The sequence below is a fragment of the Colius striatus genome, chromosome 3 (assembly GCF_028858725.1).
Source record: "Colius striatus isolate bColStr4 chromosome 3, bColStr4.1.hap1, whole genome shotgun sequence".
NCBI classification, from domain to species: domain Eukaryota; kingdom Metazoa; phylum Chordata; class Aves; order Coliiformes; family Coliidae; genus Colius; species Colius striatus.
In genome coordinates this window covers 10,293,964-10,581,764 of record NC_084761.1, presented here as the reverse complement: position 1 = coordinate 10,581,764, position 287,801 = coordinate 10,293,964, and the positions used below count along the sequence as shown (strand labels likewise).

At 39.7% G+C, this 287,801-nt stretch overlaps 13 protein-coding genes across 19 annotated transcripts; 6 read left to right on the top strand and 7 right to left on the bottom strand.

Annotated features, from left to right (window-relative positions):
- The first annotated feature begins 35,416 nt into the window (after nt 1-35,416).
- LOC104560939 (parvalbumin, thymic) lies at nt 35,417-39,920 on the top strand. Its single transcript, XM_010206454.2, is given in 7 exon segments — nt 35,417-35,445; nt 35,447-35,492; nt 35,494-35,528; nt 37,289-37,356; nt 38,120-38,252; nt 38,497-38,606; nt 39,895-39,920. Coding segments are annotated over 7 exon segments (447 nt in total).
- Nucleotides 39,921-56,629: 16,709 nt separating this feature from the next.
- LOC104560940 (parvalbumin, thymic CPV3) lies at nt 56,630-59,222 on the top strand. Its single transcript, XM_010206455.2, has 4 exons — nt 56,630-56,690; nt 57,054-57,186; nt 57,586-57,695; nt 59,197-59,222. Exons 1-4 carry the CDS (start codon nt 56,630-56,632, stop codon nt 59,220-59,222), a joined length of 330 nt encoding a protein of 109 aa, XP_010204757.1.
- Nucleotides 59,223-67,857: 8,635 nt separating this feature from the next.
- On the top strand, nt 67,858-82,853 carry CCZ1 (CCZ1 homolog, vacuolar protein trafficking and biogenesis associated). The gene is made up of 15 exons (XM_061992738.1): nt 67,858-68,074; nt 69,789-69,886; nt 69,986-70,079; nt 70,177-70,251; nt 71,638-71,685; nt 72,231-72,314; nt 74,498-74,673; nt 75,276-75,357; nt 75,935-75,996; nt 76,685-76,796; nt 77,420-77,453; nt 77,812-77,929; nt 80,084-80,242; nt 81,286-81,413; nt 82,511-82,853. The coding sequence occupies exons 1-15, from the start codon at nt 67,970-67,972 to the stop codon at nt 82,564-82,566; spliced, it is 1,431 nt and encodes a 476-aa protein (XP_061848722.1). The 5' UTR covers nt 67,858-67,969; the 3' UTR covers nt 82,567-82,853.
- On the bottom strand, nt 75,901-97,690 carry LOC104552570 (radial spoke head 10 homolog B). Its single transcript, XM_061992737.1, is given in 20 exon segments — nt 75,901-76,141; nt 83,355-83,560; nt 84,090-84,289; nt 85,290-85,376; nt 85,872-85,923; nt 87,912-88,088; nt 89,104-89,211; nt 90,024-90,172; nt 90,283-90,362; nt 90,447-90,558; nt 91,280-91,469; nt 91,903-92,024; nt 92,452-92,593; nt 93,268-93,444; nt 94,213-94,333; nt 94,974-95,059; nt 96,102-96,275; nt 96,369-96,437; nt 96,698-96,773; nt 97,400-97,690. Coding segments are annotated over 19 exon segments (2,562 nt in total). The 5' UTR covers nt 97,651-97,690; the 3' UTR covers nt 75,901-76,141; nt 83,355-83,371.
- A 1,646-nt stretch (nt 97,691-99,336) lies between these two features.
- PMS2 (PMS1 homolog 2, mismatch repair system component) lies at nt 99,337-112,024 on the bottom strand. Its single transcript, XM_061992354.1, has 15 exons — nt 111,936-112,024; nt 111,433-111,572; nt 110,804-110,890; nt 109,586-109,688; nt 108,487-108,670; nt 107,860-108,027; nt 106,417-106,514; nt 105,609-105,708; nt 105,251-105,335; nt 104,620-104,772; nt 102,699-103,581; nt 101,718-101,885; nt 101,132-101,232; nt 100,047-100,216; nt 99,337-99,687 (listed from the first exon to the last, which is right to left on the bottom strand). Exons 1-15 carry the CDS (start codon nt 111,962-111,964, stop codon nt 99,544-99,546), a joined length of 2,613 nt encoding a protein of 870 aa, XP_061848338.1. The 5' UTR covers nt 111,965-112,024; the 3' UTR covers nt 99,337-99,543.
- A 305-nt stretch (nt 112,025-112,329) lies between these two features.
- Nucleotides 112,330-116,596, top strand: AIMP2 (aminoacyl tRNA synthetase complex interacting multifunctional protein 2). Of its 2 annotated transcripts, XM_061992557.1 has the most exons (5): nt 112,330-112,504; nt 113,165-113,254; nt 114,671-114,877; nt 115,371-115,602; nt 116,072-116,596. In XM_061992557.1, exons 1-5 carry the CDS (start codon nt 112,370-112,372, stop codon nt 116,455-116,457), a joined length of 1,050 nt encoding a protein of 349 aa, XP_061848541.1. In that variant the 5' UTR covers nt 112,330-112,369; the 3' UTR covers nt 116,458-116,596. The 2 variants fall into 2 exon arrangements, with proteins under 2 accessions (XP_061848541.1, XP_061848543.1); XM_061992559.1 differs by lacking the exon at nt 113,165-113,254.
- Nucleotides 116,597-116,845: 249 nt separating this feature from the next.
- Nucleotides 116,846-133,861, bottom strand: EIF2AK1 (eukaryotic translation initiation factor 2 alpha kinase 1). The gene is given in 17 exon segments (XM_061993264.1): nt 116,846-117,038; nt 117,518-117,751; nt 118,092-118,171; nt 118,303-118,423; nt 121,983-122,089; nt 123,703-123,814; nt 124,999-125,371; nt 126,073-126,127; nt 127,854-127,953; nt 128,334-128,414; nt 129,206-129,305; nt 129,782-129,813; nt 130,677-130,813; nt 132,543-132,701; nt 133,190-133,430; nt 133,432-133,508; nt 133,609-133,861. Coding segments are annotated over 17 exon segments (2,388 nt in total). The 3' UTR covers nt 116,846-116,912.
- Nucleotides 133,862-133,873: 12 nt separating this feature from the next.
- Nucleotides 133,874-153,507, top strand: USP42 (ubiquitin specific peptidase 42). 3 transcript variants are annotated; one of them, XM_061993260.1, is made up of 17 exons: nt 133,874-133,963; nt 137,605-137,842; nt 138,605-138,805; nt 139,994-140,104; nt 140,261-140,363; nt 140,525-140,592; nt 140,763-140,833; nt 141,368-141,450; nt 143,596-143,707; nt 144,095-144,235; nt 144,440-144,540; nt 144,974-145,112; nt 145,782-146,513; nt 146,886-146,974; nt 147,546-149,036; nt 149,510-149,802; nt 152,487-153,507. In XM_061993260.1, the coding sequence occupies exons 2-17, from the start codon at nt 137,614-137,616 to the stop codon at nt 152,525-152,527; spliced, it is 4,005 nt and encodes a 1,334-aa protein (XP_061849244.1). In that variant the 5' UTR covers nt 133,874-133,963; nt 137,605-137,613; the 3' UTR covers nt 152,528-153,507. The 3 variants fall into 3 exon arrangements, with proteins under 3 accessions (XP_061849244.1, XP_061849246.1, XP_061849245.1); XM_061993262.1 differs by lacking the exon at nt 133,874-133,963 and adding an exon at nt 134,684-134,760; XM_061993261.1 differs by lacking the exon at nt 133,874-133,963 and adding an exon at nt 135,109-135,356.
- Nucleotides 153,508-154,648: 1,141 nt separating this feature from the next.
- On the bottom strand, nt 154,649-206,679 carry CYTH3 (cytohesin 3). 2 transcript variants are annotated; one of them, XM_061993263.1, is made up of 13 exons: nt 206,455-206,679; nt 180,028-180,110; nt 179,398-179,462; nt 178,915-178,981; nt 174,633-174,751; nt 170,828-170,908; nt 168,702-168,814; nt 167,125-167,273; nt 166,205-166,316; nt 159,195-159,271; nt 159,043-159,114; nt 158,749-158,903; nt 154,649-158,154 (listed from the first exon to the last, which is right to left on the bottom strand). In XM_061993263.1, the coding sequence occupies exons 1-13, from the start codon at nt 206,483-206,485 to the stop codon at nt 158,082-158,084; spliced, it is 1,197 nt and encodes a 398-aa protein (XP_061849247.1). In that variant the 5' UTR covers nt 206,486-206,679; the 3' UTR covers nt 154,649-158,081. The 2 variants fall into 2 exon arrangements, 1 of the variants encoding a protein (XP_061849247.1); XR_009818471.1 differs by lacking the exons at nt 154,649-158,154; nt 159,195-159,271 and having other exon boundaries at nt 158,812-158,903.
- A 12,465-nt stretch (nt 206,680-219,144) lies between these two features.
- LOC133625150 (small integral membrane protein 10-like protein 2A) lies at nt 219,145-228,340 on the bottom strand. Its single transcript, XM_061993185.1, has 2 exons — nt 228,032-228,340; nt 219,145-226,432 (listed from the first exon to the last, which is right to left on the bottom strand). Exons 1-2 carry the CDS (start codon nt 228,215-228,217, stop codon nt 226,412-226,414), a joined length of 207 nt encoding a protein of 68 aa, XP_061849169.1. The 5' UTR covers nt 228,218-228,340; the 3' UTR covers nt 219,145-226,411.
- A 10,082-nt stretch (nt 228,341-238,422) lies between these two features.
- RAC1 (Rac family small GTPase 1) lies at nt 238,423-253,615 on the top strand. Of its 2 annotated transcripts, XM_061994321.1 has the most exons (7): nt 238,423-238,659; nt 245,578-245,649; nt 246,997-247,114; nt 249,310-249,366; nt 250,943-251,005; nt 251,703-251,862; nt 252,028-253,615. In XM_061994321.1, the coding sequence occupies exons 1-7, from the start codon at nt 238,625-238,627 to the stop codon at nt 252,156-252,158; spliced, it is 636 nt and encodes a 211-aa protein (XP_061850305.1). In that variant the 5' UTR covers nt 238,423-238,624; the 3' UTR covers nt 252,159-253,615. The 2 variants fall into 2 exon arrangements, with proteins under 2 accessions (XP_061850305.1, XP_061850304.1); XM_061994320.1 differs by lacking the exon at nt 249,310-249,366 and having other exon boundaries at nt 238,429-238,659.
- Nucleotides 253,616-254,185: 570 nt separating this feature from the next.
- DAGLB (diacylglycerol lipase beta) lies at nt 254,186-266,870 on the bottom strand. 2 transcript variants are annotated; one of them, XM_061993780.1, is made up of 15 exons: nt 266,713-266,870; nt 265,966-266,117; nt 263,740-263,914; nt 262,819-263,080; nt 261,606-261,731; nt 260,594-260,721; nt 259,669-259,795; nt 259,227-259,310; nt 258,733-258,810; nt 258,298-258,378; nt 258,070-258,197; nt 257,569-257,637; nt 257,398-257,470; nt 256,047-256,300; nt 254,186-255,209 (listed from the first exon to the last, which is right to left on the bottom strand). In XM_061993780.1, the coding sequence occupies exons 1-15, from the start codon at nt 266,805-266,807 to the stop codon at nt 255,017-255,019; spliced, it is 2,025 nt and encodes a 674-aa protein (XP_061849764.1). In that variant the 5' UTR covers nt 266,808-266,870; the 3' UTR covers nt 254,186-255,016. The 2 variants fall into 2 exon arrangements, with proteins under 2 accessions (XP_061849764.1, XP_061849765.1); XM_061993781.1 differs by lacking the exon at nt 266,713-266,870 and adding an exon at nt 266,335-266,558.
- A 2,026-nt stretch (nt 266,871-268,896) lies between these two features.
- Nucleotides 268,897-281,663, bottom strand: KDELR2 (KDEL endoplasmic reticulum protein retention receptor 2). The gene is made up of 5 exons (XM_061992828.1): nt 281,466-281,663; nt 274,666-274,766; nt 271,135-271,293; nt 269,881-270,133; nt 268,897-269,212 (listed from the first exon to the last, which is right to left on the bottom strand). Exons 1-5 carry the CDS (start codon nt 281,554-281,556, stop codon nt 269,178-269,180), a joined length of 639 nt encoding a protein of 212 aa, XP_061848812.1. The 5' UTR covers nt 281,557-281,663; the 3' UTR covers nt 268,897-269,177.
- Between the last annotated feature and the right edge of the window lie 6,138 nt (nt 281,664-287,801).

The window sequence follows — 287,801 nt, the reverse complement described above, 5'->3', positions numbered from 1 at the left end:
TCTCGGATTGACGGCGAGCTCCGCCAATCAGCTGGCGGCGCCGGGCCCCTGGGTGGGAACAGGAGGAGGGGCTTGGCCGAGCCTGTGCGCAGGGCACGCGGGCGGCGCGGGAGCAGCAGCAGCGCCGCCTGGAGCCCGCGGGGGCCGCAGCGGGGCCGCGCACAGAGTCCCGCATGGAGTCCCGCGTACGGCCCGGCCACCGCGGCCCTTGGGGAGGGACAGGCTCCTCAGCAGGGATCCCCTCGCACAGCCGAACCCGGGCCCAAACCTGGGCCCTAACCTGTGCCCTCGTGTCTTCGAGACCACAGCGGTGCCCTGCAATTCCAGGCCAGCTCAGACCTGTTGATCAAACTGGCGTTGGGGCAGTGGCCGAGCTCTCTGGTGGAGAAACTTGCGTTCAGCCGTGTCCCCGTGCACCCTCAGCTCCTGTCTGCCAGAGGCCTGGACAGAAAGCTCAAGAGTGACAGGCAGGGCCTGAGGCAGAAGCCTCAGAGCCCTCCAGCAGGAGCTTTGCAGAATCACAGAATGTTAAGGGTTGGAAGGGACCTTGAAAGATCATCCAGTCCAACCCCCCTGACAGAGCAGAGCCACCTAGAATAAGTCACACAGGAACTCATCAAGTTGGGTTTTGAATGTCCCCAGAGAAGAGACTCAACAACCCATTTGGGCAGCCTGTTCCGGTGCTCCCTCACCTGAACAGTGAATAAATTCTTCCTTGTATTTCTTTGGTCACAGGCACTCCCCAGGCAGGAGCAGCAGCAGGCACGTGGCTCCTCTGTGCTATTCCTCATACCTCCCTTGGGCTGCGTGCCTGGGGTACTCGAGCTCCTCTGCAGGAGTATGCTGAGTCTCAAGGCAGACACAGAGAAGGGCATAAACTACCGCCTGCAGCCTGTGCATTTCCAAGGCTGGAACTGACCTTGCTAAATTAATGACACAAGCAGGATTTGGAAATAATGAATATTCTGGTTTAGGTTTGTAATTCTGCTGAATTTTGTGTACTTGAAAATGAGGTGACAGTTAAATAGCTGTTATGGTTTAACCCCAGCCAGCAACTAAGCACCACACAGCTACTCGTGCGCTCCTCCCTCCTGCAGCAGGATCTGGAGGAGAATATGTGAGAAAGTAAAACTCACGGGTTCAGATAAGAACAGTTCACTCCTTAAAACAAAAGAAAATATAATAATAACAATAGCAATAATAATGACATTGAAAAGGAATATAACCAAAGAGAGAGAAACAAAACTCAAGAAAAGATAAGTGATGCACAATGCAATTGTGTACCATCTGCTGACTGAAGCCTGGGCAGCGAGTCACCCCTCCCCACCTACTCCCCCAGTTTATACACTGGTCATGATGTTCTATGGTGTGGAATAGCCCTGTGGCTACTTTGGATCAGCTGTCCTGGCCATTGTCCTTCCCAGCTCCTCAAGCACCCCAAGCTCATACAAGGTGAGGAACAGAAAAGGCCTTGACTGTGCAAGCACTGTTCAGCCATAACCAAGACATCCCTGTATGACCAATGCTGTTTTCAGCACAAATCTGAATCACAGACCTGTACTAGCTACTAGGAAGAAAATCAACTCCATCCCAGCCAAAACTAGGACAGTAGCAAAAAAGTTAAGTGTTAATTCTAAGAAATCAGGGGCTCTGCATAGTGAGGAAGAGAAATATCATATGAATAACAAACTAGGTATCTATTTTCCAAATAATTTAGCAAAAATGCTAATTATGTAAAACATTATGTAACGACTTTGGGAGCACAGATTGTCCAAAGAAATGTACAATGAGTGCTCCCCTGGGACTTCATGAAAGGAAAGTTTTGTGCTTAAAGTAGTACTTGGAACATGATGTCCAGGAAGACACAACATAAACCTGAATCTCTTTCTGTTGCTAAGAATTCTTTTCTAGGGTAATTTTTCTCCTACTACAGGAATGTACTTAAAATGAAACTACTCCCCTCTTACTGTGCCTATCCCCAGATATCCTCTCTCTGGCTTGAAGACACTGATTGTACTACCAAATGACCCATATTTTTTGAAATGTTCTAATTAGTTTTTCTTTCAAAGGAAATATTTTACTTGAATAATTATATGGAAGACAATCTCCTCTTTTATTGTTTTAGTAAAGTATTATTAATGCATTATCCTGCTTATTGTCAATTATTTTTTAAAAGCACTATAAAGCAATACACAGTCCCAAAGAATTCCTTGTCTGGCTGGCTGTAGATATTATGGACTAGGAAGGCAAAATGTGGTCCTTTCTGTTTAAAATCGGGGATTTTAAAGCAATAGGTAACACATTATTTCTTTTTTGATGTACAAACCGCCACCATTTCAGTTTAAATAGCTCTGTACTGATTTAAAACTGATGCTGAGAACAAGCATGCAGCCAGGTCTTTCCTTGTATCTCCTGTAAGTATACAGTGGAAGCTTCATGGTTAGTCCTTTATTCTTCACTCTATCAAATCTCCCTCCATTGAGTATGGACATCTGGGCTGGTGCCTCCATATGTGACTGTATCTCCATCTAGTTGACATTCTAGCCACGTTTTTTTAATGATGGTTATTCAAAATACACGTTACTTCTGTGGTATAACTACATGGGCAAATCATAGAATGGTAGGGGTTGGAAGGGACCTTTAGAGATCATCTAGTCCAACCCCCCTGCAGAAGCAGGGTCACCTAGATCAGGTCACATAGGAACGTGTTCAGGCAGGTCTTGAAGGTCTCCAAGGAAGGAGACTCCACAACCCCTCTGGGCAGCCTGTGCCAGGGCTCCCTCACCTCAACAGTGAAATAGTTTTTTCTTATATATAAGTGGAACTTTTTGTGTTCCAGCTTCATCCCATTACCCCTTGTCCTATTACTAGCTACTATAGAAAAAAGAGATGTCCCAACCTCCTGATACCCATCCTTTAGATATTTATAAATGTTAATAAGATCTCCCCTCAATCTCCTCTTCTCCAGACTAAACAGCCCCAGTTCCCACAGCCTTTCCTCAAATCTTGTGTATCTATCACTACAGCACCTAGGGTCTAAGGTACATCTGAGATCTGTCACTGACTCCATTCAAATTCCATATGTAAATAATTTTGAGGTTCTGAGCCAGAGACATGAAGTTTAAAACTTCAGTTGTAGCCTATCAGCAGGTTTATAACACAAGGATGTTCTCACTTCAATAGCAACAACAATTCATTGCGCTTCAAATACAACAGACTGCTTTATTTCTCAGCCCACCCTATCATCATTGAATGTTAAGCCTTTGATATAATTTGCTGATAAAACATCATGTTGTAATACCATCTGGGAAGTTATGGCAGCATATCATTAAAAGGACTTGTCAGAGCACTATTCTATAATGATGGTACACTTAAGGTTAGCTGTGAATTAGTCACTGGTAGAAGCTAAATAACCAAACCTTCCAATCCTTTGTTCTACATATTACTCACAGTTACTCCCTATCTTCAAATACACCATGAACACCACAAAACCCCAAAGATGCAAAGCCTGATCTCCTATCTGCCATCCTCAGGAATGTTACAACTCACCCACTTACAATTTCTGAGGTTAAACATTTGTAGTAATTATACAAAACTAATGGGATGAGCAACCTAATACCAAGTAATCCAAAAGGTACTTGAAAAGAAAATATATTTACTTAAACACAACTCTTCCTGTACACAAAATGGGATGTATTACCACATATCACAGCCTCCTGTTTCTTAATTATGCGTTGTTATCATTGCCAAATTACTGAAGCCGCTGTTCTGTGTGGGAGGTGTTGAAACCTTTTTTTAGAGACAAATAATTGAACCAACTAAAGGATGTTGATAGTTTCATTTTCAGTTAGTTTTCTTCAATATTTTTTATATCATTGGTGCAGAAGGAATATTGTCTAAGCCAGTTGCCAGAGAGGTGTTAAAGGTCTTCAACATAGCTGTGAATAAAGCCCCAAAAGGTTCACAATTTGCTTACTACAGAAACAGAGTATCACTGAGCATCAGGAACAGAGATGATTCCAAAACCAAGGTATTTATTCCGGGTGATGGGTTTAAGCATAAAGATTAGTTTCTTTGTATATGAATGTTGAGACACACCCTGCTCTCCTTCTCCCTGAAAGAAAAATCTTTCAACCTTTTCTTTCCCTGACAGTGCTGTCTTTTTATATTTAACAAAGCAATTTGCTTCCCCACCTGATAGAGACAAAATAAATATTACTCATTTTAACCCCCGTTTTCAGTCTTAGTGACATCATTCATCTCAATCAAGGCCCTGGGAGCCTTGACATAGTGGTGTTTTTATCTAACCAGAGGCATCTTCTTTCCAATACTGCAGCCTCCAACAATCTAGCTCCCAAAGAAAACTGGCTAAAGAAAACTGGGTTTAAAACAAACAGTAAAGGATATCTGCTTATTTGAGTCAAATGTTTTCTCCTTAGTATCTATCTGTCACTCTAAAATGGGCTTAGACCAGAAGTCTCTGATTTCTTCCCACAAATGCTTAAGCTTGTACATGGAGAAATGAATCCCTGAAAAACATGGCAGGGCATATTTTTAATTGCTGGTAGAAAAAGTCAGTTTATATTGATTCTAAAATGTGTTAAATAAAGATCCAGCAGCTCTTGTTAATCCATTCCTTGTAAATCCATTAAGGAATTACATTCTTCTTGGAAATATTTCATATTTGGATGTGCATCTGCTACTAATGCCCTGGAAAATTCAGTACAAATTTAATTTCTGTTGACTCAGAAATATCTGCTGTATTTTGACAGGCCTCATCTGGAAGGGGATTATCTACCTTGGCTTCAAACAGGTGTACTCTGAACAAGTTTTAACATGAAGATAGGAAGATGTATCATAATTGTAAATGTTTGTTATTCAATTCACTTAAATGTACTTTATTCACTTTATTAAATCAAATTCATGTCACTTTAGTCCACTGAACCATCCTATGGAATCAATGGAGTTAATCAAACAAATGAATTTTTGTGAAAGAGCATTTAAGTACTGCCTCAAAGAGGTCTAAGATGTGCTAACACCAGTACAAATTTCTTCTCAACAGAATTCTATCCTGGCTTACAAGAAATAGAAATTTGCCCACTCATGACTCTTTTTCCACATATTATTCTCTGACCATGTTGCCAAGCAAAATGCCAATTCACGCCCATTTTGAAACCAGGTTTTATGCCACTGACAATTGTTTAGTGCTGGACTGAAAGACACATCCCTGGTGACTGGTCTATGTAGAACCTTTCAGCAAAATTTTAAGAGAAAAATTATGTATGCCTCTTCTTTCCAAAGAGATGGGAGATTTAACTAAGTAATTTCTATTAATGCAAAAGGAAATGCAGAACGACTTCATGTAAAGAAGCTCTTGTAAAACTTTCACAGCTACATTAGAAATTCTGTGCCACCCTCTCCTATTTATTTTTAGCAAATGCTGAACTGTGTGCTCTATTAAATTTTACTCCAGACACAGCAAAGCAGTACTGAACATAGTGAGAAACTATTTAACCAAAAGGATGCCTAATGCAGTGCAGGTCTAAACATACATTCCATGTGTGTCAGGGTAAAAAAAAAAAGCAAACCCGAATATTCTCACAAAAGGACCAAGGCAGATGGAGATCAAACAGTGAGGTTTCGATTCAACCCTTCCTCATGCAGTACTTTTCATGAAGGCAATAATTACAGAAGCTTGCACAGCAGCTCTCAAAAACTTGTCCTATCTGAGACTACTCAAATAAGCAAGTGTTAACTGCTTCAGGCTTCATGTGTCTTTAAACTGTGGGTGTCGTGTGACAAGAACAGCACTCCTGCACAGGAATAGTTCATCAACATTTCAGCCTAAGTGCAAGGATTTAGTAAAACTACTTACAAATGACAGAACCAGCACCTCTTTGAAAAGGAACAATCTACAGGCTGCAGTGAATGACCCTGTTAATTAGCCATGCTTAAATAAGATCTTGCTGGTGTAAACTGTTCAGCAAGCTTGCCAACAAAAGTACTACTTGTTTCTGGACCTCTGAATCAGCAGGGATCTCTTCATCACAAATCCTTTCAACAAAGGAAAGCAAACATTTGAGCAGAAGATATAGTATGATTTGCATGTCAAACTTTAATAAATACTGTACATCACCACGGGAATGTGTCACCAGTTGAAAGAGAAAAATGGAGTGAGTTATTTAGACCTGTGTTTTGAGTCCTATCAAACAGGGTATTCTTGATCAACCTGCCTATTAATGTAATACTTTCCATTTCCATACCACTTTACACCTAACTTGATAAAAATCATTAAGGAAAATCCTCATGGAAGTACTAGTTCTCATTAACATTGAGCAAGCTGAAGCTCAGGGAAGATTAAAGGAAATTTTTTTAACATAGGAAAACATTCACCTCTCATTTGAACCAACTGCTCCAAAATTACACCAGAAATATCTTAGCTCACTCGCATTCCACTTCAACAGTCTCTCACTGGCTTCCACACTTAGCTTTCTTAAAATTATAAGCAAAGGCTTCAGGCTAAGGACTGCTCAGTGGATGAGGAGGAAGTTCATCCCAATTTGGAAATAATTTGCAACACTGACAAAAGGAATTTTTAAAAGAAGCACTTGGATCTAGAGGCCAGATACAGAAAAGGATAAATAAACCAGACTAAATAACCTAACATACAGACAACTGGCAGTATGAGGCTTTCAACTAAAGTGTACACTTGGAAGAAAAATACAAGGATTCAAGATCTAAAGAAAGCACATTTCATTGAAGCACTCTAAGGGAAGGAAGGATCCACCTTGTACTGAAACATCAATGCTTTACAAACTTATTTCTTCTCCTTCTGTTAATGGATGTTGCCTTCCACAGCAGTGACATTTCAACACGACCAATTAAGCAGAGAATCAAGGTGAATCAAGACAAATTAAGCAGGATCAGGAAGAATCTTGCCAACTGAACAAGGAGCACAACCCAATATATCCAGCACAGGTACACTGGCAAACCAAGGTTTTGATATTTTCATTTCTTTTTAATAGTTGCGGGTTCAAAACATAAAATTCAGAAAAAGGACCATTTATTGAAGGCAGGAATTGAACATACATTTCTGCACTATTTGGTAGTAAGGAAAGAAAGAGGTATAAAATACCTCAATGAAAACTTGTCACAGAGAAAGCAATGAAAACCAATGAGCACAGCTTATGCCACAGACAAGGGACAACTCACTAAAACCAAATTGCAGCAGTATTTTGAGAAACCCTGGCACTGCTAAGGACAGTGTCTTCTTTTTAAGGTTTACTTATTAATTTTAACTGGTTACTTACAAATACCAGACAGACCTGAAATATGTAGATTACCTTCCTTCTCCTGGCAGCCCAAGGGTCTAAAGATCATCCCTGTTGATTCAAGACTTCCTATCTTCTACAATCCCTTCCTCATTTTTGTAAGAAAACTACTGCAGCAGAAATAAGTTTACAAAATGATTTAAAAGTTTGAAGTCTTACAGGTGAAGGTGCTTCCCTAGGAGGATTATAAGATACAGACAGATAAAAGGCTAGTGAAAATTTAAGCAAGGATAATACTTGCTGCAATTGTTTTTTAATCTCCAATACTAATAACTTAATGAGCTCAACTCCTCATGCAGGTTGTTCTTTTTCTACCTTGTTACAGCATCATAGGACTATTGCATGTCCTTTAATTCTGCCCTGTATTGTTTTGGCCACATCCTACAAGGGAGTAGGGTTTCTTGTGTGTCTGATATTACTCATGTGTGCCAGTATATGCAGAAATATGTCTTATATTTTTACTCATGAACTCTAGGAAGACCTGGGGAATGATCCCATCTTGTATGAACAGCAGCTACATAGCACAGAAGATGTTCTTCAAAATGCTCACCTCTGCTACTTTTCAAAGCTTTGATTAAACTGAAAAGGCCTAATTTCATGTCACAAATACCAGTAGTTATAGTTTTCCTCTCAAATCCAGGAAATTAAAAATTCACCTGAATTAAAAATGCATTTATCCTTATGGAGAACTCATGTTTTCTTTTGCTATTGAAATAATGCAAAAACCAATAAATATACCTTAGTAGGATGTTTATGGTATATCAGACAACACAGAATCTAAATGGCTTCTGAACAGTACTAAGGGGTTTGATGATAAATTGCTGAAATGGCCTCTATATACAGTGAGAAGTGAGGAAGAAGTGGTGGCTGGCAAGTTGCATTTTTTCTTCATAATAACCAAATGTAAGTTTTTTGAAAATGAAGAAAATTCAGTCTAAAGAGATTAAGCTAATCACATCCAAGGGCTGTAGGATGTTCAGCAAGAGGATGTCTTACTCAGATCTAAACACAACACCAAATGATGTGCTGTTTTATTGCTGTAAACTCCATGGGGTACAGTGACTATTACTGTAAATTGAGAAAAAGCATCACAACAGATTAAACTGGATGAGAAAACAGCTTGCCAAAATTTTAATTCCTCTGCAAGTGCACACTACCAGTGCCAAGCATTTTTGACCATCCAAATGTTGTTAGGACATGACAGGTGACACACCTACCCCCAGACATAAGAAAATGTTAAAACCAGTTACTTGAAACTTCCTTTTAATGCAGAAGCAGACTAGGAATTTAAAAGATAAGGAAAAAAAAAACCCAGTAGTTTTATGTCATAATGTACTATATAAGCCTTAAACATAAAGCATGGTTTTCTCTTGGTCTATGAAATGTGTGCCATCAGCACATGGCTTGAAAGCCAGCTGACAACTTCTGAACTAACCTTGTGTGAACACAGCTCAGGTTATCTATTTATAAAGTCACACCACAGGTGTTGCCTAGTGGGATATTACAATAAGCAGCAGCTAACAGAGCTATTCTCATTTTGATGCAACCCAGGTGCTCAGTTGTGCCTTATCAGTCTTTCTAGCTAGTGTTCTCAATTAGAAATTCAGAGAGCCTGGCATCTGGCACAGGAAGAAACAGAAATTAACATTACCATTTCCCAGGGGTCATGGATTAAACATGGCTTGCACCTGCTCTGTTTACTGCTGAGCTGGTAAAAGCAAGATTATCACTTTTACCCTTTCACTAGTTAAATTTTACAGCTTAACCATCCAACACAGGAAGGACTACTTTTTAATTTAGGTTAAATATACTCTTCATCCCACACAAACCTGTAGACACATTTATTTTTGTCAAAGATGAGTCTCAAAAATGGTAAATTACTGAACACAGGTACTGGAAACTATTTTTTGTCACTGAGTAACACAACATGTATTACATTCCTTTACATGCTAAATACTTCCTCATATGAAAATCTTCTGCTGCTCTTTGTGTATAAGCTGCGTATGTGTCTCATGTCTGATTTTACCTCTGCCTTGTATTTGAGTACCATTGTTGGACATCAGAATTGTTACTAGAGCTTTCCTCTTCACTGGCAGTATCGAACAATGGTCCCACCACTGGGAATGGGTTTGTACACATGTCCTTGCTGCAATGTGCTGAGCTCCAGCTGGCAAATACAAGCCTGGCAACAATCATTAGCATTCCCCATGCTGATCTAGATTCTGTGCCTGGGCAGATCCACTAGAGAGAAAATATCCATGCTGAGGATTCCTGATCTCTTCAATTGGAAGTCTCATCCTGTAGAAGAGGTGCTAATAGGAGAAAAAGTGGAGAAGAAAGGTCTCTAGAACAGCAAGAGGATCACTGAAAGGCAGGAGATTGTCTGTGCCCCAGCATCACCTGCCCATGACTCCCACAGAGGCATGAACAGCATCAATTAAAGCTTGAACCCAGGCTGTGGTGCTGTGGCACTTATGCAGGTGGCTCAATTAATCTACACAGTTTTCCTTATAGGTAAAGTATGGGTGAGAAACACATAGGAGCTCTGCCATTGATTGGTTTAATGTCCAAAGAGCTCCCCAGTGGATATTGCTTCCAATTTGTGCTCTAACTGCTCTTCTGCTCTGTCACTCCCGTCCTTGTCTGAAATACAGTGTTGCCCACCACTGAGAAATTAAGTCCTTCTCCAGATGGTTCTGAATATAAGCTTCCTTTAAGCAAAGTTTTGTACTGCTGTATAGAATCACAAGACATTGGAGAATATCAGAGGAAGTATGGTTAGTGCTGTACAATGAAAATACAATGCTAAGCCCACTGGTTAAAAGAGGCTAAAAACTACGGCAGACATAGATATGAAGGTCACCATTTGGAACACAGGATGTACACAGGAATTTGGAACACAGGGATTTGCTGACCCTGTGTTGAAGGAATCTTGCATTTAATGATTTATAGATACATAGATAGATCGACAGGTCATTCACATAGAGAAAGAATATTCATTGTATTCAAAGGACCAAAAAATTAGTTGCACAATGCAAAAGTATGGACAACAAAAACTGAAAGAGTTTTCTACATTTTACTGCTGCTGCATAACAAGCAATTAGCATATGCACTTGTGATAATTACAAACTAAAATATGCAATTGGTCTTGCATTTTGTGTATGTAATTTTGAGTCCAATTCATCATCTGGCCCAGGAAATACTGGGAACAGCTATCATTTACAGTCATGTTTATTTACACCACTCTGGAAAAGAAAGGGACTCTTACACTGGGTCTGATTGTTTTCTGCATGATCTTAGCATAAATGAGACATAGTCAAATGGATCTGAAGTGGAACAGGCATTCATCTGTTCTGCCTACAGCATTGTTATTGATATGCTTTTGCTTTTTGCTTCATGTTACTACTTTTGGCAAAAGGACTCAGGCTCCTGGCTAATCTTAAAAAAAAAGAGAATTACTGTGTAAGGATGGAGAAGAAATTCCAGACAGATTTGCACATGATTGTTATGGTTCAGCTCTGGCCAGCAACTAAGCACCACACAGCCATTTGCTCCCCCACTCTCCTCTCAGTGGGATGGGGAAGAGAATCAGGGAAAAAAAAGTAAAACTCATGGGTTGAGATAAGAGTAATTCAATAACTGAAATAAAATAATAATAAAACATTGCCATTAATATTGTTGTTGTTGTAATGAAAAGGAAGATAACAAGGAGAGAGAGAAATAAAACCCAAGAAAAGACAAGTGGTGCTTAATGCAATTGCTCACCACCCCTTGACCAATGCCCAGACTGCTCCCAGGCAGCAATCCACTCTTCCCCACTAGCTCTTTCCCATTTAAATACTGGGCATAACAGTATGGAATAGCCCTGTGGCTAGTTCAGGTCAGCTGTCCTGGCTAGTCCCTCCCAGTTCCTTGTGCACCTCCTTGCTGGCAGAGCATGGGGAACTGAAAAGTCCTTAAGTACTACTTGGCAACAACTAAAACATCAGTGTGCTATCAGCATTATTCTCACATTAAATCCAAAACACAGCCCTGTAGCAGAAAATTAACTCTGTCCCAGCCAAAACCAGGGCAATGACAGACATATGTAAAACTGCAATTAAAATCCCAAAGAAGCAATGCCTATGTTAGTGTTACAAATTCTGTAAGCCTTTAAGCTGCCAGCAGAATACCTGTACTTTGTTAAACTGCCACAGACTTCAATAGCAGTTCCAGCCATTCACAGCACAAAAGATCAGCCTCTAAGAGACTGATAAGATGTTATGGAGATTACTAGAAAGGAAGAAATACACCCATGTTGTAGAGATTACTAGAAAGGAAGAAATACACCCACTTAGAGCTGACTCTCCTAAAAAAAAGGGACATGCTAGGAAGAAAACAATGTATTTCAAAATGAAACTACCAGAAGCAGAAATTAGGGATCTGCCTTGTGTTGTGACTCTCTTTAGAAGCACAACATGTCCTTATTTTTCTCAATTCAAATTAGTTGAGGAAACCCTCATTCCCAAAACTAGGAAAAGAAGATGTAACTTGCATCCAGACTCCTTTTAGACTTACTCATATTTCATTATATAATTTTGTAAATGCTGCAAAATGTGTTCCTAACTGAGAAATTAAAGAGGCAGCACACTAAGAGTGAAATAAACACAGAGTGGGAATGAGAGGAGAAGCTAAGGAAAATTTCATCTCACATTTCCCAAAAGTGATCTTCTGTCAGAAAGATGATCATGACTGCATTAACAAGCCTCCTGGTTATTCCCAGCAACATGACTTTCAACAGCCTTTGATACACATAATGACAACTTTGTGGTATTAAAGCTTAATTTGTTGTGAGTAGGATTCTTCCTTGATTTTTCTCTCCACTGACTCTGATGAAATTAATTCCCCTGACAATGCTGCTTATAAAACCAGATAAGGCAAGTTAAAGCAGTTAATAAGAAATATATATGTACCACACCTTTTTTTTTTCCCCTGCCTCCAATATCCTGTGCCTATCTTCATGAAGAAATGATGACTCTTCTTGAAAACATTATATAGTATATGTGATATGAGGCTGGAATTCTTGGTTTTATATACATATACATTAATGACCTGAAGAAGAAAACTGCTGCAAGTCAGAACTTTAAGTGACTTTCAGAAGTCAAAATTGGATCTAGGTCAAAAATGAAGCTTTAAATAAACACCACAGACTTTTGGGAAATCGAGATCCAGACAGTGCATCTTTGGTTTTGTAAACAGGACAGCTTATTCTGTATTTTCATTGGCATGTAATTCATATTGTAATATTGTTTTGAACCCAAAAAAAGGTTACAAAATATTTTCCCTAACTGTTAATGAATCTCTTGTGAAACAAAGTAACAGGCTAGGATGTTGATATCTCCTTTTGCTCAATCCTCAAGCAAACATCCCCTGGAAACTCACATTATGTATCTTATAGAACAAGATAGGAGATAGTGAATAAGGCTTTTCTACCCCACAAGACAAATGGGTCAAAATAACTTCAATTATATGGGTCCCAATGTTGACTCATGCATCTTACAGGATCCCAATCCTGATTTAGTAATGCTGCCTGAAACAGGTAAACAAAGAAGAAAAGTTCCCATTGCAAAGGTTTTTGTCAAAAGCATAATGTTAAAGCAATGCTTTGGAAAGACCTGGATGGATGCTGTGGACTATAAATTGTTGAACTGGTAAGTGCATAGTCTGTGAAGGCACCAAAACTACTTGTTTCCAAACCATTCAGTCATCCCTAATCAGATCTGGGACATATATTGAGATAGATGTTATTAAAATACAAGTAATATTAATGATAGTACCATTAATAATATAATATACTTGCAATGGTATATCTCAGAAACATGATACATAGCTGTGCCCATAGAATAATAAATGTTTGAGGTTTGTTTTGTCATCTCTATTAAGCTATCACACATATTGCTGCATGTCCAAAACTCCACCTCAGTTGGAGCTGAAATATGATGTTCAGAAACACAGCAGATTTGCCCAGTTTTCCTCATCAGTGTTAATTGTGGTAGTATTTGCAGTGACATTTGCCTAAGAGTTGAAGTCATGGACTACAGCCCTTATCTACTCAGTGGAGCTTACAACATGAGTAGCCCTATAGAGACTGTATGGAATTACTCATGAATTAGGCAAGCTGGATCTGCTTACCAGACTTAGGTGAGTCTTGTGTTCACTCTCCATGCTAAAATTATAGGCAGAAGATGAAGTATTTATTTCAGCTGTCATTTCCTATCTGTAATGCTTTCCTCACGTGAAACAACCCCTCTGTCTCACCCATCTGTCAGTAGAGGCATGTAAAAAGAACTGGCCACAAACAGCATACCAGCATCTGCTCCAAACCTATGCATGCAAATCTGTTAACTTCAACAGAGTTGCAACAGGCAAAAGATGTTTTGGATCCTAATGAAGCTAGGCAGAAGGCAAAACAAAGACTTCAATTGTGCTGCAAATTTGTTAGCAGTCAAGCCACTCCTGAGGATGAGGAAGGATGCTGACTTTGTCTTACTCTAGATGGATTCCATCACTTCCTCAGGTCAACTGTTGCATATCTACATCACCCCCAACCCCATTCAGTGGAAGTATAAATTCCCCTTTGGCTGTCCCTTCCAAACTAGTAACAAATACTAGTACTATCAAGTTAGCTCCATGTTCAGCTCCCCTCAACTCAGTCTATGACCTTGTGTTTCCTCTTGCCTTGACCCAGGATGTTTCACTTTTAGAACCTCATCCAGTGCTTTGCCAAGAAGACAAGACACTTCTGATAGTTTCCTGCCAATCAGCCAGCAGGAGGAAGGCATATAAAATTTGTTACCAGATGGCTAAAAGTTCTTTGCAAACCATTCTATCATTTTAGAAACACTGTTGCACTGGTGATACATCTTTAAGCCATACTGACTACTTTTGCAGTAGTCAGTCCCCAAAGTCCTCAGAAGACATGACTGACCAAGCATCTGTTCCAAAAATATTCTTAATATCAAACAGAAATACTGACCAGTGAGACATTCCAATACTGAACTTGCTGCTACTACCCCTTCTATTGAGAAATGACCTCCTGATATACTCTGAGGATTACTAATCAAGGCCTACTAAAAGCTTTTGCAGGTACAATATGCCAGGTAGCTGCCAGTCCCTTCTGTAAGTAACATACTGCAATAGAAAGGTATGAGAACAGCAGTAGCAAAACATTGTCAGAAAGTGTTACCAGATAACAGGCAGGAGAGTTTGTAACTGAATTACTAAAATTGCAGTTAAAGAAGAAGGTTCCTGCTATGTGGAGAAAGGTAGAAGTCCTGACCAGAACTGCTAACCTGTCAACATTGTGGAACTGCTGGGATGTTGCTGCTGGAACTTATCTTTGAAGAGGAGTTGAGCTATTCCTGATCTGATGGAATGGTTTGAAGATGAGTCAGATACAAAATTAATATTCTTTCTCCAATTCAGTGAACCTTTTGCTGCTGTCTTCTTTTCTAATTTAATTTTACATCTCTGAAAAATGAAGCATGGTGCATTGCAGCCAGCAGTAATGGATGAAAGGGAAAGCATTACTTGAACCACACAACGTAAGTCTCATCCTGATTCAGGAGACAAGAATATCTCTTTCCACTCACTGCTACGCTTTCCTTTCAGGCTTCAGCTCCAATGCATGCACCCTTAGCTATTATCTAACATAGAAATGCACAATATTCACTTTCTGAAAACAGTTGCTCCTGACCCTGTGATGGCAATTCTTCATTGTATAAACATCTGAAAAATGCTTTGCATCATCCATCTCTGTCTGCAGGCACTCCCAACAACAGCAGCTGGGTGTGTGCAGCCACCAGTGACTAGGCTTAAAAGAACTTCAGCAATGTCGTTTCTCAAGTCCTTTATGTTTTGTTTGATGTTGCACTCACAGCCAAGAAGCAGATCACTGGAGGATTCAGGGGACTGGGTATGTGGGAGTACATTTCTCCCTTGGCCCTGCTGAAATTTGTAATCTCAGTAAATGCCTTCATGATGTGGCTAAAATAATTTCTCTGAAGAAGTGAAGTATGAATAAGACATGGAGATGACTCGGTAGCTCAAATAGATCCCTCCATAGGAAGAGCCTTGACTATTCTTATTGGCTCTGGCTGCCAGAAAAATACTGAAAAAACCACATCCAGAGGGGAACAAGTCAATGAGAGTGAAAACCTGATCCTGTAGTCTAACTTCATATTAATACCCCTCTCTGATAATCTCAAGTGGGCTGTCAGAGCTTGAGGAGCTATGGAGTTAGGGTGTTCAGACAGGCAGCTAAATCATCAAATGTCACTTCAGACCATCTTTGACTGTCAGGAGTATTCAGTTACCAGCTGACCACTGACAGTACACAGCTTCTCTTCTGCATGCCTCAGACAGGACATGTCCCATGTCTTCTGGAAATTGTCTTGCATAGACAGAACAGCAATGCCCAAGGCAATATCAGAAATCAGAAGCTCCAAGGTCTATACACAACTCTGCCAGAGCATAGAGATACTTCCTGCACTTCAGCTGGGGACAGAATAACTCTCACCAAAGCACTAGGTAGGGAGCTTCTAAGGAAAGATGGAAATGAGAGCAGAGGAGGAACTGAATGTTACAGAAATGGCTGAGTGTAAAGAAATCTGTGATCACATCAATGAAATATATTCTGTTTGGGTGGAAATCACTGGGACAAGACATGACACAAACTGCCCCAGAAGGACAGTGCTGAAGATCCTTTACAGCCTCCTCCATTCAAAATTGGACATAAACTATAAGGGATGTAAAATTACAGGAAAACAATAAACACAATTTCTCTTTTATAGAAGGCTTTAACTTCCCAAGAATAAAGCAGAAAATAAATGCCACTAACAATGGCAGAGCTCCATCAAGGACAAAGGGATGGTAAAAGATGGTTTTCTTTAGGAATCAATTAACTAACAAGAGATGATGTTATCTCAGAGTGAGCAAAGAGGATCTTTGCTATGAGTTACATAAGGCTAATGAGAGATGAGAATGATATATAAAGGAAACAGCAGGATAACAGAAATGACAGTATTTTAGGGGAAACAAACCATATTTCTTAATATACATACTATCTCTTCCCTAGCATACTGAAATGACTTGTGTATGAAATTACAAGTAGAATCAGCCAGTGTTTAAAGACTTTGAATGAAAGCTTGCTCAGGACTTCAGCATAGCAAATATAATGCTGATATTCTAAAAAGTATTTTTAGAAAGCATGTATATTCTGAAATGTATTATTAAAATTCAGTATAATGCTAAATCTTAGGACGAATTCTGAAAAAAGAATGATTAACTGTAGGGAGACAAACAGAATGTGGGGAAAAAATACATGGTTTACTAAAGTAGAGGATGTCAGACTGAGTTTTTGGGTAAGATAATTGTCTTTTTAGAATTGGATAACACAGCAAAATCAGTCTACTGAAGCTGAAACAGATCCTTTGATACAATGCTCCACAAGAAATCATTACTGAAAGTGGAGATGTTAAGGATTAATACTAAAGCAATGTGAACAAGGAGCAGCAGGTTATAACACAAAAGGGGTTATAAGAATGGAGCAAATCACCCGACAGTGTTCCTCAGGGATCAGTCTTTGGAGCAATACCATTTAATGTATACTTCCATGAATTAGGAATAATGAACAGGTCCAACCTCAAAAAGTTTGCATGTGATACAGACCTGGAAGATATTGCCAATACTGTGGAGAACCAGATCATCACAGTGGAATTAGATGACCTTCTTGCCTGCAGTGCTAGAAATTTAATAATGTGAAATGCAAAGTCATGTTCTTGGAATTCATCAAGCAATAGAGAAGAAAAAAGATCCAAGTGTTCTGATAGACTGTCAGTGTGACAGAGCTGCCTGTACGACACAGCTGGGGAAATAGATAATAGGGGCTCAGTGAGATTTTTAGTAGAGAAGGAAATATTGGGACTTTTATGCAAGGCACTGGTAAGATTTTGTGTGAAATAGTCACAGAATTCCAGACAACAGTGTTGAAAGAGATTAACTTAAACTGGACTGAGTGCAGACTGCCTATTAGAACGATTACAGAAATATCAGTCTTAGAAAAAAGCGCATGGTTTGTTCAGCGTGACAGTGGAGAACCAGTATGTAAGTCCTTTATAAACAGAGTATGAGTCAAACAGCATGGAAAAAGAACTAAGTTAAAGGCTAACATGAGTGTAAGATCAAATTTTAATAATCTAATCAGCAGGAAGTGTTTCTAACTGTTCAAAGAGATCACACATAGGCATCATCTTCCAAAGACAGCAGTAAGGGCAAGGAACCTAAACAGTCTTAAGATAGAACTTGATATACCCAAAGAAGAGTTGTATAACTAAGAAAGGAAATGAATGTGTGGTCAATAAATGTTTTGGATACACAGAAAGAGGTCTGAAGCAAGACTAGATCTCTCTTGCTCTGTATTTTTTATGCATTGATTCCATGCTTCACAGAGCGTTCTGGTTGTCAAAAGGTTCCACTAAGAGGGAACTGGTGAGTTCCTCCCAACACGTCCCCATGGCTGCACAAGTTAGTTTCTGAGGTTTTTTCACATTTTTCTGAAACACAAGAGCTTTACCAATTGTTCAGTTGAACCCCTAAAGGAAGACATCTGCCTGGGAACTGCATGTTGCATTGGATGAGATATAGCCAAACATCATCTCAGACAGCTGGGGTTTGTACTGGGAAGTACTGATGTGCGGAAGGACGTACACGATGGGACCTCGCTGGATCAGTTCCAGTCCCCTTCCTTTGCACTGGCTCCAGAGCAGTAGCACATCACCTAATAGTGCAGTCTGGCGCTCTCTTTTCCAATATAATGCACTCTCTTCCATTGCCTAAACTAATTATTGGTTGACATTTTACCCTCTACAATCTTACAGTTGAATTTTCATTCCTTAAGTGCTTGCTTTTTCTATTCTTCCCTCTGTATAAATCAGGAGTAACCTTCTCGTAGGCCCCTCCTTGGTAATTGAAATTGGACACAGCTTATTATAGAGGAATCAAGAAACTTAGATTGCTTATTATATTCTTGCCAAATACCTTTTGCCTCCCAAGAATTCTATTCAGCATCAGCTGTTCAGGCTACATTCTCTGCTTTTATTGATTCTTCTCTCTTTTATCAAAGTATGGTATGTGATAAAGAACTTTTGCTGTGACGCTGTGTAAGTTCAAGGACACCACTTCTGAACCTGCCAAAGGTGATTCTCTGAACTACTGCAGGACAGCTGAATGCCTTTGTATTATTCTTTTCTCCACAGCTATCATCTTCTCCACTCTATTTTATGAGGAAAGAAAGCCAGGATAGTTACATAACATATTCTCAACAGGAAGCAAAGTAATTGTGTTTCTTTTATTTGTTTCCACGTCAAACTGAAAAAAAACCCTCATTGTACCACTGTGAACTACCTGGCCAAACACAATCCTTTCTTGTATGTCTGAGACATAACCACAACTTCTCAAACATTTGTGGGAATGGTATTAATAACAGTAACACCACCATCACCATATTTACCATGGTTTGAACTCACTCTGTTATGTTCCTTTTAAGCTCTTTCCCAATGGTATCATAATCTGTCTCTAGAGTTCTCACATAGCCCATGTCACAGGTTGCCCATCACATTAAATCTTTTCTTATTTTTCTGGATTTTTGAACATGTGAAATTGGTATGAATAATTCTGATTTAATCACAAAATCCTCTGTTACTTGTAGCCTGTTAGGATAAGCTGGCTTATTCTCTTAGGACAAGCACAATTCCAATAGGCTCTGCCTGGGCACTTAGACACTCTTGTGTCTCAATAGATGTAGCACTGCAGGATACTTAAATCCCAAAGGACTGTTTTGTTTGAAATTGGGTCCTTTGCTCATTTGAGGATCCACTTCCACATAATAGAAGACATCTACATAAGGTTTAGCATGGGTGGATATGATTCAGCTAGCATTGCCAATGGAAGCTATTCATAGTTTGATGACAGAACCAGACTATAGGGGAAAATGTTTCTGGAGAACTGAACTTCCACTGTAGAGAAATGCACTAGGAAAGATGGTGGTGGGATGAAGGTTCATGTATGAGATAACTTGGCAGGATGAAAGGGCTTTGGGTTATCTCAGGGCAGCTCTATGCTCAGTTGTGAGAACCAGAGGAGTCACAGACAGAGGGGGCCACAAAACAACAAAGCAGCTGGAAGGGGCAGCACTGGAGACTTCCTTGACTTTGATGCTGACATTTTGTCTCGGTTTTTGCACTGCAGGGCAGGATTTAGTTACCTATCAATAAATACTCATCCTATTACAAATGGTTTCATAGGCTTGATATTTTACAGCCTGTCTGTTTGGCTTGTACACACACTGTAGAAACTACAGCGTGTGCACAGGACATGGTGTGCTGTGGGAATAGCTAACTCGCAGCCTATTCCTGCTGCGTCCTGCCACTGCAGAGCCCCTCACCATCCCTTCCCCAGCAGCCCAGGGACTCGTCCTCAGGCGAGTAGCCACAAGATGGTGCTGATGAACCTCCACATGCCCCGAGCCTGGACGTGTCAGTCGGAGAGATGCTGGGCAGGGTTGGGCTGGAAACGGTCTGGTGGCTGGGAGCCAAGCTGGATGAGCACTTCACACATTTGATCCTTGAATAAATGTGTTTTACATCAATGTTTGCAAATCCTCCAATATTGTAGGAAGTCTTATGAAATGTAACAATCATACTAAGGTAAGATATCAAGGGAAAGAAAATTGGGGGAGCCAAGAGACATCCTAACTCACTCATATCAATCCTACTTGTAGCTTGTAATAGCTTGTAACTTCGTTTTTGCAGGCATATCACACTTGTCCTAGTCTTCCTGACAAGCTCAGACAATGGAGGCAAAAAGGAGAAAGGCAAGATAGTCCAAGATCTGTAGTAGAAGGCAAGATGTTCACATTTTCACTCTTGTTATTTTCTTGTCTCTTGGTCACTTCCTTCTCACTGCCTAGTTATTTCTCTTCAGTCTCCATTCTCTGCTTCTACAGTATAGTATCTCAGCAAAAATAAAGGAAGAGTACTCAGTAAGCCAAGCCAACTGACATGTATAAAGCTTTGCTCTCGCCATCTTGGCCACTGCAACTCAGAGATGGAACACCTGCCTTTCACTGCCATCTGAAAATCAACTTCTGTTTGAAGAACTTAGATTTACATAAATACCACAGTGAAGGAAAGACAACTAGGCTTCACTGATCACAACAAAAAGCTCTCCCTAAACAGTTTTTTATTATGATCGTATCCTCTGTTACTTATATTTCTCCTGGAAAAGCAGGTCAAGCCACGTCTGCTTTATTCACATAATCGTGTCAACGTGCATCACATGCAACATGTCCTACCTGTGCTGATACTAGCCCATGAAAGATTAAGTATTAGTGTTTATTTATACTGTACTTCATCTTAGAACAGGTGGTCTCCCTGATTTCTTGGCATCACCAGCATGTGTGAGGCCCATTCTTGCAGGCGTTGATGTCTGTGGCTGCTAGAGTTGTGTGACTTATCCCCGGGTAATGCCAACTAAATCAAAATTATGTTGATGCACAAGAACTGCTTTATTTTGCAGGCATCCAGCTTTAGTGCAGACAGTTGAAAAATGCTTTCCCTTCTTTTCTCCTTAATACCTTGTCAGAATTTGATTAGTGCATTATCCCTTCTATTCTTCCAGCACCAGCCTTTAAGCAACAGAATTCACTCATCTTTTCCATTCTATTCTTATGACATTTCCTCTTAGGCAAATCCTGCCCACTCCATGATAACAGGGGACCTCAAAATAATCTAATCTGCAAGGAATGACTGCCAAGTGGGTTTAGAACTTAATGAGTCCACACATAGGGGCCACATCCTTTGCAAAGACTAGTTCCATGGTTGTTGACTGTTAAATGCCTAGAAAGCGCATCACATCATCCCCATAAAAAAGCTTCTGGTGCCACTGTGCACATTGCCCCTGGTGACACAGCTTTGAGGCATTCCTGAATGTTTCAACTATACTGAAGGAGACAGTATTTATCCTCTTGTTTCAGTTTTAGTTAGACCAGTCAATTTGCCCAGCTTCATCCCCCTACAGCTCCAGTAAAAACTACATCCACTATATGGCATTCCTTTGACCACTGCAAGAGCAGAATACTCCACAGCTGACTGCTCCAACAAGATAGTTTTAAGTTGTATCTCATCCAAAAGCAAAGCACTGCACATCTGCTACAAAAAATTGGAAGACTTCAATTCCCACTCCACTGTTTCAGTTACTCAGGGACAAGTTTTGAATCCTTATGTGCCATTCAGAGATCACCGAGATACATTACTGTAACCATGATGATTTACCATTTGTTCAGTTGCCCCTTTGTCAAGTGATAAATCCCAGCAGTTTTGAAAAGATCTGCTGTACATTCAAAGGACAGCAGTCTCTATCATAGTAGAGAAACATGTGCTCATTTTCCATCATGAGCTTTGGCTTCAGGAGGCTGATAAGCCAGCCATAAACAGTGACTTTTAATTACAATTAGGTTTCAGATCTTCACCTACCAAAGTAGGATAAATCTGCAACATATTGATATGTTTGTGCCTTATTTAAAAGAGACAAACTGAGAAAAACCAAAGTGCAGAATTGCTAACTGAACAGCCAAAATCCACATGATCTTTACCCACATATTTCCACCAGTTTAGCCTGTAACTTAGCTTAAAACATTGCCTACTCCTGAGTCTAATGTAAATTATTTCCACATTTATTCTTGCACTGTTCCTAATTCCAGTACAGCACCTGCCCCCTAGGGAATGTGGATTTGAAAAAAAACCCACCCAAATAGGAGTTTCATTCTAGAATTGAACCTTCCCATTTTTCTTTCATACAAATACTGTTATTTTATGCTTTCTAAAAGTAGTAGTTGGGCAGCTGCCTAAAAATAGAAAGCTTTGAATTTATTAATTTACAAAAAGAGGCAAAACAGAGAAATGATGCTCTAATTACTGTCTATCTGATGCTGGAGAGTTGTTTTAAAAGTAAGTTATTTATTAAAAAAAACATAATTTCCTTTTAAAACCAAATGCTTTTTTTTTTTTAAACATGAGAGTTCCCTGGTACATAGTTGGCAGAAAGTCACATATTAGGTTTTCAGGGTGAAAGACCCTTAATGAACAAAATCATTACCATAAGCATTTACTTTTATAATAACGGTTGAGCCCATAATGACTCATTTCTGCTTTTCTACTAGCAGAAAAGCAATGACTGGCCCTTTCCTTATAAAAGAAGCACCTTGCCCCACCTTCTGGACAAAAAGTGGCTGAACAGGATGGCAAGTTCTGCAGCCAGGCCACTCCAAGCAATCACAGAACCAATCACAGAATCTTAAGGGTTGGAAGGGACCTCAAAAGATGATCTAGTCAATCCCCCTGCCAGAGCAGGACCACCTATAGCAGGTCACGCAGGAGCTCGTTCAGGTGGGGTTTGCATGTCTGTAGGGGAGGAGAACCCACAATCCATCTGAGCAGCCCGTATCCCACACTGCAGTACCAGAGATGAGGAGCTTAGTGCACTGGGCTTCTGGAAAGATGTTGGTGGATTTCAGATCTAACCCTGGGTCTAACCCTGACTCCAATATAGATTTGCAAAGTACAATGTTGTGCTGCAATACCACACAATAACCACTTTGCCTCGACACAGTGGTTGATAGCCTTGACCACAGCTCCTCTTTGGTCACCACTTCAGAGGGTCACATTAGTACACAGAAGTTAGTGATGATGGAGGGTTAACATAGCCCGGTGTCAGCATGTAGCTGCTTAGCTTCAGTAAGCTAGGGATCTTGTGTCTGCACTGAAGAACGAGTCATTTTTAAAGCATGTAGGTATCAAAATGCAGGCAGTTCTCCAGCTACATACAAGTTAGACTATCTGTTTCTTGCTGATACAAATTTTTACACACTAGGGGGGAAAAGTGCTGGTTTCATGCATCACTTTGCACTGGATTGTGTCCAGTTGCTTTACTTAGCAGCTTAACCCAGGGCAACTCAACACCCAACGACAAAATTAGAAATACGTAAACATATTTGCACTGTTTCTTTGCTCTCCATAACAATATTTGTTTCACTCCTCAACCCAAGATGAACTGTAAGGCACAAAATGAAGTACAAAAAAAACCCCCAATAATTTTCTTTTTCTGCATTGAGTATTTTGCCATTTATTATTGTCTTGCATGGCAGATCAGATGGGACTATTTCAGCTTAAAATAAAACTGTATCTTAATAACTGAAAAATCATGTATGGATCAAATCTATAAAACTGCCCTAAATCAGGCAAAATTTCCACTTCTAGTAGAAGCTTTGTCAATACAGAGATAAGCAAGGACTCGAGACTAATGTAAGCCAAATTCTGTTTTTACCAAAGTGAAGAACTTAAAGAAAAACAAACAGAACTGGTCTGGATTTAAGTACAATTTTTCATCTCCAGAGTTAATGAATGGTAACTAGCAAGTTCATGCAACACCTTTTCAAGTCATTCAAGAGATTAGCCATGTTTTACTCATAGGGAAACAACATCTTAAATAACATGTAGGAAGAACTTCATGATATAGTGAGTAGGGCCTAATTCATACATTCACCTATGTTGTAATGAAGCAGTTTGAGGAACAAGAAGCTATTAACATATACTGAGGTGATATCACAATTTGCCTTTTTGCCTTTGACCTCTGTCTTTGACTCTCTTCAAGGGACAAAGCCTATCACTTAAATGCACGTGGCAGACTGCACAGGGAGATACTGACATAAAGCACACAGTAAAGAATAACTACCCAGGGCTAAAGGAAGGCTCAACATCAACAACAGAACTAGAACTCAGATATCCCATCCTGGGGTTTGTATATATGTCTCTGGCCAGTGTAAATGACTTAAATATAAAGGCAGAAGTTACCTGGTGGCAGAACTACACAATGTGACAGTGGTGGTGTCCAGTCTTATACTCACTGTTGATCCCTAACAGAGTAGATCCTTACTCTTAAACTCAACTCATTATACCAACCTGCTGCCACTCCTGGGGTTCCTGCACCGTTGTTGTTTCAAGAGTGTTTCCACCTTATACTGAAAATTACCATATTTCTCTGACTCTAAGTTGAAATGATACTCTTTTGACTGGAAAGTAAGTTTAAGCATATGGCTAATATTCTGAAGGATATGACTGATAATAACCACAATATCTTAACAGAAACTTCCATTTGTTTTGCCAAAGACGGAGTTGACAAATTAGGTTCCACTAATAATTATACTACGATGGCTTTAACCATGGTGAGGTACAGGATGAGAAACTTATGGAGCTTGGTAAACACAAGGACACTATTTAATTTTAAATTGAAGTAGTAGAGAAACAAAGAAAGATTCAATTCATACTAACGATCCACAGCTTTTCTAAGCTATCAGATCCACCTCATTAAGCAGCTTCCCAATGCTAATTATATCATAATTTTAATAGGAAACATTTGTCTTTTTGTGGTCCAGATTCTGGTGGCAGCAAAGTCAATGGGAATTTTGCCATTGACTTCAAAGGAAACAGGAAGTCTCTATATAGTAGGCATTTATAAATATCATATGTTTGCCTCTATAATTTCTAAATGATTGCCCTGCTTGGAAGACTGAATCTTACTCTAATCCTCGTCAAAATCATGGAATTTCCTTGCCTTGGACCTGTGAATGCTGTATAGGCTGTGTATTGTATTCATTCCTGTAAGGGAAAGTTAATTTCATTCTACAATCTCATCTGCTCTCTGGCCAATACAGAAAGGATAGCAGCAGCCTTTGAAAGAGCTATGTCCAGCTCTCACCAGCCAAAACGACTGTCACTGTGCTGTATGAACTGACAAGACTGAAGAGGCAGGACATAGGGACATTGCTGGTCTCAGACAGACTGTGCAGATACCAAGGGTGAGATGCACTGAGATTTTAACTAGAATCACTCACTCAGAAAAAAACTATTTCTGGTCAGAGGGATCCTTAATGCAGGACAAACCCATCTAATTACTATCTGTTGCTATACAGTGCAATTCTCTGAGCATCCTCTTCTTATAAAGCCATACATACAAAAACTCATAAAGAAAGGTCTGACATCACTACCACACACATACAGAGCCTTTCTTTCCATGAACAGGGGAAAATCCTTCTGAAATGCTACTAACTTCAAAAGATCATTTCTTTGTAAGCTGTTCAGCCAGGAGGATTTAAATACAAATACCAGGTTAAGAGGCCACAATCCCAAAAGCTGAAAAAGTCAAAAGTTTTATATGAATGAAGAGCAAAGAAAAAGAATATCAATAGAAATACATAATAAATGGAAGTGTTGTCATATTTACTAATGCGATTTAAAAGACCCCAAACTATTATATAGGCAAATTAAGAGGTTGATTCCACAGTCTGTATTCATTAAATTCCCACTCACTCCTTACCAGAGCTCTATTTAGAAATTTGCCAGGACTCCTGTTTCCTCTACCTTCACAGCTGTAGAATTACAATCCAATTCACCACTGAGCAAACGTTGCCTGCAGAAATGTCAGATGATGCAAACTATCTCAGAAAGATCTGGAAAGTGCTCAGTGTTCCTCAGAACAGAAAGAGCTGTTACCACCAGGGAAAGATTCCTGTCAGATATGATTCAAAGAAATGGACTTTAAACATTAATTGCATATCTTTCAAATTTGCTACAATACAGACAGTGCATTACATTCATTTTGGGAGTGGGTCTAATTTCCAATGTTAAGGAGTCACTTTGCTCAGGTTTACCACTGAACCAGAAGCTTCTACTGTATTTATAGATAGATTTTTAAAATTCAGCATTCAGTACACAGCTCTTTCAAAACCTAACTCCAGTAGTCAATGTCACCAACTATGAGGTAAAAGCAAAAATAGGTGCTTTGTCCACATTGTGCAGGAGACATATGTTAGCTTTGTGACAAAGAGGTACTCTAGGCTTCATCAGAAAATGTGTTCCAAGCTTGTCAAGATTGTGCTATTTTACCTGCGTGAAAAGAAAGGAAATAGGATGCTGCATTTTTTCCAACACTATGGAGAAAAGAGACCAAGTCCTTGAGAGTTAAAAATTGGATGCACTTGAAGAAAATATCTTCAATGTGTTTAACTCAAAACCAAACCTCTTTCCCTAAACAAGCATAATCTGATAAAATTGGAAAGCAGTATGTGGGATGTAATCAACAGGAGATGCTAGAGAGAACTTGGATTCCAGTGCCTCTTTTGGGTACAGAGGCAGAGTGTGTTACCCAAACACAGAACCCAATGTTTTTGTTAAATATAGCCCTAAACTCTTGCTATGATTGAAAGTATGTGTCAGCTTTATCTACATTGACCAGTCTGTAATTTTACACCCTGTCAGGGATTCGTAAAAACAGTCTTAACACAAACTAGATCTGTTCAGCTTGCTGAGAGCCTGTTCTTTTAGAAAACCCTGGGGCTGGAGTAAATTTCATGGTCTTTTTCAATTTTGCACTGTTGGTTTTGCACCAAGAGCACACCATTAGAGTTGTGAGCAGCAGCATAAGCTAGATTGTTCTTATTGTGGTACTACTCAGCTTTGTTCAGGATAAGCGCAGTGGGAGTAAGATCCTTAGAGACTAGAGTTCTGAAAAAAAAACATTTAAGAGTCCTAGAAAGATTTCTACTTTTTACTTACAATTTTGATAAAGAGAATTTCCCACCAAGAAGAGGCCCTCACTAAGCTCCTTTCATTTTGTATTTAGTTAGCTGCTATTCATGAATTGCACTAAATAGTAGGAAAACCCCCAAAAGGGATATTCAAGACATCATCCTTTAATGCTGAGATTTCTAATATTGATGCCATTATCTTTTAAATAAAAACCTCAGCATGATCTTGTAAACAAGCCTGTTAGTCACTAAGTCTGCATGGTTCTCTTAAGAATGGTGCTAAAGCCATCATGGGGATTTTGGGTCAGCTGAGACACAGGATATTTGATCCATCAGATCCTAACTGGAATTTCCTTAGTAGCTGAAACAGTAGAGGACAAGCTGAATTATCAAATTCAGCAGACAACTTAAAATGGTCCTAAATTAAATTCTGAGGTTAAATATACTGTTTTGCTTTTGCTAGGCCAGAGTGCAGAGAAACAAGGTACCATTTTGAAAAGCATTGAGTCAAATTAATTTAACTCTAAATGGAGTTAACAATAATTTTGTTTGTTAGAACAAACAAAATGTTCACCCTAATTCCCTTCAAAACAATCAGGAGAGAGACATACATAGAAATCCCATCTTTGCAGCTTTAATTGTGAACATTTCTCATCTATAATTCTATGGGTTTTTTAATCTCTTCCATCTGCTCCATTTGTGTTCAGCATTCCCTGGACACAGACAAACAGCTTAGTAACTATATTGCCTCAGTTCTGTATTTCTTACATCAAACCCATATCATTACAAGCAAGCAGGTTGGGAAATTTAGTCTTAATCCTACTGCTTATAGCAGGGCCACTGCTTGCATTTTGAAATATACACTGGAAGATCACTTTAGTGAAACAAATCACTGGGGCATACACAGATTATTTCATGTAAACAAGAAAAAACTCAAACTGTCCTCAGCTATACCTAATGAGACAGTACCTCAAAAGACATTCTGCTCTTTTGCAAAAGCTGAATTTCAGGCTATTTTTCTTCCTAGAGACACACTGCATGGCTGAGTTAGCAGTGCAATGAGGCTTCTGCACTGCCCAGAGCCAGCTGCAATCTCCACAAGCTGCCATGCGCTCCAACTGCGCCTATTGGAGAAGCTGAGAGAGACAATCAGGGCCAAGGCACCATGGCCTCATCCCAGAGTCAACACTCTCGAATTCCTTCTCCCAGGCAATATCCCTACACAGGGAATACTCCAGAGTGTTGTCTCCAGGAGGTTTATGGATGTTTCCCTCAGTAGAATAAAAGCAACCACAAAAGGGGAGTTACAGCACTTCAACCTCTAAAGTCTGCGCTTTAATTTTCCCTTTTACTGATTGGTTTTGTTCTCTAATAGCTGTCTTGCTATTTTTGCCATCATTGTTTACACAGTTGGAAAACTCTAGAAGGCTGTTGAAGAACTGGCAGAATTGGGACAGCAAGACACTTTGAAAGTGATGCCTAATTATCAGATCGTGTTTTTCATACTTCTACTATGTTTTGCTTTGTTTTGTTAATAACACTTAGCTAAGTGTTTTGTTAATAACACTTTTGTTAATAACACTTGGAGTCTAAGTAGAAGTGTATTCTGCAAATAAAGGTGATTACAGATGATGTTCAGGCAAATGCCTCGGATCAACAGGTCAGTCCTCCATAGGAAGTCACTCTCCCTCAGATCCATGGGAGTCACTGATCATCAGAAAGCTCTTTAGACAGACTATCAAAATGGAACAGATTGAGAATGACTAAGTCAATCATTTCAGCTGCCTGCATCCAGAGAGGCACTGACATAACTGCTTACAGATGTTCTAATTTAAGAGTCCTTATATACTCACTACATCAAGGCTTGGAGCAACTTTCAAACATTATTCAATGCCTCTCTCTGTTTTGTCACACCTATGTATTTAATAGAAAATATGCTTGGGTACCTAAATAATCACGAACATGAAACCATCTCTAACTTTGTACTTTTCTCCAAAGCCTGACTTGAATTCTCTACTAGTTCTAACAATGCACACTTTAATTTCTATGCCAAAAAAATCCATCATTCATTACCAGAAGCATTCATAATTTAAATGACTGTCTCTGCTGTTGATGACACCATCAATTATAAGGTTATGTGATGCGGAAGATCATCTGCACTGATCTTAGCACACATTTTTCAACATCGTTGTTAAGTGAAGTTCTATACAGCTGTAACTTTCAAGAAATAGCTGGGATTTAGTACTTTGAAACTACCTTACTATGGTCTTCTTAAGATAACAGTTCTGGAGCACTGTAAAGGCTCTGTATTTCATATGATAATCAACCTTCAGTAACAAAACACTGTGCACAGGAGTTATTAACATTCCAGCAACAATTCTAAGTGCTGAACTTTGCCTAGAAGTACAGCTTGAACAGCCCAGCTCAGCATTGTGTAGGACATACAGTACATTTGCAAACTAGTCTTACTTTTCAAATTCAGCAAAGCACTTAAGCATACATTCTGCTTAATGCCTGCTTCCATCCAGCTCTACACAGAAAAAGATAAGCCAATATGGAGAATTCAGGAATCAGAAATATACCTTCTGCTCTCACCTTCCAGATTTTCAAATCTGGAGGTTGCTATATAGTATATCCACATGCAAAAGCTAAAAAATAACCAGTCAAATCTATCAAAAATTGCAAGACTTATACAAGAATCATATAAGCTTTGCTCACCTATTTGTCGTTTAAGTATTATGGTGTTACTCTGTGAGCTGCCTCAGAGAATAACAGATGCAGTCAAGCATCTCCCAATTTACTGCTAGCAGGCTTTGTCTTGTGTGAGCAAGAGCTCATGGTCGATTTCTGAACAGTTCAAGGACATTTTCTGCTCTAACAGCTAACCAGTCACAGTCAGACTTGAATTTCTGTTAAGAAGAGACAGGCCTCCTGCCCTTGAGATTCACCTAGCCTTTTCCTCCTAAAGCTTCCAGTTCAGTAAAATTCCTTTTTAAATGTACCCTTTCAATAAAGTGCAATCAGTGCTATAATCCTTCTCAGGTGGAAGTCATTACAATTCAAGGAAAGGCTGTTATGTGAATTTATCACTTCAATACAATAAGTTTATTTTTTCATTGAGAGCAACAGATTTGAAGTGATTTTCTTTACACCTGACTGCAGCAATTTGCTAATAGGATCCACACCAAACACAATGCAGCTTGTCCACAAATGAATAATAAGAACTCCCGTTTTCTGTCTGTGTTGTTCTATACTATACAATAAAGCTTGAAATCACGGGACTATCTGGACACTGATATTACTCAGGAAGTGCAGCACAAATACAGCACTGTATGGGGAGAACAATGCCCCTTTCTGTCTTTTCATCCCACTGATCCTTTAAATATTTGAACAGTGGAATCACTTTATTGATGCACCATTTGATCACACCAGGCTTAGTTCTCAAATGCTCAATGAATTCCTGTTTGTAAAGACCTAATGCTTTCATATCCAATGCTATTATGTCTCTAGTACCAATTTCCATACTAATTCAGCTCTATTTTTCTATAGTCCCCATTCTAATCATTGTCAGTGTTGTTGGCAATGTCTAATGAGGGACCAAGAAATTCTTCTGAGTTCCCAAATCCGGATGTGGGCCCTGGAGACATGAATTCCACATTTGAACAATACCCAACCACACATCAGCCCCTTATCACGCTCTAGAAGCCCAAGCACACAGGCTGGACTGAAGCTGTGACAAGTTTTGACTATTTCATGATCTCAGCAAAAGCAGAGCAGAGAGTTAAGTCACACCTCAGCGGGCACCTAAAAGTCAGACTGGGTATGGGCTTTGCTCACAGGAAAAATATCTCTTATGGGTCAATTTTGTGTCAGTTGGCATTTGGGGTTTTTTAAACCCATATATCCTTGACAAGAAAACTCTGACAGAAAAAGCAAAGGCACCACTTTATTCAGCAATATCAGTATTAGTACATGCATGAATAACCACTCAATTCTTATTTCACGCTCCTGCAATTCCATAACTGCAAGGATCTGTCTATAGTGGGATACACTGTTTACACTGTGTGATAAGGACTGTACAAGAATATAGAGACAGGCTCAAAAATACCTGAATTAATTTCAAACATATCTCTATTTGAAAGTCTGCTGCAACTGATGATTATTTATAGTGTTATAAACCACAGTCACAGAGCAGGACTGCACTGGGCTATGCAGTGTAAACACATAACCTGCTGCTACAACTCCAGCAACAACGACTCTCTTCAGGGAAGTGATCAGATGGAAGTTGAAGAACACAGCTCAAGAACAGAATGCAGTATACCAAGTATTGAATTGATCTTCTGTTTTCAGCATAAATCTTTGCTTCCAACTTAGCTAGAGAAGATTGCCTTGACTTGAAGTGATTTTATTTCCAACTCAAAAACTATGACTACCCCACATATGCCTTTTTAATGCAAGTTTATTAGGATACTCCCAAAAATAGTAAGATTTTTGTTTCAGATTCAAAGCAGGAAAATTATTTATTCTATAGCCTTTCTAACACATGCTGCCTGTAATTGTTAAACTTACAGACAGAGTCGCCTGGAGGTCCCAGTATTTTGTCTATTTATGACTGATTGTATCATATTTAACAGCCCCAGGAATCTGTCAGTTCAGAAATCATTCTATGCCAATTTCTTTCTTATATAAAAGCCTTTTTCGTTCTGCATCAATGCATGAACATTTTCAGAAAGAAACAGAAACAAAAGTGAACTATAAAATTCAAATTAGGAAACACAAATCTCAAGCTACAGCTTGCGAAATCACATGGATGTTACACCTGTACCATATTCCTTTCAAATTTTGGAATCAGAATTGAAACTCTCTTGCAAATTTCAGGTATGCAGAAACAAATATTGTTTGATTTGTGCAAACAATCCAATTGGCTTTAAAATTATGCTTTACACATATAAGAAAAGTATGACTGAACACATTTTGTAAATTACAACTTTAAAGGGCGCTGGAAGTTACATCATAAATGCTCTGAGTCTTGGAAAATCTACCTCAGAAGTTGAAGCCATTTGACACTAGAATGATAGCTGGTGAAAACTTACTTAATTTTTGTGATTCTTTCAAGTTTGCAAACATAAAACACTTTATTTGGTATATTTCCCATGCACAGCTTCTTCATTTTTCTTTTTCAGCATTTTCCTGGGAGGTAGTTATAAAGTGTCTACAGATATTAGATTAAGTGATATAAACCTAGACTCACTCACAGATATTTCCAGATCAGTCCAAGAGTTATGTTCCTCAAATGACAGGAGTATGATGTGTTAAAACAATTACACTAAATTACATTCCTGCAATTTCTTTCACCTTATATATTCCCAAAGCAAATTACAAACTGAATAAATATTCCACTTCACTATTCATATGGCATTTACTATTAGGTTCAACATATTATAGAAGGTGATTTCTATTCCTTGACTTGTGACTATGGATACCCCTGTCATATGCATTCGGAGAAAACAATCTCAGGCATATGTAAGGGCAGAAAATCACATTTAATTTAAAGTGGGTATTCACAGCTGTTCTGTATATTTTTGTTATTCTATTGCACACATAATTCACATTACCCCTCAAAGAATAATGACAAGAATATATCATAAAGCAATCACAGAACTTGTGATGACGTGACTTTTCAACCTGATGGGGCAACTTCAGGTGTTAGAAGAGTTAAGGTCAAAAATGAGAAGAATAAAACAGAGAAGCATTCCACTATAGAGCTCTCTAGAAGGCAATGAGATGAGCAAAGTGAAATGCTCAATTCCCAGGGTTTGAAACTGCTTTTAATGGTAACCTGATGATCTGAAAGGGATATCTTCTCCTCACTTTTTAATACTTCCCCAGTTCCTCTCCCTGCCAAGTTGGATGGCAGCTGGGAAGTCACTAACAGTAATTGCTTTAAGAAAGTAAAAATGACCAGACAGATGTTTTTTGCAATCTCTAATGCAGGGCTTGAAAGTAAAATGGTTGCTGGAGGCTGGTTGTAAATAGAGTTACATGATCCTTGTGCATTTCATCCTGCCAGTCAATGCATGTGTTCTGGATCTCTAGTGCCTCCAATCTCACTGCAGAAGTGACTCTAAACTTTGCCGGAGTCTGAATGCAGCTCAACAGACCACAGCCATAAAATATTTTATGTCCATTTATCATTTATCCTTAACATTTCAGAGAACAAAAGCAACCATCTTGTTGAAGACAAAGCATGCTTTTAAACACTGCATCCTTACGTGATTCACATACAAAAGTTCAAACTAGTGGCAACAGTCCACAGGCATTAAGGGAAATAACAGCAATCAATGCTATTTTTAAAGGGAAGAGTGGGGGCGAGGGGTTAACATATGTGGAATTAGCTCTGGGCAAAATGAGAAGCCATTGCCTCTAAAATCAAATGCATTCTCTGAAATAGACACCAGAGACCAAATTCCCATACAGACTCCTGCAGTCCAAGAGTTTCAGCAGAATTTGGCCTTCCTCTTAACTTAGCTTCATTAGGTCATACCATGCCATCAGTTTTTATGTTGGACACTCTACTTACTCCACATCAGTTGTTGGCACTATGTAGGCAATTTTCCAAATTGGAGGGGGAAAAAAGGGTGGTGTGTGTACAACAGAGAGGAATTTTTTTTTCCCATGTACAATAAAAGTAGTTTCTTAGAAGAGTTTGAGAGGGTAAAGAGATATTTGTATCCCTTCTACCAGATGTCACCAGTGGCAACAAGGGCCAGTATTAAATATCTATCTATCAAATTCTTCTTGAAATTTTTCAGCGTCAGCTGGTCAACAACCCATTCAGAAAACTGGGAAAGCTGAAATACCCCACCACCATTCTTAACCAATGGTTCTTCCCCTCACAAGAATCATCTGTGTCTGAAACTTTTTCATGGATTACAGACATGTACAATTTATAAAAACAAAAAAAAGCCTCGTAGCAATAATTTCTCTTATGTTTAAATGCAGTGAGTGAAACAACACCCCCTCCACACACAGTATCTTTTTCAATAGTTTTTGCTGCTTTTTCATCAGCTGCTCTCAATGCTGGATGGACTAAGGTCTCCTAAGTACCTCATTTGCCACTTTTTCTGCCTCACACTATGATTTATTAGTGATTGGCTTCAAGGCTTGGCTAGGTTTGCCTTCCATCTTAGAGGGAAACGCTTTGGAAAAAAGATTCCTTGATACTATCTCTGAAATTAAGACAGCCTGTGCACTGTTATGTTGCCTTGTGCCACCACCTTGAGTTGTGATGCCAACTGCAGTGTCATCCCTTGCCATCCCTTAACCCTGGCCATAACACTACCTTGTGCTGTTATCCTTATCACTTATGTTTCACTGTTCTGCTGCTTCAAGCCACAGGTTAAATCCAAGCTGAGAGGCTCCTCACTCAGTTAGGCTATGACATTCATTCAAGAAAATCATGATGAGCAAGTTGTTTCTATGCTACTTTAAAAAAAAAACCCACAAACATTCAACCAACCAAACCCCAAAACCTAGCACAAAGGAACACTTGGAAACAAGGCTGGTCAAAAAAAAATAGTTAAAATAACCACTTATCCAAAAGAGATCAGAAGTTAGGCTTCCAAAGTGCAAAGACACTCTGCAGTGATGCTGCTAATGAAATTTTCTTTCTTTTCTAAATGCAAAGATGTTTCATGTAGGGCTCAGGGGCTTTTTTTCTCAGAGACAGCTGGGTAGATCACAACCCCTTTGCTTCATACATACGCGACTAAACAGGATGTCAGAACCTTGCAGAATTGGAAGATTTTCTCTGGAAACATACCAGACAAAATACCCTCCCCCAACCAACTGTTCCCATGGATTGACATAATATTATTTTACCTCCTGTGGCAACAAATTCACTGTGTGGGGGTTTTTTTTCAGAACAACACCACACCAGACATTCTGAGAGACAATACGACTATTATTTTCCCTAAATGGTTTGCTACACAAATCATATTTGAACAGGATATTTTCAGTTCTTTGTTGTTATTGTTATTTAGTGCTTTAACGATGAAACTTGATTCCATGTAGTGTCTATAGCTAAGAGAACAAGTTATCATATTTAAATATTCATAAAAGGCATCTCTTCAGAAGCTGGTAGTGCTTCATTTCATCTGACTCCTCGGATCAAGTATATCAGACAGTGGGGTTTTTCTTCCTGACCTATGGAGAAGTTGGTATTTTCTGCTTAAATCAGAAGAAATTTAATATGACTCTGTCCTTTTTGCCTATCTGGCCACTTATCTTGTTTCGTTTGCAAATATCATATGTATTCTCTTGAGATAAAAATAGTGCAAGATGATTAGTTAGGCAAGTTCATTTGACACCATTCCCTCTTCATGACGCTGAAATCTAGAATCTGTATATGGTATACAACTTAAAGTATATATATGCAAGCTCAGCTCTGCTGGAGGCACACGGCAAGTACGTTCCTCCCAACCAGATTGCTTCCTTATCCAGTCAAGAAGACCACAAAGGTAAGCTGATTAGATCCTCTGCTTTCAGAAAAAAGAAACACAAAAGCAAAATGCTCCCTAAATGGAGAGCACCTAAACTAAAATATCTATTCTATCAGCTTCCAGTATGTCGTATCTTTACAACCTAATGGGAATAGAATCAGCATTCAGATCACAGGATGGAAAAAGACAGGAACGATGTCTCTTGTAAAAAATGTTGCAGTTTTTAGGCTTTTCTTCACTTCTACCCCATTTTTAATCCTGTCAGCAGTGGGAACTAGATGAATGGCAGAGATCCAAATTATCTCGCCTAGTGCTTAGAGGGGGGAAGTACTTTGCACAAGAAGCCACTGGGACAAAATAATTGCTAGACAAACAAAAATAACTCATCTGTACCCATTGGCATCAGTGTGCATTTGTCCCGTTGTCTCCTTACAACTTTTGAGATATTCAGAAAGGAACTGAAATGATTGACAATTTACTCTGCTGCAAACCAACAGGTACAGAGGCAGCCATTTCATATTTTAGGCAGAGTTTAAACTTGTGTGTAGATCTTAAATCAGTGCATAGACAATAAATGGTTATCAACAATGGTTTCCCTCTCATGGATGCTGCTTTTCATGCTTAGTCAGGAAGAATGATGTTGTGGAAGATCAATTAGGGATTTGTGGAAAGATATTTCTGATCTCCCTTGTCTTTCAAGAGCAACTTTTGTATGACTTAGTTCCTCTTCCTTCACTAACATGAAGCTACTTTATAGTGATGTCACAAGTTTTAAATTGTAACCAGTCTGCACAGGGGTGTGCAGCTTACCAAACTCTAAAGGCTTTGATGCTCTATTCACACTAAAAGATTTGCTAGAAATTCAGGCCTTGTAGAATATTCTTAAGTGATACATATTATGTTGGCAAGCTATTGCAGCTGTTGATGGCCAAATGAGACAAAGGGTAGCTTTTGTCAAACGCTGCTGTATCAGAAGAGAACACCTCCTCCACTCTCCTAGGAAGGAATATGAAGTCTCAGTACCTCAGTTCTAAGCACATCAATACACTGAAATGTCAAGATCTGAGTAACAATCTGGCTCATTATCACCTACATGGAATTTAAAAAAAACCACAACAAACATGACATACTTTAGAATTTTCTTTTTTCTATAGCTATCACGAACTGTAGCCTTTCAATGATGCAGCAGCCCAGCAAGCCAAATTTATAGTGGAGTTACATCTATGTTGCAACTAAACAGAGGAGGGAACTTACTCTCCAAATTTTTACTTCCTTGAAATGAGTAAAATTGTTATTAATTATTCTACACTATGATTTTCATTCTTTGAAAAGATCACTACACTTATTTAGACTAGATTTTTTTCATTCCAGATGCACTTTTTCCAGATACTGTTCTAGAGGACATATGGAGCCTAACTTTTATGCATGTTGAAAATACATCCCGATTTTAATTGAGTAATAATCCACCTCCAGGAATACACACACAGAAGTCCTGAGCTTTTGTGGTGCTAGACACCTTTGATTTGCTCTTCCAGCGCAGTACAGCATCAAATCTTCCTGAAGCCCCACACTCCTGCATGCAGAATTCCTCCCTCATTACCCAGTTTTAAGTGGAAGCACCTGCTGCAGACATCTGTTACAGTGTGCTCTGCTTACAATTAGACAAATAATATCTCCCCTATCATATACTGTCACAGCAGCAACTTCAAATAGAGCCATGAAAGAGGCAGAGAAGTCATTTTAATGACTAAGTAGCTCACATTTAATTTATTTTACAGTTCAACAATGGCCATCACTGACATCCTTTCTGCTAAAGATATTGAATCTGCTCTCTCCAGCTGCCAGGGTAAGGAATGGTCTCTCTGCAGAGAGAAGATGCATATCATTTTTATGTCTTAAGATGACATGCCTAACATTTTCCCTTTAGATTCCTTTTCCATGAGATCTCTTTCTAGCTACATTACAGTATAGCCCATTGAATTCCCAAGTGGTTAGTTGGTGGGTAACATTCCCCAAAACACAGAACAGCAACTGAAGTGACATAGTTTCAGTTAAAGCTGGCTTAACTCTAAACTCTGTCAATTTTTAAACAGTCTTTTCCCTCAAAATGCCAAAAAAGCTGTAGCTTGCAGAATCAAAGTGTCATTTGTGAAGCAATGACCAGTTTCAGTTCTCTTAAGAGTTCCCTGGCAAGATTAAGCCCATTTTCTAATTGCTCAAATTGCTACTTTGACTAAGAATTACTTATTTTTCTACCAAATTCTTCACCAAAGTAAAACATTAGGTGAAAATGAAGTAAGAGTTTTAAGAGTTGGTCTGTAAGCCACACTAGCACCCTGTAAATATTTATTATTAATTGCATGTGACACATTACATAAATCCTGATTTAGCAGAATGTGCACTGTAGCAGAAAACTTCAAACTGGCTGAAAGGATCTATGACCACAGGCATGGAGTGATTAGAAAGGGAAATTATCCACTCAATCTTCTTTTTTTGTTACACTGGTGAACAAGAGAAAGAGGAGTAAATTGACATAATTATTCCCAAGGAATACATATAGTAGTAGCAACTTCAAGGGAAACTCTTTAAACAACTGAATTTTCTTTCAGCTGATGATTCCTTCAACTATAAGTCTTTCTTCTCCATGGTTGGTTTATCCAGCAAAAGTCCTGATCAGATAAAGAAAGTTTTTGGAATCCTTGATCAGGACAAGAGTGGTTTCATCGAAGAAGAGGAGCTTCAGTAAGTACTTTTCAGCTGCTGTATTTCTTTAAACAATGTAAACCTTTGGACTTGTTTGGTATCCTATAAGAAACTTTCTGTTATTTTAAAAATAAAAAAACAGCTCCTTGAATCTGTGTGGATTTCCTCAGATGATAAGAGCATTACCTTATGGCATGGGTTTAAGAAAACCAGAAATATCAATAGCCAAGGAGATTTCAGAGAATAAAATTCAAGCACAGAACTCTATCCGGTTCTATTTCAGGCTGTTTCTGAAGAATTTCTCTTCAAATGCCAGAGCCCTCACCTCTGCAGAGACCAAGGCTTTTCTGGCTGCAGGTGACAGCGATGGTGATGGCAAAATTGGAGTGGAAGGTGAGACTTCTGGAAACTTCATAAGACATGTGGTTTAAAATGCATGTATTTAGGGCTGCATTTAAACTGTGTCATGAATAACACATCCAAGTACTTTGGCTCGTACTTTCTACCACAATTATATACTAGCAAATAGTCCTTTATTTTCATAGCTTTATTCCCATTTGGTTTCTGTTGCAGCAACAGTACATTTAGGCCCAATATAGAGCCTGTTCTTCCAACCAATAATAACAGTTTTGGGGTTAATTCTTATGTGTGTCTGATCCATAGACTTGATGTGCCTGAGCATCGCTTCATTCTTTGAATTTCCATCTTGGCAGTGGATGCTCAGCACTTGTAGCCTTATGACACTTTTCATTTTCAAACACATTTCCACCTACATAAACTTTCTCCATCTACCAATATCAAACGTTGGCCAGTATCACTGAGCAGTTAATTCAGCAATGTAAAATAAGACTGGTATTGTTTTTCAAGGCTAGAACTGCTGCAATGCAGCACAGAATTTTGTGCTGGAGAGTTACCTGATAAGTGCAAATTTCACTGGGCTGTCCTTCAATGAGAAACTAAATCAAATTCCTACAGAAAACCTCACAGGGATGAACTGGCCAGAATATTTCTTTTAGAAGCTATAGCAAAGGAAAATAGGACATTATGTATCATATATTAGAAATGAAGTCACTGAAAAGAGGGCTGTCTCAGCTGAACTAGGACAGGTGGCAATAACTCTAACAGACACACGTGCTAATCTTAGCCAGAGTTTGGGAGGAGAGAGAGATACTGTTGGAGGAATTTGCTTTAGCAGCAGCTTTTGCAGCTTCTGTTTATGAGCCCCAAATAGGGCATTCTATTATGCAGATCTTAGCCCTTAACTGTGGAATCTCTCTTTCTGAAATTACATCACTACTGATATGTTTTCTTTGGAATGAGAAAACAAAACAAAAAAATCCCTCATATATAAAGCTACAGGCTTGACCTAATTAATTCCCTGCTTCCTTAGCTATTATCAGAGTTTGTAAAGGGTTAAAGATAGTTTACCTTTAACTCAGGATTTCCCACAAATTTGAATTTACAGATGCACTCCTCCTCACTGCACTTACTCTTTTTAAGGAATGAAAAATCTGTTACGCCCCCAGAATCTCAGTTTAGCAGTAGCTTGTGCAGTGTTATAATAACTTTGGGAGCCCTCGTGGCTGGGTGTTTAAGTCATTTTTATCTGTCTTTTCTAAAGATGTTAAAAATCACTTTCATCTGGTTTTATTCCTGCATTTCTCATTTTCTTCCTTGACAGAATTCCAGTCTCTGGTGAAGGCATAAACATCATTTAGACCAAAGGCAACCTTGGACTGACTCGTCCAATTACCTCGTCCAACAAGCACTTCAATCTCAGCATGTGTTTGTACATTTTATATTGTTTCAGGTATTAACAATTATCCATACATCAAGTTCACACTGGATTACTGAGAAATCTTGCAATGTACAGATGTTTTGGTCATGTGGTATTGTTACTTTTCCATTGTAAAGAGACACTTCGTGATTTTCAACCACTCATAATGTTGAAATTGTGGCTATAAAAGGGGAGAAAAAAAAATCCCACCCCCACCCCCCAAGCAACAATAAAAAAAATCCAAACAAACAAAAACTGAGGGGGAAAACCCTGCTTTTAAAAATTTGTTTAGGTTTTTCATCCTCATACTTGACCACGCTCACTCACTAGACACACTTTTGATGATCTTAAAACAATACGACATCTTTAATGTACTGGTTTCATTGAGTTTTATTTCTGCTTAATTGTACTGATCCTTGAGGAAAAGCAATGCTAACAAGTTAGCTAAAAATAATTTAAGTCAAGTCTCTACTCTGAGAATATGAGAAAAAAAATTCTAAACAGTTGACACATAGCTCAAAGTGTGGAGTAAGTTTGTGGGTAATTTTACAAGATGAAGTACTAGGCTATAGCACGTATCATCAGAAAGTGTTTATGGCGTAAAATGTAACTCTCCCTTAAGAAGATTTATCTTTCATGAAATATAAGGTGGCCGTGAGATAGAGGAGAAGGGTTTAATCCCAACTCTGACACTATCATAAGTCACAGTCCCCTGACAACATGGGCCACAGGCCTGGAGGTTTCCCAGTGAATTACGAACATGTTGCTTATTATCTCTTTATATGTACAAACCAATAATACTTTGCCACATTTGTGAATTTCTGTGTTTCCTACAGATGAAACAGCAGCCAGTCTTGCTGTTTGATTACCTTAAAGCTCTGCTACATTGCTAAACAATGGCCATTACTCAATTCTTTCTTTTATTATATGAATAATCATCTATCTAATCCATGTCTGAAAATTACAAAGTACCAGTCTTTCCTTTGATAATTGTCTTACAGGATTTAGAGCAAGTTATTGCATTATCTTCATTACTGGACAAAGTAAATAATGTTGATGGTTAAATGCAGAGCTCAACAGACCGAGTAGATATTGTGCATTTCTGGCTGCGTGGGTTGGAAATTTCCCCACCAACATTTACTTGTCTCTTTTCCCATCTACCATGACGTGGTTCCAGCTCACAAGTAGACTGTCATTTTAATACTCCCAGCTGAAATTGGATGATAATTATAACGTAATTTGGCAGCTGTTTCGAAGAAGAGCAGAAACAAAGCCTTCTGGAGCTTTTATGTAACATTCAGTGTTGGCATTTCCATGAATTGCGAGATGATTATGTGAGGCAAGTACAGCTCACTCATACCCGGGCATGTAAGAGAGCTGTGCGGCAGATTTAAGATGGCTAATGCAAAAGAGGAATTCTAGCAATCAGACTCACTGAAGCCTTGGCAGAATTATAATGAATATAAATCCTAATTCTATCCCCAATGCCTTTGATGTTAAATCTGGGCTTAAATTACAGTTGCTGTTAATTGCAGTGCTGAAATATTTTGCATAATGATGAGACTCTGTTGGTTCCTTTCACCTTATTCATTTTCCTATCTGCTGATGAAAAAAAAAACCCAGAGCAATCCAGATCTTCAGCAATATACAGATGTAATACATACACTAGCTCTTCACGCTGCTAATCACCAAAATATCGTGTCACTACTTCACAAGCAGATGGCACACGCAATACCATAAGTGACAGACCAGATACTGCGTTCTTTGCACGTCTGAAAGTCTCGTGTGGAATGCAAGAAATGCAAGACTACTACATAGTGGCTTACCCTGTATTTCAGAGTTGCTGAACAACTGCACATCCCTGCCTTCTGTTGCCACAAGGGAGAATTAAGTACTTCTGAGAATCAGGCAATTCTTGTGTACGTTGCAACTTTACATAGAGAATTTGGCTTATGAGAAACTAGTTTCTTCTTAAACAGTAACTCATGGCAAGAAAATGAGTTTTGAATCTTATTAAAACCATCCAACCATTTCATTGGAGGGAATTGTAATGAAACTCTAAAAATTCCCCAATTAAAAAAAAAGCCCATAGACTGTTCAGCAAAAACAATGCCTAGTCCCTATTAAGTCTTCTACTGGCACTAGGATCCACATTTTTAGAGCCAAACAAACTAGAAGAGAATATTTTCCACCTAACAAAATGGATGGTTCTTGGATGGTTCATTCCAATGACTTTTTCACCCTGTGGCAGCTTTCAGTTTTCTTAGGGAATAGCAGCGAGTTTTCTCTGAACTTGACACTGTAATTGCACTAGAGAAGACTCCTGAACACATAATGTCAATGTTGATGCCATCTGAAGTAGTAAAGAGACAAATGGTGATGTCCCAACGTCACCACAATTAAGGTATTGAATCACAGAGTAATTCACACTGGAAAGGACCTCTGGAGGTCTCTGGTCCAATCAACTCCTCAGAAGACCAACTTAGGGCACATTTCTCTAAGCTGAGTTTGAGTATTTTTAAAGATGGAGGTTCTATAACCTCTCTGGGCAATCTAATAAGTAAGAATTTAATACTCTGCATCAAGCTTTATGAGTGAAGTACACAAATAAACCACTGCTGAGTACACAGTGAAAAACCAACATTCTGCTAAAAGTTGTTTATGGTCCATCAAAGCAGAAAGGATCTGACACCATCTTGTGTTATCACACCAATACCAAGTTCTCAGGTGTCGAGTAAGACCATCCTATTCAGTACAATACTCAGCATAACACTGTTTCATAATTACCAGGATAAAGGACATGTTGTATAATGTTCTACCTTTCCTAAGACATTTAAAGAACTACCCAAAATGTGACTGGTAGATCTAAGTTCCACTGAGGGTGTTGAACCCAATATCTCAAACCCAACCTAGTGCTCTAGCCACTGAATCCATCAAAATCAAATAAAAAAATCAAATCCATCTTAAACCATATTTGGGCTTGTCCTGATAAACGATCAGAATCATGCACAAGATAAAACTATTTAGTGGAGGCTGACTGCCTCCTAACTCCACATCCCTTTGAAAATCCCAACCTAGAGACATTTGTAAACTTCAGATTCAATTTCAGCTCCCCAACTGTTCAAAATCTCACGGTCATCTTCTAACAAGTAAGAGAGCACAGAAAGGCCAAGGGTATGTCAGAACATTCATTGCACACATAGACTGGTAAAGTTTCTTCTTTGAGTTAGCAGCCAGCCCATGTGGAAAATCTTTGATGCACCATCATCAGAGGTGCCTGGTGCTCATCACACAAACAGTGTGGGCAGAGGGGGCCAAGGCTGGATTCATTTCCTGGAATAGCTTACTGAAATAGATACATCTTGATTAAATCCCTGAACAGACATGTACCTAACATTTTCATGCTTAATTGTTCATATATTTTTTAAGTGGATGCTGTGGAATAGAAACTAATTTTAAGTGTTCACGTTTTATGAAACTTAATTTCCATATCACTTTTGCTTGCAAGCACAGAATGGTACCATTACACTAGCAGGGACCTTTTAGTACACTTTCTGTACTAAAGCCCTATAGAACACATTATCTAGCAGCTGGGATTTTCACCATATCCTGCATTCATGAAAAACAGAATATCAGACTTTTTGTGTATCAAGCTCCAGAAAGGAAAATCAGATCACCACATTGGTTACAATGAAAACAAGGTGCCCCTAGACAATGCCTTCCCCTGCAGTTACAGAGATGTTCTTGACTTTAAGTTTGAAGGGGAACTGATGTCAAAGTAGAATATGCAAACACTTAAAGAGAATCACATCAGCTTCATCACAACTAGATATTAATCAGTTGGTACTTCTGAGATACTAACTTTCTGCTCGAACTCCCTGACTTCTAGAACAAACTGATCTTGCCATGAACTGCAATGATCTCTCTAACAGTCTGCAATATTTAGCCAGCATAAAAACCTGCACAGTAAAATCTAGGTTCATTAAATAACCTGTTCTTCCTAATCATCACTAAAGTCCTCCAGAATTATTTCTGAGTTTTCAATTTTGTTTATTTTTCAGTCTTTCAAGTGGTGTGGTAAACTACACTTTCTTTCTCTCAAATATCTGTTCCTTTTCTTGTTGATGAATGCCCATCTGTATAACCCGTTTTCCTGGTTTTTTCTCACCCTAAGCAGGCTCGGAGAGATTTCAAGGCTGGACTTGATTGTCTTTGATGCCATCTACAGGCAAGCTCTGGTTTGCCACAGAACTGCTCAAAAGCTTGTACTGATAAACACTTTATCTCAGTGTGATCTTCTCACGAGGATTATTTCTTGAATGTTCAGTATTTCCAATACAGTTACCAGATCCTCTCTGATCCCAGGCCATACTCTGTACTACTTCCTAGCAATATGATTCCCAAATGGAAAGACTGGATCATTTAATTTACATATCCATCAGTTCAGGATAAAATGCCTTTAGAAGTAACTCACTCAGTTGATATTATATAGCCCAGAAAACTTTGTTTTCGCAATATTCAATTTACCACACAACATTGGCTTAGGATAATATAATTAGTATTTCTCCTAAATATTCTTTTCTTGAGTAAATGATCAGGAGAAACTAAGTCGTGCAAGCTGAGGTTTTGTCTGTATTTTCTTGTATATATTTTTTGAAAGAAAAGACAGCTTTATGTTATATTCACCAAGTGTTAGGCTGTGTTTTAAATGAAATGGCACTACTCAAATATCATTTAAGTCTACAATGATACTCTGTGTGCATTTTTGTATGTGTGGATGTGAAATGTTCTTTCAATGGCCTTTTACATCACCGGCCAATTTCAGCCATTCTGGAGGCCATTAAGTTCCAACAGATTTCATGAGATAGATCCCAGCAAGTACCAGTAAGAGAAAAGCTGCAGCTTGAGCTTCGCTTCTGTTTGAATCCTTACAGTCTATTTTTTTTTTCAGTACAGAAAGAAAGAGCCAAATATCACAAATTTCACTGATCAGTTTCACTCCTTACAATGAATTGACTCACACTCCTGTTTGCTGCAAAACTGGCAATTTTCATTCTACAAATGGACACATTTGTTACTATGATTTAAAATGTGCACCATGCAATGAATTAATACTTAATAAATGTCTTCAATATTAGACTTTTATAGTCTAAAGCATGTGTTTCTGTAACTAGGTAACCAAAGCTTACATATCAGCTTATTAAAAATACTTTGGGATGATTTAAAATTAGAAGTTTTAGCTGTGAGATTCTACTTGTATCTCAGATCTATCTATTAAAAATGTGTCAGTATTAGTATTATCTGAAGACTGTTAGGGCAATTGCAGGAGTAATGTTTCATGGGTGACTCCCATTAGGACCAAGCCCTTAAAAGTCAAAGTCTATCACAAAGATGTCCAACAGTTTCTATCATTAAGCAATAAAAAGTCTTTGTATTTTTTCACTCACAGATCAAAAATCATTCGCTAAGCTATAAATGGGTGCAAGCTGAGAGGATTTACTTTGATGGCATTAAACCTTAGATATTCTCTAAAACAGCATGCACATTCCCTTGGGATATAAATATCAATCAGATTAGCTAGCAGGTCTTGTCAGCAACAGTAACTTATCCTCTGGCGTATCCAAGCCATCACGTGGCTCTGTGACTTCGGTAAAAGGTCAAGAAGAGTTAACTAAGGTCTATATGAGTAATTACCTCTGTCATTTGGAAAGGAATTAAGTCAAGAGGACTCTACAGATTTTTTTACCTCAGAGTTTTTTCTGTTCTTGGCTTGAGAAAAACCAAGTTGCAAGGTAAGTTCTTTCCTCTGGGGCTTTTGAAGAGTTCCCAAGAATCCACAACTAAAAAATATGCATGGAAATAACCACAGATTCCCAAATCACATGCAGTTCTATAAATACATTTGGTTTGCCCTTAGTCTGTGCACCTGAAGATATAACCAGAGACAACAGCAAGCCAGATGAACTACATACATGTAAAGGAAGGAGTAGTTGGTTCCTACGGTGCATCTCCCCTAGTTAGCCCTGGGACTTAAGCTGCAACTGCCCCTCTAATCCAACCTGGCTGTCTTCACAGGGCAGCATCAAAGACCAAAAGAGTGAGTTCAATATGAACTCTACCCAACAATATTTCTCATTTTACAGCAGCTTTGACATGGCTCTTTCTCATATCCTGGCAGAAGCTGAAATTGCTGCTGGCCTATAGAGCTGTCAAGATAACATTTATGTTTTAAATTTGTCTTTTCAGTTTATCTATCAAATTTTTTTGTCCTCTACGTCCAAACATCCCAATTCCAAAGGAAAAAGAAAAGGCTAAATGGATGTACTGTAGAAATTTGCTGCTTTTTGACCAAAAAGCTGACTTCTTTTTCTTTCAGATGTTTAACTACTTTTCTTCCGCTCTTCCTGCTTACTTTAGCTGCTGATTCATTCAATTAGAAAAGGGTTTTTTTGTCAAAATGGGTCTCAACACCAAGTCCAAAGACCAGCTCACCAAAGTTTTTGGAATTCTTGATCAGGATAGCAGTGGCTTTATTGAGGAAGATGAGCTGAATTAAAGAAATAAATATATGAATGAATAAATGAGTTACCAACAGGCATTTTTATTGCCTAAAAATGCAGGATAAGATCACAAATGCTCCCTTTCCTTCTGTCTCTTTAGATGAGAGACAATTGTGTGTGTGCGTGTGTGTGCTTCTGCTTGTGCCTGTGCTTTTGTTGAAGGAGCTGCAAGACAAATAATGAAGAAAAGGCTGGATCACAAAGAGGAAACTCTCTGATAGCACTGAAAATAATTGTTTCATGTAGGAATAACTGACAGACTGTGAAGATAAAAATAGCAGTTTGGCTAGAGTTTGCTCTTTCTTATTGCAAGATTTTTTTACTAGACTGAATTAAAAGAGTTATGTTCCTCTCATCTTTCTTTCTATCACAAGAATTCTGTCTTCCAGATCATGTTCATCCGACTTTGAAGTTAAAAAGTAAGGTTAGAAAAATTCTTACCACTCTTAAGCGTCTGCATCTTAGGAGAAAAGAAAGAAGATAATATCAAAGGGAAGATGAATCCTGCCACTATGGAGTCAGTTTTATTTTTGGCTTTTTAATCCATGAAACAAAAATGTCATCAAGGATTTTTACTTGTTTTGATGCAATATCTTCTTATTTTCTTACCCTTACTCTCACTGAAGTTGGAGAAAGTAAAAACCATTTACAAAGAGCATTTAAAATAGTTGCAAGAATTGAATCAGCCTTGGAATTTTACAGCGATTAATACCAAACTCTAAATGGTTTTGGTACTGAGTATGTCTCACTCATTTGTCCTTTAACAGGCTTTTCCTGCAGAATTTCTCAGCCAGAGCCAGAGCTTTAACTGATGTTGAGATCAAGGCATCCCTGGCAGCAGGTGATAGTGATGGACATGGTAAAATTGGAGTGGATAGTAAGACTGCCTTTATGAAATAGAGTATTTCCCGCCTTTGAGATTTCCTAATGGCTAGCTCTAGGCAGCTGTCCTGTTCCATACAATGGATGTTATGGGTCTGATTCTAAGGTGATCAGATCTGCTCTGTATTGTAGAGAGGATCTAATATAGGAGCCAGTCTACGTTTGGCCCTCGGCTACAGGTTGTCAGTCCCTTTTTTCATCTACAGAGATTTTTTTTCAGGACTGAAACCAAAACTGATATAAAGCTTCAGAACATAATTTCTCTGTTTTTTACTATTGAACTATAGCACAATGTGACACTATCATTAAGTATCATTATTAGGAGTGCACAATGTGCTATTGTTAAGTAATGATTGTCAGAGGAAGTATCATTAGTTTCACATTTTAAACTCTAAATTTTAAGAAAGTACTTTTTTGACTGTGTGATTACAAAATTTTCTTTGTATTTTATTTCTTTTTCAGAGTTTCAAGGTCTAGGCAATTCTTAACAAGCAGTCAAAATAAAGACCAAGACATCAGTACCATAAACAGATCTTTCCTATTGCAAGCCTATTTGCATATTTTGTACCCTGCTAGGTCATGAACAATTGCTGGCAAGTGATTTCATATCACTGGAAAACATCTAAAGTAGCGTAATCAGTGCTTAAATGTGATCCCCAATGTTTTAAGCAGAAGGTATTTATACCACTAGGAGACTGAACTGGAATCTACACTGCTCATTTGAATTTTGGGAATGAAAGAAATCATTAAAAATATTAAGAGCAGAAGCAATTAAAAGCATCTCTGTGGGACATTTAATTTTCAGTATTAGCATAACTAACCAACACCTGCTGAAAAAAATGCTAGAATTAATAAAACATCCAGGTGTAAAACCTGGCTATAGTAACTGGTAACAGTGTATTTAACCAAGAGGTGTATTTAATGCTTTTCCTGGTTTCAGCCAGTCTTTTCTGTTTATCACCCTGCCCTGCCAGCGAGTTGGCTGGGGGTGCAAAAAAGTTGGGGGGGGGGGGGGGCAGATATTATTATCATTATTTCATTTTAGTTAGTAAACTGCTCTAATCTCAAATCACAACGTGTTTTTTTCTTGATTTTCCTCCCCATCCCACCAGGTGTGAGTGAGCAGCTACACAGTGCTTACTTGCTGTCTGGGGTTAAAGCACAACAATGCTCCACAGGTTTTCATGTCGTTCTGTATGCAATTACTTACATTTCATAGACTAATTCAATGGCAGGACCTAACACTAACTGAGCTGTCAATTTTAATGTTAGACTATTTAGATAAAACATGAATTTAGATTACTGAAATAATAACACGTTCAGAATTCTCCAAGGAATCACTGCCCATCCTGCCCACCTGATGGCACTATTGTTCCACTTAGAGGAAGTTCAAACAGCATTCTACCTGCTGGAATTAATGAGAGTCAGAACATTTCTGGTGTCCCCACTTCTGTTGATGACTCAGTTTTGATAGATTAAATCATCTCTGAACACAGAATGCTAACATTTTGTTTTCCAAAGGAGGGGACCCTGTGCTTCAGGCCTTGGGAACAGGATGGAGGTCTCAGGACAGGTCTTTAACACTACCTTGCATTTGGGGAATAAATACCTTTTGCTGGCTCCACTTTGCACACTGAATGCCCTTTAGTGACATCCATATGCCACTAAATATTTAGCATTCCAGCTGTACCTGTCAAGCTGCACACCACAGCACAGAGATATAAAGGAGCAAGACACTGGTCTACCTGCAAAGGGATAGGGGTCAGGAGCCCAGAGAGAGCCAGAAGAGAGATTCAGTACCCTTTAATTGTATCAACATTGAATCATAGAATCATGGAATGGTAGGGGTTGGAAGGGACCTTTAGAGATCATCTAGTCCAAATCCCCTGCCAAAGCAGGGTCACCTAGATCAGGTTGCATAGGAACATGTCCAGGCAGGTCTTGAAGACCTCCAAGGAAGAACATGCTTTTTGGTAAAATGAGTTCTTGCAAGATCATTGTATTATATGTTACCACAATTGTGAGTTACTCCTTTTGCATGGAAGTCTCATTAGAGAAGCTATGCTTTTATAACCCTCACAAATGCAACAGAAGGCAAAGGCAGTGGTGTTCTGAATACAATTAGGTGAAAAGCACTTTGAAAAATCAAGTGCCTCGTGCTCATAATTGCAAACTGGAGCATGTTGCTTCAATAATCCATGTTCTGCTGCTTTTCCCCATCTCGCTGAGGATAACATGCCCACAACTCACAGGGCTGTAAAAATAAATGCATAAATGTTTGTGAGGGGAATATAATAAAACAAAAGGCACCATAAAAAATACTTGGAAATGAAATCTTTTTTCTTTTCTTTACAGATTGAAGTAGTAAACTAGAAATAAACAATGAGGGGAATGGAAATTCTGAACAGTTGCTCATTAACCAACGTTCATCCAGCTTGTGCACTAAGTTAGGATTCTAGCTGAAAAGTAAGAATGTAATGATGTTATCATGATTTTATCATAATATGAACACATACAGCAATCAAAGCAGGTTACAAAAGTTAACTACAGTACCTAATGACACTATGGTGTATGAGGTTTTTTTAGGCTATAGATGTGATAAACAGATATCGAAATGGCCTTTTAAAAAACATAGATGGCTTCAACTGTCCAGAACATTATACCTCCAACATCAGAGTTACTCCTGTGTACTCTTTTTGAAAATTGGGAAGTCTAAAGTGTGTTCTTGGGAATTTATCTCACAAAAATCTGTAGGACAACTGTATTTGTTGGAGCAAGTCAAGAAGATGTTTCAATGTTTGCAGACTAAAAACCTTCATTTCAAAATTATCTGCTAATGTTATAGTGGTTCTGATGCATAACATGTTTATGATATTATTGAGAAAGAAGGAAACATCAATATAATGTTGGGTAAATCATCATATTACACAAAAGTAAGGCAACCTACAGGATTGTAATGAATGCTCAATAATGTGTTCATGCTTCACATGTTAGTGAAAAATATTATTCCATTCACTCTAATGAATTAACCAGGCCCTAATCTTGCAGAATTTTCCCTAGCAGGGAGAGCAATAAACAAAGGAAATTCAGAGGAATTTTCACCCTGTAATATGGGTGACTTGAAGACCTTCAAGTATAGTACCAATATTAATGGCTTAAATGAGAGAGAAAGGCACAGACAGCTCAGCTAACTTTTGAGTTAGCAGACAGCTCCTTTATTTAACCACACTTACTTCCACACCGATTAGCCTGCTAGGTCTACAAACCTAAGACAATTTCACCACTTACCATTCCATTAAGAAGAGTGAAAAATTAATGACAAGAGAAGTCTGATATCAGCTTCAATGATCACTTCAGAAAGCTAAGAGCTTGGGACTAGAGACGTTTTGAGACCTTCTCTTCTTTCAGTATTACCACTAAGGAGATTGATGGGGAAAATGTTGGTTTCTGTCTACATGAGTACTCTTTCTTTCTTTCAGCTTTTTGTCTCTCACCCACACAGGCTACCAGGTACTGTGAAAGTTCTGCAACTGCTTATCATGTGTTTTAAGAAAGCTCTTCAAATTGTGCCTGTAAGGCCACAGCTGGAAAGACAGCTGCATGATCGTGAACATACACTCTCACACAACTCCCTTAAAGGGAAGAATACTCTTCTGGAATCATATATTTGTATGTCTGAGATCATGGTCTGTATTCTGCAAATATTTCTATCCAACCCTTTTCACCAGAGACTCTTAAAAATGTAGTTGCCTTTTGTCACCAGGATCTTGTCACATACTTTATGTATATGTTTTAAGCCTTGTCTGAATCTAGATACCTGCTTCTCCTTTATTTGGAAGGCCATTTCTGTTAAACAAGAAACTTGGATGATTACTTATGATACAGTTAATTCTAATTATAGGGTATTTTTTACTTCACTAAGGGTTATACATCCTCCTACTGCCAAAGTTAATGGCAGAAATCCAACTGACATCAGTGAGGACAGGCAGTGAATATAGAAATAGTTGTACCATTCCAGTGTTATTTGCTTTATTTTACTGTTGCTTCTTACACTGTGGGTCATAGTGAAATAGAGCCGTGTGCAAAAAGCCTTTGGGAACAGTATAGTACCACTGTATATATCTTTGATATGTCACAAAAGCCAACATTCAGATTATTTCACAGCCTCCAACCTTAGTACACAGTTATTCTTAAAACACACAGAAAAGCTGAACAATTTACAGTTTAGAAGATCACTCCATCTGACACTGTCTGGAATACTGACTGCAGACAGAAACATCTTACACAATTACATTTAGGGTCAGAGACAGAAAATCGTGTTACTGAGCCACAGGAGTACTTGCAAGTGCACCTGAAAACAAACATATGGCTTATCAAATGCTGGCAGAGATCTTCCAGGACAGCTTTTACATGAAAAATATCCTGATCAGACCAATCTCTATGAATTAGTTACGCTATCAGTCAGTTATGTTAGTCTATTCTGCCATCATTTTCAAACAAAAATCTATTTCATTTATATAGAATGATAAGAACATAATTTAAAGTGGGGAAAGTACACAAGAGATTTCTCCTAATGTGAGAGGTACCTGTCTTCGTTTAGCTCCAGACACACTGGGCTGCAGGATGTATCTTGTACCTTGGATTCTGTAGTCCAGATCTCTGCTCAGTGCTCCAGGTAATATCCTCTACTTTCTAGGGAAAGCTAGCTTTGTCACTGAGGCTTCCAAGGCCTGGATTTCATCCTTCATTGTAATAATTCACAATACCAAAAATTCATATATTAAATCACATTCTTAAACTTCTCTCTAAATATGATAAAAAACTATGGCCCAAGCAACCGGTCAAGTACCATTCTGTAATTACTTCTATATGATTGAAGCATGTGCCTTAAGACACAACTTCAAGTGACAGGCTATAACTCATTTTGTTGTAAAGGTCCTTTTCAATGATTATAGTTATATTCACACTAAGATTCTCTGCCACCACCATTGAGACATCAATACTAATGATCAACAAGCTCACAGGCTACTGAGTATTTTAGTTACTTCCAAACACATGACAAAGGCAGAATTTGTTATTCGGGATCATGACACAATTGTTCTGGCCCTAACATAACCAGGGCTGAAAGATGGAGTTGTGGGGGTTTTAGAACAGCTGCTACAGCATCTCTTTACACTACTGTAGTTGGTCTCAGGTTAACACCTCTCCTCTGATCTCACCTGAGACAACTGCTGATGTACATTTCGTATCTGCTTGAAGTCATGTCTTTGGTTGACTGCCACTGCTAATTAACTCTGTACTTCATACTAAACAGATCACAAAGAGTACAAAACTAGTCCACAACCCATCAATGACTTAGAACATCACAACTCTGCTTATTAGAGAAGTGAACAGTAATTGATTTGAAAACAGTTATTTTAAATGTTTAGATCTCTCACAAGAACTTATCAAGAAATTCTGTATTTCTCTGAGCTATACCTTCAAGTTTATTTCTGGAAGTCTGAAACTAATAAAAAAAGTGGCTTTGGTATCCCTGTATATACTGTGCACAAAGACATCACAGGGGAAACCAAAAGAAGCAAAATTAAAGTACATAAATCTTCAGATGAACAACTCAATAGGACTTTCAGTTGTCTCTAGCAGAGCAAAACACCAAAAAAACCTCCCACCTAAACAAACAAACAAAATGTAATAGTTTTTCTTTCATTTCATAGGAACAACTGCTAAACATTCCTGGAAACTGTGCAATACTCAGATTCTATACTAGATTTTGAACTGCTGTTAATTGCCCATTACCTGGCCAGTGTTGCTCTGGAGGATTTATTTGGTATTTTCTTTGCTGCATTGCATTGCTTGCATAAAATCTTTTAGAAAATTCTTTGGTCTCAGTGTTTGAACTCCTAAGGTGACTGCAATCACCTAAGCCAAAACATACCTCAGAAATAAGGAAAATAGGCAGATAATTTAGCTGTAACATAGATTATCTGATTAAAAGGTCTCTTTATGTAATATACTCATCCCTGATTATTTCATTCTAATTGTAGTGGAGGGAAACCTGTAGTTCAGATGAAGTGTCATTAATAAATAAATAAAACACAGTAACTCTAGATTCCCACCTGTATCAATATACAGTGACATCAACTTCATTCTGAAATTTAGCTCTTTTAGGCTTTTGTAAACCATCTTTCAGCTAGGATTAGCATCACTTTGGCTGTCAGTGTCGAATTTCTAACATTAAAAGATCCCTTCTTCAGCAATAATAGTGAACTTATTGTAGCAATTAGCTCACTTTTATTTGAGATCACATTTTAATGCAATACTAATTCTGGCTAGTTTACTGCTGTTGAATACATATAGAAACAGCCCCCTTCATGGCAGAGCTGAGTGTATGAAGTAACCAGATACCATTCTTTGAACATTTGGTGCTTATATTTTAATACAATGCCTGAATTAGTTGCAGATATATTTTAAGCTTCAGTATTGTGGGCTTGCCTTGATCTTGTCACTTTCTTCTATTTCATTTCAACTTCCTCATTCTCATTAGCTTTTAATAATTAGTGTTGTATGGCAAGCAAGTAGTTCAATGAGTAGTGTGTAGGAGCAAGCAGAAATAAAGGAAGCTTACTGTAAAGTAATACCTATGACACTATCATAGAGGTCTAAAAAAACCCACCTTCTCTCTAGAAACATTTTTGCAGTAAAAATGTCATGAGGAATCAGTAAAAAAAAATCTCCTGTTAAAATTCCTATCAACTTGAGATAACCATAAAGGAGACAATCCACAACAGAATGCAGAAAGGTACCTACAAGGATGAAAGCTATTTCGGGATGATTTGATAGAAAGCACAGTATGTGCTTCATTCCCATTGACACTGAGAGATCATAATATGCAAATTTCAGACAGAAAGCAAAATGAATATATAGTACTGAATGAAGAAGGCAAATGGAAAGAACATCAAAAGACCCAAGATCATATCTTCAACTTGTACAAATCAGCATAGTTCAATTTGTTTAAATCAGATAATACTAATTTCCAAGAGCCCACAGTTCAAAGGTTTAATAGCAGTGTTCTTCCAGATTACAGTAAATAATTTTCCTGCTGAAAGAGATAGAAGAGAGCATTCTTTCATTACTAGACCATTGATAATTGGATTAAAGGTATTATTTGTGATTTACCACCTTCCTTTGTGTATAAAAGCTACAGAAAAAAAAAAAGGTAAAAATAACATTACATGATGTCTGTTTTTTCCTGTGAATTATATCTTGTATTTCTCTATCCAAATTCAGGCATACAGGAGCTATGGAACAATTGCTATGCCTGATATTCTTCTTGCTGTCATTAAACCAACCAGCAGTAAACCCACTGTAGCCCATTAACTTACACCAAGGCTTAGAAACATTACTGTTCTACTCCACAGCATCATTTGTAACTTTACTACAAAAAATACTACTTGTTCAGCATACCATGCTGATTTCCATGTATTAGGATCCATGTATTATTTCTGATACCACCAGAGACTGCTATATGATAAACTCTAAATACATGGGGGTTTATTGGTCTTCATTCTGGAATTTTGTCCACATAAGCCTCCTTAAAGATGGAAACAGATTTTTGTCTGAGTAGGAAAATCTCATATTTGCTGTTCCTAATCCTCTTAAAGTTGGTTTGTGGTTTTTTTCAAAATTAATGCTCTTGAAGTATAAACTCCCACTCATGTACACCTATAACTTTAATTTCATATTAAGGAAACAGATTGTGAAACTGTGTGTTGTGAAATGCATGTAAATCTATCTCTGCATTAGCAAAGTCTGGTTCCTACCACTTCAACTAAGTCTATTATTGATTTAATGTAATTTAAAATATGCAAAATAGATTATTCAGTAGTCCATCTGTTTATATATAACCTTCCAAGGAACACAGACAAGAAGATTAGCTTGTTCAGCTTTACCTAGTTTCAGAGTTTTGCCATCACTGAAGGTGTTGGTTTCTGTTCTACTCCTGATTAGGGATAGCACTGTAATTTAGAAAATGGTCAGGAAATGGGAAATGAGGCTTACTGTAAAAAGATCACCTCGAATTATAACTTGCTTTACCCTAGTCACAAGTCATCTTTGTCAGAATGACACATTGTCACCTCTCATCTTTTATCTCAAACTTCCTTTACACATTCCAAAGGATCAACAGACTTAGGGAAACCCAACTAGCTTCTTTTCAAAAAGATTTAACTGCTGGAATCATCTTCTGACGAGAGACTTCAAGGTGCTGTGGTTAACCAAAAGTCTTTACCACTCTTGGAGATTGAAAGGCTATGTTTTGATGGCAGAGTTGCATTTAATTAAGCACAAATGGATTTATTAAAAAAAACCTGTTCTGCTTGACCGTATTATCTAAGGATATAAATAGAAAGAAAAGTTTAATTAGTTAAGGAAGAAATTTGAGCCGGGTCTCAAATCAAACATTTGATCCATGAAACAGTAACCTAAGTAGTGGTTATTGTCACCTTTTGAATCCTTTATAAGCCAGAGTGGCAAGCTAGAGCCAACATTACTATTTTGCCTGACTATCTCCTCAGCTATTTTTCCTTTACCTAGCTAAGAAAACTATAAAGGTGAGCAGCTGACTTGAGATTAATTAAATGACATTACTGTGCTGAGCTGCACAAGTAGTAAGTACAATAACCATTGTTCTAAGATTATTACTTTAACTGCTGGAGTTACGTACGGATGGACCTCATATAGATAAGTATAAGTTTTCTTTTCATTCTTCAGAGCTGTTGGGGGAGAAAATGGAAGCAAACCTTCTTGACTTTCTTTTTTCCACTGCATATACTGTTATTTGTGTTGTCAGAGGCCATGCATTCCAGTAAGATTTATTATTAGATTAACAGTTACATAGAGTTTAAAGATGTGCTGTAGTCAAAGAGGATGCAGGTAAATGATAAAAAATTGATCATCAACTCACAACATCATTGATGTGATCCATCTCATTGAAAAATATTACTTCAGCACTGCTATTTTTAAGGATGTAATGTACTAAATCTAATTTGTTTAGGAATAGGAGTGGCATTGGTTTGATCAATTAGATTTATCTACCCTTAAAAGTTGTTAGCCATATAGTATTCTTTGAAACACAGAAATTTGCTGTGAGATGCACTTCACAAATCTGTTTGCAATATGCTATTTTGCACAGGTTTAAAATGAGCCTTACAGACATTCTAAGCCCTTCTGATATTGCTGCTGCTCTGCGGGACTGCCAAGGTGAGAAAACAGCTACAATTCTAAAAATCTCTTTTTTTGTGTAACACATGTCAAGTTTAATTCAGTTCCAAAGGAATACTGAACAAGTGCACAGTGTAAACAGATTTCTGTAATCTCTTTACTTATCTGTCACCATATATTTGTTCATGACTGCTTTACATTGTCAGTTTGTAACTTAGCCCCATGTGGCTTTTTTGATGTTTAGGAGAGCGTGGTGCAGTATGGCAACATTCACTTTTTGACAGGCTTTATCTGTTATAAATGTTTAGAACAATTCAAACATAACAAAGCAGCATCCTCAGACCATTTAGGACCATTGAACACAGTGGTCTGGGGTTAATTTCTTTATTAATTTATTTTCAGCTCCAGATTCCTTTAGTCCCAAAAAATTCTTTCAGATCAGTGGGATGTCTAAAAAAAGTAGCAGCCAGCTCAAGGAGATCTTCCGGATTCTCGACAATGACCAAAGTGGCTTTATTGAGGAAGATGAGCTCAAGTAAGGATTTTGTTTCACTATTTAGAGGCTATCAAAAAATCATCACTTTTTTCTTTCCATAAATGTAAGCAGAAGTTATACCAAACTTTGATAAAACCTTCAGCAGATTGTGGAAGGTATATTTTAGTAGATAATCACTCCAGAGGAAAATAAATGAGTAAATATCTGACTTCAATAGAAAAAGTATCTCCCTGGGGTTTTGGTAGTGGGCAGAATGAATAGTATCAGGGTAGGACTTACAAAGAAATGTATATGATTAAGATTTAGTTTGTCAGACAAAGTGTTTGGAGGAGTTGGCTATCGTGGTAAATAACATAGCTAGCTACTAGTTTTATTATAAAGTCAGCATGAAATAATAACATTCTGTGAAAATCATAATCAAGATTGTTGTCTTCCTAGGTATTTCCTTCAGAGGTTTGAGTGTGGAGCCAGAGTGTTAACTTCCTCAGAAACCAAGACCTTCTTGGCAGCTGCAGATCATGATGGGGACGGTAAAATTGGGGCTGAAGGTATTAACTTATTTATATACAGAATAAGGCTCCTCAGGATTTATTCTAACGCGGGATTCTCTTTGATGCTTTTGGTACATTAATGTAACTCTTGTGATTTTACTGCAACCCTTGCAGTAGCAACCTGTTCAAGGGCAGAAACAGTCCCTGATCTTACAGGTTCATCTCTGCAAATCCTTTTGCAAAGCAAATTAAAAACCCCCGCCTACACTGCCCTAAGGAACTTTCTCATTGCCACTCACCCACAAATTTCTAGTTGTTTTGAAAGGAACTGATCATCACTTCTAATGCACAAATGTAAAATCAAGGATAAAAGAACCAGCTCTACACAGAAGAATCAACACCACAGGCATTGGCTCATTTACAGCAGTTCTCTCCCAACAGAAACTCCACTAGTCAGGGAAATAATTCACAATATGCAGGAGCTAGCAGCGTGTAGCTCAACATTTGTTTTGCATAATAAGGAGAATAGTATGACCAAGTGTCAGTACCCCGCTATAACATCCCACAACAGGCTCTGTGCATGGGGATGGATGCTATTTATCTTCAGTGGCAGGTTAAGGACCAGACAGGAAGGAGCAGCTGTTTTAGGAAGCAGCATATTGCACTCACCCCGTGGAAATGCCGGTGTGACTTACTGGCTGCTCAGTGCAGAGACCTCCTGATCTCATAATTCAGTATTTCTGTGTCCCACTTTGAGCAGGAGGCACACACTCACACAAAAGGCTTGCAGCCAACGGCAACTCACTCCACCAGAGAAGCAAGCTGCCTAGACAAGCATGAAAGAGGCTTAGGGGATAGCATGCAAGGAATGTGCTGGCATGCAGGTTCCCCAGCTCCCTGCACCAGGAGGACAGAACTCTTCTGTTACTTTGGAAGGAATTAAATCCATTTCCTTAGGAAATGTGCCAGAATAAACAGACATGATTTATGAAGCAGTCTGTGTACTAATATATTTGTTCAAGGACAGGACTGATCAGATACAAACAGAAGCCAAATATTTAAAAGATCTTCCAAATAATATCTTATTGTACAACATCATACTTTGGTATCACACCACATGGAACTGCACAATGTTTTTGGCTTTAGATGATATCTTAAATCAACACTTCTCAACTGCTGAAGCATTACAAACAGCTAAGAAGACACGAGGACTTGCTTTTCATTCTTTTACTTCTTAACTTCTCTTACTCAAATTCCCTATTAGCCATTCCATTATTTTTTTCCTAAGATCCCTATTATGCAGGCAGAACTAAAAATACCTTGACCATTTTATTATTCCTTATAAATGTCAGCAAAACACTGTCTTTCCATCTGTTGTTTGGATGTGGAAGTTTAGGCAATATCTCTCTTCCATACATCTTTCTTCTTCTCTGGTCATCTATCACATAATTGTTTTCTGTTCATTCCTATTCTAAATCTCTTGATAAGTCATCAATCTTTTACACCTAATCCTTTTGTTTTTATATTTACACTGTAAAAATTATCTTCTCTTTCACAGAATTCCAGGAAATGGTGCAGGCTTAGAGGTTCAAAAGGACTAAGCAGGATAGAATTGGAATGAATCTGCACGAGACACTCCGAAACCTTGCAAATCCCAAGTCCCTTATTTATCTTGACAGTGTCTGTTACTTGTTCATTGCCTTAGCAATGTAATGAAACACTAATTGATGATTTTTTTTTTCATTGTGTGGACCATTTATCATGTTCTAAACTCTACTTTAGCAGATACTTCCCTTAAAAACATCCAATAAAATTCATCATATACAGTAGCTTGTGACTGTTTTTCTGACTGCTAAACTGAAATGTGTGAATTCTTCAACCAAAAGTGTTAATCCTTCCAAGATCATGATGTTATTAGAACATATATGGAACATCTTTCGAACTCAGTGGGAGTTCTGTTTAGAATAGCCTTTCTGGATTAAGCTTAAAATTCTAAAAGCAGGTCTTCATCAAAGGCTAGGAGCTCAGATACAGCTGTGAGGTAGGTGAGGATAAAGTCCCTCCCTGACTTCCAAGAGAAAATCAGTCATGTATTTTTACTTAAGAAGTTATTTCTTCGTGAGAATGTTGCAGTTTCAAACCATTCTTTTTACATTAGCCAATTAAGAGAACAACAAAGCAAAAACCACATTCTTCCCTGAAGAGAGAATGAAATGGAAAGCCTATGTGGACATGAGGTTACAGGTAACTGTGAGGCTTTAAAAAGCATGGGGGAAGCAAAAGGTATCTTCCTGGTGGTATTTTCTAGCTTTCTGAACAGGAAGGACTAAAAGTGTAGAGAAAGAATTTGTTGAAATGCATGGTGAGAAAGCTCCAATGTACCCTACCTGGTATTTCTAGGCTATGTCTGCCATATTAAGAATGTTCTTTACAAAACCCTCCACCTCTGGAGATGCTGAAGAAGTATCTTTTTATGAACAAACCAGTCAATAGAAAAGAGAAATGTTCAGATGCTCTGGAGGAGTATTTACAAATTCACTTGTTTTCTCAACATTAATGAGTGCTATGCACTGCAGTTCACATACACAGAGCTTGCAGGAGTAACTAGAACACAGCAGAAGCCTTTTCAGCAAAGTGAATGGTTTGGAATCACTGCAGTTTCACGGCATTTCTTCTTTTGTTACAAATGGTTACATTTAAAGTTAACTGCTTTTTTTTTTCCTTTTCAAAAGTCTCTATAAATGCTGGCAATTGTGCAGAAAAAGACATCAAAAGCAGAGCTGAATTGTTTATTAATAACCAGCTATTGCTGGGGAAGAGACTGAAGAATTGGAATGCACTTGTGAGACAGGCTATATTCCTTTCAGAACAAAGCACAGAGTTCATGTGGCTAATGTTTTGATATACCAGGGTCTTTCCTCTCTCTCCATCTGTACTTTGCAAGGCTAACAAAACAGAAATTGGAAAATTCCTGTTGGCTTCAAACACATTCATCATTGAACTAAAAGCAGTTAAAGAAATGAAATTTCTCCTGTATTCAGTGTGGGGAAAAAAAGTTCATGGAGTGCCATCCTCCAAGACACTCTAGATAGCTGCACCAATAGAAATTCTGCAATGATTCATCCGTGAGCATTCACTTCTCTGTGTTCCCTGCAGCCATCACTCTTTTGAAGCCAGCTAAGAAACATGAACTACATTTTTTTTTAAAATGTCTATATTAATCCACCATTCTTAACAGCTGATCATTGAAAACACATTTTTTGTCCCATTTCAAAATGTTTTCAAGCAGCTTAATTTGGTATGCAAGCTGTTTGTAAGCTGGTATGCTTAGTATATGACAGAATTGAATATAGTCATCACATTTTTTGCTTTTATGGAGTAAAAAAACCCACAAAGTAATTTTAAAAAAACATTTAATTTTAATATTCCTTAACATGATGAAATATGCTTACATTACATAAATCACTAGAGTATCAATGACTTAAACAGAGCTACTCGGATTTGCCCAAGCTGAGGATCTGACCCATGGAGATTCTCCTAGCAGAAGATGGATGTCACAGGATATTCGCAAGCAATAAAGTGTGTTCTTGGCAGTGAAACTAGTCTGATGACAGAAAGGTCTTGGATTAGTTCACATCTAAGTAACAAACAAATCATTCTCCATTTCACTGACAAATAAGTGTCCTGACCTTGACTAATCATATTACCCAGGCAAGCAAATGCATGTAAAACAAAGAATTTTCCAGTTGCTGTTGCACTCTGAACTCCTCTCAATGTCTCATCCTTTGTATCACTGATGCAGACAAGAAACCCAGAGACAAAGTACAAATCCTGTTACTTTCCACTAAGATGGGGCAGGTCACTGGACTGCCCTGGCCCACAACAAATCTGAGAGTGAAATTATAATTTCATTTCCCAGAAAGAAGAATATCTCACAGCTGATAGTTCTGCTTCTGAAGTTCCTGTCAAACGCTGGAACTACAAAATGTACTTAGGCCCAATCAAGAGCCAAGGAACAAAAAGACTAGGGAAGCACTTCTTGGACTGACATGTATCCTTTTAACCAATGTGTATGCAAAGGCTCTAGAAAAATCTTATTCGTCATTACTAGTTCAAAATAGATCTCAGTTGTTTGTTTATGGCTTATTATTTTATACAAGTGCACTACAGCACTAAACTGAAAAAATACAATCCACTTACTCTACTTGAGATACTTTGAGGTTTTTCTAGTATCCAAAGTACTGCAGTTGAAGGAATTTTTCCATTCATTTCCATCAGGAAAAAATACCTTAACAAATCCTAACAGTGCAGCAGCTACTCCAGTAGATCACTGTCTTCTATGGGACAATATTTTAAGTAAAGGAAAACTTGTTGATATGTATGTAGGATTTCTGATGTGGAAGAAACTTTTAAAGGTAAAAAAACTTATCCCTTCCCTAGAATCCTTGAAATGCTAAATTATTTGGTGAATGGAGTTAAATCCAGTTGGCAGCCAGTCACTAGTGATGTTCCTCAGGGCTCAGTATTGGGGCCTGTTCTGATTAACACCTTTATCACTGACCTGGATGAGGGGATTGAGTGCATCCTCAGTAAATTCGCAGATGACACCAAGCTGGGCAGATGCACAGACCTACTTGCAGGCAGGAAGGCTCTTCAGAGGGACCTGGACAGGCTGGATTGATGGGCCGAGGCCAATTGCATGAGGTTCAACAAGGCCAAGTGCTGGGTCCTACACTTGGGCCACAACAACCCATGCAATGCTACAGGCCTGAGAATCTGTGGCTGAAAAACTGCCTGGTGGAAAGGGAGCTGGAGGAGTTGATCAACAGCAGCTGAACATGAGCCAGCAGTGTGCCCAGGTGGCCAAGACAGCCAATGACACCCTGGCCCTTATCAGGAATAGTGTGGCCAGCAAGACTAGAGAAGTGATTGTTTCCCTGTACTTGGCACTGGTAAGGCTGCACCTTGAGTGCTGTGTTCAATTTTGGGCCTCTCACTACAGAAGGGACATTGAGGTGCTGGAATGTGTCCAGAGATGGGCAATGAATCTGGTGAAGGGTCTAGAAAACAAGTCTGATGAGGAGCAGCTGAGGGAAGTGGAGATGTTTAGTCTGGAAAAGAGGAGGCTGAGAGAAGACATGATCACTCTCAACAACTACCTGAAAAGAGGTTGTTGCAAGGTGGGGGTCAGTCTCTGCTCCCAAGTAATGAGTGATAAGACAAGAGAAAATGGGCTCAAGTTGTGCCTGAGGTTTAGATTGGAGATGAACTTCTTCGACTGAGAGCGTTGTTAAACACTGGCACAGGCTGCCCAGGGAAGTGGTTGAGTCACCATCCCTGGAAATACTGAACAGCCGTGTAGCTGAGGTGCCAAGGGACATGGATTAGTGGTGGACTTGGCAGTATGAGGTTAGTGGTTGGACTCAATGAAATGAGATGCAACGTGCAGAAATTAGCTACTACTGACAATCGTGCTTACAGATCCCAACAAAAGCTGCAACTAGTTACTGGAATTATCACTTGTACATTGCATACTGAAATTATTCACTAGACACAATGACCATGAAAGGAATCTTTTAGAAAATAGCAGAATACTTGTGATTCCATTCAAATACAAGTCTCTAGAGTCCCATTTCATGGTCACTTTATTTACCACATAATACCTTGTGCTGTGTTACCCTGTCTATGAATAGTTACAATTAAAATAGACGAGAATAAAGAGTGGCTTTACTCAACTTTTAAGCATAAAACCCACCATGCCTAATTATGTCAAACTATGATATAATTCTTGGTTTAAATCTCGATCACTAGGGAAATAATTAACACATTACTAACATATTACTATAATTCATCTTCAGAGCTGAAATCCTTTTAACTTTCTAGCCCCTTCCTCATCCTCTCTTCCCAGCTTTCTCTGTCACATGTCCAGGCTAGTAACAACACACAGGCATTCCTGCTAAAGACGTGAAACAAATGAAAACATCTGAATATCTCAAGTCTTGCACAAAAGTAACTTTTTACTGTTATTCAGTGACTTTATATCCTTAATCATAACCAAAGCTAGTATAAAGTTACTACCTTCCTTTATGAAATCTCTGATCCTTCAAAGGAAACACATCCATTATTAAACTTTCTTTACTTACCATGACACTCAGTTGCTCACATTCCTTGACATCACACTAAGAAGAAATCTGGGTGAGATGAATGACACTCTTAGCAAGACCCCTGCATCTAGCTGCACTGTTGTATTTTCACACAGAGCTACAAAGGCCTGTTACAGCATTAACAAAGGCGGCAGAGAGATACACAGGCATTGTGCTTTTTGCTGGATCACAGCGCTATTTTGTCATTTATTTGCTAAACTAATCCCAAACTGCTGAGTCCACACATTTGTTAACACATTTAGACCACATACTGTCAATGGAACAGCTATTTGAGCTGTCAGCTGTATTTATTTACAGCTGTCAGCTCTAACACCCAGAGTGATTTATAGTATACCTTTTTGTGAAGCCTGCTACTATGCAGCTGATGGAAATGCTCAAAATAGTACCTAGAAGTACACTCAACAAACCAAAAAGTGTGTCTACCCACTGCTGAAGATACTGCTTCTTACTCCTACATATTTTTTTCAAGAAACTGGAAATCACTCATGAAGTTAGTAATTATTTGTCTCTTGATGCAGGAGTTGTCCTGTCAAATGCCTAATGTACTTATGCAGCAGTTTAGTTTTACATAATCATGGGCCAGGAATCACGTTTCAAACTCGGGGTGATCTGATGCCACTTTGCAAATGTCAAGGTGTGGTGTTACTGCACATACAATTAAGAAGATGGGATGAAACTGGAACCACAATTGAAGTTTCTTCCTGCCCTGTTAATTTGTACATTGGAAATGTAATAATTTAATTGAATCTTTTACCACTTAACCTCTGTAGATTGTCATAAATACAAAAATACCATTCTCATAAATACAAAAATTCTCATAAATACCAAAAGCAATGTCAAGTTACAGATGAGGTTGCACTAAGCAGAATTATATTTTAGCAATCACTACACACACATTAACTCTCTTCTTAGGGAACGTTTAGCATGGAGGCACCTTCCTTACGAATTACCAATTACAGCAAGTATCCACTGTCCAACCATATACACCTCCACAATATATTCCTTGCGACAGTCTTAGTATTACAGCAGTAAACAGGCACCCTAGTCATAGACCAGGATCTCCATTGTGTCAGCTTAACCCAATACAAGCATAAAATCCAGTCACTGCAGTTTTATAATGTCATTGGTGAGAAATTACTATTAATACCAGCAACTTCAAGAATTTTCACGTTATACATAAAGCAAGGAGTATAAAGAAATTCACTTTCCTTTTGGCCTCTAGTCCTGACCACCATCCTCCCACTCCCCCACAGCATAGCACAAGTTAGGAGAGATGGAGAGGAGCTTGCTTTTTTCGTTCGATATATTCATTCATAGAATCATTATAGTTGGAAAAGACCTTTAAGATCATCGAGTCCAACCACTCACCTCACAATGCCAAGTCCATCATTAAACTAAACCATGTCTCTAAGCACCTCTGTTATGTGGTTTTTTTAATATCTCTAGGAATGGGGACTCCACCACCTCCCAGGGCAGCCTGTGTCAGAGTTTAACAACTCTCTCAGTAAAAAAGTTCTTCCTAATGTCCAATCTAAACCTCCCCTGGCACAACCTGAACCCATTTCCTTTTGTCCATTCATCACTGGAGAAGAGACTCTCACCTCACACCAACTCCCTTTCAGGAAGTTGTAGAAAATGATCATATCTCCTCTCACATCTTCTCCTCCAGGCTAAACACCCCCAGCTTCCTCAGCTGCTCCTCATCAGACTTTTTTTCTAGACCCTTCACCAGCTCCATTCCAATCTCTGGACATGCTCCAGAACCTTAATGTCCTTCTTGTAGTGAGGGGCTCAAAACCAAACACAGTATTCCAGGTGTGGCCTCACCAGTGCAGAGTACAGGGAGACCTTCCTGTACATTCCTTACTAGATGTTCCAAGAAATTGTCTCACCTGTGTTCAAATGGACATATCATAACTCTAAAGGGCTGATCTGCACACACTGATAGATTTTTACTCACAGACATAGGGTAGGAAGTAAGAATTACTGTATTTGAATGCGTCATCCTTACACATTTGGTCTGATCCTTACTCAGCCTCTACTCAAGGAAACCCTGAGCAGCTCAGCATGGCAGGACCTTCCCCCATCCTGCTTTCTTACACTGGCAAGAGGCAGGAGTCACCCTCCACTGTGGCCTTTCTGAAAACTTGCATTAAATTAGAAATCAGGTTCTCTCTGCAGCTTTGGAAACGTTTCCTCCCCCTGTTTGAGGCCTGTCTGGCACTGACTGGAAATGCTCTGTCTGCTGCTATGGCTCAGCCTGTATTGCTGCTCCTACCTGTCCACCCCATAGGACATGAGGAGCTGCTCGGCTCTTGAGAGGTTTGGGTTAAATGCTATAGATGTAGGTAGGAAAGATGATACCCATGGTGGTGATGAAGACTGCATCCATGGAAAGGGAGTCTGCACACATACTGCATTCACATGAATTCACATATTCAAACTCCACACCAAACCAGCCTGCGAGGACCTGAGTAAGGCTGCCCAGCAGTTCATGAGACTTCACAGCCAGCCGGCACTTCCATTTTGTGCCTCACAGGAGGCAGACTCCTGCATTTTGTGGCTCCCTTCCTTTGCAAGAAGCAGTCTCTTCCATTTCGCGCCTCACGCCTCCGCCATTTTGTGCTTTCCCTCCCTAACAAGAAGCAGCCTGGTTATTTTGTGCCTTCTCATAAAATGCAGCCCCCTCCATTTTGTGGCTCACGAGAAACAGCCCCCTCTATTTCTGCCCTTTCTCACAAGAAGCAGCTCAGTTATTTTGTGCCTCCTCTACCTCACAAGAAACCTCCATTTTATACCTCACAAAAAGCAGACCACTTAATTTTGTGTCCTCTCAGGGGCAGCCAGCTCCCTCAGGCCGCATCCTGGGAGGGTTTGCAGCCATGGCATGGCAGTAGGGACGTGAGACAGAGCTGCACACCAACTATACCAGGCCAGAGGGAAACAGCGATCATCTCTCTCTTGTGTACACCACTCCTTTTTGAGTACAGCCATTAAATATTAAATTACTGCAGTCTTACAGAATCTTTATTCCACGCAGTGCTCCTGCAGCACTGGATTGGGTTCTTCGGTAAGCCATCAACCTTTGAGGTTTGATAAGGACTATTTCAAATGACACCACCAGTACTGAAAGTAAATATCAACTAAGAGTGACGATAGGAACCCAAATGTTTATGAAAGTGAAAAATGAAAAGCTCAAGAAATGCTGTTTTCTTTCAGAATTAATCTGGCACAACTTTAAGAAAGCTTATCGGTACATTTTACTAAATGACCTGGTGGAATGAGATGTTCAGTTTCATCTTTTATACCTTATCTAAGTGTTTATTTAAGCAATTATGTCACTTAATTTATTCAGATTCCTAAATGTGCTACTTTTATAGAGAAGCAAAGTGACACATCTCTTACCGTGTAGCTGTTTTTATAATATTCACACAGAATTTTGATTAAAATTGGAATTGAAAAGTAACAGAAGAGCTTCTTGAGTATTTTATTAGCTAAATGTTATTATTTTAAATGTGCCAGAGAAAACCATAAAACATAAATGGAATAAGTATATCTATTTATGGAGAAAGGATTACCTGCACTAAGTGATGCTGGGTGACATTTCCTTCAACATATTCAAACTGGTAGATCTCATCTTTCAAACCTCGGACTTTACCTCTAAAAAGAAAGGGTTTCTACTCATTTCAGCTGCCGGGCAGCTTTGAACAAATCAGTAGGGAACTGAACTGCGCTATGTTGGCTCTTCAGAAAAGGGATGTCGTGGCCAAATGGTGATTTGGCACTGCAGCACCCGCCACTGCCCGGGAGGGGCTCGGCTGGAGAGCTCCCGCAGCGCTCCCGGACCACTGAGGACCCCTTGTCGAGGAAAGACCGCGTCCCGGTGCTCTGCAGCCTCCGGCGAGCCCCAGATCCCCGGGAGCTGTCCAGTGCCGCGCCGGCCCGAGCACCCCGCGCTCTCGCCCCACACCTGCCATTCCTCTCCCCTCTGGTGGGGGCGCTGCGGAGCCGGGCCCGGGAGCACTTCCAGGCCGGTGCCGTGCTGTTCCGGGGTGGGGAAGGCGGAAGCGGTGCCGAGCCGGTGCCGTTGCCGGCGGAGGGCCCCGGGCTGCTCCCTGATGGTGTGTGGCGGCTGCCGGCCCCAGGCGCGCTCGCTTCAAGCTCAGTATGGCGACGGCGGCGGCGGGGGGAGCCGGCCAGGAGAAACAGCTCGCTCCGACCCTGCTCAGTTTCTTCATCTACAACCCCAAGCTGGGACCCAAGGAGGGAGAGGTACCTGCGCGGGGCGTCGCGGCGCTGTGGGGGGCGCAGGGTGCCCTCCCGGCACAGCTCCGTCCCGGCCTCAGTTGCCGCAGAAGGGCCTGTGGCGGCTGCCTGGGCTTTGCCGTCTCTCCCTGCGGCCTGGTCCGTAGCGTGCGCCCGCGGGACGAGCGCGTTCTCCCGCGGAGCATCCCCGAGCAGAGGCGGGCGCGGAGCGGCGCTGACAGGAGGGGCTGCGGCTTCCCTGCCCGCCGCGCTGTCGGCACCCGCGGCTTCGGTACGGGTGGGGCGCGGCGGGGCCGGAGTGCCACTCGCACCTACGCCTGTCTGCTTCAGTCCAGAACGAACAGGAACCGAGGGGGTGAAAAACAGCACGTAAAATACTGTAGCTGGGGAGCTGGTCTGTTAGTAACTTTGTTTTACTGATGCAGTAACTTTTTTAAAAAATAACTTTCTTGAGGTAAGTACAACATGGTAGAAAGCTTAGGGTGTAACTTAATGAAATTCCAGTGATTGCCAGTATTTTCTAGTCGTTGTGATCTCTAGTAAGTAAATTAAGAAGCTGTAGTATCAGGTTTTACATAGCATGTTGTATGGTTCATGTGCTGATCTTTAGTTGTAATAGTTTTTGAACAGAACAGTGTGCTTAAGTGCTTATTAGAGACCAGGGTGATGAGACTGAGTACACCCTCAACAAGTCCCATCATGACTCCAAACCAAGGGAAGCTGCTGATAGACCAGAGGGCAGGGCTGCTATTCAGAAGGACCCTCTGGTTTGGGGATATGTGCCAGCAGAAACCTCGTGGAGCTCAACAAAGGCAAATGCAAAAGGCCTGTGTGTGGGATGAAATAATCTCATGCACTGTGGCAGCCAGGGGCAGACTGGTTAGAGAATAACTTTGCAAAACAGGACCAGGGAGTCCTAGTGAACAACAGGTTGTACGTGAATCAGCAATGTGCCCTTGTGGCGGGGGAAACTAACAGCGTGCAGGGCTGCGGGACTGAGCGTGCATTAGCAGGCCAAATGAAGCCAATGTTTCTCCTCTGGTCAGCACTTGTGAGACTACTGGTGGGCACTTGTGTTCCTCTGGGACTTCCCAGGGTGGGGAAAATACCAACAAACTGAAGCAACCCCCAAGCTGGTCAGGGGGCAACAGGACATGATGTACCAGGAGAGCCTTAAGTAACTGGATTTGTGTAGACCTAAGATGATGTGGAAGAGGGTCTGATGGATGTCTTCACTTGCCTAAAGGGTGGCTAAAGAGGATGGAGACAGGTCCTTGAAGTGAAGGGATGAGAGGTAATGGAAGAAGTTCCAGCAAGGGAAACTGATGAGATCTTCACGGTGAAGTGGTCAAACAGCAGATTGGGGCCCAGAATGGTGGTGGAATCTCCATCTTTGGAGATATTCAGCACTTGACTGGACAAGGCCTCGAGCAATCTGAGCTAGCTTTGAAGCTAGCAATGCTTTGATCTGGCTTTGAAGCTGGCCTTGCTTTGAAATAGCTATGAAGTGACAAGGCCTGATGATTTCAATAGCTGTATTTTGAGATATCATGGGATGACTGACTGCTTAAGTGTGCTTAAATGTGCTTTTTATCCCTTATTACAGAAGCCCATTTAGGTACAAGATAAAATTCTTTCTAGGAAATGAAGGGATTAAAGTTAAACAAGCAATCCAGGATGTTAAAATGCATTTGCTTTGATCCTTTTTTTCAAATTTTAGGAAGAAAAGAAAATTCTCTTCTATCATCCAAATGAAGTAGAAAAGAATGAAAAAATTAGAAATGTGGGACTGTGTGAAGCTATAGTACAATTCACAAGGTATTAGCACACGCATGGTACTTTAAATTTCCCAATCATATGTTTTGTTTTTGTGAGTGTGTATAAATATCTCTGTCTATGTATCTGTTTTCTTTCCAGGACCTTTAGTCCAACAAAACCTGCTAAATCCCTACATACACAGAAGAATAGACAGTTTTTCCATGAACCTGAGGAAAACTTCTGGATGGTCATGGTACTTATGCATGTGATATGCATGTTTCCAAACCATCATCCTGCAGTGTTCTCAAGGCATTCTGCATTGTCTAATACCAGCCTGTTCCACTTTCTAGGTTGTACGGAATCCCATAATAGAAAAACACAAAGATGGAAAGCCAGTCTATGAGTATCAGGAAGAAGAATTACTGGTAACACTGAACTTTTTACTTCTATTTTTTATGAGTTATATTGTACTTTAAGAGTACCTCCAGAAATATCTTGATTTGCCAAATTGATTTTATATATATATATATATATATATATATCTCCATAAATGGAAAAAGAGCAAAGTACTTTTCAATGAAGTTAAAGAAGAGAGTAAGATCCAGAGAGCAGTTCAAGATCACCCAATAAACATGAGTGAAATATACCTTGTGAGGAAAGGCTGTGGGAACTGGGGCTGTTTAGTCTGGAGAAGACTGAGGGAAGATCTCATTAACATTTACAAATATCTAAATGGTGGGTGTCAGGAGGTTGGGGCAGCACTTTTTTCAGTGGTATCTAGCAACAGAACAAGGGGTGATGGGATGAAGCTGGAACACAAAAAGTTCCATTTAAGCATAAGAAAAAACTATTTCACTGTTCAGGTGAGGGAGCCCTGGCACAGGCTGCCCAGGGAGGATGTGGAGTCTCCTTCCTTGGAGGCCTTCAAGACCTCCCTGGACATGCTCCTGTGTGACCTGATCTAGGTGACCCTGCTTCTGCAGGAGTGCTGGACTAGATGATTTCTAAAGGTCCCTTCCAACCCCTACCATTCTATGATTCTATACAGCTGTGAGACTCTTCACTTGGAATAGGCAAATATTTCTTAATATTTGTGTCATAAAGTTCTTGGAAGATTTTAAATCTATATGGTTTTATTAGGTTTCAGTATACAGGTTACTGCTCTTTAAAGACTGCTTGCAATCTTTACTAATAATCTGGAAAAACAAGCAGCTCATAATTCTCTTGGGATTTCCTGTCCAAACTGAAGTTTCGTTAGTTTAATTGTATACAGGAAGGGTATTTGGCCAGGTGGGATAATATTTTAAAAGCTAGTTGCTTGTGCTGCCTCCATTCATTACAGTGTGCACCAGTTCTGCTCCTCATGTTCTGACAAAAGGATAGGTCATAAGCACTCTATTTTGCCAGACAAACAATAAAATAGTCTGTCTTTCATCTGGTTTAAGGTCCTAGCCCCATAAAAACCTGCTTGGCATCTCACTTCCTTGAGCCTTTTACCTGAATGAAAACTAGTCAGAAATAAGTTCATTTTCAATGATCACTGGCCTAGGGAAGAGCACTGTTATCTTGTTATCTTACTGGTATCTTGTGCATGAGTTAATAAGGCATTTTTTGTAATAAATGTAAGGAGGAAGAGGGTTCCCTTTATGACAGTAGTACAAAGGAATTTCTAGATGGTGACTGAAAATGCTGATTAACTTTTCAGAGATTGATTTCTCTAATTTGTATGTTTGCTGGCTCTTAAAAAAACATGAAACATGAAATTCTGCCTGTGTACAGATGTACTAATATCCTGCTCTCTTTTTCTGCAGGACAAGGTTTATAGTTCGGTCCTACAGCAGTGCTACAGCATGTACAAGGTAGAGTTAACACTAGAGGCTCCTCTTCTGAGCAGAGATCCTCATGGCACCATTTGGATGTGCAAGCTCATCATTGCTTTGACATTCTTGTTTCATTAGTATCATATACTCTCTTCCTCAAGCTGTAATGGTGTTGGTGGAAGAGAAAAAGAAAGCTTTTCTAGCTACCTGTGCTGGTTTGGTAACTTATTGAAAAAATAAGAGGCTTCTAATTTCTATGAAGGCCATGTTTGCTTTAGTGGGCAATTATCTATTGAAAAACTGGCTGGCTGGCTTTTTTAAAACAAGAAGATACTTAAGCAGCAAAGCTAAATTAAAGAATTTGGTTTCCTTTTCTAATTCTGCCTCTGCTGCCATATATACCTGGACTCAGCAAATCTGAGATGTTTTTTCAGTAACAAGGGAGTACATTTAGATCTATATGGAGTTCAAGTACTGAGAAGTAGGAGTTGTATTGTGATCTAGCTGTATTCATGGCCAAATTTTAAGAAATTATTGTAAATTACTACCCAACTGACTTAGTTATATTTTCTTTTCACTATTAGCTTTTCAATGGCACATTCCTGAAAGCCATGGAAGACGGAGGTGTAAAACTCCTAAAGGAGAGACTAGAGAAGTTCTTCCATCGGGTAAGACCTTATTTTTCAGGCACGTACAGTGTGATTCTGTGTTGGAAATAAAAAGCAAAAGTCTCTTCTAAGTGGCTGTGGCTGCACTGTGACTATAAAACATAGGCAGTGGAAAAGTTATAGTGGCAACACACAAAGTCTGATTACTCATATTTTCAAACACTTCCTTCTTCTTGCTAATGTGGGAGGTTCTTTTAGTGGAGTGGAACCACAGTCAGGGTTATGGCTTGATGGAACAGCTGAGCTGTTGGATATTTTTTCGGGTGGAATCATATTCATTCCTTGGAAATTCTGGTTTAACTTTTGAGTTGTGCAGTGTGATAACAATCTGTGCAGATCTATTTGAGAATCATTCAGGTTGGAAGGAATGGTCCAGTTCGTTAATCTCAAAGTAGATTAACGCTGAAGTCAGACTGGAGTGCACAGGGCTTTGGCTTGTTGAGTCTTAAAAATATCCAGGGATTGAGATTCCACAACCTGTGTGCACAAACTTAAAGTCCATTAGAATGTACTGTAAAGTCATGGATAGTTGTAATTTGTAACTTCTCCCCCAACCTCCCATGGGGAACTAGCAGTTGTGCCTGATAAGGTTTCAGGAAATACTGCCTTTTGTTATAACTAGTCATCAGAATGTGTTGTCAGTCTGTAATGGCTCACATGTTAGTGAAAAGATGGAATGCAAAACCTATTTCTGAGCAAGGAATCAAATATTTTACAGGTATTTTTCACTTAAAGTAACTGACTGAGTAGTCACATCTGGCAGAATTTGGAATTCCTCCATGAAAAGTTTCACCAAGCCAGATTTAAAAAGTGGCAACCAAGTGTCAATCTGCCCTTACTTTTGTTGTTTGCACGGAAGGAAACAGAAGCCTGCTGTCAGCAGTTAATTCTAGTGTGGTGGAGATGTTAATGTTGATATGTCTGATAATGATGGAGTGTACACACTGTATACTGGTGTTTAAAATTCTGTTCTCTCAACGGGTTTTTAAAATAACAATGTGCTTGTTTTTTTTAAGATTGTCATAGGCTCTAGAAAGAATACTGTTGGCACAAGGAGTATTTGTTTGATTAGCTGATGGATACTTCTGTCTAGGCAATTAAAAAATGAAGCATGGCAAAAATTAAGAGATATTTATCTTTTAAAAAGCATTGGTTTTCTTTGAAGTTCCTACTGAAGGTAAAACAGTAATCACTAGATTTGTAGAACAGAAAGAAATCCAAGGAAAGTTGCTTCTTTTTGCTGTGGAATTAGAAATGCTTAAAAACTTTGTTCATGCAAGTTGTGCTGTTGTAACCCTGATGAATAAGCTACATGTTGCTGGCAGCCTTGCACTGCACTGAAACTCTGAAAGGAAATAAGAGTTAGATTAGAAACTGTGACAGAGATCTGTCATGCTATTTGTGTGTATTTTACTATGTGGGGTTTTTTGGTAACGTGAAATGACTGTAGAGGAAGCCATTGCATAACTCATCTTTCGCAGAGCAGCGCATTTGATGGTGCATTAGAAATCTCTTGGTAATCGTTACAGTCTATCAAGGAAGAAGAATAAAAAATATCTTTTCCTTTGCATATTGAAAGCTAATGGATTTATCTGCTAATATTTCTATAGAGTTAGTACTGAAATTAAATATTAGTAGGATAGGCTGTGCTTCCTTATACCCTCAAAAGCTTGAGCTGTTGTCAGTATGACTAAATAAGAGCAAGCTGACATCAGGAACACATTCACACACAGAATCACGGAATAGTTTGTGTTGGAAGGGACCTTTAAAGGTCATCTAGTCCAACCCCCTGCATTGAGCAAGGACATCTTCAACTAGATCAAGTTGCTCATAGCCCCATCCAGCCTGACCTTGAATGTTTCCAAGAATGAGGAATCTGCCACCTCTCTGGGCAACCTGTTCCAGTCTTTCACCACCCTCACTGTGAAAAATTTCTTCCTTATATCTAGTCTGAATCTATCTTCTTTTAGTTTAAAACCATTACCCCCTTGTCCTATCTCTACAGGCCCTACTAGAAAGTCTGGCCTCAGATGGAGTATGTCATACAAGCAGAACTGGAAGGCTTTGTTTGGGTTTTTTTATCATTAGCCTAGATCACTGGGGATTAGACTCAAATCTGTAATTTAAATCTATACATTGGTAGTTTTCTGAATTCAGAAAATCAACTGTCATTATTCTCTTAGTACTTGCAGACATTGCACTTACAGTCTTGTGATCTGCTGGATGTGTTTTGTGGAATCAGCTTCTTTCCACTGGATAAAATGACTTACTTGAAAATTCAGTCATTCATTAATAGGATGGAGGAAAGTCTGAAAATAGTCAAGTATACTGCATTTCTCTACAATGACCAGCTTATCTGGTAGGTATTTGAGTAATTCTTTTGTGTGTCCTTAATTCCTCATCCTGTAATTAAGTTCCATGATTAGCAGGGCTTCTGAATCAGAAGAAAAGTTGCATGAAAATGGGAAAGCTGAAAGGTAGGATGAGCAACATGTCAGAAGGGTCTCTAGCTTTAAAATCTTTAACTTCTACCAAATCATTACTGCCAAGCTGGCCTGAGGAGCAGCTATAGAAATGTCCTTGTCATTTCCATCACAAGAACCTGTGTGCATATACACAAGTTCCTCTGTAGGACGTTGTGGTAGAGCAGGTTAATTATTGCTCTGAACCAGAAAGCTGCAATGCTTGTGATGAGTCCTACTTTAAAATAGCAAAACTGATCTGTGTTTAAATATTGTTTATATTTCTTTTCAGTTTAACAGCTAATTTCTCTGTGCTTTGTATTTAGCAAATAACCTAACATTTTATTGAAAATTAATGGGATTTAATCTACTGAGATGCTGAAATGTTGCTACCCCAGTTTAGTATGTGTTTTGTCCCAGTCTTGGTTAGAGGAAAACATGTGATCTAAACCCACACCACAAACATCACTTGTGTTTATTTTTCTCCCTGATGTTCTAGGAGTGGACTGGAACAAGATGACATGAGAATTTTGTACAAATATCTCACAACATCTCTGTTTCCAAGGCACATGGAGCCCGAGGTATGGTAGTTGGGGTTTTTTTGGGGGTGGGGTCATGGAGGTGGTGGTTGGGTTTTTTCTCTAAATCCTGTTTATCTGGTACCACTAGAGGCTAAAATACCAAAGAGAAGTATCCCTCTTCCCTGCCTCCTCTTAAATTTTACTTTAGGAATTCTGAGGTGAGTTGCTTCTGAGGCACTTAACTCTGCAGTATTTGCACCTAACACAATATGAATTGTGCTCATAATTTGAATATGGGATGGTTATTGAGACTTGATGACTGCTCAGTACTGCAAATGAATCACCTCAGCTTAATGGCTAAATGCAGTGTGGAGTGCCCTAAAATCAGATGGGGTCCGTTATCCCTACCCCTGTCAAAAAGCTCCATAAGCCAAGCTTGAAGATTAATAAATGCAAGTCAGAATTCCCTGTTTCATCAGGATCTTTTGTGCTTTAGCTTTGCCTCTTTCACATTACACAAAGAATGTATCTCCATGAGTAGTGATTTCTGCAAGTGGTTTGCTTTGATTTTATTTAAAGACAGTCCACAAAATACCTCTGAGCTGTTTTTTCTTGTGTGTGTTGTTTTTCTCTCCAGTTAGCAGGAAGAGATTCTCCAATACGTGCTGAGATGCCAGGAAATCTACAACACTATGGAAGGTAGCTCTTCTTTACTGTCACCATCCACTGCTGCTTCTCTAAAGGGCAAAATATTTGGGAGGAGTACATGTATTTTGAGTACATATTCCACACACAGTTCATTCCAGAGGGTCACACAGTAGTCGGTGCTAAATAAACTTGACCTCTGGAAAAAAAGACAAAAGGCTTCATTAACATTACTGCACATTTAGTTTTCTTCCCCACTGTTCTTAATACACTGCATGAAAAATTTTGCAACTGCTCTGGTAATTTCTTTTCAGTCAAGCAGTTCAGATGAAGGTGTGAATTTAATCCAGGGATTTCTCTCTTTTATCTTTCCTCTGTACTCAGCATGTCAGAGTGGGGAATTGTGTACTTAAGCTGCTGGGCAACGTTATTTTGAATAATTGTGGGTTTGGACATGTTTTAATCATCATTCCTCTTGCTTCATTTATTGCATTCTTTTGGGATCAAGGCACTCCCTGTTCCAACCCCCATCATGGTCCTTGCCTGTCAAGTTTAGGTGCTTCTAATACACTGCTGTTCTACATAAAACTCATTTGAATGTACTGTTGGAAAGCAAAGGAAGAGTGTGCTGTCCCAGCTGCAACCAAAAAAAGGGGTTTTAAAGACAGTCACAACTTGAATGTGGAAGGAGTTCCTGAAATACAGGAACTCATTACATCTGACCTATTGACATATTTTCTAGGTTTCTTACTGGTCCTTTAAATCTGAATGATCCGGAAGCAAAATGCCGTTTCCCCAAAATATTTGTTAACACCGATGACACTTATGAAGAGCTTCATTTAATTGTTTATAAGGTATTACATTTTCTCTCTGCAATCATTCCACAGAACTGTCTATCTACATACAATGAAGATGACAACAATGTGAAGTACTTAGGACTTGTACAAAAAAATGCATCAGTATGGCCAGGTTGAAGCAAACTCTGCTGTTTGTAACAACGAGCTTTTAAAGCCTGAATCCTCTTTTCCCTTCTGCACCTTCCCCTAAACAAGCAGTTGTTTTACTAAAACAAAATACCAACCTTTAGTTACTTCAAGTGGTTTCATACCTGGCTTTATGTAGCATTAATCCATAAAACCCTGGTTTTTAAAAGTGAAAAGCAAGTTTCTTGCAGATATATATCCTTGCATAAAAAGACATTTTATTTCCATATAAATATATATAATTAACATATACATATAGTGAATTTTCCCTTCTCCTTACAACTCAAAAACCATTCACTAGGCTGAATTTTAAAGTCCTATTTATCCTGTATTGCAAAGAGATTTCCTATTGAAGTGTTATCTTCTAAGTAGGGTTTTTTGAAATGTAAGTGGTTTATCTGTGTGTGACTACACTCAAGTATTGTCATTTATTTGAGGTAGCTGAGGTAACCCATTATAAATGTGTTTCTTTTGCTTTAACTTTTTTGTTCCAGGCCATGAGTGCAGCTGTCTGCTTTATGATTGATGGTAAGTACCTGCTAGCATCACTTACTTGGCAAGACATAGTACAGAATGCAATTACATGCAACTTGGTTTACTCTTGAACAAAACATTGATTTGCTACTTGAGTCTCTTCTTCATGAGAGCTTTCATCAGTCTTTTGGGTTTTGTTCCAGTGGTGTAATTAACTCAGTTTACACAAAAAAATTACTAGAGTATTGCTTCAGTTAGCTGTGCACTTTCAAAGTCATCTGTAAGGTTGTAATTAAGAGAGAAATTTGTCCTAGGGCTCTCACTGACATTTAAAGACAACAACTACAGAAATTGTACCTCCAACTGTGGGAAGAGAATCTCATCTCTCCCTTTTTCTTTACCCTCCACGTAGCTTCAATCCCGCCTACACTGGAGTTTTGCCGTAAACTGGACAGCATTGTTGGGCCTCAACTCACCGTGTTAGCATCAGACATATGTGAACAATACAATATCAACAAGAGAATATCAGGGTTTGTACCACGTTTCTGTTCCTGTTGCAGTCCCTCATTAGTTGGGTAAAAGCTAGGTTTAATGAACTGCCTAAATAATGGTAACATAAGCCTGAATGTTGAAAGCATGGAGTTAACAGTGTACCTAAAATGATGCTTATCTGCCTTTCTGCATCTTAAGCATTTATAAAGTGCCTGTTGCTGCATATTTAGGTCTCTCTTGGCTGAAACCCTTTTCCTCTATGTACATAACTGTTGTAGGGAAAACAAAATCACATAAATATTAAGATAAATCTTACTATTATCAATTGAGATTCTGCCCCCTCATCCCCCAGCTATCAGCAGATTACTCAGATACACGAGGTGGAACCTCTAGGGTTTGCTTCTTTAATAGGTGAACTGAAACTGGAAGTGATCTGTTCTACAGATTACTGTCCTTGCAGAAATATATACGAGTTGGCAAAAATCCCAACCAAAGTGGTCATCTTTGGTCACTGTCCCCTCATGTTGAAGCAGAGAAGTAACAATTCCTGCAGAATCTTGAGTTTGTACTTTCTAAACTTTCTTGAGGGGAAACAGAATCTCATAATGTTCAGAAATAGCCCTTGAGACAGTAGATCAGTAGAGTTTTGGATGCTTTGCCCATGTCCTTCTTTGTGCTGATTTTCCTTGGACTCCTGCTTTCCCAGGCTGCTGTTTTGTATAATGTTAAAAGTACTGTATTTTTCACATCAAGTGGACACTGACACCACTAGCTCAGAGTATTGTCTTAGACACAGTACTTAAAGCTTGGACAGAGTGTATGTAACTTTCAACTCTGTTACAATTCCAATAGGATAATGAAGGTCTAAGTAGTAGGACAATTAAGAGTTTGAAATGGAGATTTCATTGAGTGGATTATTTGCTTACAATGCATACTTCACTGTTGAGTACTTTTTTCCCCTGAATTACTGCTTCTTGCTCTGTATGGTAGGTGAGGGGAAAAAAAGTCTTTATTTTTTTCTATTTTTCAGGACTCAGGTAACTTCTTGAAGGGCAAAAAAGTGAAGTCAAATGAAAAAAAAAAAGACGTTAATGCTTTGGAAAAGAGACTTAAAACCATAGCTGACTTTCCATACAATTATATTTCATTTTTGGTAGATTTGTTAGTTGAGGAAGAGAGAACAGCATCACATGTGACAAGAAAAGAGGAATTAAACCAAAGACAGGTGTGTGACTGAACTCATTTAGTGGTCGCATGCCAAATCAGCAAAACCGCAGGGTATAGAATAGGATGAGCTTGAAATTGTGCCCATCTACTAAATCATTAAACTTGAGGTTTTTTAATGTCACCTGGGACTGGTTTGGCAGCTTTAACTCTTTTAAAGTTTAATGTCATGGTGTCCTGAAAACATGATACAGTTTCGTGATACCACTGCATCTGGGTGACAGAGAGCAAGGGTATCTAGTTGTTTGCTAAGGTGAGTGGTGTCATCACAGTATCTCCCTGATACTAAATAATACATAGCCTTGAGTACCAGTTGCTCTAGGCAGTTTTTGCCTATATGAGTTTGTCATGACTTCTACCAAAACTACAGCTCTAAGTGACAGATTTTATATTAACTTAATAACAGGACAATGGAGGAAGACTGCCAAGCTGGGAGTTTGAAAATAATCTCTTGCTTGGCTCACACGAATCATGGAGGGAAATGTAATTGCTTGGACCACTGACAAGCCCTTTCTTCTGTTTGTAACAAATAACAAAGATGTGAGTGGAAGATTACTTATTGACCACAGTAAAGACCTAGCATCGATTCAATACACATTGGACTGGCAGAGAGGAGAGCAGCAAGGAAATAAAATGGGGACAGAGAGAAAGCAGCTCATAAAAACGCAGACTAACTACTACAGGGAAGTGGGACAAGGCCTTTAGACTCCTTTGGGTCTATTTACTAAAAGCTGAAGCAGCAGAAGGGGTTTTACAGGCTTGCTTTTTGAAAAAGACACTCAACCCTGTATTTAAAATGAAGTTTGATGATGCCACAAGTCTTAACATCATACTTGGCTTCTTCAACGTGAGGGTAACTTCAGGATGTCTGAGTAAGCTTTGCACGGGCTAGTTCCCTGCTCTCTGGGAAGTCTGTTCTTATAGAGTATGGCAATATTCACAAGTCACTTTATTTTAAATCTTCCTAGGGCTGACAAGGAGCCTCAGTTTAAGTTTATCTATTTCAATCACATGAACCTGGCAGAGAAAAGTACCATTCACATGAGGAAAACACCCAGTGTATCACTTGCATCTGTTCACCCTGACCTCATGAAGATTCTCGGTGACATCAACAGTGACTTCTCCAGGTAATGCTTAACTATTTAATAGGCTGCAACTCCTTCCATTGAGTAGGTTTTTTTCAAATGAGTGCAGCTTTCATGCCTTTTTGTTGATTCAGAGCTCTGTGACAGAAATGGTGCAACACCAGTCATATTTGATATTTTGTCTTGGTTTAGTAGTCTGTCTTGAACACAACTTCCATTGTCCTTTTAAAACAGTAATTTAAAGAAGGGGCAGGGCCTCTATCCAAGAAAATATTTAATCTATTTGAAGCTTCAGAGTAGCCATAAACTTAACATTTGAGATGGGAAGCCTAGTGCTTTTGTACTTAAGTCTGTCTAATCTCTGGGTAAGTAGTGTAGGACACAGAAATCTGCTTATATATACTCTATATGATACCCTCCTCTGAAGCAGCTGGCTGCTGTTAGCAGTTATGTAATAGATGAAATGCAAACCTTGCAGTTATTTCGGTACTGCTGATAGAGACCAGAACTGGCTTCTTGTCAATGGGTATTGTGCTTCAAGGGAGATAGCACTCTGTCACTAGAAAAATTAAGCAAGAACATGAAAATACTGAATGATGATGATGTCTCTAACTCTAGTGCCTAGCAATTTTCCCACTGTTTCTGACAGGGTTTGCTTTTTTCTACAAATGAAACAAGAATGTTGTTTTGTCTTATTGTGGAAGTATTGGGTTAGAGCTGTCACTATGTAATACATCTAGTGGTTGGTTTAGTTCTAGGTTTAATGTTTAGATATGTGAATGCTTAGTATCACCATCTCCAGCTTCCATTTTTTGGTCACTGTGTAGTACATCCTAATTCTATGAAATGTGTCCTTAACAGTATGGAGGACAGAGGTTTTCTTCAGAGTACTGGAGTAGATGGCTCATGAACAACTGAATGATTTACTCAGCTGGGCATGTAATTGTCCTAAGCAGCATTTATGAAGCCTTCCTCCTGGCTGCTGAATTATGTCTAAGTTAGTATTGGGAGTCACTTAATGATTACAAATAAAGATGTTGAAGATGGATTTGCTGCCACATTCTTTTTTTACCAACTTCTTTCAGAGTTGATGAAGATGAGGAAATTATTGTGAAGGCAATGAGTGATTACTGGGTAGTCGGGAAAAAGTCTGACCAGCGAGAACTGTATGTTATTTTGAATCAAAAGAATGCAAATCTGATTGAAGTTAATGGTAAGGATTGTTTTTTGTTACCTTTAAATACAGTTACTACTAAAATGTGTGTCCCTGGAGAAGTAATAATATCCATGTCACAAGAAATCTAGAGAGGGACTGATCTATCGTAGATAAAGTAAGTTTGCAGAAGGTTTTCATCTGCCTTCTACCAGCTGTGAAAGAACAGCATCAATATTCAACAGACATTCTTAATAATTAATCAGTCATTCTTACTCCTTCAAATAATAGAAAGCAGCTCTGTGAGCTTAGTTTAGGAGTAATTAATGATGTGTATTACAGGTGAGAGATGAATGTATTTACATCAAGTTAGGTTATATTTGTCAGTGATCCCTGAGTAGGTTAGTTGTACATGTCTGCCCTGTCAGTGATCCTCATTCCATTGTTGTCATGTTTCTAATGCTGTTTTGCAAATTATTTACTCTGACTGAGAGTGCAAATTAAGATGCAATAAGCTTTTAAGAAAAATGGCTGTTGGAGTCTCACTTGCAGCAATTTTACAGCGCTCTAATAGGAGGTAATGTGCTCACCTGGATGATGGGAAAGAACACACACTTTTCCCACACCAAAGCCTTGCAACCTTAACTTTAAAAAGAGGAATGAGTTGCATTAAACTTACACAAGGATTTCTAACTGGCTTTTAGGATCACACCTGCCAGACAGAAACAGTAAATGAGTGTTTCTGTACCGGATAAACTTCACAAGTGTTGTCTGCCAAATAGCACAAAGCAAAAGTTAGGCTGACTTGCTTCATTGTAACAGACTACCCTGATCTCTCCTCAGAAGCTCAGGCTTCTGCTCTTGGAGGTGTAAAAAATTTGACAAGATGAACAGCCCTGCAGCAAACTCAAACCATCATTTACACTTCAGCCACTTAGAATACAACTCATCTTTCAGCCAGTGTGAAATGTCAGACTTGACTTTCTCTTACTGAACACAGAATGCCATTAACTATATTTCTACATCAGAAGCTCCTAGGGGTTTGGTTTTTGTCTGTTTGAATTTAATGATATTCTTGATGCCCCTCGGGGTTGTTCTTGGGGAGATTCCTGTAAAATATCATACTGAAATATCTTCTTGGTTTTGTTTTTCTACAGAAGAAGTGAAGAAACTTTGTGCAACACAGTTTAATAATATTTTCTTCTTGGATTGATCTGCAAAGGGCTGATTTATTGAAGATGTCGATGGCAGACACTTGTTCAACATGAGAAGTTATTAGTCATATTATTGACTGGAATAATGACAATAGTAAAGCAATACTTGCTTTGTAAGAATCAAAATTTCTACTAAAATCTGTAAACTCTGATCATAAAATTTTTAGATTTTAAAAATGTTTATGTGCAAATTAATTAAAAGCCAGTCTGAATTCATCTGTACCATTCCATTCTGATCTCCTTATGTGAATATTTTACTGGAAAATAAAACTAATAATTGTTACACTTTTAAGGGCATCTTTTTGTTTTCTTGTGTTCATTTGCATCAGCGCGTGACTTCCTGCTCGTTTTCTACAAGGTGAAACAAGACTGCCTACAGCAGACCCCTCAACAAAGAATGTGGTGGGTTGACCTGTTCTGGGCAGCTCTTGCTTCGTCCCATTTTACATTCTTTGTCAAATATTTACATTGTTGTTTGCAGATGGATGCTCACGTATGTTTAGATTCAGTCTTTCAGTCAAACCATGTTTTTTAAGCAGAAACCATTTCATGGCATGTACAATCAATGACAAGACAGGAGTTCTTGTATCAACAGTGAGGGAAGTTTTAGGTGCAAGTCAAATACTTCTGCAATAGTTTTGCTTAAAGGGTTACACTCACGGCAGAGGGTTTCTCTCTCAAACCAGCAAGTCCTGTTCATACAGGTTTATGGTATTTGTATTGTAGACCTTAGTGCAAATGTGCTGCTTCTGAGTTTATTGTGAGTTTTTTCTTAAAGAGTACTTACTTGAAGCTTCAGAAGCTTTATTTCTTCTTTCTCTTTTTGCCAGCAGGTACCTTGGTACCATTGGGGTGTGCCTTTTCCTTTCCAGGAGGCACTAACTGTTTGACAGGCTCCTTTAACTCCTTGAATTCCACACTCTTGGAGTCAATTGTTTTTTGTGCTGCAGCTGCTTCTTGCATTTTTGCCTCTTCCGCTTCTCTTCTTTTTGCCTCTTCTTCTTCTATTCTTTTTGCCTCTTCTTCTTCTCTTCTTTTTGCCTCTTCTTCTTCTCTTCTTTTTGCCTCTTCTGCTTCTCTTCTTTTTGCCTCTTCTCTTCTGGCAATAAGTCTGAGTGAACAAAGTTTAAATGTAATGTGCTGCAAACAGAGGCAGGCAGATTTACACTCACACTATGAGCAGTATAAAGAGTCACACTGTAGAGAAGCTGGAAATCTGTCTAGTTACCACTTCAAGTCTGGCTTACAGTATGTAAAAGTATTAACTGCCTTCACACAGAGCAGGACTCGAGTGCCAAGAAATATCAGAGTGTGGAGCTCTGTAACCTGAAAGCAACCTGAATTGTTTACTCCTAACTAACACAAGTGATGTGTTACATTCTGTGTGTTGCTTATCCTACCTGGATGTCTGTTTTCCCAGCTACAATATGCTATACTACTTTATTAAAGCACACTTCTCATTTTCAATAATTGTGCTAGTGGAAGACAAGAGATCACAGTACTTCAAGCTAAGATACAACACTCACTCTGCCAGCTCCTCATCCTTGATCCTTCTCAGCTCAGCTAATTCAGCATCCCGTATTCGGTTTTCTTTTATTTTCTCCCTCAGCACTTTTTCATGCTGGTAGGCAGGAAACAACTTAGTTGTAAAAAAGGTTTGCACCTGACACATCCACAGATTCAATTCCTCATCATGTTTAGTTTTGGCTTCTTTTGGTTCATCTGCAACACATAAACATGTTCCTTTAGCAGAGCACTTCTATTTCCAGAGTGTTTTGAACTTCAGTATTTCACATCTGCTGCTCTGCAAGGGGAGAGTGGCTTTTGCATGCTACAGAAGGTGACAACTGTGAGAAACCTTGATGTATGTGAAAGGGGGTGGCCCTTTTATTCCTGGGAATGGCATCAAAAGAATATGAACTTTCCCCACTAAGCCTATGATAAATGTCTTCTGCAGTAATCTGATGTCAGTTCAGCATCCATGACTCCTTACACCTGAAAGGACAGAATTGCACCCAGGCACCCATTTGTCACAACTGTCAAAAACCAGACCAAGGCTTATCTGCTGGTTCTTTAAGAAACACTGTTTTTACAGATCTGTAACTTTTCAGTCATCAGGTATCAATGAAAGAGTTGTTGGTGACACAAAGATCCTTGTCTACCTGTGTTCTTAGATTTGGGTTCTTTATCTGTAGAAAACATTTAACAAGCACAAAAAACAATCCAGATGAGATCTGCTAATCAGCCAGAAGGGAGATGGTATGACAAGGTTACTAGCCTCAACATGAAAATGCTCTTACTGATTTCTTTCCTACCTGTCATAAGACATCCCAGCTAATGGTGGCACACCATTAGTAATCTTACACTGAGTAACAGAAACAAGACAGAATAGCAGCAGCATCTTTCATTTGTCCAAGACATGAAAACAAAAAAGGGCTGGCTAGCCGATTGAGCTTCATAGAGTAAATACAAATGACAACTTAATTATACTCTACAAATAAAAGATGTCATTTTAAAACTGGGGAAACTAAGTCAGAACTCAATGTCTCAATTATTAAGTTTTATTTTCTTTATTTTTTTAAAGACTCTTTCTCTAGAATTAATGTTCATTTACTGCCCTCTTGTGACAAGCCGAAATCTATGTATACAATTAAAGTTTTGCAATTCAAGTGCTACAAGGGATTTTTTTGGTGTTGGCCTTAGAACATTAAGACTGCTTTACCTGTCAATTCCTTTGCTGGACACAAATCTTGTTCTTTTTCTGCATCTTTGATATCACCATGAGTTGTGGGAAATGACAGGACAGTATCTGATATTGCAAAGGAAGAAAATGAAAGTTACTCAGGCTGTAAATTCTGTGCATTAAGGATCAGGTTTGATCTTCAGCACAAACAAATACAAATCGTTATCTGACCTTATAGATAGGCCTGTGGCTGAAATACTGATGACAAGATGGTTTAACGGTACAGAGTTCAATTGCCTGTGTCCATGCCCAAATGAGTGGTCAGAATAGGAAGACTTTAGTTTTTAAAAGCCTTTAAATTATTTTTAAGGAAAATGTGACAGCTTCTAATAAAAAAGCCCAAAAAGTTCAGAGATTCAAACCTGCTGCCTTATCTGCATATGTCAGGCGTGGAAAGCCTTGTCGTAACTGCCAAACTGAATGCAGCTACCCTCTGTGATTGCAACATATCCAGCTGTTTCAGGGATCAGCTAAGGTTTAAATCATCTTTTAAGCTGTAGAAAGAGTGAATCTCCTCTTGCACCACTGCTGATAGATCTTTATGGTAGCTGCAGTACTCACCTGGAGGAAATTCTTGAAGAGGATGCCCTGTGTCTTCATAATGTCTCAGTGGCTGGCAAAAAGTTGTGCATTCAGTTACTAAATGCATGGACTTGTGTTCAAATTAAGAAGTTAAATTACATGTCTATTTGAGTCATGCAAATTCCTAAAGCATTCTCCCAACCAAATGCATGCTGCAATTGTGCCTATTTACAAACATTTAAATTGCAGCAGTACCTTCAAGTATTAGCAAACATGTCATAACATTTTACCTTTGATACCAGCCAGGGAAGTGGGATTATCCTATTTCAGAGCTAGGGAAAGACAGAAGTACAGAGAATGAAATCTCCTTTTCTTAGACATGTCCCTCTGTTCTTTCATGTTGCTCTACCTACTATTATTCATTTGTCTCTGAGGAAACAATAATGAATTTCTATCCCTGACTATAAGAATATACTCCAGGAAATGTACTGAGTGAAAAGGAGAGAACAACATTCAAGGATGTATCTGAGAAGGATGCTTTGAAAACTTTCCAGCTGTCATCCCAAGCACCTGTTGCAGCCTGATGATGCCACTCTTTTCAGACAAGTGACAGTAAAAGTCTCACAACAACTCAGATCAAACACAATTCTGTTTAAGTGTCGGTGTATTTTCTAAAAGTCAGGAAATTTCCAAATTCTGTCTGACTTCCACAATTCCATTATGAAACAGTAATCCTTACTATTTTACCTGAATAGTAAGAGAATAAACTGAATGCATTTGTTCTTGGAATATCAAGAATCTCATTATAGTCATGCAGTAGGTACAAAACTGTAGAGGCAGCAAAGGTAAAAAGTACACTGGAAGAATTCTGAAAAGTGTTTTAGGAGTTAGTTACAGTTACCTTCCCCAGTGTTTCAACATGTCTCTGCCCACTTCTCAGCCTGTCACTCCCCACCTTGTGAATAAAGATAAAACCATAGCTTTGCTCACCACTGTTTTGGTTACCAGAAGATACCACCATTCTAAATAACAATAGCTGAGTGTATGTGTGGGAGCAAATGCTTTTATTGACAATGGACATGCAGCACTTCTAGGCTCATACATGCATCCAGGCATGGGAACACATTGTATTTAACATCAAATGAAATTCTAGTCCCTTTCAAAATGTAAAACTACCTTGACTACTGTCACTCATGAATGGCAAACTCTCTGTTCCAGCTTTCAGAGTGGGCTTTTTGCACAGCTCATGTTTTTTTTTATTTCATTTTGTGATATGACAGTTTTGCTTGAAGACAACCACAACCAGGCATAAAGGTCAGCTGCCTCGGAAATGTCATCGCTTATGTCTGTGTCAACCATACTTCTGCTATACCCATACTAATAAAATGTAAACACAAGAAGAATTTTACATTCAGTACATTTTAAATTAAAATCTTGGTCTTGGAAAATCTGGTTTAAACTGGACCATTTCACTGTGCAACTGTGTTAATGCTTACATAATGCAAGAGAATGGGTTCCACAGAATGGGAACAACTGGCCATACTTTCATCTTGTGAACAGTAGCAATTCAAATTCATGCCTTCAACTACCCTATACATCTAAATTGTACCAGTGTCACAGGCAGCTGCTTAAAACTTACAACATCCTTATGCAAAAGTTCAGCAAAAATAAAAGAGCATAGGTTTAACTGCTGAGAAACAGCAAGCCTTGCACATCCAACAATTGCAATGCCAATTTTAAGTGAAAGATCGAAAACTGCCCTGTAAAGCAGGAGAGGCATATCTTCCACCAGTCAACCAATCTGTCAAATGCCCTTTGAACACTGGAAGACTTACAAATACTTTATGTGTTTTTCTAATTCTCCAGCAAAATGTGCAAATGTGTCAAAACCATCTATACTGATTTTACAGCCTCAGGCAGCAACAAACAGAAAAAGCTGAAGAACTCAATCAAATGACTGTTTATGCAAAAAAAAGGAAAATGGTTTCTATGTTCAGGAAACACAGAACACCTGCAGGACTCAATTTTGTCCTGAAATTGGACATATAATAATACTTAACAGATTTACATCAACTTTACCTGGGATGGAAAATATTCTGGGTACAGAGACACACTTGTGGTTCCCTCGGAGAGACCCTCGATTCTAACGCTACTTCCTTTCTGATTATCACGAGCTAATTGCTCCTCAATCATATCACTGGTAACATACACCAAGGCACAATCAAGAAGAGCTTCAACAAACTCAAGAAAAACCAACTAGAGTAAAACAAAAGCAGTGAATAATTAATTCTTTTTTGAAAAATCTCATCATTACCAGGCAAATGTAGATAAGCAAAGAACTCAAAAGTGATTGCTCATGAAGCCTGGCTGGCCTCATTTATCTACTCAAACATCCCTTCTTCTGAAGAGAAACTGCAAACAGCTAGAGCTCCAAAAATTCAGGAGGTGATTTACTGTGCTTCACCTTACACAAGTCATAATGATATAAAATACTGCACAGATTTTTGCTGTATTGGGACCTATGGGAAATTTCTCTAACAAATAACACACAACTATTGCTACTACCTGTAACCTTTAATTGCATATGATGCTTCCAGAAACCCCAAGAATGGGTGTATAATGAACCCTTTAGTAAGACTTATACTGTGTGTTCCATTTATTAGATACTGATTAAGACTATAAATTCAATGAGGTCATTTACAACAGACCATCACTAAGAGCTAATTCTTTAAGTCTGAAGGCCCTCTAGTAAGCCAGCTGTCAGGTAGCACAAGAGACTTCTTACTCAGCCTCATTGAGGTGGCAGCACTTCACAGATCACTAAGCAGGTTTCTTGGATCATCAGATGTTCAGGATCAATGAGTTGACATCTTAATTACTGACTCATCTTAACATTTCCAGTGCATGTCTCAGCAGCTGGACTGATCCCTGTGGAATCACTGTACACACCTATGGTCAGGCAACTGCCCCACAGAAAGAAGTATTGCCAGCAGCAGCCTCCTACCAATGGTGTTTCACCCTCTGGGTTATGGCACTCATGGAGTTATCTCTATGGTCAATCTGCTGAGACATAGAAGTGTACCTGAGCTAAACTAGAAGACTGAGGCAGAACAAAAGAAGAGAAAATCAGAGGCTCAAGATCATAGCCTTTTAATTTTTCTTAACAAGTCATTCATTTTTCTCCTTTTCCAGCAGAACAGTATTTGCAGTATTTTTTACAACTGATTTTAATTATCCCTGTAGCAATAAACTGATTATGATTTTTCCATACCTCCAGCTCCAGGTTGGTACTACTGCTGTCATGTAGAGAGGGATCATCTTTTACAAGTATTTCCACAAGTCTTGAAGCAGTTAATTGTTTGCTGAGAAGTTTTAAATCCTGAGTAAGAGTAAATATTACATGTTAAAAGCAATTTAAGGCCTTCTCACATGGATCTAATCTAACACACTTTAAAGTCTGTGTCAAAATTTCTACTGATTTCAATTGATATCTCCACATATGTAATTAATGGCAGAGCAAAATTCTGGCCCTACTGAAGTCAGTGGGAATTTCTCCTATACTGCAAAAACAGTGTAAATAAAGAACTTGAGAAAGCTCATAATTAATAATCTTTTTGAAATTACAATTTTGCCATCTGATAGTTTCGGGGTTTTGGTGGTTTTTTTTTTTCATTTAAAAAGGCTTTAAAGGATTTAAACAGTGACAGTGACCCAGAACCAAGACATATCAATGTGAATTGTTCCCTAGCTTCAGTGTAATCTTGGTCTGAGTTACTGAATTTCAGTAAAGAATTTCAATAAATACATTGTTAAAATGGTTTACTGTGCTACTTCAAAAGCTGACAGTATTAAGAGTTCTACCAGAAACACAATTTTTTATATGTATTTTACAGGATGAGGGGGGAAAAAACCCTCAAAAAAGCCAGCGAAAATATATATATTCTCTTAAAACACATTTGTCTAAGATTTGATTATTTGAAATTATCAAGTACAAGATCAGAATTCAATCCTGAAAAAGTACATAAATCTTTCTCTCGAAAAACTGTCACTTTAACGTTTGCTGGACAGTTTGTACCAATAATATCACTCCTACCTTTTCAACTGTGCAGAAGTCACAGGAAGTATTTTTAAATACTCACATGAACTAAACAAATAAAGTGCATTTAATCACACACACAAATAGATTCTTACGTTTAACATCCAAAGGAAGTGCCTCCTATTCATTGTGGGTTCAAAGGGAGGCCTGGTACTCGGTCTGCAAAAAGCTGTGTACATTGCCCAGCACTTGTCAATATAGCTCATGGCAAAAACTGTGAAGCGTTCCTCAGAAAACAAAACACCTTTAATAATTATTTGGGGGGAAAAAAAACAACCTGTTATGATAAAATTCTGCTATATATGGTACTAATTGATGAATTCTGCACAGCACAGAAGAAATAACATTACTTACTTTGGATATGACAGGCAGCAGGAATAACATTCCTGGACATCATTTCTGAGAAACACTCACACAGATAAGGACTTTTCTCTCTACAGTTGAAACAAAAATACTCTTATCTGGGAAGACCCAAACTGATTACACTACAATAAATTTCGCTAAAAGATGAAACTTACTTGTGCTCTTTGTAATAGATATGAAATGCTAGGTGAATAAGGTAAGATAAAAATGTTCTGAAGAGTAAAGTCTCATGTGGACAATGTATCTTCTCAAGTGGTGTTTTATCACCTAAAAAAAATTAAGAAATAAATCTCTTTTACTATTATGTATATTAAAATGCTTATAGGCATATTGACTTGTCAGCCTTTCTTAACCTCTCCATCTCTACCCATCACAATGTAACAGTCCTCCTGGAAAAAGCAGACCAGACACAGCACCACTTCCAAACAAGCAGGTCAAGAGAGAAGTGTCCACCTACAGCTGGATCTTATCAAATTCTCTCTTTCTAGAAATGCATTCACTTAGCATATAGGAATGAAAGAGGGAGACACTGGAGTGAAACCCTTCACATGCTAGGGACACTGCAGTGCATCTCACTGCAGGTCTAAATGGAACCAATTGATTACTGGCTCTATGAAAAAAACCAACCCATACCACATGCAAACCAAACTTCAGAGCACTAGAAAAAGAAGAAAATTATTTGTTCCTTCCACTATTCATTCTCAGACCTCTTAAAACTACATTTAATAGTATTGGCAAGACCAGGGGCAAATACAATTTTTGAACAGGTGGCTCTTTAGAACAATTTTTAAGTGGTATTTAAATTCTGTGTTTTCTCTCCTAACACCTGTTCTTGGAGAAGTGTTAATACATGCACTGAGAACTCACAGGATACAGAGGTACTCACTCAAGGCCACTTAATTACCAGAGTAAAACTTGCCAGTTCAACTCTCCACAGCTTGCTATTAGAATTCCTAGATTCTAGACCCCAACCAACAGAAATACAAACCGCTCAACAGCCGATCCATTTCAGCAAGAGTTATGTTGGAGTGATGAAACTGGCAGTCCTTCAGAAATCTCCAAAACTGGAGCTTAGTCATAAAGAAGGTGTTGTCAAGGGAATGATCACAGCCTAAGCTGCTGTAGAAGGTGTAAATTCTTCTCAGTTCTGTAATATGCCTCAACACAGCAAATTCTACCTAAATAAAGCAGGACAAGTTTTCAGCATCGTCTCACAGCAGGTAGGGATCAGCTGGTATTTATCCTGTAATTGGGCATATAACGCTTTTGATCTAACATCAAAGAGCATATCCTTGCTTAGGTGTTCAAATGTAGTTACAATACTTAAGGTTTGGTGACTGATAAGTTAGTCTCTGTCAGCAGACAAACCTCATAATAGCTAAAGGTGGCTGTTGAATACCCATCTAGGTATGTTAATATATTTTTGTCTTCTGGTGGAAGCTCAGGAAGAGGCAGCACTGTCTATTCATTCTTTTTGCTTTTCTGTTTGCATGGCCTTCAGATTTTCAAATAGTTCTCTAATGGAAAGACTTACTTTAGTACAAATAAAACAAAAATAACATGAAATACACTGCATGGGAAAACTGAAAATATCAAACAGCAGACTCTTACTTGTTTCAGTTCTTCATGTCTCTCTTCCCTTGGCACCAAGTCAAGCAGTGAAGAGATATCTAATGTAATATTTGATTCCAGAACAGAAGTATTTTCTGAGCCATTAATGATTGTGGTATTTTCTAACATGTAAATAAAATAAATTAGAACCAACTAAAATGAAGTTAAAAATATACCTTCACACATACAAAATCACATCTTGTTTCTTCTTTTCTGACTCACTTCAAACTGAGAATAATAGGCTCCTTTATAATGACTTTATAATCAACAGCATAACAACTCAAGAGTAATTTTGCCAAAAGGAAATGCAGATATTACATAGACAACAGTGTTCCAAAAGCATTACTAGATGCAGTGTGGATGTGTCACTCAACTCCGAGGGTCATGCACAGGAAAAAAGCGTAAGAGCAAAAGTTATTATCAAGACATCTCCCACCTTTATCAAACCTCTTTGTCTGGCTCTAGAGTAAGTAGGAGCACTTTCCCATTACAGTAAAAAGGAACAATAAAATCAGGACTGAGTAGACTTTGTTTTCTTAAGCTGCTTACCAGTGCCAAAATGACCTCCTGTGAAAATGGCATTCAGCTCTTCCGCATTCGTTGTATTCCCTTGAAAAGGAGGAGATTGTACTAAATGATCATCTATGAACTCTCCTTCATAAACATGGCCATTCTCGAAGACAAACTTGCCCTACAGACACATGAATTTGATTCACTGAAATATAAATCTAAATCAAAGATTAACCCCACACACACTAATAGTAATGATCTCAATCAAATGTCCCTTCACAAATCTTGGCTAAAATGCAATATATGAGATAAAGCAAAATAATTTTCCTACCCTCTTTTATAAAGCACTTTGTAATCAGACCATCACTGCTGGGTTAAAGAACTGCCTACATACCTCTGACTTGGAAAAGTATTTTGAGGAAAAAACAACCCATTTCCCTCCCCATATAGAAAGACTTGTTTGCAATCCTTAGTTCACCTAAGTGGCAGTCTGATCACAGCTTTTAAAGTCTGTTAATTTGAGAGGGTCTCTGTGCAAGAACAGCTTGAAATCTATTAGCTGACAGTGTAAGAGTGAAATGTTGACCAATCACTGCACTGAAAATCTCCGGAACAAAACGTATTTCTTGATACACGCAACACACATCTAACCACAGAGTCAAATCTGTGGCCCAGCAAGGTCCTTGGAAGCCCTCTGAATGCTTTCAGTGGACTCTGCCCTTTATGCTGGGATTCTATCCACAATGCAAACTGAATGTAGTTTTCCATATAGAAATCTAGAGAGCCACTATAAAGAGCAGAACAGTCTCCTCTGGTGCTGTCTGTAGTTTTGTCTTGCTACTCGTCAATACTCACCTTGCCATGCTTCTTATTACAAACCCATTCACCATCATACACCACTCCACTGGCATAGATGAACTTCCCATGTCCATGTCGTTCCCCATTTACAAAATCCCCTCTGTATTCATTCCTTAAGGGATACTGAGATACTGGTATTCTCTTCAAAAACCATATGTGGGTGCCATACCCATGCTGAAAAACAAAAAGCATGCTTAAGAAAAACATCTCCAGAAGAGATGTTTTCACTATTTTTGCTATTGCTACAGGTCCAGACTTTCCAAAAGGAGAGACCACCTGGACAACTTTAAGAGTCACTGCTGGCAATCTCTCAAATAAAAGCAACACTTTGATAGCTGCAGTACTTGAAACCATCCATAAGAACTACGTGAGGCACAGGAGAAGCGCTCAGAGGATATATCAAATCAATACATACTTGAGTAAGTTCTACCAACTGAACTCCTAAAAACATCCCTCCTGACTGAATCCTTTCGACTGTAATACTGAACATCAAAGAGGCACACAATATTCCAGAAGCTGGACTATTTGTCAATTTTATATAGATTCAAAAAAGCACTCTACAGCTTTTACAAGATGGAATACCGTGCTCTAGTATTTTACAGGTGACACCAAAGTAAATTGCCACATATACGCCCTGCTAAAATTGTATCTCAAGCTTAGTCATAAACATTTAACTTAAAAAACTTTTTTTCTTAAAGAAAAATGTTTACTTTTTAATTGGAGAATTAAATTATGATTTTGTAAGAGTATGTAAAAAGCTTTTTAACATTTGGAATATTGCTAACGTGAAAATCAACTTAAAATAAACACTAGACTTCTGCTATCTCAACTGGCTAAAGTCATACAAAGCTCCTATGATATTCCACAAAATTCCCTGTCTAGTTTTACCAGAGTAATGGACAGATGCTGAACTAAAGAGGTTTCTGGGGAAGAAATTCATACCTGTATGCCATACACCCACTGTCCCATATACTCCTGATTAGCTGTCAACCATCTCATTCTTCCTTTTCCATGACGTACATTTTTCTCCCACTGACCTTCATAGATATTTCCAGACTTATAGCTGCAAGAAAACAATAAAAGTTAATGACTCATCTATAATAAATTCTGATCTTATTACGATCTTATGAAAACCAGGTTTATGCTAATAAACTTATTGCTAATAAATTTCACATTTATTAATGCTTAGTATTATCATTACTTTGAACGATGTCTCACTGTGATATGGATACAGAGGTTAGATTGTACCAGCTGTTTATCTCCTATTTTTATCTTACAGATCAGTGTAAAAACATTAACCAGCTTTCCCTTTTTTACAGAGTCTTTGCCAAAGCTAATTAAAATGTTCTTTTATATGTAATTCCACAAATAATTCATTTATTCATGAAAGTGGCTCCATCTGTTCAAATCAATTGAGTTTGTTTCCAAATGTTGATTTGTGGTTTACCAAAGCCGATTTTTTATCTTATTTTTAGACATTCTTCTGTGAGAGTGATCAGTAGAAATATACCAGCATAAAAATGTGTTACACAGAGAGTCTACTTTATTACTATGAAGCATTTCATACAATTATTTATTCCACCATAGGAAGTACATAGTGCTATGAAGTGGTGGCACTTGTATCCATTTTAAACAATAGGAGAAAATGTATGATTACATGTAAAACTAAAAACAATATGAAGAATAAGTGTTATCACATTTACCATCTCACTCCCCATCCTTCTTTGACATTATTTACCCAGTCGCCTGAATACCAAGATGTACGTTCCTGATCATAATAAATAGTGCCCTGAAACAAACAGTATGGTCAATTTAAACACCTAAATATTCATTTACATTAATAAAACACTAGAAAAGTTATACAGGAAACATGTAATCATGCTCTTATAGTCATTTTGAGACACTGTACTGAAAGCAACTGAAATGATTAAATGAAAAGGGAATCCCTTTTGACAAATATTAGTTAAGACCTTGAAAAAGAACAAGTGTTCAAAAAATCCTATGAGATCAAATCAAAGTCTCCCATGCTTTTCAAACCACTTGGAAATACTTTCAGAGAGCAAACTTTGGCAACTCAATCACAGCTATCACTCTGAGGTAGAACAGTTCCCTGACTCATTCAGAATTCACCTTCCAACAGCAGGTCTACAGCATTAATGGTTCTGTCTTTATCTGATAGCTTCTGCTCAGAACAAACTGGACATACCATTGCACCCATGACCCTCCACAGCAGCCTGTGTGATTTTAACATCCCATTAGTGATACAGAACAAAAAAAAAGTGACAAGAATGGATTTTTCTCACATACTGAGTACTCAAATGTCAAGCTGAGAAGTGTCTCAGTGAGGATGCACAAAATGGAGACAGATAAAAGCCCTACTTGCCCTTAAAAACTTGATACTAGATGTTACTTCCACTACATAAGACAGTCTTAATTGTAATTATTACATTTAGTCTGCTTAACTCATTTGGGATCACTTTGTCATTACCAGGAAGCTAATTATTCTATCATTGTTTCACGGCTACTGATGCAGTCGTCAGTTTTGACTTTGCTGTCATCTACTTGAAGCAGCATAAAGGACAAACCACATAATAGGCCTGTTACTTCTTTAGGATACTATTCATACCTTCCACTACAAATAAGATCCCATCCCAAATGTTAGAATTGGCATTTACAACTTCAGAAAAGATTCTTAGGAAAAAGAAATCTCTACATAACAGATGATCACCCAACAGCACAAAACATTTCTGGAAAACCATTGCAAAACCATGCTTTGCTCTTCTAGAAGGTAGTCACCCAAGATCATATTGTCATTTGGTGTTCTTTCTTACCTTTCCATGTCTTTTGCCGTTACACCAATAGCCAAGGTAAGAAACAGGACAAGTACCACTTCTGAAAAATCCAAACCCATGCCTAAGTCCATTCTTGATTGATCCCTCATAAATGCTGCCATCATTCCACGTGTAACTGCCATTAAACATCTGCACATTCTTAATGAATGTTCCCTAAAAGATTAAATCACAATATTTACAAAGCTAAGACTCACTGTTTCCCATTTGGGAGAATTGTATTTAGCTGTAAATTAAGCTGCACTTTACCTCATACTTCACTCCATCAGCCCACGTGTAAGTCCCTTGTCCATGCATAAACCCTTCAGAAAACATACCCTTCAAAATGAAGAGAACAGCATCACTTGCAAATTTCTTACCCCAACTGAAGCCTACAGCAACTGTAAGAGTTCAAAATAATGACATAATAGTTCCTTTCCAACTACTAGTTTCAAATTTTTAACGCCAGAAACCAACAGAGCTTTCAGTGCTTACACATTCTGAGTGCTCAACCTCCAGCTACATTAAAACAAACAGCCTGCCTGTTCTAAAGAAAGAACTTGATCCACTACATTTTCAATTTTCATTTATACACTCACCTTATATGTATTTCCCCCTTCAAAATATGCAAATCCTTCACCCTCAAACAATCCATGGACTTTCTCACCTTCATAGCTACAAGGGAAACAAACTAAAGATGAAGACTTCAAGTCACTGTCAGTAGACCTAAAGCACAACAGACAGGTAATAAGTGACCTGTGATTTATCATGGTCTACACGCAAACCAGTTGTTGGATCTTGTGTAGAAAAAAATGAGGCACAACAAAATTTACAAGTCTTTTGTCCTTTCCTTGTAATAGTTTACAAAACTGGTGCATTGCCTCAGAGCCATATTTCTAATTAAGAAAACAAATTGCACTAGTAGCATTTACAACCAGGCAACCTGCTCACTATGTGAAACATTACATACATTCCCCTTGAACTATTTGGTTAACACTTCCATTCATCCGTTCTCTGTTTAGGATATTCTTAACAGATACAAGAAGCACATTAAATGGCATTGCTATGTTTTCTTCACCAGCTGTATGAATACTTGGACAAAACTCCACCATAGGTGAACAAAATAAAAGAACAAGAATTCTACATGTATCAGTCTTCTAAGGTGTCACAGCTACTAGGTCTGAATAACCTGCTTCACAGCCTCAAATCCCTGTTTGAGGGACACTCTGACACTGAATACACCAGAGCAGATACTGAAATGAGAATTCTTGACTTCACTGATGTATTTGTGACAAGCATACCTTTTTACAACAACTTGAGTTGGAATTGGCTCCTCATAGTATTGAGGAACATCATGGACTGGAGTTTCCTTTACCTCCTCTAGTTCTTTATCTGGTATTACTGGATTTGCCACTGTTTCTTCCACTCCATCCACTAAGGTCTGCGGATCTGTCAGCACTGTTGAACTACTCTCAGGTGTGGTATCTTGCACAGGAGTACGACGTGCAGATTTTTCTGCCTTCTTGCCATTTTTCTTCTTATCCTTTGCCATAATTACCCAATTGTCTTGTGTAGTTTCCTTCTGAACATTTACTGCCTTATGTCAAGATTTTCCCCTCTATATCAAACAACGAAATAGTTAACTACATGGGGGAAAAAAGCATTTTCTTAATGATTATTATTAATACATATATGTATTTGAAGTTATTTCTGTAATAACAGTTCCTGGAGGCAATGGTTTCAGCTTGTGGAAGGCACACTGCCGGGCTACCAGGAAACAATGCCAGTGAATCACCTTAAAGTCCACAACAAAAGTGTTGTCAATAGACTTACTTTTGCCACGCAGATGTCTCCGTCTTTATCAGGAGATTTTTAGGCGTCTATGTATAATCATGTGGAAAAGCTGAAAACCATTGCTCAAAGATGTTCGCTTGGTGAACTTCTTGAAAGTTAGAGCTGCACTAGTATTTGAACTGCTTTCAGAGTTATGAGTTGCAGATTGAAGGACAACAGAATAACTACTCTAACTTAAAAAAAACACAATTATTTTCCCAGTCAAGAGCTACTCGAAAGTTACAGGCCTGCTTGAACAGCTGTAATCACAATTCCCACTCATTTCATCACCAGTGCTTTGCACGACGAGAATCAATACCGCGGGCTGCGGTAGCGACGGTTGACGGGGAACGGCCTCAAGCAAGCGCTATGTTCTCACCGCCGCTTGGTTCCAGACAGCGCCTCGTTCCACTTGGGTAGCTCTTAAAGGAGGGCAAAGGCTCGAGCGGGCGAGCGAGGGACAGCCCGGTGCTCGGCCCCCTTCTCGCCCGCCGGCCCCGGCCCGCGCCTCACAGCCGCCGCCGCCGCTCCCGCGCAGCCGCACTGCGGCCGCGGCGCCCGTAACCATGGCAACCGCCCGCCCGCCGAGACAGCGCCGCCCCGCGGCCCGCCCCACGCTGCGGGGCACTGCACCGGCACCTGAGGGGAGCGTGGCCTGGCGCTCGCTCTCGTGCATTCGGCCTTCGCTGACTGCATTTGAACGCAGAGGAGAGCTGTCAGCAGACACTACAGACTGTCCATACGGAACAGAGAGTTTGCTCAGGGCACAGGGCCCATTCCCACTCCCGGGCAGCACAGTTACAACGCGCATGGGGATTTCTAAGGCCACAGGGCTGTGAGAAGGGGCACGTGCTGCACTCCAGTAAATGCTGAGGGAGATGCTCAAGAAAAGACATCAGTAGACAAAGAGTGCTGAGGTTAAACCTTGGTCCTGTAGAAGGGGAAGGTCTTAGGTAGTTGTTGTAATTGATCTGTGATTCAAAGAGACAATTTTTTGGCACTGCTGATTCCACTAAGATTGTCAGTGGCTGATGAGACTGTCTTTTCCTACTCATTCTCTGAAAAGGAATCTCAGTTCTTGAAAAATTAGCAGTATGTGGAATATGGATGGGAACTATGCTAAATGAAAGTAAATATGCCAGATGAATTATTCTAGCCAAGCCTTAAACATAGATATCAGTAAGTTAATCATGCAATGCAACATCAATGCTTGAACTCATGAAACCTCTCTTCAATAAAAAAGCACTTGCATATCATTTACATTTTCTTAACAATTATAATATACAGGAGATGTATAAACATAGAAAAAGTTTGTCCCATAACATTACTAGAGACTTAAATACAGATTTATATTTATTTTCTAAAAGTCTTGATTGCAAAAGTAAAACGCACACAGAGTAAAGAACAATAAAAGAAATGTTATTTACACATGAATTCCAGTATGTCAATGTTGACAGGAATAGCAATGAAACTCTGCTAAATGCCTCTAAGTGTTAATTGTCTTCAAATGTAAAAATCGATTAAAACTTTCTTACTCAAAATGAGAGTCATGATAAAAGCTCAAAATATCACCAAGAATTACAATAAAAGATGTTAACAAACAGAACCTGATTTATTCTGGTGAAATCAAGTCTAAACTGACTATGTGCCTCATAGTAGGTCTTCCATGGGGGCAGTTCCAGGGATGCTCAATCTCACCCATATGGGTGATCAGTTTTCTCATTTCCTGCACATTCAATGCAGTTCCAATCATCACCTGCAAGTAAAGGCAAAAGAACCCCAATTATTTTCTTTCTCTATATTGACAGCTGACACTACTTGGGCTACTAGAGCAAACAGTGCAAGACATGAAAAGCAGAAATGCCTACAAGAATAGAAGACAAAATACTGCTAAATAAGTTCGTAAGTGCAGCACTTTGAAACAAAATCAACACCTATCAGAATTTTTTCCTATATTACACTAAACAAAAACACAAGGAACAAAAGAAAGGATATTAGCTGCTGCCAATCCACAGTAAATAACCTTCTCCTGCAATATATATAGACACAGCTACCTATAACAGAACAGAAAATACAGTATTTATTTGAAAACAAGAATCAAGTGCTTGTACTTACAGACTTTCTGCAAGCTCGAGAAGCAAACATCTGTCTCACCCTGGAGGGCCTACACATGACTCCAGGGGTATCACTTAGCATGAAGATCAGCTCATCTATGTCTTGTGGACCAAAACTCCAGTTTTTGCTTGTTGGCAATGACACTAATTTAACTCTTTGAGTTACAGGAGCTGAAAGATTTGCAATCATTAATAAATGGCATTACAGGAAATTACTTCCTCTTGCGAGAAAAACTGAGAAGCTACTTTAACCTGCAGATATGCAGAGGTTTAAATTTAGTCTTCTGATGCATGTTATTAACTAACTATTGTGGTAACTATGGCAGATACCCTTTTAACAGTAACAAAAAAATGCTTGCAAATTTAAAAGCAGATGGATCTAGTTTCTGACAAACCCTTCAATTTCAAAAAGCAAACGTTTATGAAGCTATTTTAAGTTTATGTGACTCCAAAATCTTTAAGGATTTTTGTTGCTAAGAGATAGATAATTAATAGAACTTTAGAAAAAAAAACCCACAGAGATTCTGGAATGAAGAATATGGGAAAAGTCTGCAGTGATTTCTCAAATACCAAAGTGGTAACATACAGCACTTTCATTATTCTTGCTGTGTAAGGAAAAACAGTAAGTAGCTTGCAGGTTATTTTCTCAAAGTACACAGCAAGTCAATACTAGAGCCATTAGGAAACCCAAAGAACATTATTTACCAATGGTATCTGTAAAAGTTACTGGATTTATTGTTTGCCTGCATCTAACTCTGCTGGGACCTGCAAGTGTACCAATATAAAAATCCTGTTGTTATGTAATACATCCAGGAAGTGCAAATCTGACCACACAGTCAAACAGCAACTCCAAAGAGTCTTCAGAAACATCTATAAAATGCTGGTGAGATAAAGACTCTACAGTCTTCTCTCAGTTTAAAAGAGTATAAAGACCACTGAATTCTAAGCCTTAAAACCCAATTTAACCTTATGCTATAATGCATATTATTTTGAAGTCTCTAATGAATGCCAAAAGAGATTTTTACATAACAAATTTGATGAAACCATTGAACTTTTTTACTCCCAGTAATTCTGGCTCAAACTCACCATTTTCATTTATGACAAAATCAAATCCATTTTTTCTGAATATTTCCAGGTTTTCAATCAACACTGATTCATTTACAGCTGTTAAATTGAGATGTTGAGGCCTGAGACAGAAAATATGGTATTATGCAGTTACATAGTTCAGACCACTTAAGATGGGTTTCAGAAGCAATCTAGAGACACTAATACAGAGGTTTATTAAAATGGTTCACTTAGTTAAAAACCACAAAACATTCTCACTACTGAACAGCTCACTTCCAAGTGTTACTCAGAAGAGTTAAGTCGGTTGGGTAGCACTCCCTGTCACAACAACAGCCTCCCATATCCTCAATGTATGACCATGCTTCCCGAATTGTGAGTTGCCACATAAGGCCACCGTGAAATGTCTGATTGCCAACTTGCTGCACAGCTACAACTGCATCTGTGGAACTTCTTTTTCATGTGAAGACTTTTTGAAACACAGAATGCAAAACCTAATATTTATCTTAGGTGTTTTGATTGTGTGAAATGCTACATAAACATAAATATCCTTCTGAAACGTTGAATTAAACTTAAGAATTGTTACTGTTAAAATACAGAAAATACTTACGCTATCAGCTTCTGACCTTGAAGAACAGTGTGTTGTTGTAACATCTCAAAGTTGTACTTCTCATCAGTAGCATGTTGGTCAATTATGAAAAGATCAGAATTCAACTTTGCTATTATAAACCCCAAATTGAACTGGCCAATGATTTCCATTTTTGCAAACATTTCTTTACTGTATATAGAAAATATAAACAGATTACAAATTAAGCCTCATCAGCTATCAAGACTGTAAAACTTAAAAACTTAACTTTTCTCCCCTGCAGAACACACTTTTCAATGTAAAAGGAAAAAAACCTCATTCATTTAAGCAGGATATGAATGTGAAAAAGTGTTATCTGGGATCTGCCAATGACTACTGAGATCATTTCTGGCAGAACACAAACCATCATTAAGACAGGACTCAATTCAGGATTCTCTCATTTTAAATTCAGCCACTGGTGACAATAAAATTAGAAACAGGCAGTATGGCAACAGTCTAAGTGAATAACACTGAAGGTGGCATCGCAGTTTTGAGGAGGCAGCTGACATACAGAACGCTTACCTAACACATGTAAAAATCCCAAATTCATGAGTCATACACTTCTACTGTCCAGTGACCACCTGAATGTAACTTCACAGCCGTATTTCACCAAATTTTAAATTCACATGAGGGAGAACTGAGTTATGGAATCTTTTCAGTGTTCTTCTATCATGAAATTTGGTGTTTCTCTGACTAAACTGCAAATTACCAGCCTAAAGGAAGCCAAATTTATGATTTTTGTGATCTTTTTAGTATGTTTTTCCACATTATGTTTGTACTTAGTTCAAACAGCTGCTCTGTCAGGTAAAATAAACTTGTCAAATGGCCATTTTAATGGCATAACTAAAAGATGTATTCAAAACTAATGTGTAGATGTATGCCTCCTGCCCACCCCAAGATAGACCTTACATTTTCTCCACACTATATTTATTAGTTGATTAATACAACATATTAAAGTGAAAATACCTGATCTCTTTTCTTAATTCATCTTCTGCTACTTTATTTTCTCCGGGATTAATTTTTGCTTTAAATCTTCTGTATTTTTGTGTTTCTGCATTTTTCTGTTGCTGCTGTATTAACTTTTTTACCTTTTCTGCTAAAACCTTCATAGAGAATTCAAGTGGCACAGTTTTCTTTTTAACTTCCACTAGTACATCAACACTTGGCATATAGTTCCTAGTATTCTTCGCTTCAGGACATTTACCTGCCTTCAAGTCAACTGCTTCACTTTTAAAGCTTCTGCTTTTAAAACGTTTTGCTCTTGGGGAAGAGCTATTGTCTTCTTGAGACAACTTATTTTGATTAGTCCAGTCATTCACTTGATTTAACTCATGTTCAGTGCCCAAGATCTGAACATCACATTCCAATGATTTCTCACTACATCCAACATTTTTAAGACATTCATTTGGAAGCTTTTCTTCTGAGCTACAGAACTCTTCTTTGGGAGGATTAATTACACTTTCACTATTGACACAGGTCCCAGCTTCTGGTGTATTACAGCCAGCATCTGACTCAGAAGTGCTATAGAATCCAGAATCTGCATTATCTTCTAATTTTCTCAGATATGTGCTTGGAATTGACATCTTGGAGTCCACCTTATGACAACTCTCAGAATCTTTATTCCAAGAGGTATCAATTGACATTTGTCTAAGGGAGCTGTGACGCTGTTTCATCTTTTTATGACTTCGAGAGTTACTCTCAGTTGTTTGATGGAGAGAGAATGACTCCCTTAATCTGGCAAGAGTCATTTTTCTTTTTCCTTCACCACTTGGATTTTCAGTCTCAGAGTCAGGCAGCATTTCTACCTGAGACTTTTCTGTCTCTTCAGGATGAGTCTTCTTCAAGTTGCCTAATAAAATCAGAATAAAGAATAGTTCAAAATTCTGAGTTACCCGAAAATGTGAATTAGATGATGTGTTTAATAAAGAGAATTAAAAGAGAGGTAGAAATAGAGCAAACTCTTCAAAGCAGCCCTTAAGCTTCAGATAAATGATGGAGTATGGGGCTGAATGGCATTAATATCCAACAGGTAAGCAGTTACCACTCTAAGAAACTTAACGGTACTTGTGTGAATGAATTTGCAATCTCTTTTAAACTGTAACAGTTATCAGTCCAGTCAGAATGTTTGTTTATATTATCAAAAGAACTAATTGACCAAGTGACAACCAAAAGTGAATTGCTCTTACATGTTAATAGTCACTATAAAAGCCTATTGGCAAGGTGTTAGGAGCTGGCATGGCAGATAAATAAAAAGCACATACATCAAAAGTAACTAAAGGACTTGAATTTAGCAGTTTGTATTTACTAAAGATTCATTTCAAATAACAGTAAGAATTGGCTCCAACTATTCTATACATCAGTGAAAATGGAAATTAGAGGGGGTTCTGTTGAAAAAAAATTAGAAGCATGAAGTGACATTGACACAGGAAAACAATTTTGAAAGATAACGTAGTCACAAGAGAATCAGTAATTTCTGTAGTTAGCATAAAAGAATCAAAGTGGAATATTCAAGTAAGCTTGTATTCAAATTTCAGATTTTATTTATGAGACCTTCAACATTAATTTTGAAGTTAATTTAAAAAAAGGAAACAGATCTCTCCCAATGTTTTGGGAGAAATCTTTTTCTAGCATTATCAATGATTTTTGTGTTAATTTTTTCCCTATAAATTTGACTGTAAATAACTGAATGTCCTCTTTTATTACCTCAGTTACAAACTTTCGATATAAGCAAGAAGAAAATCTGCCCTGAAACGTACAGAAATAACAGACAGACTTTTTTCCCTTTGGGTTTTTATAAACACATTATTTAATTTCCAATTATCTACCATGTATCTTACACAAAATGTTCACATGTATGTATAGAGAAAGCATTCTGATTGTGTCCTACCTGCAATGTCCAGAAGTTTCTGATTAACATTCAGTTTGTTCACATCACTAGCAAACATCTCTGTCAGAGAAGCCTTTAAAATTGCTAATAAAAGCTTTTCCTCCTGCAGCAAAATTTGCCTTTTGTCTGGAGTTACATTGATATCAACACACTCTAGAGAAAAAACAAACAAACAATCCCAAACTACATTATAATAAATTAAAAAAGAAGAATCCACCCTTGGATGAAAGTTTTCTGCCCCTTCACCCACCATTTGTATTTCCCAGGATTAAAACCAAAGCTGTGGTTAACATTCACAGTATGTCTGCAAACAAAACTTCTAACTTGCAAGCAAAACAGAAGCCAATTCTGTGCAATAACATGATAAAGAGTTTTCTGGTAGGCTAACCACAAGATTGCCTTTTTCTCATTACTTGAGATAAGAAGCTATTTTTGAGAACAGAAAAAGTAGAGGGGGGAAAATATGGAAGGACGGCTGCACCCTCTCTCTTTCACCAACTCTAGATCAAAAAGTTGCCACAGTGCAGGAAGGCATACAGCTAGAAGTTATAATATTCTTTTAAAAATGCAATTTATTCTTCAATGAAGCTGTAGCTTTTACAGAACTTACTGAAAATTATTCATAACTTACGGGAATCTACACAAATGTTAAGGACAACAAATGGATACTGGTGTTTATTGTATAAGTGATAAACTTCATTCACAAGCTTGACAACCTGCAGAGAACGTGAAAAAACAATAAATGTCAGTACTATGATCTTCTGTTTCCTACCAGTATGTTATTTAACTCCCTTCAAAACTGTACATACTAAATCAGACCTTCTATGATTGAGCTTTCGTTCAAACAGACACAATGAAAACAAAAACATAAGACACGGCAACTTGCAGCATCAAGTGGCAAATATACCTGTCAGCTCCTAATCCAGTGGTTTTCAGAGAATATTGAATAACTCAACACTGGTGATATTAACAAAAAAACAACAACTCACCTTTGCTGGATCACACGGACGTTGGTTGATAAAGAAAAATTGTCTGTCTGTTGTACTCCTTCCAACACCATGATCACAACGAGAAATGAAGCCTGTAATACTGAATAACCACAGGATAACACTCAGGTAAAATGGAGGAATAAAGCAAAGGAATTTTTCTGACTGAGCATATTTAATGGAAGAGTATTTTCTTTAGAAGATAAAAGAAACACTAGTATACAGCACCAATTAATATCTATATGTATTTCCTCTCCCAGTTCCTATTCTGACAAAGGCTAAATGTTTAGTTCCAAAAAGGGCATCAGGCAATTTAGAAAGTAGCTTGCTCTGATTTCAGATGTGGCATTTGTAATTTTTCTGCTCTGAAAGCACAAGAAAGGTCGGTTGTGACCTGCCGTTGGTCAGATATAGATGCTTTTAAGAAAGTAATGGATAATCTACAGAGATTCACATTCATCTTCAGTAATGCTACTGAAGACATACGGGTATGAACAATAGATTATCCATCCAGTTACTCAGAGCACTGTCCAAAGGTGACACTCAGCAGAATATTACAGTAATAAATAAATAACTAAGACATAAGGAATAGTAGCTTTGCTCATCCCACTTACCTGACTAGCAACATCTGAATTAACACCTGAATGAACTCTTTAAAATCAATTGATGGTCTTTCTCAAACTGTATACTAACATCTAACGTGCTGTTCTTAGTTATTCTTAATACTATTAATTACCATACTTTTTTTTGGTATTATTCTGAGCTATGACAAAGTGGCACTGCCAACAGTGATTTGTACGTCTCTAATTACCTGTACAAATTTTGGGGCATGTCAGCAGCACTGACTCCATATTCTTCACAAACAGCTTCATTAGGAGGTACCTGAACAAATGGAATGAGGCTCTGCAACTAAAAAAAGCAAAGGAAGTGAAACATTAGACAGGTATAGATTCTTTTCATTTTATTGTTATTTATTAGCTTTAAAATCTATTTGATAAAATGGTGGGGTTTTTTTCCAAGTTGGCTGACCATGACAGATACTTTAAATTCTCAAACCTACTAGAAGCTGGTAGCACTGCTTACTGAGAAACAGAAACAATGCCCTAACAAATGGCTGCTCTCATCCTTTGCTATCACTACTTTTGCCTTAGTTATTTCACAAACCCTTGCTTTAAAATGCACACAGAGTAACAAAGTCATTGATGCAATTTGGACTCTCCAGCTACATATATATGACCTAATCAAGTTTTATACAAAAACAAAAGGCAAAAAGAGTAAGAGAATTTTATTTTTAAAGAACAGTAAAACTATTAGGAAAGGTACATTATTTGACTCACAAGCTGGCTAACTACAAATATGTTTACTACACACATTTTTCCCAGTCACGCCACCATTATTTTTCTGTCATTACAGCATCTTCTACTGATTCTACATTTAAGTATTTAACATTATGTAAGCTAAACATTCTGAATTTTCAGCTATGCTTGCTGCTACATGGCAAGACAAAGTAATATCTACATAATAGCTATATAATCTCTACATGAGCACCATGGAGGGAGGAAGTGTTTATCAACAAACAGCAGATATCAACCACTCAATATTCCTGAGGGTTGTAATATACAGTAGTAAGAAGGATGTTTTTATGCTTTTTTAAATCTTTGCTTTTACAAAGATTATTTTTACAGCTATTTCAATTATTTTTATACCTATTATTTAGGAAGCATCACAGTCCACACCACTATAGGGGATGACTTCAGTCCCATTCAAAGGTTAATACTAATGAACACTAATGAAACAGTTTAATAAGAAAGTGTTGCAAAAGCTAAAAACCTCAGTTTTCTGTTTCCCTATTAAGACTTTTACATCACACAATTCTTAGGATTTTTTTGTAAATGGCTTGTTCTTGTGACATTCAGCCTTGGTGCCCATACTTATTTTTTTAAAAGCACAAAACTTCAGAGGCTTACTGGCACAACAGCTAATAAAACTGGCCTCAGAGAGATATTAAGCAGTAACCTTGTCTCCTAAATGATTTCTCTTCCATCAATACATCTCCAGTCAGATTTAGAAACACCACTGGAGTCCGTGGAGGTTGTACTGTTGTTCCTTTTTTCAGCCTGCAGGGTGTGCTACAAGTCAACACATGCTCCATCCTCATACAGTTTTTAAAGGTTTCCTGCACCTCCTCTCTTTAGACGTTAAAAATTTCTCTACACAGCTATATTGTTTCTCTTGTCAATAACAAAAGTAATACCTGTTTTTGCCCAAATACAGCTCCAATGTTTTCCCTTAAACTAGGACTTCCAGTAGTTGATACCACAGAGCTTTTTTTCCCTTGGCCAACTTGATTAGTGCAGTTAATCCGCACTCCTTTTGAAACAATACAGTAGGCCTGCAGTACCTGGACCATTTTTGCATATTCCTATTGAAGAAAACAGAACATTCCTATAAACACAAAATCTCTAAAACAAAAATACAACCAAAATGTTCAATATATGCAGGTAACACAAAAGGGATAGATAATATTTTTTGAAACTAAACTGAAAAATATATATGTGAAAAATAACATCCTTAAAAGCAACCAGCATGTTTACAAGATTGATATTTAGTTGTAACACAGTGGTCCTGACTTTAAAATATATAAAAGCAATCATTATTTCAAAAGCTGGAAATCTGAGACTGTACCTTTAAACCCAATCTTTGCAAACCAGAAGAGGAAGGCACACAGAAACACTGTTTTCTTATTTGATGAAGATACAAGACAGGCATGAAATAGTCTGACATAATCAATGTATTGTACAGAGAACTAAATATCATCAGCAGGGAATAAATTCTGGGGTATGACACTCCCTTTGAATTAATAATTGCTGATCTAACCTACCTTTTTAATGTTCCTTTGAAACTCCTTGTGCCGCACGGGCAGCGTGTAAAAGAGCTGCTGAATGCTAACAGTCGTTCCTTGCTGCCGTGGGAAAGGCGCTTTCTGACTGATTTTACCATTGTGATCAAACACCAAACGAGCCCCAACCTTTGCAGACTTATGACAAGTACAAATAGTAACATCACTAATAGAGGGAAAGAGGCAACAGAATTACTCACTGAGCATTGTATTTTCTTATCCATTCCTCACAACCTAATAGGCATAGAGACTACACCAATACTATTAATTTCATTAAAACCAACTTCATCAGAAACAACTATAAACACAACAGAAGTATAACATTTTCCTAGCTACAACACAAACTGTATCTGTCTCCCTTTCATTCTTCTATAAAATGCAATGTTAAAGCCTGATTTTCTTGCACACTACATTCCTCCTGCTAATGCATAACAGCAGAATATTCTTGATGCACAGAACTGTGTACAAAAGCTGTTGTTACTTTGTATAGTTTGAATGCCTAGTTTGTCTGGGAGGAGTTTAAATACAGTGTCAATGAACTGCAGCCTAGCAAACAGCACTTGGGTGTGACAGAGGATCACACACTTATGAAAGCACACAGTTCCACCCTGCAATACTTTGTAACAGTACTGTACTTAAGTAACAGTCAATTTTGTACATAAAAGGATCAATTGGGTGCTTAGAATTACAGAGTCATTTCAGATGCTCAGAACCACAGAACAATTTTGGATGGAAAGGACTCATGCAACCTACTGCTCAATATTGACCCAACATTCATAGAATCATGGAATCATAGAATGGTAGAGTTGGAAGGGACCTTTAGAGATCATCTAGTCCAACTCCCCTGCCAAAGCAGGTCCACCTAGATCAAGTCACACAAGAATGTGTCCAGGCAGGTCTTGAAGACCTCCAAGGAAGGAGACTCCACATCCTCCCTGGGCAGCCTGTGACAGTGGTCACACTAAGGAACTGGAAGTTACCAGTTGCCAGCCTCATCAATAATGGTAAACTGAAACGTTGGCTTCAGTTATTTTTGTGCATATTAGTAACTTTCTACTAATAAAAAGTTTAATATTAATACCTTAATGCACACAACGAACTCAGAGCTTCACCTCGAAACCCAAATGTTTCAACATGTATTAGATCAGAAAAATCTTGTATCTTTGATGTATAATGTTTCAGAGCTGGAAAGAGATATTTAAAATAAATATTTAACTTCAAAGTGACACTGGTCTATGCAAGTAAATTTTGCATGCATATCAAGAAGCAAAACATCTTCCATATTATTAATCAGATTTTATGTAACTATTAGAGACAAAATAATTAAGTATTGAATGTTTTCTTTGCCTTTTTCCTGTAAGCAAGACCTCCTTAAAATCCTCAGATACATCTGCTATTCCATACTTACACCCAAAATTCATACAGTGCTATTGGTATCTGCATTACCAAATGTCTCAGAGCACCACACAGTACCCATCTCTGCTACTGATGTACCTGTCACAGACTTTGCCCTGCAAGACAACAACTGCAGAGCTGTGCTGGGCATGGTATATAATGGACAGGCATATGCCTATTCTACAATGACCACAGCTGAGGACATGGCCTACACAATCAATGCAGCACTAGCGACCAGATAACAGAGTTAGTAGCAGCATCCCTGAACTTTCACTGTCCTGGAACAGAAGGAGAAAAGAGTTTCTAATGTACCATATACACACTCAGAACACCCAAACTTACTGAGTTATAGCTTATGGTGAAAGAGATCCCTTGTCATTAAATGAAAAAAGAAATGTGGGTATTTCTGTTGCAACGGCTGGTTACATTTCTAATACAGTATTGTTTCTGCTCCCATTCTGTGCAATTTAAAACTAGCAAATGGAAAATTTGAGTCAGGCATGCAAGGTTGGTTCCCTTTCAGCAAATACTCAAGTTTATAATTCACCTCTCAAAAGCAGTCACTTTCACAATGCTTGATTCCAACAACGGCTCATGACTTGACATGGATGAGTCAAAATGAACATTTATAAGTCTTCCTGTTCTGTAATTATTTCTATTCTTTGTTCCACTCAAAAGACCAATCAAATCAAAGATTAGTTCAGAGATACAACAGCTATAACCACAATAGCTCTACATAAGTCCAGTTTTGACCAAGTCTTGCAGGTCATGCATGCATTGTGTAAAGCCAAATATCTGTTAAAAATGACTGAACTCAGGAAGTTTGTTTTTAAAAAGTTGCTTTCTCATTGCAAATACACTTTCAGAATGTCCAAACATAAGTTATAAAAAAGGTTCAACTTACTCAAGCCTTCAAAGTTTTCCTCTTCTACTCCATCTCCGTTATCTGCAACCTCAATCAGTTCTGCTCCGTGATCTTTAAGTTTTACATCTACAAAATTGAGTAACAAAAGTCTTTTTCATTCTATATGTTTATATGTATTCAGTATTAATTTTTTACTTTGAACAACTTGACCAGATAACAGGTTTCCACGTCAAGTTTGAACAACAAAAAACCTCAGAGCCGTCAATAGTCTGGGCAATCTAATGTCAATCAGCCTGTACTTGCAGATAGTTAAGCTTCATTCCACTTTTGCCTGAAGAGGTTTTCCCAGTTTTAATAGCTATCATCCTGGAAACGGCAGCCTCTGCTATCTGGAGGCCACCGTTGCTGTAAAGGCCACTTACCTGATTTTGTGGCAAATAAAGTAACAAATAAAGTAACTCAGACAAAACTACAAGCTTTAAGAGCTCAGCTAGAACCTGGGAATCAAAATGTTGTGTTTATCTGAGGTGTAAAATCATTGCAAACGTGTTTGGCCCAAAGAGAAAGTATTTGCACGGATTTGTTAGCATATGCCTTGACTTCGGGAAAAAAAAGCACTTCAAAAGTGTAGGGAAAAAACCGTGAAATTACGACGAAAAGAGGGTTACCAATGTTGGTAGCTCCCGCATCCAGGCTGTTTTCCACCAGCTCCTTGACGGCAGTGCCAAGATTCAGCACAACCTGTCCCGAACAGATCCGATGAACGGATTTACGGTCGATGGGCCTGATGGCTTTGGCAGGCTGCAGGCTTGAAACAGAGGAGAGGCAGAAAAAAACACGGCAGTGTTACAGGCGCGCCGCGCCTCACCCGGCCGCTCCTCGCAAGCGAGGGCAACCGGCACCCAGGGCCGGGGCTGGGGTAGCACAGCGGCACGGCGGGCTGCCCTAAGCAAGGAGAGAGGGGAGGCGGGAACCGAAGAGCCAGCGGTAGCCGAGGTGCGCCGCAACCGCGCTAGCGGCCACGGCACGGCCCGCCGCGGGGAAGCGCGACCCCGCGCCTCCGCTGAGGAGGGGTGGCCCAGGCGAGGGGCAGCCCCGGCGCAACGGGCAGGGGCCGAGACACAAGGCGGGGCCGGGGCCGCTGCAAGCCCGTCGCGGGGCCGGAGCTCACCACGCTGCCGCTGCCGCCGCCGCCTCCATCAGGAGCCCCTCGGGCCAGACTGCGCCGCCGCCGCCTCAGGGACCCCTCTTCCCGCAGGCTCCGCCCCCGCGCCATCATTGGCCGCTGGAGAAAAGAGCCCCCCCAGTCCTAAACAAGCTTTCAGATGCCTTGGCAGCGATTGGTCAACAGAGCTGTCTAGCCGAAACTAGCAGCAGCACATCTTGGCCTATGGGGACTCGCTTAACAAATCACTGGCGTCCACTGGCCAATAGAAGGAGGACAGGGAGGCGGTGAGGCAGCCGCCAGCGCTCATTGGATGGCGGGCGAGCGCGCTCCCGGCTGGGCCAATGGGCGCGGCGGGTAGTGAGGTCGCTGGCTCCCCGCCCCGCCCCGCCCCGCCCCGCCCCGCCGCGCCGCGCTGCTCTGTCCGGCCGGGCGCCGCCATGCCCATGTACAGCGTGCGGCCCTTCCACCGGGCCGCCGGGGAGGTGCTGGCGGAGCACATGCCCACCTGCATGTACAGCCTGCCCAACCTGCACCGCCGCCCCGCGCCCGCTGCCGCGCCGCTGCCGCCGCAGGTAGGAGCGCGGGGGTGCCGGGCGGGCCGGGGGAAGGGCCCGCTCAGGCCGCGGCGTGCAGCGCTCCGGGCCTGGCGCCGCGCGGGTGGGCAGTCTGGCAGGCCCGCCTCCCGCCGCGCCGGGCCCGCGTTTGCTCCGGACGCGGCGCGCTTTCGGGGTCCGGGAGAAGCGTCCGGCGCCGGGGAGCTCGCGGAGCCCGGGTCCTCCCGAGCCACCGCCGCAGCACGCGGGAGGGGCGCGATGGCACGGGCAGCGCTGCTTCCGCCTCGTTTACCAGCGGCTCGAACCGAGGCTTAAATAAGCCTGGATCTCCCAGCAATTTCTCTAAGACTAAACTCGTCGGTAGTTCTCAGCTTGGCGTTTCCTGCGCTCTCGTGCGTATCTGCAGGGTTTCTGTTTCGGAACGAGCCGAGCTGAGGCTTTGCAAGCCCGTAGGCTGGGGCTGCGTCCCAGCAGGCATGTCCGTTCCTGCTGCATCATCGCTGCCTTGGCTGAGACGGCAACTGGCTAACTACGCTGTTTCTACTCTCAGTTATCTTAAATCCGGAAAAATATGCAAAATATTAATCTTGTTAAGCCTCACGGCAGTGTCAGGAATGCTTTGAATTCTTCTAGGCTGCTTATGTCCTTTTTTAGCTTAATGGCACGTTATCTTTTCAGGGAGTCCTTGCTGTGTCCTCACCCAGGCTGGTGGTGGAGATCCTGAGTAGAGGGAGACTTGGGGCAGAACTTCTTAGAAACCATAGAATGGTGAGGATTGGAAGGGACCTCCAGAGCTCATCTAGTTCAGCCCCCTGCTAAAGCAGGTTCCCCTCGATCAGGTCACACGGGAACATGTCCAGGCGGGCTTGGAAACCTCCAAAGAAGGAGACTCCACACCCTCCCTGGGCAGCCTGTGCCAGGGCTCCCTCACTTGTCAGGAAAGAAGGAACTTTCTGTGTTCCAGCTTGTGCCAGTTACCACTTGTCCTGTCACTGCACACTAAAGAAAAAAAAACCTTACCCCATCCTTTAGGTATTTATAAGCATTGATAAGGTGCTCTCTCAGCCTTTTCTCTTTTCCAGGCTAATCAGCCCCAGGTCTCACATCCTTTCCTTGTCACAGAGGTGCTCCAGTCCCCTCATCATCTTGGTAGCCCTCCACTACTTCTCTCCAGAAGTTCTCTGTCACTCTTGAGCTGGGGAGCCCAAAACTGGACACAGGACTCCAGATGTGGCCTCACCAGGGCAGAGTACAGAGGGAGGAGGATCTCCCTTGACCTGCTGGCCACACTCTTCTTGATGCATCCCAGGGTGCCATGGGCTTCCTTGCCTGAGGGCACAATGCTTACTAAGATGCTCTCACAGTATTAACTACCACTTTCCTCTGAGAGGACTTTTCACATCATGAAGTTGTGTACTAGCTAAATAATGGTGACTTAAGAGGTGTTTCTCTGTCTTCCTGAACATAGTGTAAGCGAGTATCAAGAGTTCACTTGCTTGTTACCTCTTTATCCATTAAACTGAAAGAAGGATGTTTGGCCAATAGGTTGGGCTTCATTACTCCTTATTCAGGATACTTAGCATTTATTTAACGTCCTTGGAAGTTTGTAGGCTTAAAACCTCCCACAACAATTCGTTTTTCATCTTTTAAAAGATGAGACACTTGTAACAATTGTGATAGCAGAGAGATGCATTGGGATTAACATGTAACGAAGCCTGTAGTCTTTTTTTCTCTATAGTTTACATGATCTGCAACAAAGAATGACTACAAGGAGTGATTTCCTTTGATACACCATCCACCTAAACCTCCAGGTTTTTTTACTTCTATTAACTACCTGAATTGTCAAAGTTTCCTTCTTTGGCAGCCCCAACACAAGCTGTATCAGTCTGCTCCTTGGTTTTTCAGGTTCTAATTCAGCACTTCACTGCCAATTTTCTGTGGCTGTGGTGTGATTTTTACTATGTTAGAGTCTGCTCTAACTACTGGTTTTAAAAAAACTATTTTAAGCCAGAAGATTTCATAGTTTTGCTTAAATAACCCATCTCTCACCACCTCCATACAGACAGACAACGGACATAAGGTTGTGACATTCCTTGATGTTCTGGTTATTTAAAATTGTTTCAAGTCTCAAAAGTGAACTGAGGGAACGTTTCTGTGATTGTGGTTTCTTTTCCTCTCCTCCAGGAAGAGGTTGACCCATCACTTCAAGCACTTGAATCCCGCCAAGAAGAGATTCTGAAACGCTTGTATGAACTGAAGAGTGCCGTCGATGGTCTCTCAAAGATGATACATACCCCAGATGCTGACTTTGATGTAACTAATATCATTCAAACTGATGAATGTTCTCCTTTGACAAAAAACAAAGCAGATTTAGACTTGATGCTTGGAAAGGTAAGTTTTTTTGAGTGTATGCATTGAAAGATACTTCCTTTGCTCTCAGATTTTCAGTGTCAGAAGGGTGGGACACACAGAACTCAGTAAACAAATCTTGTATCCTTACAGCTAACCTACATCCAGATTATAGACAAAAGACTTATAAATACTAAGCCCTCTGTATTCTCATTTGGATACAATTCTGAGCTAGCATGGTTAATTTTGCAATTATAATTCATTTTTTGTTTGTTACTAACTGGAAATTTTAGCTTTAGCTTGATTGGACCAGAATTTACCTCAGTCATATTCTTGAGCTGTATGTTGAGGGAGGAAGATGTTTAAATGTGTAAGCACATTTTAAATGTCCAAACTTGAGCTATTTGTAGATCATTAGAACTTGAGATACACACTTGCATGGCTAAATACTTCTTGGTGTCAAATGTCAACTCCACTACTTTAAAGTCTGACTTGGACCGTGTCTTACATGGGGTATGTTTGACTTCCCATTTAGGATTACGGTGCCCTGAAGGATATTGTAATCAATGCAAATCCTTCCCAGCCTCCGCTGTCACTATTAGTGCTGCACAGTCTGCTTTGTGAACACTACAAAGTATTATCAGCTGTTCACACACACTCATCGGTGAAAGGCGTGCCTGAGAACCTCTTGAAATGCTTCGGAGAGCAGACTACGAAACAGCCGCGTCACGAATATCAGTTGGGCTTTACTCTGATCTGGAAAGATGGTAAGAAGGAAGTTAACTTGTAATCAGTGTTTTACAGCACAAGCTTTATGTTCTCACCTCCTGTAAAAGCTTGGTGACAGATGCTTTGGTGTCTGCTGACGCACGATGGATGCGCACTGCAGATAATGTTTTTTGCGTGGGGACAGGAGGAAGATTGTTGTTTGTGGCAAATACCACATGTACTTTAAAGGCAGTAACATGGTTGGATTACAGGACTTCTTCATAGAAGTATTTTTCACTTTTTAAAAGTAAGAGTAGAAAGTAGGAGAGAGATTGGTCTGAAGATTGCCAAAGATGACCACTTTATCTCAGGTCTAGATACTTAAGGCTAAGTAAACTGAAAGTTGTTCATCAGGTTAATGATGTCAGCAGTGTTGCTGGCCTTACAGATGAAGTACATCATAGGATTACCATTATAGTTAACGTCTCTACCATGTGGTACTCACTTTTTTCCTTTTCTTAATTTCAGTTCCAAAACCCCAGATGAAGTTTAGCATTCAAACAATGTGTCCTATTGAAGGAGAGGGGAACATTGCCAGGTTTCTCTTTTCCCTGTTTGGCCAGAAGTACAACGCAGTTACTTCAACTCTCATCGACAGCTGGGTTGATACAGCCATCTTCCAGCTGAAAGAAGGGAGCAGTAAGGAAAAAGGAGCAGTCCTGCGCTCCATGAATGCAGCCCTGGGCAAGACCTCGTGGCTGGTGGGCAGTGAGCTCACCGTGGCAGACATCGTTGCGTGGTGTGCGCTTCAGCAGACGGGCAGTGCCAATGCAGCACCAGCCAACGTGCAGAAATGGATGAAGTCCTGTGAGAACTTGGCACCTTTCAGTTCTGTTATGAAGCTACTAAAGTAAACCTGTGCTCTGCATAATGGTGTCATTTTAATCTTATTCCACCCCACACCTGCTGTAGTGGTTTGAGCCCCTTCTCAGATGTACTCAAGTGCAACAGTTGGACAGAACTCTAAATCAATAAAAACATTACAGCTACTTTTTTTGGGTGTGACCTCTGTTTTTTGTAACTGATCTGTAACATGCATGTTTGTTTAACGATTACAAGGTATGTAAAGTAGTCTTTTGTAAATACAAGTTGCACTGATACCTTTTTTCCTTGTATTTTTAACCCAAGTGCTCAGTGCCTCAGTGCCATTTAAGTGCAATGTGAATCCTTTGACTTCTGAACTAAGCCAAAACAATAAACACCTTTAAAGAACAAAGAGAAAAATTCAACTGCACTGCAATATTTTTATGTAAAAAAAAGAAACCTTTAATATAACTTAGCACACAAGAGAGGTTAGTTCTTCCTGTAATTAAACAGGAGAACCCAGGTTCATGTGTTCATCATCTTGTCCTTCAGAAAGCAGCCTTATTCTCTCTCTCAGTTTCTCTATTTCTTCCTCTTGCTGTTTCACTTTCTGTTGTAGGTTAGAAATAACCTGAAAATGAGAGTCAGTTAATTTATAGACAGGCAAGGAGAAAGAAATATTAACCTATTTGAATTGTGGTTGTAATCCACTCAGACACATTCTGCAGCGCCACAGCTCCTCTGCAGTGGTATTTGATACTAGAACTTAATCCATAAACAAAAAAGTGGGGTGAGGAAAGGGAAAATGGTAACAAAAATTCTGCAGAGCTCACAAAAAGCTTCAAAAGCTTTTCTGACCTAGAAAAATACGGCAAGCTGTTTGTAAATCAACTGTCCAGTCTTCATAGTTACCTATGCTTAATGACCATTTATCTCATTGCAAAGACACCAGAAACATAATACAGTAGCCTAAATATTAGGGAAAAAAAATACACTATCATCTTGAGTTACAAACAAAACAAAAAGAGCCCACCAGAACACAGACATGGAAACAAAGGGCATTTTCTTTCTGTTTATGCCAATAACCTCAACCTATATAGGATAACTTACATGTTCTGTGGTATGAAATAGTTCACTTTCACGAAGTTGAGCAGCAGATGGCCTGTCTGTAGATCTCTGACTGGTGAGGAGTTTAACGTACTTGGCTTGAACAGGCCATTTTTTGTAGAAAGTATGAGGAATTTGGCCATTCCTTAAATGTGTGAGAACTTTTGTTCTTTCCATTTCTGTTCCAAAAGGCTGGAAGAGTTCTAGCAGGATAACACCCATGCTGTACATATCTGACTGGTAATAAAGGAGAGAAAACCTTCTGGGATAACTGCTATTTTTAATTATTAGATTTCTTGAAAGAAAAAAAAATCACAATAGCAAGAAGCTTCATGACAATCAAGTTTCATGATGGTATGAAAATTATCATGACACTACTAAAGGAACACAATCCAAATCTGTATCCATTCCTCAAGATAATTTTAGAAACCAAGGCAAAGGTGAAATCCATGATTCAACAAAAACATTGTGAGTAACATTAGGAGAAAGATTTGTGTGTTTACCAAATATTATGTATTTACCTACTGCAAGCATTTTGTGTTAATAGAAAAAGAAAAGCAAAACAACAACTCCTTACCTTGAAATCATAGTGAGATCCCTGCAATTGTTCTGGTGAGGCATAGAGGCAAGTTCCTACCCCTGAAGTGTGTGTCAGTCCTTTAAAAAGGCAATTTAGACTTACTCAGATAGTGTTATATTGTTAGTATTTCACTTAAGAATTTAACATGTAATGGTTTTAATATCATAGAAACATAACTATTGAAATCTATTAAGGTTTCTTCTCTTACCATTTATCCTTGGTGTCTTAAGCCACTGGTCTGCATCATCCCAGAGAAGGTCTTTGCAGGCTAATCCAAAGTCTCCTATTTTTACACGATGATCTGAGCCATGTAAAAAGATATTTCTGGGCTACAAGACAGAATAAAATCTAAAATATATCTATATTAAGAGTGATGAGATTTAGGCTGCTTCAAAGTCTATAAAATCCAGTGTTTCACAGGTAGAATCGTGAGATTCTACCAGTGAGAGGAAAAAAAAGTCACAGCTGATACCAATTTATGTGTTAGAAATACCATTTGAGCAGAAAGAGCATATAGGAAGGAGAGAGGAAACAAAGATTTAGTGAAAAGACAAAGTATTTTTTAACAGCAGAAATGGGAAATTTGCAGAACAGTAATGTTACCAGGACCAGGCAAGAACAGACACCTAATTAGGCCAAATGCTGTAGCAGGAAGACTAAATAGCATCTTTGGGTTAGACACAAATCACAAAATGCTTTTCTACATGATTAGCACAGCTGCAAGATGCTGATTGATTCTGGGAGGTCGCTATGAAAATCCCCAAATTATGAGAAACTTGTGTGTGGAGCACTGACTGGAAAAACTGAAACAGTTTTACCCATTTATTTTGGTTTTAGGACCACTAAGAAGGAGAAATACTAGCATTATGTGTCCAGAATAAACCATACTTGCCAGATAAAAGAAAACATAACATGAAATGACTGGTTTTACCTAGTCTATATCACAAGGTTTATGAGCTTAAGTACCTTTGGAAAAGAAGTGAAAGCACAATCAATTACTACATTGCTTTTTTCTGCTAAGTAGAAATTAGCACTAGCAAGAAAGTAAAGGCAACTTAAGCCTTTAAAGTTTGGCTGGTTTTACAGTATTTTTAAGTGTTGCACTGAATAATGTAGTTACTTACAAGCTTTCTAGAACCAGACATCCTGCAACATCTCAAAGAACAACACTGTTCAAGTGCCAGGATACAAATTCTCTATTTCTGGTCATGGATTTTCATTGCAAAAACTACAATTCCCTCATCTTTGAGTGTCACACTCGAAGGAGGCCTGCCACTTGGTTTTCCTGCAGGCAGGGGAAATCAAATGCACACCATGAAGAGCTATACAAGTAACAAGTGGCAGGTAAGAGTAGCACTGTTAAAGCTTCATGAGCTGATCATTCTGTCAGTGAAACAGCCAGTGCCCAGAAGGAGCCCTACACCCCATGGACATCCTTCCCCTCCAGGTAACCATTTGGTCAGGATTATAATTTGTGATTAAAAACACTTGTAGATTAAGAAATCTTATGAAAAAGGAAGGTCTCATGTAAAAAAAAAATAGTTTAAAGACATAAAAGAAAGGACAGGGATAAACAACCAGCTTTTGGAGTGAAGGGTCATCAGCCTGGAACACAGAAGGCTCCAAGGAGACTTTACTGTGGCCTTCCAATGTCTAATGGGGGCTTATAAAAAAATAGAGACACTTTTTACCAGGGCTGGTAGTGACAGGTCAAGGGGCAAGTTTTAAACTGAAAGAGGGTAGCTTTAGATTCATTTTTATACAGTGAAGGTGGTGAGGCACAGGGTGCTGCCTGGAGAAGCTGTGGATGTCCCATCCCTGGAAATGTTCAAGGGCAGGTTGGATGGGGCTTGGAGCAACCTGCTCTAATGGAAGGTGTCGCAGTCCATGGCAAGGAGGGTGGACTACATGATCTTTAAATATCCCTTCCGACACAAATTGTTCTATGATTTTATAATCTAGAGGCCCAAGCAACTGCCAGATCTGTGTGCACCAATTAGATGGAACTTCTGCTTGCTTACACTTCCTCTGTGAGCTTCACTGGCCTGAAGCTGAACTAGGATGAGTCATTTCTCACGCTATAAAACTAGAAAATAGAGGAAATGAAGCCATTAACACCATCTTATGCATTCCTGCTGGGCACAAAGAAGCTATGGTTAATGAGCCTAACTTCTGTTAGGACATGGCAACTTACAAAAGTCATGCTGACAACTGAACTTTTGGGACCTGTTACTATGTTACACCCCAACCAGTCCAGAGTTTTAGTCTAAGTAATTTTATCCTAATAAAAATAAATTAACTTAAACCAATCTTTTATGTTGTTATAGAAATAACAAGAGGCTCAAAGCACTTCCTACTACTAAATGTGCCTAATACTTACAGCTGGGACATCAATTTCAAACAAATTTCAGAGAAATCAATCAACTTCACAGCATAATACAGAAAAGCGTCTCTGCAGATTACATCTTGCAAATGCATGACATCTGGTTTTGGCTGGGATATTCACTTTGTTCCTAGTGGCTGCTTGGGAAGGGCATATCACTGCTCAGGCATTGATCAGTGGATGTTAGGCAACTGCATTGTGCATCACTTGGGTTTTCTCTTTGAATGAATGAATGAATAGAAAGAATAGGATGCAGATGTGCTTCTTTTCATTTATCTTTTTTGTTATGTTCCTTTACTATTATTACTATTTATTATTTTGATTTATTATTTTTAATATTATTTTCCTCTTCTGGGAGGGAAGATTTTTCCTCAGTTGCTACCTGGGGCTAAGCCATGGCAGGGGGCAAGTGGGATACACCTATGTATGCTTAACATTTAAGCCACTCACTAAATCAGAACTATTCTTATGACTAGAGTTTCAAGAAAAACTTCATAGGATGAGGAAAGGCTGCGGGAACTGGGGCTGTTTAGTCTGGAGAAGAGGAGACTGAGGGGGATCTCATTAATATTTACAAATATCTAAATGGTGGGTGTCAGGAGGTTGGGGCAGCACTTTTTCCTGTTGTATCCAGTGACAAGACAAGGGGTAATATAAAGATGCTGGAACACAAAAAGTTCCATTTAAACATAAGGAAAATCTATTTTACTGTTGAGGTGAGGGAGCCCTGGCACAGGCTGCCCAGGGAGGGTGTGGAGTCTCCTTCTCTGAAGGTCTTCAGACCCCGCTTGGATGTGTTCCTGTATGACGTGATCTAGATGGATATGCTTTGGCAGGGGGTTGGACTACATTATCTCTAAAGGTCCCTTCCAACTCCTACCATTCTATGATTGGGCATCCTAATGATTCAAAGTGTTACTTGTGAAAACCTGCTCTTTGCTACTAGGAATTCATTCTAATAGGAATGATGCCAAAGCTTTTCATTCAGTCACTAACGTCACCTACAATTTTAGTCCCTTACAGGAGACATGAACCATTTTAAAAGATGGCAGTTATTTACAGCTGAAGGATTTTTGTTTCTTTTTAAAATAAAGTAAGAATTATTTGAACATATTTTCAAAAGCCAACTGATATGCTGTTAACAAACTGAGTTGTAGTCAAGAAGCTTTCCTTAATAATTGCCTACAACAAATTTCATTTTTAAGGTACCTGGTTAAGGGAAGACAAAACCAAACCAATCTGACCATCCCTATTTAGGACAAGAAAATGGCCTCACAAAGAAGATATTTCCAGAGCTTAATCAGAATTCAGTGTAGTAAATGTAATTGAGTACTATGCTTACAGTAAAGAAAGTATGATAAGTGCACAGAGAAGACAACGTAATTTTTTCATATGTAATACAGTTGTACTCAAATCAGCTCAAAATTATCTGAAGTTGCTTTCAGTCTCTCATAATGTCAGTTGTTTTTTTTCTTCACCCTCAAGTCATAATTTGATGAACTTACTTTAATGTCTCGATGCATCACTCCCATGCTGTGGATGTAACACACACCTTCTACTAACTCTTGAAAAATTTTCGTTGTCCAGTGGACATCCACAAGGTGGTATGGACCTGAAAAGAGTTTCAAATCTCATCAGCCCATTTTACTGAGTTATTTCAGTTTATAGTGGTTTGTCAATTTTGTTTATTTCTGACATGGAAGAAGGTTTTGAACAGAAACAGCAGTTTAAAAACAGCATTTCCCATGCTTCTAAGATAATATTTTTGAAACAGCAAAAAAGGTCCCTAACCTCAAAATTCCCAACAGGAAAGTTCAGGGGACATGAATTACATCTGCCTGGAAAGATTCCTCCAAACCCCATCAAACAGTTATTTGATTATGAATTTAACAAACTCATTACTTCCATGCAAGTGCTGAATTAGAATGAAAAATACAGTTTTTGATTAAATCATACTAATTTCAGTAATGACATATTTTCTGCATTGATTTGCACCCTTCCTTTCTGGATCCAAATCCTTCTGCTCTTGCGCTACCCCCTGTCATTCCCAAACCTCCTCTAACTGTAGCTGTCCTAAAAAACTTCTCTCATCAGTTTTTACCATTTCTAATATTATTATTCTATTAAACTACATTGTCTTCCTGTTCTAATGACCCAGATCTAACATGCCTGTTGCCACTCTCAACACCTACTATTTACTCCTACTTGGGTTTCTATTTTTTCTAATGTCTAACGTATGACAGCATTCACATTTCCTCTCCTGTCACCTGTGAAAATGTATGAAAATGGCATTTTGCAAGGTCAAATGCCCTAGTAAGTCTGTCATTTCCTTACCAAGAACATAATCTTTTAGCTTATGAAAGCTAAAAAACTATGATTACAGGAGAGATTAGTGGAAGTCAGCTAATAATTAGCTGGTAAACCCGACTCCATGACTGAAGAAATGAACAGATTTATCTTAATAATGCTTAAAATTAAGATTAAACATGATTGATACAGTTTATGTCTTACAATCTGTTAAGCATATGCTTCTTTAATACAACTACTCCAGAGAAAGGGACATATCTCTAATGCTTTAAGAGCATTAAACTTGTTCTTCCAAATGGCCACAATTACTGAAGGTGGCTTGGTATCAGAGCATGAGAACTGCTCTGGCCACTCAAGCAAAGGAAATGTTAAGTTCTTTACACCAATAAGAAATCAGCCTGCATAGGAGTTTGGATTCCTAAGAATAAACTTAAAAGCTTTTAAGTAAGTGTCAACCTGCCTGGAACAAAAGATGTATTTGTATTTTCTTCAGCAGATAAATGAGCCCACAGAGAGCTCTATTTTTGTAGCAGCAAGACTACTTCTAAAGCAAAATTTCAGTTATTTAAACAGCTTACTGAGAAAAAGCAGATTCTGTCAATAAAAAACTCTATTCCAAATAAAGCAGTATTGCCCAGGCAGAGATCTGTCCAGGTAACAACTATGCCTCAGGCATACATTCATTCTTTTTTGAAGAGTTGTCTAAAACTCATGAACTCTTTCACCAACATCTGTCATACAGAGATTCAATATTAGCTGCCATTTGATCAAGTGAATAAAGAATCTAATGAAGATGATCCATATCATAAGCTGCTGAAGTAAAACATAAAATCAGGAAAGTGGACTTCCAATTAGGGAAAAAGAACTATTTGCTTTATAATGAATGAGTATTTTTTTTAAGAGAGTGATGAATCTTACTGGAAATCTCCTCTGTTCTCTCATCATATCTTTTGTTACGGTCAACAATCCAGTCCCACAAGGATAATTCACAGAGCTGCATCTGTATATGAAGCATCAAACGATACTCCACCTAACAGAAAAATAATGATCCATGATTTTGCCACTGTAATACCAACAGGATTTTCTTAGTTATTTTCTTTAAAACTAATAAAACAAAAATTGTTTATTAAACTACAAAAAACCCCCACATACCAAAATGACATAAAATACAGCACTACTAATCTACTGCATTCAAGATGCAGAAGCTATCTAGTTTTAGGTTGTTTTTTTTGGTTTGTTCCTCACATTTTAACCATGGTTATATGATAAAAGGTAACAAAAGAGCTGGCTATATACATTAATTTTAAATTAAGAGTTTAAATGCATATAGACATACTGAACAGAGGTTCATTCTGGCTTAAGAAAACAGTGTTAATATATAATATATATCATATTAATTAATATAAAATAGCAAAAAAGAATCAACCTAGAATTTAATGATTTATTAACATTAACATGTAAATTCATATTTAGCACTGTACTACTTCATATGTTAAACCGGACACCTCAAGGAAACACCTTTAAAATCTTGGATTTCTTGCAAGAAGGAACTCCAAATGATAGCAAAAACTTGAAGCAATCCAAAGCTCAGTTATACAAAACATTTCCTTGGTATGAATGGCAACAAAGTTTTAGACACATAGGCAGAGTACAGATTTCCTATCCAAATCTGCTTCTCTTTTTCATGTGTAATCCTGCGAGCGATTGCATCGGGCATCATGTGTGGGTCTGGGGTTTTTTGATTCTTTCTCTTTTTCTTTGTTATATTCCTTTTCACTACTATTATTATTCATTATAATTTTACTATTGTTACTTGTATTTCATGTTAGTCAGGAAACTGTTCTCATCTCAATTCACGAGTTTAACCTTTTTCCTGATTCTCTTCTCCATCCCACTGGGTTGCAAGTAAGAGCAAGTGGCTGTGTGGTGCTTAGCTGCTGACTGGGGTTAAACCACAACACTAATATGTGGAAACTTTCAAGTATGCTGAGTTTTGCCAGCTCCTCTGGGCAGTTTCCTTGTAATGGTGTTACCCACTTCAGTAAAAAACATCTGTACTTTTAGCTCTAATTGTATTAACTTCATTTTAAAAAATTATCATTATAAATCATTCCTCTGTCTTTGAAACTTGACTTTACAAACATCATTAAATTAGGCAGTATATTTAAGTATATTTAGCTATATTTAAGTATATTTAAAGAGAACTGTGTTTACCTCAAACTCTCCACAGAGAGCTACATCACACTTGTTGGAGTATTCTTCAGTGCAGGACTTGGTTGCAGTGCTAGCATCTTGATTCAGACTAGAATGAGGTCCTCGTGCTGGATGATTTTTCTCATCAGTTGATCTACTGCTAAGACTACTTACAGAATCTTCTTGCAATTCTATGGGTAATTCACATGTATTTGCTTTCATACACTCTTTACTATTGCTGTTTGTAAAATCGCTCCTTACATCCATATTCCGCACTGATTCACTACCCAGATTTCCAAGACTGGTACTGTCACAGGACTTCTTTTCTTGTGGAGTAATGTCAGCGAAGATAATTGAACTACCACTTTCCACACTCTGAATCTGACAGTGATCACTGAAAATAATAGAGGGAGAGAAATCAAAAAATGTACACAGTTTTGTACCATCTATTTGTCACATGCCATTCTGAAAACTTCTCTCCAGTTGCAAAATGCATTCCAGAGTAAGAATTCAGCTGCTCCACCATTTAAACTTTAGGATTACATAATTGGCAGTGTAGGCTCAATCATTCTTAATACCTTCTCCCAGCAGGAATTTCTGATAGCTGACCCAGACAGCTCATAGGTGCACACAGTCCTAGGTCACAGCACTCCCTAGACAGAAGTGTGATGCATCTCCATTCCTTTAAATTTAGGAAGTTACACTGTATTTCTCATAGGACTCCTATCTCTTCATTGAAAGGGCTAATTAACATTTCTGAGAAACAGAAAGCCTTGTCACTAGTAAGACTCTACAGTACAAATCAGTGTTGCTGACTAGCACAGAATTTTTGAAGTAGACTTAAGTCCAGTACTTCATTCAAGAACTCAGAAACAGAGAGATCCAAAGAAGGCAGAAGTACCCAGTAATATCCTTCAGCTTATACAACGGGAGAAACATTGACAAGGATAATTAAGACTTCTCTTTATATCATTTAGAAGCAAAATACATTTCTGCAATGTATGCTGAATTCCATTACCTTGTAAAGTTACTTAAAAAAAACCCCTTTCATATTAAAGCCAAATAAATGTTATCATTAAGATTTATTATACTTACTTGCAACTCTCTTGCTCCAACGGTAATGGCTGCAACTCCATTATTGTTTTATCTGTCAAGTGAAAATATAAATACGGTATTTTACAAAACAAAGCATGCATATATTTACTGTAAATCAACACTTAAGCTACAGAGCCATCTTCCTGAATCTAGCTTCATTACCTGCAAGTATCTCACTCTCCATTTCTGCTGCTGAAAAAGCTGCTTGTTAGTCTATTACATTAATACGTTTTTTGGTTTTGTTTAAATGACAAGAAAATACACATTGTCTGAGGTCACTGAAAGCATTGTACTGGGTGGGCTCTCTTGGATATCCACCCAGATTTCACCTTTAAGAAGTCAGCCTGTTCAAAATCAGGGCTTAAAATGTATATGATAATACAGAGTTCAAAAGGCGACTTCGCAAGGCACCAGCCTTTGCACCACCCTGCCACTGTTCTGCAGACATGATACTTTGGAAATTACTTCCATTAAAATTGTATATTTATGTGAAAAAGCAGTTTGTTTTAGCACACAGAAGCAAATACGAAACACCAATCTTCTAAGTTAAGGGAAAACCATTAAGTATTACAGAACCTACCAATAGATCTAGTTATGGACTTACATTATCACTGTTAAATATTTGTGAAGTACTCCTAGCACCAAAAAGTTACATCCTTTGAGATTCTCAGTGTCATTAGTTTAAAGTCTTGTCTATTTTACTATACTGTCAACTTCCTTGCCTTTTCTTTTATGCTTATAGATGACTGGGTATCAGGTCACTGACTTGGAAAGCAATAAAGTCATATAGAGCATAAGCAAACCTCCCACTAAGAAAGGATCAAAATATTTCACTGCTAAAGGCAGTCTGGAAAAGGACAAGAAAGGGACCAATGGAGTAGAGTTACAAAGGGACCAAAGGACAAAGTGTGGGAAGAGTTGAGAACAGAAAAACTGAAGAGTAAAAAAAAAGGGGGGACAGGGGAAAAGGCATAAAATGAACATAAAAGTAAACAAACTCTCAACAGATACAGACAGGAGCTGACACACAAAAACCCAGACTGCTCTGTCACTGCAGAACTATGAAACACAATTCACCAAACTTGAAAATTCTTCAACTCTTCTGTGGAAAGCAAAACAAGAAGGAATCTTTTTCCCTTTTTTGTCATGAAATTATTTATTTCTAGGTTCTTTCAGTGTTTCTAAACACTTTTTCATATAGGAAGAGAAGCATAGTGGGAGACATTCTAGTTCTGCTACAACTCTGAGATGGTAACGAACATGGTAGCAAATTTGTGCAGGTTTTTTTTCCTCATACTCTTTTCTTTCCCCACTATCTGAAGTGGCTCATTCCCCAGTATTCATTCTTCTCATCAACTCACTACTTTTTACATTAAAATGTTTTTACTGCATTCCACTGAAGTTAACACAACTTTAACATTCTCCTCATATATTAGCAGAGGTGAAGCTCATACTTCCACAGTTCCAAACTCATCATAGATGAATTCACAGATTATTAGACAAGACATTGAAGTGCACAGAAGAACATGAAGACCCCAGGGGTCACCTTCAGTTTGCTTTTTTGTTGTTGTTAAGGAGAGAAAAAACTCCATAATTTTATCAGGGAAGTAATACTCTCCTGCAAATAGTATTAGAGAGGTTAAAAGCAGGATGTGACCTGATCTAGGTGACCCTGCTTCTGCACGGGGGTTGGACTAGATCATCTCTTTAGTTGGTCCCTTCCAACCCCTACCATTCTATGATTCTATGCAAGCAAGAATTACACAACATGCAGTACTTTCCTTTTGGGTGCACTGTTTGAACATGTTCCATCCAAGCAGTGTGATAGCCTACAATATTAGGATGCTGCAGCCCAGCCAACACCTTAACTTCTCGTAGCACCTAAAAAGAAATAGTATGACTCTGAGTATACTCCAAGTGCTTAGCAAACACAAAAGATAACAGTTTCTGACAAAGAAAGAATGGCTAAAATTATTACAGTAATGGAGAAAACTTGGAAGCTTTAAACAAAATGATGATTTCCATAGTTGCAGAGATGATCAAACTCAAGTTAATAATATGCTTCTTTTCGTGGTCTTAAATACCTCTCATTTAATTTTTTTCTATTATGTATTTATAGGGTCAAATCAAAAAGCATAAAACATTATTAATGTTTTGGAAATTCAGGGAAATATTAACTGCATTATTAAATTAAATGAAATCAGACTCTGCTAGAGCAGACAGAGAGTTGAAACAGGGATAAAACACAAAAAATAGAATACCTTCATGCAATCTCTTCTTGTAGCCTTCTTAATGTTAATTTTTTTAATAGCATAGAACTGACCATCTAACTTGTTTCTGACCTGAAAACAATTGCAACAGGACAAAATCAGATGTTAGTGAGTTTAGACTAGTGGATTATGAAATCCTTTAGAATCAACTATTTTCTGATAATTAAATTTTTGCACCCCATTCAGAAAACTTCTCACCAATAGCAGAGAATGAAACTGGGATCAGGCATCAGGTATGTAAGCTAAGGATACTCCACTTTTGCCTTCTTTCAGGACTGCAAATATCTAACCCAATTTTTGTGAAATACATAGTTATCTTTTAATCAAAAAAACCATGCTGACAGGTTCTGATACTGGCTTAAATAAGTTCTCAATAAATCTGTGAGAGCACAACTGTTATGTACATATGGCATATACCACATGAGGAACCTTAGCCTAGCTTTACACTAGTCAATACAAGTCAACACTGGGTTGAATAGTTTATATTTATATTAAGGCTGCTTTTTTTAAGTAGTCACAACTGGAACATTGGGGCATGCAGACTAATCAATTTCCATGGCTGTTTTAAGTCAATATATCACAATAGTTCACACAAGAAATAAGATTTAATTCACTTTAAATGGGCCAAAATATACAAAGTAAAACATCTGATATATCCCACTTGCAATAAACAAAACCCAGGAAATACAGCTGAGCATCTCTTGAAATGAAATGCCAACATCCATTTTCACCTGTCCTACTGCAAAATAAGTGGTTATGGTTTTCTGTTAGAAAAATAAACATAATAGCCAAAACAGTAACCCCAAATTTCAAAGAAAAACTAGATATAAACTGATTAGTTAGAAATGGAAGGTAAAGAATACCTTGTATACTTTACCATATCCTCCTTTTCCTAGCCTTGCAATCTCATCAAATTCATTCAAGTATCGTGAAGTCTGTGCTTCAAAGAGAACTTCTTTTTCCCTAATAAAAAAAGTTAAACTGCATTAAGCTAACTTACAACTTAGAAGTTATTATATAGGTCACAGGTATATACAATCTAGAAATACCATTTACATCATGAAAAGAACAGAATACTTTGACATTACTATACTGTACCATACACTGTTTCAGTGAATGCTGAAAACCAGCAGATTGCCACACCATGCACACAGGCTACGAATTCCCATTCTTGTGTTAACAGAAGCATTAAGATGATTTCTTTAAGTTTATGCCTGATAAATCTTGTTTTTCCCAAATGGTGGCACTAACCAAGAGCTGTACTGAAGGAGGACTTTTCAACAGATTGTTTTAAGAATTTGGAGAGTTTTTTACTTTTTTTTCCCCCTCTATGTTTCAGAATGAAAATATGAAATGCAGTATTAATTAACCTCAGAGTGGAGCACAGAACTTTAAGGAGTGGGTTGGGTTTAATATTTCCAAATGCTTTGAATACATACCCAATTGCATGAGAATCTCCATTGTCAAGTTCCTATGAAACAACAAAATCCAAGATAAAGACATGCAATACAGAATAAGAGGAATACCATGCCATCAGCACAGATAGCTTAATCAAAATAGAAATTACAACTATGTTCTTAGAAGAAAATAGGGTCGCTGACTGCCATTCACATTCTGTGGAAAGCTTCACCAAATTAAAGTGTTATTATCTTACCAATAATCTGCTAACATATCTCTGCTGCAGAGATTACAGCCCTTTTAGAGTTCTGCTGGCACACAGGATAAAACAAGGGCTCCAAAACGTGCTTAAGACGAAATTAACTGGTTTAGTTCAAGCAGTGAGATAAGCAAACTGTTCTGATTCAGCCTAAAGCACGTTACCCAGTATACAAATTACACCCTTCACTAACGTAAATATGAAGCTGTTGACACAATCAATTGAAACAGTTCTAAGTTGAAAATTAACGTCTATCCATTGTCAAAGAAGGCAGTGGCAATATTTAAACACCTTGCCTGTGTTTATAAAGTGGGATTGTTTTACTTTTCCAAAAAGTATTTAATAAAGACCAAAATATCGCTGGCTTCAAAAGCTTGGTTTGCATCTACAGAACACAACCCACTATTCCAAGCAGAAAAGGTAGAACAGGAGTACCATTTTGTACAACTATTCAAGGTGAATGTATAACTATTCTAGGTGAACCTGCTTCTGAAGGGGGATTGGACTAGATGATCTCCAAAGGTCCCTTCCAACCCCTACCATTCTAAGACTCTATGATAACTATTGAAAAGACCCAGTCCAGCAGTAAAAGAACCCCCAAACAAAAGTGTCTTTGGATGCAATGATGTGTTAATTCCTTAATGCAGAGCTTGCCAAAGAAATTTAACAAAGCTTACCCCATTAAGTATTTGTCGATTAGCTGCTTTCATTAGTTCAGTAATGGCTCTATTATGCTGCAGTCTTACAGTACTAAATTCATCACAAAAGGCAAAAGGGGAGAGCAACCCTGTTCTTGTGAAAGCCTGACGAAGTACTGTACAAAGGAACAGAGAAAGGTTACATTAAATAAAACCTGCCAATAAGACCATGTAAACAGTTCTTGTTTTTCCAATGAGAAACTTTATTTGAAAGATAGTGCATCTGAAAAACTGAGCAGGCACTCCCTCTCTTAATGCCATTTCCCATACTCGGCAGTAAAATCTCGTTAAATCCAAACTAGAGCTGGTCTGTGGGGATCCCTTTGCATAATTCAGTTATTTGCCATGTCCTTCATGGCCACAAGTGAACAACATCATCCTCCTCTTTATCTCAAAAGATGAATTATACAAACAACCACCCTTTCACTTACTTGTATCACTTGGACTAATTTTCACCAGTGAAAAGTGAAATTCAAAGCATTTTTACGGTTATGAGGTCATATTTATAATAAAAAGCGGTAATGGATTTACTAATGCACATGTGAACTCACACGTTCCTACACACTCATAGCAAAGAATGGAGTCCCTTCCACACATACCACCTCCCCCACAAAGCACCATAACTCTCAGTTGGGAGTAAAACAATACTGAAGCAAAAAACCCGTACCAAATACTGGAGATGGGTGCAAAGATGCTACCAAAACATACTTTAAAGTTTTAAGAGTTCTAAGCTCTTAAAACAAACTTTCCTGAAAACAAACTTATTTGGAAAACTTTTTTAAAGGTTTTTCTTTGGTACCAGGATTTTTACAAGTAGTCTTATTACCTTATGTTTTAAAGGAGAAAAGATTTATTGGAAGTAAGCCAGGAATTTTGATACATAAGTCTTATGGACATGGTTACACACACCAGAAAAGTGGGGAAAAAACCTCAACCTTGCCAACATGAATATACCAGCCAAAACTACTGAATATATACTATTACTGCAATGTGTATTTCTTAGATGAATCAGGCTTGTTGCACTTGGGAAAGTGGTTTAAGCTATACCAAGAGAGGAATGTCATTTTTCATAGTACAATGGGAAGCCAAGCTGCTACATACTTTGGAAGATGCCCAGGTTGGGGTTTGTTTTGTTCCTCTCCCAAAAGGATGATATTTGGTTGGGTTCTTTTATTCTCTTTGTTTAATAGAAATAATAGTAAGATCCAGGGTCAAACATCTATATCAGACTTGAAGGACAATGTGCTGTTACTACTGGGTGCTATAAATTGCTTTAAGTATGAGCAATATATTACTTTCTCCAATCATGTACAGCGAGGTGAAATATGTGCCTAACTAAATAAAATACCTAACTCATACACCAAAAAGACAGATATCAAACCTAAAAATGCAGACTCCCTGAATTATGTCAAAAGACTTTATGGGAAAATTAAGGACTTACAAAGGTATTTACTCTGATTTTCAGAGACTATAATTCTGCAAGATTCAATGAAGACTATGCTACAGCTATTTTTTGATAAATATACTTACTAAACTCCTCTTCTGTGTTTTTTAAATTTAACTTAATTTACCCTACTCCCCATCTCATGATGCAACTCATGATTTAGCTGGAACGGAACTATCTGATCTACAACAATATTCTGTTACCATTTTCAAAAATAGGGCAAGTCCTTATTCCCAATTAAGTTGATTCAGAGTATTGATCCTCTCCCAGAATTACTCTTGGCCCAATGGGATGAGACCTACAGCTCTGTATTGGTATTACACCATAATTCTGCACAAAATAATCTGGTATGTAGTGCAGTAAGGCAGTTTAAGAAACAAGGAAGAACTACTCTTACTAACTTCTGAACAAACACCTCGAATGAACAGGGTTGTGCGTGTACATGTGACAGAGATGCTCCAGCAGAGACACAAGCAGCAGCTGGTTTTGGATGGTCGAGGTGAAATTCACAAACTTTTGTGACCCGTTTGCAACTCTCAACTCCGCCGGCACATCCGATTCTGGAAAAGAACAGTCAGATGAATGAATTTAGGTCTCAATATATGCCTATTTACCACAACATCAAAACCACATACCAACCCACACTGCTTCAGTACACCTCTGGCTCACAAAAAGGCACCGCACGGGCTGCCACTGAGCAAGCAACTTAAGATACTAATCAGGAACATGATTCATTTTTATAAGCGCATCTGGAAATAAGCTAACTGTCAAGGACGAGGCTTTCCCCGAGGAAGGAGGAGTTCGCACGGTGTCCGCAGGGCAGGGCGCGCTGCCCGGGGTTTGCCCGCTCTTGCATCACCCCCCGCGGCTGCCGCTTCCTGGAAGCGATGGGGCAGGAAGGGAAGGTACAAAGTGGTGGTTCGACCCTCCTTCCCACCCTGCCAGCTGTGGGGTGCCGGGATCCTGCCCTCACCCGAGGAAAGCACGGGGGGAGTCTTGCTCACACCTTCCTAAGAAGACAGCGCGGCTCCCCCCGCACCCCGCTTACCGTCAAAGCGCGGCTCCGGGCTCTCCTCAGGAAACTCGATGGCGGGCGGCGGTGCGCGGACGGCCGCGGCCTTGGGCGGGAACGCGCCCCGCCACATGCCGGGCCACTCTGGGGTCCCGGCCTTCGCTGCGGCCGGCCGGGCCCAGTCGCCTCCTCGTGGGCGGCTCCTGGGGCCAGGCCAGCGTTTATGGCCGCTCTTCGAGCTCTGAGTAATAAAATAATTAACTGGAGGACTAAGTCGGTGAGGGATAAATACGGCCCGGAAGGCAGAGTCGGGCGGGAAGCCTAGGGGTTAGTACTGTAGCTTCGCAGTGGGGAGCTGAGGCGGCCCCTCAGGCCGCGGAGCTGGCGCAGACCCTTGACCTCCGCGCGAGGCTGCGGCTTCCCCGCGAAGCGCCCGGCGGAGCCCTGGGGCCGGCACCGCCCCCTCAGCCGCGCGGGAACCCCTTCGTCGCGGCGTCCGCGGCCCCGAGCCCTGACCGGGGGTCGCCGAGCCCCCTCTAGCGGCTCGCGGCAGCGGCACAGGGGCGGTGCTGGTCCCCGTGTGACCCGGAGGAGCTCGCTTCTCCCCCCCGCCGCCGCCGCCGTCGCCTCCTCCTCCTCTCCTCCCCCCGCCCGCTTGCCCGGCCGGCGCCGGGCCCCGGATGCAAGAGGCCGGCGGAGGGACGTCATTGTTCCCCGACGGCCTGTAGGAGGAGGCGGAGCGGGCCGGGCTGAGGCGGGGGCTGCGGCGAGGGGGACCCGGCAGCGCCGAGTCAAGCGGGGCCGAGCCAGGTAATGGGGCTGGGGGAAAGAGTCGGGCCTGGCGGCGGCCTGGCAAAGCCCGGCAGCGCCGCGTGCGTCTCCCTGCCTGGAAATCAATGGGCCGGGGGGGAGGGGCCGGCCCGGGAAAGGGAAGGGAAAGCGACCGGCGGGAGCAGCCGGCTCAGCTCAGCCTAGCCCAGCCCACCCCGCCGGGGCGCCGGCTGGGCACCCGGCCGCTGCCCTCCTGGCTGGCGGGCAGCCGGAGGGGGAGGGACCCCCGGGCGGGGCGGGGCGCCGGCCGCAGCACGCGGCGGAGGGACCCAGCCCCGCCGCCGCCACCACCCCCTGGGCCGGCGGGACCGGCCCCCTCCCGGCGCGGCGCGGCGAGCGGTGGCGGGCGCGGAGCGGAGGCATCGCGCCCGCCTCCTCCGTTAGGCGCCGGGGTCCCGCCGGCGCACGGCCGCCTCTCCCTTCTCCTGTCCTCCTGCTGGCGCGGGGACTCCGCGTTGCTTCCTCGCGTGCCGGTGCCGGCAGCGGGGCGGCCGGGCTCCCCTTGCCCCGAGTCCCGCGATGTGAGCGGCGTTGTGCCCCGCTCGGCGAGGCGGCGGCTCCCCGCGGGGCCTGCCGCCTCCCGCTCAGAGGGGCCGGATTCGATTCGTCTCCCCTTCCCGCCTCCCACCTCTCCTGGGCCCCCACCTTGCGCCCGCCCCCCATCTCGCGCCCCGCCGCGTTGCCATGGGCACAGAGTCGCCGTTGGGCGATGCCTGGTGCGGTCCTGCCTCTCTGTCCGGGCTGTGGGACGCGGGCTTGGGCTCGGGCCCGGAAAGGTAAAGATGGGGCGGGGAAGGCGGGCACTGAGGCGGCGCGGCACGCCGCTGGGCCTGCCCCCAGCTGGGCAGGGAGCCGCGGGGCTGAGGGGCGCGATGGCCTTGGCAGGGCCGGAGCGGTGTGCGAGCCGGCGGGAGAAGGGCGAGGCGAGGGGGAACGGCGGCTCCTTCAGAGCCGTGTCACAGCTCCCCTCGCCTGCGTGTCGGCGTCGGTTTTGTTTTGTGTGTGTTTGGGCTCTCGCCGCTCCCGGGCGCGGACATGTTGCCTGTCCGCGAGGGCAGCCTTTTATCTCCGCGTGTCAAAAACGGTTTCAGGAAGCAAAACCCTTCAGAAAGGCAGGGCAGGAGTTGACCTGCCTTCAAGCTTAGCGCTGGTAATAAAAGGGCGTCGGAGGCGGACGGTTTAATTTTAAACAGGAATGTAACAGCACGTTGAAGGGCGCGGGGGCGGCTCGGAGCCCGCCTGAGCGAGCGGCGGCCCGCGATGAGGAGCCGAGCTTGGCCTCGGGGCTGCCCGTGCCCCCGCGGGCTCCAAACTACCCGGCGGCCGCGGGGACGGCGGGGCGAGGAACGGGCAAAGTTACGCCGTAACTCACGTACGTAATTAGCTCCCTATTAAAGGTGAAGTGGTGATTAATTTTTGCGTTTCCGGGCTTGTTGGCAGGATTATGTTTTAATGAAAGTAATACTCGCGCAGCATGTGTGTGTTTGGGATGTCTTTTCAGTGTTGTTTTTTGCTTACGGTAGCGTGGAGGTGTAGCTCGTATCTATGCTGTAGTAGTTTTCTGTTACTCCTTTCTACCTGGGTGGTTCTGTGTGTATACGTTAGGGTTTTTTTCAGTCGCTGATGAAAACGTTTGTTTTGTAATGAGGTAAATGCATAATCACTACTACCTTGTTAGCACAGTTTTTGTGAATGGGATCTTGCATAAAATCTCCCAGAGCTGTGATTTATTGTATGCAAAGTGGAGACCAAATGTGAATATTTAGATCCAGGTTATAGCTGATGCGTTTTGTGATGAGACCGTCAAAAAAACCGCAAACAGTGCTGATGCAAAACTCTAAATGGGAGGAAAGTAACTGTTCTTTCTTTTCTACTTTTTAATATCTGTACAGGAAAATAACGTTCAGTACACATGACAATGTGAAGTTATGTTCAGCAGTGGTACAGCAACAGAATCTATATGTCTATTGAACAGTGGGAAGGGGAAAAAATATCAGTCGTTATAGGGTTTTTGTATGTCTTTGTCAAAGAGATGTTAACGGCCAAATGAATCATATTGATGTATTTTGAAAAAGTGGTGGATCTGTTCTTACTAGTTTTGACATTTGCTGTTGTGTAGTGCTTGGTGTGTGGTAATGTATTGTTCAGTTGTCAAAAATAAATTAAAAGATATGGATGGCTTCCCTTGTTGGTCAGTATCGTGCTCAAGGGGGGTTTTTTGTGATAATATTCTTCTGTTTGCTTTTCACCGCAGTCTTGATTCAGGTTTTTGTCCCACAAATATGTTTTAAATGTGTTATTGAAGTACTTTCCCTTTCAGTTGGGGAAAAATAGATGCCACTGGTATCTGCAAGTTGAAGAACTGTCATGTTAGTCTTTCAAATAGACGAATATGTTTTCATTTCTCAGTAAAATGAGAGGGAATTTTCCACTTTTGTGCATTCTCAGAAACAGAACGTGTGAATAGAGTGGATTCTAAACTTAAAGTCGAGAGGTAAAAAGATCTAATTAAAGGCTCTGCACATAATTTGTCTTTTATGAGACTAGCAGTTCTCTAATCTGCTATGTTTTCTTTAATCTACCTTAATTTTTATCTATAGCAATCAAGTTATGCCAAAGATTTGAAACTGCTGTGTGCTTTGTTCCCTCAGTTATTTCAAGTATAACAAAGCAGCTTATACTTCAAAGTCTCAGCCACACTTATAGTTTCCTGAAACTTAAAAAGGCCCTATGTGTTATTATAGTAAGATAGTATTACAAATTTACATATAGAAATTGATAATTGGTCATGTAATTATTCAGTAGCTTACTATATACACACAGTTGCACATATTTAAAGAGATATTGTCTTGAAACTTACCCAGTGTTTTTAAAGTGACTTCATATGAGTTATTGCCTTTGTCCTTGAGGGCTGAGGGTTTGTTTTACTTTCTTTTACGTTCAGCATTTCCTTTTTATAGCTTACATTCCTCTGTTGTTTTGCCATGGAAAAAATGTCAAAACTGAAAAAGATGTTTTTTTGGTTCAACTTTTCAGTCGATAGTAAGACTTGTAAATGTGATGATCTAAAAGGCCAGAAGTACAGCTGCTAAAATTGTATCCTGACAAATAGCTGTTGGATGGGTAGGAGAAACCTAGGCAGAAGTAAATTTACAAGTGTTTTCTTGGTCTCCTTTCCCAAGATTTCTCAGAGCTACATCCCATCTTCCGTGTCTCAGAAGTGTGTAGTTCACAGAAGCAAAAAGATGGGCCAGACAGCTCCTGCTGGTTCTCAACAGGCCGGCACTAGGATGTGCCACTGCTCACAGCTCCTGTATTAAAAAAAAAGGGGGTCTTCATTACTGTAATGGATTAAAATGCCATGAAAGTGTAAGAAATGTTAACAGTCACGAGCTCTGCATAAGTTGAAAGTAGTATTAATACAGTTTTGTTGGAAAAATTTGCTTTGTGTGTTCAGTTTTGGGTTGGGTTTGGTTTTCGGCTTTTTAGTTGTTCAGGTCAGGTATTGAGTTCTTCAGGTTATTTCTTTGAGATTTCAGTGACAGAAATCTGTCACTGTTTTCTTTCTGGAACGCTTCTTGATGTTCTTCTGTCAACCAGAACTTTTGCCTCTGTTACAGATATGAACAATGACCATAGTTAACAAGCCAAAATCTTCACAATCTAAAAAGTCATCATCAAGGCGATCTGACAAACCTAAGAAACCCCGTAGTAAAAAAATGACATCACGCACTGCAAATTTGAATCGGGTACCACCTGCAGAAGATGCAAAGAAAGTCTCTGTGGACAAAGGACCTGCAGGTGCTATTTATTGTAGATCATCTCAAAAACCTAAGCCTTTTGCCCAAAGAGATCTAGGTAAGTGTGTCTGCTTTTCCTTCCTGCTTTTTCTTAAGACAAAGGTCGAAAATGCAGTTCTTATTTGTTGCATTGCTATAAAATAGGACCATGGCAAATAAAGACTTCAGCAGTAGACTTCAATTTTGTGAATCTTCTAAGGCAACTGAAGGGACTGGTGTTGCACAATGTGTTTTTATCTGTTTGTAACTTAGTTTTGATCTATATACAATCAATTATGAGGAGTTTTTTACAATATGCAGACTTCCCTGCATAACAGAAAAGACCTGGATAAGAGTCATGTCTTCTTTGAACCAAAGACCAAATCAGATCTGTGAACAGTAACGCAGTTCAGGAAGAGACCTGTTATCTGTAGAGTTACCTTCTGTGCTAGTTATTTGCATATTTTTCTTAGTTCTTACATTTATTACCATATAATTGCAAGTGTAAGTTTGTGGTTTAAGTTAGAAGAAGGCAAAAAACCCAATTATTAAATTAATAATCAGATTGAAGACCCTAGATAGAAAGAAGTCTGGCAAAAGTTATGTGTCAGAATAATAGTTTGTCTTGCATTAAAAGAGTGAAAACAGATCAATAAACTGTTGTCAAAACCAGTGTGTTGATCATCAGATTCGAGTGACAGTGTTAAACCTGTGTGTCTCAGATGTTTGCATTTTGGAATATCACTGGTGGTTCTGGGTGCTCCTGCAGAAGGCTGCTCTTTTAAATATCCTTTTTAAAACAAAAGCAATACATCTCTGTTAAAATACAACTTTCTTGCAGTTGTTAATGATGGAATTGCCCCGCCACAAAGGATTCTCTTTCCACCTGAGAAAATTTGTATGGATTGGCAACAAAAACAAAGTGTTGGAGTTGGACTGCAGAATCTCGGCAACACGTGTTTCCTTAATTCTACTCTCCAGTGTTTGACCTACACGCCTCCTCTTGCTAATTACATGCTTTCTCTTGAGCACACCCAGTCATGTGAGTATTTCCTAACATGATTTTAAGTGTGTTGGACAGCTCTGAAGGTGAAAGAAAAATGGTCATTCTGTGATGAATACTCCTAGTTGTCCTGTTTTATCTGTAGAAGCTGGCTTTGAACGGGATCTTAGTCTTTTCCAACCTAAACAATTCAGTGATTATATTAACAAGAGGTTCAGAGTAGCATATTCCAAGTGCATTTGTTCGTTTAATGCACCGTGGAAAAACTTCAAAAAAGGATAATTTCTTGCTTCACATGAATAATGAGGTGCATTGCAAAGGAAGGCAGTTGATGAACACTTGGCATTTGAGTTTCCTGCTGGTAGAAAGGTGATAAAACTTAGAATGTTGGCATCATAGATTCTTAGTCTTTGCAGCCTAGATGCTGTAATGTAGTAACATTGTGATAAATTATATTCTCACTGTTGACCCATTAAAAATAAAGAAAACCACACCCTGGAAAGCACAACTGGCAGATCTCTTATGAACTCAATTAGAAATCTATGAGACTGTATTAAAATTTAGACTGTTTTTATTCCAAGTAAAAGCTTGTATTTTTAAAACCTTTGAATTTTGTTTTTGTACTTGTATTTAAGCCTAGAAGCCTCTCTTCCCATCTATAGATGTGTATTTTTACAAAGGCACTTGTATGCTTTCTAGTCTACTATCTTAGCATTTATTCCTAGAAATTTAACTGTCTTTTCTTACCATGTATACAAATTATTTCAGTTAAGAATCACATTGAAAAAAGGAGGGCAGAAATACTAATGCAGACATTGCTTTAATCTTCCTGTTCTCCCAGAGGATTCTTAGCTCTGTGTCATGTAGCTCACCTAACAGCACTGTGCTGAAAATAACACACATTCTCTCTTAGTGCTATGTCATCAATGTCAATGTTGTTTCCTCATATATTCTTCAGTCTATGGAATTCACGTTCCCGTCAGCCTGCAAAAAAATGCCATTGCAATAGTTACTTAGATGTCTCATCAGAAAATGCACTTTAATAGAGATTTAATCAACGTTTTTGTTCTAGACAGTTCTGTGTAATAAAATGTCACAAACCAGTTGAGATAGTGACACCTTAAGAGAAGAGAATGTAGCTTGGGAAGTGGCATTGTGCTTGTAACTTAAAGATTTAGTTTTGTTTCAATGTGTATTTGACTAGACTGGTATGCTGGCTTTTTTCAGGTCATGAAGAGGGTTTCTGTATGATGTGCACGATGGAAACTCACATTAACCAGGTCCTGTGTTGCTCTAATAATGCCATTAAACCTACGTCTGTTATCAATGGCCTTAAAAGTAAGTAGTTTCAGATAGTGGGGTTTCTGTTGTGTTTTATAATTTTTCAAAGAATTGCTTGATACATGTAAAATTCCTTAAAATATCAAAATAAGAGAAATGGAAGTTCTCTTTCATTTTATATGAGCTAATTATAATAATCTTCTTATTTAATAGGAATAGGAAAACATTTCCATTTTGGCAGCCAAGAGGATGCACATGAATTCTTATGCTTCACTGTTGATGCTTTGCAGAAAGCTTGCTTGAATGGAAGTACCAAGTAAGCATGTACAAATTAACTTTTAAATGTTCTCTAGCCCCTTTTACTCCTTTATTTACTATAAAAACTCATGACATAGATTTCAATTTTTCATAAAAGCTATTTGAAGAGTTAATTCTGTGCCTTAAATCTTCTGAGGTCTGATTATAATTTATTTCTAGATTGGACAGATCCTCTCAAGCCACCACCCTTATTTATCAAATATTTGGAGGATATCTAAGATCCCGAGGTACTCTTTAAAAATCTTACTCTGTTTTGAACTGATCTGTGTCTTTTTGTCTGTATGCAGCAAAGGAGTTTGTAGTTTGACTAAAGTAATATGTAAAGTAATATTAATAATTTAGAATGGCACAGATAGTCTTCTTCATGTATTGCTAAGCATTTGTGTTTTGATTACAGTAAAGTGCTTGAACTGCAAAGCAGTTTCAGATACGTACGAGCCATTCCTTGATATTACTTTGGATATAAAGGTAAGATGTTTTCTGAATCTGGGTTGTGTAAAGACTCACAGAGCTTTCTAAAATGAAGTTATTTCACTTAAAACATACTCTTGTTAAAACAAAAGATCTCGATGGTGGATGGGAGTGGATTGGACTTTGTTCTTCTGTGGAAGCCATGTAAAATGGTCTCCATGTTTGTGTTGGATTTAAGTTAAAAAAATAACAGTTCTATCTGCATAAACACTAGTACCATGATATTTCTTGATTACACTACTTCAGTATTCATCTGTTATTAGACTGATGGGTTTGATTCTTCTCGTTATTGATGCCAGAGCATACCACAGATGTTGCTTGTGGCACTGCAAAGTTTATTTTGAAGTCAGTTAATTTTGAAGTGGGGTAAATGCTCAGCGTGTGCTCTGTCTCTGCTGCCTTTACAATGTTTGCTGGTTTGCAGTAGGTCACTTAAGTAGGAAGTAGCAAGGTTGTCTTGTAAATTACTTGTAAGTGTTTGAAATTTTTGCATTTCCAGTGACTTAGTGCTCTACTTTCTCATTTATCCAGGCAGTTACATCTGTCACCCGAGCTCTAGAACAATTTGTAAAGCCGGAACAACTGGATGGTGAAAATAGCTATAAGTGTAGCAAGTAAGATTATTACTAATTACATCTTAAGGCAAGATGTATGTTTGCTGTATTGCATGACTTAGAGCAGAAGTTTTCTTTTTACTTCATTTAGAAATAAAATAATGAGCCACAGCTCTCCTTTCATTTAGTTTTGTTTGAAAAGCATTCAAACCTTGGAAAACAATGTTTGTTTCAAAGGGAGTAATTTCTGTGTTTCTCTTTGAATATTTGGAAATACATCATAAGAATTGTGGCCATTAGCTCATCTTACACTTCTCTTCCTAGTATTATCTACACTGGAGCTTGTAACCCCTCCTAAGAGTGAGGTTGCACGCTGAAATATTCATGTGGCCACAAGTTAAAAGGCACATCTGATAAGTAGTAGTGAGCTGAAGCACAGAGCTGTGGACTAAGATTTGGGGTGGGAGGTGGCATCAAGCTTCTTGAAGGCCCTGGTGTTCACTGTGAAACAAAGTGATATTGGATCTTGGAGAATGTGAACTGACTCAGTGATAATTACCACTGTCAGCCTCCGCTGGCTTATCGAACAATGCTTGAGTTGTAAAACCTGTCAGAAATGAGCCACCCTAAACCTACCTATGCTCACTGAAAGCATATGGAGTTTGGATGTCCTGATCAATATACAAAACATTTCTACACATGTAAAAGCGCTGAACAGTTGTGTGAGATATTTTGGCAAAACAAGTTGTTGTTCAAGCATCAACTCAGAAAAACAAAGGCTCAGTTCTGTAACTGAGTGATCCTTCTAAATAAAAAATGCAGCATCTGCTTTTTGTTGTTGGAAAACTCTAAGTTAATTAGTACATTTCAATGCAGATGTTGAATAAAGAGCATCCAGTAAGCTATTACAACAGTTTAATCCTGAGTTCATTTTAATATGTGAATCCTAGCCAGCAACCTGTAATGTATGCAAAATTCTCATAGTTTACAGATTATGGCTGAGGAAGGGTAAGATAACTGTAATAAACACCTCACATCAGAATTGTATTATGGGGTATGATCAGCTGAGTCACACATAAACCCAGAAGTTTCAGTCTTTTTGTGAGTTTAAAAAGGAAAGGTTTAGCATGTGTACGGAATCTTTTCCATTACTGATAAACTCTTGTATTACTTTTAAGTTTCTCCTAAATGATATCATTTCTCATGATTTTTTTTCTATTAAAGATTGCTACCTCAGGACTTTGTATCTAATTACAAGTTTCATAGAATTTCATAAACCACGTGGATTTTTTTCACTCCCTTCCCTATTCCGAGTGGATCTCTCTTTTGTTCATAGCTATTCTCCATCAGTTTGAAATTCTCTGCCTTGCATTTTGACATCAGAATTTGAAAAGAGACTGTTTAATTATTTGTTCATTACGAACAGCATTTTTTGTGATGATGTGAACTGCCTTGTTGCAGCCTTTCTCTGTGCTAGTGGTTGAATTTCACAGCTTGCTCTGTGGGTCCTACCTTTGTGCAGTGCAACAAACAACAACTTTGTTTTCAAGGACTGCATATGGTTTCAGCATCTTTCCAGGCAACCTCAGTACATGAAGATTTAGTGCTGCCCAGTGTCTCCCTCCTGCAGAATACCTTTTTCCTTCCATTTTTTATATTGATATATGTTTTTTTATATATTGATATATGGTACATTTTGAAAGTGATTTCCAATTTGGAGTCCTGAGGACCGAGACTCTCCTTGTTCCACTTTCAATATTTGCATTCCAACAGAAAGCTGAAAGAATGTATCCAGGACATATATTCAAAAAAAGCCACTTCGATATAAGGAGAAATAATATCTTGCCTTATGGTCTGGTGATGTGCTCTAGTGCAAGATTCCCAGTCCTGCTTTGCACCAAGTTGTTGAGGAACGTTACCTATTTTGCATAAGAAAAATACATGTCCAGGCATTTGTTTGGCTATCAAAAGATCATCTTCTAAATCCGTTATTCTTTGTTCTATAGAGCTGTCCTCTTATATCCTACTATCTCCTCTGTATTAACAAACCTGAAATGCATTGTGTGGATTTATGAAAAGAAAAAACATACTTTGCAAGTAAATATCATTCCCATACTGTAAGCTTGTGAGAGACATGAAAACTTGTTTAACTCTGGGAAGGGAAAAGAATATGCTGTTAAACATTTGTCTCTACTTGTTTTTAAGGTGTAAAAAGATGGTTCCTGCATCGAAGAGGTACACAATCCATCGTTCTTCCAACGTTCTCACAATCTCACTGAAAAGATTCGCAAATTTTACGGGTGGAAAGATAAACAAGGTATATCTGCAACTGTAATGCAACTTCATCTGCTTGGCGTGGGAGGTTTCCCCAAGATGAATACTCATTGAAAAGTTGTTAATGTTTGCAGGCAATAACTATAGACTAATAACTGCATTCACTAAGAAAAATCAGTGTAACAACTATGGCTTATTCTTTCTGTTTTAATAACAGCAGAGTTCCTGTGTACTATTAAAGACCAAATTCTGTAGAAAACGGTTGTCTGCAACTTAAAATTATTAAATATTGTTTATGAGAATGGATATTTTTAAATCAATCCACCATGACATTGATATAATCCTAGTCTGTGTTTTGAAAAGTATTTTTCTCAAGCTATTCTGTGAAATATTTCTGGATCATTTTTTTGTCTTCTTGGTCTACGTTTAGGATGTAAAATATCCTGAATATTTGGATCTTCGGGCATATATGTCCCAATCAATTGGAGAACCACTCATCTATGCTTTGTATGCAGTTCTTGTACATAGTGGTTTCAACTGTAATGCAGGACACTATCTCTGCTTCATAAAGGTAGGCATCAGCTTGATTTCTAACTGGGTAAAATCTGTGCTGACAAAGAGATTAAAATGTTATTGCTAACTACATTTTTTTGGGGAAAAAGGCTGCATTCTAAGTTTTGTTTTATTTGGTTTGGTGTGTTCTGTAGTGTTCTATCTGTGATGTCATTTGGAAAACATGCAGTTCAGCTAAAGATGTTGTTGTCTTTAATTGCAGGCTGGCAATGGATTTTGGTATCGAATGAATGATGCTTCAGTAGACCTTTCTGATATCAAAACAGTTCTCAATCAGCAAGCTTATGTACTTTTTTATATCAGGTAATAACAACTACTAAATGTGTTTGGAATATATTTACTTTCCTGTTACTGAGATTTTTCTTCAGGCATTTTTCTTTCTGTCCTAGAAAAATATTACTGTGATTCAGTTCTGTCTGACCTGAAATTTCTCATGTCATTTATTATCTTTCATTGCTTGGCCTCAAACTGATGCACTTGTGTACGTTGCTATATATCTGCTGGTGAATTTAGAAGAGGAGAAATTAAGGCCATAGATGGCGTAGAGATGAGTTATTGCTCTGAAGCTGATAGTCATTGTAGGATGATCATTATTTTCAGTTTGTTTTCTTGGTTAAGTTTTCCATATACATCTTCTTTGTCCTATAAACTGTTGCTATAAAATTAGAGAGCGGGTTTAATCCAAGAATAGGCTGAAAGAACAACAGTAGACTGAAATGAGTGCTCTCTTCCCTAGGCGCTACGATTTGACGCTCGGAGAACGGACGTTTTACCTACCGCCACAGTCCTATCCCCGCTCATTCCTTGGGCAGCGGGGGGCTAACAGTAAGCAGGCTGGGTTCATGGGACCACGACTTCCTCCTCATATGATTAAGGTAATTTGAGGGGGGCATATAATGGCACCAAATTGATAGTGGGTTTTGGGTTTGGTGTGGGGTTTTCTTCTTGTTATTTTTAGGATCTGAGTTTTATTTTCCCTCTCACACTGTAGCTTTCTTCCCAGCCTTCGTGCTACCGCCAGAATTAGTCACACAGTGGCTACTGCTAAAGTGTGCAGTCATGTACTTTGTTATATCATAATTACAACTCAGCTTTCTAAAGCACTGAGAACTATGCTCTTGGGACAATTTTAGTCTGTTAATGTTTAAATATTTTTTTTCTTATAAAGGTTTTTTTCTCCCTGTCAGTGTGACTTTAGCTGAGACAGTGAAAACAGATCAACTAACTCCTCAGTACCTGGAGTATTCCAGTATATTTCAGAGAGTGTTTAAAGGGGAAAATAAATCCCTTTGGGATTAGCTTTAGTCAATATTAAGTTGTTTGGGTGGGTTTCAAAAATGGTGTTTTGATACCAACACACAGTAAACCAAAAGCAGGAATTAAACACACTGGTTGGACTTCCATTTATATTTGAAAGGAGGTGGTTTTTCTTCTTAGGTGTTGAGGCAATTTGTAGAAATCCTTAGTAGGAGGATTTCATGTTTTAAACCTTGAAATGTTGTGTGTTTGCACGTATCCATCTTGCAGTCTCTTTTTCAATACAGAATTCGAGTCGTTTGAATGGAAATGGACCCCTAAAAGAGGATCCAAATAGTGTTGGTATCACCCTGAAAAGGCCGTCTTCAGCTCCGCCAGCGGCTTGTGTTCAGAGCTGGACAACCAGGCCTTCCATTGCCGATCCCTCGAAAAGCCAGAAGATCACTATCAGTATTCATAACAAATTGCCTGCACGTCAGACTGTGTCACAACCTGACTGTCTTACCAGTGCTGTGGAGGAGGAGGAGGAGCTAAATAAGCCCATTCCTTCATCCACAGTTACAAATTCCTCTGCAGCGGAGTCTACCTCAAACGCATCTACAGTGTCACTGGCTACTAACGTTTCCAAACCAGAAGCTCCTGATGAAATTTTTGTCGAGCCAGCAGTGAATGGAAATCCTAAACTCAGCTCTGATAACACAGTCCCTTACAGTGCAGAATCTTCAGGAAAACCAGAGGAGGCAAAGGGCTTGTTTAAGAGGAATTGCAACATAATATCTTCCAATGGAATTTTGATTGGAAAGGTGGTCCGTACGTTGCAGAATTCCCACTCTTCCTGTCCGAATGTTGAAGAAGAAAGATCCCAGCATGAGCTGCCAAAAAATGATTCACTAAATGGTGCTATTAGTTTAGATAATGAATCTAAAGAAAATGGACTAAAACTTGAAGATTCCACTTGCCAAGTCCAACCCGTTAAACCTGAGATTTTCTTCTCTAAAACAAATGGAATGCTTGAAACAGTGAGTTATGTTTATTCCATCTAGAATTTATTACCTATGTTGTATTTGGTATTTAGAAGCATTACAGTATTCCTAATTCATGTGAAATGCCAAGAAAACACGCAGCACAAGTTTCATCGTAACATTTGTGCTGTTATCCCATTAGAATTTGGAGACCTGAGCTGACACGTGACATGCCAAGTGAAGTTTTCTCTCAGATGAACTTCTCCTCATTAGCTTTATAAATACAGGTGGAGGGGTGAACGGGGTGATGTGTAAAATAGAGACAGCAAATAGTCTTGTTTGGCTTCTAACATGGAAATTCTGCAAACAGTAGTTTCCTACTAAAGATGGTATGTTTTCTGTCTATTAACTTCTGCCTTTTAATTGTAGATGCCTATAGCTTTGTCACCGGTTCCTCAAGAAATAATCCTAGACTCTCTCACATATGGCCAGTTGAACAGTTTGTCAGAGGAAATAAGGTAAACTGAGCATACTCTGAAAACAAGATTTCATACAAGTTTATAATTGCTTTACCTATCTACTGATACTATTTAATAGAAAGATATAAATGTACAGTGTATCCTTGTGAACGTCAGCACTCGAGTACATGTTATTGTCATATTTCATACAGGTGGATGCCACTTGGAAAACTTTTTGTTTCTCCAGAGAATGTTTTCCCATGGTTTTTGCATTGTTTCAAATACTTTTTCTATTCATCTTTCCCATTTTTTTCCATTTTAGGATGTATGCATGTAAATTCCCACCATCAGCTCTCCCTTTTCAGAGAGGAAAATGCACGTGTTTACGTTTTTTCTAGTTGGGAGGGGAGAGCAAATACCATGTGTTTGGATATTGAAGTGATTCAGAGCAGCAAGTGGAGGGACACAAGTGTGTTGGATGTGGGGTGTTTTAATGCAAGAATAGATTTCTGAAGGAGATGTCATTCAGAGTTTTCCAGTAGCCACTAATTTTTTTAGTTAAGGGGATTTTGCTCCTAACATTCACTGTTGGACCCTTTCAAGTGAAAAATGTGGGTTTTATTTTGTGCAGTGTCCCTGGACCTCAGAAATCTTCCGAGAACGATGCTCTTATGGAAACTGTAGTGATGGAAGCACTATTTGCCTATGAAGAATCCAGGAAGGTTTCTTCCAACTTTAGCTGTGAGGCTGAGAAGCTTTTTACTAAATCGGGTTCTGAAACCATTTCTACCAAAGAAGAAGTTGCTGAAAGTATTATATCAAAAGGTGACAATGCGCATCCCAGTATCAACGGTCAGCACAAGGTCAGGAAAAAATCCTTGGATGCTGAAGATGAATTCCTTGGGCAGTGTGAGTCTGAAGACAGTAGAGACAAAGATAAACCAAGAAGATCAAAAGAACCTGAACTCATTTCAAAAGAAAATGCTTTGTACATCAAAGGGTCTCCTGAGAGCGAAGAGAAATTAGGGCAAACTTCCTCTGTAAAGTCTGACATTGAATGTAGTTCTAAAAAACTTGCATCTCTAGATCTTACAAATAAATGCCAAGATACAAGAGACATTGCTAATAACTATGTAGAGGTACCCCCTGTTAATGACTCTTCTATTACAAAGCTGGATAAAGTTTTGGAGAGTCAATTCGCTAGAGAAAACGAGGGACTGAGTAACAAAATATGTGAAGATGATAAATATAGGAAGAAATATAAGAAAAAAATATATGACTCTAAAAAAACTGACAAAGAGCACTACCGAAGGAAGAGGGAACACTCGGACACTGAAGAGAAGGAGAAACAAACCACAAGCAAATCAGATGATCATCCCCACAAGAGGAGGTGCTCTCGCAGCGTGGAAACAAACAAGCAACATCGTCACAAGCAGGAGTATTGCAACGAAAGCAAGTACAGATCTTCCCATAACGAAAGGAACAGTCCAAGTAACGGCAAAAGCTCAGGAAAATACTCTCGTTACAGATCCCGAAGCAGAGAAAGAACAGAACAAGACAGGAACAGGTATTATCATTCCAAAGGAGAGAGAACTTGGAGCAGAGAAAGATACTATCAAGATGAACCACGGAGATGGGATAAATGCAGATACTACCATGATTATTATTCCTCTCATGGAACAAGAGATGGTAGAGAGAGAAGGTCCTCTCATTGCGATAAAGACTTTGACAAATCGAGTCAAGCTTACAACAACAGGTCACACAAGGATTATCACTGCAAAAGCAGATGGCCTCACAACACGCTCTCTAGAGAGGAGGATATACATCACTTCAGCAGCTACAGAGCAAACTTCTATCACTGTTCAGTACCTCAGCAGCAATCTGAAAAATATTCTCGTGAAAGACATGCACTTCCAGCCCTGTCAGCTCATGCGAGTTTTGAGGACACTTCCCGGGAAAATGAAAAGCTAAGACATGACAAGAGAAAATACAGCCACACAGAAGGAAGCGGGAGCGAGGTAGAAAAGAAATGCCGAAAGATAGATGACCAAAGAATGAAAAAGTATAATAAGGTCAAGAAGAAAAAGAAGTCCAAAGATAAACATCGAGAGAAGGATTACAAGTAAGCAAGGATTCCAGCCTAATCACCATTTTTTCCCTAATTCTTTTCTGGGTGTTTCACATGTGTCTGCCTTTTTTTCATTGTTTCCAAGTTACTTATATAGCAAAGTTGGCTGGGGGTTGTGTCGTTAGGGTGGTCAAGTGAGGATAGAAAGTACATTGCTGAATTGTGTTAGAACAATACCTCTGGACCACATAGTTAGAATCACATCTGCTCAGCATTCCTGATCAGGTGAAAACAACTTTTTTAATTCCCTATTTTCCCCAAGTAGCCCCTGTTAACGATTTGTGTACAAACCTGGACCTGTTGTCCTTCAATCTGAGGGCTTCTTTACTGTATCTAAAGTTAGATGGCCAGAAAGCACCACAAAGTAGCTGACACGCTGCAAATCACCACCTGTGGTAAATAACGTTTCTGACATGCATCAAGTGCCACATCTGTTTCTCTGATTGTAACTTGCATGTTTCCTCCAGGCCTTACGATTTGGATTTCTCTGGGCTCCACTTCGACGACGACAATCGCAAACATAAAAAGAAGAAGAAAAAGAAGAAACACGTCAGGAAAGTGAAAGACTTCTTGGAATATTTAGATCCTCGTTTCCAGAAGAAAACACGGGAGAAGGAGGAGGAATCCTGTCCTCCAGGAGACCATTTATGTGAGCAATACAGACACCAGGGCAGTAAACAAGCCTACAAGGAAGGGAAGCCTTCCGGTGCAGGGGAAGGCAAGAAATACAGCTCCATCCCAGCCAGTGACTATGTTAAAGGTAAGGGGCCACAGGGTGTTTGCAGGACTCCTTTTTGTTCACATACACGCTGTTATTTAAAACAATCTTTAAATGCCTGTGGGAGGAGATCTCTGTTGTATGTCATGGCTCCCAAGCAGTCTGTAGTTACGTAGAAGCAGCTTGATAGGCTATTTTTTGTTTTTCCATTTTTAAAGTACTGCTAGGAAATAAATTCTGAAGTAGAACTGCAAAGGAGTTGAAGGGCAAGAAATTTTCATTTCATCTGATGGTTAAATGGTGAACAAGTGGGAGGGATGAAAGATGCCTTATTAAATTCAGCCCAGCTAACTAGGCAAAAAGAAAACCTTGGGCAGATGTATCTTGAAAAAGAATCGAGTAGGCAGACGGGAGGCTTAGTAGTCAAGATGGAAGATGATGGTGTGGGATTTCAAGGCTAGCAATACTGTAGTGAAATATGGTCTTCCTAGAAAAGATTGCCAGAGTAATTGATTTAAATCAAATCCTATGGTCAGCTGTTTCAGAACATGGAAGCAGTGCTGCCTGCTTATTCAGAGTCATGTAAGTTAGTGATAATACTGAAGTGTTGTTGTCTGAGATGTAGATCTGCCTTTTCCTAAGCAGGGTCATTAACCTTCCAGAGGATGCCTTGCAACTTGACACCTGGAGAGGATGTTAAATCCCTGATACTGTTTTATTTACTTGTGTTTTTTTTCTCCTAGTGTAGAATTAAAACTTGAAGTGGGCTGATGAGACAGCTCGTTTCCAATTTGTAATATGAACAATAAGTCAGTTTAATGCATCTTATGAAAAGCTAAATACAAACTTGAGTGCCTGACTGGACACTGAAACCTCTGCTTGTTGCTTGTCATGGTCCTGACTTGGGCTCTGAGTGGGTTATAGGGTTTAAATTAATTAGCTCTAGAATTATGCAAGGAAGAAGACTGCACACTGCAACAGATTCAACACCCCAAATCCAATGGGACAGTATTTCCCATGAGATTTGTTCTGAACAAGAGTGTTTATTATAAAAAGAAAAAAACTTCTTAAATGCCCGTTATCTGACATATACCTGAGCAACTGGGTCTGGCTTTCTTAATGAGCAAACACCCCCCACACACCTCAACCATCTGTTCTAATCTCATAAATAAGTGAAGTAACCCCTGAGGAAGACATCTCGCTGTCCAAAAGCAAGTCTTATTTTTTTCTCCATTTTATGCCTCCCCACAGTTAAGAATGGGGTTAATAGTCAGAGACTTTCCTGTTCATTAATAGCCCGGTATTGAAAGATGTCATTCTGGTTTAGAAAACCAAAGAACTCCTCTTCCTGCATTAGACCTGAATGCATTTTGTAATTTGGAGAAGTGAAATCTTGTTAGAGAGTTTTATTTCCAGAATACCCACATGGAGGTGACTTGCCACAGTCAGTAGACTGCTATGCTGAAAAAGCAAAGAGGAAGTGCATTTGTGGAAAAACAATAGTTGTATTTTTAGGATAAAGACAAACACAAGTGTCTTTTTTTCTGAAAACAGTGGGAGGGAAGGCTGACTGTTCATACATAGTTCTTGTAAAATTTAATATGGCATTTATCTCTTTAACAAGGAAAATTTAAGGAGGAGGACTGAAGTGAGGTCTTTCAAATACCCATGTTATAAAAATACACTTTTAATGAGATTAATGTCAAAATAAGGATTATGACACTGAAAGTGTCTCTGTTCTAGACGATAAATGAGGAACAAAACAGAACATGCATCAGCTCCAACACTCTTTGGCTTTAATGAATTCTCTTGCCAGCAGATGGCAACCGTGGGGCTTCCTCTAAACTGGTCAAAAGTATAATTAACAAGTATCTTACATCTCCTTGCACAGGTCAGGGGCATTACCATTACAGGTCTGTACACAGGTGGGAGATGGTCATTGATAAATACAGTCAGTAACCCGCTTCGATGTGCTGCTTCAAAACCAGTGGGATATGTGACCTGCCAAAAGCAGCTTTTTCGGCTTGAGACTGTGTTGCATCAAGTCCCTGCATTTAAATCATAGAGAAAGTCAATCTTTTTTGTGTCTCAAGTGTCAATGATGGAATCTAATCTCAAAAAAGACCACTTTGACAGTGTGTTTTTAGAGTACCAAACGTCTCAAACAAGCGCGGGACAGGCTAGGAACAACGGGGAAGGAAGAGGTACGCTGTACACTGGGCCTTTTCACCAGCATTCATGTTACTTTGAACAAACTAGGATGGAAAGGGCTAGTGAGAACTTGTGATTTCAGAATAATGCAGATTAGGATGGGAGAAGGAACAGCTTTAAAGCAGTTACTTTCTTACATGTTCTCTCCCTCACGTTTCTGAAGGCTTCTGGTTTTGGGGGTAGGATTTGGTCAGGTTTACCACACAGTTGTCAGTGAAACAAGGATGTTGTTTAGGCAAAACTTGACCTGCACTTCATTTAGCTAAGGTCTCCCATTTTCTATTAAAGCAGGTAGCTTTGACCCAATGCTCTGTACAGTTCCTCAGCCTTCGCATAGACCTGAAGTGCTGTCAGTTGCTATGTGAGGAAGGCACCTTCCTTCCCGAGGCAGTTGGGTTCTGCAGTGACACAGCTGTGTGCAGGGCTCAGATTTCCCTCTCAGAAATTAAACCACGGAGACAGTTGTATGTCAAATGTCTCACCAGGGGCTGACATTGCTTCATTTTGTCTTTCAGATGCAGAGCTCCTTGATGGAAGCCTTCAATACTCAAACTAAACCTACCGTCAAACCAACAACTTTTTACCGTCGTCAAAACCAACAACTTGACCGTCAAACGCAACTTCACCAATATTGATCACACAAACGTCACATTTATTATCAATACAGTTACCATCAAGACAAAATCCAGTCATAAGTGGTGCTTAACATTTCTGTACAGAATTTTATCATGAAAGAACTTTTTTTTAGTTTTTAACTCGAGACTTTCTTTTTTAAAATATACTTCTAATCCAAAAGGGTGGAAACTTTTTACAACTGCTGAACATTGTAAATTACCACATTAATATCTCACCGACGTGAGATAATGCCCTGGAATAGACCATCTCAAATGCTGCTTAATTACAGACTCAGGTTGACTTTATGTTATTCATGTAATGTTACTCCAAGTTAGACATCTGGTGCAAGAGCGACCAGGAATTATAAAAATTGCAACTGACAGTCTGTATATTTAATTTAAAGACTTATTTAAAATTTCACAGGCTCTCAAATAACTAGAGTTTTGCAAGAGCTTCATCTTCTTTTCTGTGATGTCTGACACTAGAAACTAATTTACTTCACATCTGAGTTATATTCAAGATCTGAAGAAAATCTTCCGGTTTTCGACATTGTGAAACAACGAATATGCAGTTCTGAATGTATCTCTCAAGACCTATTTGTATACTCTTCCATATGTTTTTATTACATTTTCTTAATATACTGTCACTTGTCTTAAGTCTCAGTTGTCTGTTTTGTCTCTCTAAAGTGTCTAGTTACAGACAAATTCATACTGTGATTTTTATTTTTATTATTAAATGCTATCAAACTGTGATGCACTTATTATTCACTGGTCCTGCATCAGGAGATGAGTGGGGAACCTGTATTAAATACAGTTCATCTGAATAATCTGTCTGGTTTATACAAGCTGTGTTGTTCAGAGATGTCTAAAGTTTGATCTTTGTTTTTTTAAAGATAAAAAGCACTTGCCCCACTGTAAATATATAGCATGTAAAATTTATATAGTATATAAATACAGCAAAGTTAAAATGGATTTTTACTTGAGTTTTACTTGAGTTATTTAACATGCACTATGTCATGTGAATTGACAGCTTTCTGAGTGTGTTTGATACTCAAGAAATCAGCTCTTCCTTTCAGTGGTAGGGGAGAAGATGCTGTCGGTGTGACCCGGAGAAGATAAGTAACTTGGGACTTCAGCTGCCTAGACAAGAATGCAGAAGGCTTTCTCCTTTCAAGTTAAAAGCTTCCAAAACCAGGCAACAGGGTGGAAGCTCAGCAGTCGCTTTTTACTGTATGTGACACTAGAACAAATGAAAGGAGCAAGGTTAATGTTTTACTAACTACTTAAAGTAATATTTTGGTACATGGAGAACACCATAAAGCCAAACCATAAGTGTACCCTGCATAATGTTCCTATGGCAACGGTTATGTGAAGTTACATAAAGTAACATGACAAAGAAACCACATACCTTTCCTGTATCTGGCTTTTTTTTCCTCTTTTGTCCTCTGGCTCCAAGATTCGGTGTCTTGTCTTTTGTCTGATGAATAACTCCACCTATCCAAAGAGTTTCAATGGTGACTGCTGTTCCTCGAATAAGAAAAGCAACACCTGCCCGAGCTCCCTGATAAGCAGTACAGGGAGGGAGGGCAGTTCCTGACAGCTTCAGAGCAGAGCTATGAGAGAGAGGCTGCAGCAACTGCAGCAGCTCTGCCTCAGGGGGGCAGGTCCAATTCATCTACGTGAGGAGCAGAGAGCAGATTCCACACACACCCCCCACCTTCGCGTGCATGGAATGGAACTGACAAAATACTGCTTTCATTTAGGGTGGCTCGCCAGGGCAACCAGCTTGTAATGGAATGACACTCAGAGCTGTAGCAATACTTTACCAAACCCATCATTTTGCACTTGAACGTTTTTCTCTCTGAAAATTTAAATCTGATACTTTAAATTACCAGTTTAAAACCATTCAAAATGTGATGTAGAGTTTAACGGCAGGGAAGAAGAGGCCTTTTACTTACACGAGCAGTTGTAACACATGCTGCAAAGCTGAACCTTAATCTCTTTAAAAAAGCTCAATAGATCAGTAATGACCTCCCCTGTGTTGGTGATGAGTGATACAAGAGTAGAGTTTCACGCTTTATTTTTGAGAAAATCTCCAGATGGAAGCCACAAGTCTTAATGATAAATGAAAACATTAATGTTGCAGTGGATTTACATGGAACATCACATTTTAAACAATGATTGATACAGAGTATGTCATGCAAATCACTTGTGTACACCAAGTAATACTTAGATCAATACATATCTGTACAGTATTTACATTTTATATTTAAACTCTAGCTAGAAACATTTTCCAAGAAAATATAGAAATGAAACTGGTAAAGCCACAAGTCTTAATTTGTAGCCTGTGGTCTACAACAGACCTAGCTTTTCCAGCAAGCATATCTACATAGATATGTAATAACTCTTAAAAATATGCATTGTTTTTATATAGGAAGCATTATAAATGCTGCTCAGTTTACAAAGGTTCCGTTTTGTACCAGTTTAAAACCGTTCTAAATGTGAAGTGACGCAGAGCTTATTTTGTCAGAACGTTGTAAAATTTTAAGTCAGTCCAGCTGAGCTTAACAATTACACACAGCTCCCTCCCCAGAGTGCACTGGCAACCTGGCTGATGGTAGTGGCCAAGGGCTTCACACACAGCAAAGCCACCGTCATGGCAGGTGCAGCAGTGGCTCTCGCTGGCCCCCGTCCTTGCAAAGGGCAATGTTAAAAACAAGGAGCTGAACGACGATGCCAGTGTCAGTGTGACAGGGGAGGGAGATGCTGCTGTCCCCAGAGGGCTCTTCCTCAGCATGGCCAAACCGTAAGAGGCGCTGCTTTAGGCCACCGAGCAGCTGCTCTTCGTAGCTACCCCTGGACTTGAAGCCCAATAAAAAAGGGAAAGGTCGGGAGATTTTTTTCTTCACCCTCATGGATAGTACCTGATTTGGCCAAAATTTTCACAAGCCACTTTGTTTTACTGGCCTCATGGCTGCTGGAAATTTTAGGCCAGTTTCACTCCCTGTTAATACTGTTACAAAGAACATCTGAAATCAAACATTATCAACACACAAGAACGCAATTCCATTAGCTTTGGTAATTAAATAAGATATATTGAGCACCACGAATAGCTGTTTAGGATGTTGCATTTTAATGCTAAGAAATACGTCCTGCTATAATATCCTCAGTTACATGTAACTCTAAATAATTATTTCCGATGGATATAAGAACTTCAAACTAAATACAGCAAATGAACTCTCAAGGCATTTCCTTCATGCTTAGAGGCACACATCCTCACCTGGTTAAATAAATAGATTTTTCTTGAAGGTGATATTTCAGAAGATAAGAATTGATACAAAAGTGCTTCATGGCTTATTAATGCTTTTTGTAATCTCACATTTCCCAGAAATACTTTATTTGCTGCTTTTCACCTTTACATTCATTAGTACCACTGATTCTGCCTTACCACTATTTGCACTACAAATCTACTTGCCCAAAGCTAAAACTGATGTAAGGATTGCTTGAAAACAAAACTTGAAGCTGTGGAACAGAAGATTCGAAATAGGTGAGGCAAAGCAGCACCGTTATAGAGCTGCTGTCAAACACAGGACATACAACTTGCATCCTTTCTATGAAGGGTTTAAATGTGTTCCATTAAGCAAAGATGTCCCCACACTGACACTTATTTAAGGATTCCACTTCTTTCAGTTGAGTTTTACTCTTTTGGAAGTACTCGTGTTTGAACATTAATCCAAGCAGGCTGTAATTCCACACACTCTGGGGGAAATCTGAGGTGTAAAAAAGGTTACTTTGCTCTTTTCCTCTCAGCCATTTCTTGCAAACATGCAATAAACCAAAAACATTCACAGACTGGCACCCCATGCAAAACAAGGCAAATCAGAAAGACAGGAATAACAAAACAGACTCTCCTTTACAGTTAAAAGGAGATTTGAAACAGATCAACTAAGTAGTAAGTCTGTGGTTGTGCCAGTGTGGCACATTTCCCTATAACGTATCCAAGAGCTGCTTCTGCAACTCAACAGGCAAAACTGCTTTGACAAAGTATTGGGTCTCCAAAGCATTCCTTGGCACAGTAGGCACGGGTCAGGTTCAATAAGTTTGTGAAAAATGAAACACTAACAGAAGCAGTCTCCCCAGCTGTGGAGATCTTTACCTTAAAAATGGTATAGACACCATCAAAAGCAAAGGGGTGCAGTACAATCTGCCCGGGCAGCTTAGGTGTTACTGACAGGCCATGGGCAGGGCTGCTGAGGGACCTCTCACAAATTACAAAATGAAAAGATAAAAAGACCTGCTTGTGGGGGAGTTTAGTTGCAGCAGGTAACCCAGGTGTAGGATTTTATTTCCTAAGTAAAGGATGCCTAGTCATGTTTTCCATTTCAACTGCTGAAGCACGGATCTGAAAAATCGCCTTTAAGAATGCAATAAGAACACTGAACCTTTCTGTATGTCCACAGGCTGCCATCAAGCAAAGGACTGGATCCTGATTGCTCAGCTCCCTACAGCTGCTTCTTACAGAAAGACTTCACTTTGCTTTCTTTTTTCCTTTAAAAACATGAAAAGCATGTGAAATTATTTGGGGGTGTTTTCACAAGCAAAGCCTAAACTCACGCAAGCCCTGTCATCTAACTCCTTTAGTGGCAACTTAGTGTTAATTAAACTACAACATATCTAAAACATGAGGATGTTACCATATAAAAAGCAAACGAAACCAGTCATTAAATCTTACTGCTTCTTGTGAGTGTATGAGCAGAAGGAATGAGGTTTGGCCCACTGGCAAACACCAAACCACATCTGCGCTTAGTGTCACGTCTACAGCCCCAAACCTTTGCTGTGGGGACCCGCGTACATTTCAGTGCATATCAACCAAATCCTTTGGCACAACTGGTGAACTACATAGCTGCCAGTCTCCTGCCAAGTTGCATTTGTGAAGAAGAAAAGCTATTTCCATAAGGGTGGGAGAGCCAGTCCCGAAGGAAAGCTGCACTCAGCTGCCCAAAGCACACAAGATCTGAAAGCAGATATTGAGACTGTGGGTTTTCTGCTTACAGAAAAATTAAGTGCTAGGTTACCCTGCACTTTACTTTTGGTGCTGCATTTCAGTGAGAGATGCAAGTCTTGTAATCACTCCTTTTATGAGAGATGCATTCAAATAACCACGTTAGGACATTATATTATTATCCTTGAATTCCTTTTCCCCTCAGCCTACATAAAACTGGAGTTGTAACTAACGCAAGTCAAAACAAGGCTTCCATGTTTTTAGTTGTATTAAGTTCCAATGTAATCATCCTCTGGGATTTGAAGCTTACTTCAAACTATATGCCAATAACCATTTACCCTGAAAGGTCTTGCCACGTTTTTATGTCATAATAAAGTGTGTCTATATAAAATGTACAGTCATCATCTTCATTTAGTTTGTCCAAGTTTTACATTATCACTCAGCTGTATGCTCATTTATAGGTTGGTGCAGGTATAAAAGTTGCTGATCATACTCTATTTCTTATTTGCAATTCTTCTTTTCCTCGTTGCCAGCATATCATAGAAGGGATCCCTGCTGATACTTGCTCTAGAAGAGAGAAAAGGAACCGTTAACAAATACTTGCTTTGGAAAACTAGAACTATTTTGTCCTCTCTTCGCTGTGGATGACTTGCTCTTAATAAGATAATGGACAGCTGACTTTTAAGCACCACAAACATTTCTTTAGAATAAGATGCTACTCAGCTGTGATGGTTATAGAGTTTGAACCTTCATCTTGACCACTAAAGTGAAGGTCTGCTTAATAAATCTGCCAAGATAAAGTCAAGCTGTGAAAGTTCAAGGTTGCACCGTGAACACGCTTAAAGTACATGTCACTACAGTTGATTATGAGGTGAAGTAAGATTACGATTCACACAATGCTTTACAGTTGTCAAAAGGAAAGAAAATTAAAAGCCAAAAAAGCCAAGTTTTCCTTATTTAAGTTAACAGCACAATCTCCTTAGGACAGGCCGGGAAGAGGAGACTTGTATCTTGATCCATCAGCCCCATGTAGGCTGTCATTAATCCAAGAAGACATTGCCACGTCAGAATTTTTCAGTTAGAACACAAATTCTCTTAGTATCTTACTACAAAATAAGCTTACATTTCATTTCTGAAAGACATTGAAGACTTTAAACTCACTTGATAGATTTGATCCACTCTTCCTTTTCTTCTGGAGTGGGAGCAGATATTCTGTACACCACATGGTTGCCTTCCACCACTCTCCCATCAGCTTCAGTTTTACATGCTTTAATTACTTGACCTTTATGACTAGGGTTATAGAGCTCAAAGCAGTTCTGGAGAGTAAGAAATGAAGCCATCAATTTAAAAACCAAAACAAATCTGACAAATATCTTCATTTAACACTACACCTAAATTCCATCTCACTTACTTAGCTCCATTAAAAAAAACAACCACCAAACAAAAATATCTTACTGGTTTTCGAGGGTCTTCAACTTCTCTTATGCTAAGGTTTTCTAGTGGAATAATTCCTCTAGGTTCTTTGTCCTAAAAAAATAAGAAAATATCACATTAGCCACTTTAGTATCTTGAAAGTACAAAGAAAGTTCACTGTAATATATACTCACTGTTGTGTATTCAAAGTAATATAGGCAATTATCAGTCAGAATAAACCACCTCCGTTTCCACGTTTTCACTCTTCCCCCTACAACCCAAAGGTAGAGCTGAATCAAACGTGTGTTGCTGTCAAGGCTTCAACAATGGATAAGAAAGTAATTTCATTTTGCCTGGTTTTGGCTTCATTAATGAATTGTAAATGGATCAGGCACAGATGAGCTGAGGTTAAAGGAAAACATTACTGTGACTCTTGTGGTAAGACCGAACTCCTGAGACAGCATTAACTATGGTGTTGCTGACCAGCCACAAAACCTGTATGCTCTGAAGTTGCCAATGTCCCCTCTCTCACACAGAATGAAAGCAACAGCTCCAGCAGCCAGACTCTCTCCCTCTGTCCATGCCACCACAGTCAGTTACTGCATGGAAAATATTCACGCTGTACAGCCCACAGAAAGGTGGCCAATGCTGCTGCAAAGGGAGGCCAGTCACCAGCAAAATCCGTCACAGAGTTCCAGCAAGAGGTCTAACCCTTTCCACTGTCTGCCTGGTACAAGGAAAGGGTGCCATCCATGAAATTAAGGGCATTTTATTCCCTTCCTTTCACTCTGCTCGTGAGCATACATGTGATTAGGAACCTATTTCAACTTTCAGAGTCAACATCAAATGAGTAAGATGCTTATAAACTTTAGCAGAACAAACAGCCTGTGTCATCAACAAGGAGCAAATGCTACATCAGAAAGTACCATTGCTAGTCACTCTTCCTCATTTAGTATTTTAAAAACATGTTCTCTTTACAAGTTAATGTATCACTGAATACACTTGACAGAAGAAATAGCTACTGCTCCAAAAATGCCTGCTTTTTTTCCTGCCTTAACCAGAGAGCTCCCCTTTCCTACACCTGCTAATGTCATCCTGTAGGGGGCAGTTCCTTTTAGAAACACACATTATTGTCCTGGCCCCATCAGCTGGTTTTCTGCCATTGGCTACTTCAGAACACACTTCAGCATTCCACAATTATATTATTTTACAAACTCATTTCCAGCAAAGACAACAGTAGATGAAGCAGTCACGCATTATTAATATCCAGGCTTAGTTCCACCATAGTTATCTGACTTCAGGATTCTGTCAGCACCTGTGCATCATCCATTCAGCAGTGATTTAATCTCATTAACTCCACATTTCAAAGCAGCTGATCTTGCTATTGAACACCCATGCGTAACAGCTCCATGAATAAACACAAGACCCCCAACTTAATCCAAGTCGTACAACTAAGATATGAGCATAATTTTTAATCTTCCTTTTTCTGCTTGTGATAGCTGCCATTTTGTTTCATACACAAATCCAAATCATATCAGAGAACAATTCTAGGAATATCACAGTTTCTTGATACCAGCTCACTGCATGTTTGCATTACAGCCCAAGTGTGTTGCATGTCATACCTTCCTTTTGCTTGGCTTCACAACCTACAGGACAGCCCAGTGCTAACACACTGCAACCTTCAATGCACTCAAACTTCTTGTTTCCACTACACACACACACATCTTAAGAAAAAATTTCATCTGCAAGCAGGTGTGGTGAAATAAGAGAAGGCAAAACAGTGCAAGATGCAGAAGCCGTGACAGAATGAATGGTTGAGGGAACTGCAGACAGTGAGGGAAGAATTGGTGGCATTTTAATACAACCGCTGTGACAGATCCTTAAACGGAGCATTGCAGAAACATTCACGCTGGCACGTGAGTCACTAGAAAAATTCCCATCACCTTGACTGAGAGCTGATTCAAGTAGCAGGAAGTATTTGGGCTGGGAACAGAAAGTTGATGAACTTTAGCTTGACTCACTTCCAGATCAATGAATCAGCAGCAGCAAAGTCCAGATGACTGCCAGGGCAGCCACTGCTACGGCCCTAAAAGCACTGCTTCATGAAACCCAGTGTTCCTTGTCATCACTTGAAGTCTCATTCTGCTCACTCAAGTTACCAGATTAACATCATGTAACATTTTTACAGCCACATTTTCCAAGCTAACAGGTAACATCAGCCAGCATCAGATGCCACAGCTTGCCCGGTTCTAGTAGAACAACAATTTGGCAGCAGAGAGGACAAAACACTCAGGCAAACAGGTGACTATGACAGAGGCAGCTTAAACTGGAAAAATATTTTTCACATGAACTATGATACCATGCTGAAACACCATTTAAAAACAATCAAAGAACAACCACATATTTAAAAGAAGGCCTGTCTACACTTTAAGGCAGAAACAATGGACTTACAACACACATCTCCTCGAACAGTATGAAGTGCCAAATAGTAAATGACAGCTGAGTTGGCTGAAATTTTTCCTGACAACATCCCTTCTCTTTGGAAGAGCCAGATTTCTCAAACCTGAAACCTTCTGTAACTATGCTGCTGTTTTGATGAAGCTTTTGTCATGGAACATTGCCACCTCCAGAATTGTTGTTAAAGCCAGAAAGAAGATTATTTCCAACAACATCCCTCTTACTGCTCCCTTCTCCCTGAAACAGTCAGTAGCTCACCAGGTTACAGCACTCAGAGTCACAGAAATAGCCCCCAAGTTCCTGTTCCACCAAGCCTGAGTTACTCTTCCAGAAAAAAAATCAGCAAGGCAGGATAAAGAACTATTTTCACATATATGTCTCTTTCTCCCCACCCCATTACTTAGATGCAGCTGTCAACAGCACAGAAACTCTAATTAAGCTTGGAGGGCAATCTAATCTGTCCTCATCAAGTTTGCAGGGGTCACTATACAACATGCATTTAATATGGCTTTACATTGGGCTAAAGCCCAAGAAGCTGGTTGATAAGGCTTTGTGGCCCGTAAATGCCATATGCAAGATTAATGGGTAAGGACTGGTGATAAGAAAACATTCCTTTCCTTGGCTGGGATTGCTGCAGGCTCACAAAACAGCAACAAAGAGTTTAGTACCATACTTTCTTATCTCATTCCAGCTAAAGGCCTTTTAAAACTGGAGGGAATTAAATTGGCAGAAGAGGATCAAGAAAATCAGAGAATGAATCCATAAACCTTTACAGAAATGGAGAGATAAAAGTGATGCACTTCTGAAAGATCCAGCTCACTAAGGTGCAAAGACACCTCAAACACTAAAATAAAGCAGCATGCTACCTTGTAGGTAGAAATCTAAGGGAACTACAATAAAAAAGCCACAACAAGGGAAAGTGTACAGAAAGGGGAACAGAAACCCTCTTCATCTGTGGAACTCAACATAGGGTCCTCTTCTTTTTTTTCAACACTAGGCAAAGCACAAATTACAGAACAAGGTGAAAGAAACCACCTATTCTAAAGAGCAAACCAATAAATGACTTAAGAAACACCAATTTCAAAATTAAACAAAGTACATGTGTAAAGTTAGAAAACTCTATCCAAATCTTCAGCACATGAAGTTGTAGTGGGGAGAGAGATGCACACATCAAGAATGTTTATTTCCTCTCAGTTCACTTAGATAGCACTAGGCAGAACAGACTCAGGAATGGTACAGTTAACACAGATGACTGGCTTAAAGTTGGAGTTTTGTGGAAAAGAAGTTTTCTCCCCAACCATAATATTCACTGCCTCAACCTGGAAGAGCATCAGTTACTACGAGAGCCAGGCACACACCAGAAGGTCCCAGTTTCCTGAACCACGACTATGCTCTGTCCCCAGCCTAGGGCAGAGAAACAAGGAAGGACAGATGTGCTGGAATAAGCATCACTGGTGGGACAGGCCCGGATATGAAGTTTTGGACAACCTCCAAGCTCTCAGTAACTGCCTGACTGGAAGGAAAACTTAACATGATCATGTGTCTGGCTCGAAGCATTTCCTCTCCAGTTTGGTTAAATAATGTCACAGTTTCCCTCTAAGCAGAGGAGAACCAAGTACTTGCCAAGATAAGCTGTTTTAGGCCAGGAGTGCCTCCCTGTCTTAGGCATTAGGACAGAAAGCACAGACAACAATTTCAAAACACCTCAAAGTGGAAGGCAGAAAATTTCATGGTACCAACACCACTAATAATGATGATGTAGAAAAATCTAAAAGCTCCCAACACCTCAAGTTGATCTATGTGAGGATTCATTAGCACTCAGCAGCTTCCAGTTTTTCACTTTCATTACACCATGCTTCAGACAATGTAGAACTGAATGATAACCTGGTAGGCTTACCAAGATAAAGATGTCTATATAAAGGCACCAGCTGAGTCCAGATAGATAAAACCAGAATGGCTGCCAGGTTTGGCAGCTGAACTTGCACAAAGTCACCTCTGAACAATTCAGAGCAGTAAGCTCTCCAAAAGCATTTTGCACCTTCCCAGCTTTCTAAAACCCAATGCCAGGCTAGAAAGATGTTATGTTAGGATAGATGAATTAGACAATATATGAAGTTCCATGATATCCATCTCCTGCCCAGGGAATAATGAGCTAAAAAGAAAGGCTCAAGTAGACAAATGGGAAGAGTTGACTATAAGAAATACCAAATACAAAATACTGTCCTTATACACTCATGGCTTGTGAGTTGTCTTAGTTATATTGGTAGTTTTATATAAAGTCTTCTGCATTGTTAAGTATTATTACAACTTAAACTGTCACACAGGAATAATCTCCTCAGCATTTCAACAATATTGACATTTTTAATATCAGCATTTTCCAGAACTGAAGGAAAACCTACCCATTTCACAATAAGTGTTTCCCAACAGAAAGGGCTGTAAAAATGGAAACAGTGTGGACTGAGCCAGTACTCTCAACATATATTTTAAGCCTCCTAGCAAACAGGCAACTCAAAGGAGGAGAAAAAAAGAAAGAAAACATATAAAGAAAAAAAAGACTGCCAGGTTTATTTCTGGTCAATGCATCTAAATCAGCAAAATGTATTTGCTTGTGGTTGCTGGAAAAAAATGCAGTCTTTCAGGCAAGTGCAGCTTCACACATTTACAGGCTGATTCACCAGAGGCTCTGGACATGTTTCATGTCTTTATTCTAATAATCCTCACACTGTGGGAGTGTTAACGTGCAACAGCCTTCGTTTCACACATGCTTTTACTATCGGGTGTCCTGTGCACTCTCTCATCTACATTGTAAGGAGAAGTTGGTTTTATTGACCTTATGCCAGAGACAGAGATGGATTGTCCAGAAGTATCTGGCAGCTCTCACTGACTTTCAGTCACCATTTTCTTCAACGTCTTTGTTCCTCTTATACATCTTTTCCTCACAGCTTCTTCCACAAGACATACTGTCCCTCCTCCACGTGTACTCACACTCTTGCTTGCACTCTCAGCATATATTTAAGTATATGAGAGTGCACTGGCAACAAAAAGAAAGCCATTTCTGTTGAGATAGCTGTTGTCGCATGCTAGAAAATGGTGAAAAGCTGCAAAGTCATCTCTGAACTTGTGCCAGCTGAGCCAATGTATGTCAAAAAGCAAAAGCTTTGCTTTTTTGTAGTTAGAAAGAGAGCTCTATAGCATCTGTAGTGCAGAGGTCAAAATAAGACACCGGAGAGCACGTGAATGAATTCCAAATGCTTCCTTTTCACATCTATTTCTTTCCACCACTAGCATGACCACCAGCTTCCAGGTGCAATCAGCAGAGAGGGTCCACAGCGCTAACCAGGCTCTGCTGTCACCAAACTCAACCCCATGTGCACCCCTCAGCACACGGTCCCTTTTCACACTTTACACTTGGAGAATGGTGGCTAAAGATTCTTCTAATTTAATAAGGAGTTATCCATTAAAGTGGACAACAACTGGCTCTGTTGGAGTGTCTACTGGTTTATATATAAAGAGGCTTTTATAATTGAAAAACAAAGGTTAAAATAAAGTGTCAGTCAGTCTACACAGGAAAAACAATCCCTACGCCCAAGTGGAAAAGTGAATCCCATCAACTTTGAGAGCCTGTAAATAAGGCCATCTTGCAGTGCCAGGAAATTCCAAGTTAAGAGAAGTTTCGGCAACCCTAAATTTGCATTTTAAGATATTATTAAGCTAAATATGTTATTTTAAAAAGGGAAACCAGAAAAAGAACAGCTTTCATAAATGCATCTTTCAAAAGTAATCCAACTTTCAATAACCTAATTGATGTTCAAGTAACAAAATTACTGTGGAAGTTCATTACAAGAGTAAGACACGTTGTCTTCTCCCAGTAGAAATCACTCTTCCCTTGCTAGGTTCTTCAGTGAACGAGAAAAGAATACTGAATAGCCATCTTTACTTTCCTGCTTTGCACATAAACACTTTCTTCTTTTGCAGAACACAGTTGCATGTGAGCTACACACTGATGTGCCAGTCTTTCAGAGCACTGCTGATGATACTGTTAGTGACACTGAGTGAAAAAGCAAAATGCTACAATAAATTTGATTTTAAAAGAAAAAGAAACCAAAACAAAAAGGAGGAAGGAGGAAGAAAATAAAAGAATGAGCAACTGAAGAAGAGGGGACTGGAAAGCAATCAGATACGTACCTCCTAATGCAGAATAAGCAGAGACAGCCAGTCACAGAACAGAAAGGTGATAGGTCATAGGCCATAAGGAAAACAAGAAGGCACATTTAAACCACTCATTAAAAAATCATAGCCAAAACCAAACCAAGAGAAACTCACAAATAATATGGAAAAATAAAGACATACAAAAATAACTACTTGAAGAGAAATTGGGTTTTTTTGGTACACAGAAAACCGAGTTGAAATATCACACAGTTTTCTGCCATGACCTTATGGAGACTCAGTTGCTATTCATCAGTCAGACCACGTGGTAAATACCATACGGCATTTCCCAAGGTTTTATTTCTGATGTATCAGAAATAAAACTCCGAGTTTGAAACGAGATTGCTAGTTTGGGTACATAAAATAAGAAGTAACAACTTTCAGATGTAAAGGAGTTACTTATTTTGGTGCATACACTTTTAAATACAAAGAAATCACAAAGTGAATCCTTTACCTTCACAAGAAAGCAGATAGACAAGGAAGCAGGAAACATGCTAACAATGAACAAACATATAGCAGCAAAACTGCCCTTGTAACTAACCTAATTTCAGCAGCCAACCTTCTCTATCTGGATTAAAAAATGTATGCGTTAGATCATTCCCATCATCCTCTGGAATTTTAAATGGCTCATTCTTAATACTCTCGTATAAATTCTAGAAGAATAAAAAAAAAAAAGAGGGAAAAATCTTGTTAATAAATGTCCAACAGAAAATGCAAACAGGACATCTTACTGCTGCTCAGGTGATTTGTGTAAAAAGCGTGGAGAATACAGCCCATAAAATTCTGGACCATCCTTTCTCAATCACTGTTTACTGCTTAAAGTTTGACCTGGAACTACTTTTCATCTAGAAATTTGTGGTTTGTTTTTTTTTTTAAACAGATTTTATAACCACTCTTAGCAGAGACACTTTTTAACTTCAGCATTAAGTATTTCAAAGGTTTCAGCTTCAGGCCTCATTTACTACAAGTTTTGCCAAACGAATCCGGGTTTTCAGAAAACAATTAAGACCATCACACTGTCTTAGAGAAGTAATTTTACTGATATCTCAAGACACAGGAGGAAGCTCAACAACACACATGGGAAGGCAATAATGAAACAATGATTTTTACTTTTTTCTTTCTCTGACTTATCCAGAAATATTAGGGTTTTTTCTATTAAGAAGCCATTTCTTCTTAAGAAGAATTTTTCACAAGAAGCCAAATCCTCAGACTACTGAGACACACACACTGTTTTCTCTGGAATCTACTCTCCTATACAAAGGACTCAATACACAAAGAACTAGCTCAAAGCAGCTGTGAATATCAGAAAATGCTTCTTTCAGCTACTCAAATGGTTATGCATGCTAGAAAATGTTCCTATTACTTTTTCTCAGGCAAATTTGCCTGAGAACTGTTGTACACACTTGCAAGTTTCCTATTAAAAATACAAAGCAACGCCTTGTCTTACCCAGTCTAACTTACCCGTAGTAATTCTTCTGGAAGGTCTCCACCTTCATTAATTCCACGATTCATAGAAATAAATCTCTCCACTGTTGGTTTATCTCTTACATTGTGGTTGTGCAGACTGGTATTTAACATAATGATCGCAAATGAAAGCACATAGCATGTATCTGAAATAAGATTTGAGAAGTCATTTATCCTTCTGTGTTTTGTGGCACAAACTTGTAAAAGAAATATATAGCTCATCCTGACTGATAAAGAAAGAGGTAGTGAAAAAAATCTGACCACTAGACACAACAGCAGTCTCAAATCTGTATTTAAACTGTTCAAGTAAACTGAAGAAGGAAAAAATACATAACTCAAATTAAAAGCCAGTGTGAGAAAAACAGTACAAGAGAATTCAAAAGTGGTTTTGAACGCTTTGAAATCCTTACTATCACCCTAAATTAACACTGTATTTAAAACACTGAAGCGTTTGTTGGGCAAAACGTTCCCTGCACTCTGATTTTGCCTAGATGGGTATATCTTACAACAGACTTGGTCAATCAGATTCCCTCTCAAAGTACTTCCAAAGCTCTCTTCAAAGAGAAAGAACAGTCTCTTTAATATATCAACTGCATTTAAACAGACTGAAAATGACATTGACTCAATTTCTGGGCATACATGAGATAGCCAGTATTGCTGAATAGTATCAAAAAATAACAAAGGAGATCTTCTCATGTCTCTTGACATGGTTATGCTTATGATTTATTCTCAAACAATTCGAGTACGAGACCGCGCACAAGAAGCAGCAGGATGTACATCTCCCTGCTACACAGAAGAAAAATGTGTTTGTATCTTCAGCATTTTCTTTTCAGTATTTTCCTCTCTAGCTGTTGCAGATCCAGTTTACATTAACCTTTTCCTAGCCTATTTGTTCTTCAAACCAAGTGACCAACAGGAAGCTCTGTGTGTATAACCAAACAGCCCAACAATGTCAAGGTGTGAGGGCATCCGGTGCAGGATCACAAAGTTTTGTTAGCTTTTAGGACTTGAGTAATTCTAAACCAAGTAATCCAATGAAAATTACGTGGATTTCTAACTGAGATAAATTATTGCTGAGTAGACTGCTAAAGGGATACAGTCATATCTAGAAAGCCATCAATTTTTGTTAATATAGCTACATGTAAGAGGACCTGATGCAGAGATAACGAGGTGTAAATCCCTTCTCACAGACAAAACTACCCAACCTATTGGTCTTTTATGCCTCTAAGTCCCTGAGAATCTTTCATTTCCAGTTCCTAGCCAAAATCTTTGGTGACATTTCTAAAGTTTTATACATTATTAATGTTTTATACATTAATTGGCTTAGACACATATTAATGTTGAAGCTTTATAAAGGGAAATGCATTCCGACCATCAGCTCGCACCTCCTGGAAACAAAGTGCAGGATTAGGCAGTTGTATTTTCTCAGTTCTCAGAAATTTCTTATTTCACATATTATTTTATCCTGAACTTCCAAGATGGCCATCATCTCCCTGCATCAGATGTAGAATAACATATATGATCCACAAAAGTATATGTACACTTGAGAACTCCTATTGTTTCCTGTGACTAACCTGTAGACTGGAAGACTCCTGGGTTACAAAGGCAATAGCGTGAAGCAAAAGCTTCCATCATACGATCAATTTTTTGAGCCTCTCCTGGGAGTCTGAAACTCCACAGAAACTGCCTACAAAAGGGAAGATGAGTTGTTAGGCTCATTCCAGTATTTATGCAATAAGCATATATTACCAATAAATCAGAAACAAACAAAAAAACCCAGCAATATCTATACAAAATGTCCTAAAATACGTTCTCAGTCTCTCAACACACAAGTCAGGAGCTATTAAAAAGCAACATGCACAGATGGCTAGCCCAGTAATTCAGCCAGCAACACTGCATGCTATCAGGCAAGATAATATGGCAGTTCATATTCTGAGAGTCTCTCTTTTTTCCAGACTAGTAAACAATTTTCTGTATGCATCCCATTTTTGCTACGAGAATGCTGTGGGAAAACAATCAGTTCAACCCTCCTTGGATTCCCTGGTACTAAAAGCAATAAACACTCAGCTAGACTTTATTTACAATGAAAAAGGACACATTACAGAAAGTACTTCTGGTGAGGAAGAGAAGCAAGGAATAAAAAAAAAAAAAACACTGAACATCTTTATTTGAACTCCTCAAACATTTAAAAAATAGAACCATCAACAAGAAAAACTCCATGCTAAGAGAGGAGCTGTCTAGTGTGAGTTCAGCCTACAAGAATCAGACCCAGATCTTAAAAACAAAGACTCATGATATCACCTCAGACATTTTAAGTAACATATGCAGGAGACCTGTGTTCTTGTTTAGCAGCATGAACCAAAATAGAGCTTTTATATTCATAACTGCCTATTTTTATATACAGGTACACTGGAATGCATACAGGACAGAAGTCTTCACAAATTTACTTTTGGCACACCGTGGCACTGAAAAGCTCCAATTAATTTAATCACTTCTTTTCTTTCTTAGCAAAAGAATTATCTGAATTTAAAAAAGATCTTAATCAGCAAAGTTACATGCTCTGCCATGCAAAACAAGTTCTCAATATTCCCTGTACCCTGGGTGCCAATACAATAACCATTTATCCCTGTCTTCATCAGTTTTCAGTTCAGGATATTATATTTAAGTGTCGCAGGCCACCTTTAGTTTATCAGCTCTATATACTGTCTTCTACTCACCTCATGCAAGGTTCCAACCCAGATCACGAATTTTGTAAGCTACCAAAATACAAACATTTAATAGTAGCAGCTGCTAAGGAAGAATAAAGTTAAACCTAATGTTAAACTGTGTAAAAGAGATAGGAATACGAAGCCTCTCAGACAAGCTTTGGCGGCCAGAGAAAAGGCTTCCTTAGCTCAAGCCTCAGGCAGCTCACAAATCATCATCACCACATCACTCAACCATAGGAAAGCTGTTCTGACTCCACATCACAAGGCACTGCACCAGAGACAAAGATCCCATGGATATTTCAATTTATCTGATGTCAGGAGGGAGTCACTTGTGGCAACGAAACTGGCAGAGCTGTCTAAATCAACTTAATTTGCTAGATCTGTTATGAATTTCCACCATTATGAGAAGAGATTTCATAAGGCGACTGTATGCTGGCATCCCAGAGAAAACAAGTGTTCACTCAACAAGGGAGAAATGCATAATATTACACTTTCCTTAACATGACAAGTGGGAAACTCTGAGGAAAGGAGAAGGAAATAGTTGATTCAAAGTTTACCTATTTGTAACTGAACTGATTAGGGGCCGTAAGATTCTCCCCTTGCCCGCCCAGAGGAACAAGTTGAAGTGGAAGGAAAGAAGATATCAGCAAAGAAAATAATTTATTTGCTTGGGTTAGGGGTTTGTTTGGTCTTGTACCTATCTCTGTGCTAAGACGTCCAGGTCTGACAGGCACACCAAAGAGTTACGTCTATGTTTTAATTGTTTAACTGAAATAATTACAAGTTTTCACCTTCAAAAAGCAGCACACACACAAGCAACTGGAAGGGTTAAACCAGAGCTGCCTCTCCATTACTTGCACAGTAATGCCTATAATGGTGCTGAACTGTAGATAAGCTTTCTGATGAGTAAATCAACACAGCGACTCGTATGAACATGCAGTTTGATAAAGGAAGCATGGGTCAAACCAAAAAAAAAGCAGGAATTTACTCACCTTAAGGCTTGTACAAGATTGAGATCAGCGAACTCATGGAGTTCAACAAAAGCCTGAAGAACTTTAATATTAAATTCATCTCTGTGAAAGACAAAAATGGAAACAATTAAAACACAGAATTTTGAAGGCTTGTTGGTTATCTCTATTTGCTTCCAAGACTAAGCAAGGAGGTAAACAATCACATTCACCAGATCAGGTAATCAGAAATAGTTTACACGTTTATTTGAGAAGTACTTCAATATTTAACACTAATATTTTGCCCATTTTTGCTGGCATTAAAAAGTAGGTGAGGAAGAGTCAGTGAACTTGAACTGATCTTAGCACTCCTTATTTAAATGACCCAAAAGTGGCCTGGCCTCATTTGCTTCACATTTATTATTACTGCACCTGTCTTGATAAGGAATTATACCTGATAAATTGATTCACTAAGAAGTCTTTTGCATAAACTGTGTCACGAACTCTTAAAACAACAGCTAATGAAAGATTAATTTCTTTAGCCATAAAACACATTAAAACTAGATTATCCCATTTTTTCCTCTAAGCACAGAAAATATTAAAGCAATACATGAATTTCTGTACAAAGATGAGGAATATAAATACTTCAACTGACTGTACCTAAGAATAGCTCTTTAGAAGAGCTACTTAGGATGTAGTAAAGTCTTGCTCCATCCTAAAAAAAAGTTACAAAAGTTTACTACAATCAGAACAGGTTTTTAACAAGCTTCCTCTCGGCTGTATTTTAGTTTGCTATGTAAATCATGAGCCAAATTACACCTTCTTTGATACAAAGTTGTTTAAATGCAAAAGTAACATATCAACAGTCATGAACACAAAACTATTTGGATGCAGACAGAATTTAGTCTACACCATCACTGAGCTCATATGCCAGAAGCATAAAGGTTTATAATTCTCAGGGTGTGCTTTCAATACATCACCAAGACAGAATGTTGCACATCAGCTTCCACCTGAACATAGGAAGGTGTGCACCCATCAAGAATTATCTGTTGCATTACTAACTGTATAGTCAGACTAACCTGTAATACTCATGAGTAAATACCTTAAAATAAACTATTCCTTCATTAGAATGTCCCCATATTGTTTATAGAAATACACATAAGTTCTGTCAAGCAAAACAAAGCAATTCTCTGGCAACGCACAATTGAAGGCGTGACTACTTTCCAGAGCAGTGAAATAAAATGGCCTAACAGCATAAGCATCCAACAGAGGTACTTTGTTACTCCAAGACAAATATTGATTTAGCTTATATGTACGTAAACCTGCAATAATTCAGAACCAGTATTAGTCTTATAATCTAATTTTTGCTCTTCTAGGTTTTAATGTAGATCGGATTAATAGTGATACTTGTGCTGGGTATTGCTCCAAAGACACAAGCCAAGTACCATGAAAGGCCTAGGAGGCCACTTAAAAAACTTCAGTGAAGATTTACACATATATAAGGAACTCTGATGTCTCTTATAGGATGTAATTAATCCCTTATTTATTTCACATTTTTAGGTTTTCTCTTGTTCCATTTTACTATTGACTTTTTTTCAGTTTGATGAGTGTTGTGACACTACAAAACTAAATAATTTAAAATACATCTCTTTATGGCAGAAGGTTATGCAAATATTTCATTCTGTTGACTATCCTGGTTCAGTCTCCAGCTATATCTAGCCAGAAGTAATTCATGATGTGCCCCTAGGAGAAGTGGCCAAGTAAAAGAGAATGTCCTCAGACTCCAAAGTAGTATACAACTTCAAAAACTCACCTATAATATGCACTACTATTTGCATTGCACAAATCACTTAACAGTCTGAGATAATCACAAAAGTAAAACTAGCAGCTTAAGACCACTTCAATTGTCACATTTTATTCCAGGGTATTTCTTTTATACCATGACTTAAAGGCCTAATAGATTGTTTTCAGAGTATCATTAATAATACTTTAAATTAAGATTCTAGGAAATTAATGTTGCAGTTTGAAGGATGATGAACCAATTTCCCATTCTAGACCTGAATACCTTGAAACATCCACAAATATTCCTGAAAAATCAGATTGTCATCTCTTCAGCTCCATCCCCCTTAGTAATTCATTTCAGTGAAGCAAAAGAAATATCAATTGCTTTCCCATTATCATATTAATATTACACCTTGCACAGAAATGAACAAACATGCCAAAAATCAATTAAAGCAAGCTGAGTGGATACACTAAATAGAAGCTCCTTTTAAAGTAAAAAAAAAGCCTCTAAATTTATTTCTGACTTCAACTGCTCCTTAAAATAGACAGATTGCTTCTGCCTTGTGGCAAAAGAGAAGCAATATGTTAATTTTGTTCACTTCTCCTAAGATTTCATTATCTAGTTGATAGATTTATATCAAACTTCCTGATCAAACTTGCTCTTCAGTATGACCACTGCATTTGTCTGTACTGAAGTCATGAAAACTTCAGGAGATATAATTGAATTGCACATTTATCTATATACATACTCAAGAAACATTGGCCAAGATTTTCCAATTAGACCACAGTGCTGCCCCACATCATCCCTGCCAAGGATGCAAAAGAATGAGCAATACATTTTTTCATTTTCAATGCGAACTCATAAATAGTCACACGAATATTATTGATGACTCCAGTGGGCCTGGGCATATTGGTAAAACCTTTCTGCATGTGTACAGGGGTTCTGGGAAAAGGGATAGGAAAAAATGGAAGTGTTCCAGAAGACAATATCGAGATAGACTGCACCTCTGAAAAATGCATGCAAGCTGCTTTATACAAGCTTTGTTACAGTTTTGCAATTATGGATATTAATATTTAAGTGAATTTATAACACTGATTGCCAAACATTCAAGGAAAACAACATAATGGTGTTGTATATAAATTGTTGAAATGTCTACATATACTGTACAGGAACTTCATAGTGAAGATCTGTTTTCAAACTATACCTATTACAGTGAAAACTTTCATTAAATCTTTTAAAGTCAGGAGGAAATTGCTGAGTGCAAACTAAGCCATTAATGCTGTCAACAGATTACTGGTTCCTCAAAAGGGATCTGCCAGAACATATCACTATGGGAGTATATCCTAAATGAGTCAGCTTTTAAACCTCCATAACTGGCATCAGAACTGGAACACGTGCAAGCACGTAGATACATGTACTCCAACCCACTCTCCTCTCTCTTTCTGCTGCCTTTTTCTAAACCAATTCCTGGGTTGCACAGTGATTAAAGTTACTTGCAATTTCATTGTGTTTTGCAATAGTATGCATAAATATGCATGTTTATTGTACTAGGATTGATAGATACAGTGCAGCCACCCTTTGAGACACCTACTTACTAATGGGAAGTCTGCATGCAGGGAAGAAGACAACACTAAAACCTGCTTATAACTATTTTCCCAGGAACTACTCATTTTAATAAGTAGTATTTTTACTATCCAGTTATTAGAGATTGTGAATTCCTCCCTGTCTGGGCACAGTATCAAGAGTTACCAGCTCTGCTGCAATACAAGTCTCAGACATTTCAAAAGCTTATGCTAAATTCTGCACTACAGCCAAATTTAAGGGTATTTTCTCAAAATATTAAGATACAATTAATCAAATATAATTCCACAATGTACCCATTTAAAAAAACCATCAACCTAAAAGGAAAAAAACCACCCACAATACCATAGTAGTTTTACTTCCCACTGTACCTTTTATAGATATCAGAGTAGCACAGCAGCAGCCTGCAAAGGGGAAGGTAACTACCAAAACCCTTAAGTATGCTTTGTAAATCCAAGAACAAAAGTTTTGATGTTTATATTTTACCTTTCACCGAGGTAATCTCCAATTACCGTTTTATTTAATCCTTCTCCTTTATAAAGGAACTGTGCAATGTCTTCTGCAGTGTTCTGCAGGAGGTCATTCTCTATCAGAAACTGTATTCCCTGGGAAGAGCAATTCCAGAGGAAAAGGAATGTTACGTTTCCTTCCACAAGCATTTATGTAAACACAGCTCATAACATTTGGTATTAATACAGTGACACAGACATGTACATGGCACATTAAGAATTACATTAGCCTACAGATTTGGGTTTTTTTAAATGAAATGGTAAACAAATGTTTTTCAGTTAGATAAGCAACATTTAGTACTGGTTTAAAGATTAACATGAGGACACATTTTTAAGGCTAGGAGTACTAGGTGGCAGTTTGAATCCCTCAACAGTAGAAATATCAAATATTAAATCGATAATGCTTCCATATTGCTCTTTGGAGTTAATGTGTGAGTTGGCCTGTTCACAATATCTCACAAATGTCTGCAGAGATGGAGTCTGTGAAAATCACACGTGGGGAATAACTTAATTACCACCATGACACAAAACGAAGCGTCTGTTAAAATCTACAAACTGCAACCCAATACATCAAGCCACTACTTGCAGTGGAAGTCGCAGCTGAAGATACTGAAACCAGTTTAAAACAGTTTATGCTGACACTGGGATTATCAGTGACTTCTGGTTGTGCTGGAACTAAACTAGTCACAAAGGACTTGAACTAGACTATTCACAAAGGAGTGCTCACGAACCAGTCAAGCTTCTACCACGGAACTTCTATCACAGCCAGGAGGAGAGTCTTACCCTGTCCCTCAGTGGGTACTTGATCAAGCCCCTGGACTCCTATGCCTCCATAAATTACTGGCCCTATAACTGGCACACTCTATGGATGCCCAGAGAACTTTCTGCAAATTGGTAAAGAAAGGAGACTAAGAGTTATATAAAGATTATGAAAAGGATGGAAGGGATGTTATTCCAACACTTGCCAGGTCACCAGGAGATAGTGCTCTTCTTTCCCACCCCACACTCCAACAAAGATGTTGCTATTCTTGCTGATTTCACCAAACTGCTAAGAGCATGCCAGTGAAAAGCAGGAATGGTAACTGTAAGCAACCTTAAAGTCTTGGATCCCAAATATGTACAGAAGAGCTTAATAAATCATTCCAAAACTTTCTTACTAGAATATTTCATAATTTCACAAAGTTTTTCACCTTCTGCAAATGGAACACTTCTTTTTAAATGTTATTTCATTACAACTGGGAAAACCCTTGTTATTTTTTGATACAGCATAAGAGACCCTGCATTTTTTAAAGTAATTACCCTTCGGTTTGGTTGACTATACTGAAATGATTACCTGTCTGACAGAAAAAATGTCAATTTTCTGACCTAATTTAACAAAGAAAGTGTCATAAGATGTTTACAAGGCTTGAAGCTTTAAAAAAAAGAGTCTGGAATGCAATTATCTTGAAACAATTTTATCATCATCTGAAAACTTTATTTCAATGACAGGCTGGTATTCTAACTCTGAAGACTTAATATTTTTATAAGCCATTTCAGAACAGTCATGATTTTATTGCAAAGAATATAACCATGTTATCTTGAAGCAGAAATTGCTGAGCTTTCCTCAAAAATGATCCCTTCAAAGCTTATTTGATAGCTATTTGTAGAAAAAAACAATCATCTGACTATGAAACATAATGCTTTTTCCAAACAAGTTATTCAAAAAGCTTTCCCAGCTCTGTGACCAACAGAGAACCTTTCTTCCAATAAACATCAGAAACAGCAGTTGCAGATTCCCTTGTTCAGCTCCTGGACCATATTTCACGCTTAGTGTAAACAGACTGACTAGAACAGTTTTTATAAAGTTGTACAAGTTACTGAAAAAAAATAATGGACGTGACCAGAAGCATGGAAAACAGATTTCCATGCACAAAGCAGATACTTATCTTACTACAAAAATGAAAATAATTTTCCTTTTTTTGGATTTTTTTTCTTCCTGCTTTTTTAATTCTTAAGATGTTTAAGAACCAGAAGTCAAATAGACAGGAAAAGAAATCTGTCTGGAACAACAACTCCAGCGTCTGCAATAAACAGTAAAATAGGTCAGCCAAATCCCCATCAACTCCTACACCATCTTTTGTCTCGATACAAATTTTCTTTCTGCAGACTGACAGGAGACAGAAGACAGCTGTACTAATTTGACTTCTCCACACAAAATTCATGGCTACAGAAATATTCCATATTCATTACAAACATTGCATAGATTTTTAAGTCAGTGCAATGAAATCTGCTTTGAATTTCAGAGCCTTTACAGTAACTTGATTACAAATTTTGCAGTTATTTAAGCTCTGCATTTATCACAGAGAATTCATTTTTCTTGGCTCAATGCAGGCAGTACTGACTTGCAGTGCTGCGAATTTCAAGCACAGATTAATGTTCTTTGCACAGAGATTCTTAAAGTGTTTTACAAACTTTACCATTACAGCCCTTCCCACACTAGCTAACCAAATCCAAACAGCAAGGTACATGATATTACATCATGCAACTGCATTAAACACAACTACTCAGAACGAAGAGTTTCTGGGTGGAGGCAGGGAGAATTGCTCTACACAGAAGTTACACAGTAGAAAACCTAACAGTCTTCAACTGAAAATGGTAAAAGAAAATCACCTCCCTGTGTTGCTGCTAATATGGAAACATCAGAATTCTGTCACTTGGTTTTAAAGAAGAAAACTTGTGTGATTCGGTGCAAGTATTATTACCCCAGTTCTTTCTCATTTGTAACTAGAAAGACTATCTTCCCTCTGTCTATGAATGAAAAACATCCTTTTTGCAGTGACCCCAACTTCTTTCTCTCAACATTACACTAGAAGGATGTATATTTTAGCTGTCTGTAATTTAAAGTAGCAGCTGCAAACAAGACGATCTAGCTTCAGAGCAGTCAGCTATTGCAGCCGCCACTGATTCACAGACATTATTAAGAAATTGCCACTGTAAGTCTGTTTACCACATTTAAATTATGTTACAGTAGCAATGCAGCCACAGCATCTATTTATAGAAATAATTTCACATAACAAGAACAGTAATAAAAAAAAAGCTAACGTTGGAATGAAAGCATCTGACACCATCCTGTGACTTTGCCACAAACTTCCAGTACATGAAAGAGCTGGAGGACAACAGTGATTTATCAGGATATCTGGGGGCATTTTGTCCTTAGCAGAACTGAAGTTAGACAGTTACAAAAATGTAAAATTAAGATAAAAGACATAGGAGCTTTAAAAGGGTTCTATTTTTGTTCAGGCTCACGACTCAAGAACAGCTCTCACTGTACTTGGAACACTACAGAAAAGCCACCAAAATACAACTGAATTCAATACAATGGAAAGAAAACATGTCAAGAACATAGGAAAATGAAAGGCTAAACAATTTCCAAAAAGACCTTAAATAAGACACTGGAAATTCAAAATGGAATCTCAGTTACAAACAGAAGGCAGTAAAACAAAGCAAGGAAGATGTAAAACGAAAAGTAAAGGCTATAGGTCAAATACGTCACACAAGGTCTTTCAAATATATTGGAGGAGGTCTGTAAAACCATGTACATGTCCCTAAATTTTCCAGAAAATTAACAATTGTTTAAGAAAAGTAGAGACACGGTACTGAAATGAACTACTTTACTTCTTGGCTGAATGCACATTAGACCTCATTAAATTGGTAACCAAGTTTCTATCTGGAGGTGCTTGTATAAGTCAAATAGGTACATATATGTATGTATACAAACATACAAGTGCTCATATGTGCCTTTTTCATACACAGAATTTAGCTATGCAAATACTGAAGTCCACATGAGAACAAATTAAGAAACATGTTAAGGTATTTTGGAAGAAAAAAAGATAGGAAAGCATAAGAAAAATGTAAGGCCTCACTAATAACTAAACATATTTTTGTAATTATATTTGACATATCAACATAGAACACTTCTATCAGGTACAAATAATCTTTCTGCAAGCCAGCTCAATCAATACTTGGCATATTTGATCGTTGATAAATAATCTCCATTATCAAAAGACATTTGCGTAAGTGAAAAAAGCCACATGACTGGCAAATGACTAGATGACTGCTTCTAATTTAACCCTCTGCTCAGTTGAGTTACAGGATACATAAATAAGGCCTGTGAACTTGTATTATCAGAAAGGTTTTCCTAAGAAAACATGACTGTGTTTGTCATAGATCATATTACAAGTAAGAACTTGATTCCTGATAAGTGGAAAAAAAATATCTACCTTCTTAGGGTCCATGTTGAATTTCTTCCTTCCCATGGCTATTTGCTTATTTCTTTGTGTAGTTTTGCTGGGGGGGTGGGCGGGGAAAAAAAGGGAGAAACAAGCAAGCAGTTATCAGTTGCTCTTCTACAAACTCAATAACTTCTGGATTAATTTCTTCTAATTTGTATTTTGGCTACTTTGTATTTTTGATTATGAAAATAAGACATCTGCTTTTTTTATGGTTTTATTTTCAATTCTTTCAAGTCACTGCATCAGTATCAATTGGGATGGTCTAAACTGCTACATTCTATCTAACAAATTCTGTATCCAAACAAAAGACACAACTGAACAGGATAAAGTCAGGATGTAGAGACTTTATACCAGACCAAATAAAGATGATCCGAGGTTTGTTTAGCATGATAAAGCTATTTTAATTTGTTATTCCTGGAAGACCTGTTCCAAAACCTTCATGACTCATGCCCATATGTCAGCATTACTTACCTTTCTTCCACGCTTGTCAAATTATCAATTTCTGTCATAACCTCGGCAATTTCAAATTTTAATCTCTGCCAAAAGAAGGAAGGACAGTATATTAATCTACATCAAAACACTTTTAAAAATAAACTATCATATATGAATATATGATGAACTAGGTTTTATTTACTAATATTTACCAGTCACCTAGAAGAAAAGTGATAAATCTTGTTGCTTCCTTAGATACTTAGTTTAATGATTTTAATAGTCACAACTGAGTGACTATTAAACGCATGGGTCTAAACTCCTGCGTGTGTTCGTGTCAGAGCATCAAAACCAACTTGCCACTACCATTTTAGTATAACATTTCTTTACCCAGGTTCCTCGCCAACTCCTATATGCAAATCTGCTGTTTAGTAAGTTCTTGATTACCAAATCAAATGCGTACACACACACATATTGCATTCCATAATACAGAAGATAGCACTTTTAAAAGCACACAAATGATGTGTAAATCCTATTCATTACTAGTAAGATTTAGCTTAAGCCATTTATATGCTTTTAAAAATCTTACCAGGAATTCATACCTAGGTATGCAGTTTACTGCAACTTAATCTACTGCAGCAGTCTAAGAATCTTTACACATAAATCGATTACCTCAATATCATCAATCAGTTCTTTTTTCCTGCGACGAATATTTAAAAGCTCTTCTCTTTCCTCTATGGAGAGGTCATCAGGCACTGGAATAGAGCAAAATGTACAGTTCTTTAGCTTTTGCAAATATACATGTCACAGGAATCTGAATAAACCCGATTAAGCAAGTTTACTTGAAACATCATGTAAAAAAGGGATCATTTCCAAAAACAAAAACCACCCCAAACTTAAACCAAATGTATTGGAAATCTACTTTATAAAATCATAAGTAATTGAATTAATGACTACAGACAGAAACTACATTTCAAAAGCCAGACAATCAAAGGGGACTTGTTATCATATAATATGTGATAAGATTTATCTCTACAGCTTAATTGCCAAATTCAAGTCTTCAATTTCATTCCAGTTATTTCAGCAATAGACCAAAATTCTTAATGTAAATGAATTATGATTCAAAATACACAACTCTCAGGAACAAACACAAAGAAAAGCTAAAGCTATATATATCTCATTGCCAAGACATCTATCCTGATGCTGATTTCAGATAACATCAGAATTCTAGCAGCCCCCCTTCATCTGATTCCTTTGTTGAGCCAAGGTGCAGGTAAGTACACTGACGTACTTAAAACCAAATACTTTCCATCAGTAGGACATACAAATAAATACATTACATAGTCAAAATCAGCTATTTAACACAGTTTAACACAAACTTTTTGTAGAACATGATTTAAGGGAGTCTGAAATATTCCAGTCAGTTTTAGGTCCTTCCTTGGCTACAGTAAAACCGACGAGTTACCATGCTGATAAAAATTACTTGCTACTGAAGATGCAAATGTATTTCTGTACACAGCTATGGCTGTCACTCACTCTAGTAGCAGCCCTTTACCCTGTAGTCTCTGCCTGACAACCAGCAAACATGAAAAGTTATTTACACAAAACCTCTGCTTTCCTTCAGTAATTAAGTTTTCCCTAGCAAGAAACTTCTTTGGACAGAGATTACTCTCTCTTGCTTGTACAGCATTAGACATCCACCGCAAATATAGCATCACTGCAAAGGAGGTGAATAACAGTTTTAATGCTGTCTACTTTATTGGAAATAGTTCCTTAATTACAGAATAGCTTCTCCTTTTAGCTCAGTAAAATGGAACAACAAAAATAATTATTAAGATATTTAAGTGGTTCTGTCCCAACAGCAACATACAACAAATACAGTCATTTGGGATGGTCAAAGCTGTTTCTTTATGTCATATACACATGTAATAGACTGTAGCAACAGGATCAAAAGGAAAGGTTCAGATTGACAGGAGATTTTTAAAGACTCTTTTGAAACACAGCTTCTGTGCAAACCTTAATAATGAAATATAATGATTATTTTCAACATCCAGTGGTTAAGCTCCTTCCCTTTTAAGATTTGAATCATAATATAAAATCCAAATGGCAACAGACCTTGTTAGACATGAAGTAATTATGGCAAATGATCTCATTTAACTACTCCAGATACAAACATGATTAAATTACTTCCAGTTTAGGAAATTACAGTCTTCTGTTGAACAAATACCAGACTTCAGTATGTTTACCTGCTTTTTTCCTTCATCTCATCAGAAACCCACCCAATCCTAAAAATTCCTTGCATGCAAATGGTAAGATTCTTTTCGTATCAGGTCTTATCAATACAAGTGTCTGCATCAGGTCTTTGTCTTACATATATACTCAAAACATCAACATTCAAGAGATTTTACAACTATACACACACTATGTACATACACATACCAGAAATATTCCAATTACTTAACTGAGGACTGACAGTAAAAAAAAAAAAAAGAAAAAGAAGACTGTCACCCAATGCTGCTTATTAAAAAGGCAAACTATAATCAATCAGCCTCTTAGTTAGGAAGTACGCTCAAGTATCCTTAAAGCATTGCATCGGTAAATGAAATGAGGTTAAACTCTTGCAGTACCAGTATTAGTAAGAGTTCTTCATTTTTTAATTTGCTGTCACAGCAGACATTTTGGTAACTCGCACCTTTGTTAGCAATTGGAAATACTGATCAGAACCCAAATGGAAAATAATCTTGAAATATAAACATTTTGAATTCGTAGATGGCACCTGACGGTTCTTCAAGCCAAGTTACAAAGTCTTTGTATTAGCTGCTATCAGAAACTCTTCCCAAAGCAGAGCACCAGTGAATGGTACAGCAGTTACTTTTCCCTTATATTACTGCGCAGTGAAGGCTCCTTGAGATAGATGTGGAATATCTGTAACAAGTGAAATTGCTATTTGGAATCAACACAAATTATGACAGTTTTCTATGCTGAAGCAACCAACCAAAAAAAAGAAATCAAACAACTCAATCCTCTTCATACAGCACCCAAAGACTGTCTGCTGTGTTTTTATCTTTCCTCTGATCACAGCCACAGCAGAGAGACAACCCTCATAGTATAATTAATGATGCTGTTAGAAAGGAAATAAACTAAATGGAGTCAGCCTGCCTTTTGCACTAAGAAATAACATCAAGTATCTATCTGCCAAATGCAAGACAAGAAAAGTCTGATGGAAAAGAAGATTCTGCACTTGGAGAGCACTTAAAAATTTATTAATGTGCTGTCTTCTAATAATGGTATTAATATCAGAGCCAAAAGACTCCAGTATCTTCTGATAAGAAGAACCAGGATACAATGAGTATGGGTTATAGTACTGGTCAGCTTCCAGACACTATTGGTATAGTCAGTATTTTACTTCCACTTAAACTACCAGCACAGAGAAGGGATGACTGACAAGTCCACTGCCCTATTGTCACCATAAATCAGGATATGTGCAAAATGAAGATGTTGGCCTCATTCTCATGCTCCTTTTGATGGTGTATCATCACTGCCTCCCTTTCTCCAGTGATGATGTTCATCCTGATGAGAAAACGTATCAATGCAAAAATGAACTCACAAAAAAAATGGCTCTTAAGAGAGTATATCTGGTGTAACGGCCTGCAATTTCAGAAGCTGAAGGCATCTGCTCCAGGAGACTACTTGAAGTTACATCCGTTGTTTCAATTCTCTGCCTTAAAATTTTAACATTATTTCTGTACTTCAGTGAACACTTTTGAAATATTTACATTGCAGGATGTACCTCCCTTGCCTGAAAGGCAAGAAAAGAGCAGGGGAGTTGGACTGGATGATCTCTAGAACTTCCTTCCAACCCCTAAAATTCTGTGATTCTGTGCTTTTTTCTAACTTCATATTCACATAATCCTCCACACAGAAAAGCTCATAGAGCACCCATTACATATTTGTCCTGCAAGACAAATTATCTAGCCATCCTGAGTTATTTCCACATTTTTTTGTCTTTCACCAATCTAAACACAAAGGAGACAGGATGGGAGGAGTCAGCACGAACATTTAAATACTAAAAAAGAACAAAAGCACTTTAGTATAGTGAACAAACTGCAGCTGCAGCATGCTTTCATGCTATCTTCTAATCTTTAGATAATGGTCTAACATAAGTCATTTGTGTGAAAACCTTTTAGCTTACAGGAAGAGTATTTTCTTTTTCTAAAACTTCAGCGTTTTAGCTACTAAACAGAAAGACAATATAACTACTGATAATTGTTTAAAAGGAACAAAGTTGTTGAAAGTACAAATTACAATTTTGGTCAAGTAGTAAGAGACGAAAATGTAACGCCACATACTTTGCTCCTACTATTTCTCTTACTACCAACAGGGAAAAAAAAGTAAAAGGAAAATATTAAAATATATCCCAACTTGGCTATGTCTGTTCAATTACTGTAACTGATCTAAATGTACTAAAATCGATTTCCTGTAAACAAACACTTACTGGAATACACACTTTAATAAAGGTTTGTTTATTCTAAATGTGTTAGAAGAAAAAACCAAAACCAAACAAAAAACAAACTTGCCACAGAAATCAATGTATTGTTCTGCAGCTATGATGTTACCCTGTTAAGTAACTTTCCACCACTGAAAACCCAAGTATAGTATCCAAACAAGAGCATTAGCCCACAACTATGACATTAGAATAGTTTTTAAGCAAGCAGGCACCAAAACAAGGAAAATTCTTTTCCAGATTAAAAAGAACCACAATATATCAACTTGCAAAGAAAGTCCAACAGATTAGTGAAAATTAGAAGCAAATCTCATAATAGGAGACAGAAATCTAGTACTTTCCATGTCCATGGCCCTGATACCCTCACCTTTTCCAGTAGCAAAAATTAAATCTTTCCCACTCCGCAATGCTATTACATGAACCAAAACTGCCACATTCAAGCTGTTTTTCACTTACTAGCCTTTCAATTGGCAGGTTGTAAAGCAATCTCACTCCATCACTTCCATTGACTTCTGAGTTCAGTCTCTCAAGAGGCCACAGTAAAATAATCCACAGCCAGCAGAAAGCAAACATCTAACAATATCTAATGACAGATATAACACTAATTCTGTAATCCCAATTACGAAGTAACACAACTCCCTGACTCTCATTGCTCGACTAACATTTTGGTTTCATAAAGATAAATATTTTCCTTCTTCTGTGTCAGCCCCAAATTGGTGGTCTTAAGTATTTCCGTTCCAAGCAAAGAAATGTTAAATGGAATTCAAGTTTGCTGCAATTGAAACATCTTGCAAGTGTAAAGATATTTACACAATGCAAGACTGAAAACTAAACAAACCTATCCTCACCCATACACAGAATGGGTAGGCATGTTTCTTCTGGCCTTTAAAATAATACACATTCACCTCTGAGAACAAATCTGATTGTCTCTAGACATTTGTCTCAACGGACATTCTCAGGCTATGCTCTCTTCCTTTCCCCCTACACGCTCCCCTTTTTTAAACTTAATTATAGGAACATTTTCCAGCTTTCAGATGAGATGGATAAACAAAGCTGTGACCACTTGTGGCTATTAAAAATTCCATAGAAGTTTTTGTAGGAGGACATCCTCCTGAATAGATTTATTTCACAGTGCAAAACCAAACCATATCTGCATTAAATCCAACCAGTAAAACTAGCTGGATTTGGTTGTTTCCTTCTTTATCTACCTTACTGCATTAATCTCTGCTATTTAGTCACTGCTGAACATGTTCTAGCATAGGAGCCATCATACTTCCATTAAGAGGGAAATAATCCTGTACACTATATCCTTTCACATACAAAAAATTACCAGTCAGTGGTATGAGGAATTTAGGATTGAGTCCACAGTTTGCAGTTATTTTGAGAGTTTGCAGTCACGAGGGACACTGTGGCCAGAAAGTACATTAGTGGCCAAACCCAGAAGAGAACCTCAAACTCACATCCATCATTCTCATTGTTCAGCTGCTGGAAATCACACCATTACAAAATGTTCCTGAAAATATTTTTCACTCTAGGATAAGGAGATACTTTACAGGCAAGTTACAGTTAAGATATTGTCCTTCTGGGCTTCTAATAATAAGTGGGGAGAAAAAAGCCTAACAATATTAACCCTATTACCACATAAAAATATGTTTTCAGGGATTTTAAGAAAAGAGTTTCCCTCTGAGACAAGCTACTAAATCTTTATGTTTGTATTTGTTTGGGTTTTTTTTTTTTCCTTCCAATACAAGGTAGGTTTAATTCTATCAGTGATTCACATTCTTTTTCTTAATATTTTTTTTTGTTCGAAACAACAACAAAAAGTAATTAAAAAAGGGAAATAAGAAATACAATTTTTTTGTTGTGGGCAGAAAAAGCCATACATAATTTAATTAGCATTAACAATCCTAGTCAGGCAGAAAGTAGGTTGATCCAAAATTGTACAAAATCACGGTCCAGATACCACTGATGGGGGGGATGGGGCAGGAATCCAACCCACACACTCCTAAAAAACATTTGGTTTCAGCCATCACACACAGAAGAGCACTGCCTCACCATGGTACCTGCAAATAGTCTTCTGTCTAGAAAGTATAAACCCTAGTAAATGCATTCCTTGAACCTGATGGAACAGGAGTTTGTAGCAAACAACTGCAGCATATGTATCTACAAACTGTGTGTGTAGATAACATGAGCAACAAGAGCCATGAAGTGGAAGAGGATAAAGGCTTTTCATAGTTCTCGCATGAACTGCTAACCCTTGCTGCTAGCTATTAGTTGCCCTTCTTAACGTCACTGAAGCACAAATACGTACTTTACAACAGCTTTCAGATCTTCACCTTGTTATATACCCACAGAAAGAATTGCAGAGGCACCTACTTTGCTTCTTAGTTCTTAAATACACCATTGACAGAGATACTTGCCATTTAAAATCAGTATATGCTTAACGTGCATTTGTTTTTTATTGTCCATTCTGTTATTTTTAGGAACATGGAGCACTGAAGGTCATTTTATTTACCTCCTTTACAGCTTATATTCCATAGCTTATCTTTTTTCATCATTCTGATATATCTCCATTAAGAAGCCAAATGTTCTGCAACACCAAAGCAAAAGAACAACTTTCAAGCAAATGAAGGAGAGAAAGAAGAAACACCACATTGGGATCAACGCTCAACAAGATTACACAGACAGGGAGCTGATAGTGTCTGCTGGATATTCCTGTATCGCTTTGCCATTTGCTGCTCCTGGATATACAATCCTGCCTGGATCCTGGCTTTTTCTGGGTTTGTTTTATTGCCAGCTTAGCAGACCAAATGGTCTCATTGAGGGACCACAGAACTGCCCAAGCCAACGCAACAGGTATGGCAGAAACCCCTGGCAGCAAGGAGGTACAGGGGACAGCAACCCCCCTCAATGTCAACTAACCCTAAAACCAGTTTACCTCGGCCCCAAAACCCCACCCTTACAGGCTGTATTCTCCAAATCCTAGAAAGTAGTTCAACCTGATATTAAAAATAGATAAGCGTGGATTTCCTTTTAGAAGCGTTTTTCTTTTGAAGTCGCTCTACTCTTGCCTCAAGATCAGAAGACGCTTCTAGGCCAACTTTTATTTCTAATATGTAAATACAAATTACAGAATATGAAAAGAAAGCTGAGTTTAATTTAACATTCTCTTACCCAAATACATTAATACTCACATTAATAATAGAAAGTGTTAAAATATACATGGCCATGCATATTTAAGAAGGGCAGCTAAGGAGGCAATTTTTAAGGGAGACGTTGGCCACACTGTAGTGATATGTGTTTTGGAGAGGGTTATGAACAGATCAGCACAGACACAGGAAATACTAACCAAGATAACATGTGCCCTCATTAGCATCAGTTACCAATTACTGTTCAAAAAAATCTGGTGAATCATCATTTTGATTACAGTGTTACAGTTTTACTCTGTCACGTACACTGGCATCTTAATATTATAGTCTTCTTCCGCCAGGGAAAACAGTAACATCAAAGTGATGTGGGACAAACGTAATACTTCACAGTATCAAGCACCACAACTAAAAATGCAGTGACTTGCATTGTCTTGCTGTTTTAGGGACAGTGGTGCATCTATATTGCCTTAATTTTTTCTTAATTGGCTTTCAGCTTTTTAACAAAATGACTGCTGCTAATTTCTTTTCCCCACAGCAAATAACGGGGAAGGGTGACCAGAATCAGCTTGTGTTTTAACACCATCAATATAAATAAAGATATTACCCTTCCAAAAAAAAGCCTGAAGTCTTTTCCTTACACTGCATTAGATCAGCAAAAAGAAATCTAACAGGGTCAAATTATTTCCACCACCACCATCACTATGTATGCTGCAAGGCAATCTCACAGATAAATAATTTGAGGGGAACTCAGCAACAATTTTCTCCATATGGAGCACTCATCCGTGCAAAATTGGGGAGACAAATAAGTAGGTTATATAGTGCTGCAGATGAAATAACTTTTCTCTGATGTTTGCATTTGAAAGCCTTTGTATATAGTGTAGTACATTACAGTAACCATTAACACAAAATTTAGTCTTTATAAAGTCCTCAAATTTTGAATTTCTTTACTTTCATAGCAAGACGCAGATGAAATTTTAGCACCTCAGAGTGAGAGAAGGATCCAGCAATAACACCAGGAGAGGTTATGGGTAACAGCTGATAGCATATGATGGATACACTTGCAATGCAGAACAGCAGCTACTTCTTAAGTGGGAGTCTTTGGAGGGAAATTGGGGTTCTCCCTCAGCATTATCTAGCAAGTGAAAAGAACAGATCACCATGTAAGCATGCACAGCACAGTTAAGTGATACATTAAAGGTATCATGTATTCTAATTGAAACCCTTCGTTCAGTACAGTGTAGAGAAAAGGCAGTAAAAGTGGATTTTGCTTGCCTGCAGCAGAAGGAAAAAAATCTGAAATTAAAAACCATGCATGCAATAGCTTTCCAAGTAAGATATTTTAAGCTATGAAAGCAGTATTTATGATCTTGCTCAATAAAAGTGTAGTGTATTGCTACACAGAATTATACGAAGAATGGCATGGGTACTCCATGACCCAGTGCAGTTTATTCCTGATTTAGCCAAGCATACAATCAATGCTGACAGTAAAATACTTCAGTTTTAAACAACTGCAAGACGACAAAACTTCAGGTAAGCAAGTTTTAACCCAATTCCACTAAGTCTTCAGCAGACTGACATGCTATATAATATGAAGACATGATGTAGTTCAAATCCAGATAATTGTCAAAGAATACCAATGTTGTGAGTTACACTACATTCCCTTTTCATGTAAAATGGGAAGTCATTACCAGTGGACTACCTCCAGTCCATCAACTGTCACTAAAGTTACTCTCCTCTAAAGGAACAAAAGTTGTCCTATCCATACTCCTCAGCTGACCAGCATGACAGAGTGATCAGCACAGACTGCTGATGGAAAACAGGTAGAACAAGGCTGAAGCCCGTACAGACCAGGAAATTGGACTGCTGGAATTCCTGCTGCCACTGACCAGGATTTGGCTTTGTGTTCACTTCAGAAGGTCTGGGATTATTCCTATTAACTCTGCAGAGTGCAAGGCCAAGTTTAAGCTAGTGATAGGAAAGCAAACCACCTCTGTAGGTTCCTCTTCATTGTCAATCATGACAGGACTCTCTCCCAACACTCCCAAGGAGTATGTATAGATGAAAAGGAAAGCAAAGGTACTTCACCTCCTGCTGGCACACAACTCCAAGCAGTCCCTATGAACAACTGGACTAACCACAGATGTCCTGCTGCCAATCTATTCAGCTCCAGTATCCACGCACGTCAGACCAAGCGTGGGACAACTCCTTCTAAAAGTACAGATCATTTCTTCAGCTCTTGGGTGAGGAAGAGGCAAACAAGAATACTCTGATCTCTTCAGTTTTTGAAATGTTATGAAAAAGGGGGGGAAAAAATTGTAGCAGCATGAGAAAGGGGAAAAAAAAACTGTAGCAGCATATTTAGGTTTGTCCTTACAAAATGGCTGCGTCTCCCACAGTACCCTCAGCTACTAGGAAGGAAAAATGGTTGGCTGGCGTACACCTACATTTTTTCCAAGGATAGACCCTGGAAAAAAGACTCAGAAAAGCAAACACATCAGAGTAGTAACAGACATTCCTGTCAGATCCATTTTGAGTAGCAGCATGGAAAATTGACAGGAATGTCGCTGAGCAGCTGCAGGGGGGTCCCAGAGCCCAGCCCCTGCAGCCACTCGCCAGCAATACCCTCAAACCCTGCTCAAGATTCAGGCACAGCTCAGACCTAACGTGTTCCCAGCAAAACATTTGGGGCTCAGACAGTCTTTGTCACAATTTTCCAGTTAACATCTACTCTTGGCAATAAGGGAGCTGCTTGTTATACTTCACTCATTAGTGGAGAACATTAGCCAGTTACTTTGGATTGCTGTCTGTTTCTAAAGCACACAAATCCAATTTTCAGAAAAAGCAAGGCAAAGTTCATCTTTCCCCTTCCCCCATCCTTGCCCAACACAGCTCTGGAGTTAGATTTCAGAAGCAGTGTTTACTGCAGAAGCTTTCTATTTATTCATTTTCCAATATCAGTTACAGAATTGAAGGAGGTAGAGCAACTGCTGGATTTGAAAGTCATCTTCATTCTCTGAAGAATGTCTCCAAAAGGCAGCTACAGAGTGTCATTTAAGACTGCTCACCTATCATATAACTGCTGAACCAGCATTTACCTTCTCTCAAAACAAGTCAGATTCCAGTTGTGCACAAAGTGATACCTAACATTGTGTAAGCCTTCAACATTCCTGCAGTCTCCTTGAAACAAAGTAACCCTGATACCTGCTATGGAAACCACTGAGCTGCAGTACTTGGGAAGAAACATGCTATAGGTAATACAATATTTTGCTTTTTGGCCATCTTAAGCTTGAATTGCTCCAGCTTCTTGCTATTATACCAACATGCCCATTGGCCCCATGCCCTGTAGCCTAAGAGAGCACTATGAAAGGTCAAGAATTTATTCATACATTTGCTAATGAAGGAATAGTGAGGCTTAGTCTAAGACTGTAAAGCATTTTCGGATTTCTCAGAAAAGAGTATATTTAGCTTTTGTGATTTGTTGGTTGCCATCACACCACGAAACAATTAGCTCGACAGGACACTAATCCAGATATAAATGAACATTTTATCTGGTCCACTGATAAGCTTGCTGGAGGGATCCACTTACAGTAAGGTCAAGCCCCTGGTCTCCGTTTCTTTGCTTGACAAAAGACTGTCATTGGTTCAGACCAAATCTGGCTCATCATACTTCCAAAACAGAGGACATTCACCATATGCTTGGATCCTTTTAAGTGCAGACATAAGCTCTATGTTACAAAAAGAAAGACTTTCATACTCCAAGCAGATCTTCTGGCATTCTGATCAAAAACTCATTTGAATACATTCTCTCTATTTAAACTTTCCATGTTTCAGTCAGATCTGCTAAAATATGACACTGCCCTTTCTAAGCAGGTTTTTTTTTGCCTGATACTGGCAAAAATCACTGCATCCCTTCCAGACATCAGTGAAAAAAATCTGAACATATACTCTCTTGTACTTTACTGTGAAATAATTTAATAATTTCTTCTCAGCCAAGTAGTTAACAAGGAAAAAGAATCATATCCCTAGAACTTCAAAGATCTAAGCAATTCAGAGTTACTACTCTTGATGTCACTGACTTAAGAGCATATAAAATTCAGCATTTTGCCTGAAAATTAACAGAGGTTTAAAAACTTTAAGCAACTAAGTGGTATTCAACCCTAAACTCTTTTAAGTCCACCAGCTCCTGCTGTTCCTATTAATAAACATTCTTTCTTAGATTTTCACTTCATCCTGCTATGGTCAAATAGGAAACGTTTTTGTTGACTGGGAAACAATTGAGTGGGACCAAGTGCTTTAGTTCTGCTACACCTCAACATGACAAAAGGTAACAATAGAAGATATCACTTCCTAAATGAGTAAAATTACAGCAAATCACATCTTTTCTACCTGCAGACACCAGCTTCACAGACAATATGTAGCTTCTGCTACACACTACCAAAGAGGTAGCTTCTTCTTCATAGATCTACCTGGCACAATCTTTCATTTTAAAAAGACAAACTTTGTGCAAGGCTGAAAAAAACCTGACTCATATTATCATACTTAACAATCATCCTAAATTTGCCAGGCTGTAGCTTCCGTTAAGCAGTCTGCAGCAACAGTGTCGGCAATTCTGCCAACACAGCTCATGCAGTAAGTAGTGAGAAAACTTGTTAATGCAGTTTAGAGATTCTTCTGTATTTCAGAAACATAGACATTACAGCAGTGAGTACAAAACACCTGGTGAATACCATTGGCAGATAAATGCTTCATTGTTTTAAGAAATCTCTACCATAAGAAAAGTGGTTGCTAATAAAAGCAGTAGCACTATTAAGTACAGATGCCACCAACAATCATCTGATCCTGACAGCATGTATCTAGACAGACAGCAGTCTACAGTCCATTTCAAAATTACATAAGAACTAGTTCTAAAAGTTTCTTTAACTATAGCATCTGTCCTACCATCTCTTCAATATCTTAGTAAATTGGACCTTAAAACTTTGTTGATTTGAAGCTCAAACATAACACCTGAGTGCCATACAAAACTGTAGCTGAAGATGTTTAGCCAGCGTCTCTAAATATCCAGAAGCTAGTTCTGAAAGATTACATTTTTTGATTCTTTGAAGAAAGAAGGTCAACAAAAATCACTGCTACACAAGTTTTTTGTCAGGCTGTTAGATTCCGTTAGATCTGACTGTGTTTTATCATGAAAGTTTACAACTACTAAGACAAATGGAAGCACTGAATTTTCTTTTTCCTGAATTCTTGCACAGTTATACCTTAAAAAAAGTCTTACCATACACCAAAGAACCTTGAGGTATAATTCACTGCAAACTATCAGTGGAAGTCTAGCCATCCTGCATTATCCTAGCTAAGATCTTATGAAAATAAAATCTTATCAATTTTCCATTTTAAGTGCCAGGTTGGTCACTAATGAAATCTAAAAATATTTTTTCTACTGATTTTGTGATGATCTACATGCTTTCACTAACTACTGCAGCATGTCACTTTGCATGGCACACATAATGTGCCCATACAAGACAGATTACATAGTTTCCATAGAATTAGTAGCAATGGAAAATGACAACTTCTACAGATCAGCAGAACATAATCATGACATTGTTCATTAATGCCTGCTACCACTGTTAACTCTATTCTAAAAGTCTCAAGAGGAAGCTAGATATAGTAGAAGAAGCTGATGAACTTCCAGCTGCAAGGGGGTGGGAGGGAAAGGAAGGAGACTGATTACTTGAATAGATTTATTGTATGCACATATTATATGTTAAAACCTTGTATCTGCTATAACAAACTTTTTTGAGTCATTGGACTGTTCACAATTCAAATACAGGAAAACACTGTCGGGCTAACAAGTATTTGTTCAGCAGGAAACCTTTTCTTCAAAATGTAAAATGAGGTAGTGAAAAGCCAAAACTTTGTTAGAATTGTTGTTACTATTGTTTGTTATTATTTCTTAAATGCGAGAAGGACGTTTTGATGTTCTCCCATCACATCAGAAATTCATCTCATAAATATATATGAACTCTGGGGAAAAAAACCACAATGCAGTAACAGTTGAAATGCAGCTTCTCAAAGATGCAAAGCATTATCACACTACTTTCTTCAATTTAGCTGGCAGATTTTAGTGTCAATCCACAAATATTTTCCAAATTTTCCTTATAATATATAATGAACACAGCCAAAGCACCTTAAACCAAATCTGTAAGCCAAGTTTCTTATTCTAGTTGCTGTATCTTGTGGTCTGACATTGACAAGAGTCTACAAACAACCAATTCTGCAAAATGCACTGCAAGTTAACCTGTGCCTCAATAAAGCAGTTAAACTGAAAGAGATTCCTTTAGGCTCTTCACAATTCAAGTAAAGATCATAACCCTTAAAAACTGAGAGAAAAGAACTTCACCATTCTTGCAAAACAAGGACCAAATGTCAAAAAAAAAAAAAAAAAGAGAGATAAAAAAGGGAAGGAAAGCAAATAATTTCTCTTGTATTAATGTAATTTATTATACTGTATTAAAAGAAGAAGATCAAATACAAGAGTGCTTGGGAGAGGAAACAATCTGACCAAAGCCAATACGCACAATATACACCACCCAATGCAGTAACAGAGCACAGTAAGGGTCATCATTTGCTTAATTAAACAGAAGAAGAAAAAGGAACACTTGTCATTTTTTAAAAAAGAAATAAAATTTGGTTGCAGGTTTACAAAACACATTGACATTGCATTAATTCAGTCACTATGCAACTAGTACCAACTGTTATTGTCACCAATCTGTAGACTACAGCAGTCCTGCCACCAAAGCAAAACTCATTCTTACAATTGGTATTGGTGACCACCTTCAAGAACTCCAAAAATGACTAGATTTCACATGGCTACATGGCCACTGTAGATACTTTTGCATTGCAATTGATTTGTGTTAGAAGCAAAGTGCCTTCAAAGCACAGTGTTTTGTCCACATTTCACTTCCACTTTGAAGTCACAGACCAGCTCTTACTGCCTTAGGAAGGAAAATAAATTGTTGTTGCTGTTATGTTCTAGCACTGCGGGGCAAAATGCCAGGCTGTCCAGCAGCCAACAGACCAACCACAAGCCTTTCTCCTTTTTTCTTTCTCTCCCAAATAAAAGCAATAATAACAACCACCAATTAAGGCACAAGGAAAGGCATGCATAACAGTGTCCAGAATTATGCTCAAGATATTAGTTATGTTTAAAATTCCTTTCACTGTCACTAGTAATGGAAATAATCCTATTTCAAGCTAGCTCTGCCCAAGTATCTTAGGACTTAAAATTTGTATACTATTGTTATTAAACTTATTCAATTAGACTAGCATAATTACAAACTGAGTAATGACATTTAAAATTAAAGACTTGGAGTAACAGTAAAAGAATTGTAAAAATCAAGTAGTCATTTGATGGACTGCATCAGCAAGTAAAGTTTGGAAGGTTTATTCAGAAAGGAATTAGGTGCTTTTCTACACTGGTATTACTAGTCTCAAGTAACAGGATGACTGGCTACAGTTATAAAGAAACTTGATAAATATTACCTTTTAACAAGGAAAAAAACCCAAGCCTTTCAAAAGAAAAAAAAAGGATGTGTTATTTTGATCAAGTATTCTCACCGTATCATATATCTGCTGTACTACTCACTTATTTTGTTTTATCTCAATCCAAGGCATCGTCTACAGAGTTGGAAGCAGTAACTATACCAAAGGTAAACCAAACTCTACAGAAAAATCTTAAGCTTTTTCCCTCCTTATGTAAATACTTCTTTGTAAAACAAAGACTAGAGAAACACAGCACAAATGAAATTAGTATAATCAATACTGATAGTCTCCACAATATGTAGCACTACATATTAGGTATGTATGTATTACACAGCATTACATATTGTACCAATACTTTAAAGAAAGTAAAGAATTTCATTTTAGCTAAAACCTTGTACTATGAACAAGAAACTGGTATCTTCTTCCTCGGGTAACCCATGGCCACCTTCCCATTCCAATCAGCCAACTTCAATTATGTTTAAAAAATAAACCAAGAACTCTTAGATGACAAAGTCTACAGCAAAATCTGAAGGCGTTTAAGTATTTCAGGATGGGATTTATGGAAGACTTCTGAAAAGGATACTCCTAGTTCCTGTTGCTTTTACTGAAATATTTTTATAGAGAGTCACTTTTTTCCCACCCTACCCTTTTCCTTTTCTGAATTTCCACACAATAACTTAGACTTGACCATCACCGGACATCTGAACAACAATAAAAAAGTTACAGCTGGATCCTGTATTAGTCCCAGCTGCACAGGATCTTTGGCTGCCTTCAGAAAACAAGAGAGCCAATAGGAAAACAGTAGGAGAACTTCTTTTAGCAGCTTATCTTTGTATAAATTGGTTTTCCATATGTTACTACAATAAACTACTCACTGAAAACTGAAGTAATTCTTCCTATCCTTCACTCCTTTTCGGAAAAAAAAAAAGAAACATTTTTTAAATCCTTCTTCAAAAACCTTTACTACAAAATGCCAGAAAATAATCATCTCCATATGGTCTTTCAAGTCTAACATACCACAATGAATGTATCTGCCAAGTCCACCCACCCAGAGGCTCCATAAACTTTAGAGTATTATTTGTATTTAATTTGGATTACCAATTTCACCCAACCTTTCCCCTCCAAAACATGTGTTACTTTTTCAGGCTTACAAACAGGTAGAAGATATAAAAGGAAAATAAGTTTTCAGTAAAACAAGAACAATAACATAACATACACTCTCTTTACTTTGGATAGCAGTGAATTCACAGTGGAAGGACTTAAACTAGCCTTCTTTTTATGTTCGCTCTTATAAAATACCACCTAATCTTTTAAAACATTCATGTGATACTATGTCACTTATTGATGCAAGACCAAGACTGAACGTTGCAGTCTTTCCAACTTACATAGCACAAAACGAGAGTGAAGAGAGTTGCATATATTTTGATTAAATAAAAAACAAATCACCAGGGGTAGGGAAGCTTCCTCTCAGATATTTAAAAAAAGAAAGTTACTATATTTAATGCACAAAAATCCACTTCCTATAGCCAAGAAAATAATGAACTCCATATGCTCCATTTATCTGCCCTTACTAAAGAATCTACAGCAAACTGAAATGTCACAAGCTGTCTAGTAGGGTGGACCTCACATAACATGATAGGCTTAAGACCCAGTCTGAGATTCCCAGGTTACAGAATTAATCAGCAACACCCACACAAAGAACAAACTTGTCACATACCTGAAACCTTTTAATCTCTTTCTTCTCTTGAGTTCAAATGTTTACATAGACAAAACAGACATTTCTCTAAACTTTGCCTTTAACTAACCTTGGCCACCAGTTTCAATTTCCACTTAGGAAACAGTTTCTGTACAAAATGCAATTCAGGAATAGCAGCATGAATGATAAGAGATGGTAGGAAAGCAAGTACAGATATTCTTCTTGTCCCCAGACGAATGTTGGATGCTGCTTAAAAACACTGAAGTACGTGACACGATAATAACTAAAAGGGTGGTACAGGAGGTCAAAACTGACTCACAGAGCAGCAAAATTTGACAAAGTAAAAAAGTTACTTCTGAGACTATAAATACATACTTCCTTTATATGGACTACCCATTTAGGCATTTACATGATGAATTTCACATGAAAAATGAGTTTTCCTCAATTTGAATATATTTGGGTTACAAAACACAAGACTAAACCAAGGATTACTTCAGCCTGATAGACTCTTTTGAAGGTATGCTCCTGAAACATTGAGTTTGGTTTGGGTGGATCCAAAGCAAACCCCTTTCAGTTAAAAAGGGAGAAGAAAAAAAAAAAATCAAAAGCAAAAATTTTTAAAAGGTAAAGGGAGAACCACAAAACAATATTTAAACACATATCCATCTACCCCATGCAACAGAGTCCACAGATCTACTACAATCAGCCCGCACCGTTTCTACACGGTAGCTCCTGCGTGGGCAACAGAAACAGACGAAAACTCCATAGTACAAGAGTCCAAAGTACATACTACAAGGGTCCATTTAATCTTCTCAAGAAGGACTCAGAACAATCCTAGGCAGGACCAAGCCCCTGTCCTGTCTCATGGTCAGAGACAGTATTAAACTTGCAAGGTTCTTCCCAAGGAACAGAGCTTCTCCACAACTGCCACAGTCTTCTCGCAACCACTCGGTTTAACCTCAACTTCCTGAGAAAACTTTCCTCCATATCCCCTAGCTGAGGGGTTATGAGATACCGAGACAAAAACATGCAGCAGCTCTACAAATTTTAAAATTGCATTTTCAAGTGGTCAAAGTTGTACTCAGACAGAGTACATAGTCTGGTGGGAAAATTCCTCTGCAGTGTGTTAGACTGATGAGGCAGGAAGTTCATTAGTCCAAACTTAAATGAGCAAGCAAGAAAAAAAATTTAGAGTCAGACTACTAAATATAAGAAATACTGCTCCAAGCGATCACAATTTCTTATTTTATAATATCCCATGCAATCACAAGTGTCTCTTTTGACAATTCATCTTTCATGCAGTAAGGCAACAGCGTCTGTTTATGTCAGAATCTGACCCTGCAGACAACACTGCTCACAAGGTAAACAAGGATGTTATTAAGGAACATGATATCTACAGTACATGAAAGCAAAAATGTAACAGCAAATAAAGACTGTTGAATACTTGGAATTAAACAAGAAAACAACCTGAATATGATTTTACAATATGAATCAGATAGTAAAAAAAACCAAATCCATAAATAAAGAATACACATCGCCATGCTAGAAATTACACTGAATATTAACAAAGCAGTTGGACAAAAATGTAGAGGCAAGTCAGTAAATGATTACAGTTCCTCTTAGAGAAAATGGTATGAGGCAGTTCCTTTACTTCCACATGCCAATTTTTTCAGTCTTTTTCTCTGTGTGCATATGTGTGAACTACAGCAAGAACAAGAGAGATTGGACACATTTCTTTTCCTACCTATCTACACCTAGTGTAGCACTCAATTTCAATCTAATTTGACTGAGGAGCAGGTATTCCTACAAAGCAGTGTGAGAACTGGTAGCTGTGCAGAAAAGCCACTAAAATAAATTCCCATAGTTACTGCTCAGCCTCTTCCATGCCTTGAGAATCAGCAGACTTGTATTTTGCTGTTTTCTCACAGCATTTTTCTTTTGTTAAGAAAGCCAAGGTATTTAATTTAGAAATCAACAGTGATTTCTCCTTTTGTATTGGTGACTCACATCTGCAAAGAACAGCAGCAGCTCCTCAAAATCCAACCAAGCCCTTGGGCACGACAGCAAAAGCCAGACTCTAATTCAGATTCAACTTTCAAAAATAAATTGATCTTCAATTCTTACAGAATTCAGAGGAATTATTAGTTAATAGTCTTGCACTAAAATTTGGCACAAATTTCCATTGGGTTGCTAAATAACAGCATCAGCTTCACAGTTCTTCCATATGCTTAGCATAAGGTTAACTGTATTTTTTAATAATAAACAGAACATCTGAAAAGAGGCTAATTAGTAAAACCATGCCAAGAAGCCCAACCTGCTGAAAAATTAGATCAAAGATGTTCAGTACTCTATATCCTAGATGAGATTCTGATTTAGATTTCACAAGCTTCCAGCACGCAACATTTCCTGTTAACCCCATGAGATCCTATTGAATCTGTCAAATACTTTTTTTTCCTAGGAAATACTGTTTGTTTGTCTTTTGTCAACTTTTATTGCAAAACTATCCACTTACATGTACCTATGTATTGGCAAATATCAGAACTTCAGGATTTCAATTAAGTTGTGGACGCAGCTACACATCACTTTATTTTCCTTAAATACAACTCTATATTACCAAATAATGGGTTTAAAGAACCTCAGAAAGTAATGAAATAAATGTGACACAGATGTTCACAAGGAAAAAAAAAAAAAGAACAAGAATGTTTTTACTTCATAGCAACCAAATAGGTCAAGCCATTTCCTTCTTCAGGCAAGTCTCAGAGGACCACAAAACACATGGTTTTCTAGTGGATTCTGTCTGTCTGTCTCACTAAGAGGAAACACTGCAGTCCAAAAAATCTGCAATACTAAGTTTTCCCATGAAATTGTTAGAATTAAAAGAAGGAAGTCATAGGCAATTAAAAAAAAATTGCTAGATGTTTAAGGTATACAAATGCCAAAATTAAATACAGTTTTACTACCTAAGTCATACACCTTTCCTATATAACATATTAATTTAAAAGAACACAGAGAAGAAGTCAGAAATGCCAATGTTAAGGCTGTTCATATATCTTTTCATTTGCCTCTGTAACCCTTAAAGTAAAATATCATGTTCTTCAATTCCATGGGATTCCTGCCTTACAGTTCTAGAAGTTGACAGGTTTTTTCTAATAAACCATTTGCCAAGTACTTATTTTTATTCTCTGCAAATGAAGCCCACAGTCAATGTGTCCTTTCACTAAAATAAATACAATCCTCCCATATGTGCTTAAGTACTGCAGAAACTGGCTGCCCAAGGCTTGGAAGGATTCACTCTTCATTGGGTGGAAAACTGTCTGAATGGCTGGGCCCAGAGAGTTGTTGTGAGCGGAGTTAAATCCAGCTGGTGCACAGCGACTAGTGGTGTTCCTCAGGGCTCAGTGTTGGGGCCAGTTCTGTTTAACACTTTTATCAATGATCTGGAAGAAGGGATCTAGTACACCCTCAGTAAGTTTGCAGATGACATGAAGCTGGGCATGCGTGTAGATCCACTTGAGGGTAGGAAAGCTTTTCCGAGGGACCTGGACAGGCTGAATCGATCGGCTGAGGCCAAGGGTATAAGATTCAACACGGCCAAGTGCTGGGTCCTGCACCCAGGCCACAACAACCCATGCAATGCTACAGGCCTGGGGATGTGTGGCTGGAAAGCTGTCTGGCAAAAAAGACCTGGGGGTGTTAATCAACAGCAGCTGAACATGAGCCAGCAGTGTGTGTAGGTGGACAAGAAAACCAAAGGCACCCTGGCTTGTGGAAGAAATAGTGTGGCCAGCAGGACCAGAGAAGTAGTTTTATGCCCCTGTACTTGTCACTGGTGAGGATGCACCTCAAATACTGTTTTTAGTTTTGGGCCCCTCATTACAAGAAAGACATTGAGGTGTTGAGTGTATCCAGAGACGGACAACAAAGCTGGTGAAGGGTTGGGAGCACAAGCCTGCTGAGAAGTAGCTGAGGGAACTGGAGTTATTTAGCCTGGCAAAGAGAAGACATGATCACTTCCTACAACTACCTGAAAAGAGGTTGCTGTGAGGTGGAAGTCAGTGTCTTCTCCCAAGTAAGAAATGATAGGACAGGAGGAAATGGGCTCAAGTTGTGACAGGGGAGGTTTAGATCGGAGATTAGGAATAACTTTTTCACTGAGAGGTTTGTTAAACACTGGCACGGGCTACTCAGGGAGGTGGTACAGATTCACCATCCCTGGATGTATTTAAAAAACATGTAGATAAGGTGCTTAGGGACACAGTTTAGTGGTGGGTTTGGCAGAGTCAGTTAATGGTTGGACTCAATGGTCTTAAATGTCTTTTCCAACCAAAACAATTCTATGATTCTATGATACTCATGAACTATGGGAAGACAAAAAGAAGCAGACATTAACCATCACGCTACTTCAAAAAGGAGGAAAAAATTCAACCATCACAAAACGCTATCCTACATGCTAGCTAATGCTAGCTAGTCCCATGGAGAACTCTACAGAAAGTGTCATATGTGATCCTGTAATCACATTAAATCTAACAGGAAAATTACTATTGTATAGGAGAACATTACTTGTTTCAGTATTTCAGTACCCTTTTACTGCATCACCCTTTTACTGCCATTTTTACTACAGCTTTTCTACAGACTATTTATTAAGAAATAATAATTTAAAACATCTCACTATTTATTTGTCAATAACCACTCGAGACATCAGCATGCATCCACAGACATTCAAAAAAAGGAAGTGGGTGGGAACATTAAGAGCTCTGTTTTATACTCATTAAGATGACAACTTTGACAATCTTAAGATGTCAAATAAGCCAACATTTTACCGGGGACAGATGATATTGGATCCAGAGCACACAGTAGATGCTGTGAGTCATCAGTTTAAATATGATAGGTCCATTTTTATTTGCAAATTTGATTATCCAGAAACAAGATATAGTGAGGAAGAGAGCATTAAACCAAGCATACAGTCCTGCAAATCTTCACAACAAAAGTTGGAAGCAGAAACATGATCTTCCACATGAAAAAGCTATTTCCTCAGGGAACAAGGAGAGAACAGTCAAATAAGCCAAAAAAAAGGAGAAAGAATTCAAAAAGAGAAGTATAGTAAACAGCTCTAGAGGCAGCTGGCAGGACAAAGAGGAGGAAGGGAATGTACCGAGTACATAGGGTCAGGAAAAGACCTAGGATGAACATGGAGAAGATGCTCTTCAGAGAGTGACTGCAAAGAGTTCATTCAATGACTTTAAACATGAGAAGGAGATGGGGCAGTAGTTCAAGCAGTAAATGGAGTCAAAGGTAGGGTGTAAAAAGAAACAGACTAAAGTATGTTTGCATTGACAGAAAGGAAAAGAGCAAAAGCAGATATAAGCTACAGTATAAGTGACATAGTTTAAAGCTTTTAAAGCCCTTCTGTTGTACTAGGAAATTAGAGACTTACAGGACAAAAAGATAACAACTAGAAGAGACTCTTGAAGAAGTGTTAAAAAACATAAAGAAGGAAAGGCAATATATATGGTGGGATTGAGAAATTTGATGTAAATAGCAGAATGTATCTTGGAAAACAGTGTGTTGCCTCAAGATCTGCAGCCCCTCAAGTGGTAAAAGCTCTTATAACAGTGATATTAAAAGATTGCACTATCCATTCAGTAACAGTAGTACATGGGGAGCCCACTTTCATGTGGCTATTACTACAATTCCTAGACTGTTACACAAAGTACACTCTGTTCCTGTAAGTAAATCCTACATCTTTCTTCCCCAGATGCAACAGTCACACAGATGCTGTTATAAGCATACTGCTCCCCTAAATCCATGGCATGCTTACGCTGCTGAGCAGAAGTCGCCAAATACTGTTATATAACACCACATCAAGTCTGGCAACCGACAGCCTCTGGAAATTGTATCAGCTAAAACCTCATGTTTTCTTCCAAGTGAACATTAAGCTAAGAAAACACTTAATGTGTTACAGCAATTAACGGGCCCATTTTCTGACACCACCAGAAATAACTAGTATTCACAACGTAATTATTAATATTTTACTATGGCATTTTTTATTAGTGATAACAGATTAAAAGTTTTAGGGGCTAAAAATTAAGATACTACTGTGCTGACAGGTAATCTGTACAAATATGATATTAGTTAGCACAAATATTTATTTAGCAAAATGAGACTTAGTGGACTTTATCATCCATCTGATGGATGATAAAAAACATATTTTTTTTTTGTATTCAGTGTCTGCACTTTTTCTCCCCCTAGAATCAATAAGTATGGTTAGTCTAACACTCAGGTGCATTTTTATCTTCTTGGCATTTCCCTAGAGTGCTTTTTAAAACTATAAGCCCTCTTCTAAAGAACTTTTGGGATGACTTCTTAAAACAACTGGTACAAGTTACTTTCATGAGTAGGGAATGAAACATATTTAATGTACTTCTGTGTTAAAATGTATTTTTTTATTGTTATGAGTTTCTTTTACTATAAACAAAACATGTAGCTTTAGTCTTAAACATAGAGCAAAGGTCTATGACCATGAGGAAGCCACATGGACTCCTCTATCTTTAATGTCTACCTTTGAAAGATACTACAATGTGAAAAGAACAGAAGAGATGAGGCTGCTCATGTCTAAAAGTGAGACAGAGGTAAATATATACATATTTAACAAATTTTAACCCATTTTTTCCAAAAGGATCTAGGGAGTTAGTTACATTTAACAGCTTTTACCTATAAATGGGTAACTGCTTTGCCCTACAGAAGAAAAGTAATCTTGCTAAACCTGATTTTGCAGCAAATCTATTCTTCCAAGTCCTCAGGGAGATGATCTGGTCTCTTGGTCCAGTTCCTCATGAACTGCTGTCTACATAAACAGAATCAACATGCTACCTGGCACTACCATGGGCTAGTACAGCCAACAGCTAACAGAGTTTGGCAGCTGAACTGCTCTCTACCCAAAAAAGCTCCAAAGTTCAGGAATAAAGCACAGGGTTCGGAGAACAGCAGGGAAACCTCAATGCCATAATTAGTGCTATAATTTGGACTATTTGTCAAGTAGATGCAGGATTTTACCCTTTTGGCATGTCTGTTTAGAGCCCTCCACAGAGAGATCTTAAAACAAATATACAGAAGCTGGTAAGTACTCAGTCTTGTCTTTTTTCTCCCCCCAAGAGGAATGGCAAGGAGTTGAATCTGGGAACTGCAAAGCACTGCATAACTAGACTCAAATTCTGAAAAACATGGAGAAGTACTATTCTGAGCCTCCAGCACTGACTGTTTATGTATTTTGATGCTATACAGAAGATCACTTACTGTTTATCAGTATGCAACCATACCACCTGCCACCAACAGCACTACTCAATGTGAGGATCTCAATTCACCCGTGGCACAAAACAGTAAGCATAAAAGTCTCATTCAAATCACAAAAGACACAGTTTAAAACCAAGTAAGGAGAGGGGAGGAGGAGAAATTTCCTGGATTAAGTGAACCACAGAGATATTTTAATCAGGGCACAAAAGAAGATTGAGACAAACACCAACTGACTTGGATCATATCGCATCAATAATCCATGTACAGAGCCTCTGCTGAAATCAATGGGAGGCTTGTGCCTAAGTGGATTGTATAACATAAACACATGCCCCTATTTAGGGCTCCACATACAAAAGAGAAGCAGTACTAAGAACAATTCCCTTAATTAACATTTCTCTTCCATCAAGTGCTTCTAAAATAATAAATTCTAACTTTACACAGCTCTGTTTTCATTCACAGTTTTTATCAGAGGTGGTAAAACAACTGACCTCATTTGACAAATAAGGGAAGTGAAGCATAGGATGCAAATTAAACTGAAGAGCAGGAAAGCAGACAGAACTGAAGTGGGAATAGCAGTTTACCTTCTGAATCAGAGTTTAGTGTCCTAGATATTTAGATGCTTATCTAGTTCAAGTCTCTAATTAGGGTGATTCTGTGCAGTCCTCAATTTTGCATACTTCCTAAAGTGTCTGTGCACAGCAATGTGCTTATCTCTGTGAGTTTCCTACTCAATAACGTCATTTTTTCAAGAACTGCAAATGTCCTGTTGAGGTTCAAAACACTGGACTGCCCTTGTTAAGACTCCCTTTGCACCCCACAATTCTCACTACTCAACAGCAAGAAAGGATTTTAAAATTGGCTGTGAAATGTAGACTTTCCACATGCCTTCTCTGGTTTTAAAAAAAACCACTTTCAATTCAAAATACTAGTTCATTAGCTGGTCATCATCTAACTAATCCTAGTGTTCCAAATTGCCAGCAGACACTGGATCTCTACTCCAGAAAAAAAGTGCAATTCTCACAAGAAACCAGTGTAAAAGGTCAAACACACTGATTGTAAAAAAAACCCCACAAAACCCATTAGCTTACAGTTGGATTACAATGCAGTCAAGCAAGCAGGAACATAAACTATACTGTAATTTTACCCCAAAAAGCAACATGTTTATTAACGTGATATGAAGTTATAAATAAGAGAACGGTTTCACTTGCATACTACGTAAAAAAACTGACTTCACCTATAGAACCAGCCTTTAGCTAAACACAGATCGACTCCTCTCAAGGTCCTGAGTATCTTTCCTCCCATGAAAACCCAACTTTGAAACGTATAACACCTTATGAAAGGCTGATTGAGCAACATGTCCACTTTCCACTTTACATCTTGCATGAGATTAAGTACTATATTACACAGTGTTCATGCCAATAACAGGCACGTTCGTTTGCTTTAACTACAGATGCAAGTGCTTAATACTGTGAAAATAACATATTCTGCTCTTTACAATTACAGTGTTTAACTCTTTTGAATAATGACTTCTTAGGACTGGTTTGTTTTGTCTTCTTTTTTCCTTTTCTTTTTTTCTTTATAAAGGGCTAAGTCTATCACTGACAAAGTGAGCAGAAATGCCTGCTGAGAAATAGCCACATCTTCAGACAACTGCTTGAAGAATTATTTTTCTGATTCATCATAGCATTTTCAAGTTGTCAAAACAAACACCACACCCACTTGATTTCCGAGTTCTGGGTAATTGTATTTAGAATTAGCAAGTACTGTGCAACTACTAATCATATAAGGTTTAGCCCTCGGTTTACCTATTTAGAAATCCACCACTGCTTTCAAATGCAGTCTGTTAAGCACTTTATTTAAGAGATATCCCCACCACTTCATCCTGTACCACCGACACTGAGAATATAGGGCACTCCATTCAGTCAATCCCTCTGCCCCAAGGCAGGATCAACTCCTCAGCCACCATTATCGCTGATGACACACAAGAACTGGCTATTTCAGGCCGCGGCTTTACACACGCATTCACAAATCACGTTATAAATTAAAGGAGGGAAGCATGTTGCAAGTCTACAGTGTCTTAAACTGGGATGGTACACAAGCCAGTCTCCCACACGTAAAAACTACAAGTAAAAGCTCCCCCAAGATGCGAGTCCGAATTTTCTGAAAGTAGTATCTTGCAACACGAACGCCGCTGCCTTTAGAAAGAGTTCACCTTGTTTAAACTGGATGAACCACCCCGTGATTATCACCCAGCCTCCATTAAGATGACACACACACAAACAGAGCCCTGGCAGAGCTTAATTATTCTTTTCACTGCTCGTACACTGGAAGACACGTAGTTTTTTCTTTTTCCCTTCGCCTCTCTCAGCAGCTGCACGCAGGGAGCACAGCGATATCGCGGGGCTGTCACCGCGGCAAAGGGACACGGAGCCGCGTGCCCTGCCACCCCCTTTTGTGTCCGAAACCCGCCGAGATGGCGCAAACCCGCCTCACCGCCACCCCCCCGCCCCCGCCTGACCCTTCCCGGGTGCGGGGGCGCCTGCCGCGGGGCACAGAGCCCTCATTGTGGCCGCCGGCGAAAGTGCCAGCCCCCGCCGTGACGCTTCCCCGCCACCGGCCGCCCGGGAACCGCTCGGCACTCGCTGTTACGGTCGCTCCGCTCAGACGGAGGAGCGCCGGGCAGGACGGGGGCACAGCACAGGCAGGCAGCTGGGCGCGGAGGGGAAGGGTGCGGCGCGGGGTGTGGAGGAGCCGCGGCGGCAGCAGCAGCAGCAAATGTCACGTCCTCGGAGGCAGGCGAGCCGCAGCCACCCTCCGACTCCCGGGCGCGGGGCGCCCCAGCCCGGAGTGTGCCTTTTCCGCGGCGGCCAGGTAAAGGGCCGCGTCCCTCCCCGCACCGCCTCCGCACAAGTCCCGGCACTCACCGCCGCCACCTCCGCCGCCCTCTTCGTCCATGTTGGGGCCGCAGGCAGAGCGCTCCGCAGCGGCCGCGGCTGCGGGAGGCCCGGGGCTTGCTCCACTCGCTCGGCGGCCCCTTCCCAGCGCACGGCTTCTCACGGCCGCTTCTTCTTCTTCTCCTCTACCGACACTACACTCCTCTGCCCCGTCCCTCTCCGCCTCGCCCTGCCCCAGCCCCGGCGACAGCCGCCGCCTCGGCCCAGCGGCCCGCCCCTCTCATGTGACCCGCGGAGGGGGGAAGGCAGGCCCGGCCGGCCCTGCGCCGCCACCCCCGCCGCCACAGGGTCGCCGGCCACTGCCGTTCCGCCTCCTCCCCGCAGGGGGCGGCAGTTGGCTGGCCTTGCCCTCCGGCGGAGCGGGGACCCCGCCTCCCGCCTTCCCGCCTCTCTCTGTCTCGGTTTCGCACGGTGCGGTCTGGCACCGCTGAGGCCGCTCAAGACGACTGCCCTTGAGCTGTCAGGGTGGGCAGAGGGTAGCCACGGCGAGAAAGGGGGGAAGGTGGCTAACGGAGAGCGGGAGGAGCCCGGCTAGCGGGGCACTCGCTGGGGAGCGGCCTGAGGGCGATGGCAAGAGGGGCTGAGGGGAGCCGTCGAGTCAGTTGGGTTTCACGTCGGTTGGGTCTGCCTCTTGGGGTCTGCGGTAGCCACAAAATGTCTGCAGAGCCGCTGACTTTTGGAAGGGCCTAAAGAGGCAAGGAAGAGCTGGAGGTGTCAGGAGGGCTTAGGACCAAGGTAGCCTGAAGCCGCATCTGAGGTGGATTGAATTCTCCAGAAAAGAGACTAAGGCATATGATGTTTCCACATGTTTTCTGCTGATTCTTGCATGCTTTTTGGTTTTGGGTCCGGTCTAGTGCTGGAGACGTGCTGGGTGCTTCCCTCAGCACAGGCATCACGAAGAGCGTTGCATATAAATGGGACCACTCCGTTTATGTGGCACAGGATTTTGTTTCAGTGCTTATTATCTATGCTGGCAACAGAAAAGATTTGCTTGCTGCAGCTCTAGGAGTCAAAGTATCTGTGGGATTTCTTAAGTCCTCAGTAAAGATCTTCAGTGAGATACAATGGGAGTCAGGATTTCAGCAGCCTCCAAAGTATGTAAAGGTAAGCAGAAGTGTGTTGTCACAGACCACTCTTCCTTCCTTGGCACCACCCCTCTTTATTTTTTAAAAAACCTTTGGTGTTAAATTTTTATTCAGAAAGGAAGCTGTGGGAGGAAAGGGTCAGGCAAGAGGAAGATATCGTGTTTTTCATTTTCCTCTTGTAGGCTGGCATGGGACTGAGCACGTTCTAGGAAGCTGTGTCGGGAGCAATCACCTCTTGACACCGCTGCTAATAGGTGGCAATTACAGCCCATTCTGCTGAGAGCTGAGGTTTAGCTCTGACAGCTGCTCTAGTGATAAAGTGTTTTACCTCATAAAGAAATCATAAACATCACAAGCCTTTAAAATACTCTTCTGTGTTTCATATTTTAAATTAAACATTGTTATAAGTTTAGTAAGTTAGTGTATAAAAAGGATATGATTACATACAACAGATGCATTACCTTGGTAAGATTTATTTTGAAATGTGTGTCTATAAAGTGCAATTACAGGATGGTTTTGCAGTAAGTCTGAATACAGATGAACCGACAGTGGGATTTGAATATTTTTGCACACCGAGCAAACTGTTAATTTACATTAGAGAGGAATCTGCTCCATGAGAAAAATTCTAATTTTATGATCGATCACAGATTGTTTGCTTTCATTTCATCTGTGTTGTTTTACACCTTTAAAGAAAATACATTCCTTTCTTTAGTTGGTTTTGTTTGTCAGTATAATTTTTTTCTTTCATTTCTTCCTATATTTCAGTATAATTCAATATGTTTTTTGCTATGTGGAAAATTCTAGTGCAGAATAAAAGGTAGTTCAGTCACTAATTCTAAGAGAAGAGAGCTGTGGAGAACAGTCCTTCCACCAATTCAGTGGAAAATTCCCCGTTGACTTCACAGAAGCAATACTAGGTTTTAAATTATTCAAATTAATAGCAAAGATGATTTTGTGATGTAAGCAAGACATGAAAAAAGTCAGTCCTAGTTGTTAGTGATCACGAGGCATATTTCATGTAAACTTCATGGTCAAATCAGACAATTCTAGTCTTTTGAGATAAGCAAAATGTTCTTTATTTTAACTTCATTATTAACTTGAGCAAACAGTTACATTTTCAGTATTTTGCATTATTGAATATGTAGCTTACTCTGTTATAACTTTTAAATATATGAAATTTAGTACTGTCTCAAGGAAAATTGGTTCTTTCTAGTCCCATTTTAGAAGGATGACTTAGTACTGATATATAGTACAAGAGTATTGAAGTTATAGTGTCTTCTTCAAGGCTTTGTGTCTCTGAAATGATGGCAGATATTGCTTAAAACTTGAAATGTACATACATATTGTGTATATGATAAGCTTACTTTTGCATGGGCCTGAGTTTTAGGACACTAAAAGTGTTCTAGGCATAAGACTGTTAGTTTTGCATACAAGGTGCTTACTGGACAAAGCTGTTTAATCTTCAGGTGAGATCAGTGATAAAAACTTTTAAGATCAAACATTTACCTTGTCTCATTTTCCTGCGTATAAAATAAGTCTGATATCTGGCTATAAACCTAGCTAGGTCAGGAATAATTGTTTGAAAATGTACAAAATTAACTAAAGAATTACAGCCATAGTTCTACTTTCTATTTATGGTTACAATCTGAGCAAATTTTAGGATATGCTCCAATAAACTATTTCCTACACGTGTTGATAATTCTCTTGCATTTACTTTGTTTTCTAGAACTTTGGTCATTCTTCTGTTTAGAAATACATATGAATTTTATTTTTCTCTCCATATTAATATGGGTTTCAATCAACAGTTTTCTGAAGACTGCTAGATCTTTTTTTTCTTTCTTGCAGTTCCTTGTGTAGTCATAGCTCTATTTTTAGGACAAGTATGTTTTGCCAGTTTTATATCCACAAGTCTAACCTTCTGTGTTGGAAGAACTTCATAGTCTGTCATTTGTATAAATAATAGCTGGTCTGTTTAAATTATTTTTAGAAGAAAATCAATCTTTCTTTAAAAACTGCTGTTGGCAGGGTTGATTCCTTAATGATAAACGTGGTTACTTGCTGAAATTTCAGGTAATATGCTTTGTCTGGGCTTTTTTCCTCTTTGGATAGTTTAGTATCTGTTTTGATTCAGTTTCCACTAAGTAGTAATTTATCCTTTCATTTTAAGGGGTCAGGGCGCATCTGTTACAACATTTGTCCCTACACAGTCAATCAGTGAAGACAACTGAATCCCTTACATCACATTTTTGTGGTCTAAAAGGCTCATTAAATATTAAGCTGTTTCTATGGATTTTGATTTGAACCAGATTCCAAGCAGAAGTGAATGAAAGTTACTCTTTATTCTTTTGTTTTTAAATAATCAAGGAATTCAAGAGTAAGAAAGCTTTGTTGGTTATCACATCCTTTCCTCAGCAAGAGTGGATTCTCTTCTTTCTGGATTGCTTTTTATTGGTTAGTGGAAATTCTGAAACATTTTCATTATTCACCTTTGGTTTACTTGTAAAAAGAAATAAGCTTAATCTTACTTTGATAAGTTTCGTCTTTCAGTAATGTGAAGGCTTCAGTGATGTAAAATTCTGGTTTATGGTGACAGATTTCATAAACTTTTAATTTCTAATCAAAAGCATGAGCTATGATGATGGTCATTACACGGACAGTAATTAGAAAGTAGATAGTAACATTGTACTCAAAGACAAAAAATACAGTTGGGAATTTTCCCAATCCAGAAAGGAATTAACTAGCTGCCATTGTGCCATCAGACTAGTCCTCAACATCAGAAACTGGAGATAGAATAATACACCTTACTGTCGAAAGGAGGAAAGACTCTTTGAAATGTTATTTAAAGAGGTGGTCATCTTGCATGCGGGTTTTCCCATTTCATATGTTCAGTCAAGACATCACTAATTTGCAAGTCTGGCTTATTGTTACTTCTGTTACATTTGGTAAGAAGGACTTTATAGTTACCCTTAAGGACACTTAAAGACATGAACATCTGTAACAGTCTCAAGAATACATTCTTAAAGAACATAGCTATATCTTAAAGAATATGGATAGATCTTAAAGAATGCAAATCTTGTGCAATGTCTTGTAAACTAGAATTATTTGTTTTATTTTACTACTTTGTCACTTAGATGCTCAAGTATTACATTTCCTAAGGCAATATCTTGGTGATAGAATCACTGTCATCAATGCTCAGCCATTGCATGAAAGAACACCTTTATTTCTAACCAAACAGTTTTTATTTTTTAGGATCTAGGTGAACCTGCTTCTGCAGGGGGGTTGGACTAGATGATCTCTAAAGGTCTCTTCCAACCCCTACCATTCTATGATTCTGTGTTAGTTTCCAGGTAGGAACATCTTAGTCCACCATCATGTCTTTTTTTTTTTTTCTTCCCTATTTAAAAAAGAAATAAATCAATTCTTGAATAATCTGGTATTCTTAAACCCCTAATGCAAAGTCTTTGACTTCCTCTCTCTGGCAGACAGGTTTTAGCCATATATTGTTTCTTAAAATGGTTATGCTGTCACACATATCATATTTGTCTCATCTGGAAAAACACATTTATAAAAAAATCCTGTTTGCTGGTTGTCTTAAGGGTTTTAAAAGTGTTTGCACCTTTCATTTGGCCTAAAAAAAATCTATGTGCAAATACTTTATATTGTTTTGGGGAACATCAAAGCTGAAGCTTAGCAAGTGAAACATCTTTTATAAATGGCACTTTTTTGTATGGATAGGAAGCTACTTCCCTTAAAGTAGTCAAAATACCCAAAGTTAAAGCTACCTCTTTTCTAAGAATTCTGCACGAATTTTTCTCCAGATGAACTTTTAAATCATATACTGAATTTTATTTGCAGCTTATTAAAAAATCCAATTGTTGATATATTTTGAGTTTGTTGGGTTTTTTATGACCTCTAAATGAGCTTAATCTACCATCAAATGTTTTTTAAGTCAGTGCTTGTTTCCATTGAGTAACACTGATAGAGCTACTGAAAATTCACTAGGTAGAGAACACCAGAATGTTCCAGTGAGGAAAACCAAATGCACTAAAACTTGTGGAGGTCCACCAAGTCTGTAATGCTTATGATCTAAAAAATACTTTGCATTAGAACTTGTTCTACCTGTACTAACTGTGCATAGTACTGGAGCCAAGGAGGATTTTTTCTAGCATGAAAGCCGTGCCTAAAATATCAGAAAAAGAGGACTTAAATTCAAAGGACATGGGCTGAAACAGATCATGAGTGGAATTTTGCATTAAGCTTGAGAGGATTTTTCTGTCTTGCAAAAATGAAAAAGCTTGTGGAGGGTGCTTGATTATTAAGGCCAATCTGTTCCCACACTGAGAAGTAGACAGTCTGTGAATTCACGTGTGCTGGCTAGCTCCAGCTTGGGATGGTTAAATGTCCAGTCTCACCATGGACTGGGGATTGGTAATTCCTAATTCATTCTACACTGGGATCTGTAGCTAGGCTGCAAACCATGTATGAGTGCTGCTCTGTCTGCATGCATGTAGCAGCAGCTGAGGGATTTATTGTAGCAGTGCTAATAACAGGGCAGGCCCCCAGAGTTCTTTCCTCCTCCCTAGACAGAGAAGCCTTCTTAAGGAACTCCATAGTGTAACAGGCTCACACATGCAGCAGCCAAGTGACAAGCTGGACTCGCTTATGACATAGTGTTAGAAGGGTTAGACCAGGTGCTCTTGTTGATTCACCAGTCAGCGTCTGAAATGCAATTGCATATCTCCACATGAGCTGGCTCAAATCTTGCTGCTGGCATGTCAGCAGTGCACAAATCTGGGTTTAATAAATATGGAACCATAAATTTAGACAGAGGCAGAAACTGGCTACTATTGATTGTGACTGTTATTGTCCTCTCAGCTATTCATGCAACCATTTGTGAAGCCACGCTGTAGATCAGATCACTCAATCTGGATTTTAAAAGTTCTGTCTGAACTAATCCTTTTTAACCAAAATTATTCCACTCATTAAGTTCACACTGTGATCTCACAAACTGTTGCATTGGCACAATTGCAGCATTGGTAGACTGTGACACACAGATGGTGTGGAAAGAAGGAAGGCAAGCTGCTGGATGGTGATTTTGCCAGTGGGGACAAGAGCACTGCATAATTCTAACCTGATTCTGAACTGCAGACTCTCCCATCAATTTCATTTTCTGATCCTTCATGCTCAGACCTTCTCAAACTATGCCTATTGTCAGACTTCGATGCTTGCTAATGCCTGATCTGTGCAATACTATATCATCTAATGGTAACAAATTGATCAAGATCAAATAGGAGCACGTAATTGCATTTCTGTCAAGATTAGCCAGCTATTGAGTTAGTGTTTAGACCAAGCTTTGTCCTGGCTTTATAATACTGGCAGCAAGAAGACAGAAGAACTCCAACAAAAATCATCAGGAGTAAACCTACTCTCCACTCCTTTTTTTTTTTTGTGAGGATTTGGGGTTTTATATGGCTTTGTATTGGTGGGTTGAATTTGCACCAAGAATTTTGTGCCATGTCACCATCCAAAAACTGAATTTACTGTATCATGAAATTGCAGTTGTATACTGCTGACAGTATGCCTTTAGCTTCTTTTGTAGGTTATTTTTTAATACATAGCTCCTGTTGAGTCCAGGTGAAAAAAGGAGATGATGTTTTGTTAAAAGCTGATGTGTAATGTTTTAAACTGTCTCTAATAAAAAAAAAATCCCCTATTTATTCCACTGCTGCAGTTAGAAGGAAACACATGTGGTCCGAGGTAAAAAAACACTTAAATCTTTTCAGTCTCGTAGCTGTACATACTATTTTATTCTTTTCATATCCTTCTGGATGTAAGAATAATCCCATGCACTTCTATGCAAAACCAAAAAGGTTTTGGTACTTTTTTACCATAATTGAAGTGTACTTTCAATTTAAAAAGCAGATCTTCATCTTAATTGTCTTTCTCCTGCTGTATTTCTCGTTATAGTCTTAAAGAAAGAAAAGCTGTCACTAAGTACAAGAAGATGTTAAGCAAGGGAGAGTCAAAGTTAAAACCTGGCAAGTGCTAAAACAAGGAAGTTTTCCAAGGAAGTGGAGGAGACAGATCAAATTAATTCCTTATGTAACTCCATTTACCTCAGTGCAGTTACATGAAGGATGAATTTAGTACCTTTTATCTCTGGTCAGAAAAGGATTTTCTGTGATCTGAATCACCACAGTATAAAATAATAATTCCTAAGAAACAAAATTGTAATTTAAGTCTGATTGAAGTTCCCTTGTTATTTTTCATCTGTTAATATAATTGTAAAAGACAATAAGTCTACAGTAGAACAACAAAAACAGCTTCCTATAAAGATTAGTACATCATGATTTGCAGCTTACATCCTTAGCAACATTTTTTTTTGGTGGGAAAGAGGAATTAATGACAGATTGCTAAAATGGGCAGATGTCAGGGACAGCTTCTCCTTCTTCTAAATTCCAAAAGCTTTTCTCCAGTTTGCTGAATTGCAACTTTAACTTTTTTCCTCTGATCTTCTCTTGTCCCCTGACCCACCCCTACTTCAGTTCTCCTTTCCCTGAAGTTTCTTAGGGTCCCACTGTGTGTGCAGGGATCTCTCTGGCTTCTCTGTACAGCTGAGTTTTCAAGATTTCTCAACCAGAAATATTCAACGTCTCGGGAGAGATAAAGGAGAAATGTTTGTCCTCCACCATGATTTCTTCCTAGATTTTAAATTTCAATATGCTTAAATGTGAGATGCTTTAAAATAACACATTTTCACTGTGAGAACCCAGCCTCCTCGTGTCAATCTGTAGTACTCAAATATAGCTGTACCCAGAGATTACTTCCATTTTAAAACCTTGTTATGAAACCTCTGCCTCCCTACCCTACTCCCAAATTCAAGATACATTTCTGATATCAATATGTTAAGATCTTTTAATACAGTAATACAAAAGCATCCATAGAGTATTAGTGCAATGAAGTCAACAGTGTCTTTTTTATCCTCATCAACTTGCAACCATCAGTTTTAACAGAGGGGAAAGGATCTGTGTATACATGCATATAAAAGATGTGAAAATACAAAGGCATTTATTGAAAACACACAAAACCAGGAAGATGATAAAATAGCAAAAGGAAGTGGCCTCAGATATAAAAACTTCTGCATTGTATAGCAGAATTTATCACTAAGAGCAAAGACTGGCAAATTGCCATGCTTTGCATAAAACAAGCCACGTAACATAAAAAAAAATGGGCAGCACACAAAATACAATAGACATTTTAAAAACTAATGGCATGTGAAGTAATTAAATGAAACACTTTTTGTTTCCTTATCTTTAAAAGCTTCATTATATTTTCAAATACCAGAAATCTAACCTTGTTAACAATGACTATGTGCAGTTCGTGTGAAAGTACCCAAGATTAAAAACCAGTAGTGACTAAAGCTATGTAAAAATTCTCAGCAAAAGCTAGTAAGTCAAATAAAGTTGCAAATAATCCCACTTGATAAACTGGAATTCCTAGGAGCTTTCTCTTAAAAGATCATCCAGTATGCTGTAACTTTGGACATTGTGTATTTTATTTTTATAGTTATCAGTTGGTAAATGCTGACTCTTTGTTTCAAAATAATGTATTTTAAGATTTTCTGTGAGGATTGATATATTTGGAAAGTACACAATGAATTTCGAAGCACTTTGGAAATACAGTATTGTCTCCATTTGAATTGCTGGAATATTCTCATTCGCTGTACTGTCAGTAGGCCTGGACTTTTAAACTGGCCTTGTAGTTCAGTTCACATAAAGAGATCCTCATGTTTACAGAGCTCTGATTAAATCAACAAGGCTAGACATCAGTACTGATCTTGTCTGATTGGATTATAGGATTGAAGCTGTGATTTGTCCTACTGAAACCACTTTAAGTTACTTAAACAGATAAATCCTACTATCAGATATCTTTTCTTACTGATTACACTTTCTGAAATGAAAAAAAAAAAAACAAACCAACCAAAACCAAACCTTGCTTGCTTTCTCCTCATTTTTAATGGAGTATTTAACCTTCTAGTTCTGAATTATCATAAGGCATATGTAGGGTTGGAAGGACAAGAGAAGTCACTCTGGAGGGAAAACAGTGTAATTTTCCTTTTCCGTATAATGGATGTAAAATATTTGTGCTTTTTTTATTTCCATTTCCAGTCCTTATTTAACCCTACTCCCTCCATGGGATCGGAACTAATTGGCAGAGTTCCTGTTCTAAAGGAAAATCATAGGATCATAGAATTGTTTCAGCTGGAAGAAACCTTATCTGTGTTGCTTCTTGTCTCAAGTGATAATTCCCATCTTGTCAGCTCATGTTTCTAGCAAAGTGACTTATCAAAATTAAACCAAGAATATATTCAAAGTACTCTTTTTTTTTTTCTTTTCCCCCGAGTTTATTCTTTACCTCTCAGGTTTTGTATGTTGGGTTGAGAAGAATCATCTTGTATATGTCATTATCTTTCACAACTAGAATATCTGCTAAGAGGCAGAAGTGCATTTCCCTCCCAGGCAGATCAGCTACTTGTGCACATATGAGTAACAAAGATTTACCAGAGGTGTTTTCACTGATAAAAGCATTCTTTTGTACTAGCTATAGTAACAATAGCAATATACAAAATAGAATCAAACCTTTGGACAATGCTGTTTCAATAGGGGCCTTCAGAAAAAACACTTCTATGTGAGGAAAGAGAAACTGCTAACAGCCACAATGCTGTGTGGATACAGTGATGAAAATCTGAGTTTCATCCAGTGATGACAATCTCTGCAGACTTCTAGCTTGCTGGCATTGGCAAGTAACTAGTTCACCTAATAGAAATAAATCAGAAGATACAGTTATCAACTGCAAATGAATTATTATATACCAGAAAGAAAATGTGTGGAAGAGCTCTGAAAATTATGTTTGACAGTGACAACACAGACCAGACAGCTTTTATTTTAACCAGCAGATTGTTGGGAACACATATCATATATCCAAGTGGAGGACTTCAAACGTGCTGGTCTGTACAGATGTTCTCACTCAGAACACAGCTAGAGGGAGCAGAAGATAAAAGAAGGCAGTCCAGCTTTGAAAAAGGTTTGAAAAATGTTCACTCTGTCTTGACAAGTAAATCTAGTTTTTGTGATAGTATCTGTTTTTCAGCCTGATAGAAAATTAAAACATCTACAGACCTGAAATAAAAAGACAGATAGCTGAAGGTGTACAAGCAAGCCTCAGAAAGGTGCTATACAGTATTTTATTTTTTTGGTTTCAATCTTAAATGCTTTTATATTGGAGGAGGGCAAAGACCAGAAATTGGAAATAGTCACTATTCTAACTCTGGATCAAGTCATATGTGCTTGCAGTCAGTGTGCAATATGTGCAATGCAAGGCTAAAATCACAGAACAGTAGGGGTTTGAAGGGACCTCTAAGAGATCATCTAGTCCCACTCCCCTGCTAAAGCAGGTTCACCTAGACCAGGGCACAGATCTAAAAGGTGATTTATGAATCTGCTGTTGAAAAATGGTGGTTTTTTTTAATTATACAAAACAAGAGAGGATTACCGAGTTCAGAAGGGTTATTTGTGAATAACTTCCACCTGAAGTGATTAAGAGCTCAAGCCACTAGCCCAAAAATAAAAACATCAAAAACATCCTGCTTGTCATGGCTGCTAGCTTTTTGTTCCGTGAGCAAGAAGTGAGCATTTGACTGGTGTGTTGGTTTTGGTCCTTTGCCCTTGGGGATACTTTTTAACAATGCATAATACTTGAAAGAATTCCAAAATATGTTTGTTTTGTTTTTTCTTTGAACTGTGAGGTTAAAGATAAATAAAGGCAGTATTTTGATACATCTAGAAAATATTTGTGATAAATAGATACAGCACTTCCTGACACTCTTACAACATGCTTTGGGCAAGCACACCACAGTTCTTGATAACAGACTCCCATTCAGTATTTTCTTTTTTAATGGAAGGTAAAGCACTCCATCCACTTTTACAAAATTAATCCTAGCAAGTGGGGGTATCTTTAGCAGAATTTTCGGTGTTTCTGTTTGAGGTTTTGTTTTTTTAAATTTTAAGCTACCATCTGTCAGAAAAGGCAAGAGCTAAGAAACCTACAGGAGAGCTAAATGTTCTGGTGGGCCTAAATTGCTAAAAGGTCCCTCTGGTGAGGAATATCTGATTTGCACAGAGAAAACTTGGGCTGCTCCTGTACAGATGGGTTGCTTTCATGAATTCTATAGTATGAGATGAACAAAGACAGACTACCACAAAGTCCTAGGCCCCTGACTTGAATCTGACTTCACAACACTTCAAATCCTAATAGGAAGAGATCTGGATATCCACATAGTAGCACGTCTATTCCTGAGTTTATTTGCAAAAGTATTATGTGTTCCTTGAAGCTCCCCATGTAGCGCAGGTATCGTGCCTGTTTATATAAATACGTACAAAATCACTAAAAGTCACAGTGCCCAGAGTGTTTAAGACTAGATCACATCCCTGTCACAGTAGGGTAGCTGGAACATCATGGACAGCCAAAGAGGTTAGAAACTTACTTCAGTCCATACCATGTGAATTCCAGAAGCAATGAGAAATCTACAGGGAAGTGCAGAGAGTGCACTGACAATGTTTTAACTGTGGATATCTAAGCACATGCTGAAACTTCACCAACCTTATTTTATAATCACATGCATTTTTGTCCCTCCCCCCCCCATTTTTTTCCCCTGTTGAAATCCATGTTTTGAGAGAAAAGAGGCTCCCAACATTCATCTTTAAGAAAAAACAGTAAAGGTTAATTTTGTAGCCAAGGTCTTGGCCTTTTCTTCAGGATTATCAATGTTATTTCTTTTCAGATTAATCACAGCACATAACATACTTCCTCAAAATATATCACTTGTGGTATCAAGGAACCCTGAGATCAAACAAAACTTTTAAGTTAATTATGGCTTCAAGTCTCCAAAAAGTCATCTGACAGCAACTTTCAGAAGAGATATGAAAAGTGAGAGTTTTCTGGGTTTTTAAAATGCGCAACATTAAGCTGAGGATACATGTTTATCCACTACTTTAATGTTTTTTATTTAGCAAAAACAAGAGGTCAGACATAGCTGTTAACACTAAGGGGATTTTAACCTTGAAGTGAAAAATCCAATGCAAGAGTTACTCTGGCCTTTCTACATATTCAGGATGGTTTGCTTCCCCCTTCTCCCGTGAACCTATGTTGAAAGTCAGAGCTTGTTAGTTAGGAAATACCTAGGAATCACATTCAATGTAACTGGTTTAAGGTGTGGCACTAAAGTATATAAAAAGAATGCCTATGAATGAATATTGGTGGCTAACATGATTCAGCTAGCCTAGAGCTCAGATAAAGTGTTCAAGGTGAAGCATAAGGGATTTAGCCCTTTTATTCTAACACAGGTTTTAACTGTCTTTGATATTCAGTAAGCACGTATCTCAGATTGTATCTCTGAAAAGCCATTCATGGTCTGACTTTATATTGCCTTTTACATTGTTAGAAACATGACTTCAAGTGAAAAGTTGGAGTGAGGAGGACCAAGACTAACTCTTCTGCTGAGCACAGACAAAAGATCAGGTTTTTAAAATATTTTTATTTCTTTTTAAATAGCTTGATAAAACCCATCAAATTGGTACTCAAGAGTTCAATTGTAAACAGTTACAATACGACCACTGTGTATTGATTTTGTACATTAACCTATCTGCAGTGACAATCCATAAGACAAGTCAAAGTCAGCATATTCATAAACTGAAATGCACTGTGCTATGAAAAAAATGATGCCATTAACTGAAAATATTTAAAAGACTGATGTTTAACTCCCTCCTGTGGTATAAGCGAGCAGCATCACAAACAACAGCTTCTGGAAGCTTAGAGATACCACTTCGTATTATTCAAAAGTCTGTATTGACCTCATTAGGACAACAGGATTCAAGTTTACTATGGAAACTCTTCTCACAAGTTAAAAAGTGTCACAAGAAATTTCTAAAATACATACAAAGTTGTAAACATCTTTCTCTGGAACAAACAAAGCCAGTTTGTGCCAGCCTTCTCCATCTCTCGCATTGCAATAAAAAACAAATTAGGACCAAAGACCAAGGCCATAGAGGAAAATCATTCTGCATGGATAATATCACAGTTCACATGAAATATTAAGTGTCAGCATTTAAAATTAGTGTTAGTCACCAACAGGTAGCAGAATCCATTTTCAAGAAAGCTCATGGAATACTCAAGTGATGAATCAGGCACTATGCATTAGATTTAAACTTTTGTTCTTAAAAGTAGGTAAATTACATCTAGGTATTTTTATATTGGATAATAGGTAAAATCTACTACAAATAGAAAATGAAAGAACACATACTTTTACAAGTTTGCTTTTCAGCCACTTTTGCTATCAGGTTTATAGAGATCTTCCACAAAGGAGGAATAAGAGAGTTCTGCAAAAACAGACTGTAAATATATTGACATCACAAAAATAAAACTGGATCTTTTCAAGGCAGATTTACTTTCTGGCAGTCCCTCATGCCATTTTCTAAAGTGTTGTAGCTTTTAAGTTTATTTTGTCATTAACAATGAAGTAGCCATTGGTTTGGTCTGAATCTTGTACCACCAATCCCAAAAAGACTAAGGTAACAGATTGTAAATGCAATACACAGTTCCTTTCAAAGTACACACCAATAGGATTTACTTAGCATGGGGTGGAACATGATGGCATTATTCTGACACTTCCAGATTACTCCTGTTTTCACACTATCAGCAGACTGGTATCTATGTCTTTGTTTTTAAGTGAGCTGATCATAAATATTAGTATTTTCATAGACAAGTTGTTTATTTGAAAGTTCCATCAAATGCAGCTCTTTATTAAGGATCAGAGGCTTTGTAAGTCTGAGATAGCAAAAGAAGATGCATCACAGATATTTTTTTAATATCCTAAAGAGTTTTTTTTTTCTCCCCCAGTTATTGATTGTGGCACAGAAACAAGTGTCAGAACACATTTAAACTATGCACTCACAGGAAAAAAATTATGTCAAAATATTAAAAGTGCATCATGTGAATTTTTCAGAAGTTATTAGTATAACTTAAGAAAACCCAAAGAGTTTTGAAGCTAGCATAACCATTTCTAAGGTTTGACCTCTACATATTTGTAAGCACCAAGACTGACCTGAATGTATTTGATAAGCCTCAAATTCTAGCTGCAGTTCTGAGCTGACAGGGGTACCACAAATTCAAACTAAATACTAGATTTTAATCAAAGCAACTGTTTTGAAGGGAAAAAGCAGAAATACATCATCACACTGACTACTGTTGCTCTGTCAGATATATCACAGCTTTATGACAAGACTATGGATGCTTACATCTCTGTGTGGTTTCTATCATTCATTAATTACAGGGGAGTGTTTCAGAAAAGAACACAATATCAGCATATGCCTATGCTGAGAAATTATGGAGAATGAAGAGAAGGGAATTATAGGTAAGATCAAGCTATAAAAACAGAAGGAACAACTTGACATTAAGATGATGTATTAGGAGAATACATACATACAAGCTTGCTTTTTCCAAAAATTAACAGTTTGTATACCTCTAAGAAGGGGCAAGGGAGGAGGAACAGAAAAAGGAAGCAAACTTTGGCAAAGTTTAAGAAAGTGCAGTCTTTACAGTCTTTAAAAAGTGAACAAAAACACAAAAAAACCCCACCCCAAACATCAAAACACCAAACACCATATGAAAAACTCAACTAACCCAACACTGGAAAAGCAAAAAGCTAAAAAAATGTCTAAAACCGTCTCATGGTGCATGATGATGCACATATATGATTTCTAAGATTGCACTAGCTAATATCACACTGAGATGTACACCACCATCTCTACTCCATTTTGCATCCTAATGTCAGAAAGTAAATAAGCATTTGCATAAGCATTCCAACATCATACTGTGATAAAACATTATCTACATGCAGAGCTCTGTGCACACACATTTAAAAGTAGATTTTGTTTTTCAAAGTAGTACACTATATAGTAAATTTCCACTCTAGTGTACACTTATGGGAAACTACTACGCAATTCTCTAAATATTGACTGGTTTCGTAATTTGTTTTTTAATGGCAGAAATAGGACTGTTTGCTACATAGTGCAGAAAGGATCTGGACACAGATCAATGAAATTTTAGAAAGGAAATGCTTAGTAGAACCCTGACATTTTGCTTAGAAATACCTCTTTCCTGATGGAAGAGCACAATGAGAGAGGAACTGGAGATAAAAAGGCAACTCCTTGCTCAGTACAAAGGTGCCTTACCCCTACAAAAAGTGTTTTGCTTCTGTACTATTATCCAAGACAGTCTCAGCCCTAACAGCTCATTTACTCAGAAAAGCTTTCCACATGTGACCTACTGAATCCATGAAACTCCATGCAAACTGGTTCTTAGCTGAGAGACCTTCTATTTTTGAGATGAGTTAATATCGAAATATTTTGTAGGAAGAGAACAGTGGCCTAAACGATGTAGTGTTTGACTTACACATAGTTTCAAAGGATTGCCGTTCTTCTGGTTCACCATTCTCCTCCCAGACAGCAAAAGCCACTTCGGCATTTTCACCACCGAACAGTTCTATTGATGTAACAACAGTGCTTTCAATGTAGAGACTCCCCAAGCTTAAAGTGCAGTATATTACATGAGACTTTTAACATAGCAAACTATCCTTTTTTGAATTGCAGAAGGAATGTTCACGATAAAACTTCTAGGTTTTAAAAAATGAAATCCAAGGCAAAGTATATAAACTATCTTAAAATGGATTAAATCCATTGACTTAAGATATAGTCTTTATATCTTCAATATACATATAATACACCCCAAATCCATCATTTTGCTTAGCTGTATTGTGTCTATATTTGAAGTGATTCTGTAATAAGAGATGATAGAATGATACCTGATGACCCTTTCAGTAGTGAAATTCTTCCTCATGTCCCGCCTGAACCTCCCCTGGTGCATCTTGAAGCTGTTTCCTCTTATTCTATTGCTTGTTGCTAGGGAGAACAGACTGACCCCCGCCTCCCTACAACTTCCTTTCAGGTAGCTGTAGAGAGGATAAGGTCTCCCCTGAGCTTTCTTTTCTCCAGGCTAAACAGCCCCAGATCCCTCAGCTGTTCCTAATGAGACGTGCTCCAAATCCTTTACTAGCTTGGTAATAGCCTCTGGATCCTCTCCAGCACCTCAATGTCCTTCTTGTAGAGAGGGGCCCAAAACTGGGCATGGTATTGAAGGTGAGGCTTCACCAAAGCCAAGTACAGGGGCATGATCACCTCCCTCCTCCTGCTGACAACACTGTTCCTAATACAGACCAGGATGCCACTGGCTTTGTTGGCCACCTGGGCACACTGCTGGTTCATGCTCAGCCACTCTCAATCCACACTCCCAGCTCCCTCTCTGCCTGAAAATGTAGCACTGCTGGGGGTTGTTGTGGCCCAAGTGCAGGACCTGACCCTTGGCCTTATTGAAACTCATGGTGTTGACCTTGGCCCAGCCATCCAGATCTCTCTGTAGAGCTTCCCTACCCTCAAGCAGATCAACACTTCCACCCAGCCTGGTGTCATCTGCAAGCTTATTAAGGGTGCACTCTATCTCCTCATACAGATTAAAAGCCATTCAAAGCAAATTTTGCTTAAAACAGGACTGTATTAGCTGGACTGATACATAACGTGATTCAGCATTTCAAGATCTCCTCCTGCATAGGCTTGTCATCAATAGAGAGACAACCCACTGTAAACATATTTAAATTGTAATTTAAGGTGGCTTCTCTCATGTTTTGTCCCTCCACTTGCTTTTTTTTTCCCCCTTTGAAATCACCACAAAGAATAGGTGTGTTAAAAACTGAATTAATGTTTTTATGCCTTTAGCTACTCCTCTTGCCTAATAACCCGACAAATCACCTACAAGGTTTTTTTTGTGTATAACTGTGGTTCCCTAAACATGTGGTTCCCAAATAATTTACAGCAGAGTAGAGAATCTTATAGGCCAAACCATTCACCTGAATAGACAAGGTATCTAGTAACAACTACAGGTACAACTGCACCAGTCAATTTTTATATAGGAAATTCAAGCACTCAGTTTTGGATGCAGGATTGTGTTTATGTACATCTTTAATAAAAAACCCACACACATAAAAGCTCACCATACAGGAAAAAGAGTACTTCTTTACCTATATAGCTAGTTATAGAGATTAAGATGCAGTTGCACAATGTTTTCTTTAGCAATCAAGCCAGCTTAAACAAGCTCCAACCACTCCCCACCATTCCTCTACCCTCAGCTCTGCCAAGTGTTTTTTTGGGTCAAGCTGTATGCAGACAACAGCTTAACACCATAACTCAAATAAGCCACAGACCTTTGGAGAACTGTCTTTCTGGTGTTTTGGGGTTTCAGATCCCCATTGCTTCAGCAATCTTGATCCACAAACACTCACGTTAGTACCACTGCCAGAGTGATAAATTGCAGCAGCGGAGATGGGAGTGAATAGTATGGCTTGAACAAGAGGAAACTGCTGCTGTCAAACTAGTTAAAATATGTACTCCATCATTATTTTTAGGTCTGTTGGTAATTTTGTGACAAGTAATTGTGATCAAAAGTCTAGAAGTTAAACAATTAATAAAAGTACACACTAGGGGAAAAGCAAATTTCTAAATTAAATTAAATGGCTTTTTATCTCCTCTCACATCCAGAAGAAATAACAAACTAATGGGGCTAATGAAACCACAACATATCATGTAACAGAAAAAGTAGCATATCTTTCTTTCAGCACTCAAGGTTAAAAGATTCTAACATTTCTCCCTGTTAACACTGATAACTGGCATTTCATCTTCATAATCAAGGACTCCTCTACACCAGTGAGCTAGCACCCAAATAAACACCACACTAAAAAATCTAATGGCTTTCCAGGCAAATTCAGATCAAGCTAAATGCGACATCACTTACTCTCTTTCCAAAATGAAGTAAGCTAGCTAGCAAAAAGCATACTAGTGTAGGCATCACTGGCATGACTTTGCATTAAGTCCTCCCTTTTAACTCAGAGTGAAAAGTGAGCTGAAAAACACAACCTAACTCACCATACCAATACCTCCCTCTTTAGGTGAGCCTGTAGAGCAAAGCAACCCCAACTATGCCAAGTGCCCTGTTGAAAATTTCAGACACAGAAATCAAACTTTGACCTACAGCAGAATCAGTTTCTCCATCCAAGGACCTACAAGAGCTTAATCCTGCCAATTCTTATTCATGAGCAGCTCTATTTGATTCCAACATTTTTGCTCCATTCTTTGCCAAATCCCAGTGTCAGAACTCAATCCCAAAGCCAAAGTCAACAAGCCTAGAAATGGTTACCATGCTTCAGTGATAACAAACACTTTTTCAAGGAAAGAAAACATTCTTTTAGAAAATTGTCTCTAGTGTCTAACGTAGCACAAGAAAGCTCATGAGATACTGTTTAAATTACAGCAGTACCCTCCTTGAGATGCAACACTGCCAAGAGTTGTGCTGTCCTGAAGACCACCCTCCCAACAGTTTTCCAGTTCAAAGCCTTTTAAGGACTGACACATTAGTTAGATTCAGAGCTGGAATTCAATTCTACAAAAAAACATTTTCATTGGAAATTGTTGTAAATAGTAGCCATAATACTCCCCTAATACAAACTCTAAAAAAAAACCTAACCCAAAGGATCTGTGCTGAGCAACCAAATTGGGTTCTAGTGTAGTAGTAACAGCAGACCTGCAGAAGTCCCAAAGATTTTGAGATTAATAAGTTTTTTTCTACTCGGATGCAAGATACTCCTTACAAAAAAGTCCCTATTCTTCCAACAGCCAGTTTAACTAGCAATTACATGATTTTTAATTCAGCTGTCTGCTTCTCATTAAAACCCAAACTGTAACCCTGTCAAAGTTTCTATTAAAGTTTAAAACAATAATTATTAAAATGTTAGTACTTTTTTACCTTCACTACTGCATACCAGAGACCTGCTAGTGCAAAAGCTAGCACAGAAATTACTAGCTCTATGATGTGAAAATTATTAGCCACATATGGTATATTTGAAAGCATTTGCTTGTATCCAGGTGGGTGCTCTGAAGATACAAGGTTTACGTAACAAAGAAAAAAGCAGAGTTCCTTGTTTAAGAGTCCCATAGCATATTCATTCAGTGAGGCAACCGGAATAGAATACAGAACAAGTCCACCAAGCTCCAGCTCTTTAAGAAATGTAAGCCACAATTCATTCTCTTGGCTACTGCTCATTTCTAGTTCCAGAAACCGCAGGTTTTTACTAAACTGCAAATTTCCAAGCCAGAAGTGTGCAAAACGTGCTATGTCATCTTCTGGATAGCATAAGCTAAAGTCTGCAGCAAAACTACAAGCTTTCTCCAGCCACCCCATTACTGAAATACTATTGATGCAGTGAGAAACCGTATCAAGATTGTCCTTCCCAGAAGAAAAATGCAGATTAAATAAATCCTTCCAAGGAGCAGCTGCACTCGAGTCCCTCCCTGCTGGTTCACTCAGAGGCATTTCCTTGCCAATCAAAGGCAGAGGTGGAGTATTTAAGAGAGAACATTTCCTGGTGTTAAAATATAATAATTCTTGTAAACTGCCACTGTGTTTTTGAGAATCGTTCAACTCGGAATGCATGTGTGTCAGGTGAGCTGCTGCCTTGTGATCATCTGGGCCACTGTCACATACTCGTTTCTGGTTTAAATCTTCTTTCTTCATAGTCCTAGAGAAGATGAGCACAGCTTTGCTGTTTCACAACAGGCTGAATTTGAAGAGTATAATTGCCTCTAGTTGCAGCACACAGGGCAAGCAGCACACCAAGTCACATGTCAATGGATCTCAATGTGGACCTAAAGAGAAAGAATGCAGAAAGTTATGACATTAGCACCCCAGTTTCTTGGTGTGTATATAGAGTATACAGATTTTTTTAATCTTTTAACATACAAAGAACAACCCAACTGGAGAAAGTTACAGTCGAGTCCAAACAGCCAATCACTCCCTTCAGGCTGCTTGAGCATACCCAGGGGGTAGGAAGTACACCCAAATACAACCTTTCTTCTGCATTTTCATTTCAATCTGCTATAAACTCTCTTTTGGTAACAGGCATCAAAATGAGTCAGCAAATTAGCAGCTAGAGAGATTCGCTGCGTCACAGCACCATTTTCCAAAAAACAATAGAAATGCAGACTGTAACCAATTAGAAGCTGAACATTCAAGGCAAATATTGAGTAATCTTCCTGTAAACAGGAGCCCATGGTGCAATCAGACACTTTACGCTAGAAATCAACAGTGTACCACACACAGCTTCCCCAAGGGAACTGGTCAGACTGGCCCCACCAGCACAGGCAGAGGCATTTGCTATATTCTAGTCAAAGGACAAGCTGACGTTGTTGCAAGAGAACTATTACATACCAAGGCAGATAACAAGCAACGGCAAGGCATTTTTAGTCCCCAAGGTTATTAAGCTACAATATACAACTCCTGGCAGGGTGGCTCAATTTCAGGCTTCAGAAACGCAGGACAAGTCCCAAAAATAACAATATGAGACACCACATTTTGACCTCTTCCCATTTCAACTTACCTTTTACAAGTCACAAACTGCAACCAGACTTGTCTTTCAGCACTTGGCCTCTAGCCAGATGTCAAAACCTTCATTACAGCTATGTTTATGAGGAGAGAGAAGGTTTCCAAGCTTTGGCTAGAACAGATGTTTGTTGTGATAGTCCATGACCTGCTTCCGTTGCCAGTTAAAAGTAAAGCTCTTCTTTCATCACAAACCCAATGAAAATTCAACCCTACAAAGAGTGTAAGCTCTTCATGTCTTTATGTCAAAGCTGTTTTAGGGACTTCCCCATTTTGTAGAAAGAGGCTTAAGACAGAGGAAATTAAGGTTGAACTTCTCCATGCAAGGATATTATTATTCAAATGCTACCTCTAAATTTTCCCTGCTACAATTATTCTTGTCTTAAAAACAAAAGGAACACAAAAAACAAACTGATGAGGGAAATAGTTTCCTTAGGTCCTAACGGGATGTCAGGAATGTACTATCAAAGCACACATCTTTCCAATCTCATGTCTATCTCCAAGTTAACTATAACTTCGAAACACGAATAAACCCGAGGTGAGAAAGCTGCACGTTTGCACCCTGAGCAAAGGAGCGTCGAGGATTCTCACAATCACAGGCAAAAGCTAATCTCCAGGGCTGGCCGGCATCCTTGCGAGGCCCCAGCAAGACTTTCCTTGGTGACCAACGAGCGCGCGACGGGCTCCCCCCGCCGCGGGCCGGGACAGGGGACGCCGTTAGTCAGGGAGAAGCGATCGCGGCTGCCGAGCCGCCGCCTCTGGGAACGGACGGTCCTCGCTGCCCCGCGCCCAGCAGCGGCACCAGCGGGCTGAAACCCGAGACGTGAGCCCTCCGCCGCGCCCCTGCCCCCCGCGCCGCCGCCCACCTGCAGCCGCACGTTGAGCATCATGGAGGCGACGATGTAGAGGTAGGGAAAGTTGATGCGGAGCTTCCAGGCCAGGTCGAAGAAGATGAGGAGAGTCCTCGTCAGCCCCTTGCAGAACACCCCGTAGGACCTGGCCGCGGCCGACTGGGAAAGCCTGGCAGCCAGGGCGGCCAGAACCGCCGCCATATACCCCCGCCCGCGGCCTCGCCGCGCCGCCGGGGCCCCGCAGCCGCCCCCTCCCCGCAGCCGGCGGTGGGTGTCGCCAGCGGGGAGGCGCCCTCCACCGGCGACGTGCGGGCCTGCGTAACCCTGACGCCGTACGTCGGGGCGACCCGCGCTGTGCCGCTGACGCGCGAGCGCCGCCCCGCCCCGCCGCGCATGCGCGGAGCCGCGGCAGCGGCGGGCGCGGGGCGGGATGGGAGCCGCAGGGCGCGTGGCCGCCTGTCTCTGGGCCTGGTCCCGCCGGGGGTGAACTCGTGCAGTGAGGCCGCGAAGCGTTGTTGCGATTCCTAAATTGCGCTTGTAGTTCAGCTAGTCCCGCTCAGCTGGGCAGGAGGAGGAGCTGGAGGGCTTGACGCTGTCTGACCTTCTCAATAAAAAAATAATGGGCCATCGATAATGATTTCTGGCTTTAGGTGGGGCTTTTACTGGTTGTTTATGCAACAAGGTGATCAGTTCTGTGAGACAGAGGCTCTGCAAGGAAATACTTCCTATGCTTTCCAAGCTCGTACTTACTTTGAATTTAAAATACAAGCTCAAGTACAGGTTGCACCTAAGATTTCCAAACCATTTTGTAAACATTTCCGAGGAAGCTCTTTGAGATAAAGTAGCACCATGACAGTTGACTTGCAGGTAACGTGCCTCAAAAGATGAACAGATGACCAACACAGTTTATGAAGACTGCCCTTCCCCCTGCTGCCCCAGCCAAGAACAGTTCTATACAGTTTCAATTGAATCAACTTTAATAACTACAGAATGAGACAAAAAATAGTTGTATTGACACAGAATATCGCTGGTGCAGAGAGAATAATTCCAGAACAAAACTGGACACTTTCCCAAGTTTACCTGCAATCCCTTTGGAATCCATTAGTTATGTAATAGAGTAGAAAATCCCATGTGTGTCTAGAAACTGGATATAGTTCAGTTAAGGAAACTACAGGCACTAGCTTGTGCTCTCAGGAATGGGACTATTTTAACTGTTAGGGGTGAGGAGGTACTATAGCCCTGACCTATGGCTGCCCCTGGGTCAGAAGGGGCAGAGTATGGTCTTAGGTGGCAGAACCAGTGAGTGAAGCTGTCAATGCAGTTTTTAACCCCATCCAGCCTCCGAACAGATGTGAGGGAACTCACACTGGTGGGTGACTGGGGTGATACCATAACTGTAACTCTCAGAACAGCACCATAAACAGTTGTGCTTCTGCAGTCAAGGCAGTAGAAAGAATAGAGAAAGGAAAAGGTGATGTGTGAGCTGAAAAGAACAATCCAGGATACTTCTGGCATGTTTTTTGTATAGTCCAATAACAAATTCAACAAATGATTCACAAGGAGCCACATGGAAAAGACATCAGGCAACAGCAACAGTTGCACCAGGAGAGGCTTCATCTCGATAGAAGAATTTTTTTACAGTGAGAACAATCACTCAGTGGAACAACCTCCCCTGATATGTGATAAAGTCCCTATTGTGTGAAATTTTCAAGATGCAGTTGGACAGGGTGCTAGATAATCTCATCTGGGCTCTCTTTCCCATGAAAGGTTGGACCACATGATCTTTGAAGGTCCTTCCAAATTGGGCCATTTTCTGAGTCTGTTTTAACCCCATTTGGGTCTCAGGACTGTAGATAGCATGAAAATGCCTAATCTGTTTCCTCCAGACCCAGTTCTCCAACTTTTGAACAGCTTCAGGTCATTGCTATCTTCTAACTAGATCTGACTGAATTTCAGGCTGTGGAGTTAAATGTTGTCTGAGAGTTAATATTATCCTACTGACACTTACAAAGCAAAATGCCACTCTTCAGATTAAAGAGGTCTCAAAGAAAATGTATCTTAAAACCTATTTTCACAGGAACTTGTCCATCTTTCACAGGGCACCCTAGCAGATACAAAGCTCTTTGGATCTCTCTTTATCTACAGACTTCTGTCAGTTTTTTAAGCAAAGATGAATGATCCCTTCTGAGACCACCTGAGCCCAGTCTATGACTTTATAGCTTCCACGTGCTTGATCATCTTGAGCCTACCTCTTCTGTTCCAAAGAGGGGAAATTTCAAAGGACTTGTTATCTGCACTGTTTTCATTTTTTGAGAACTTGAAATAATAGCCCCTCACTCCCCCCATGAGTTAATTAAAAAAGAATACTTTGAGTTGTTATTACAGCAAGTTGGGGGGGCAAGGAAAACAGAGAAAAAGAAAAAGGCAGGAGCCTGTGTCTATTTTCCATGAAGTTCATGGAACAGCTTCCAGTTCCACTCTGTTTTCCAAACAATTCTGATAGTTTTCCAAAGATGAGTATAGTGCTTCTACTGCTGCGTGGTGTCCCCGTCCTCCTATGTCTGCTCAGAACAATTGGATTATGAAGACAGTGGCATATCTTGTTTCCTCTTTATATGAAGTTTTTTATCACCCTAAGGCACAGAAACCGAGATGTATCAAGGCCCTATCCTGGAATGCCAAGGTAATTTGCATTCTCTATCATCTCCATTCCTTTCTCCATCATTTGTACTGAGCCTATCTTCTCAACAATTAAGCACAAATGTGATTAGCTACCACGGGACTTTTAGCAACTTTCCATGATTAAACTGGAATGCAATGTGATATAGAAAGGTTAAATCAGGAATCTCATTAACTTTTGTATTTATCAGTAGATATCTGCCAGATTCTCATTAGTTCTAGCTCATGTTGTTCATTGAAGAAGCAGTGACATGGTATCGATTTTGAAACCTTGCTTAACTGTAAATTACTTTTTACACTGAAACGGAAAATCTAATTAATAAATTAGGTCATAATAACAAGTTAGCATCGGTATTCATTTGGATCTAATTATGTAATTAAGTAATGAGATTGATAAAACACTATTTAGCTTTACAACAAAGAAAATAGCAGATAAAGCAATTGAATAGCAATTGAAGAGATTCACCAGATTTTGTCACATCCAGATTTGGAAATGAACTAAGTCTTTTGACAGTGAAATTAAACCTCAAAACCATCTCACACTTCCTCCTTTGATTTCAGCTCTGTCATGGTGGCAGAATAATTTTCAGTTTAGCTAAGAACACTGATTACTTTAATATACAGAAGTTCCAAATTATTGACATGCATTTTGTGGCTGATGGCTGCAGAGATCATTTTCCACCACTTTAATGCTATCATCCCATTTTTGCTTCCTAACCCTGACTCATCTTTCTCTCTTGCATCAGACAAGAACATTCTTACCTTTTCAAGTCTTTTCACATGGATGTTTTTGGTTTTTTTTTTCAATTTTAGCTAAAAATTCTTCTCAAATATTCAGCTATTCAAAGAAAATAATGTCAGTCAACATTACTGACTTTCTCAATGTTTATGATACATTGTATTATATTATAACATTATATTTAGAAGTATCCTTGTAGGTTTATGCAAGTATTCCTCCGTTCTCCTTCTGGGCTCTTAAGTTGCTCTGTTTCCAAAAGAATAAAAAATTATGCCCTTAATTTGCCTACCACATAAACCAATGTCATCTAGTTGCATTCCCCTGTTCATCTATCTGTCCTCTATTTGCAATGAACCTCTTTTGTGAAGGGGTCTGTCTCCACTCTGAAGCATGACAGAACAATCCTTACTCTTACGATCAAGTCTCCAAGGCTCTCTAAGAACTATTAACAATATAAACTATGAGCACTTGTTATTTAAATGAGATGGATTTTAGGGTTATTTATGCTTACAGTTATTTCTTTATGGTGCCTTTTTATATTCATTGCTGTGTATGCAAAATTACACCAAATGATTGATAAAATGAGTGCAAAAGACCGAGATCATAAGAGAAACTTGAAAAGGGGGAAAAGTTAATTATATAAAACAATAAAACATTTTGTTCTCTTCAGTTCCTGTGATCTTCTGTACTTTTTTTTTTTGATTGAAAGCTCATTTTTAAAAAGCCAGATGGTTCCTAACAAACCCCTTCTTGTGAGTGGGTTTTTTAGGACTGCAAGGAAACTCGTTATCAGCTGTGGTAGCCCGCCTGCTGACGCCATGCTTTCCTTCCCCAGTAGTGATCTGCCCTGGCACTTTGGAATCCCAGGCACCCCTCAGAGAGTTTATTGTCCCTGGTGACAAAAGCGTTCAGTTTACTCTTTTGATTTGTGATTATGTTGAGCTTAGAGCCCCCTCTCTTCAAAATCTTTCAGAAAATCCACAACACACTGTGGATTCTAACAAATGGTGTTGGCAAGTTATAGTTAGATACATGGAAGGCTACCAACAATATGAACAACTCCTGCAGAAGCTGTTGTGTTGTAACACAGTGTTGTGCACAGCTTGCATTGAGAAGCGTTGGTACTCCAACACAGGCAATATTTAAAAGGCACAGGAGCTCACTGGAACAGTTATTTTTCATCAGTTTAATAAAGGCAGGATCTTAATATTAAATCAAAATACTTACCAGCCAGAAGTAAGCAGGAATACCAGTCACCCAGTTGCATCTCTTGGTAAAACAAAAGGTGATTGACCTGTACCACCATTAACTTCAATTGTTTTACAAACAGGACAATTATGTAATTTTTATATTTAGGAAATGGAGAATAAATCAAACATCTTGTTTAGGGAAGTCTTCTTCACAGAAATTGTTACTTAGCAGCTTATCAGTATACAGTCCTTGTGGAAAAAAAGATTCTCTAAGTTTTTAATATAATTTCTATTTTCTATTTGTGCTAAAATAAGCTATTTTGTACTTACTTGAGATGTTTATTTCTCCTGTAAGTTCTTCAGAATTTCTACAAATGGTTCCAATGAGGAATAGATTCCTGAACATATAGATTTTTTACAATTGTCTTATTTCTGTAATAAATGCACATTTCTGTTCCAAATGCTGACCGTGCCACAAGGGGAAACACTGATTTAATTTCTGGCTTTGTTCTAATGTGTTCTTTGAAGCTGTTTGGTTATTGCCTTGAATTCCATTCCAAGAAAAGCTGTTAGTGGGGACATGAGTCACAGCTGTGAGCACGACAGAGGGAAGTAGGTTTCTTACCACTCCATTTGTCTTCAGGCAAACTGACCACAGAAGAGCTGGTCCTTTTAGGTTCTAGCTCAACTGAAGTCCATAAACATGTCTGCAAGCCTAGAGCAAAAGAAACATTACATGTTTCTAAGAGCAAATCAAGTGGCCATGTCAAAGCTTGTAGCCTTTGGTCTTTATTCACATGGAAAAAGATTGGACAGTGGAAGGCAGTACAACTAGTCCCACTGAATGGGCTTATAGAGTGGTTAAACCTTTATCCTTTTTCTTAGTATTTTAAGGCTCATTTCTGTGGAAGGCTTGATATCAAAACAGGTAGAAATTAAGGGGAACTTGCTGCTTACATGTCTGTGTACTTCAGCAATGCCTCACCTCAGGGTATAATGTGATGCTTACAGTTACAAAAAGGCCTATTCCCATACTTCTGCTGAGGGATAACAGCGACAGAAAACTGGTCTCAGGTCCTTGTTTCTAACTATATAATGATGTCTTTATTCCAAAAAGCTTACAACCATATACAGGGATTACTGTATACAGTCCCACTGCTTTCAACAACCGTTCTCACTGTTACTGCTGGCTAAACCTGAGGGTAGGCATAAGTGAATGCAAAGCCTTATGTAGTTTTTCTAACTGAAATACTTGACAGAAGAGATATTTATCAGAAGCTACCGAAAGACATGTTTCTGTTGTATACATATACCAGCTGAATTATCTATGCTAATATCACATGAACGTGATGCATTTATTTTACAATGCTTTATTGTTAAGGTAGATTGATATACTAACATTTCATTTCTATATTCCTTTAATCTCTTCTCTCTGATGCAGCAAACGCTGACATTTAAAAGTTGTGGTTCCTTTTTTATTGCTGGCTTTGGTTCCTCTAGAGCAGACTGAGCACTATATTTGAACAATGTACACATCACATGCTAGTACAGGTTTTCTTTTCAACACTCAGGAAAGTAATAATGCCAAAAATGTCTGCCTGGAATATCTAGAAATTGCAGACCGTTACTTGTGGAATAGATTATTTTCTAACATTAATTTTATGGCACAATATCGCCTCAACTTCAGATACTCTGAATTTCTTCCAAAGCAACATTGTCACTTTCCTAATTAAAACTGTATGCTCTATTAGCTTGATGAAGACATGTCACTAAAGAATTCAAAGATCATTGAGCAACTTCAAACTATCAGACAACTGTTAGGTGTGAATCATTAAATGCTAGTTACTGCCCAAACAGCTTAAGTACTATTATCCTCATTAAAAAAAAAGCAGGAAGGCAGAGAGGCTCAGGGAGTGTCAGGCCACACAGGCAAGTGATATCATAGGTGGAACCAGAGTCCAGGAAGACATTTCTAATGTTTAATCCTGAGCCTTTAGATTTTTATAAGTTACTATGTCCTTAATACTATAACATTAATCACCTAAGTTTTACCACCAACTGAAATTAGGATAAAAATCAATCCTCAAGTACAATTTTTAAAGACGAACCTTTTAGCTATTTCAGGATCAAAAATAGCTAAAACACTTGTTTTTCTCCAGTAAGCAAAATCTCTCTCCAGTTGTTTTGGGTGGGGTTTTTTGCTTCTGATTTTAATACTAGTATTTTAAGACAGAAGAGTGCAATATGCTGAGAACCCTATTCTGCTCTCTGACACTTTGTGATACACTAATGTAAAATTGACTCTTGTACTTCAGTCCAGACTCTAGTTTCAAGTGGCCTGTGAATTACGATTACAGCTTTTTACCCCTAAACCAGTTTTTATGCTATCAATAAGGACAGACTTTTCCTTTTGACCTAGATATTGTAGCATGCCTTTTCCTGAAGGCAACTGAGCAGAACTGGTGTCAGCAGGAAGTGTCATCTAGGAGTAAGAGAATACACCTATGAATCACTCCTCGTTGTTCTGTTTGCTTCACTGACGTGGTTTCCCTTATGTACAATGTGTATACTGCTACTTCTCTACTTGTCTGTGCATTTGTTTGTGCCTTTATTAAGGAACTAACATGTTGAAGCCCACAGTAATAGTTTGGGATGAAAGATACGATAAAAGTGCAAATAATTATTGTCTCTGGAATGCAGATAGTCTGTGTCATGGTGAGCAGAACTTTCCAGTATTGCATCAGCGTGATTACCCTGCCACTCCCCATCCACAAAGCAGAATAATCCTCCTTCAGTGCCAGCACATACACAATACACACATTCAGTCACTATCCGAAACAAGTTTAAATAACGATTTCCTTTCCATGTCTAAGAAAAAGACTCTCCACAACAATTATAATGGATGAGAGAAGATACGGTGATAGATTTTGGAACAATATTAAGACTGATCTAAGCCTCAGCTTTATAATTCATGATCTTATCAGGATTATGGAAAGATTTATAGCTGGTTATTGTTACTGACAGTCAATATTTTCTTTTAACGTACTGCTCTGTAGTGCATCTGTAGCTATTTCATATACAACTCAGCACTGCAGCCATATATATCAAACTGATCATTCCTCTATTAAGTTTTTTTTTCTTTTGTCAAACTAATGTTTCAATATGTTCCCTACATCAGTCTTTCCTCTCATTCACAGGGGAAGAACCACACCTGCAAAGTGTTCACTGTTTGTAGCACCAAGTTGTTCATTCCTCTTTGAAAACAAACACACTACAGTGAAACAAAAACAGATTCAAGAATAAAGTAAAATGTTGCTGAACTATAGTAAAGTTTAATCATAGGATCATTGACACATCATGTATTTTAAGGAACATACATACAAGTGACAATTTGTCTTTCAGGACAAACAAGGAATGTTACCCTAAGAGAGATGTCAACTAGGATTTCAAAGACAAAATTTTGAACAAATCCAAAGGCTCCTTTGTCATGTTTGAGGAAATAAAGATTTACAAATGTTTGATGAAAAAACATGCATAAATCAGTTACCATCATCATCTATCAAACGGTAATATTGCTTTTAGTGACTGACAGTAAATATCTAGGCATTTTCTAATTTTATAACCAACTGGGTAAAAAATTGTCAATTGAAAACTTATTCAAAGCATACCCCATGTTTCAAGTTAAGTATTTTTTTGACAATGCAAAACAATCGATCCCAAAGAATAGGATGGGGGAGCACTGAAAAAAACATATACAAAAAGATACTGCTTGTCTCATGACAGACCTATAAAAGCAATTTGTGCTGAAATAAGTATTTTCTCTATTATAGCCTTCATCCTTGTCTTTGTAATGATATTAAAAAGACCCCTCTATAACCATCATCTGTTTTACGGTGGCTAAAAAAGGACCAATGGAGGAACAGAGAGGTGATGAGAAAATCATGTCTCTTTTACAAGTTTTACATGTCTCTTGAATCTTCCTATGTTTTGGGGCTCCCCAGGATCATGACATAAATTAGACAGTCTTCATGTCTGCTCTATTTCAGTATCTCAGACGCCCCAAAAGCTGCTGCAGCAGCCAAGAACAGCAGGAGCACTGCTATGCTGCCCACACCTCTCTTCCGCAGCTCCCGGCTGCTGGGTAGAGAACAGTTGCCAGGTCATTGGCAGCAGTAGAGTCTTGGCTTTAAGGATACTCAGCCTAAATGACAAGTCATTCTAGCTTCCATCTGTATATGAGAACATGGACATACAAGTGTTGTAAAAATAGTCTTTCAGTCCACAGTGACAGTACGATGTTTTCCTCAGTGATGTGAAATACCTGGGACCTATCTTTGCTCAGGGAAAGAAAAGTGGAACAGTAAATATGGAATACGCTGACTACTGATGAGGTTGCATTGTGTGGTATCAAATAAGGTAGAACTGTTATGAAATTAATAAGAAATCAAATCAGTAGAAAACCACCCATGATGGTGCAGTTTATCAATCACTTTGCAGAAGCAGCATGGGCATGAGCCCTTTCTGCATTCTTTAGTTGAGGAATGGATGGCAGTGCTAACAAAAGGGATAGTCGTCGTGTGCACCAGTCCCACCAGAAGCTTCTCTGCAAAGTACAATTATGGCAAGAACTAACTCTATACATTAAAGACTTTTGGGGTCATTGGACCTGCTTTAATTGACTGTTACTTCTACACTTCCTGAAAATAACTAGTTTGCTTGAGGGAAAAACAAACCCAAGGCTAAGGCTTTATGTAGCCCGACAGTCCCTGGGCTGTCTCAGCTTGTGAGGACTGACTGTGCACTACCCTAAGTCTAAAACTTGGCAGCAGAGTTAATTAATGTCCTAGCACATCAGGAGGAGGGAGGCTGCACTGAGGATCTATTGACGAAGGCAAATGTTTTGGCTCCACGCTGTGCTGGCACACTGAGAGGGACTGTCCCATGGCAGGTGGCTGCTTGGGGAAAGTGCGTACAAACGCAGGGCAGCACATCGGGAACATTGTGGGTTGTCTCTGGTAACCTGAGGTGCATCTGCTCAGTGCATCTCTGGGGCAAACATAATGTCACATGAACACGTCATGAGATGTGAAGGACTGGTGCATGATGTCCCAATGAATGCCAGCGTTTTGTTAGACTGTGTCAGGACTGAAAGACAAGATCCGAAGTAGTGTCAGAAGACAGCATTTTGTTTGGGAAGCGTTTGCCATGACATGATAGTGTGGCTGCCAGGTCGCCATGTCACCAGCGAGGCAGTGGACAGCGCTGGTGTGGGATGATGCCACGACTCCTATGTGCGGTGCTTAGGAACGTGGTTCAGTGGTGGACGTGGCACAGGTGGGCGCCATATTCTGAAAGCTCTTTTCCAACCTAAATGATTCCACAATTCTGTGACTTGTGTCCATGACGAGACACTGGCTGCCAGCATGAGGCTGCTTGTCTCAGCAAGTGCCAGCACATGACATCATATTTCAGCAAGGCTCTGACTGATTAAAGATACTAAATGGGTTCACCCTGGGGACCTCGGGGCCCTGAGGCGGAGAGGGAAGCCCCCCCGTTTCCCGAGCGGGTCAGTACTACAAGCATGGCGGCCGCTCCCGCTCGGAGGTGAGCGGTGCCGAGCGCACCCGCGGCGCCGCAGAAAGCCGAGCGCTGCCGAAGCGGCCCGAAGCCTGCGCAGCGCCGCGCGCCGCCTGGCCGAAGCGGCCCGAAGCGGCGACGCCGAAGCGGCTCCCCTTGAGGGCGGGGTGTCGGCGAGCGGGCCCGAAGGCGGAGCCGCGGGAGCCGAGCGCAGCCCGGCCGGATGTGAGTGGAGCGGCCGCTTCCTGTTTCCCCGCAGTCCTCCCTCTCCCCGCCTTGGGTGGTGGCCGCTGCCTCGTCCCCGCTTCCAGGCACAGGGCGGAGGCGGCCGCGACCCGGTGCGGACACCGCCGCCGGCTCCCTTCTTGCGCGGCCCTCCCCGCCCCGCTCAGCAGCGAGACCCGCCGCGGCGGCGCAGGCCCGATGCAGGCCATCAAGTGTGTGGTGGTGGGCGACGGGTAAGTCCGAGGGGACCCCCTCGGTCGGGGCCTCGCCGTGAGCAGCTCTGCCGGCCCTGGGGCGGAGGGGGTGGGGGTGGGTGCCCGCCCGTGAGGCGGGGAGCGGCACGGGCTGCCCGCGCCCCGCCGCAAGTTGTGGGCGTCCGGGGAGCCGCGGGGCCCGGGCGCGGCCCTGCCGCCCGCGAGGGGTGCGCGGGCCCGCCGGGGCCGGGGGTGTCTGCGCCGAGGCGGTGGGTGGGTGGGTGGGTAGTTGGCGGCTGCGGCTTCCTGCTGGTGGCGGGGGAGGGGAGGGAAGCGTGGGGCAAGGCGATGACTGCTGCGAGCAAATGGTGGCCGCCGCGGGAGCGGGAGAGCGAGATTTTTGCAGGGGTGGTAGCAGGCGGTGGGTGTCTCCGGCTCTGGCTTCCGCCCCGAGCCGCGGATTGCTGTCGCGGAACGCGCTCCGGGAGTAGGTGCCGTAGTGGTGGCTGAATAATTCGTATTCGTGCTGAGAGAAGTGGCTTCGCCTGCCGGGTTACGGAGGGTGTGCGCGTCGAGTTTGCCCTGGCACGGGAGGGGCTGCTTCTCCCGGCTCATCCTGGAGCTGCCACTTGTTTCTGCAGTTTCTTTACATCACTAGGCACACCGGAGTAGTCAGTGTATTAAAAAACACCTGACCGTGATTTTAATTATATGAGAAATGTAACATTAATTTTAAATAGCATTTGTCAAAGTAACAAGCTTATTTATTATTAGTGTTTATAGCTTGATTTTTGACATGCGGTTCTTGCAGTAAAACTATGTGAAATGTGCTGTGTTCTAAGCGGATCGATAAATGCTTATGAGCAGAGACTGTTTTCTGCATGCATCCATCTAGTCTTGTAAGGTTCCTGTCTAAAGAAGATTGATAAAGCACTTGAAATACAAATAACGAACAACATATTTGCCTGGAAAGAAGTGTTTAGCCTACAGCACTCTAATATGTTATTGCTTCTAAGTGAACTTGAGGGTGCTTTTAAGAATCGAGTTAGCTCTGAAGTTTAGCTGTTGGATTTCAGTGTGAGGCTGCTGGAACTGTGGTGGGGAAAGAGTGTGTGTTTGCTACTTTTGAATATTCTCCATGATGCTATTCCCATGAACTCAGAGGCATCTTTTCACCAGAGCTATGGGGACCATCACAGGCCAGCTGGAAAACAAGACTTGTCTTATGCAGTTTGAGAGGGTTTTTTTTCCCTTAGGAGAAACAAAAATCCCAGTGTAGGCTGAGCATAATTGGTATCACAGCAAACTTCTGTAAATGACAGAGGAGTGAAGTGTAGCTAAATGGTCTTGCCACTGTCTGTAATTTCATGTGGTGACTTAATCTTTCAAGTTATTTGTGGGAGATTTTTCTTTTTGTTAAGATGTAGAATCTCTAAAAAGGCAGCAAGTACAGTTGAAAGATAAATTCGTGTGACAAATTAGGTTTGACTTGCTGTGTAAGGTTTTGAGCAAGGTGAACATTGAAGTGGTATCTTGACAGATGAAGGCTTTTCATAGTAATGTAATGCTGTGATGCTAGGTGAGGTGAATGTGATCTGTTCTTTTGGTCCTGTTGATATTAAAACAATCTAGTTTGCTTTTGCTATTGTACCATTTTAAAAAATTCAACTGAACAGGGACACTGCTCTAAGTAAGTGCAATGTGTCATGTTTGGGTGGCAAAACAAACTTTGTCTACTGCCTCCACTAGCTTTGAGATCTCAACACAGACAAACTATCTAAAGCTGAGTAATTCATTCAGAAAACTAGTTCTTTTTGTCATTGGCTTTATAAACTGTCCCATTTCCTAACATGATTACCACTCTTTGTCTCGGAAATCAAGGTAGTGTAATTCTACCAGACTTTTGTACATGATGTTAACAAATTACAGTAGTTTAATTTCTTTTCTATCCTCCTTAGTTGGAAACAAATCTCTCTTAAGGATCCATTCATAGAATGGTAGGGGTTGGAAGGGACCTTTAGAGATCATCTAGTCCAACCTCCCTGCAGAAGCAGGGTCACCTAGATCAGTTCGCGTAGGAACATGTCCAGGTGGGTCTTGAAGGCCTCCAAGGAAGGAGACTCCACAACCTCCCTGTATCCCATTCAGATACCGTTGCTCATTTTTGATAGCTTTGTATCATTCTCCACTCAGTGTTGTTTTAAAAAAAACCCATTTAACTCTGTTTATCTGCTGCTGCTTCAAAAGTTCAAGCATTACAGCTACTAGGAAAAGTTTCATGCTTGGCTTAGATAAGGCTAAAGCTTTAGTGTTTCTGTAAAACAATGCAAGTTAAAGATTTGCTTATGTAATATGAACCTTAGGTATTGTTTTATGTGCTCTCAGCGAAGATCTGCTAAGGAACAAAATAAACAGAGCTGTACAAGTACCTGTGTGGTGATTTTTTAAGTTTGTGAGTAGGCTGCTTCTCGTATGTAACTCAAGTTTCTTCATGGAGCTTTGACTAGTGTCTGTTTACACAACTAATTTGACTAGAAAAACGAGGCCTGCATGCTAGTTGTGCTATCATATTTTTCACTTGGTTGCTGTTTTTCCTCCACTGGGAGGATTGTTTGGGGGGAGAAAAAATGGCAACTGTTGCTTTGACTTCTTGGTGATACAGAGCAATAGGAATGTGCAGGAGGGATGAAAAGCACTCCACTTGAGTAACTGCTGGAATTACTATTGATTGACACTTGAGAAAAAGCATTGGTGTAAGATATTTTTAGCAGCTTTTATTTTCACTCTGAAAAGGCAGCTGTTAAATGGTATGAAATCTCCAGCGATGTTGTGTAGCGTTGGAGGAAGTTCTGTGTTTTGGAGAAATGATTACTAGGTGCCACAGAAATGGTCACACTTCATGATCTTTTTGTAGATGTGTTTTTAATTGGAGAAATACTGTAAGAATAAGTGAACTGAGTCCCTGTTTGGAACTCTGCTTAATTTGAGGTGTTACCTGCTAAAGCCATGCTGTATTTGATAGCTTGCAGGGGGGTGTAGAGTAACTGCCTTCCTGTTGAGTGCAGTATGGTGTGGTGTTCATGTTATAGGGCAGTGCCTTGAAATTTAAGTTGTTACCTAACTTCTGCAGTTTAGAAAAATGTGGTAGTGTTGTAGGTACTGGGCAGCATGTTTGGGAGAGGGTGTGTCATAGTCAGTAAAACAGCTTATCTGGCAGAGCCGGATGTAACTAAACCTGCCATAGCGAAAGCACTGAACTTTTGTTCTGAGGGTAGTACTAGAGAAGTCTTGGCTGCTGTTTAATGTTTGAGTGAAGCCCTGGGCTGTTGTGCATCGTATCTGCTAGGGAGGTAGTTTGTGTGGATCAGAGACAGACAGACATGACATAATGAAAGCTTTTTATGAAAGCTGACACCTGTTTGTGGATGTCAGTGTTTCTAGATTTAAACCAACAAATACTTCAGCTGGCCTTTATTACTGTGGCTGCTTTCTCACAATTAGTTTTTAGTTGGAGGAAAGCAGGAGGCTTTTGAGCATCTGTGCAGCTCTGGTGCTTTTAGAGTGGAAGAAATGCTGGTGTAGGTCCTTCAACAGCATTTTCAGTGCATGTCACATAACATGGCTCCCAGCAGTGGCAGCACAGTGGGGAAACTTAATAACACTTGTTATTGTAAATAAGGCCAGAAAAGAGATGATGTTTTGTTTTCAGCAATTAATACATGCGTGGTTATGTAAATACACTGATCCCTGGATGGTACCCAGAAGCAGTGAGGGACTCTATGCTGTCTTTTATAAGTCTTTCACTTATTGTTAAGTGGGTAAAACACTGGACTTCTGTAGGCCATATTTTCAAATTACAGTCAAATGTTACTAGTTTCATTTATGTAATAGTGGGTGGACAGAGCTATGATTAAGTAGTTGCTAGAAATCTTGTTATGACTAATGGTTGGGTGTTATTTTAGTTTCTTAGTCTCAGCTTTTATGTACAAGGATTTATATTTTGCCAAGCAGAATTTGCTGTAGGGGAGTTGCTTTAATACAGAAGTTAGAAGTCTAAAAAAGTTGATAAAGCACTTAGATGATGTACTTCATTTCTAAAGGTAGGCATTGATGTTTATTTTTAAGACTGGCCACCATAGTGATCTGATTCTTAGGGCAGTGAGCCAAAAGGCAAGGAAAGCAGGAAACCTAGATGGAGCAAGTCTGAAACAGGGTTGTTGAACGTGTTTTTTCTTGTTAAAATGACTCTGGCTGATTGGTGCTGCAGGAACACACTACTGACACTTCTCAGCTTGGAATGAAATCTCTCCCCACCTCCTTCCTGCACTGTTGTGATTAGCCAGAGCAGACTCACCAGTTTCAGTGCACTGTGAGCAAAGGAGGCTGGGTGCAGAGAAGAGTTACTGACCCACTGCTGAAAATGTTGAGTTCAACATTAATTTTTAGAAGCTTAAATTACCTGTAATGAACTCGTTGTAAAGTGAAGTGTCTGACCAAACAGGTTCTAGAAATGTGAGAACATGTAGTCTCTGCACCTCGTTTCCCAAAGAAGCCAGCTTTTTGCTTCTCTTGGTATTGTGAATGTTTTCACACTCGTACTTTGTAATGTGGAACAGAATAGTCTGCTTCATTGCTTGTGAGTGCAATTCAGCAGTATATTCAAACTGATCTAACTGATAGCTCAGGGAGCGAAAATAGCCAGTTGCCCTAATGAGGGAGGTGAAGAGCTTTACTTAAATCCTTGTTCTGGCTTGTTAGAGGCAACCAGTACTAGTGCAAGAGACAGGATGGGATCTCCTGATAGCTGTTAAATTAGCTGTCTACGTTGTCATATGACTCCTTGATTCTTTCCCACAGAAGTTTTCGAAGGGTAGATCTGTCTCCTGCTTTTGAGTACAAGTATATCTCAAGCCTGTTACTACAGAAAAATGTTCAGAAGTTGTACTTAGAACAGAATTAAATACCTTCTGGTTTGTTTTTTTTTTTTTTTTTGCTATTGTTACATCTTGGTGAAAGAGAGTACATGTTGAATGAAAAAAAAAAACCTCAGGCTGCAAGGAGCTGAGGTTTCATTTCCTTAGAAGCAGCTGTAAATAGTGTGGAAAGCTGCATGGTATGATCAGAGAGGCTTGCTGCAGATGGGATGTTATGCCAGGTGTCAGCTCAGAAACATACCGTTACAATTTAAAAATGGGTCTATAGGACAAAATACTTGGTAATTTTGCACGTTGGAGCAACTCTTTGATAGCTGAGGCATTTAAAGTAATGTCAGATGCTGCTATCGAATAACTTCTTGGGCTAATGCAGTATGGAACTGCTTAAAGTTTAATGGAGAGACTTGTTACAGATTGAGCTACAACATACACAGTAACTTATACTTGTGACAAAGCTCAGATTTACTTAACCTGCCTTGAATTGTGAGTCACTAGGTAAGGCCCTTTGGTTAATATTGAGTGTTAATAGTTTTTTAATAGGATTTTGAAGACAGTCTTTGGTAAGTGAATGGGCTGTCCACATGCTTCCAAACCAAGAGAAGAAATGCAGGGATCTAAATGGAAGATACATGGTCGTATTTGGATGCGAATGCCTCAGAATATTTGCAGATAGAATGCTGGTAGCCCTTGACTAAAGCTTGTTTCTAGGAGTTTCCCCCCCCCCCCCCCCCCCCCCCCCCCCGCAGAAGCTGAAGCATAATAGGATATTTGTAGCAATAGCATTTGGTTCGTGAGTTGGGCTTGGTTTGGTTTTTGTTTGTGGGTTTTGTGGTTGGGTTTTTTAAAGATAAAGGTAATATTAACTGTAGTTCTAGACTAAAACTTTGAGTTCCTTCAGCATGTGAAAGACTTAGTTCAGGAGGCTCATGAGTCAAATCTGGTGCTAATGGCAACGTTATATATGTAAGTACAGTAAGGTTTCACAGTTAGTGCCGACTTGATTTGAGCAAATAATTGCAGGGATAAAACATATGCCAGGCAATGCAGTTTCCTTGCACCAGAGTTTGAGAAGAGTGATGGGGAAGACTAAGACTGGCTGGGCATTACAGCTTTTGAGGATCTAGTTACACACTCACCTCTGGATATCTCACACTGGGAGAATGGGAACCAGTTTGCAGTGTCAGAAACACTCTTTTCCAGTTTAAAAAACCCCCAATATAGTCCAATTCCAAGCTTTCCAAGCCTTTTCCAAGCCAACAAAATTTCATGGTGGTGGTAATCTAATGTTTGACTCTAGATAAGATGTGGGGAGGAGGGTGGAGAGGGAAGGAGCTGGCTGACAGTTTCCAAAGAAACCTAGAAGAGAACTCTGTCCTGCCCCCACTTGAGGCTGTTCAGAATTAGATCTATGGGGGAACGGGTTGGTGTTCCAAGTCTTCTCAGTATTGGAATGTAATTTATCTGTGAATGAGTTTATGAAATGTTTGAATAGTTGAGGAATGCACGTGGGGAGTCATTTTGCAATAGCAATGAATATTGTGAGGATTAGAATTTGTGGGTTTTTCTTCTTCAAAAGCATTTTACTTTTGAAGCTTTTCCAAACTTTACCAAGTGAAAATGTACCGTTTTGGGGGAAAAGTAACGGTCTGGGAATTGTGGAAATGGTATCTGGAAAGACTAACCAGATTTTCTTTTAATTTCCAGGAGCTGGGGTAAGACAATCCCAATGAGTATTAGTCAGGTGACTAACAGATGTGTTATGTTAATGGTTCTTTTTTGTCTAAAGATTAACAGAATTTTCTAATTTACCACTTGGCAAAATGGACATTTGTACTAGATGTGTTTTCATCGCCAGCAATCTGAAGGCTGCAGTCTACTAGCTGTTTTCCTGCAAAACAGTGTGTGCTGGCACCCAATTGTCCCTTAGGTGACTGGATGTAATCAGTCATCTTCCCTAAAAGGAATATTATTTCTTATTATTCAAGATGAATGTGTTTTACATGTGATCTTTCTCTTTTTACAGTGCTGTAGGTAAAACATGCCTACTCATCAGTTACACAACCAATGCATTTCCTGGAGAATATATACCCACTGTGTAAGTACTCACAAAGTCCTAAGAACTCATTTATGTCAGCTTCTCTGTGCTTACTGCCATTCCAGATTTCTTAATGGCGTTGTTTGAATGGGCTGCAAGCACCTCCTCACTTTTATGTTAAATGTTTAACCGAGTCTCTGGGTGTGTGTAAGGAGAAGCGCTTTGGGCTTTTACTGCTTGGCACAGTCGTACCTGTTTGTTCATGCTCCACTCTGCTCACTAAGCCTACCTTCTTAGGGACTAATATGTTTATCGGTGCTGTTCTCTTTTAAATAATGTTTTATTTCTGTCTTTAATGTCATGCATAATAAGCAGTCCCAAAGCTGAACAGCTTGCAAAAACCATCATATACTCAGAAAAAGTTGTTTTGTTTTTTTTTCATTCGTTCCTTCCAAGTTTTGCTGCTGCCAGTCCTTTTCTAAGTCAGCTGCAGCTCTGTAGCTCCTCAGGCAAGATTGTGGGGGCTCATTTATTTTGGTGCTTCCCATTTTCTTGCATGTAAGGATTTGTCAGTATCGGTATTAGCATAGTTCTCTCTTTGAAGGCCTGTTGAGGGGAGGTGTTTTAAAAGTGTGTAGCTGCTGCATTGCCCTTTTTGGATGTGTCTATTTATCTGACTGTCTTGCTTTTTGAAAGTATTTATGAATTCTTCAGATACCAAAATACATTCTAATGAGATTTACAGATGACTTTACCCTTTCAGTACTTTGGTGTCTTAATTGCTCCTGTTTCCTTTTTCTTTTGTCTTAAATTCAGATGTTGCATTACGATATGCCTATGCTCACAGTGAACTTACTTTAGCCTTAACAAGTCATTGAAACCTTTGGAGCTACAGGAACAATGAGATAAAAATTATGCCTCTACTGGGCCCTGGTTATTAGCTTTATTTTTCATTAGATGAGTTCTTGATTAGTAGGACTAGTAACTTTTTTCCTTGCCTACTGTTGTCATAAAGGATTTCTGGGTTGTTGTTCATGTGTCTTCATTCCAAATCTTACAAAATGAGACAGATTATCTTGCTCAATGCCCCACTAAGACTGGAAAGTGCTTGCTAAGTGCATTACCTGCTTTCTTGTATTTACTGAGATTAATACTGCCTGTGGAAGAGCAGTGAAAAGGTGACTGTTCAGACTGGAGCAGGGCTGTTGTGTGTATTTTTTTCCTTTCATCACCCAATACCAGGCTCAGTATTTAAAGAAAAAGTTTACAGTTTCTGGAGAGCAGAGGGATGCAATAAAAGTGTTTCCTTTCCTTATGTTCCTGGTTAGGACTCTAGGAAAAAGTACTTGGGTGTCCTATTTTACTGCAAGCTGCTGCAGCTAACTCTTTCTGGTTGTTTTTTTTTAGTTTTGACAACTACTCTGCAAATGTAATGGTTGATGGCAAACCAGTCAACCTGGGATTGTGGGATACAGCTGGTCAGGAGGACTATGACAGACTACGTCCGCTCTCCTATCCGCAAACAGTAAGAACTACAGTGTGAAACTAGACAGAATCAGTACAGCTTTGTCTAACAGCAAGGTTGTTTTCTTTCTGAACATAATGCCAAGGTTGTCACATCTGGAGTTGCATTTCTTAGCAACAGTGACTTGTTGCAAGCTACCTTCCTTCATTTTACCTGCTGCGGCTGTAATAGTGTAGTCTGTGTGTACAGTTGTACAAGTGTTAGAGTCGCATGCGTGTGGACTTGTGTGTACTGAGACCTGCTGGCTTTTGTGTAGTTGCAGCCTCAGAATCAGCTAGAAAGCTTGATTTAAAATAAAAGCAAAAAACCTCGGAAACAACCCCCAAAACCCCTTGGTGAGTAGTCCCATCAGCTAGTCCACTGATTTGAAGGTTAGCAAGCCTGCCAAAAGCAGAGTTTGGGGTTTTTTTTAGGCGTGATGTTTGGCTGCAACATGACACTGTCACTGCTAAGCACTTGATACTGTTTAGTCTCTGAAGATGTTCTAACCAGCAGTACTGAATGAAGATACTCTTGGTATTGACAGAGGCTGTCGGAGCTTTCAAATGTACTTAAGCCCATGGTTATTTTATCACTTGCAGAAGTTTGTGCTGTAACACCAATACAAAGGTGCTTCTGTCTTCTGTGCTTGCAATTGGTGAAGTCCTGTCTGCATGCTGCCTCTTTCCTCGTGTGAGGAAAGTGCTGAAGTAATCTCTGCTCTTTCCAGTGTGACTTCAGCTACAGTTACTCTCTCTAGAGGCTGGTTTTCTGGTCTCTTTAGAGCAGTTCCTTTTATCTGGTGGAGCTGTGCTGTAAGAAAGGTAGTAATTAGTGGAGGGGGGGAGGGAGGGTGGCATTGATTACTGCAGTTGTTAACTGTCAAATGTATCTCCGGTGCTAGTAATGTAAAATGCACAATTGTTCCAGTTACAGCATAACTCTCTCTTGAATAATATGGATCTTATTTAATGAGCTCTGATGCTTTTTTTAGTAATCTGCCTTAATTCTCAGTTTTCTTTAATTCACTGCTCACTAACCCCTACAATTAGGCTTTTTCCCATCACTTAGGATACCCAAGATCCGTATGAACTTGCCAGCTGTAGGCAACTCCAGTAGAAATGCCAGAATTATCTCCCTTTCCTAGGAAGAGAGGGAATGGGAAGCTAGTTTTCTCACAACACCAAGGTATTTAGGATACTCAGTGTTAAGCAAAGCTTAAGTTCTAAAAAAAACATTTTTAAGAACTTATCTTAGTAGAAAAAGATACGTTGAAAGATTACTCGGTAGCTGAGAAAGCAGAGTTGTGAGGCAAACTTCTGGGAACAAATCTCTTCTATACAAGCACGAATAGCTTAAGTAAAGGTTTGAAGTACTTTCAGTTATTTGGATTAGGTTTTTTTTACAGCAGGAAATGAAACAGGGTGGTGAGTCGTGAACTTCTTAGGAAGTAGGCTTCAGATTTTTTAGACTTGCACAATATGTAACAGTCATTGTCACTCAAGGGACAAAAAAATCCACTAAACTAACACAAAGCACAGAGGAAGAGAGCAGTGGAGCTGATGAAGCCTGACTTCTTTTTTAGGATCTGCATTCAGCTTCTCCCTTCCTTCACAGTGCTGTTTCAAACTCGCCCCTTGTGTCATGGCCATTTCCTTGTCTGTGCACCTGAGCTGTGTCCTGAAGGTGTTGGTGGGTATTGGATCTCACTGAGCTGCAGTGGGGATCTCAGTGAGCCATCAGACAGCTCAACAGCTTGGAGCCTCTCAGTAAAGACTTTGCCATAGTGGAAGAATTAATTTGTGTCTTTTTCCCTTAGACAGCTTTTCTTGGTGAAAGTGTTCTTTTTCCTTAAATATGCAGGAATTTAGTATCTTCTGAACGTGTGACATCTATCAGTACTGGGGAAGGAAGGAATAGGGACAGAAAAGGTGGTTAACTTTGTTTCCTCAGGAGACCAAAATGAGATGAGGAGGATGCTTTGCATTTGAGATTTGCTCTCACAATTCTCCTGAGAGTGCAGACAGATGTTTACAGTTTACGGGTAGGTCTGGTGGTCTGGTCTGGAAGCAGGCAGCTGTTTGTGCTGAGTGGCAGGGCAGCATGTCTCTTAAGAACAGCCACATTGTGAATATTTGTGAGCACAAATCACTGACTGAGAGAACGTCTTCCCTTAAAACTGTTCTAGGAGTAACTTTATCTCCTACTGTTACTAGGTTGGAGGAACCAATGGTAAGAATCTATCTTCCAGTCTGACAGATCAACCTATTGCCGTATGTAAAACTTTAAATGAACTTCAGTTCCAAGTCCTGTCACCTCGTCTTGCTTCCCATAGTGATAAATTGGCCCCTATTTTTTAAACAACTACTGTTCTTGGAACTATCAAATTGCTAGATTTGAGAACCCTGTTGCCAAATCTCTTCTCCTCCTACTTACCGAGATTGATAGTGTGCCAGACACCTGAAATCTTCAAGTAATTCCTCATGGTTACACTGAATTTTTTTGATCTCTGGAGCTAGTAAAGGAGAAAGTCTGCGTAACATGCAGAGCTTCTGTCACCACAAACCTGCCGAGTTGGAACATGGAAGTAGTGGCCATAGTATCACATGATTTGATGTTGTTTCTTTCTTCTTCTGGGACGCTGCTACGGAAACTTGTTGGGGTGATGCATGAACAACTGGGTTGCAAGTGCTTAGCAGTGCAGATGTCAGATGCTGACCTAACAAAATGCCTTGAAATGCAGCACAATCAACTAACATTCTGAAATGCCTGATTCTTTAACACATTTGATCCCAGAGTAAGTACGGACACAGAGGTAGGTTGGGAACAGTTGGGCTTGTTTGAGAGATGCTGATGATGTTCTGGGTCATGCAGTGAGATTACCCTGTCCCTCAGCTTAGGCAGAGAAGATGAATTGTGGGGTTACTCTGAGTGTTTGCAAACTGCAGCGTGTCATGTGTGAAGCTCGTTGTTCTTTGAAGTGTATATGGTACAGCAGTTAGTGTGAACATGCTCTGAAGTGTTCTTACCCGCTTTTACAGCCTTTCTTTTGCTTGCCATTGAAAGGTGACATGTGCAGGATCCCTACAAACACCCATTTTACTCTCTGCTTTCTCTTTCTTTAGAAAGAGAAGGAAGAAACTTGAGGTGTTTAATACCACTCTCAATTCTAATTTGATTATAGAGATACTCTGAAATCTTTTTGTACTGACATTCAGTAAAGTGTCACTTCTACAAGGTGCTTCTGATTAGGGTGTGGAAGTACTAACAGTAGACATTGTTGCATGATTTTTAAATTCCATACTGTTTGCCTTTCAATTTCAAACTAGTATATTAATAGCATATTCATATTTTGGTTTAATATGGTTAATACTTTGCAAGGTCTGATGAGTTTACATGTCTTTGAGGCTTAGAGGTCTGCAAAGAGCCCAGAGGAGCCAGGCTGATCACTCTGTTGCGTCCTGTGTTTGTCAAGGGTCTGAAGTAGGTTGGTTGGTTTTTTTTTTCCCCGAAGGTCAGTGAGGGAGAAGAAATGACAGTTGGGGATGAAAAGCTTGCAGCGCAATGGCATAAGCATCTTAGCTGCTGGCTACTGCAATAGCTGATTATAAACTTGACTACAAATCTCTTTGTTGGCTTTCCCCTCTTTCTGTCTGCTTGGAGCTGCCTGGGAATGGACTTCCCACTGGGAAAGCTCCCTCAGTCCTCAGGTGCAGTTGTGTCCTTGATCTGACCTTTTACAAGTGTGGTACAGCTGAGGGTGTGATGCAGGTGCTGGTCACACTGGCCTGCATGAGATCTCATCGTGGTTTCTCTGCTGGGCTCACTTCTGTCCCCTTTGTTTTGTAGGATGTCTTCTTAATCTGCTTTTCCCTCGTGAGTCCTGCTTCCTTTGAAAACGTCCGTGCTAAGGTAAGCACAAGCTGCTGGTTTATTTTGAAGCATTCACCATACAGTTTGCTTTACTGCAGGGGCTGCAAAATATTAGGTGATTTGGGTTTTTTCTTAACACGTTAAATGTAGTTTGAAAAGGCAGAAATGCTTTTGTCTAGCTTGTAAGTTCTAGCATGGAAGTTCAGGGCATGTGAAACGTTCCACGTGTGAATTGTTCCTTGTTGCACGGGTAGGGTAACAGTTATTGAGGAGTGTTTGGCTACCAAGGCGCTTGGATGGCAAACAGGAACTTTCCTTTCCATGCAAAATAAATGTAGAAAATGAAATGCCTGTAAAGAAGAGGTTGATGCCACCTGTTCTTGCATCAGTCAGCATTCCGGCATGTGCCCTGCCACTGTTGCAGTCCTTCATGTCCTGCAACAATGTATGGTGCTGTGGAGGTCACAAAGGAGAAGGGCTCTCCATGGCTGGAGGAAACAGATGAGGGTCTTTCTGGTGTGTGGTGAAAATGCAGCTCTTAATAGGGTGCATCTTTAAAGTACATGGAAATACCAGTTGGCTTCAAGTAAGAATGTTTTGCAAACGTGCTTTTTTCTAGTGCTGCCCTACTGGGGTCTTGCACTGTGCCCCTTCCTCTTGGGCTGACTCTTGGCAGCGCCACAGAGGACCGGGAGCCTCCTTGGAACCTGCCCCCAAAACCTGGTTCTCTTTGCAGTGGTATCCCGAGGTGCGGCACCACTGCCCCAACACCCCCATCATCCTGGTGGGCACCAAGCTCGACCTCCGGGATGACAAGGACACGATTGAGAAACTGAAGGAGAAGAAGCTGACTCCCATCACCTACCCACAGGGCCTGGCCATGGCGAAAGAGATTGGTATGATGGCAGTGGGGGTTATGGCTGACTTGCTCTAAGTTCAGTTTGTGGAAGGTGGTGTACCTTAACGAAAACAAGTGCCTGGCTTTTGCTGGGGAGCTGGCTAGAAGCAGTGCTGCCGCAGTTGTGGAAACTGCTTTGTAATTGCCTTGTTGCTTTCCACAGGGGCAGTGAAATACCTAGAATGCTCAGCACTCACGCAGCGAGGCCTCAAGACAGTGTTTGATGAAGCTATCCGAGCAGTGCTGTGCCCCCCTCCTGTAAAGAAGAGGAAGAGAAAATGTCTGCTGCTGTAAACATCACTCCCCACCCCCTGCCCCCAGCCCCTGTGCTTTGCTCAGAACAATGGAGCACTCACACTCAATGCCAAGTTTTTTCTGTTATAAATTAGTTCTCTTCCATCAATCCTTGAACCAATCAATGATTCCATGGTTTCGTTTGGTTAAGTATGAAAGTTCCCTTGCGTTCTTCTAAAAGCAAACTCCCGAAAAGACAAACCTATGTAAAGCCTTATTTTTAAAGTCCTATTCTTGCTCAATTAAGTGTTGCCAAACTCTCTGCAGAACTAAGTTGCATTGTTGTGCTACGACACTAAGCACTAAACTGTTTTTTAAAGATTCTTGAAGATGACTCTAATTTCTGGTAGGAAATGCAAAAAAAACACTTTCTAGTTTTTCACAGTAAGTAACAGAACCGTGTAATTAGCAAAACACGGCACTCCCGTGCTTTGTGACTCGATGTTTTCTCCGGCGGCGCACGGCGTCCTGTCCAACCTAAATCTCTGACAATGACTGACACCCTCGAGTCACAGTGTAAAATGCTTTCTCGTTGGTGAGGGCTTGGTTGCAATCTAGTTCTTGCTGCTGTGATTTACGGAATAAATGAATAACTGTTCTTACTGAGGCGTATCTAGTCCTTTTGACAGCACGGTGTTGTGGTGGGTACAGGGCACAGGGCTTGGAGCAGATAGTGCCAGACAGTATTTTGACACTGTACAGATGACTCTCACTACACTGCCAGGGTGCCTGAAACCAAATTGACTCTTAGTGCAGGTTGCAGCGTTGTCCCAGAGGTGCAGCGGCGGAAGAGTGGTTGGTGTTTGGAGGTAGATCCCTCTGGATTTCGTGTAGGGCATTTGTTTAGGTACAGTTCTGAACCAGTCATTCCCCCAACTGTTGTGTAGTACATGCTCTTCTTGTAGAATCTCTTCTGAGCAATATAACTGGTATTTTAAAACCTTTCTGATAGAAAATTGCTTTTCTTTTCCCTTCCTAGAGTAGAATGTTCAAGCATATCCTCCTTATTTTCCTGTTATTTCTGACCCAGTTAAGTTATACACTTTCTGAGGAGCTTTTAGTCTATTAACTAGGTGTAAAAATCATGTGAAGCAGCTTTACACATTTTAGTAATTTTTATATTTTAAACCTCTTCTCTGAACCTTCTCAAGTATCACTCTGCCAGCTCTCCCCACCACGGTAACGTTACTAACGCAGCCAAGTGTTCTTTGTCACTACTTGTACGTGTGCGGCGTAGAGTGAGTAACGGTAACTCGGGTCTGTGAGGTCTGTAAATTAGTGCTGATGTTCTGTACATTCCGAGCTGGCAGGAACAGCCCAGGGACCTGCCCTGCCACCCACTAAAGCAAAACTTAAAACATAAAAGTTGCAAAGTTGTGGAGTTTTTACATTGATCTTTTGCTAATGCAATTAGCAGTATGTTTTGCATGTATGACTTAATAAATCCTTGAATCACATGTGTCGCAACGTTTGAGTTTCTGTGCAAATCTCCTCACTCGTGTACCACTGTGAGTTGCAGCAGGGCCACCTCCTCTGCTCAGGGCTATCGGTACCAGCCACACGTTCTGGCTGTGGTGCCCTGACATTAAGAACCAGAATTAAGTGCGGTACTTGGCCGCATTCCCTGCAGTGGCATTAGGGTTGTTAGTTGGCTCCTGCTCCTGCTTATGCCATGGTTTAAAGTTGCTGAAACCAGGCAAAACGAAAATCTCTGTTTCACTCAATTGTGTGCACACAGAAGCGCTGTTCCTCCAAAATTGTTACTTAATCTGTTTGTAAAAGGGTGAGTACAGTTTGGGCTTCTGTGTCCATGAATTCCCCTGGCTCCAGGGCAGCAGCACAGAAACCTGTTTCCCCCTCCCTGCCTAGGGTGCAGTGGGTAGTGGGTGACAGTGAGTACCCTGAGTGCAGCGCTACTGAGGCACCTGCCCACAGCAGCAGCAGCCCTTCATCCTGGAACAGACTCACCTTGCTCTGGCACCAGCCTCCCACAGTAATGCTTGTCTCTCACCACTGCACCACGAGGCCAGTTTTTACAGTGCATTTTATTTTGGCTCCATAGTATCACGGCAAGAACATCCACATGGTCATTCTCAGCCACATCATATTACTTATTTCTAGAATTTCTTTTAGTAAGAAATGCTGCTGAGCCTTTAAAAAAAGTTAAAATAGTTGCACACTAGAAACAAAGAATCCACTTCTTAAAATGAGTACAGCTGGTCACAGAAGTGGGTGGGTACTTACTTGCAGATGCCAGGTCATGAATTTTCCTTCTCATTCAGTAGTTATGGTATTAGTTTAATTAAAACCCATTAAAAGTAGTCACATGGATCAACAAATACAAAAGGTAAAGAATATTGCACGTCTAGGCAAGCAGCATTTAACCACAACACTCCCCCCACCCCCCGGGATGATACCACAATAGTGCAATCAATCTGAACTGCGCTGACACTGGCACGGGCAGCCCCTGGGCAGCCTCTCTCGGCTGGCAGCCTCACGCTGGCTGCTCCTTCCTTCCTTCCCTCCAGCCCCCTCGGCCTTTGCCAAGGGTGGCCTGCAGGGTGCTGACTCGGTGTCCCTGCAGCAGAAGGAGGTTCTTCCCAGGGCTTGGTGGCCTCTGTCCCCACACACACACTCCCTTTGGTCAAGTATCAGCTGCTCCAGAGTCCACAGGTGGAGCTGCAGCCTCTGTGCGAGCTCAGCCCTCGAGGGCACTGCAGAGGCCAGGCCATCCAGCCCTTGTTTATTTTATGCAAGGTGAGAAAAGTACTGAAATCCACTTCTGTGGGACAGTGGAGTGTCTCCTGAATACCTGAAACCTGCAGTAAACTCAGCCAGGCCTCACCTTTGAGCTGTGGCTACAGGACATTGGTGTTGCACTCTCGTGTCTGACAAGGGATACACGATCCATGTTCCTGAGACAAACTGTTCAGAGCTTTGAGCACGACATCTGGCATGTGGTCTGTTATCATCTTGGGACTTATTAAAATGCTGCTGAAGGCTGTTTCGTTTGACCATCTTGCTGTATATTTAATATCCGAAGAGCACAACCTAAAAAAAACAACAAAAACCACCACAACAGACAATGGAGACACAAAAGTGGAACTCTCCTGCCCTTTTCTTCCCTCTAAGGTACAGATTCAGTTTTTCTTCTGTGAGACAGTCTTGTGCAAGATATTTGTGTTTCAGAGTGAAATCAGGATATCAAGTACTGTCTAGCTTCTGGGCTGTTTCACCTAAAAAACCCCAACATCAACAAAACACAAACAAGAAACCTACACGCATTACCCCAACAAACCCAGGATCCTCACCCTTCCAGCAGTTTCAGCTTTTCTGTTGCCTTTGTCTCACCTTCCTCCATCCACAAGATAGGGCAAAGGGGAGGCCAGGAGAGGCTGCATGGGTGCACTGCTTACTGGGGTAACTGCACTGCTCCAGTCTGGCTGGGCCAGTATTACAGGCAATGTTTTTCCTCTTTCTCAGCACCAATATTCATGACCACTCAGTAACTGGGGGGGGCATTTTGTTATGGTTTCACTGCTACCAGGAAACATGGTTGCATGATCTGCAGCCTGGGGAGGAACTGCAGCAAGGCAAAGGAGAACTTCACAGTCTCCTGCTTAAAATCATCCCTGGTGCACTGACAGCATATGGGCAGAGTAAGGCACACAGCTGGAAAGTCAAAGATGTTCCAGGGCTTGAAGTGAAACAGAAAGGAGTGAGGAGGCACAGAATAAAAACTGAGAGCTGGCTACTGAGTAATAACCAGAATTAGGTACTAGAAGTGCAGACAAGAAGCAGAGCTGGAAACATGCATTTTAAAAGTGAGAATCAGCTTTTATGTACACTTTAGGAAAACCAGACTGTGATAGTCCTTATTCTTCTTACCTCTTCGAGCTGGATTCTTCTACAATATGGATAATCTTTCCAGGAAGATACAGGTGAGGATACTGAGGGGGTGAATTTAAGTGTGATTCATCCTCAAGGGCATTGTAGGAAGGCGACCGACGAACCATTAAACTCTCCTCAGCTAGAAGTGGCTGGGTCAGGGCATCTTGGTTTCTACCATCCAGCTCAGTTGGGAAGTTATCTGGATCCCCTCCAAATACTTCATACCAACACCCACGCAGCAAAATCTGGTACTGCAGGCAGAAAGAACAGTCAAACTGAGATTGGCCATCTCTTCAAGTAACTCATTCTAGTTGTGTTCTTGCACACTCATCATCCAAGACAACCATCAGAAGATGAAAAAGGACCGTGTGCACGTGCTCCCCAAACTGTGTTTGATAAACTTTCCGTACCAAAATCTCCCCTCAGTGGTATCACAGAATCATAGAATGGCAGGGGTTGGAAGGGACCTTTAGAGATCATCCAGTCCAATCCCCTGCAGAAGCAGGTCCACCTAAGACCAGGTTGCACAGGAACGTGTCCAGGCGGGTCTTGAAGACCTCCAAGGAAGGTATCTCTTGTGCCTCTAACCCAAGCTACCAGAAACCACAGAGAAACAATCACACTCTTGTATTACTCTGTGTGGATTCTGCTCTGCAGATTTAAGTTTCTTGCACATGTAACTTCTAACTGCCCATTAGCTTATGCAGTTACATCACCCACCCCCCTCTGACTCCTCATCCTGGCACTACATGGAAATCTTGAGCTTACAGTAGATTTAACTTGAGCTGTTCAGAAATGGCAGGTTTGAATCTTTCAGCTACTCCTTTATACCTCCAGTATCACCTTGCCTTACACCAGACAGTTCCAGAAGTTTAGAACTGTGTTTCTCACTACCCATAAAATGCAGAAGTACGAATTAACTGCTCTCCAAATGAGACTGAAGGTAAAATGAAGGTAGACTCATTAACTCATTTACATACTGACAGTGAATGGTTATGACAGGACGCAGTCTTACTGAGTTGTTATAATTTTAGATGGTTGTTTTTGTTGATTTTTCTACAGTTTTACTTTTTTAAACAGTCTCCTTTATCAGCAAAACTAGCAAGCAGATAATTTCAGTTCTTGGATGTTGTGCACTCCCAGGTCTTGTTGAATCTTAAATTGCCAAAAAGACAGCTTTGCAGGATGACAGACTAACTCCAATGTCACTGAAGTAAAACCAAATGCTTTTGTCCCCAAGCACAATTGTAACTCTCACCATTAAGATCAAGCATACACACGCTGATGGTCACTGCATTAAAGCTGGGGCTTAACCAAGGTAAGGATTCCCAGAACTGCACTTAGTTACCTTGGGTCTGTTGCAGTTTGCCACAATTCTCACTATTCTCCTCTTTAAATCCTCCATGTTGGGCATACTTAACCTGTTTAAACACACAGAGAACAAAGTAAAGCCAAGCCTCCTATTCTCTGCAATGCAACACACCCCTGAAAGAACAATTTGGAAATATTTCCATCTCACCTTGCAACAAGGTCCTTTCCAACAATGACTGAAACAATGAAGTGCTTAGTGTAATCAGCAAGTGATTTGCTTCAAAAAAAAAAAGCAGACAGAGATACTTTAGGTACACTGCAGAGACATAAACACTTTAGTCTTATGATGGTCATTATCATTTGCAGTCAGTCCTTCAGTGAGCTTTCAGACCTACAGTGCTGATTGCAATGCAAGGGTATGTGTAGATGTCAAACAGGCCAAGCTACACTAGGCATGGGGGAATTTCCTTTCCAAAACATTTACTTTAAACTCTAATTATAGTATCTGACAGAGTTCACTAGATATGCTTAATTCTGCACTATTCCCAAAGAACTCAACTGTAAGTCAAGTGGAACAAACCTAACTTTACTGCAGAATGAGTAAGCAACCCGACACAGTCAAGTCCAGAGTCATCATCTAACAGGTTTGTCAGCTACCTTGAAGAGTTTCACACCTCAGACACAGAACCAAACAGTAGAAGTCTCTTACCTTAACAGTCCTCCTGGAGGAGAAAAGGCATAACACCGCAGCGTTGGGAAAGAGTTCCTGAGCATGATGGCCAATATAGACGCTGTTCCACCACCCAAACTGTGACCAACTATCACAAGCTTATATTCCTTCAGACAGAAAGAGAAGACTGAAGCACAGACACACAAGCAAAAAGCTTTGTGTATTTTTTCTTTCCTGGCAAACCAAATTCTTTGGAAGGGAACTTACTGGAGCAATGGTGAAAGCCTGGTTTAAAATCCCATCGTTTATTAGCTTTCGATAGATGTAATTTGCAGCTTGAGTTATTCCCTGCAAGACAGCATTTCAAGTTTGAAGAGAAGGGTGTATTTCATCTGAAGTGTAATACCTGTGAACTTTAAATACAACACCACCACAGAACCACTTTGTGTTTGCAAAGCTGGTCTCTTTTAGCAAGCTTTTGACAGATGTCTACTTATAATCAAGTGGTTTTCTAAGTAATGGTTAAATGAGTCTGACAAGAGGATTACAAAGTCCACCTTGCAGTTCCAGAGGCAGTTTGATGCAATCATCAAGTCACTGAAATAACCTGGGCAATCCTTCCCACAAGGAGCACACTCCTCTGTTTAACTAAAGGATCCCAGGTGCTTCTACCAGCTGAGATGATTTATAAACATCACACACCTTATGCACGAAGCCATTTTCCAGAACATCTTCCAGTGTCAGGTCTTCACAATCTGCTGACAGGTCAGTGAGAATGTCCTGTAACAAGACAGCTTTTGTCAGCTTTTGTTTTCGCTCGTGGGTCATGCTGTGCTGCCCAGTGCTGTCACAGGGCCATCACTGAGCTCACCTCCAAGTTTTCAGAGCAACAAACCACAACCCACCATAAACCACCACCTGAGCAAACACAAAGAGCAACCACGATTCTGATTTCAGCATCTCTTTCCAAGATGCAAACAGAGACATTACAGATCAGAGAGAAGGAGCTGCCCCTGCCTGCCCTTCCCACTCTCTTCATGCCCGTCCGAAGGCAGGAGGCCTCACACCTTCAGCCTGGAAGACTCAGATGTGGCAGGGAGCTGTTTTCACTTGTGCCTGTGTAACACCATTTCCTCTGGGCACTAGGAAGTGACCCATTTCTGTAAAGGTAATTATATAGATCAGATAGATGGTACCTCAAAAGACAAGGTGCCTCTCACTGCAACCACAATAGCTTCTTTTTTGTGATCCAGAGCAACAAAAAATGGAATCTCATAGATCTGGAGGGGAAAAATGTAATCAGTAGAGACACCAGCTTTTTGTAAGAGTAAGCATTTGCTCTCACCTTCTGAAGGCTCTTTTACTGAGCTCTGTCTATTGTATTATGCAAAGGAGCTCAATTATTTTCTTATCAAGTTATTATATGTTACAATACTGAGACAGACTTATGTCAAGGGTTTTTGGGGCTGTTCCTTCAGATTAGAGGAAAAAGACCCAGAACTGAATGTTTCGGGCCCTGGTTTTGGCTTTGCAATCTTGTATGTCACAAATGCTGAGGGCAAAATAGAAACTTCACCCTTTGCTTTCACTGAACTAATCACAAAGTTATTTTGCACAATGTCTGTCCAGGTAGTTTACCTTGTTATGAAAACTGATATGAATGAAGTCTCTGTACTGCAGTCCTGTGATATTTAGGATGGATCCAAAGTGCAGGTTATGCCGATCACTGCCAGTTATATCAGAATCTGTTGGTCTATTTCTGCAACTAACAAACACAGAAGAGGAAAACTTTCATGTTCAAATTTCTTAGGTTTCCTTTCAAGGAATTAAACACAGTTATATTTGCAGAAGATTTCTGCCAGGAATCAAATGCTCTTGTTTCAAAAATCCATCTATTTTTTCCCAGCAGTCTGATACAAGCTGTTACCTCTGACCACAAACCTGGTGTTGCCTGAGCAGCATGTCATACATTGTCAGCTCAAGGACTGGCAAATACACCATTGCTACAGTACAAGGCTATGAGCAGAGCAAACAATGCACTAAGAGAAGACGACTATGGGTCAACAATAGAAAATACAAACAAGCCAAAAGGAAATCCAAACCAAATCCTGTACAGCAGGCTTACCTCAGGTTCTACCCATTGGATTAGGAGCTGTTTTTTCCTCCAAGTAATTTATATTTCAGTAGGTTAAATACTTTCACAGAACCACAGAATCTCAAGGGCTGGAAGGGACCTCAAAAAACAATCTAGTGCAACCCTCCTGCCAGAGCAGGGCCACCTAGAGTAGGTCACACAAGAACTTGTCCACGTGGGTTTTGAATGTCTCCAGAGAAGGAGACTCCACAACCCAGCTGGGCAGCCCCTTCCTGTGCTCCCTCAACTGAACAGGGAAGAAATTCTTCCTTGTATTTCTTTGGAACCTCTTGTGTTCCAGTTTATAGCCATTGCCCTTGTCCTATCATCTAATACAACAAAAACACTGCTACTGACACTATTTTATTTCTGCTAACACTAGTTCATTAAAAGGAAGCCACGTGTTTTTAAGCTTTTGATCAAACCTACCAGTCACTATTGAGCTTACAGAGTGCAGTAAATGGGTTGGTGTATATGTAGTAGGGCCAGCCATACGCAGCTGCAGCAAACAGCATGTAGTGAGCAGCATTCTCCAGTTCAATATCCAAATCATCTGTCTGAAAGGACAGAGGGAAAGAAAAGGAAGGAATAAAGGTGTGTTAGGTAGCTCCAGAAATAAAACCTGAACACAGATTAGTGAAAATGGAAGCCCAATGAAATCTGCATTATCAAAAGGAAAAGTTCAAGGTCTAAAAGGAAGAAGTCTGTGTTTATTTACACAGCTACACAGCTCAGGAATCTTGAAAAGCTCTCATTAAATTAGTTTCTTCCAGTATTTATACACTGATGAGCTCAATACTGAAAACACTGCCTCCAAATATGTTACTCAAGGGCTAAAGAGTCTGCAGCAGATCTCTCTGGTAAGGACTTTTAGAAGCATGACCCCATCACACTGGCCATATTCAAAAGGAATTTGATAGAAATTAGTTAAAGCAGAATGATATACTCCCATGAAACACAGACCAAGGCAGTAAAACAGTTTACAAAGGCATTTTAGAAAATCAATTAGCAAATGAATTGATTGGTTTTGCATCTTTTCTTGCCTGGATATTTGCAGTAGACATAACTTTAACAGATCACAATACTGTAACATTAGCTTTTCAGTTCCATGCAAATGGTACTAAATATGAACTTTCTCCCTGTTCCACTTCTCTCACAGCTCCTCAACAATGATCAAATGGCCTACATGGCTCCTTTTTGTATTTACTCCAGTCATATTGAAGTTCTGCTTTGGCAAAAGCAGACAAATGCTTTGACTGCAAATTCATCAAGATGTTTTTCACTGCCTGTATTAAGAATTTTAATTGGTTTCTTTGAAGTTTTTATAGCAGTGTTTAATCTTAATTAAAAGTAAAATATGACCAACAAACCCTGCATAAAGAACTGCATTACAATTTGACCTGGCACCATCTCCTAAAGTAACTGCACAACCCTGCCTTACCACAGGAGATGATGGAGAATGACACAGGACTTCTTCAGGCTCTTTTGGGCAACTTTCCATTTTATCTTGCTCTTGATGGAGCAGAGTCAAACCAGCTGCTATGTCACTTGGCACCAGATCAGTGTCCTGTACAAAGAAATGAAAGAGCATTCAAAACTGCCCCACACCTCAACATGGCAAGACTCTCTCATATGAAAATGTACATGGAATTCTATTTGCTCTGTTTATATACAAACATTTAACTTGGAGACAACGTGCACTAGAAAAACAGGTCGCAGAAGCATCAAAACTCCCACCCCTTCTGTAGAAACTGAATGCTTTCCTCAATAACTCTATACATCAATTTCATCACTTCCAAGTATCTTCCAAGGACCTGCTCAGTCATATAGCAAATGACATCCAAAGATGATTGATGACTGGTCTATACCACTGTGTGAAAAGTCTTTTCTATTGAGAACTAAAGATTTAACAAAGGAGAAGGCTGAATGGTTTTTGTTCAGCTGTGTGGCACAGTCATCTCTCCACACGACTTACAGCACTGAGTGGGCTGGAGCTCTGAAGCAGCACAACCAAGTACCACTTCATAAAAAGGAACTACTCATCCTGAAATCATGAACAGGCCTTAAAGTACTCATTGAACTACAACTGCCCAAGCTGTGGGTGACAGAAATTTGTGCTCAATTAAAACTATGCAGGCTCCAATTTGACAGATGCTCTCTGTTTCCAAAACACCAACTTCCTGCATGTGCTTACACTCAGGTCTGGTAGGTGTTCAGCAGTGCCTCAGATGGGAAGACCTGCCTTCATGTACTGTGGGGTTTGGCTTTTTAACAGTTCCAAAGTTGTCCAGTTCTTTGCTATGGGTATGACGCCTTACCTATCAGCAGTAGGAAAAATGCCTCATTCTTCACATACTGAGGAAAACAAACTCACCCTTGTTCTCCTGACTAGACACTCAAGGAGAATGGATATTGTTTTCTCACAGCACTTCATGCTTGTGAAGGGAGAGACACTTTTGTCAAAGGGAAGGAAAAATCAGTGTCCCACACTTTGTACGGGAATCACCTTCAATTTTGAATTGGGCTTATTCAAAACCTGATTTCAAGGCACAGAGGAGCAGGGACTTCTGCCTGGACAAAGGTACAGTGGATTGCAATGACTGCAAATTCAGAGAGAGGCAAAATAGGACAGGAAAAACAGCTTTCCATCTTACTGAAAAGTAGGTGCGGAACAGCTCTGCAATACTTGTGAAAGCCACTCGATGGTCATCATCCTGCACAATGCAACAACACAGTAACCTGATTCTCTTCTCCCAGACTCTGGTGGCTGTGCTCTTCACGTTATACAGCAGCTGCCCTGACTGGCTGCTCTCCAGGTTCCGATTCACACTGTCGGTGAAGTAAAATGTCTTTTTGCCCCCAAGTGGATCAAAGACAATGACAACTCCAATGATGGTGAAGATGATGATAACCCAGCTGCAAACCAGAAGGAAGTGGGAGGGAAAAAAGACCCTGAAAGCAGGTGTTTCTGACAAGTGTGCAAGAAAATACAACTACAGATCTTGACAGACAGAAAACAATGTTAGGTATGAACGCTGCATGAACGCCATCTGTTACTGTCCCATAGGGTGCACGTTTCACTTTCAGGCTTTCAATCCACCAGGCACAAGAACAAAGCTGTCAGCTCATTTCACACACAGCAACAAACTCAAAATCACAGCCCTGTGCTTTGGACCTAGCAATCCAGAGGTGTGAAGGCTCCATTTTGCGCTACCAGCTAAGTGATCTAGTTACTACCCTCTTCACATGCATCCAGTCTTCTACATTCCCCTTTATCCCTCTTACCCTTTCTCATCTTCAACTCCTTTCCCCCATTCTAGCACGTGCTCTCTCAAGGCAAGTAGCTCAAGCTTGTTTAGGGAAGGATACCAAGTCATTCTAGCTGTATAGATTTAAAGATTCTTCTCCTTTCACAATGAAAACCCTTCTATGAGAAACCAGCATCATTTGTAATTAGTATCAAAAGTTACTACAGCTGGAAAAGCCTCCAATAAACACACAGAGAAAACTATACAAGCAGTAGTTTCCATTTCACATACACTATCAAGCTCAGATTTGGGAGAAGGCATCTTTACCTTGCAACAACTGTCCCAATGACGACATTTACCACCGTCTTCTCACAGTGCACACTGCTGTCTGACACCCATATAGCTCCTACAATAGCCCAGATGAACTCAGCCAAGCAGAGAGAGAGACGAATATAAAGTAGCTTGAGAAGTGATTTTCTTGGGCCTGGATTAGAAATTGTTCCTGAAATGACAGGGAGAATTTAAAACAAGAACTGTCTATGAATGCATCTTAAGTGCATAAGATCCCACCTGCACATATGAACTTTCTGAGCTTCATGGAAAGTGAGAAACTTAACTGAAACTACCAAACATTTTTATTCTAATGGAAAGCTATCACTGAAGCTGAGAAAACAAAAACAACGAGTTTATAGCCATGACTCACAGAATCTACTCTATTAATACCCAAAATCACTCTCTAGTCAGACAGTTCTGCAGTGCTGAGCTCGGCATAAGCCAAAGTGGCATGTTGGAGTATTTGCTCAATTACAGTTCTTTATGTCTTTTGGTGCCTGCTTTTATGATTATTATTCTGTTTAGCTTTTAATTGGCAGTATATTTCATTTCTAGGTGCTACTTTCCTGTAGCAAGTCCTGTACAAGTTCTGCTTATTGAGTCACTAAATAACAAATTCACTCACATTTTTATTTAGTAGAACAAAAGCAGGACCATTACCAGTACAAATACTTCCTGGACTTTGTTCTATTTGGGACCTTACTAATATTCTGTTCCTTTTAGTACTATTAGACAATAAAAAGGGAGAAATTTTTGGCCAGCTCAGCTCCTAAAAACAGTTTGTTTATCATAGGTGGGGTGTGTGTGCTCATGTGTAGGCAGGATAATTCATAAGGTTTAAAACATTGCAGAACAAAAACAACTTTGGAAACCATTTTCCAGTGGTAAAGCTGTGGTTCCCATCCAGTGACAAAGTTGTTTTTAAAGCCCTTGATCCAGCAGAGGCTTGTTCCCACTCCCAGGTTGCAGCCTGCACTGCAGCAACACAGGTTGTTTACGCAGCCGTAACCAGGTGGGACTGCAGTTCCTGAAAACACTTTCTCTCCTCTGCCAGCACCACAACCCAGAGTAAGAGTGCTCCAGGTAAGTTCACCACTGCCATCACTAACACCCATGTCAGTACAGTGCAAGGACTGGTGCAAGAACCATTGCTCCCAATCCACACACTGTAACCACAAGTCCAAGACATCTCACCATTAATTTTCTTAGAAATTCAGCCTCACAATTATTCAATTTCTTAGTTACAATGGTCTTGTAACTGTAAAGAGTAGAGAGAAAAGAGCCTTGTTCAATATAAAAGTACAACTACATCTCCCACCTCCTCAACTTTGATACAACTATAAACAGCATAACTTGGCTCATCTTCCTTCCCCTCCTCTGCAAAGTGTAGCAAAACCAGTGGTTAGATTCAAGCCCAGGATTATCATCTGGGTTACAGCTCTGCTCTGTCACAGTCTCTCTTTGTGCACTCTTTATGTTTCTTTCCACTTAAATAATTTAAATGCTCTTTCATTTATAGTGTATTGTGAGAATCAATACATTAGAAATTGCGGGGTCTCATCTGTTACTTCAGAGACAACACACATAGTGCAAATTACTCTTGCAAGTATTACTTTGATAATGAGGTGCCTCACCAGGCAAAAGTACTTTCCTAGTACTTTTTAACCCAAAAGGAACCATTTCTACAAATGACTAGAAGTTGTGTTGGGGTCTTTACTTCTGTTTAGTAACTCACTTCAAGCTGTGAGTCCTGTTCTGTCTAACAGTATTTACTATCCTAATTTTACTATGTCTGTTTTTTTCCCAGGCAACCCACTGCAGCTAATGAACTTCCTCAAGACATGACTAAATCTGCCTATGCAAGGCAAAGCTAACATGATACCTCAGATGAGAAACTGATTTCTGATAACTTCCCCTAAATTCCTGTCAGAGAGGTCTTCCATTTGAGGTCATATATTAATGGAGAGCGCAGAGGAACCTTCCAAGAAGCTCTGATGGCTATCACCATGTTCCCATTGCCTGCCCGAGCTACTGTGTCTGTTTATTACTGGAGATTCCTAACAGAGGCAATACCCTGAAAACAAATCAATTAATGCTGACAGACAGGTTCTCAAGTTTGGGGGTTTTTTTGCATTGTTTTTAAATGTCAAGTCCAGACTGAGAATAATAAATATTACCACCCTACTAAATAAATATGAAATAGTATTGTTAGCTATTTACCTTGCATGCTGACGTATACAAGAGCAGATAATGCACATATTATAGCAGCCAGGAGAAAGAGGAGGATGAGCAAGTACATGTGCAGTGATGGTCCCCCAGGACAGTTAAACTGCTCCTTATGAACTGCATAAAGAACGAGAATTCCAATCCACCTGCAGGAAAGTAATGTAACATAGGTTACAGTTGGAAGGTTAAAGGGCAGCCTGAAAAGCAATGACCTGACAAATAGTTTTCATCCTAACGAGACCATCCCATAAAGATTAGCAGAAAGGGAGTTGTTACATAAGGAACTTGTCGGAATGAGAGGCATCAATAATTACAACAAAGTCGCTCGCAGAACGAGCAACAAGTTCTCCCCCACGGCGCTACCTGTTTCCATAGATCCCAAAGAATCTCGGCTCATCTAAAGCAAGAAATAACCTCCTGTCGATGCCTGAAGTGCCAAAACCTCATTATCGCTGCTCAGCGGTGCAGTACAACGGAGCGGCCGCGGTTCGGCCCGCGGCGAGGCCGGCGATCACACGGCGCCGTGCGGTTACAAACCGCAGCGCTCTCCCACGAACCCGCCGCCGGCCGCCCCCGCGCCGCGCCGCCTCAGCCGAAGGGGCAACGCGGCAGCTCCCGGCCGAGGGGCCGCCGCCGCGCCAGGCGGCCGCGCGTTCCGCCCGCCGGAGGGAGGAGCCGGCGGCCGCACCGGGAAGCGGCCCCAGCGGCGACGGCCGTCCCGAGCACCGCGGGCCGCCTTACCACACCAGCCTGACGAAGAGCTCGAAGGCCCCCGGGAGGACGAAGTCGTCGCTGCCGATGGCCCAGCGCCTGCCGCACACCACGAGCCCCGGCATCCTGCGGGCCGGGCCACGGCCGCCCCGCCACGGCCGCCCGAGCAGCTCCCGCAGCGGCGCCGCCGGGCCCCGCCGGCCTGAGGGGGCGCGCGCCGCGCCACGTCACGGGCGGCCCCGCCCCCGCGCCGCCATTGGGCCGCGCCGCGCACGCGCCCTGCCCCGGCCCTCCCGCGCGCGCCTGGCACGGGCCGCCGGAAGCCCGCCTTCAACGGCCCGGCCCTGGGTGGGGAGACGTGCGCATGCGCAGCGCCCGAGGCCTCCCACCGCGCCCGCGACAGCGGAGCGAGTCTTGAGAAGGGCAGGTGGGGAGAGGAGAGGGGTGAGGGCTTCAGACAATGACGGGAGACCGAGGTTAGATATAAGGAATACGTTCTGCCCTGGGAGGGCGGTGAGGCTCTGGCACAGCTCCCCACAGAGGCTGTGGCTGCCCGCTCCTGGGCGCTGTTCAAGGCCAGGCTGGGACTGGGAGTAACCTGGGCTCGTGGGAAGTGTCCCTGCCCATGGCAGGGGGTGCTGGAAGGAGATGATCTTCAAAGGTCCCTTCCAGCCCAAACCCCAATACCTGTTATACCATGGACCTGCGTGTCCTGGCTGCCCATCATCCACCCTGGTACTGGCACACGCAAAGAATGGCATCTCAGCCAGCACAGGGCACGGGTGGGCACCAGAACAACCAGCTGCACCACATGGAGCCAGGACAGCGACATATCCTCAGCTTTGGCATGTTAGGGCTGCTCATGCCCAGCCAGAGGTGCTGGGTTTTGTTACAGCAGCCCTGCTACCTTCTCACACAGGCCCATGCTCCATCTGCACAGTTCTGAGCTCAGGTCAGGACACTGTATCCCAGAGGGATACATTGCAACAGAATTAAAGGAGAAAGCTAACAACATGGAAACAACCCTACCCCCAAAGCCAGGAAAGAGAAATAATTACTTGAAGAAAAAACCAAAATGTACACAAGCACCAAAACCTCATCTGCACAAGGCTGGAGACAGCTCTTCAGAAACAAGCAGAGAACTGTGTCACCATTGCTTCATTCAGTGAAAATGCCCCTCCTAGTCTTAAAAAGGTCATATTTCAATAGAGCAAACAATGACATTAAGCAAATTGTCCTTACTATAACTCTTCAGCTGGTCTCAAGCTTAATTCAGGAATAAAAAAAAACCCCACTTTCACCATTTCATAAAGTGTTTATTGAGGATGGTAACACAGGATAAATCATGCAACAGCTCAGTAAAAAAAGGGAATCATTTAAAGGATAAAGAATGGTAACTGGTGCTGCTGATTCTGAAAAGTTTATAAAAAAAAATATTAATTGTCCAAAAGTGATATCCAAAAACCACTTGAAGCTGAACATGGAAGTTGCTTATAAAGCATTCATTAAAACCAGAATGTAGCTATTGTTTAAAATTATCACCCACAGATTACTGTAATCGACAACTTACAAGTCTCCCATTTCTACAGCTGCAACGCTTGTAGCAGGCCTGAACATCCAAGATGTTTCACCTTCTTTTCTTGAAGAATGGATACTCACAAACATTTGCTGCTAAGCAACATGCCACATCTCTTACCCCTCACAACCTGCGCTGCCAAGTGCTTTCATGATTGGGATTATCTTCCTGGTCACCATGGCAAAACAAGAAAGGGCCCATCTGTGGCCTCAAGTGTTTTCCTTACTGTCCTCTTGCCACCAGCCTAAGAAAGGGAACAACTACAAAAAGTGACTGCTCCCCTTCGGGCACCAACAGATATTTTAGCTAAGGAACTCCATGTCAGCAGATGGCACAAAGACTGGGCACCAGCACATCACATCAAACATCGGTGGTTTCAGATTTAGAGTTGACATATATTCACCTTTTGGAAAAAAAACAAAATAAATATAGTGGAATGAAAATTGAATCAAAGGGAAAGAACAGATGACTACCATCCATCAAGGAGGCACATATCTGTGCACTGAAAACAACTCCCAAAACAAAAGAAAAAAACATCAGTCATTTCAAAGAAATTCTTGAAAATTAAAAAAAAAAAAAACAGTTTGCACTTGTTCCTGGTCATAAACAATCTCACAAAAATCTCACTTTTGGAACTATTCCAATTTGAAACCATACACTGAATTTATTAATACAGTATAAGTTTCTTTATGTAAAAAATCTTTATACATAGTAATAAAAAAGATAAAGGCAAGATGCATCAAACAGAAATCTGCTGGTTGTTTTTCCTCCGTTCTTACAGAGCCGCTGATGACTACCTGCACTATAAAGAGCTGTGTTCCTGACTTTCTGTCTCAAGCATCTTCGCCTTTGCTTGTGATAAGGATTGTTCTGTCCAAGCATCCAAAAGGACAGATGCTGGTGATGGGTTTTTTGGCACTTACGCTGGCAAACTGAGCTTCTTTCCCTTGAGTACTGCAAGAAGTAGGAAAGGAAACAGTTAGTGAAACAAAGATCTCATCTAGCAGAAACATTAACACATCTGGGTAAAGCAACGATAAATTAACAACTATTCCAATTCCCCCCTCTTGTGGCACCCAGAAATTTTTGCTTTCCATCCCCACAGGACATACTAGCCTAGGACTGTGGGTTCTTAAGAGTTACCACTAACCTAGCGCAGCCTCATACAGCTTTGCAGTCATATGTTGGAAGCTGGAACTTGAATAGGGCAGGATTACTAATGCATGCAACAGAAAGCACTGCTTCTCCACTCAGGGAAAACAGAAGCTCTTAAGGTATTTAAAACACTGATGTTAAGTGTGGAATCTGCACAAAACTGTCTGTTGTCAGAGAGAAGCATGAGGATGCTTATCGATGCAAGACAACAGTGACATTGACTTAGATGTACTCATTTTAAATTTGTTGATTAGTTCATCAGACCATTTATACATTTGTATTCTATCTGTACTCAAAACACACTCCTTGGACATGCCCCACGTTAGCAGAAAGTGTACTTGATAAATCCGTCAAGGAGATTTCAGGGGGACTTGGCACATAGAATTAACAACACAGTACTATTGCTATATGAATGTGTTAATTGCTACATTCCACAACCTGAAGCTGGAAGTTCTTGCACTGCTTACCTTTTGTAACATACAAATAGAAGAAGTCACAGTAAAGAACTGTCTGGACCACACCAGCAACAACAGCTATAAGGTCAAAAAATCCCTCAAAATAGTAGCGCCAAATCCAGTTGACTAAGTACAAGGCACGGTACAGACCCAAGAAGAAAAGATAGTGAGTAGTGATGGTCTCTGCTTCCCCAGTTTTGCTGATCATAAAAAGTTGAGGGAGAATAGCAACTGATTCAAGGTAGATGGAGAAGGTCCAGAGTATCTGAAAGGAAAAACCCCACAGGTATATTAACTGTCTTACTGATAACAGAAGCACAGAAGATATTTGACTAGGCTTGACTTTTCACTCTGTAACAATGTTATGAACAGGCATGGTATTTTGGCACACTGTCCTTGATACAGGAAAAACTGAATGAAAGCTTCATAATCAACCACAGGATGGTATGAGGGAACAATCCTCTTGGCAGGCAACAGACTCTCCAAACCAGCTGTCTAGCAAGCTGGCAAGCATGAGTTTACTTGTGGGGAAACTTAAGTGCACCCAACAGTTCAGAATTCATAGTTCCATGAAATACAGTTCTCCCAGTTCTTTTAATCTATTGGTTTAAATGAGTTAATACAGAACAAAATTTAAAACAATGTCTCCAAGTATTGAAATTAAAATTCCTTTACCCTCTGATAAAATAATTAAACTCCAATAGAGTAAAAAACGCAGCCCAGTCCACTTAAAATAAGCACTAAAGTTATTCCTTATTTCATGGGAAAAATACCTCTTTCAACTTTACTATAATCACATTTTTTAATGTATTTCTTCTGACAGGAAGCCACAAGGCTGCATTTCAAATGCAATGCAGTTCTTTCTAATAATCTGGACCATTTGTGATTCTACACAATTTAATATGATAATTCCTTTTCTTTTCACCAGGTGGCACCAACTATTCACAGTGGCATTCTGAGGCACTGCTTTAACATAACAAAGGGAAGGATATTTTTGAATTAATGTAACAATCAGAGTATTTTGGGAAAAAGAGAAGTCTTCTGGTTAATACAATAATTGATGCTGAGAATAATGGTTGTCTCCTGAAGTGCCTTAAATTCTCACAGACATTTAAACTGCAAAGATGCAGTAAGAGAACAGGATTAGCCTGAACCTACTAAACACAGGCATCTTTCAAGCAATCCTCAGACAGCCTAAAAATGCTCATCTTCGTACTCTAAATATTTAAGACAAAAAAATAAGATAACCTCCTGCCCACAACTTACCTCCAGAGGAGAGAAGTCATGATTGACAAGAAATGAGAGTCCACCAACAGGAACTATCAGGAACTCCACTCTGAATGTATCATGGTTTCCATCATAGGTGGCCTTAAATTTCATGTAGATCAGATACACAGTGGCATATGAGCAAGCAATGTAGATAAGCTAAAGTGTGGGGACAGAAAAAACAAAACCCACAGAGGTTGCAGGGTTAGATCAAACTCACTGAACAAGGCCATTCCCAGGCATTAAGAGGAATAAATGCTGTCTTTTTAGGTTGTTCGTATTGTTTATGTCCCAGGCTATGTAGCAGTATTTCACTTTTCTCAGCCAAGTAGTGACTCAAAGCCACTGACTAAGCTCTACTGGTTGTGTTGCTCTAAAAGCATCACCTTGCCTCTGGTTGAAGTGACTACCCAAAGTTTTTTTAAAGACCCTTTCCTGAGTAGAGAAGACCAAGGAACTGACTGGAGAAGGAATACTCCCTTCTGCACTGCAGGGAAAGCAGTGGCCCAAAACATTCACCTTACAAAGCCACAAGTGTGCCCTTGTTTCAGCTGGGATAGAGGTGATTGTCTCCCTAGTAGCTGCTACAGGGCTGTGTTTTAGCATGAGAATAATACTGATAACACACTGATGTTTCACTTATCGCCAAGTAGTGCTTATCCTATGTTAACCCCACTGGGGGTGGGGTTGGCAGGGAAAGATGGATCAGTCAGCAGCTGTGCATCACTTGTCTTTCCTTGGGTTTTAGTTCTTTGTTATGTTAATTTACATTATTAGTATTAGTTATTGCTATTATTAATATATATCATTTTAATTATGAAAATATTCTTCTCTCAACCCACGAGTTTCACTTTTTTTCCCTGACTCTCTTCCTCATCCCACTGTGGGGTAGAGGTGTGCAAGTGGCTCAGTGTTGCTCAGTTGCTGGCTAGTGTTAAACCAGGACAATGTGCCTACATGCAATGATGATAGAAGGGGTCTTTTTCCGTTCAAAAAGTCTGGGAGTGGCATGGCTCATGTGGCAATTAAAGCTCCATTCAGACCCAGCTATTTAACATACCACAAATTAGCTGATTTGATTTCAACCTTTAAACATCAATAAAAGCTGAAGAGTGGCAAGTGGCCAGTGTTCTTACCAAGAGGCCACAAAACCTGCCAAACAGACTGCTAGAAGCACTGAACTCAAATTCAGTTCCAATTTTGGTTTGTGTCAAACATAACCATTTTTAACTGTTATGGACTTCATAGCTATCCCTCGTGAAACAGGCAAATAGCCTTACTTTACAGATCAGAGAAAAAATATCAGAGAATACTTGACTTTCTTTTAAAGGTCAATCCACCACCATCAGGACAGAGGTCACACTGTCCTGGAGACAACACAATACCGTAGCCTAGACAAATAGCTTAGCTTCTGCCTCAGGTTCATCACAAAGATTAAACATTCCAAACCATTTCTCACATTAAGTACAGGTTCTTTACCACTGAAAAATAACAGGTTTACAAAACTATTGTTTGTAGATGATACTGATCACTAGAAATGCTGCTCACAGATACAAAACGCTACAAATACTGTATGAAGGAGTTCAGAATCTAAAGATTCTACTACACTAGCACCCTGGCTGACTGGAGAAAAAGGACTACAGACAGGACAGAAGAGCAGATACAGGGAATCCCTACTACAGGTGTAAACTAACCATAATTGGCATGGTTACAGAAGACATTAAAAATGTGTGAATGAACCCCAACTCCTTATTAAAGATTTCTTCATAAGAATCCTGCTGTGTTTTGGGACACATACAAAGTTTTCATTTTTTAAGGATACCAAGATGGTAGAAAAATGACTGTAGGACACACCAGTAGAAATGCACCCAGGACTCATACAGGTGCCATGAAAAAGACACTGTAAGATACAGAGCATTACAAATCCCAAACATTAAAGTCTGTGGGTCATGAGGAAAGGCAGATAGTGTCAATCTGTGTATTTCTGTATGTATGCCTGGAACACAGAAGAAATTAATTTTCCTAAATATCTGATGATCACTGCCAGACAAGTGGAGCTAGCTGCCATCTGTACTTCAAAATTTCTTTAGAAATACTGAAGAAAATCCTAATTCTATGGAAATTAACAACTTTTTTTTTGCTGCCAGTTACAGCATTTTCCTCAGATTAGAAAGTTAATTTAGTTACGTTGTGGGTAAGCTTATTTGTATAGTATTACGACTGTGTAATGTTATTATTCTCCTAAACATATGTAGGCAGAGCAAGAAGCTGTGTTGGGACACTCCAGCAGCTTTATCTCAGCACTACAATAATGGGCCTAAGAGCCAATTACATCACACAGTTTCTCCAAGCAGTAACCTTTGAAACTGTAACAGAGGCTTTCATTTTGCAAGTTAATATTGGATTTTAACAGAGGAACACTCTTTCATTACTGGAAAGATTCAGTTTACTATAAAGTTGACTATTACAAGTGTCATCTCCCACATTCATTCCCTTTCTGGCTAGGAGGGCTGCAGAACAAAGATGTGGCCATGACCCTGAATCACAACCAATAAACAAATTGCAACAAAACACCCAACCCCTAGCTGCTCCTTCAGTGCATCCAACAGTAGCTTTCCATAGTCTCAGAAACTACATAGGAAAAAAGCCTGTCTTTCAAGAGTATTTTACTTTACCCCCAGTTCTTCATCTAAACTGTAAATATTAAAGTTTAAACATACACATTTGACTTCTTAGAAGACAACAGTGTGATTAAGATCTAACCAACATTTTATTTCACAGTATTACTCCCTTAATTCTTCAGTATGTTTTGCATTATTGACTATCTAGTCTTTCCTCTTGGCAAAGTTATGCTATTCTGAAATCTAAAGCTGAAAAGCATCAAGAAAATTCAAGAATAAAGGAAGTGGGTTAAAAGGGGGCCTGCTCTGGTTTCCCAAATACACCAGTCTGCACTGGTGCCACAAACAAGCTGCACTCTCCCAGTCTACTGCTTTATTTTCTTCTACTCAGCACCACAAATTTCAGGAATAAATAAGAAATGCAAGCCCCAAATTTGGGCTAACATTCAGTAGGCAAGCAAACAGAGCATTAGCTGATGGAAGCTATGTTCCTAAAAGCATACTACTGTTAACTCTTGATCAGTCTCTGACCAGACACTAGCTACAACTCTGACAACACATTTTGAATACTAATTTACCTTGTAGTAGAGGAAAAAAGAGATTTACTTAAGCTCTAATGTCTCACTTGAGAAATACAGTTCATTTGAATCATTCTTCTAGAAGCTTTTACTTTTGTTCATCAAAAGAGCATTTGCCCTGAATGTCACAGTCCCCATGCGACAGTTTTTAAAAATTGCACATACTGTGTAGAAAAAAAAGGAGGGTTTTGAGCCCATTTTCTTTATCCAAAGCCCTTCTAGAACTTTCTGTAATAATTGTGCAGTGGGACATTTAAAGAGGCTTTTACTAATGACATTATGCACTCTGCATGCAACATTAGTGGCTTTTCTAACTCTTCAGTATACTCTACCTTCATAGATGTGTTATACAATGAAATGAATGAAGTGAAGAGGTCCAGATAACGGGTAGTGAAGACCAGTGCAAACAGAAGCTGGCTTTTCCCAGAAATACCTAAAGCAATAAAGGAAAGAATTAATTATTCAAAAAGTGATGATGTGCCTTAAAATCCTTCACATCGAGGATGAGAAAGGATATATCCTTTATATCTAAGCAAGTTGATTACAAACAGGATAAAATCCAGGCTTCCAGAACTAAGCTGTACAAACAAAACTGTAAGTTCATGTATCTCAGTTGTGTGAAGTTAAGTCACCTATGCATTGTGTTGTACTGGAAAAGGTGCTAGCACTACACAAGATTTGGAAGCTACTCACAGCAGATAGGGTAATCTACAAAATTATCACCTACAAGCTATCTGTTCTGCATTATCATTAGACACAATGCAGAAAGGCTGTATTAGCTTTCAATTCTCTGAGTGCTGTCACATGCCTCAGTACATTCCTTAGATGCTGAAGAGGTACAAGGGCAATAGACACTACAGATCCAGTGATAATCAGAGAGTATGCTAGCACAAATAACATGATTTTGAAGGAGTAAACTGGTTTTAAAACATTAGGCAATTCAATTAAAAAACTTAATTGACCACATGGTGGGGGGGAAAAAATATTATCAGTCAAACCCAAATGTAACAATGCAACTATGTAACTATAACAAAGTACAAGAAGAGAGAAATGAGCTAAAACGACAGACATCTACATCTTCAAAGTAATTTTCAATCTTAGAGCAAAGCCCCAATATCAAAACATTTGTTGTTTGTACTTCAGCCATTAGAGCAGAATTAGAAGCACAAATGCTTTGCAATATCAAGTCACTAAAAGCTTCTGAGAACTCAAGCGAAGCATCACTCCACAGTACTAATGTCGTGGTGTCATAGCAGGGAGATAAAACAATCCAGACTGCACCTCTACCTTGCCATTTCCTTTTTTGTTTGTTTTCAGTCATCCAGAGTGAAAATACTTGAATCTGAATCTATTGCAAAAATATGCAATTTTTGTCCAAAAAACAAGAGGGAAAAATATTCCCTAGGAGAGGGTTATGGTGCAAGGCTGAAAATCCTTGTCCCTTTATAGAGAGATACTTTTGAGAGAGGCTTTTATTAACAAAGCCATAAAGCAATTAGAAGAAAGGCTATCTGCTATGGTTATTGAAATCTTTTTCACTGAAGAAACACTGAATAAGTTGCCCCAGAAAAGGGGACTTAATGCTTATATATAGGTACAGGAATGGCTGAAACAACAACAATTAAGAAGTGGTTTTGTTTTCAACTTTCATATATCTACAAGGTGATCCTACTGTAATACCTGCAGGACAACCCAACTGCCCATGAACAACTGTAGTACAGGAAGCAGCAAATGCTTCAAAACCTACAGTAATGCAGACTATAAAACTATCAAACAAAAGCTGGAAGTCTTTAGAAAAAAAACAAATAAAATCCACAAGCAAACAACAAAGTTCAGGGAAAAAAATCCTGACCTACATTTAACATTCCTTGAACCTGACCTACTGTGTTGCAAGGACAGCTGAAGCAGTACTTGCTCAGCTGCATCCCAGGAGTGCTCACTGACACTAACTCCTGAGTCTGGCTCTCATGCCAGTGAAAGCTCTCAGCAAGCCAAGCAACACTGTCCTAAGGGCAGAGCCTACAAGACAAAGGAATCCACACCAGGACAGATTACAGCACAGCATCACGCTACAGCATACACTCTGTTAAATTACTTTGCATGCTGTTCTCTTTTGGTAAATAACTGTGAACAGCAAGAAAAAGCACATAAGATACAGTAATTATTAATAACATCTACAACTTTGGATCTGGAGGTACTGTCACAAAATACACGTCATACACTTGACAAACTCCTCTAAGCCATCGCCCATCTCACATCCCCCACTCAAAAGATGAAACTTTTATTAAGGCTTTTGGTATTTCCACTGAACTTTGAATCTTTAGGAGATCCTAAAGCCATGTTCAATTTTCAAGTTACGTAGGCTAGACCAAGCAAGGTTCAAAGAGTAAACCAAAGGCCTATGGAGAAGACAGGTACACCTAGAAAAAGGAAGTTCTGTACCACTAGCAAAAACAGGGAGAGAGAAAAAAAATAGCCTAAATATGCTCTGCTGTAAGAACCTGATACATTGCAAAGCTTCAGGAAATACATTGATACACCTGCCACAGCACTGGCCTTGGCTCATGGTTGGCAACTGCAATCCACTGAGCCTACACTGCTGCTGTCTTCAACCTTCTCCTTTTCCTTTTACTCCCACAAACATTACTTAGTTCTTGAGCTAAACAAAACACATTTTTATTTTTTCTTCTGAAGCTCTGGGCTCAAAATCTGAAGAGTCAAATCTCTCATTTTTGTTCCACCCTCACATGGAAAAACTCCTTCAACTTCTGCACTCTAGCTTGGCTAAAAGCAATAGCATGAAGATTTAATTTGAAAGCTTAGCTGACCTTCATAGCCAGAGAAGACAGCAGAGCTGAAATAGTAGTACTTTCTCATCAGCTTCACTTTGCTATTGTGAATTAGGTAAAGAGCAACAGGCAGCAGCAGAGGCATTTTGCCTGGGGAGTGTGTACACTATTAGCTATGAACTGCATCTCATCACCATAAAATCTACAAACTAAAGATTTTTCTAAGGAAAGCCAGTCCGTACTTTGTCATGGAAACTTCACAGACTTTTTGAAGTATTAAATTAGAAAGTAGTTTTCTTCAGTATGCCACATCAGCCAGAAAACCACAACTTCTTTGGTTCTGCTCGTAAAACACTAACTACAAATCCCGTACTTCCAATTTTAAAACATCAGCCTATCTCTAAACACAAATTTGTCAACTGATAAAGGTCAAATTTTCCTTCCAAGAGACAGAAGAAATTCCTAACTGAGCTGAAGTAGTACTTTTGGAGAAAAACAGGCAAATTTGCAACAGCCTACAGCAAAATGCTGTCTAAAGTCTTCAGCGTAGCGTATGAGCTGGTCCACAGTAGATCCGTAAACAAAACTGTGGAACAGCTACGCTGCCCAGAAGTAGTATTACAGATTTCCTATCTACTTTTAGAGTACTCAGCATATAATTTGACAGTCTTGCAACTGCAGGTCACCTTTAACATCTGACAAATGACACAGAATAGCAAATCAATTTTCAGGCAGTAATTCACCGTCCAAACAAACTCATTTAACTTGGAATGGATTAGAAAACACAGACTGAACATGACAATGTTTGAAAGCATGGGATTCTTCAAGTCTCATGAATTTTCTCGTTATGACATGAAGTCAATAATGGAGTTACCTGCTACATTCTCTACAGCTCCCAGTAATTATTTTTGAGCTATTATTTGGAGTGGCAAATGTTTTTCACAAATTCTAAATCTGAAAACTCAAATAATCGGTCATGCAAAAAATTGTTTCCCTGCCAGCTCTGAAATCATGACTTAATTTGCTTTATCCTTTGTTCTCTTTTTAACATATTGACTAAAAAACACCCAAAGTTTGTCCAACACTGAAAATTCAGACTGCTTCACAAGGCAGATCTATCCCAGTCTCACCTCAATTAGAGGAATCACTTCTTAGGAAAGAATACAGGGACTGATGTGTCTTGAGAAGACAGTAGGTTGCAGCAGTGGTAAACGGGCTGTCTCCCTCTCCTTTCCAGCTGCCTTTCCAGGCCTCTGAGCTCCTCTTGGAACAAAGGCCTCAGACAGACACAGATGCAAGCAGAAGAGAGGAGTCGGCACCATGTGGTTTGCCTGCTCTTCATGGATCACAGCCTGGCCTTTAGCAATCAGTTAGAAGCCTTTATTTATTTTCTAAGCTTCTGCTGCTTTAAAAGTGCACAGTTAAAGCAGCAGCAGGTTTGCCTGCATTTCCTTAGTCACCAAGAAGCATGAGGTATAAGTTTATTCCATTTATAAACTTCTCTAATGTGCAGAGTAAATAAATCACAGAAAGTCCACTAAGAAGAGGCACTTAGCAGCTGCTCAGCATTAACTGGGTAATTATTTAGGGGTTATTGTTGTGTATGACTTTACAAACATGTTTTATACAAATATTTATTCATTATGGTTTTATTGGTAGGAACCACAACTTAAAACAAAACAGTACAAGGAACAGGATGGAGTCCCAAAAATAAAACTCTGTTCTCCTTTGAGGTGCTCTTCTGGCTCCACAAACTTGTTAGGCCTCAGACACCGATCTCATACAAGTAACATGGTCCTGGATTTACTCTTAAGGACTCAGGCAGAACTGGAAAACACCAAAAAGCCAATCCCAGACAAACACATCCTCATGTCCCCTTTTTCTCCCCCAGGAAAATCAATGAAGCAGACATGTTCTTTTTAAAGAATCTGTGCATTCATATGTGTTGAGAGACACTGGCTAATTTGGTAGAAGGAATAGTTGAGTGCCCTATGTAATACAGACTCATTTACTTTTCTGTGTTGGAGAAAGCAATATACAGATAATGATTGGTACAAGCCTAATTTCTTATGAATAGGTCCCTACTAACAGAGATCCACAATCACACAACTAACTTAAGGAAAACAACACCAAATCACTTTTTAAGCAGAAATATGAGACTATCTGTGTAAATAACCTCATGTCCAAAGGTCACTTAAGAATCTCTTGGCTAAAACCCTATCTGAATTTCAGCCTTACACTAGAATTTCTCATTTTCCTTCTTCAGAAAGTGAAATATACTTAGTTTTTAGGATCATTAACTTCATTGCTTGTAAACATGACCACATTTCTCAAGTAAGGTGGAGGACAGAACTCTACAGAAGAGTTGGAGAATGCTAGGCCCTCTCCTGACAGATCCAGACACAATTCCTGACCCACTTGAGCCATGAAAGTTCATTAGGAAGGAGCTCTTGCTTTCCATGGACCTCAGAAACAGTAACCTTGTGCTACCATTGCATTTGGACAGTGGAGTTATTTGCCCGAGTTCCTTTGTAAAGTTAAGAACATTTTCTCTTTATGTGTGTTTAAAATCAAAGCTATTTATATTTTTTTCTCTTGCACTATCAAGTGATTAGCAAAATATGATCTGACAAGAGAACATGCAGCACCTGTACTTCCTCTTACCTGTTGTGCAAATCTCTTTCACTTCCCCATGCTCAGCTCTTTCAGGTTGCTGTTTAAACTAATTCTTCAGGTTCTTAACTAAACACTTTACACAGACATCTGATCAACAGTGTTCACTCAGCATTTGAATGGTATTTCATGTCAACACGTGGCAAACCAATTTTAAGAACAACCACTCTTACTAATGAAGGAGAAGCTCACCAGAGAGCAGGCAAAGTCAAGCTCACAGCCAAATCCCAGTCCACAGCAAAAACGGTATTTCCCGGGTTGGTGGCCTGATCCACTGAGCACTGAAATGCCCATTTTTACTTAAAACAACTCCTAGTTTTCAGAAAGCCACCAGCTACGCTGCAGTTACAAGAACCGCTTGCAGTTCCCTCCACCCACCACACCGTACACTGGAAGCGAAAAATCCAACCACATCACACAGAATTCGAGCAAGCGCGTACAAAACACGGCAGGAAGGAGCAGCGTTTCCGAGGCGGGCTGGCAGAGGGGCTGCAGGAGCGGGTCTGCTGCCCGGGGCTCAGCTCGGAGAGCAGCCGAGACCCGGCTACCTCTCCGCCACACCTCTGCCACGTCAGAGCAGGCCGGGATCCGACGGAAAGCCTCTTCACTCCAGCCTGGCACCGCTCTCCTACAGCCTCCTACTGCGGCTGGTTCGGGCCAACAAGAAAAGCCTTCTGCACGGCACGAATCACGGTTTAGTTCCAACTGCCGAGACAGCGGAAAAGGGGAGGGAGCGTTCGTCAGCCGCGAATGCAAAGCGGTGCGCGGAGGGAAAGAAGGGAGAGGGCGAGGGAAACTTCAGGATCTGCAAACTGCAAGTCAGCTACTCCCGATGCTGCACCAAAACCAGCTTTCACGCAGCAGAGCGGCACCCAAAGCCGCCCAGTCAACGGGCGGAGGGACGGCTGCGCGCTGCCAGGAAAGGCGAGAAAAGCAGCTCCCGATGGCCACCGGGCGCGGCGAAGGGAGGGAGGCTGCCCGCCTCGAGGGGGACGCATTCCTCCCTCCCTCCAAACCTGCCTCCCCATTCATTCGCGCGCCGCCGGGCAGTTACATAAGGAAGGAGAGACCCTCTCGCGGTCAGCCGAGCGGCGGAGCTCGGGGATTAAAGTATGAATAATGGCAACTACTAATGGCAACGCCGTTCCCACGAGGGCACCCCCAACCCGCAGGAGGGAGGAGATGCGGCTCCCCTTTCCTTCCCCGCTCCCCCTGCTGCCCACCTGCTTCCCCCCACTCCGGGTTTAGGGAGGGCCGAAATAGGAGGGAGCTCTGGACGAGGGCCGAGACCCCTCTTCCCTGCGTTGAGGGAAGCAATAATCCCTTTTCACCTGCACGGGGCGAGTTCTGCCGTCCCTTCGGAGAGGCCGATTCCCCCTCTGGCATCCCTCCCCGCGTTACCTCAGCTGCCTCCCGTACGAGTGATGCAGGCGGGACCCCCCCCACCGTGCTGCCCTGCAGCCCCCCTCCCCCGCCGGCTCAGCCGGCCTCTCCTCAGGGAGCGGTCCCTGAAGAACGACAGAGGCGATCCCAGCACCCCCCTGTTGAGGCGAGGAGGCGTCCACAGCGCCCAGCCCTCAGCGCGGCTCCCCCCCGGCACCGCGGCCCGGAGCTGCCCGGCCAGCCCCGCCGCCCTCCCCACACCCGCCCCGCGGCCTTCCGCCACCCACCCGCGCAGGAGCGGCTCTTCCAGATCTTGAGCAGCAGGATGATGATGGCCGCCAGGTGGGACAAGTCCCCGGTGAGGCGGAAGATGTTCATGGCGGCGGCGGCAGAGGCGGCAGCGCAGCCCGGAGCCGGGAAGCGAAGATGGCGTAAGCTCAGCGGGCACCGAGCGACGTGGCCCGGGGACGTGGCCAGACAGCCACCGCGCCCGGTGCACGCTGGGAAACGGGCGGGAGCGGCCCCGCCCCCCCGCCGCCGGGGCCGCCCCGCGCTGCCGGGGCCGCCGCAGCCGCTCGCCCCAGGGCCGGTCCCGGCCCCGGTCCCATTCCGTCCCCTCCCCTCCGCCCGGGGCCACGGGGGTACGCGCGACCCTCCGCCCGTCGTCCCTGGCGCTGAGCGGGGAGCGGCCCGGGCCCACGCCCGGCCTAGGCGGGGCCTGGCTCCGCGGCGGGCCCCGAGCAGCCAAGTGCTCGCCCGGGGTCCCGCGCGCGGTGGGCAGCACCGAGGGTGGAATAGGCCACGATCCCTCTGTTCCCCGCCCCCCGCCTTCTTATTTTGCCTTAAACTGTGGAGATGCCGTTTTAGGGGAATGAATTGGAGCTTCTTTGTTAGGCGACAGTGAGCTGAAGACAGAGCCGGGCGAGGCTGCGACAGCACCTCCCGGCCGCGAGCGCCAGGCAGATGCCTGTCAGAGAAAGGAGTACCCAGAATGAATGGGAGGGAGGAACTGCCGTGTAATTCAGCCATCGGACATGGGGCTGGTTGGGCGGTTGATACTTAATAGCTATAGTCGTGTTTTGTGAAAACCAGCAATTGGCTTGATTCGAGTTTAAGTAGCCCCAGAGAGTATGCAAATCTTACACGAATAAAGTCATTATTGCTTGCAACAATAAGGCTTTGCGATTTAACCTGCTGCCTCCTCGCAGTCCCGAAACACCAAACCTGAAGGAGGACATCGCCATCATAGCTGTCCAGGGTGCAGTGCAAAGAAGTGTCTTCTCTTAAGCAGTACTCTAATAAACTCTCCAATATTCTCTCCACAAAACAATCAAAACAATACCCAAGAAAGCAAGGAATAGCCCAACAGGAATAGGATTTCTAATGGCTGTGGAAAATAGGTTATCTCTGCTAAATAGTGATGCTTTGCTGTTTCACAGCGTTTCAGAAAGGGTTATTTCTTAAGAATCTCTTGGATTCTGTTATTTCATGCCCCGTTTGAGGAAACAGCATGAGGACTTCTCTATTACAGAATGATGCACAGAACCACGTACAGAAAATGTCCCACAGCAGAAGGTTAAGTATGGTTTGAAAAGTTATGAAAAAGATCCTCACTGCAGCCTTTCACTTTCTTGTTTAAAATTTAGCACAAACATTGAAAGCTTTAAAAGGCTTACATATTTTGTGACAGAGAACTGATTAGTACCTCCTATTGAGTTTGTCTTTTTGAAAAGTGCCTACAGTATAACAGAAATTTACTTGTTTCCAGAGATTAGGACTCAAAGGCTGTCCTCTTAAATCACTGTGTCTACAAGTACAGCAATACAACTCCTTGACAAGCTCCATAGTATCTCTTATCTTACACTTACAATGTCCTAAGAGGTTATATATTACATTTAGAAAGTTCAGTAGATTTGAGATCTAATGGAGTAATGATATTAAACATACTAAATAACTGTAGGCTTCAAATAACATTTGATGGAACTCGAAGACGTGTGGTAGGAACCCAAATCCAGCACTTGGAGAATGACAGCATTTGACAGCTCCCCAGGTCCATGGTACAGACTGCAACAGCAGGGGAAAAAGTGCAGCTGCATAAGTACAACCTCTGTGGTTGCAGTGCTGTGGCACTCCCACCCCTACACACGGGTGTAACAGTAAGGTCTGGAAGCACAGTTTATGTCTTACAGCACTGGCTGAACTAGCTGGATTAGCTCTTTGACATAGGCTTGATTGAAATATGTACATTTAACGTGTTGGATGTAAACACTCCTAAAAAGATGAATACTGAAATAAAAGTGTCTCATAAAAACTGACAGATGCATGTGTGGAATTGATTTTAATAGATACATTAAAGGCAGAGTGCTGACATCCCTTCTCTCTCAAGCCCTTTCCCAGTTGATGCAGGTTATATTCAGAACTTGTTTGATATCTAAGTTGTTTTCTGACAACTGATTAAATATTGAAACATGTCAGGCCCCAGTTAAAGGTGACCTGGGGCAGCTTTAGCTTGTGCATCAAGCCAATACATGATTTTAACTAGAACAATAGCTGTTCTCTGATAAATCAATACAGTTATTTTCTATACAACAGTTAAAATAATTGGGGGAAAGAGTACCAGAAAACACAGTCCTGCTGTATTTGTGACAGATAAGTATTTTCCACTGTTGTCTTCTCTAGGAATTTACTCCTGGCCTCTCTCTTTTCTCACGGTCCCCCAAAGCAAAGATCACAGATATTAAATGAGATGCTGTTAAATATTTGTAAGACTAATTAATACCAGCTAAAACATTAGAAGGCAAATGTTGCACTGTTTCCAGCAAAACAAAAAAATCCAGCAATGACAATTCCTCTGCTTAATACTCCAATGTAGTCATCTGAGTTGTAAGCTCTGAACAGGCCTTGTGTTCCCATATCATGAGGCCAAGAAAATCCTCTTGTTAATCTGGATCGTAAAAGCAGATTGATGCTGAACAGGAAGGGGTATGAAGTGACAGATGGACATCAGCTGCTTGCAACTCATTGCAGAAAAAAATCTAATACATTTCTGGACTATCTATTTCTGGGTACAATAAAAAAACAGATGTGAATTTTGATTAAAATATCCTATGGTATAAAATTGCTACAGGTCCTGGTTCCAGACAAGGTCGAGTGGGGTGTGTGAGCTGGGCTTATAATTTCTCCGTTTATGGACTTAGGTAGATATAGAAAGATGGTAATAGATCAGACACTGAAGTTTTGTGTACCTGGAAGGTACATAGACTTCTTCTCTGAAAAGTTTGTCATTTGTCTGGACTTCTAAAAGCATGCTGTATAGCAATGCAGAAAATGTTGTTTCTGAGGAACAATTTCAAATGTTCTGAGGTACTGATAAAGGAAAATTAACTTACACTGGAGTTTGTGTTTACACTTTGCAGACTTGTCTTTTCTGTGCAGTTTCCTTCCTGCCTAACTGGAGGTCAGATCCCTCACCTCAACAGCAGTGGAGTGTGCAGTCCACAAATCTTTCCCACATCATATCACACAGATGAGAATAATTTACTAATTAGGACTGTAAAGGAGTAAAATAATCTTCTTGGTCTTCTTTAGACCCACGTATCTACAGATTCTGCTTTATAAAAACCCCACAACCAAAACCCACACACTTCTAATAAATAAATAAATAGACTATATTGCTTAAAGCTGTGTACCTGCCTAGAAGATCAGGCTTTTTTAAGGAAGAGATCATTTGAAAATTGATTTCTACTTCTCTCTAAGGAAGATGGCCCATCACAGGGGAATGTGGGCCTGCAGTTTAAGGAGTTACTATTCCTTGAGCGATAGGCTGTAACTGATTATGTACCACTCCAGAGCAGCTCACAGCATCCCATAACCACCTCAGTGTAAGAGAGAGAATAGCAGCAAGTGCACTACGGCCAATGCTATGGGATTACCTGCTCAAATGACATCTTCCAGGTGACTATTAGATTCCATACTTATTCGGGAGTGTCACCTGAGTTCGTCAGACGTCTCCCATAACCTGAGGTGCATTTGGCTGGCACACCTGGGAGGCATGTCTAAATCTGCCATCATGCAGCATATAATTGCCCTTGGAATATTTGATCAGATTATGCAGAGGCATAAAGAGCTTCTTAAATTAAAGAAGGATGTCTTTTTATGTTTTTAAGTGGTATCTTTAGAGCCTCACGGTGACAGGAGTTGGTTAGCTCTGATGTGACAGATTGAGATCACTGGGAGTCAAACATTCCATATACCGTGCAAAACCTGACAACAGCCATAATGCCAGCTTTAACAAGGGACAGTTTTCATACACTGTGGATGGGTAGTTGTTTTCTTATCTCCAGGGATTTAAACATATCACAAATGTGTCATTTCCTCAGTACCAGGTGCGACTTCTCTACTGGTGATCCAGAACTAGTAACCCCTTTCCCTTTTCTAAACACAATTCTGAATACAGAAATGCCAGACACTGAAATAATAAGCAAAAAAAGTACTTCTTCCTGACTGTTAACCCCTTAAGAATCCCACATCCAACCAAATGAATTAAATGAAATACTTCCTTGACATACTGCTGGACAGGGCCACCTGCCACATGGTTCACCAGGCTCAGAAGTGCTTGGCTTGCATCAGAGTTGTGTCACACTGACAACAGTGGGATGTATGTCCTGCGGTAAGTACAGCAGTGCCTAGCAACCATCAGCGTAGTCACAAGTGGGGAGGAGAGCTGTAATTTTCACAATATGCAGATAAGAGATATATATATTATATGATATATATCAAACAGCAGATTTATGTGTTAATCTGATCCTTTTATTTTTAATTCTCAAATATAAATGTTAGAACTAAAAGGAAATAGGAAAAAGTAAGCTTGGTTTAAACAAGCCTTACCCACACCTGCAACAAACAGCAACATTTCTTTAAGGATCAAAGGAATCTTTATACATTTCTCTGTAGTATATGATTTCCCAAAATCCTGATGGTGTGGAAAGAGAGGGACTGCGACATTTTTGCCATGAATGCATTCCAGTGAAAGCGATCACATGCATTTTGTATGTAATATACATATGCCCAGGGGAAAGATCTGTATGACTAGCAGTATCCCATGGCATGGATGCCTGCATTAAGGGGTTCTGTGGTTTGTTTCAGAGGAGTAAAAAGGAAAGCCTACATATTTCAGTTTCCTGTTAGCCCGCATTCAGGGTTTCTGTGGTTTGTTTTACAGAAATAAAAAGGAAAGTGTATGTTTCAGTTTCTTCTTAGCACTGGAAGTGTACTAGACTGTGAGTGGCTGGCAGATTACATACATGGATTACATACCTTGCATACTAGTGCTCTCCATCTCTTTCCTTTCCCTCTATTCTTCCCACAGAAATTCAGTTTCAACAGCTTTGAATCTCATGAATCAGTTTTTGTAGAATGGGTTTTTCACCGGTGACCTTTATAAGAGGTTCATTGGCAAAAGTAGAATTGCTTTGCTACAATGCTCACCACCCAAGATGTTCCCACCATCTTACAAATGAAAAAGGATTTGTAGTCTCACCGTGAAGTACAACGTGAAGTGGGTGCTCCACATTTACCCTTCCGACACTGCTCTTGTGAGAAACAGATATGTCTTTGACCAAGTGTAAATGCAATGCCAAAGTTATTAACATAATTATTAATTTAATAAAATAAATAAATAATCAAGGAGTTCAGCTATTTCAAAGCACTTGTACTTGAAAGATATTACAGCACAGATGGCACAAAACAAAGAACTCACTCCTGCTCCAATTAAAATCCAACCTTTGCCTCGCTTAATTGCGGATGGAATCACTCCCAGGTACACCGACAGAAGATCATTTTCAGCTTATATAGGGTTTTGAAGTGCTTGGGATAGCCAAGTCACATATCTGACTTAAACAGCTGAACTGGAAATGCTGACTATCTTCTTGACTATGAAAATACTCTCCTGCATCTTGAGTGCACACAGAACTCAAGTCAGGCAATTTCGAGATTCAACCAACCTTTTAGTACTTTCACATCCAAATGAAGCAGAACTTTTTAATGTGAAAAAGAACAGGTAAATATTTATAACATATTTGATCTCTTGAAGTGTTTTTTTTTTGTTGGAGTGGGCATTTGCTTGTATTTGCTGGGTCTGAGAAAACAGGGGTTTTTTTTCTATTTAAATAAACATCACCACTGTTTATATGCAAAAAAGAAAATGCAGCAGGAAAAGCTGGAATCATACCATTAGCATTAGAGAAAGAGATGCAAGGCAGTTTGCAGCAATAACAGTTCTTTGCTCATAAAATGCAAAACTAAAACATGTAGTATTATCTATAACAACATGTCACACGTGCCAGGCTTGGTTATAGACAAAGGCAGTTCCTAGAGCAGCACATTGCTAAAAGGGGAAGAGGGAACAGGAGGAGGTGAAAAATGGCCATGCTATAATAGGCCACTGCCTATTTTCCCAATAACAAAGCCCTCAAAATCAGGTTGGTTCCTGCTACTGCAGGAATTAGGCTATCCAGGACTGTGGTGGGAGCTGTTATTCCCCACAGCAGCAACAGCTAACACTGACCCTTCCCCCAGCAGCAGAAAAAGCAGCAAGCAAGCCTCTTCCCTCCAGCTTTCCCTGT

What these genes read in the sequence shown, in the direction of transcription:
- LOC133625150 (XM_061993185.1), bottom strand. Translation starts at nt 228,217, where the DNA reads ATGGCGGCGGTTCTGGCCGCCCTGGCTGCCAGGCTTTCCCAGTCGGCC. An exon ending in TGCTCAACGTGCGGCTGCAG is followed by an intron (nt 226,433 to 228,031) that starts GTGGGCGGCGGC and finishes CTTTCTCTTTAG; the next exon opens with GTCCACATTGAGATCCATTG.
- RAC1 (XM_061994321.1), top strand. Translation starts at nt 238,625, where the DNA reads ATGCAGGCCATCAAGTGTGTGGTGGTGGGCGACGG. An exon ending in GGAGAATATATACCCACTGT is followed by an intron (nt 245,650 to 246,996) that starts GTAAGTACTCAC and finishes GTTTTTTTTTAG; the next exon opens with TTTTGACAACTACTCTGCAA. An exon ending in TGACAGATCAACCTATTGCC is followed by an intron (nt 249,367 to 250,942) that starts GTATGTAAAACT and finishes TTTGTTTTGTAG; the next exon opens with GATGTCTTCTTAATCTGCTT.
- AIMP2 (XM_061992557.1), top strand. Translation starts at nt 112,370, where the DNA reads ATGCCCATGTACAGCGTGCGGCCCTTCCACCGGGCCGCCGGGGAGGTG. An exon ending in TAGACTTGATGCTTGGAAAG is followed by an intron (nt 114,878 to 115,370) that starts GTAAGTTTTTTT and finishes CTTCCCATTTAG; the next exon opens with GATTACGGTGCCCTGAAGGA. An exon ending in TACTCTGATCTGGAAAGATG is followed by an intron (nt 115,603 to 116,071) that starts GTAAGAAGGAAG and finishes TCTTAATTTCAG; the next exon opens with TTCCAAAACCCCAGATGAAG.
- KDELR2 (XM_061992828.1), bottom strand. Translation starts at nt 281,556, where the DNA reads ATGAACATCTTCCGCCTCACCGGGGACTTGTCCCACCTGGCGGCCATC. An exon ending in TGTATAACACATCTATGAAG is followed by an intron (nt 271,294 to 274,665) that starts GTAGAGTATACT and finishes CCCACACTTTAG; the next exon opens with CTTATCTACATTGCTTGCTC. An exon ending in ATGACTTCTCTCCTCTGGAG is followed by an intron (nt 270,134 to 271,134) that starts GTAAGTTGTGGG and finishes TTTTCCTTTCAG; the next exon opens with ATACTCTGGACCTTCTCCAT.
- USP42 (XM_061993260.1), top strand. Translation starts at nt 137,614, where the DNA reads ATGACCATAGTTAACAAGCCAAAATCTTCACAATCTAAAAAGTCATCA. An exon ending in TCTTGAGCACACCCAGTCAT is followed by an intron (nt 138,806 to 139,993) that starts GTGAGTATTTCC and finishes GGCTTTTTTCAG; the next exon opens with GTCATGAAGAGGGTTTCTGT. An exon ending in TATGTACTTTTTTATATCAG is followed by an intron (nt 144,541 to 144,973) that starts GTAATAACAACT and finishes TCTCTTCCCTAG; the next exon opens with GCGCTACGATTTGACGCTCG.
- CCZ1 (XM_061992738.1), top strand. Translation starts at nt 67,970, where the DNA reads ATGGCGACGGCGGCGGCGGGGGGAGCCGGCCAGGAGAAACAGCTCGCT. An exon ending in GCTATAGTACAATTCACAAG is followed by an intron (nt 69,887 to 69,985) that starts GTATTAGCACAC and finishes TTTTCTTTCCAG; the next exon opens with GACCTTTAGTCCAACAAAAC. An exon ending in ATCAACAAGAGAATATCAGG is followed by an intron (nt 77,930 to 80,083) that starts GTTTGTACCACG and finishes AAATCTTCCTAG; the next exon opens with GGCTGACAAGGAGCCTCAGT.
- CYTH3 (XM_061993263.1), bottom strand. Translation starts at nt 206,485, where the DNA reads ATGGACGAAGAGGGCGGCGGAGGTGGCGGCG. An exon ending in GGAGATTACCTCGGTGAAAG is followed by an intron (nt 170,909 to 174,632) that starts GTAAAATATAAA and finishes TGTCTTTCACAG; the next exon opens with AGATGAATTTAATATTAAAG. An exon ending in AATCTTGTACAAGCCTTAAG is followed by an intron (nt 168,815 to 170,827) that starts GTGAGTAAATTC and finishes TCCCTTTTGTAG; the next exon opens with GCAGTTTCTGTGGAGTTTCA.
- LOC104560940 (XM_010206455.2), top strand. Translation starts at nt 56,630, where the DNA reads ATGAGCCTTACAGACATTCTAAGCCCTTCTGATATTGCTGCTGCTCTG. An exon ending in ATTGAGGAAGATGAGCTCAA is followed by an intron (nt 57,187 to 57,585) that starts GTAAGGATTTTG and finishes TTGTCTTCCTAG; the next exon opens with GTATTTCCTTCAGAGGTTTG. An exon ending in CGGTAAAATTGGGGCTGAAG is followed by an intron (nt 57,696 to 59,196) that starts GTATTAACTTAT and finishes TCTCTTTCACAG; the next exon opens with AATTCCAGGAAATGGTGCAG.
- DAGLB (XM_061993780.1), bottom strand. Translation starts at nt 266,807, where the DNA reads ATGCCGGGGCTCGTGGTGTGCGGCAGGCGCTGGGCCATCGGCAGCGAC. An exon ending in ATTCTCCATCATCTCCTGTG is followed by an intron (nt 260,722 to 261,605) that starts GTAAGGCAGGGT and finishes CTGTCCTTTCAG; the next exon opens with ACAGATGATTTGGATATTGA. An exon ending in AGGCTTTCACCATTGCTCCA is followed by an intron (nt 258,198 to 258,297) that starts GTAAGTTCCCTT and finishes TTCTGTCTGAAG; the next exon opens with GAATATAAGCTTGTGATAGT.
- PMS2 (XM_061992354.1), bottom strand. Translation starts at nt 111,964, where the DNA reads ATGGAGGCGGCGGCGGCAGCGGCAGCGTG. An exon ending in TTCAAAGGAACATTAAAAAG is followed by an intron (nt 108,028 to 108,486) that starts GTAGGTTAGATC and finishes TTTCTTCAATAG; the next exon opens with GAATATGCAAAAATGGTCCA. An exon ending in CAAGGTCAGAAGCTGATAGC is followed by an intron (nt 101,233 to 101,717) that starts GTAAGTATTTTC and finishes TTTCTGTCTCAG; the next exon opens with GCCTCAACATCTCAATTTAA.